Raw genomic sequence first — 276,533 nt, forward strand, 5'->3', positions numbered from 1 at the left:
CAGAAAAGGTATAACTTTGCTGCCCATCATCTGTTTTAGAAGACTGCAGTGATACAGCTTATTGATGCAGAGATGAGGCAGGGAGGAGATGGGAAACAGTCAGAGAAATATGATTTTTAAGAGGAAGGGGGAAAAGGCTAACCCACTGTTTTCTGTTTAAAAACATGCTACACTGTGTAGTGTTTAGTCTGGCTTTTATAGAAACAGTTAAACTTATCCACAGTTGATGCTTCCTGATAAGGACCATGTTATATCCTGTGCAATAGTAATTCAAAAGATTTTCAGCTTTCACTTTACTGAAAACTTGAGTATCCCAAAAGACCCTCCTGAAAGGTTTCAAGATGTCTAGTGGGAAGGACAAGGAAGATAATATCAGAATTGCTGGAAAGTTGCAAGAAGAAGAGGGCCAATATGCAAGGCTCTTGGATTTATATTCATTTCATTCATTTCTTTTATCTATTGAAAACTTTTTTTGATGATCATCACATCCAGAGAGATTTTGAAAAGTGATCTTGTTGACAGAAAAGTTTTTCTGCTAGGCAAAATATTTTTGTACTTCTGGCTCAAGCCCCTTCCACACAGCTGAATAAAATCCCACATTTTCTGCTTTCAACTGGAATGTATGGCCGTGTGGACTCAGATAACCCAGTTCAAAGCAGATATTGTGGGATTTTCTGCCTTGATGTTCTGGGTTACATGTCTGTGTGGAAGGGTCCTCAGGCCCCTTATACAGTGCCATGTAAAATCCAGATTATCTGCTTTGAAGTGGATTATATGGCAGTGTATGCTCATATACTCTAGTTCAAAGCAGATAATGTGGATTATCTGTTTTGATAACCTAGATTATATGGCAGTGTAGAAGGGTCTTCAGAGCTACCTATATCATATGAATAAAAGGTTCTATTTGGGATGTAGAGGCAAGTCTTTTAATAAATAATAACTATCTATTTGAATAAAGCATGTTTCAGGAAAAGGTCTCAGTGTGCAGGGGAAAATGTGTATATATTTCCCATTCTTAAAACTCTTGTAAAGTAATAACATTGTTTGAAGCTTTAAATCATCATAACATCCATGAGTCTCCCTGTTTTCACAGGGAGACTAGTTCTTGCTCTTTGGTTCTCCAAGTGTTTTGGGGCTCAGTTCCCATGGGACCAAGAAAGCATTCCCAAGGGACAAAGAAAGCATGTCATAGGCAGATTCAAGAGCTTATCATACTGGCCACTGGAATCGCCATGGATTGTGGCAAATCTGGCAGTGCCTGTCAGAAGGCATGGGAAACCTGTTGCCCCATGTTCTGCATTGCCCAACTTAACCATAGCTCCATCCCACAGATGAAGCATCAGCCACCCAGCATCCCCTCATTGTTGCTAGTGCAACACGGGAAACTTCCCGTGTTGCAACCATGGCAGCATATGCCGGTTCTACTGTAGTTTAGCCACAGAACTCTGCTGGAAGTTTTACATCATGGGATGGGAGCCAGCAGTGTCTGGGTAAACTATAGGTGAACCAGCATATGCCACAAAAAAGCCCTGTCTGATGAGGTCGCAAAACACAGATCTGTTTTACAAAACATGTTTCTGGGCTATAATTGATGGCTTATAAATAATGGCTGGCGTCCACACTGCAGTTATACCATCTTAACCTAAAGCTACAGAGCCATAACTTAACTTCTCTCTATTCCAGGACCTAGAAAATCCCTAGAAAGGAAATGTTTTGCCAGATGCAGGCATGTGAAATGATAGCAACTGGTCCTGTGGTCATACTGCACTGGGAATGTGGATTTTCTATGTTCCAGCCCTCTAGAGATGGAAATTTGCACCATGGGAAAGCAAAAGCAGTAGAAACCAAACAGAATTACAAGAAAAAGATATTCCACCTAAACAAAAGGTTTTTGACAGGAAGAACAATTCAACAGCAGAATAACTATTGTGAAGGGTTGTGGATTCTTCCTTGGAGGTCTTTAAACAGGGGTCGAAAAGCCAACTGTCGGGAATGCTTTAGCCATGTTTTTCTAAATATTAAGAGGTTGGAGAATATAGTCTTTCTTCTCCTTTTCAACTTATGATCCTATGATATTTAGCATGTTACAATGTTTGGGAGAGGCAGGTAAGCACTGGATAAAGAGAAGGCACCTGTCTTCAAATGCAATTTTCTTGTATGAAATGAACCTTTAATCAGAAACAGCTTAATAGAAAAGAGGGGCTGACTTACAGTATATCTGAAGCAAGAATTCAAAATATAGAGAAAGCAGTGAAGAGGTAGTAAAATACTATGACCTCATGTCCCTATTAGGTAAGTAAACAACAGTGGAAAGCTTTCACCTTCATGACTTTTTTCAGTCATAGTTTTAGAACATTGCATCCTCAGGCATGTACCAAGGGGCTTTTGTCATGGCAGGAAAACTATGTCCTAGGCTGGAATGGGGGATTGAGGGGTCATCGTCTGAGCAACCTGCAAAGCATTAAGAGGCATTTGTGGCACTGTAGGAAATCGTGTAAGCTTGCAAGTGTTCATGGAGCTCACCAAAGGGTACAAAATCAGTTCAATAATGTCCAGATCAGCTGAGTAGCCCATCCTGACCTACTTTCCCAAGGACATCTTGGTGACCTCTTCACAGAATAGAAAGATAGGTAGACTTTGGTCTTATATCCTTCTCTTGTTCCTGAAACCAACATGAACCAATGAAGATGACCAGGTCACCTGCTTCTGCTGGTACTTCCTTAGACGTGTGAGCATGTGTACCTTACCACAAAAAGAGACATGAGAGAATTTTTAAAATCTGGCTTTCTATTCTCTTCGACATTTGCTTCGTTGAGAAATTCCTTACTATACCAGTTTGTCTCTTCATTACACGGAGGCAAAATGCTCACCCCCAAGGGAATAAGTAATGTTTACTTTATTGATAAGCTAGCCCTCAGCACTAATGTTCTGGAATTATGGGACTTGTAGTCCAAAATATGTAGAGGACACCAGGTTCTCTCCTTTTTAGACTTTTCCAGAGCTTGAGAAAAGTTGTTTTTTAGTTAAAAATCCCAAGATCCTCTAATTGTCAGAAACACAGGACATGTTAGCTAGAGGATTCTCAGGGTAGTCATTTTAAAAGGGCAGTGTTTCCATGTTCCTGGCCTCTTCACTTTGTTTAAAAGAACACAACAAAATGTGTTTTATACAAAAAGATCTTCCCACTACATGTTTGCTTCTTTTTCTGATTGTGTTTGATGGTGTTGCCAGATGAATCTGTGCAATACTTTAGCTCCTTCACTCAGCCTAATATATAAAACTATGGTGATTCCAGTGCACAAAACAATTGAGATAGGAAAGTGAGAACCAAGAACATATTAGTACTGCCGTGCAACTAGTATTGTTACTAAAAAAAAGAATGACTTGTGAAAAATGACTTAATAGTTATTCAAAAGAGGCTGAGCATTGATACATGAAATGTGTTGATATTGATGTTAGTGTTATGATCTTAATAACAAACCACCTTATCATGAGAACTATATCTTTCATATAGATATTGGAGGTGCTCCTAAATAAAAGTGGAACAGGAGTAGTGAGTATTCTGTAAAACATTATTGCTTTATTTATTCTGGAAAGGCAATGAAATGTTCACAGATCAATTACCTTCATACTATACAATGGACAAAGAATAGTTAAGGAGATTTATGTCCACACCTTGGTGAACTATTGGTTTTCCCTTTAAAGTTCCTTCAAATTCCAGTCTCTTCAACACTGCAGTTCTGCTAGTATACAAGCTATTTTGGAAAATGTTATACTTATGGCTGCAAACATAAAATAGACCAGAGTGGTAACATGGACTACAATATACAAAAAGAAATAACCAATGTTTCTTGGGCTGACATGGGTTTTTTTACTTATGATATGAATGAAATAAAAAAATATGGGTGGCTCCTACAATCCTTAAAATTCATTTTGCTCATCCACATGAAATGAAACAAAACCGGTACTTTTCAAAACTAACAGAACAACCAAACAGTGTTTGCTGATTGACTGAGAACTTGCATGGAACTAGTAGTCATGTCAAGCTTAGTCTAAATATCAAGTTTGGTTAAAATTAGTCCATAAGTGTATTTTGCAGATTAAAAAAATGATAATATCAGATCTCTACTGCGTTTGTTCAAGTGGTGCTCAAAGTGATTGATAGTTCAGGTCTAAAACTTTACTACAGTTTTAATTTTGGTAACATTAGATATGTTGTGGTGACTTTGTGATCAAACCTGTGGATTTGGATATCATAGTAGACAACCTTTAAGGATAATATAGATTTCTACATACCCACAACAGATGCAGAATCCCATGCTATCAGGCAGTTTTACAATAAATATTTAAGGAATTTTGCACATAACACATGGCAATATTGTGAACCTAACGCAGAACTTTAATTCTGTGATGGGGAGAGGTAATACAGAGAACATAATAAGAAAAAAAGGAACACACTCAAGAGATGAACAAGACAGTATGTTGCATTCATCCTCTATGTCTATCTTTTTGCTTTTAATAAAAGCATTTTGTACAGACATGTTTATTCAAATTTATGTATTTCTAACCACAATGGCTTTGAAGTAAAAGGGAAAAAAGAAAAAATCAGATTCTGCTAAAGAAAAACAAAAAAGCATGCTAGATTGTGTTAAGAACAACAAGAAATATTCAACTTAGTTTCCTGCTGTTGAACAGCAATCTACATTCTAAAAGAGGCAATTTCAAGAATATTTACTAGAAAGTTCAAATATTATATTATTGAACGTGAAAAGTTTCTTTTTTAGGAAACATAGAATCAGGTTGTTAGAAGAATTAAAAACTAGGTGTACAGACATTTAGATCAAAATGAAAGAAGTCTGACAGGTTCCTGCTTCATGTAAGAACATTGTTTGGTTACATGATGTGCCCATGTGAAGATTGGTCAACACCATAACTTGATAAGTCAAGATGGCTATTTGGATAATTCTAGCCCTATGATTCAGTGATTTCAATGACTATATATAAACATGTTGGGCCATCACACTAGATGTATTTAATGTGAAATACATCCAGAGTTATTTATCAGACAAGGTACTTTTAAGAATAAATTTGAATCAAAGCAATGCTAATATATTCAGTCTCGATCCAGCAAGGGGTTTGGTTGGGTCCAGACCCAGAACAGTTACTTTTTGGACTCTAACTCCCAGAATTCCCCAGTCAGCATGTAAAATGACCATGATAGTTGAGGGATTTTAGGAACTGTAATCCCCTGCACAAGTGACTTTTACAAACTTTCTACTCAGGCTTGTTCAACTTGGTCTACAAAATAGTAATTCTAACAACCAAAATGACTACACAGATCAACTGAGTGAGGGTAAGTTTTTTTAAAAAGAAAAACAATTATGAAAGATGACCACAAACATTTTTTTAAAAAAAACTAGAAATAGAAAACCTGCTTTGCAGTTATCATACTAGCACAGCATGAGACAATTGCTACATACATAATATCAACACACAAATCATTACTCCTAGATGAATGTTTGTGTATTCATTAGCAAATTCATTTGAAAGCTTAACTAATGAATTTATTTGATATGCAGCTAGCACATTTCCCTTCTGAAGCACTGACTTTTAAGACTGTATGCATTTTCCTGACCGCATCGAGCCAAGTCTAGAAACAGCTTCAATGCAGGTGAACAGTCTACAATGCTTGATGTAATCCACCAATCCCAGGAAAAGAACGAGAGTAAAAAGTAGACAGGTGCAGAGAAAAGCAGCCAATTGAAGGTGAAGCCAAGTTCAACAGTGTCAACCAATTCTGAGTAGTCCTCTTCTACTTTCAAGGATATCACATCACAAATTCTTGATATTAAATGCTTAACTGAATTGATGAATATTGACTTATTTTGGTTCACTTATGTTGTTTCCAACCTATCATACTTCTGGAGCAGGGAGAATAGTGCCAAGCAATTATCTGGTTATAGGAAAGGAAGCTGGCAGGAATAGGCTGCCTCAGGGTAGCCTGAACCAGATGTTGTGGATGGGGTAATGAGCTAGTAGTTATTGAGGAGGAGGACTTTAAAAATTTAAAACCAGCCTCCAAGATGGCAAGAATGCTTTTAAATAAAAAATCTCATACTGACTTCGCTTTACAATTGCTAAAGCATCACTCATTATGAGAACGTTTCATGTTGAAAGAGGAACTGTTGGAGCAAGATGTCCAGTAAATGTCCAAGTAACCTAGACCTTCCACGTCTTTCTTAACTTTTTAATATTTCAAACAAATGTTCATTTCTGGGTTTTAAATAGAGGCATATACCCAGCATAGACACATAAACATGCATATACTTCCAGGACAATGAGTAAAATTACTCCTTTTAGCTGCAAGGAAGCCAGGCTAGTAATGCTCCCCAGAGTTTTGCTCTCTCCTCTAACCAGTCAGCTAAGGTCCTGTGACAAAACTGTAATTGTACAGCCATGGTGATTCTTGCAAGAAATCACTCTCTCTGCAAATTCAAAGCTACTAAAGCATCCACACTATATTTTCAGGAAAGTGATAGCCCATATAATAGTCAACGTAACAGTGGAAATGGTGAGTAGAACTGGAGATGAAATTTGTCTAGTTTGCATTTTTCTGAAAACTTACCAAAATTTGAATCAGTATGTAAAACTTGTCTATCCTTCAACATTTTCTCTTCTTGATATTATTTATGGAAGTCTCCAATAAATAAAAATGAATATTTGTTGCGGTTATTTGCCCCCACATTGATGTTGACTTATGACAGAGAGATGTGGAAGAGCCCTGGTCCATCAATAGCCCTGTTAAGGTTTTCCAAACTTAAGACTGTGATTTCTTTCATTCAATCAAGGCACCTGTAATATACTATTTGTCGTTTCTTACTGCCTTTCATTGTATCCAGGATTGCTGATCCAGGTGAACTGCAATAGAGAATTCCATTAAAGAATTCCTAGGACAACACATTTTGAAAGTTAATCGAGTTTTCGCATATTCATTTTTTTAAAAATATGTGTAAAAATTATGTAAGGCAGAATATGAAAACAACAAAAACACTTATTTGTGAACATGAGATTACAAATGCATTTCATGAGGAAGTTTGCAGAAAATATGGAAATTGGTTACAAAAATGCATGCACTAGGAGAAACACACAAAACGTATATACGTTTTCATGCAAAATTTAAGAAAATTCTGAAGATTTTCAAGATGAATTGTGTTAAAAATTGGAAAAAGTAACAACTTGGAGAAATTGAAATTGGCATATTCATATATCCCAGTTAAGTGTGCCAAATATTGGTGATCTTATCACATAGTTTTTTTGGCAAGAGATAATGCTATTGCCTTCTTCTGAAGCTCAGAAGGTTTGACTTGTCCAAGATCATCTGGTACGAGTGTCCATATCAAACCCTGGTCTCCTAGAATCTCAGTCCAACACTGTGTCATACTGGCTCTCCTATATATCCCTACTGAGATGAAAAGAAGTGTTGTGAAAAAGGCTGCATAGCTTAGTTGGTTGATGCATGCATCCAAGTGTGGCTTAAACAAGACTTTATTGTACTTCCAGCTATGCATTTCTCTTCCAGAGTCCAGTGCTATCAGGGTTTCTTTGGGGGTGGAAGCAGGAGAAATTGTAGAGTTGTAGTCCAGATCAGTCACTCTTCTAGTTTGTTTTTTATCCAGACATGTTATCCAGGCTAATTCTTTATAGAAACATATATATGAATCTAGAATTCTACTTACTAGTAAAGCACATGCTTTGCATACAGAAGGCCCCAGGCACAGTCTTTGACACAATCTCCACTTAAATTAAATGCAACAATGCTGGCAAAAGCTCACAAGAATAAACTGGCAGCCCAAATACAATTGTGAAATTAATTATTTAGGAATTGTAATTTTTATTGACCACCATCTGCTCAGTACTTTTGTATTTAAGTAGATGAACACTTGGAAAAATTACTTTTTGGACTCCAGTTCCTCAAATCACCCATTCTAGAAGAAATTTGGGGATCTATAAGTAAATAAAAAGAGCTCTAATGTGACATAGTCTTTTAAAAGTAACTCTTTCCAACTCTGATTATTAAACTTTTCCCAAGTACTAGAGGTCATGCATATAAAGGAACCTGAAGTCATGGTGCTGTAGAGGATACAACCCTAATGTAGGCTGTAGTTACCTAGATTGAAACCCCATGAGTCTCAATGGGAAATTTTGGTAGACTTATTATAATAATCAGAAGGCAAAACACTGGCACATGAGTTCTCGGGGAGATACATGGGATACAAATATGATAGGTAGGAGCTTCTGTATGTGTGACCAAAATGATCCCCACCATACTCATACTCTCTTTGTATGACATGATTATCTATCCTAAATTACCAAGAAATCCACTAACATTCATATGGTAGAAGATGGAACAGACTTCCAATTGTGACATTTTCAAATAATTACATTGCCACTAGTCATATGTGCATAACAGGGAGGTGCAATGTCTTCCAGAGGTATGGGCATGGTATCAGAAATTACAGGTTGTAGTATGGATAAATGTAAGGAGTAGCAAAGGAAGATACTAATTTTCCTATCCTAAATGTAACTGGGGAAGACTATATTTCTTTTGAAATGTAGTGTCCCCCAGAACTCAGAAATGTTGTTGATTTTTTTTTGTACGACAATCTCCAGAATCATCAGTAGTTATACTGGCTGGGGATTCAGGGTATAATTGTGCAGTAAGTCATGGCTAAAATCCTTTATCACAGTCTATATTGCAGAACTTCACATATACTTAGCAATGCTGTGGAGATACTAAGAAGATCCAGCTAGTGAATTTTGAAGTAATAGAACACTGGCAAAAGTGTCATGAAGTACATCAGGCTCTTTTGTTGCATATTGGCATTCCCTAACATGACCCAATGCACTACCTGACTGGTGTGAATTGGTTAGGCATCAGCTCAATTGTGCAGTGGTCCTGATGCATATCAGTCACTTTGTCGGCTCTTCTACATAATAATGTAACAGCAGTCCCTTCCCTGGTATTGATTTTATAGAATTGCTTAATTCTAATTCCCATATAAAAGGTCCACTTGCAAAAGTCCCTAACAGGATTCCAGCCACCATTTCCAAGCTTTGGTTTTACATGTCATTTTTCTTTTTAGCAGAAGTTATTGCCTATCATCAGAGGAGATAACAAGCCAGAAAGAAGCAATTGCAAGGAGATGGAGAGACAATGGAAACAGGTAGGTATCACCTCTACCCTGTGAATACATATATGTGTGGATGTGCATGCAGAAATATATCATGCACAGACTACATTTGAAAATCTCCATAAATCTCAAGGGTGTAGCTAGGGGAAAATGACGGCATTGTCCTCCAATAAGAATTCAGCCTCCCATTACACACTTAACCATTTTTATATTTGCTTTGTTCATATTCCCCTGGTCTCTTTTCTTGCCACTTCTGTTTTGATGCTTGAACTGCATTTCTAAGGACCTTATCAAATGTCTTCTCCCCGTTTCTCCTCATTGCTAAAATTGAGTCTCATAGAGCCCATCACATGACGCAGGGCAACTTCTGGTGGGATTCCATAGAGTTTCATTTTAGCAGCATGGAGAAACAGAGTCCATAGAGTGCCTTTTGAAGAGAACATGAAGAGGAAGTGAGGAAAGGACAAGAAACTACATGGTATGAGAGGCCATCCCAGAAGATAGGGAAAGGTGGTAGGGAAAGGAGGAGGATGGTTCCCTCTGCTTTCCCCCTGCCCATCTGATGAGGTACTAAATGTTCAGCTAAAGTTACTGCCGTCCTAGAAATTTGGGGACCAAAAGGAAATTTGGAGCGGGGGGAACAGAACTCTTATGGGGCAGCACTTTCATTTAGTCCACCCCTTACCTATATTCCTGAAATTTGTACAAGCTTTATTTTGACAAACAACCCTGCTCCCATCATGCTAAGTTTACCATTTGACATTCATAGATGTATGTAGGTGCATGGTACAAAAATCGTAACCTGCTGTAAATATTCATGTAAGTCTAGAAATGTTAGTGAAAAAAACAACCCAAAAAACTGGGTCAGTTTATTCACAGGTCAATGTAAGTACCATATCTTATTTTAAAAAAAAGGAATCATTTCCTTCTCCCAATAGAATGGTGAAAGAAAAGAGTCTGTCCTAAGAGAACATAAAATATTTCCTTTACTCTTTCCACCAGGATGATGCTTCTAGCCTTTTTGAGTGCCTAGATGGCAAAGGGGCGGCTGGTCTCCTGGGGTGACATTGGTGCTTCCCCTCTACATGAAGTGGCCCCTGATTTATCCATTGGTCATATCAAAATTCATAATTTTGGGCCACAAACCTGCCCTCAACCAGACATGAGGTTAACTTATATATTAATATATGTATATGATACTTTGTGTGCTAAAGGGTACTATAAAATCCTAGATAATGATAAAGAACATGGTCTGTAACACATGGTCTGTAACCACATGGGAGCAGGAAGGATGGAGACACCAGACATACATGCCTTCAGTATATAGTTTGTAGCAAAAGGTGCACCTAATTTCCATATCGACTCAGTCTTACACTAATGCTCATTAAACCATCATCTTACGGAGTGCATATTGAAACTCAAATTTAAGTATTTTATTTTTATATACATTTCAATCTTTTTTCACCTGGAAATAAAAGATCTAAATACAGACAGATTGTAAATGTTGTAAGTGTATAGCTTCCAACAATACTTCAGCTGAATAAATGCTTTGTACAGAATTCTGTCTTCTTAAATGGAGTTTACGTATACACTGATAAAACGAATTCCTCATTTCCCTTGTTTTTGTTTTTAACCAATAACAAGCAGAGAGACAATTACAAGTTAATATTAATAAGCAGCTCAAATAACACAGGTTAAACTATGTACAATACAAACCATTCATACAAATGAAGACTAGGATATTGAATTTGTTACAATATTGTGTAATAAAGATAAGACAGACACTTACAACTTACATGTTGTCTAGTGAGCATTTTTTTTTCTTTCTTACACGATGACTGAAGGGCATCTTGGTTGGGCTCGGTCGACTCTACATGTTTGCAGTGATGAGTACCCAACTACAAAAGCAGAAGATCTGTTCACGTGTAAATTCCAAATGTTTGCTCATCTTTATTAGTTCACAGGCTTCCTCAGCAGAAAAAGGACCACCTTACACAACCTTGAATGTGCCCACTGTGTGCTGGAGAAAAGTCACGATACTTTGTTGTGTTCATATAAAGAGAAATACTGAACTCTAGACACACAATCCCCCCGCCCCCATTTTAACAAGCATTTACTCCTACACAGTATTATTTACCAGTACAGCTACTCCAAATGATAGAATGCATGAGTGGGGATTATTGATTATCATGTATTCGAGACTTAAAAAGGAGATTTCCATAACAGTCTATGTTAAGAAACCATTCTCTGTCTAGTTAATCCTTTTTGCTTGATGATAGGTTATCCTGAAACATTATACATCAGACAATGAAAACCCTCTTAACAGGAATCTCAATAGATGCAAGCTGCAAAGAGGAGGAAGGAGATAGAGAGAGAAACCGTGTGCGGCATTAGTTAAAATCCATAGTGATTTGCAACTGGGCTGAGATACATGGAGCTGACTGGGCAGAAATGACATTAAATTGGTTTCCACTAACATATTTGCAGCCAGTTGACATCAGCAGCAGAGCGTAGACACATTCCAGGCAAGAGATGTGGCCTTCTTCTTTGAGGTAATAGCCCTGTCGTATGACCTCTTTTATTCTTTTTTAAATTATTATTATTAATTATTATTATTAATTTGTTTGTTCCTCAGGGTCCAGTCTCAGACACATGGCCCACTTCAACCTGAGGGGAAGTAAGGCGTGTCACTGTGGTAGTTGTAATCAGGACACACCTTCTGTACTAGTTTATAATCTGTACTATAAAAGGAAATGTAAATACAGATTACTTTAAAGGGCTTGGAGCAAAGCCATGAGACGTGACTTTGGGTCTGCTCCTGATAACATGTTTTTGAAGGGTCGTAGTTGCAGAGAGTGTTCTTGGTGGCCTTGTCCACCTTCTCGTATTCAATGCGGCAGTTGAAGGACTTGGAATCTTTGGCATCAATCACTGTTTGTTGTGCCAAGTCAAACTCCACGATTTTGGTCGGAGGGACCAAGCTCACTGATACATTCCCTTGGCCAGTTGAATTATGCCTGAAGTAAACACTGAACGTCCCATTGCCATGATCAACTATTTTCCCGGTTATCAACAGGTTTAGTTTGACTGTCTTGATGTTGGAATGAAAATCCCCCCAGCCAAACATTTTCTTAAATTTCCCAGTCTTGACAATCGGCCGTCTCTTTGCTCTGGGACGAGGTTCTTGAAGGTCTGTGGAGTTCCTCAACCAGTCCCAGAGATCTTGCTCAGAATATGTTTCTGGGGCATCATACCTCAGGCTCAAATCCGTATCATTCTCTTTGCCACGAAAAGTCTGTGATAGCAGCCGGCTGATAGACAAGTCTTTACTGCTTTCTGTCCATATGTGTTTTAGTGTGGATTTGGAACTGCCTGTTTTTAGTATCTCTGATTTCCCACCACTGGTTAAATTTGCACATGTAACCTGCAAGAAGATAAAAAGAAAAGACCAGTTTAGAAATGGATGTGCATTTCATTGTGTTCAAACAGACTGTAGATTCCAATAAATTTTAGAGCATTTATTACTGATAAAAAGATAGATGAACAACAAAAAAGGAGCACTATATATCAACATCGCAGAAATATTAAGAATGAGTCTTCTTTTGCATAGGACGATCCACACATTCTGTTAATCTTTGAAATCACATCCAACTTGAGCTATCAACACTAAACAGAACATAAAATACCTTCCTTTCTCATATTTTAAAGGTTTGAGACCACTTTTCTTTAGTCAAATCTTTCCAAGACAATTTTTACCTCAAATTACCTGGTACCTTGGCATCACTACACTTATCACCACCTTCATGCCTTCTCAACCAGAAATCTCTGATCTAGTCAGACAAATTTTAAAGAATGAGCCATGCTGACACACATGTGTCCCATCTTCTTTCTCTTTCTTCATATTTGAGAAGAAGGAACCAACAAACCCATCTCTGAGTACTCCTTGCCAAAAAAAAGAAAGAAGTATGAATGTGCTGTTGAAGGCTTTCATGGCTGAAAACACTGGATTGATGTGAGTTTTCTGGGCTGTACGGCCATGTTCCAGAAGCATTCTCTCCTGATGTTTCACCCACATCTATGGAAGACATTTCAGATCCTCTCAACCTCTGAGGATGTCTGCCATAGATGTGAGTGAAACATCAGGAGAGAATGCTTCTGGAACATGGCCATACAGCCCAGAAAACTCACAGCATATGTTTTATATGGCATTCATAGGATCACCATAAGTCAACATATAACTTCAAGACACAAGGAGTTAAGAGTTTTGTTCCATAAAGAAGGTTTAAAACATTGTTCCAAGGAAAACAAGGAACCAGATATCCCCTTGAGTTCATAGCCTTTTACCTGCAAAAAATATGTCTTACTGAACCTAGCAGGAGTTATATTGTGTAGCTATGTTATAGTTGGAAACCAGTTGTATAGGTTATTAGGTGAGCTAATCTAAGGATGCAGAGGGTTACTTTGGTCAAAGTTAGAATATAAGTATTTATAATTTCCTCCCCTCATTCTGCTTACTAATAAGAAATGGAAACAAAGTATTTTCTGTATAAAATTTCCTTGTGAAAAGATCCACTTTTCTGAAACTAACAGCAAGATGAAGTGCATCTTGTCTTGGAAATCAAGCCGCATTTTAATGAGGAAGAAATGTATGCAATTGAAATGTGTACATCTTTAAAAGGGCTAGATTTGCTATGGTCCATGAGAGAAAAGTATAGAAAATGTGTACATGAGAAAAATTGGTTAAAATGTGTATAATGGGAGGGGAGTGTGTTATGAATTTTAGCAGCAGGAAGAGCTTCATAGCCCAATGCCAAACTGGGATGGAAGAAGAAAATGCCAGTAGGTTTCTGAGAAACACAAGGAAAAATAAAACTGATTGATTTTCACATCCCTACTTGCTCACAGAGCCTCTTCCTTTCTTTGAGGAAAAAGCATTTCAAAGAGGCCTGTTTTCTGAAAATGCCAAGACCTTTGTAAGCAAACAGATCTTTTCCTTCACTGGCAATTGCTCAACTTATTTGTTGGCTGCTTCACTGAGAACTGCTTCAGATCAGATCTTTCTTTCCCAAAGAGATGCGATATGGACTGTCTCAAAAACCTGGAATCTTTTCAGGATGATTAAAACACACAGGCATACAGAGCCCCACAACTGTTCTCAACTAAATATCCTTCCAGCTGCTGGAGGGAACAGGATGATGGAGAGAGACAAATATGGGTATGTTTGCCCCTGGGATGATTTAGCCAATTTCCCCTTCTTTTGAAATTGCGAGGAAGATAAATACCACCTAGCATTTGATAGCTGGTTTGTATCTGCATCTAAGATCAGCACAGTGAGTGACGAGAGACACTATAATGAAATGCACCGATGGTGCACCAGTTAATGAAGCAGCAATGAAGATGTCACAGTGAGAGGAGGGAAGACTTAGAATATAATTCTTAAGCAGCATATTGGGAGCAGGAGCAAATTAGGAGGGAGAAGGGGGCTTTAAAAGTGAAATGTGCCGGTCTTGAATGAATCGATGAGCAGAATATGAACCTGGGCCATTAAATGGCCACTTAACAAATCCCTACTACTGCCAAAAGAACAGAAATGCCCAGTAGCCATTTCAGGGTGTTCTGTTGCCCTTCAAAAATATACTGCATCTCTCTTTCATGTCACCACTAAGCCAACTGTCAGAATGTGCTGAGCCGCCCACAATTAAACAACAAATTCCGTCTGTTATGGGATGGAACACCAGAAAGATAACTTTAAATGGCAACACTGGTGCATTTATGAAACCAATCTCAGAGTCATGCATTTAAGATTTGGGGGAAGGGGAAGAGTCTTGGGGTGCATCTACACGGCAGTATATCAGTTTGGCTCAGTGCTATGGCATTCTGGATTTCTCGTTTGGGCGAGACATAAGCATTCATTGGCAGAGAAAGCCAAAGACCTTGTAAAATACAACTCCCACCAGGCCCGTAGCCAGGATTTTGATTGGGGGGGGGGGGTTAGTTTGATTCGGTGGGGGGAGGGGCTGAGTCTGAGTGAAAGAGGGTCTACCCTAGCAAACCTTTTGTATTGTTACCCCAATACCCCCATGCATGTGGGATATATTGAGTATGGTGATTACATCATGATATGAATAAACATAACAGTTTAAATAATGCACCAGTAAGGCCTTCTCGCGGACAACCATGAGAATTTCGGGGGGGGGGGCTGAAGCCCCTCAAGCCACCCCCCCCCCCCCCCCGGCTACATGCCTGACTCCCACGATTTCAAAGCACTGAACCATACCAGTTAAAATGTTATCAGACTGCATTAATACTACAGTGTAGATGCACTCTTGATGGAATGATACATCTGGAGAATGCAAACTGCCTATTGTAAACGTCAGCTCTGGAACAATCTCCACTAGAGTTTTGTGCCAGTACTTTAACACATTGCTCGCTTGCACAGCACATATGTTCCCCAGCCATTGTCCTGACATTATTTCTCCTTTAATGATCTGGGTGTTTATCCTATCCCTTGAGGCCACTTTTCTGACTTCCATGCACTAATTAGCAGTACTGTATTATAACTCTTACTGATGGTGGGGAGGGAGGACTATTTTCCACTCTGCACAGCTGCACAGTTCTGAACAAGCAAACTATCTTTATCCTGCAACCTGCATTCTTGCACAGCTCTGTATGCATGTATCTCACAGTTAGAAAAGTGATCTCCCAAATTTCCTGACATTGTAGGACTCTGCTTTGACTGGTGATATGTGCTTGGACTGTAAACACGAGTGTGAAAGCACATGTGGCCTCTCTTCCAGTTCTCCCACAATTACAACACTAATAATTTAGATCATAGAGCTGAAAGAAACCACAATGATCATCCTGTTCAACCCCTTGCCACATGGGAATAAATAATCAAAGCACTCCTGCCAGATGGCACCCAGCCTCTGTTTAAAAACATACAAAGGAGGAGATTTTACACAAGGCAGCAAATTTCTATGTGATGCTTGATTGTGTTATAAAGAAAGCAGTGACTGTGCTGTTTTCATTACTGTATACATTCTTTAGGAGTGGAAGTCACATTTTCTCTTTTGTGGCATAGATGGTGGTATGCTGGGATAGAGCTGCAGCAGACTGAAAGGGATAATTCACCAACCCACACCCTTAAACCTCTTACAAATACTATGGAGATCCTTTGAGTAAACTATCACAATGGCACTAGAATTTGCTTATAACTACACAGCAAAATGAGCCTGCCTTCCTCTTCCAGATATTTGCTGGTACTCAGTACACAATGTGCCACTACAACATCCTATATATTCAGGATCAGGGTACCTGGCAGTTTTGAAAATGTGGCCAGAGACAATTGCCTCAAGGCAGATGATCTGGTAACTCTCTCACTTGGTGACCCATGTTCCATCAATAATGAAAAATCACTGTTCAATAGTTTGTTATTTGGAGCAGCATTTTGACTGAGTGTAATTTGCCCAAGGGCATATTAAGAAGACAGAGTATGTTTTCATGATTAGGGAATTGATCCGTCTGTCTAGTTTTGTACATCTTGAAAAGAAGACTCCCGTCTGGATGTCGCATCCCTTTACAAGCTGGAGACATTTTCCAAGTGACAACTGACTTCATTAGGTGTGTGTTTTCATGAGCATTAGCCTGCCAGCACACCCCCTGAGACTACTAAGAGAAGAATAATTTATTTGAAAGGCACCCTTTACAAATATGAAGCACTGCTTACTGAAATTTCAAATGCTAAAGATCAGATGTGCTTTTAAAAATTCCAGAATAATAGCAAAGTCCTCTTTCCTGAAAACTTTTCATTTTACTTATTTATGTAATGTAGTACTTCCCGAACCTTAGTCTTCCAGATGTTTTTGACTTTAGCTCCCATAATTCATGACCATTGACCAATCTGACTGGGATTTCAGGCAGTTGAAGTCCAGAACAGCCGGAGACCTAATATTAGGGAATCACTGGTGTAGTATAATCAGGGCTTGCAGGGATATAGCTCCAGGATCCTTTAGCCAACACCCTGCATCAGCCAGGCAGGGTATAAAGTGCATCTGTTTTACAGCTCTGTGCCCACCCCTTCAAATGTCTTCTATAGAATACATTTAGAGTATACATATAGAGTACAAGGGGCTGGGCAATCCAGCTTCAGCAAGGGCCATGACCGGTGTTGTTGCTTACTGTGGGGATCTAAGGACCTTATCACACCTTAAATTTCCCCCATTTTCTCACTGTCTTCATATACTGGCATAATGGAGTCCAACACTACTCTTCCCATGATGCACAGCCACTGGAAGTCTGTGCATCATGTCACGCATCATGTGAAATCTGTCACACCAGCATGAAAAGACAGAGAGAAAAGTCTGTTTTTAAGAAGCTGATGTATCCCTGAGTCCTGATAGAAGACAATGGTAGGAAGCGGAGGAAAGCAGGGAAATGTGATAGGATCGCTGGCCATCCCTGAAGACAGATCTTACCAGGGTAGGTCATATCCCAACTATTAAGGACACTTTCCTCCACTTCCCCTGCCCCCTTCCCTCTTGTCCATGGGATTACGTCACATGAGAGTTGGGAAGCAACTCAGGAATCAATTAACTGGCTTGTCTTGGCTCAAAGGGGAAACAGAGTGCATTCACAGTTGACATGTACCCACCTTGGACTATATCAGTTAAATTGCCTCCCTGCTCTCTCTCCTCCATATCAGTAACCAGCAGAATACTTTTCCAGGGCTAGATTGAGGTGGGAAAGAGTTTTGAACACATCCCAAAAAAGCTACAGAACAATAACTTGCACTCCACCTAAAATGAAGCATGTACATTCATAAGACACATTTATGCACATATATGTCACTAAGCGGATTCAAGGCTTTGGTTAGCACGGATGGTTATATCATCTGCCATCCTCTGTAGAGGATCTTTTTCTCTGCTCTTAACCACAATCTCAATAACAGGGATGTGGGGAAATTTTTCAGAAATAAAATATTGTGAATTAATCCAGGCAAAACATCCTGTGGGAGCTTGGTCTTGAGTGAGGAATTGACTACTATTAGTTCTACCAAAGACCTATTCCATATGGAGATGAAAATACCTTTTTTTCGTGACACGAGCGACTTGAGCAACTGCAAGTTGCTTCTGGTGTGAGAAAATTGGACACCTGCAAGGATGTTACCCAAGGGACACCTGGATGTTTTACCATCCCGTGGGGGGGGGGGTTATCTCATGTTCCTGTATTAGAAGCTGGAGCTGACAGATGGGAGCTCACCCTGCTCCCTGGATTCGAACCACCAACCTTTTGGTCAGTAATCCTGTTGGCACAAGGTTTTAACCCATTGTGCCACTGGGGGCTCCTTGAAAATAGCTAAGACAGGTTTGCTAATATGGATCAGGACAGGTTGCCATCCTGTTAGTGCCTTGAGTGCACTCATTCTTCTAGGGAAGTAAATTGGGTATTTTTGACCAGTTCAAAATGACTAAATTCAATTCCAGGCTGCAGAAATAAAAACTGATGTGCATGTTGCATGAACATGCATTGTAAATTCATACACATTATATATTCTACCTGCAAGTTTGCAGGTGTATTTGACATTGCAATTCACTAGATGGCATTGCACAACTCTATGAACATTACACTCCATCTCCTCCTCTGCTACAATTATCTCCATTTTTGGAGTCTTCTTACAGTGTGGGTATAGATTTAGCCATGATGACTATCTATATTTCAAAGTGTACAATTACATTATTGACATTTGATCCATACTGTGAAAATACTGATTTTAGATAACAAGCCACAAATCAGAGATAAAAAATACCACTTTTTGCCATCACAGGCAGTGGAGTCCTTTGTCTTCTTGTAACTACACAAACACAAACATGCTACTCACTGCCCTTTTTGCAGCCAGGCCCTGTTATTCTTGTCCATTGACCATGTGGACTGGGGCAGATTAAAACCGAGAATAACAGGAGTGCATCAAAATGCAGAAAGCTCTTTCAGCAGAACAGAACTGTATCTGGTTGAATAATGACATGGCATAACGTAAGTGAACTGAAGGATGATGTGAATTTGCCAGCAAGCTAAATTAATTCTGATCTTCTCATCATTCTTTACTGCAGATGATGCAGGAGTGATTCCTACCTCTGGAACACTGTTGCTCGTTTAAACAACTAGACATTAAACTACCATTTTCATTAATGTAAAAATTCTAAATGAATGCCAGTATTAGTCAGAATTCACCTCCAGAACCCCAAAAGAAACTGAAACGATTGGTCTTGGAATTAAACCAGGCAAGCTGGCATCCTACATTGTATGTATAGATTTGGAATCTAGAGTTATATATTTGTAACTGCTCTATATTCAGCAACGTTTCAGATACATGACCATAACACCCCAGCCATTATCACAAATGCTCCCTACTACCTGAACATCGAGCAATAGAGGTCTATTGTGAAAATGATCGGGGTGCAACGAAATACCTTTTCAGTCCCCTCCCACCAGTGAGCTGCTCTGTAACAGGGACCTGCAATAGTTGTAAGCTGGAAATCACAGATGAGAGGAATCTGGCTATCTCATTCTCCTGCATCCCAATTGACATGCGATCAGCTTCCCCTGGCCTCATTGTTCAATGCATCTTTTGGCTATTACAGTAGATTTGGAGATGAGACTTCGGCTTATTCTACACTGTTCTATGCTGACCACATAATGCAGTTCAATGCTGTTCAAACTACGTTATATGGTATAACCATTCTTAAGGTCAGTTCTTGTGGGTTTTTTCGGGCTATATGGCCATGTTCTACAGGCATTTCTCCTGATGTTTCGCCTGCATCTATGGCAAGCATCCTCAGAGGTGAGGTCAGACCTCACCTCTGAGGATGCTTGCCATAGATGCAGGCAAAACATCAGGAGAAATGCCTCTAGAACATGGCCATATAGCCCGAAAAAACCCACAAGAACTGAGTGATTCCAGCCATGAAAGCCTTCGACATTCTTAAGGTTGCTGTAAGTTTTTCGGGCTGTATGGCCACATACTGGAACATGGCCATATAGCCCAAAAAACTCATAGCAACCTAGTAGTTCTGGCTATGAAAACCTTCAACAACACCTTAACCATTCTTATGCCTTCATCAGACAGCCGGTGGCAGGAAGCAGTAGTACTCTGCCTCGCCATGGAGCATGGGGAATCTGGCACCCCATGCCTTGCATTGCTGGAAGGGCGATAACATAGGGGAGGCATGAGAGAATGTGATGCATATAGCTCCCCCTCCCCTATAAATTAGATGGCCACATAGGAAGAGTCCCATGTTGGTACAACAGCATGCTGCACAGAGCCAGCATGATGTCATCTGATGGGAGCCAGCTGGCTCCATAGGTAACCAAGGCTACATCGGCATATGCCACCGATTTTAGCCCTGTATGATGAGGTCATGAGTTACACTTTTGGATTTTAGGGATAGCCTCTAAAATCAGCCTCCTTGGGAGACTCTATATAATATAATACAACAAACAGACACAATTTCAGGGACACCCTTGAGAGGACAGTTGCACTGAGTTGAAGGGGAGAAAGAAAGGCATTCAGCTCTAATCATGGTAAATATAGGTTATAACTCCAATGGTTGCCAATTAGTTTCCAGGTAAAGTACAAAGTGCTGGTTATTAACTTCAAATCACTACATGGTTGGGTCCAGGTTGCCTGCAGGATCACTTCCTGCTATACAATCCAACACTAAGGTCCTCTGGTGACATTTACTTTAATCAGCCAGGACTAAACTGGTAACTGTCACTCAGAAGACTTTTCATTTGCCACCCCCTAGACCTGTCAGAAGCTATTCAGTAACTAAACATGATGTCCAGATTTTTAAAAACATTAAAAATTGGTCTCTTTGGGTGGATTTACGCAGTTGATTTTAGACTATGAATTTTAAATTGACTTCTTAAAGTTGATTTATGGATGATTTTAATGTGCAATGGTGTGTGTATTATATGTGTCTGTTTTTTACTAACGTGTCTTAAATGGTTTTACGTATTTTTGTTATATATTGTATTTTAATCTGTGTTGTACCCCACTTCAAGTCATGGGGAGAAGTGGGTGAGAAATTATTATTATTATTATTCATGTTGTTATTGGCTTTACCAAACCTACTGCAGCAGATCCATTGGCCACCCTGTGCATAATTTAATTATTAAATTCATGGTCACCTAATGGCACACTTCAAGAGCAAAACTAAAAAGAATTCATGAAAGAAAAACCTGTTATATATAATAATAGCAAACTCAAACTCAGAAAGCAAATGTTCATATAAAAAAAACAATAGCATCATTGCTCACACCAGATGGTGAAATCAATACAAGCTTTGCAGAATTGCAAGAAAGATTTGGGGGAGAAAATCCTAATTGGAGTGCACTCCCAAAATTCAATCATGTTGCTTAGGAACCCCTGGTGGTGCAGTGGGTTAAACTATTGAGTTGCTGAACTTTCTGACTGAAAGGTCGCCGGTTCAAATCCAGGGAGCAGGGTGAGCTCCTGCTGTTAGTCCCAGCTTCTGCCAACCTAGCAGTTTGAAAACATGCAAATGTGAGTAGATCAATAGGTACCACTTTGGCAGGAAGGTAACAGTGCGCTATGCAGTCATGCTGACTACATGGCCTTGGAGGTGTTTACGGACAACGGCATCTCTTCGGCTTAGAAATGGAGATGAGCACCAACACCCAGAGTTGGACACAACTGGACAATGTCAGGGGAAAACCTTTACCCTTTAACAGTGTTGCTTAATGGCAACCACACTGACTATACATTCCATAGAAAAATGTAAAATCAGGGTGGCGGTAAAATGAATTAATGTGGTAAAGGACATGGCTAGGAGAAATTGGTGTCATTTTCCACTGTAACATTTCATTGCAGGTTCCACTTGCTGATATCTTGTAACCAAGATAAGTGGAACGACACTTCTACATTCAGAGGCTGCATATGTGCGATATTTCTCTATCAGTTGCTCTACTAAATGAAGACAATTTCTTTTGAAACTGAATGATGGGTTATATGAGATTCATTCTGATCCATCCAGGAAGGCAACCGTTCCGTTCAAATGGAGCTTGGGTTCTCTGTGTTGTGGTTCTGGGGAATAGTTGTTTTTATTTCATCTTTTCTGTGAGTCTGCTACCATACCATGACAGATAATATAGTTATAACATGTCAAACAGCTCACTTTCCTTTCAATTTGGAATGCATTATACTGTTAGGTGCTGCAGATGATGTGATCAAAATACCAAATGAGCTACAAGACGGAGAGCAGATTCTCCGATTGTGCTTCTTTGCAACATTTTGCTTTAGATGTCTGGGAACTGCTCAGTCAGAATGTGTCTAATGGCAGTGATGCAAGTGAATTTATAAAGATTTGGAAGAGGATTGAAATGTTAACTATATGAAATATCCGATTAACTCTTACCCTCTGATTTACATTTTTGGGAAGAATTTAGACTAAACTCCTGAAATCCAGTGCCAATGTCATCATTACAGACTTTCCCCCCTTATTCCTCCTCCTCCTCTTCCTCCTTCTTCAATTTGGTAGATGATTATGACTTCTGAAAAATTCACAGCAGTTTCCATTCTGCAGGGGATTAAAGTTTCCTGGAATAAATTAGAGTGAGTTAAAATGTCTAACAGAGTTTTAAGGCCTCTGTATAATATGGGCATCACAGAGTTTCTTTTCATTTTGAAATGAAACTCTAGCTAGGTAAATAACTTTTGTCAAGGAGCTAGTACTCTGATTCTACACCCCTATAAGCCTTCTTTTATTAATATTGCCTTTGCCATTTCCCATGTATGCGCAGAAAAGAATATTAAATAATTTTTGAATGTGCCTGAAAGGCCACTGAGCAACATTTTAATCAAAATCTCCCCCGTGCTCCACTTTACATATGCCGTTTGTTTAAAAAGATGCCCTTTTTCATATGAGAGTCAAACCAAACACTCAGCAGAAATCTAGGAAATGATCTCATCCCAGCCCCAAATAGGAACTCTGCTCAATGTAAGGAATAACAGTATTATCTTTAAAATGCAGTCATGTTAATGTTTCCATGGTTATGCAAGCTAGATCTTATGTTAGGTAGCTCTCAAGCAATCATAATAATACTGGAAGCTGATAGCTCCAATGTCAGACCAAAATCTACTTCAGTATCAGTCTGAACTTTAAAAGAGTTATCCAACATGATGAACCAATTCTGGAGAGAGGGTTCGATGCTTCGGATTATTTATCTCAATTTGGGATTAAAATCTATATGCTATTTATGGTCCTCTGGACATCGGCATCTCTAGGTACAAATGTATAAAGAGCCAAATGTAAATTATGGGACCTAACTTACTTCCTCCCTCCCTCCCTCCCTCCCTCCCTCCCTCCCTTCCTTCCTTCCTCGTGTTTTTCTTCATGAGAGAAACTCAGTGCAATTGCAAAAATATTCATACAATTCATAAAAGGATGTAGATCTAGTGAAAAAGTTAGCAGCAGCAGCATCAATAGTTTTTAATTTTAATCTGTTTTAACTCTTAATATGTTGCAATATTTGAAATGTTTAGGTAATTGTTGTTGAGGTAATTGTTGCTAAGGCACAATGTGTGTGCCACTATAAGCCGCCTTGAGTCCCCCTGTTGAGGTAGAGACGGGTGGGGTGCAAGCATGGCAAATGAATAAATAAATAAACAAAATATCCCAACTTTTCCCCATTTGGGGATTCAAGGCAACATGTGTGTGTGTGTGATTAGAAGATGATAAATAGATAGAGAGATAGAGAGATAGAGAGAGAGAGAGAGATATTTGAGATCATAAAACATTTTCTTAAATAAACTTCCACCACAACAAAAATAACAAACAAAAAATTCAGGACATGGGGAGAGTCTTGCCCATTAGTCTTCAAAGAGACCTCTTCCACAAGATCTGAGAAATCAAAGGGAAATTTAAACTAAGAGTGAGGAGGCTCAAGAGCAGCAAGGGAACACATTACATGACCATAGTAAACCTTAGTATATTAAAACTTCAACTGAACATTAGACATAGAGTGTAAGAAAACAGCAGACAAAATTACCAAGAGATGTGCACACAGAAAATAGAAAAAAATCTAAATGCACAAAAATGTTGATGTTTCATTCCATGCAATGTTAGAAATTTGGGGAGTAAATGGATTTCTTTGGGGGGGGGATGACAAAATTGTCATTTGGAGGAGCAATGTCCTTATTTTACCCTCAATCCTAGCCACATAATTAGGACAGACTTTCATTCTAATTTTTTTTTTGTCGTGTCAGGAGTGATTTGAGAAACTACAAGTCGCTTCTGGTGTGAGAGAATTGGCCTTCTGCAAGGACGTTGCCTAGGGGATGCCCGGATGATTTTTGATGTTTTTATCATCCTTGTGGGAGGCTTCTCTCATGTCCTCGCATGAGGAGCTGGGGTTGATAGAGGGAGTTCATCCGCCTCTCCCCGGATTCGAACCTGCGACCTGTTGGTCTTCAGTCCTGCTGGCACGGGGGTTTAACCCACTGCGCCACCAGGAGCTCCATTCATTCTAATGATCAATCCCAACTAGAATAAATAAATTCAATCACTTATTGAATTATGAGTCAACAACTATCAGAAGGACCTGGACTATGATTGCGGATTGTGTGGTTTATAATGATAATAATGTTTTATAATGTTTTAATGTATTTAATGTTGATTTTAATTTTAATGTATTTTAATTGTATACTATGATTAAGGCATTGAATTTTTGCCTATCTGAAAGCCGCCTTGAGTCCCCTTCAAGGTAGAGAAAGGCAGAATATGAATATAGTAAATAAATAAATATGTAGCTAAATTTCATGAGTTTACTGAATCCACTCTACTGATGATCAAAATAGGATTTAGAATTTTATATTCCAGGACATATACTTGCACGTATCACCATTTTCAGAAATGCACCCCTTGAAATAAGAAGACCTGAATCCCTGTTCACAGAGCTTGCGTCAAAGCCACAGAATCCAAAGTAAATTTGCCTCTTGATGCATTAAGGCTATAACACAAACCTCACAGTACAGAATGGAGCACTGTACAATGTCAAAATACTACTTTGAAAGAGATAAGAGTTGCTTCAGGGATAATAGTATCTTTGTTCTTGCATTATATCTTTGATGTTCTTTCCTCCCCTCTTTTCCTTTTACCTTCTCATAAGATAGCTCAGAATCTAAGGAAGGTGAGCAAAGAGATGAAGGAGCATATCGGGCATCAAACCAAGAGTCCCATTGTGTAATGATGAGGCATGTCTTGGGAAGATGCTGTAACTTTTTAGAGTAGATTATCCTTAAATGGTTTGGTAAAATACCCCCATATATTTTACAACTGAAACCTGAAGGGAGTGCTTGGCAATTTTGAACAGCACAACCAAAGTGTGGTGAGTCTATGGTACATGTAGTCTAAATATGGAGCTCTAACTGATAATCAAAGGCATTTCTAGCCCATGAGACAGAGATTAATGCAACTTGCATGTAAGTCTATGAGTTCTCTGAAATGTCAAGTTTGAACATGAAACACACACATACATATTCTGCCTTGTGTGTAAGTGTGAAATCCTAACTTTGATGGAAAAAAGAAAAAGCCCAAATATGATGCTTACAATAAATTAGCAAATTTTTAGTAATTACACAATACTTTTTTTGTCGTGTCAGGAGTGACTTGAGAAACTGCAAGTCGCTTCTGGTGTGAGAGAATTGGCCATCTGCGAGGATGTTGCCCAGGGGACACCAGGATGATTTGATGTTTTTATCATCCTTGTGGGAGGTTTCTCTGATGTCCCTGCATAAGGAGCTGGAGTTGATAGAGGGAGCTCATCCGCCTCTCCCCGGATTCGAACCTGCGACCTGTCGGTCTTCAGTCCTACCAGCACAGGGGTTTAATCCACTGCGCCACCGGGGGCTCCATTACACAATACTGAAAGAGGAAAGAGTACCACATACTGCATGTATTCCATGTCATTCTAAGAAATTAAGGACTGTATCCAGTCTTTCATTCCATCTTTTCTCCTGTTCACCAAAACGATGAGGTAAGCCATAGAAAAAGCGTTGACTGACCTAAGTCACATGGTGAATTTAAAGGTTTAGTAGGGACTTCAATCTGAACATCCCAAATCCCAATCAAGAGCTCTAATCACTGCACACACTGAACCCCATCATATATTTCATGTATATGCACGGAACACCTCTAATGTATATACTTCCATTTATATCCAACAGAAGATGACATATCAGCTACATGGTGCTTGCTTTTATACAACATGCTATATCCTTTTTACAGCAGCGCTCTACCTAATTAACAGTGAGAATTAATACTCGTCAGAATTAATCAAATTCAGTATGAAAGTGCTTGGCTCAGGAGAGCCCTGGTTCAATTGCTAGTGCCATCAGTGAGATCATTAATTTAAAGTAGATGAATAGAAGGGCCTTGGGGCATTGACACAGGAGTTGAGGGAGGCTGTTCAAATATCCAGATCCATTTTGGGCTGCATGCAGAGTTGTCAAGTTTTATCTATGAGAGTGTGTGAATACCAACTGCAGTTTTATGACTAGGAATCCCCATCTCCGTTGAAAATCTTAAGCAGCATTAAATGTAACTCTGAGGTTCAGGGCAGGGTGGTTCCATATGGCAATGTGGGGCTGTCCAGAAACATGACAAGAATTTGCAAGAATACATCCCATTCCTGTGAGTCTTCCACACATTCAAAATAAATCTATATCCAGTAATGAACCCAACTGACATCATGTTTCTACAACTGAAACAAAATGCAAGAACTGAATTAAAATTTGACTGATCTTTTGCAATTTTTTGTAACTTGCTGAAAGGTAACTGGAAGAAGAGACATAATATCTTTACTACTGTGAACTAACGTTCACCAACTTGTTGGAGTATCTGGGAAACTATCATGGGCACCATTACAAAATTGCTGCTATACGAAGTATTCCCACTCAAAATAATGACTTTTTTCAGCTTGCCTAATCATAAAGGACAGGTGACTTCTGCAGCAAACTTAATTGTAAGGCACAGTTTGAGTCCGAGCCCCAAATATCAAACAATCTATTTGCTTCTATAAAGCAGAAAATGGTAGAACACATTTACCACTGTTAGCTCTTATGCGAGGAATTTGGACAAATTTTCACTTATGTGAGGAATTTGGGCAAATTTTCAAAGTTTTTATAAACATTAAAAAAAACACTAGAACTATCTTCTTGAATTTTCTACACAATGAGGCAAGAGAACAGTGGATCATCCCCCCCCCCCCCCCCACTTTCAGAAATATGGTAGAATCATACAGCTGGAAGGGACCCCAAAGGGCATCCAGTCCAACCCCTTTTTTCTGTCATGCAGCAAAATCACAATCACAGCACCTCCAACAGATGTCCATCCAGCCAAAGGAGGAGGAGGAGGAAGAGGAGGAGGAGGAGGAGGAGGAGGAGGAGGAGGAGGAAGGTGAGTTCCACTTCCAAATATTTCTCCCAATCAAGCTACACTGAAACAGTAGCTATGGGGTAGCTATGTTAAATTGGTGGAGACACTACAAGATATTAGAGCAAAATGTGCTTTAGGACAATGTTCCTCCTGCAAAGTTTTTTTCAGTTTAATAAGCTTTTCCTGTCTTTTTATGATAGAACCAATTAGAAAATTACATTTATAACCCAGGAACAAAAATCTCCCCTCCATCAGCCCTGATTGGCTGAGAGGCATGCCAACAGTTTGGCTTCACCTCTCAGCAGAGCTTGGTTGCTCTGTGAATTTTAACTGCATCACACAGACTTACAAAGAAATCAAAACTTAAAAAACAAAGGCATCTTAAATTTCAATTTTTAATTTTGGGCATGGACTGCACGTACAAGTCAAATATCACATCATAAGTACAAAACTAACAAATTTGTTCCAACTTACAATGGGATACGATTTATTTGCATGTCTACTGCTTGGACTTAGTCCTTTATATTTTAATATAAAGCTTATGAGTGATAGGCTGGATCAATACTGCCATATAATGTAATTTGAACTGCATTGAACTGCATTATATGGGTCTACACTGACCATATAATGCTGTTCAAACTGAATTATTTGGCACTGTAGATTAAGCCATAGACAGAAAGAGAGAGAAAAATAGAAAGAGAGAAAGGACAAACAGACAGAAAAATGATGCTTCTCAGAATATGAGTTCTGATGTTGTATATCAGTGATTGCTTTTAAAATATGCAAGTGCTTGTGGCTTGACAGGAAACAATCAGCTATATTATAGCTGCTTTTTAACCTATGGATTTGTTTCCTGAAATTACAACTCTTCAACATCCCACACAGACATTTTATGGTGTAAATACTTCTCAGATTACAGTTTTGGTCACTAGAGAGAAGACATTTCTATTTGCAGCACTGCCTCATTAGAAAAGATTTATAAATGCAGTTTGTTTGATTTCAGTGGAGTTACTTTAGCTACAAAGTGCTAAAACCAGAAACAGAAATTCAGTAAATTGATCTGGAATCTTCTAGCCAATACCTATTGTTACTGAAATATTGTTATTACCTCCCTAATCCACATTAGAAGTAGCATGACACACACACACACACACTATAATAGAATAGGGGTGGAGGAAGGTTGTTATTAGGCACAGACAAACATCTAAGAGCCTTAGCCTATGTGATATTATGTTGAGCCAGAGATTTACAGACTATGGCATAAGTGCATTCACCCACTAAACCATTTAGAGAAGTGAACTAAATAATTATCCTGGGTTGCTGTGAGTTTTCCGGGCTGTATGGCCATGTTCCAGAAGCATTCTCTCCTGATGTTTCACCCTCATCTATGGCAGGCATCCTCAGAGGTTGAGAGATCTGTTGGAAACTAAGTAAGTGTGGTTTATATATCTGTGGAATGTCCAAAGTGGGGGCAGCCAGTCAGGTCTTGAAACTGCAGGCCATTAAATGTTAATCAAAGAGGCAAATTGCAACATTCATACATACCTCTAGCAGACACAAGTTCTTTCTCCCATCCTGGACATTCCACAGATATATTAACTCTACTTGCCTAGTTTCCAACAGAACCTCACAACCTCTGAGGAAGCCTGCCATAGATGCATATGAAACATCAGGAGAGAATGCTTCTGGAACATGGCCATACAGAAAACTCACAGCAACGAAGTGATTCTGGCCATGAAAGCCTTCAACAATAATTATCCTTGTTGTGATAACACAACAGTAAAATACTTCTCTGGTCTAGCACTGTGTTCTCATGGTGTCTGTCTAAAAGCCTATGGGAAACCCTTGGCTTGTCTACAGTGGTCCATTTCAACCAGGAGTAGAATCAAGATGTACATGGCACAGGGGACAGAGGATGGATCAGACCTGTGTCACCTCTCTATCACCACAGCAGAAAGCCACAGAGACCTTGGCTGTTGGTGAATGCTTTTGCAGACCAGAAAAAAGGAAGGAGTCCCTGGCCTTAGGCAATGTTAGCAAAGGTTCTTGGCAACACTCCAGAGCTCCATGACAGTCTAGCAGTGGCAACAGGGACATCCAAGGTAAGGTGACCATCCAGTGAGATTGTAACAGTTTCAGTCCCACTGGACAGTATAGATTCCACCTCACTGCCATTGTGGGGCAAAGATGAACAGTGCAGCTGCCACTGGGGCCAGATTGGAGTATTGCGGCTTCAGATCACAGATTAAATGGCATGTGTAGATGTGCATCCCCTGCCCCCACCCCACCCCCGAAGGAAGACATTTCAAAATAAATCTAATTCTTACTTTCATACTACACTACAAACAGAAAAAAATATTCAAAAATGTTAAAGTAATGTTTCAAAAACATATTTCTTGATAGCCGGAAAACCCTGATGAGAAGAATTTTAAATAGGTGAGCATCTTTACAATTTGAGATATTTTCTGTGCAGGAAGGTCTCTGTAACAATGGTGGAAAGTTTTCTTCCAGGTCTGTTTCATGCACAATGGCTTCATGTTCCTAGAGCCCTGTTTCACAGCAGTAGGAAAGTAATTAGATGGTGGGGAAACAAGTCTCCCTGAGAATGAAATCAACTGTCAAAGTGGCACGTTTTTGCACATGTGTCTCTAAAACACCCAATGATAAGGGCTTTTAGTATTTAGAAATTTGCATTTGTCTATTTCATGATCAAACTGATCCTTAAAATGGTAATAAAAATCCACTTTGATTAATCATGCAGGGAACTGGTCCAGTCTTAAAAATAGAAACTATGAATAACCAAGGTTGAGCATTAAAATGGAGTGAGCTGCAGATTCAAAACCCAGCAAAGTCATTCTGTGCCCCCCTTCTTGCCCCAATAAATTGTGTTGAATTAGATATAATGAAAAATGAGACCCGACAGGAAAGGGCTGTAAAGCTTCTCAGCTTGAGTCTAACATTGGCAAAGTCATGTAGAAAAAGAAAGGTTTATAGTTTTTGTAGACCTGCATGACACCTTCTGGAAAAAGGAAGCTTTTTATTCAGTAAAGGAACAGATGTTTTGGCAGATAGCATAGAGAGAATCCCGTCAGAGACTATAAACTAAGCTTGAAGGGATGAAAAAAGAATGTGGAGAAAAATGTGAAGTATAAAACAAAAGCGCTAAAATGATACAGATAGGGCTGAAAGGAGGACAAGTGCATTGTTTTTTAAAGTCCTCAGTGAGATTATGGAAGGGACAGAGAGAATTGTGCATAAAATGAATATTTTGAGGTTAACCTAAGGCTTGGAAAATCACCTTTTAAAAATACAACTCACAGAAGCCCAATATGCAGGTTTATTGGAGTTGTAGTCTCTCAAAGTAACTTTTCTATGCTCTGGATCTGTCTCCTTACAGTTGGTTGCCCACTGAAGCTGGAATATTCCTTTTTATAGCAGCAGAAGTAGAGAAAAAAAGGGGGGGGGGAGGAGATGAGCCACTATTTTAAGGCATCGTTTGGGAGGAAATCACTACTAAAGAGTGACAAGGCTTTTCTAATCACCATTTTAAAATATTTCATCTATTAAAACAAAAACTAAAATGTAAAGTAGCATAGCATTTTCAGCTGTTTCCACAACCCATCAATTTCTCAACTATTATTTGGTTTTTCCTAATCAAAAAGCATTTCTTTGTTCTTACCTGCCTTTCAATATTATCTACGTCAAACAACTGGTATGCATAAATGTGTGAGGCTTCTATAATCACTTAAATTTTAATCATTTCTCATGGTAATGGCAAATACCAAAGATGCTTAAATGGGCCCAGGCTTAATACTGGTAAATTGTAGTTATTCTATCTATTGTATTGTATTTTTAAGATCAAGAATGGAATTTTACATTACTTAAGAGCCTTCCCATATTTCCATTTTGGGAAAGATATTCTAGTTTCAGATTTTGACATCTTTTCAGAAAAGGCCCAGTTTTTTCAGTGGGGACATGTTTCCTTGTTTGGGTAGAGAAAAGCAAGCACATCCCCATTTGTGATGAGGGTTTATGTGTCCTGCAGCTAGCTATTTCAATTAAGTACAAAGGCACTAATGGCTACAGAAACAAACTGAAGCTTGATCTTGAGAGGTTCCTTGAAGATTGAAATGTTCTACAAAGGTGTTTCACTAACAATGAACTTAGCTAGTTCTACTTTTTGGAAGGAGTAAGAAGAAAAAGGGATGGCAAGAAGTGGAAAGATCTCTGAGCATCAATTTACATCATATGACCTCATTGGCTCAGCTGGATGGTTCCTTACAGATGCAATGATGGCAGCAAGGAACGATTTCTCTGCTGCCTCCATTGCCACAGAGTATGCTTTCAAATACACTCTAGCCCATGCTGAATCAGATTCACTACGAGTTTTCCACCAACATCACTCTAGTCTCTGTCTCACTTGCTTAATTGCCACCAACTCCTTGGAAAACCAGGGGGCTGGTTTGGTTCTGCTTCATGAGAGGAAATGTTCAGGAGCAATAGTATCCACTGCCCTAGCCATTTCCCCATTCCAGAGGTCAGTCAGAGCTTTGATGGAATTGTCTGCCAAGGTGACAGGAAAATCCCCAAGAGCCATCACGAATCCATCTGGATCTACAAACCTCCTGGATTGGACCATCTTAATCAGTCCCCCCACCCCTTTGGTTTGGAGTCCCAGCAAACCTAAACCTGACCAGGTAGTGATTGGTCCATGACAATGGAACTGTGACAAGTTCCTCCACAATACAATCATCATCATCCCATCCTGCACAGAAAACAAGGTCCAAAGTGCATCCAGCAGCATAGGTAGGACAAGACATGACTTGGGACAGACCCATGGTTGTCACGGAGGCCATGAAGTCTTGAGACACTCCTGACAGGGCAGGATCAGTATGGATGTTGAAGTCTCTTTGAACTATTAGCTGCTGAGACTCCAACATCAAACCCAAGACCACCCCGGCTAGCTAAGGAAGGAAGACTGTTGGACAGTGGTCTGGGCAGTGCCCCAACAGAATCCCTATTCTGTCCCAGTCACCCACATTCAGGTAAATACACTTGAATGTTCTTGACTGTGGAATAGGGAACCTGGTCAGGGGAAGGAATCATGATAGATCACTGCAACTCCACTTACCCCAGTCCAATCCAGCCAGGTCTCTGTGATACAGACTAGGTCAGCATGCTCATCCATAATCAAGTCCTGGATGGAAAATGTTTTCCCATTTACTGAACTGGTCCTCAACAGCAACATTTTCAACCTAGGGGGACTGTCATCCTGCTTATCCAGGTTATTAGATATAGGAGACAATTTGGGGGCAGTAAGCTCTCTATTTTGTTCCCCCTTTTGTTGATGCTGAACCTGTCTCCTTCTTCTGCATCTCCTCCTGTATGACTCCAATGGCTGCCCCACAAATTCAGGGACTCTCTACTTCCTTAGAAAAGCACATGCTTAAAACACATAAATAAATGTTATATAAAATTAGCCCTGCAGATGTTAGCTTTTATATAAACCTTATATAAAATTAGCCAGGCAATTGTTAACTTAAGGACTGCCAATCAGAGGGACAGGCAACAGTAGCAAAATCTGTTGTTCTTCTCTAAACAGAAGGTATTGATTGGCTCGGCCCTAGTAGACTCCAACAGCTGGGGTAGATGGCGCTGGAAGGCAGAGTCTATTGAGCCATGGCAAGTGATGGGCTTGAGTGTGCAAAGAGGCAGAAACAATCGATCTTTCCTCTGCAGTCCCAAAGATGGTCCCCAGCAAGGTAAAGCAAAACCGCATCAGCCAGAAAGTAATACTGGAAACCCTACAGCAAATTCAGAATGACCCCCCCCCCCCCCATTCACACTGCAGCCCAGAAGGCAGGCAAAGCAGGAATGCTGGATACAAAAACCTCAACCCCATGGGTTGACCCCACAACCTACCAGACCATGCCCCCTCAGGCCTTTGCCCCCTCTCCCCCTCCACTGCTCTCTTCAGCTGTGAGCTAAAGGCTGAGTTGTTCCAGCAGAAATTATGCAGGAGCCATGCCCAATTCGCTGGACAAGATGGTCCAAAGTATAAGTTCTTATTAGTAGCCCAGAAGGTAGGCAATCTCCTTCTCTTTATAGAAGTGGTGAAATATTTTAGTGCATCCCAGAAGAACCGAAAAGATGCATTGACATCCACTATTAACTCCAGCATTGTGCAACTTCTGCCTTTTAAAAATTCATGAGTTGGAAAATGTTGGCAATACCCCTGAGCTGGTGATAGCAGTTTCACCTCTTCACTGAATGACCTTTGATTTATCCACAGGTCATACCAAAATCCATAGTCTGGGCCTCAACTTATACATGAAGTTGACTTATACATGAGTATATATGGTAATAATAATTAAGACCTAAGATAATAAAAAAAAGCAAGATGATGTCAATAGAAGATGGGAGGTTGAGCTGGTGCTTCAAGAATATTGATGAGCATGCAAGCAAGCAGCCAAATACTCTCAGCTACCCAGCCAGAGTAGCCTGCATCCAAGTCACATACAATCCTGTAACCTCCTGCATGCAGAGAATCATAAAAACTACTAAAAAATAATTAGGACCGTGAACCTTTGGACAACACCATCCCCCTTCCATTCACCATTCATTTGATCTGCAGTTTGGAGATATCAATAGACATAGCAATGGCAAAACAGCACTTGCCAAACATTCAGTAGAGTCAGCACTTAGGTGTTATTTTGAGCATTCAGAACATGAGCTGAAGTTTGGAGCATTTGTTCAGAGGTGAATGGCTCATTTGACTTTCCAACTGCGAACATGAAAATGGACTTCATAGGAACAACAAATTTGTCCAATGTCTAATGCTCCTCTATGTATACATGATAGGGGTGGACAACGGAGAGAGGTTAGAAGGCTATATTACTGTATCTATCCTTTTCCAGTGGGATCCTGGAGTTTAGATTTACCCTTTACCCTCCTCCCATTCTTTTTCATGTAAACAATTCAGAGGTTTTTTATACACACACATATGCATACATACATGTACAAATTGATCCTGTAAATTAAAAATTGAGATCATTATTTAAGCATCATCTCCTGACAATTATTGCCTTCTGGTTTTTGCTCCTTGGTTTATCATTTAAATGCCAGCTGAAGGCTGGACTGAACGTAATGAAATAAGTACTTGTGTATTAAAAAGAAAGTGAAAAATCTAATTAAGTGATCACCCAATAATAAGCTCGATGTTATGAACCGGGGCCCTCAATTAGATTGCTCTCATTGAGTACACAATACACAATCTATATGAGATTAAGAAATGGAATAGAAATCTCTCAGAAACTGCTTCTTGCTATCTGTAGATAAATGCTTTAGTTTTTTTTGCCAATACCACATCACCGAGAAAGGGTCATTTTTCACTTGGACATAGTAACAGGAAAGCCTGAAAAACACATTTAAAGAGAAGACTGAGAGAAAAATTAGATTCAGCAAAGTGTGGAAAGAAACAAATTCTTCCAAAGAAACCCAGAAATGCCATAAAATTTGACAATGAAACAACTAGGATATTCTGCTTAGCAAATTGATGTTACAAATCGTAGGTATTCTTGTGTCTCCCATTTCTCATCAGTGCCTTCTTGTCAGTTTTTCTCAGTTTGCAGATCAAAACAAGATCTTCCCACCTGCTAGCAGTGCAAATTGAGATCTGCAAATTAAATGGTCTTCTTTCTTTTTTTGTACATCAGCCAATACCTACAATATTGTTTCTGGCATGAAAGCAATGCAGGTTGTGCTGATGATGGAAGCACAGGGAAAACAGAACACATCTTGTCATTATACATAGGTTATTAGCTTCCCAATGTTGAATGGCACATATTTTTGGAGTCAACAAACTAGAGTCTTGGGGTAGTTGTCAGTCTTGGAGTATGGATTCTAAATCAAGAACACTGACTGTGCAGTTTCTTAAAAGTCTTGCCCAATTGTTCATTACCTTAGAGGGAGCTTTCCCCACACAGTGTAAGTGTTTTATTCAAGTATTTCACAATGTGGTCTAGTGCTGAGAATGTTGGGCAGAAGTCTAGTTTCTAGTAATCACTGAACCATGACATGTCTTTTATATCCTCTTGTATCAGTCATCCTCAGTCTGACTCATCTTACAGACTGGTATTGTGTGCCTTCAAGTTGCATGTCCACTTGTGTTGACCATATTAAATTCATAGAGTTTTCTTAGGTAAAGAATACTCAGAAGTAGTTCTTTCAGTTTCTTCATCTGAAATATAGTCTGTATGAATGTGACTTCATGTTGCCAGGCAGCTTATGGCAACCTCATGAATTCCATCGTTTTCTTGGACAAGAGTTGGCTTTGCAAGTTCCTTCTTCTGAAATATAGCCTACAGCACCATTCAACTATTCAGTGGTGGCCTCCCCTCAAAGTTGTGGCAAAGGTTGACCCTGCCTAATTTCCAAAATCAGATAAGATCTACTACCTTAAGGGTATTTACTAGTCAGATTTACAGGGTTGTTACAAGGGTAAATTGCAGGAGAAATGAGCCATATGACACTTTTTTTTGGTTGTGTCAGGAGCGACTTGAAAAACTGCAAGTCGCTTCTGGTGTGAGAGAATTGGCCGTCTGCAAGAACATTGCCCAGGGGACGCCGGGATGTTTTGATGTTTTATCATCCTTGTGGGAGGCTTCTCTCATGTCCCCACATGAGGAGCTGGAGCTAATAGAGGGAGCTCATCCGCGCTCTCCCCGGATTCGAACCTGCGACCTGTCAGTCTTCAGTCCTGCCGGCACAGGGGTTTAACCCACTGCACCACTGAGGGCTCCATATGACACCTTGAGCATAGTGAAGTAAAAGTGGGATATAAATGAAACTGATAACTAAAAAGATAGAAAACACCAAGAAACACCAGGGATTTTTTTTCATCTATCACAATAGTGTTATGTGTTTACATGTTTAATAGAACAATTTTAATCCTGCAAAATGTTTAATACAGAGTAGCAATGCTTAATATAATGAATAATGAACCCGTGCTCTGTCCTGTGTCTATCACAGTACTCGTCCTAATGCAAAATGCACTTCTAAAGATATACTTACAGCAGAAGTAGACACAACAGTGTGACTTTAAGGCCACATGTGATACATTCCAAGCTGTTTTTACCATCCATGGTGTCTTTCTGGGATGACAATGCCCATGATTCCACAGAATTGCATTATGATAATTGAAGTGGAGTCAAACTGCATTAATTCAACAGGGTAGATACAGCCTTAGTTACATGAATTTCTATGGAAAGATTTAGCTATGCCTAATTATAGACTTTCCTTCATGGTGGATTTCCTTCATTTTCAATAATTGTAAGACAAATTCTGCTAAAACATGCTCCTATGTGAAATAAATTGAATACTCAAATAGAATTTGTTATTTGTTTCACTTCTTTCCTTTCCATTCAGATAATGTAATCAAGGGGGCTTCCACACAGCACCAAAATCCATGCCGAAGCAGGTTTTAAAAACTGGGCTTCCAGCCATCTCAATTAAAATCAGGATGACATGAAGCCACCCTGAAAGTTAAAAGTTAAAATGCCTGGCCACCATAACTTCTATCCTTGTGGCCTCCTGGTGAGAGGAAAGGATGCCTGAGGAGACGGGAGGGACAAGAAGAAAAATCTCTCCTCATCCCCCATCTCCATATGCATCATTTCCTTGTACCAAGAGGCCACAAGGAGGGAAGTTATGGCAGCCAGGTACCTTTTCTTTAATTTTTTAGGAGCTAAATTGGGGGCTTGGAGGGGAGCGGTGGGCACCATCCTGTACCGTTGGACTCCAGGAGCCCAAAAGTTGTGAGATGGAAATCAGAATTACTCGGAAGTGAGTCTCCACATGCCCTATACTCCATTAGAACCGAGCCTTGCAGGAAGGCCCGGATCTAATGGGGTATCTAATTAATTTGTGGCCAACCAAGGAAACCTTGGTTTGTTCTGAATCAATTTTTTTTTTACTGGATGCATCATTTGGATTCCTTCAGTAAAAACTGAGATAGGTCCTGGTATTGGGCCTCTCTGGATAGGCCCCAACTCTCTTAAACCAGATTAGCTATTGAAAGATGAAATTCAGTGGTTCAAATAGAATAGATTATCTGCAATGACCAAAAATTATATTCAAACTCACCTATCGAGTCCCATTAGCCATGAAACCTGTTGCAAACCTATTTTATCAAACTTATTTTACCTACTTTGCATTGTCAAATCGAACACAGAGGCAGGAAAAAGTGATATATACACCTCCAGGTAGTGTAAGTATGAGGGTTTTTTTTTGTTTGCTTGATTTATTTCTGTTAGATACTTTGAATTTGTCATTTTCCTTTCCTTCTCTTAACCAACAAAAGAGTGCCTCTCACTTGAAATTTAAAATCATTGAATGAACTCACTAAAAGAACAGCTTGACTGATCCCTTAACATTATTTGTATTTATAATTGCATTTAGTTGTTTCAACAAATTTATAATACATAGAAAAACAGGGCTTCCCTCCTTCTGAATGCAGAAAATCTTGCCAAATCTCATTGTATTGCTGTCATTTTAGTAACAACGGATGAGAATTTTCATGTTAGTTATGCGGATCAGTTTTACGCCTCCAGTGTATCACATTTTCTTTATAGAATTATTGGGCTATGTATATTTTATCAGGGATGCTTTCCTTTGTAATGAAATGTAATCAAATGTAAATTTCAAAGTGACACAAAGAATGCCTAATTTTCCAGGCTGGATTTCTTGGCTGTTTATACAACACTTGAATAATGTCCTCTGGCTGAGATTCAACACTTACATTTATGCCTTTCCCAAACTGTGTGCTTCCTTTATTGCTCTTTAATATTATGAAGAAGGATGAAGCATAATTCAAGCTCTGGCTCCTTCTGCAGATCTCAAATAGACAGTTGGTCACTGAGGCCATATTTCAATTTTGTTTTTTGTTTTTATAAAAACACTTTTATTTCTTCTGCTTGTGTTATAAATTACCCAGATAAACAACTTCTTGGTATGAGTATCTGATGTTGTGAAAAGCAACTGTGTTGGACTCTATCCTCTCTTTTGCTTTTTCCTTTCTCTCTTTCTTTAGATCTCCATTGTTTGATTTATCGCCATTTGTCTGCAGCTTGGAACGTGTGCTCCATCTCATGCTCCTAGAGTAAATGTAGACAATCACTATGCTGATTTTTGCAACTATTCATATAATCAGAGCAAAGAAATGTATGATGACATAGAAGAGACTCTTGTAAGGCTTTTTTCATTTTATCACAAGGTTGTTCTTTTTTTCTATCTTCTGCCTAAAATGGCACCAGCATTCTTAAGAAGTACTACAATCAGGCTGTCGTCGTCACCCCATTTCTTTTTGAGCATATGACAAATGCCAGCCCACATCAAATATATTTGTGCTCCATAGAAATCCCCCATATATAGTTTTCTATTACAGAAGAGCGGCACAAAGAGCTCAATTTTGTCATGACAAAAACAGCTATTATTAACCAATAATATACCGTATACCTTTAAGACTACAGTATCACTATCCTAACCATGAATATGATATCCACTATTTCACTTGCCCATGCTGTGAAAAACAATTCCCCCTCTTTGAAGCATTTGTAGTTCTTTTAGGTCTTCCGGTGAAGTTCTATGGTGTGCCTCTGGCCCAAACATAGTCAAGATATAGCTTCCGCTAATATCCACAGTTTCAAGTATCCATTGGCGATATTGGAATGTATTCACCCATGAATACAGAATTCAGGTAGTATTTTTGTTCAAGAAAAAATGGTTGCATATTTTCAGAGAGTTAGCTCTGTTTCAGTTTTTTAAAAAAGAAGGAAAGGGGGCAAAGCATCTTATTGCACCTTTATGACATATTTGTTTTAGCGTGAGCTTTTGTCAGTTACAATCCACTTCCCTCAGATGCAGTGTTGGAGTCACAATATTTAAGAATGGAACTATGCACTTTATATGTTTTTAATTTGTATACTGTTTATGTGTTTATTGATTAACTATTAATTGTTTTAACTGTGGGGATACGTTTTCCTGTTTATTGTTGGTTTTACCAGCATGCCGATGCCTTAAATCAGGGGTCCTCAAACTTTTTAAGCATAGGGCCATGACTGAAGAGATAGGATTGTTGTTGTTGTTGTTGTTGTTGTTGTTGTTGTTGTTGTTGTGTGCTTTCAAGTCATTTCAGACTTAGGTTGACCCTGAAGGAGGGCAGGTAAATGACATTGGAGGGGCGTATTCGGCCCCGGGCCTTAGTTTGAGGACCCCTGCCTTAAATCAAGAAACAGCTTCCTAAGATCTACAGAGATACTTGCAGGAACACCTCAGCAAGTGAGAATTCAAAAGTGGCAGGCTAAAACCCAGCACCTCAATCAGTGGCTGGGACCGGATGAATAAACTCCCTCCTGGACACACAGAAGAGTGGATGACCTGGAAGGTGCTGAACAAGCTGTACTCTGGCATCATGAGATGCAGAGCTAACCTTAAGAAATGGGGCTACAAAGTGGAGTCCATATGCGAATGCGGAGAAGAGCAAACCACACACCACCTACTACAATGAAACCTGAGCCTTGCCACATGCACAACGGAAGACCTTCTCACAGCAACACCAGAGGCACTCCAAGTGGCCAGCTTCTGGTCAAAGGACATTTCACATAATGACAAGTTTTTAAAACATTATGTTTTTAAATGCATTGTACCTTCAATTTGCTTCTGACATGGTAAATAAAACTGGAATTGAATTCTTGCTGGAGTTGTAAACTGCCTTGAGTCCCCTTGGGTGAGAAAGGCAGGGTAAAAATGAAGTAAATAAAATAAAATAAAATTAGCCATGGGCATATACACATTCACATAGTGTAGCAGAGAGCGAGGGAGATGAGTTCAAAGTGATATGGGATATGAAAAACAACTCTAGAAGAAGTAATACATTTAAAATGGGCTGGTTTCAAATAAATATTCTGGCATCTCTAACAGAAATATGTCCATCTATGAAATCCTGAGATTCCCTCTGCAGTCCTATAAATGTTCACTCAGATCCATCAGTTGTATAGCGATGGAGAGGGGCAAATGAAGGTAATGTCCAAATTTCTAGCATTGCAAGAAGTGAGATATGAAACATTGTTTATAGCTAGAAATCATACTTGTTATGTTTGCAAAGCATTCACTTGATAACTTGGACTGCCTCTTTTATTTGGATGCCCAAACTGTACTTCTAATGTTGAACTGAAAAATGTAACTTACTGCAACGCAAAATATTTCAGGGTAGAAGGAAATTTTCATGAAATAGGAGCAGGATTCTTATTTGGGAGGCATTGCCCTAAAATCACCTCCCATTGCTTCATCTCTGAGTCCCACCATGTTCAGTTCTGCTCCCAGGCCAGGGAATATATACAGTTGCAATCTATATTTTTAAAAATGGATATGAAAGAAGAGTTTTTAAAAGGCACTATCAACTTCAGAGAAGTAGGTAATAGCTGCATTAGGGGTCCTTGCAGGACAATATTTTAGGACCACAGGAAGTCATACCACTCCAAGTAGTCCACAGATAGGTAAAGTGTGATATTTATGCAGACCCACAGCACACCCTGCACTTGCCTAGACAGTCCTCCTCTCTGAATGGGGTTTGGAGGTCAAATAAGGTTCATGGCATCTATTCTTTTGAGGGTTGTATAGAAGAGGAAATTTCAACAGGTGGAGTTTGAACAACAACCAGGTCCTGCTGAAATTTCCTCTTCTACATGACTATTAAAATACATGAACATTGTCCCTTATTTCAACACTTGAATTATATCACATTATGTCACAAACTGGCCCACTTTAGATGTGAAGCAAGAAAACAGCTCTTTTAAGGGTTTTGTAGCTTTTCAGATAGAAGCCGGGAAGTCAATTTTAAATATCTTTATTGGTTTTTATTTTTTAAATCTTAACATAGTTTGAATAGAAACAATGTAGATGTACTGGTAGTAGTAGGAACAGGATTTGTGGGGTTTTCTTTGTGTATCAGGAGTGACTTGAGAAACCGCAAGACACTTCTAGTGTGAGAGAATTGGCCATCTGCAAGGACCTTGCCTAGAGGATGCCCGGATGTTTGATGTTTTACCATTCTTGTGGGAGGCTTCTCTCATGCCCCCTCATGGGGAGCTGGAACTGGCAGTGGGAGCTCAACTCACTCTCCCTGGATTCGAACCGCTGACCTATCAATCAGCAGTTCTGCTGGCACAAGGGTTTAACCCATTGTTCCACCAGGGGCATAGATATGTAATATAAATAATTATCACATTTGTGATATTTGTATATTTTGTGTACTTTGGAACATATATTAAAATAATAAACATAATTTTAAAAAAACTTGAAGTGACTTTACGACCTTATCATAAAGGCCCATGGATACACCCCGATTCACCCGCCTTATCGTGTCCCTCATTCCATGGAGGGAAGTGTCACCACCCGGCTTCCCCCCATTAAAGTGAAGGCAACACAGGAAGGCTCCCATGTTGCCACAGCAGCAGCAGGCCTTGCTTCACCTCCCTTTTTCATCACGGAACCCAGCCAGAAGTGCCTGCGTGTCATGTGAAGGGCTCTGTGCTGTAAAGGGAAGTGAAGCAGCGTACAACAGGCAAATTGGCCCATCTGATAAGGTTGTTTGAGAGCAAGAGTGTAAAATGGAGTTTAGCAGCCACCTCATCTAAGAAATACTGCCACGTCAACTTTCAATGGAATGGGCTAAAACCATACTCCCACCTAGTTCCTGCTATTGCAATATTAGATAACTAAACTGTTGATAGGTTATATGTCAGATGTACTCATTCACCTGGGTGATTTTCTATGACTTTTTTTCTGTCAGGAGCAACTTAAGAAACTGCGTCGCTTCTGGTGTGAGACAATTGGCCGTCTGCAAGGACATTGTCCAGGGGACGCCTGGATGTTTTGATGTTTTGCCATCCTAGTGGGAGGCTTCTCTCATATCCCCATATGGGAAGCTGGAGTTGAAAGAGGGAGCTCATATGCACTCTCCCCAAATTCGAACCTGCGACCTGTCAGTCTTCACTCCTGCCAGCACAAGGGTTTAACCCACTGCACCACCAGGGGCTCTTTTTTCTATGACTGACACACATACACCTCTCCTCATGGTGCACATGTAAGGCTAAGCTATAAAAAGTTCCCAATTTCCTTGCTCATTGGCACCCATGAGCTCACATATCTCTGTAATTTGAATCAATGATCTTTGATCAAACCAGAGGACCAAACCTTTCTGTAACTGAAGTTAAATCTTTTCCCTTTGGAGTGTTGAGAGGTAACAATTTCTAGTTTTTGGGAGCCAGAAAATTTTGGGAGACAGAAAAACCAGCAAATTGCTTCCAATGCCTCTAGATTATATAAAGGGCTTTTTAAAGTTGAAAAAAAATGTTTTTTAACAGAACACTGGGAACTAGGGGGAAAGAACCCTTCAAAGTCAGAGTGAAACATATGGAGGCCCCAAAGCTTTGGAAGTTACCCAAAGACTGATGGATCCACACTGTGCTTGTCATTATGTTTCTTATCTTCTTTTTGTTCCTTTACAAAGCTGAAATGAAGCTAAATACAGGTAATTTCTAGTGTATGCATAATTACAATGTAATATATTATTAAAATGATGAAAAAAGGAAAGAACATCCAAAGCCAACTAGCTCAGGGGAGGGGATGAGGAAAATCTGGACCTCTCTGGGTGATTTGTGTTAGATCAGGAAGGATTTTTGATTCTAACTTGTTTAACACTGTAGTTCTCAACCTTTGGTCCTCCAGGTATTTTGGACTTCAGGTCCTGCAGTTCCTAACAGCTGGTAAACTGGCTGAGATTACTAGGAGTTGAAGTTGAAAACAACAGGAACACCAAATGTTGAGAACTAGTGTTTTAATGGTAATAACAAATGGCATAAAATTACACTGCACAACCAAAGACATCTTGGGTCACCAGGATGAGATTGCTGTGGGGATTAGAATCATGCAGCCCTTCACATGCTTTCGGACTATGATTTCCAATATATAGAAGAATGGAGAGGTATGCTGAGAGATATAGTCCAACAACTTCAGGAAGACCACATTTCCTGTCCTTAGATCATCATGTGGAAGGATTATAATTCTGATTCAAAATTATGCAGTGCATTAAAAAAAAAGAATCCTGACCTCAGTATCCTTTAATTCAGGCATGGGCAAATTTTCTAACTTGGGGGACACATGGTGGGCCAGAGGGGGGTGGCTGGGCCAGACTGGGAGGGAGAGGTTCTCTCCAAGCCCCCTCCCTGACCTTTACTCCCCTTCCTCTTCTCTTTTGGAGGCAGAAAGTGAAGGAAAGAGGGAAAACATTTGGATCCCAAAAAGGCTGATCTTGGTCAGGATGAGATGGTGGATGGGAGAGAAAAAGTGTATCCATTTGACCTCGTACTGCCTAGCCTACTCCTGATATAGAATCCTAGAATCCTAGAGCTAGAAGGAGGATGAAAGGGTGATAGGGAAGGAAGGAGGGAGGAAGAAAGAGGGATGTAAGGAAGGGAAGGAGGAAGAAAAGGATGGAAAGACAAAAGGGAGGGAAGGAAGGAACAACGAAATGGTAGAAGGGAAGGAAGGAAATGGAGGGGAAGGAAGGAGGGAGGGAGCTAAGAAAGAAAAGAGAGAAGGAAGAACAGATAGGATAGTGGGAGAGAGGAGGGCCTAGGAAAAGAGCCCAAGGGGGTGCACCCAGAGGAAGGTAAAGAGGGTGAGGAGAGAAGAAGAGCCGCCCCCTTGCCCTGTTTACTTTCTTCTTTCTTCTCTTCATCATCACCTGGGCCTCTTGCCACCGCTTGGGCCCTGCGCCGCCTCCGCCACCTTCTCAACCATGAGGCCCAAGCAGCAGCAAGAGGCCCAGGCGGTGATGAGGAGGAGAAAGAGAAAGGTAAGGAAGGCAAGGGGGCAGCTCTTCTTCTCTCCTTTACCTTCCACTTCTTCTTCCTCCTCGTCGCCACCAGGGCCTCTTGCCACTGCTTGAGCCCCATAACACCTCCGCCGCCCCCTCAATCACAGGGCCCAGGCAGCGGCAAGAGGCCCAGGTGGCAATGAGGAGGAGGAGGAGGAGGAAGAGGAAGGTAAAGAGGGTGAGGAGGGGAGGGGAAGGGACGTCCCTACTTCACAGGTTTTCACTTATTGTGGGTGGTCCTTGAATGTAACCCCTGCAATAAGTGAGGGAGCACTGTATACCTACTGCTGTGATTATGTATCTATTGCTGTGTTGGTTTCAGTTAAATCTGAGTATGACCCATTGTTACTTTCAACAGGTTGGTACCTCTTAAAATTGTTATTTTCAACAGAGTGGTACATCTCAAAATCAGATTACAAAAAAAAAAAATACACACACATACTTTTGGGCAAAAAAAAAAAATCCCCTGTATAGATTGAATTTTTACGGTCTATGTTAATTATGTCTGTCTCTTCCATACAATCAGCTTTGAATTTGCTTTATTCAACCGATTATAATATTAAAGGAGCCTCTCTTCATGAATCCATGCTGACCTTAATTAAATCATGGCTTTTTGCAAAAAGCCTGATTAGCACTTACAGTCTCTTCCTTACTGAAGAAATGAGGCATATATAAACCTAATTCCCAGGTCTTCTCTCACATCTTTGCAGACTTTCTATGGGTGTTTTAAGCATCCTTACACAATGCTTCCCCCACCCCACTCTTTTCTGCCACCCTGGATGCTTCTGTATATCTCTTATCTTTTTCCCCATTTCAAAATTCCGGGATGGATTCCATCTGGCCCTGGAGCTTTGTTAATCTTCAGACAATCTAATATCCTGATCATCTGTTCTGGCATGGTCCTGATTTCCCTCAGTATTTCTTCTGCCTCTCGAGGGAAATTTCTGTCTGTTTCTAGCATCTGTCCCGCATCTTCTTTTGTGAATGCTGAGGTAAATCATTAAATTAATGTCTAGAACGCCTGTCAATAAATTACCATAGTATCCTCCTTTATGGACTGCTCGTTGCTATGGTGCCTGGCATTTTCCCTTTCCAGCATTGCTTCATTTCAGGCTAATTTGGTGAAGCTGTTGTCTTTGGGTCCATTCGACATCACTTGATTTAAGTGGATTTAAATCCTAGTATTTTGGTCACAATGGCCTGAAAGCCACATGCTCCCTCCACCGCAGGACTATTGTGACAGGAGCAGTTGTGTTGTCCATCAGTGCTTTCAAAGTTATATCACCAAATATCTCATCTAAATTTTCTGAAACAGTGGGTCCATCTATAGTGTAGAATTAATGCAATTTGACACAACTTTAACTGCTATGGCTCAATGCTATGGGATGTATAGTTTTGTGAGGTACCAACACTCTTTGGCAGAGAAGGCAAAGGAAAACTACAGGTTGCGTGATTCTATAGCTTTGAGCCACAGAGGTTGAAGTTTGTCTGACAAGTAAAGTAGTCTAATAAGGTGAGTAAGTTCACAGACCATGGAATCTTATCCAACTGTCAGAAGACTTAAAGTGCATCTATGCTGAATAACTGATGCCATTTGAAACACTATAATTCATTCAAAATATCAAAATACACAATTGCTGCAGAAACATTAGGTGTCTCATATCAAACTTCAAAGGATAACTTTAAATAGATTCCTAGGAATGTCAATGATTTTCTCCATTGAGCATACCCTTACATTAGATAAGTTTAACAATATTTTGAGCTTTTTTCCCCTTCTTTCCACTTGTATTCTGAAGGAAAAACAAGCAAGTTAACACTCAGTACTTATACTCTCAATCTAGATCAAGGTCTACTCTAGTTTCCTGCCAAAAATTGCCCATATTTGCTTAATACTGTACAAATATAAACAGCACTGTAGAAGGAGGCATTTTGGCAAGAAATCTGGTTTATGATTTCGATCTAGATTGAAATATAATCCAAAAAATGAAACAGATAACACACACAGTTAACTTCAACCTGGCCCCGAATTCAGCCAAATGTTATAAAATGTGTGATCAAGCTCATATAAGCTTCCCATTCAACTTTAGCCTTCTGCCACACAGTTTCTTTCTAGCTTTCATATTTATGTATTTATTACTTTTCAATTGTACCTTCCCTCTAACACACATGCAACCTTTTGGTGAAGTAGGTCAAGCTGACAAAGGATAACCAATCCAAGGACAACCAGTGGTCTTCAGGAATCAATTGGGGCTAGAACCCAGATCTCTTGACTCCATGATAACACTCAAACCATTATCTTACCATTTTCTTTTTATAATGGTCAAAGTTGGGAGGTGTGAATCAGGGACCCATTCACACAACACAGTGATAGTGCTATGATTCCACTTTAACAGCCATGGCTCTATCCTATGAACTCCTAATAGTAAACTAATAATAAACTTTATTTATATCATGCCACCATCTCCTAAAAGGGAATCAGGGCAGCTTACAAGGCACTCTAACTGCAAAATAATATAAACAATACATTTTTTGTGTGTGTCAGGGGCAACTTGAGAAACTGCAAGTCGCTTCTGGTGTGAGACAATTGGCTGTCTGCAAGGATGTTACCAGGGAGACACCCGGATGTTTTGATGTTTTTCCATCCTTGTTGGAGGCTTCGCTCATGTCTCCACATAAGGAGCTGGAGCTGACAGAGGGAACTCGTCTGCACTCTACCCTGATTCGAACCTACAACCTGTTGGTCTTCAGTCTTGCTGGCACAAGGGTTTAACCCATTGCGCCACCGAGGGCTCCTAAATGGTACATGAGTATAAAACAATATCATATATAAAGTCATAAAACAACCGCTATCAACACATAAAATAAAATAAAATAACACAATTTTAAAAAACCTCAGACCATCTATAGTTAAAACTAGCGTCTATCAATTCACAATTAAAGTGCCAGAGTGTCACCCTCATTTGGGTCCATTTCATCCTACATGGGTTTAAAAAATCCATGTTTTTAGGCTGGATCTGAAGAATTCAAAGGTGGGGGCTAACCTAATCTGTTTTTGCAGGGTATTCCAGAGCTGGGGAGCCACTACTGAGAAAGGCCCTCCTAGGGTTTGAAGTTCAGTGATGCATTCAAAGCTCCTCTGGTTGAGAATTTTAAATGCCCCTCCTTTTAATTGAAAACGCCAGGATTTCATAAGAGGTTGCCAATGGCATGTAAACTGGAATCATAACACTGCAACAATGTAGTGTGACCAGCCATTCATCAGATCAACAATTCTTCGCCATCCAATATCATATGGTATGAAGGAGAAAGCTTTCATCATTTGAAACTATAATTGTTCAGGGTCTCCTATGTGTGTATGTGTGTGACTATTTCGTGCACTTCTGGATGCTTCTTCACTTTAATCACTTCTGCACTATCCATTTCAATACGTTTCATATATCTGTATCAGGTTCAATCACTCCTTTGTCATAGTCTTACTCTTTCACCTACAGCAGGCCCCCGACATGACAGGAAATGACCTCCCGAGCCAGCATGAAGATTAATTTAAGCCAGCCCAGAAAATTTGCAGCAACACAACTGCGATTAAGATATTATGGGGATAAATTCTAATATGTATTCATTTGCTTCAAGTACAAGGCCCAAAACCCACAAAAATGTAGGACGCTGTATCAAGGCAATTGAAGTAAATAGCTTTTTGCCTATTCAGGAGACCATATTTAAAGTTATGCTCCATTTACATGGGGCTTTTGATTTATTTGCTCACAGAAGGGGGAGAAGCATTCAGAATGCGCAGTCTTATAAAGCATAACGTTTCATGGTTCATTTCAGCCATGTTTCTATATGCACAAGTGGCCATATCTCTGTTAGGCAGCCAAGAATATGCAATCACAAAACAAGGTGGACTGTGACAAAGAAGGGACACGACCTGTTCCAGCACACAAAATACATGCATCAGTAGCTTTCATTTTAGGAGAGGGAGACGTAAAAGAGAAGCTGCAAAATGCCAAGCCGCTTGAATATAGTTTTAGCTTCCAATAAAAAGTCCACAAGCTGACTGAGTTCCAGACTAAGTTTCATCTTGACTCTTACAGTGTTGAGTGAGAAGAAGATTCAGGCAGGAGACTTCATAGTCATAAGAGACAAGAAGAGGACAGCATAAATGTGTGATAAATATCAAAACGTGCTTCTTGCCAGCAATTACAATCTCTTTTTATATGTGTCAGGTAATTAACCATATCCCCAAAATAGGTCCACTACTTTAGATAGGTAATTTAACATATTGGGGAGGGAGGAGGGAAGCATGGATTCACAATCCTACCAACACAGGAGCCGCAGCCTACACTTGGACAAGATATACACATTTTAATAAATTAATAAAGCAATTATGATAACACAACTATCTTCAGCTCCCAAACAATAATAAATGTATTGTCCCAGACCAATTGTTCTCTTGTGTCCTTTATGTGAAAATGGATTAGCTCCTTAACAGGTCAGTTTGCTGATATATAGATAGTAAAACATTTTGAATACTAAGTACTATGGAGACCGTAAACATGTCCTTAATTCATTGGCAGTGTTATCAGTGTTTCTGCCATGCTGAATTAAACTCCTATATTTATTTATCATTGTCCTCTTTCTTTTGTTTTGGTTGTTTATGTCACATCCACAGGGGTGTATCCTGTTTGAAGTAGTTCTTTGAATTATTGTCTGATCTGATTTCCTATTGTACTTTATTATAATAGCTGTATAACATGTGCTGATGGGAGAACTGAATATTTATGTGCCTGGTGTTAATTGTCATTTGTCCGTATGCATTTTGTATTTAATTAACATTACCTATTTGGATTAGTGCTGCATCTTTTCCTTGCTTTCTATGGCTATTTCATGTTCCCCTCTTTATCTAATAATTATAGCCCAAGGCAGTTGTTAGATCAAATTAGAGTGAACCCCTTTGTTATTTCCCATTTTAGTTTGTTGAATCATATCATTATTTTAGAATCAGCCGATGAGGCTGCTGATACAAATAGTATAAATTTGGATGCCTTTGTGTGAGACGTCTCCTTTTTTCCCCCATTGCACACTCAGTTTTAAAGGTGAAACAATGCTGAAAATAATTGTCTAAATACAACATTTAGTAGCAGCACTAGTAATAGTTATCATAGTAATCAGTGTCTGGTCGACACAGTTCAAGGAAGAAGTTAACAAACATTCAGGAATCAGTTATGAAAGGTCTGCCATGTTTAACATCTGCTAATTAGGGCATATTCAGATTATACCTTTATACCGATATATGCCTGACAAGGACTGACTGGGCACCTCTGATCCTCCTAGCTCAATGTTATTCCAATACGCACAGAAGCTTGAGCACAACCACATAATTCCTAGAAGTATGCATTCAAATGATGCTTCTGTAGTGCACGGCTTCTTAAACTGTATGTCCCCTTATGGCATCCCCTTATCTCAATGTTGGGGTCCTGAAAATTTTGGCAACAATAAAAGGCACCTGGTAGCTGTTTTGGACGTTTACATGAATCTTTTGTGTAGTGTTTACAATGGACTCATCAGAAGATGCTTCAACTATACTTCATAAAAAGGAAAATTAGCCTGTTTAGCAAGCCTCACAAATGCTGACTTAGGCCTTATCCACACAGCTGAATAAAATCCCACATTGTCTGCTTTGAACTGGAATATATGGCAGTTTAAATTCAAATAACCCAGTTCAAAGCAGATATTGTGGCATTTTCTGCCTTGATATTCTGGGATATAGGGCTGTGAGGAAGGCCCCTTGTTATCAATAACTGTTTGATTTTATAATTATTTTATATACCTATATATTTCAGATTACATAAAGATTTATTGGGTTGAAAGGGGTCACAACTGGAAAAAAATTAAGAAGTCCTGCTGTAGTGTACCCTATGGAATTGAGAGTGTTAGAGGTCTCCAAGAGAGACTTCTGCACTGCTCACCAAACTACAACTAACATGATCCAATGCTCTACCCTTTGAAATTTAAAACCCATAGTATATAGTGCTGTATGCCTTGAAGTCATTTCTGAAGTCATGGTGTGGTGAACCATTTTAACCTTGCATTAAAGAAAGTCATGGGAAACTCTGAAGTTTTACTGAAACTCTGGAGCAGCCCTGCACTTTGTGCAGTGTGTGGACAGAACAACCAGTTCCACTGTGAACCAGTGTGCTGGTCACATGGGTCAGAGCCTTCAGCACCTTCTCCCTGTGCTCAGTGATAGGTCAGGTCTATATCATCCCCATCACCACAACAGATAGGGAATTGGGGGGACAGGACTTTCACATTCTGATAGAGAACTTAGACAGGACTACCAGGCTCATGGCATTCTGGCAAACAAAATAAAACATATGTTCATGTTCCTGATAAACACCAATATGATCTTGTTTGTTATGTCAGCCCTAGGGAACTTTCATATTACAAAACAATAGTGATACGATTCTACTCTGATTACCATAATTCCTATGGAATGCTGGGGTTTGGAGTTCAGTTAGATAGCTCATCAACTATAAACCCTAGGATTCCATAAGATGCAACCGGGGCAGTTAAAGATAAATCATAGCTCTGCAATTGTGTAGTGCAAAAAGTGCCCAAGTAAGCACACAGAGAGAGGGTGTATTAAAAGTGCTTCCCCCTATGGGATGAGCTTGCTGGTAAGCCAGGTGATATGGGGAGTGAGACAATGGGTTCCCCTTGCCCCCTGACTGGCACTGCCTGATACACCACAATGTGTGGCGATTACAGTGGCCTTTCTGATCAGGTCCATGGCTAAGTTTTCCCAGATGATTCAAAGGATGTCACTGTAACATTTCTTTTTCTCCCTGGATACACAACATACCTGGTTCTTTATCAAACATGCTAATTAGGTTTGGACATTTTTATTTGTTTCCATAATATTAGGGATTTTCATACTGGCCATCTGCTTTCTGAACTCTCTGAGGATAAGAAAATTGCCTTAGATATTCATTCTTTGCCAACTTCTGAATTTATTTTTCCTGGCAAGATTCATTGTCTCAATTCATGGCGGCTGCAACACTGTAAATCAATTGCAAATAGGCTCCTGTCACTTTTTTGAGTGGAGTACAGCCACATCAACTGTGCGCATAGCTCATGCAGTAAACACAGGGTCAGTCTCTTAATGCTGAAGAGTCACACGCTGTTTACAAAAATACCAACAATCAGGGCCTGCATCTGCAAAGCTGTCTCAACTGAGAGCCCAATAAACTTGCTCTCCAAAACTGAATTAGAGATCAGACTTGAGGACGGCACAAGTTTGTGGTTAAAGGTGAATCACAGTTGAAATGAAAAGCAAGGGAATATATGCAAAATGTTTTTTGAAGGGAAGCCATAAAACTCATGCAGCAAATAGCTGTCTCTCATTGGAAAAACATTAATGCTTGCTTTTCCAGTAGACATGAATTTCATTTTCTGAGTGACATAGCTAACACCACAAGGTGTTAGCTATGTCACTTAGCTTAATTCCCTGGTCATGGTACTTGCCTTAGTCTGTCTTCTCAAAAATATATCAAAGTTAACATTGAAAAACATATTTATGTGTGTCTTTGCTCATCACACTCACTTTATGAAATTTATTTGTTGCAATTATATGCTGTCCTTCTTCTAAAGAGCTCAGTGTGACATTTAGCCTCAGAATAACCTTCTGAGAGAGGATAAGTTGAGTGATAACACCGCTCATCTTATGGGCTTCATGAGCAAGCAGAAACCAATATGTACAACTCCTGTGTCCAGATGTAATTTTCTTAAGTTTGAAAACTTAATTGTTTTCAAACCCAAACATCGGCCACTTTCCAATGGTACTATATGTGCAGACTGAAATTATGCGGAAGAGAAATATTGTTGAGTAAATACCCATACCCTTATTACATTCCTTTGTATAACATTAAATATACATTTCTTCTAACAGCAATTTTTCTTATGGCATTCCCAATATATAGAATTGCCAGATCAGATACAAGAACGGATTCCCATAATTTTTATTTTTGAGCAGAGCTAAGTACCATAAAACCATCAAGGAAGACACAGACACCTGTCCTTTTTCAGCTTCCAAACTCTGTCCCAGTATGTTTTCAGGTCACAACTGACTACATATAACTAAATCCATGGAAATCAAACCTATGGATAAGTGGAAAGCTACCATATCTAAGATGTTTAATCTATAGTGAGACACAGGGTTCAACATCTTGACTGGTTCCTTTGGAGTTTTTCATTTTACCCCAGAGCAGATTCACTACTGCAACAACATGAAAGCCCCCAGCTGCCATTGAGGACATTGATCCATCCTATTTAACACTTTTCACTTTGAATATGTAAGGGTCTTTTACATAATTGATGGATTGATTTTAACAGAAATATATATTTCAGAGAGAGAGAGTCAGAGTCAGAGTCAGAGGAGGAGGAGGAGGAGGAGGAGGAGGAGGAAGAGGAGGAGGAGGAGGAAAAAACATATGCCGTACATATATGGAGAGAGACATGTATATATAACTAAGAGAAAAACTAAACTGAATCTAAAATACAGTATTAAAAACTCCAAACTAAAATAAGAAACACTAAGTACTGCGCTAACACTAAAGATCTCTGACCTCCTCATCCAAACTGTTTTTCCCATTACAGACCACTTGATGCATATTTTATCATGAATAAAAATAATATTAGAACAGTAACATGTATCATTTTTTTGTACCAAACGTCTTGGAGAGACCTGTAATTAAAGCCAAATCCAGCTCAAATCCAGCTCAAACAGCTCAATCTTCCCATTGTGGGAAGATATAGCTGTTTGCACTACGTGTTCTACCGTGCAAATCCTACATCATCCTCAAAGGTGGTGGAAGATATTGTCCCATAACAAGTCATGGTGTAAGAGTCAAATAACAGCCTCATTGGTTTCTGTTTTGGCCAATATGGTGCCTTCACCTAGTCCTGGCACCTGTAACCAAACCTGAAATGATCTGCATGCAACATGCTCCACGATTGAGCTACAGCCCTGTTCTCTGATGTCCATTGGTTAATAGAAGTAAGGGAATCATAATTTTTTCCACAGAAATATGTTATTTTGGAAAAAGTCCATAAAGACCAAAAAAAGCCTTCACATCTTGTCAGTATCAAAAAAAGCCAACACATGTGTTGTTCTTTAATATTCATGGGGATGCAGCTTCAATCAGGCAGTGTCACACTGTGCTGTACCACAAAACAGCTGTGCTTTCTTTCAGATAACTTGACTTTTGTCCTTGTCTAGCTATTGATGGTGGCATTCAAGGATTTGCTGGCCAACAGGGGGGAAAGACCATCAACATGCATTTCCCACTGAACAGCAGAATGTCACAAAGACTATTGGCATGCCAGAGTACAGCCAAGGATAAGGAAAACACTGGGGCTCAGGGTTTTTTTTATATATATATCAATTTCAGTAGGCATGTGCTTTCCTTTTAACTACTACACTTTTTCAAATTTTAGGAATTCTCTTTATATCCATGCTTGGGATATATCTATACTTGCTTTTAATAGCCAGAGCTTTACTGTCTTTCTCAAATTCTAGTCATTCTTCCTCCTGGTGCACAGGTACCCTCACATACAGAGAGAGGCTGCAAATAATTTTAAACCTAAGGAGGGAAAGCCTTCAGACATAAACTAAATGTCCCCTGACAATTTTGAGCAGAGAAGAAAGGCCCTCTCTGCTATGTGTGCACTTGTCCCTATTCATAAACCCCTGATAACCTGTGATACAACCACATCCATTCAATTGTAGTAGCAGGGCAACTCTTCACTTCAGTGGGTAATGAATTGACTCTAGATTTTTTGTCTACATTTTTAAGGATCTATCTATGACCCAAATATTTCATTGACAAAACTCTAAAAGTTCATATCTGACACCATAATAGATTCACTATTCGAATACTTTATATTATCTTTAAAAGTAAACAGGGACCTAAATCCAATAGTTAGTCACAATCTGAATAGAGGTATTGAATTAATAATTGGATAGTATACAAGACCAGTGAAGATCCCATTGATTCATTGGGATTCCTCTAATTGGGACTAGCCACTGAATTGAAGCTAGTAAGCTGTAAATTGAAGCTAGTAAACTAGTAAATTGAAGCTAGTAAACTGTCCAGAATAGCTGTCACCAATTTATCCAAATATCCCCCTGCCCATCACATATAGGGTTTGTTGGTCAAATAGTTTCTTACACACATTGATATTATTCTTTTCTTGTAAATTCTATGAAATGAGAGCCAGGATGACACAGATACAATAGACCTTTGTGCAGTGCCTCCCTCACCTCTACAAGTTTGCCTGAAAGACACTGTGCAAGAAGCTGCTGAATACTTACTTGCACAATGATCATAAAAGGACATAAGCATGGATAAAAAATTCATGTATTCACCAACCGGGTTTCAGCCAAGGTCTGTAGCCTAATGCTAGATTCCTGAGTGCCTCGTATGGTCCTTGGAGCCAACTGCTACAGCCCTGGAAGCCATCTGCCTGCCCGCTGCCCACTATCTGCCCTCCAACTCCATTTTAAAAAATCCAGGCATTTTTAGCCTGAAAACCAAAAGAAAGCTTCCTGAAATGTGCACAATACCCCAGTCCCACACAGAAACCAACCCAGAACCCCGAAATCTATTTTCTGCTCTTTCTTCATTTTATCTATAGTTGCATGAATTTTTGAAATCCCACCATAAGTATATATATGAATACATATGGGGCTATCACAAGTTATCATACCACTTTGGCTCTCACACATCCCTAAATTTGTTGTGGTCCCAGTGCCATAGGGTAGTCAGGTTACCTATGGGACAGGAATCTTGTAGTATTAAGACCAGTTTGGGGGCCCTTCCACACAGCTGAATAAAATTCCACATCTGCTTTGAGCTGGAATATATGGCAGTGTGGACTCAGATCATCCAGTTCAAAGCAGATATTGTGGGATTTTCTGCCTTGATATACTGGGTCATATGGCTATGTGGAAGGGCCTGAGAAGCAGGATGGGATACCATAAAACCCCATTCCAATTGTAGATTTTCAGCTTTAGAGGTCCCCTCCCAGCACAGCTTTTGTCTTCCTGGTGGAGAGCAGATACAGGCATGCCAGCAACTAGAACACAGACTGATGTGTTTTCAGTCCTTGCTCACACTCTCCACCAGGCAAAGAAGAACCATTTTGGGAGGGAAGAGCTTCAGCTGAAAGTTCAAGGTTGTTCATGGAGCTTAATGGTACATTGTAAAGCATGTCAATCTGTTTTGTTTGAAGTTATTAAACCTCAATCCCATATCTAATCTGGCAAATTTCCTCTGCCTCACAGTAATAGCATCCTCCTACCTAAATTAATGGATATTCAAGTAAATAAGGTAGCAGCTTATATAAATAGCTATAATATGAAGTTAGGCCAGTGCAGTACAGTGTGGGGTGTTTCAGAGGTCTCATTGGCCCAGAGACTTGGCACAGACTTGTACACCCATCACAATAATGAAAGCTGATTAAAATCACTACTCTTACTTACACACAAATACTCACAGAAGGTGGAACACAGACCTCTTAGTCCATAATTGTACCAAGCATATTGACAAAAGAGGGCTTATTGTAGGTTAGAGAAACACCATAGTAAAATGGCTGTCAGGAAACTTGTCCTAACAATAGCCCTATGATTTGGGAGTTTTACATGTAGGTTACAGTGAAAGCATTCCCTCCAAGATTTCAAAAACGGAATTTAGGAAAGTCTTGCAGTGCAATTTTATAGTGCTTTTTCTTTTTTTCTTTTTTCTTTGGGGGGGGGGGGCATAGAAGCAGTAGTAACCAGAAACTGAAGTTCCCTACTTCCCATTTTTAAAAAAAGGCAGGACTGATAGAATGGGAATACTTGTAATTCATATAACTCTAGCTAATGTAAAATACACTGCCAGTAGGGCTAAAATATCTGAATAAATGGTTGTTGAAATTAAGATTGAGGGCTATTCTTTACATCTCCAAACAAAACAAAGCAAAAAGAAGCACTTTTTCATTCTGACACCAAAGAAACCACTCTTAAATAAACAGCTCTGGTGCCAATTTGTTTCAAGGAGTTTTGAATTTTTGCTCCTTCTGTATGCAGCAGCGTGGAGTTGATGAGAATTTTGACATTAAGCTGTTTGTACACCTGCTATAGCTGAAATGAAAACATTAATTGACTTTCATAATTAAAAATTGCTTCCAGGGTTGCTGGCCAAATACTGACTTGAAGCAGAAAAAGCTACTTAAGAAGGAAAAGAAGAAGGAAGCACTTCAGTGTCGGCAATTCCCTTTAAATGGATGCACACTAGCAATGTCACAAAGGAAAACTGGGATGTGTATGGCCAACAGACAGCCAAATATGATCAAGATGTCAACATTTATATAAGTATTACAAAAGGGATCAATTCAAAACAACTTAATGTAGCGCAATTTTTCAATATGATCCGGAATACGATATTTCTTACCTAAAATGAATGGTGTCTTGAGCTTCTGCATGAAGCATTTCATAGAATCTCACAAGAAGATCTAGTGATACCTAGAGAAGAATTCTCTCCAGGCCTCCACTGCAATTCTATGGTTAACTTTTGGCAGACATTCCAGCAGAGGTTGACCATAGATTGCACTGTAGACCTAACATAAGTGTTTTCTCTAGGGTTCTCATTCTATGCATTCTGGGCTCCGTTCCCCTGTATTTTGGAAATGAAGTCCCACAAAGGTCATCACATGATGTAAGGGCACTTCCGTTAGGACTCCATGGAACTCTGTTTTCTCAGCGCATGGAAATGGAGCGCAGAATGCATTTTCAGGAGTTGATTACTGATCTTCCCAAAAGACGGACCTTGACGGTAGAGAACAAAGTACCGTAATACGGTTCCCTCTACTTTTCCTCTGCTCATAGGATGAGGTCCTTAGTTTCCAATGAAATTCAATTCCAGCAGAAGTTGATCACAAAATCACCTACAGAAACACTTCTTTGGGCATTGCTAGCTACTCCTGCATGATTCTATGGCATCATGTAGATATATTACTGAAAATGCATTTGATAAGCACATGTAATAAGTGGGTCTACTTTAATGAGGAAAAACACTCAAACTAGGAGAAGCTACAGAAGTTTGCTTTTAATTTAGGGGCTCTTCCATACAGCCAAATAATCCAGAATATCAAGAAAAGCAGATAATCCACATTATCTGCTTTGAACTGGATTATCTGACTCACACTGCCATATAATCCAGTTCAAAGCAGATAATGTGGATTTTATTTAGCTGTGTGGAAGGGTCCAGAGTTTACAGGGAAAGGCAAAAATCCCTTCCTCCTCCTCTAGACATCAACTGAATGCAATCCTACTTTTGCACTTTGAACTCAGTTTGAAGCACCTGAAGCAAGCTGAGGACAAAGGGGGGGATATTACAACTTGAGAAAAACTAGGGCATTTTAAAGAATCTGACAAAGTGGGAAAATCATAAAACGCTACAGTTGAAAGGGTCCTCAAGGACTGCTAAGGACAGTAAAATTGGAATAGTTTGAGTGTACACAATGGTTTACTCATTTATTTATTTCTTCTATCTCTATCCCACTATATCCTAATGGCTACAGTAAATTTATCACGATTTATCTCTTCCTGAAATCTTAACATATCTATGAATTATATTTGGGTGTCTTGATGAGACAAAGATGAACAAGCTGGAAATATTTCCTCTCCTCTCATTCATAACTCTACAGAGGAAGCAAAAGAAGAAACACAGACTTGTCAATGAAATATGAAGGGAAAGGGGGCATACAAAGGACTCCCACTACCATGAAAAAGGTTTGGGAGTAGTGCTGCTGTTGGATTGCAACTGCCATCATTGCTCACTATTTGCTAGATAGTCAAGAGCTGATAGGAGTTGCCATTTGACACTATCTAGAGAGTTCAATTTTGCCCACCTAGTTTACCACAAAAATGGAAATAAGTCATGAAAAAAGGATACTGAAACTGTGTAAAATGCACACAGAAAATCTAAATAAGGTTTTCCCTACCCTCCAATTCACAAATAGCATGAATATTACTGGAATTGTACTAGAGTCCCCTCCAGTATTATCTGACCAAACAACTGATAGATTTAAGAAGCCAATTTCAACAAGTTGCCTCAATCCACTGGGCACACTGCAAAACACACATTCAGAAAAATGATTTAACCTAACATTTCTTGCGAGGGCTTTTATCTGGCCTATTTGTTTTGAGCTGTTTCTGTGCTATCTAGTGTGTTGTTGGCTCAGCAGAGAGAATAGAGAGTTTAAAATATATCTCAGTAGGAGCTGTCTTAATATTAAGAGTGTTAAATCTCCAGTGGCATATAGGAAATTTGCTAGCACTTCTCAGGAGCTTGTGAATCTTGTATGAAACTGCTGGAACCAGCAATGGGATTTTCATCACTCTGTGTGCTAGAAAACAGGGCATGCAGAAAGAATATATACATCCTGCTTCCTCTCCTTCACTTCTCCACAGCAGCATACCCATCCAAATTGTCTGGTTTTGACCAAGAGAGTCCTCATTAATTTTCTGTCATCCCACTTTTTTGGCTGATTTTAAAATGTCCTTGTTTTAATCTGTTCCTATCTGTCTCTGTCTTCATCTTACTTCCATTGTTGCAAACTGAATTGAAAGTGCAAAAGTAATTTACACTCAGTTAACTCAGCAATAGGAAAGGGAATGGAGGGGAAGATTCCTGCCCTCCCCTGTAGACCAGTGTTTCTCAACCTGGGGGTCATGAGGGGGTTTCTGACTGGTCGTCAAAGACCATCAGAAAACACATATTTCTGGTGGTCTTGAGAACCCCTTTGGCAGAGAAGGCTGAAGGCTGAAGATCTCGCCACCTGTCATTCTCATCCTTTGTGGAAACAGACAGTGAATCCTCCCATCAAAAGCCCTCCCCTGCTGTGATTGGCCACCTTCTCAGCCGGCCTCTCAGTCAAGGAGAGGGCTGTTTCTGAGACTTCAAGGGGGAGAGGAGAGGAGGCGTGCCCAGTGCATGGCGGCATGGTGTGCAATTGCAGACGAGGGAGAGCATGTGAGGCTGGAGGGAGATTCGCACCAGTGAGTCCCTTCAAGACATGGAGGTTCTGTGTGGTAAGCTGGGCCCAATTCTATCATCGGTGGGGTTCAGAATGCTCTTTGATTGTAGGTGAACTATAAATCCCAGCAACTACAACTCCCAAATGTCAAGGTCTATTTTCTCCAAACTCCACCAGTGTTCACATTTGGACATATTGAGTATTTGTGCCAACTTTGGTCCAGATCTATCATTGTTTGAGTCCACAGTGTTCTGTGGATGTAGGTGAACTACAACTCCAAAACTCAAGGTCAATGCCCTTCCGGTATTTTCTGTTGGTCATGGGAGTTCTGTGTGCCAAGTTCAGAATGCTCTTTGATTATAGGTGAACTATAAATCCCAGCAACTACAACCCCAAAATGACAAAATCAATCCCTGCCCCAACCCCACCAGCATTCAAATTTGGGTGTGCCAAATTTGGTCCAGTGACCCCGCATATCACATATTTGCATTATGATTCATAACAGTAGCAAAATTATAGTTATGAAGTAGAAATGAAAATAGTTTTATGGTTGGGGGTCACCACAACATGAGGAACTGGATAAAGGGGTCGTGGCATTAGGAAGGTTGAGAGCCACTGCTGTAGACTCAGGCAAAAGCACAGTGCTGCAGCCTTTCCAAGCTTATGTATTCTTCCACAGTAATAATACCTAATATCTTGATCACACTCTAATGCTGTGTGGCCACAGGTGTCTCAGTTTTTATTGGAGTGAGTGCTCAATATCTCAGAAGCTTCCCGTGTTCTCATTCTCAGAGCTTCCCAACCACTCACCAGCTCTGCAGGACATGTTTTTGAGTTGGAAAAGGAAGGTTGAACTATGAAGACCATTTTCCCCCACTTCCACTGAACTATGTTGCAAAATATTTCACATTGAGACATATGTAGCTGAGAAAAAAGTGAATCTATACTGTAGAATCAACACAGTTTTACACCATTTTAAATACCATGGCTCAATGCTTTAGAATCATGGGATTTGTTATTTTAGAAGGTCTTTCTTTAGTTGTCTTTGTCAAATAGTGCTGGTGCCTCACCAAACTGCCATGATTCCATAGCACTGAGTCATGACCGTTAAAGCAGTGTCAAACTGCACTACTTTAACTGTCTACAACGTAGATGCATCCAAAGCCTCACAATCTTCTTCCATACTGAGTTTAAAAACTGGTGACTATTTAATTGAAATAATGATAGATTACATATTGGCTGTATGAAAGGATAAAGGGATTGTTTTGTTGTGTATATTTTTCTTCTAAACTAAGCCATGCTGGGTCATCCCGAACTCCCCAGGCAATCAATGGGAGCTATTTTTATCCATTAGATGCAAAAAAGAGATATGCATATGCAAATATGGTCTAATTAATTTTCTGAAAATCTAATGTCTTTCTGCCAGCACATGGATTATCCAGAATTTATCCTTCAGAAATAGGCAACATAACAAAAGCCAAAATACAGAGTTCAGAAACAAAGTCAAATCACTAACAATGATATCAAACAGTTCAGTTTTCTTCTGCTATAAAGTCAAAATGTATTTAATCTTTTAGAAATGACTGGTGTCTTTTAACAAACTACTATCTATTAAGCTTTTTCTAACACATTATTGGAACAGCCTATACTGTATATTGCATTCATTTAAACTATTGTTAATTCACATGAAATTCCTTCTTTTTGTTACATTTTTCCATTTACAAATATGAAACATATTCATCCTTAGACACCTGCCAATCAATTAATACATGGAAAATAATAATCAGAAATAGAAATAACTAACCATATAGTAAGATTTTAACCAGTAATTCGATAGTGAAGCTTTCCACCGAATCACTTTATACTTCATGGATGAACAATGAAATCCTGCATATTAAGCCACCCAAGTTCTACAATCTTTGGAACAGGATTCTCTCTCCTCCCCACTCAACTCATCTTCTATGTGGAGTCTCTTAATTATTGGATTTCCTTACAAATGAATCTCAGCTAGCCCACTCTCTGCTCTCTCTTTGCCAATAAGCAGAAATCTTCTTATTTAAACAGCCTTTCAACTGGTCATAAGGACATTTGGTGCACAACATGTATGTTTGAATGTGTAATGTGTTTTTAACTGGAAGCTGGCCCTCAAAGGCTATCAGTTGCTTCCCCTTGATATACAGTAACTAGATTTCTACAATGATGGCTACCAAGCCATCATAGCCTCTCAACTAAGCACAGAATATTACCAATAGGATACCAAAGAACCAGTGTGATGTAGTGCACATTTGTCAAACTTAAGGCTGTGGACCAAATCTAGCCCTCCATGTCATTTTCTGTGGCCCTTCAGATGCTGGACTACAACTCCAGTATTCCTCATCAGTAGACAGTGACACCATGACTAGAGCTGATGGGAGTTGTGATTCAGTAACATCTCGAAGGCTGAAGGTTGTTCTATTTATTCAGGATGGTGTGATTTGAATTTAGATACAAGGCTTGCCAATATGCTGTCTGACTTTGAAATGTCCTTTAACCTTTCCCCAACTAAGAGCCACAAATGTTGTTGGGATGCAATTCCCATACTCCCCAATATGCATGGCCGATCATCAAAAGTTATGAAAGCTGTCATTCAATAACATTTGGGGTAAAAACTAAAGAGCACTGACCACTATGTAAAAAAATTATAGCCAGTCCTTTGTATCCATGTTCTCTATCCATGAATTCAATGGCCCTTTGAAGGCTATACAAAAGACTGATATGGCCTTTCATGAAAATGGGTTTGACACTACTTATTTGGTGGTTTGGGTGATGGATCAGGATTCTGGGAGGTCAAAGTACAAATCCTGTTCCATCACAAAAATCCGCTTGGTGACTATGAACAAGTCTTACACTCTAGCCCAGTGTTTCTCAAACTGTGCTCCTCCAGGTGTTTTAGACTTCAGCTCCCAGAAATCCCAGCCAGCTTACCAGATGTTAGGAACTTTGGGAGTTTAAGTCCAAAACATTTGGAGGGGCACAGTTTGAGAAACTCCACTCTCACTACTTCATTGCACAGAGAAAGAGAAGCATCCTACATGCTTACAGGATGCTTCCTTGACAGAGCCTGCCAGGTGCCATCATACAACATAAGGCTACTTCTGGTGGGACTCTGTAGAAGAAGCAGCCTGGCAGTGTGCTAGGACACTTTCCATAGAACAGCAGGCCGTGTGGGGCACAGGGCAATGTTTTCCCCCTGCTGCCTGCCAAATTTGCCACACACTGTAGTAACTCCCCACACTGCTGCCCAGCTTTTGACCTCAGTGTGATTTGGTCCCAGGTCTTAGAGAAAAGTAATGATAAACCAATAATACATGTGAGGCCAAGTTCAACAGTGACAAATGCAAGATACTCCACTTTGGCAGAAAAAATGAAATGCAAAGATACAGAATGGGTGACGCCTGGCTCGAGAGCAGTACATGTGAAAAAGATCTTGGAGTCCTCGTGGACAACAAGTTAAACATGAGCCAACAATGTGATGTGGCGGCAAAAAAAGCCAATGGGATTTTGGCCTGCATCAATAGGAGCATAGTGTCTAGATCTAAGGAAGTAATGCTACCCCTCTATTCTGCTTTGGTTAGACCACATCTGGAATATTGTGTCCAATTCTGGGCACCACAATTCAAGAGAGATATTGACAAGCTGGAATGTGTCCAGAGGAGGGCGACTAAAATGATCAAGGATCTGGAGAACAAGCCCTATGAGGAGCGGCTTAGGGAACTGGGCATGTTTAGCCTGAAGAAGAGAAGGCTGAGAGGAGATATGATAGCCATGTATAAATATGTGAGAGGAAGCCACAGGGAGGAGGGAGCAAGCTTGTTTTCTGTTTCCTTGGAGATTAGGACGCGGAACAATGGCTTCAAACTACAAGAGAGGAGATTCCATCTGAACATTAGGAAGAACTTCCTGACTGTGAGAGCCGTTCAGCAGTGGAACTCTCTGCCCCGGAGTGTGGTGAAGGCTCCTTCTTTGGAAGCTTTTAAGCAGAGGCTGGATGGCCATTTGTCAGGGGTGATTTGAATGCAATATTCCTGCTTCTTGGCAGGGGGTTGGACTGGATGGCCCATGAGGTCTCTTCCAACTCTTTGATTCTATGATTCTATAATACAGCTACCACAAATTGAAGTCAACTTGAAAACATGTGACACAACAATGTGATGAAGTGGTACATAGTTTGTGTACAGTTTTGAGTCCAGGAACATTCTCTAAAGGGTACATTATACCCTCTTTCAAAGTGGCAACCTCCCAAAATAAAATGAAGTGTATTTTATCCAAGACCTACCTGATCAATCTATCTCCTAGTTGTTTGTTATCTCTAATTGTTCCAGTTTTATTAATAATAAAGTTTCTAAAGTTATCGGTGAAAAAAGTTATTTGGAGTTGTCCTTAAAGCCCACTTTAGTGTTGCAATACTGCCAAACATCTGCCTGAATGTATCCTACAGACAGTGTTTACTTTTGGAGGTTATTATTGGTAAAATGTTGCAACAATGCAGTTTCACTCTCATCTCTGCAAAGGCAATTTGGAAAGAGGACAATAATTCAATATACTGTCCTCGTCCAAGGAAGCTATCTTAAGCAAAGGAGTTATAGGAGTGAATTTGATTGAAAAATGAACACAGCCAGGTGTGAAGGAGGTTCTTATGATATTTATAACCCCAAGAACTATTATTCCGACATACTCCAGAAAAAATCTGGTGGGTCATAAATATAAACAGCAAGCAAGTAAGCACCTCAACATGCAGACAAGGTAACAAAAGAGAAGGTAAACACAACACTTAAAGCACAAAGAAGAGTGCACTTCATGTACTTAGTAGCTTCACTACTTAAATGGGAATTAATCAGGGTTGTTTTCATTGATTTAGAAGGAAAAATTGATAGCGGAGTATTCATAATTTTATCAGTACCGTGAAAGATACACAGCTTAGTTAAACTAGATTAAAATGGATACCTATTCTATTGAAGATTGTTTGATTACATTATTAAATTAATCTTGTTTTATTTATTGATGTACATACTAGTTTCACGCTTAATTTCTTCCTATTGAATTTCACTGTTTAGGCATAATGTCTACATCGATGAAAATAAAGCATGTGAAAACAAAATGTTATTATGCTATTACAGAAGTCACTATGGACTACATTCAGTGGGAAATGTAGAGGGTGCAGATTGCACTGAGAAGGAGTGACACCAAAATTACTGTCTAGAACATTTTGGAATCTATAAATTTCAACAAAATGAATTAATTTTTTTATAAAACTATCCTTATACTTAGATATAACCATAACTTTTGTAATACAGCTTACATGCCCTGCATCTATATGCCTACAAGCTAAAACTCTGTTCATTTGCTTTTCTAACCTTCTCGTATGCATGCACTCTGGTCAAAGCTGTCATTATTACATAATTGCAATGAAGTTTCAAACCATGTAGTTTCATCTGCATGCAGTTCAAGCATGCACTGCTGTCAATTTTTTTATATTTTTGCTACAGTGTTATGGTATGGTCTGGTACAGGAATAGGTTCATGGAAGTTACACCATGAGTTACCACACTGGGTGATATCAACCCAAGTTGTACTACTGACTACATCCAATAACATAACCAAATGTTGCTCACACAGTGGAGATTCTCCTTAGATGCCATCATTTCAGATCTCTCCATACAATGTCTAAAATAGATCTGTATTGCAGGGAAAGTGTGGGCTTGAAATGGAAAGTGAAATCCATTTCATCAGTGATGTCCATTCCACTGGTGGATGCCTGCCATATTATGTAATTCCCATGCCCAAATGTTAGGACTAAATATTTCTGGACTGCAGTGCAGTCTTTATTTTCTATAAAGTGCAAACCTTATATCCATGCTTACCTATAGCTACGTCTTCATAAGCATGAGCAATATATAACATTCCATTTTCAATGAATGCTTAAGTACGTCAGTGTCATCTATAGTTAAAATAAAAATAAATTAGTCTTTTGATGTTGGCAACAGTACAGTGAAACTACATAAAAGAAGGTCATTTAATCGTCAAATAGCCTTTGATTAGTCAAATATAACAGAGTACGTATATAAGAGCGGTACGTGTGATTCATCCAGTTAAACAGCCTTCTTGGATTTCTGGACTCCACCCTAGAAAATGAACTCATTGACTTTGTTAAGTGAGACATACACACTGCAACTAGATTTAGGCTAGAGGAATCATACTGAGAGGATCATTCCGTGCAATATAATGGTGTCCCATCCAGCACAATACTATAATTGTTCTGTTTATTACTCTACAATGTGTGTTCCGTTCTTGAATACTGATCAGTCTCTCTTTTTTCAGGATGTGCCAATTTTACATTTTAATTTTCTGCAATGATCTGCAATATTTTTAATCCTCAGGAAAAATTCATATTTAAACACACTTCCTAAAATTTGCATTTTAATGCATTTGGGTATATTATTGAACAAGTATTGCATTGCAAAATTTGGAGAAATGTGAAATTAGAAGGATAATTACATGCTGATCCAGGCATTAGTCTGGGAAGTACAGATAAGGTCAGTTTGCATCAAAATTCAAAAAGACAGAGTTGCTCAGTCATCCCAAAGAATTGCCCACTTCTGTATTTGCATACTCAATGTTCTGTCACTCTTTAAGAAAGGAGATTGTTGTATATACCTTGAATTGTGACTGTGTGACCCTTTGATGCCATCTGAATGATACTTGTTTCTTCTCTTACACTTCTTCCTCTGTTTGTACCCTTTGATTTCTTTTTCCTTATCATGACTACTTTAACACCAGATTTCTAATGAGTCAATCAATTGACTCTTGCTAAGGGATTATGTGGATATTTTTGACTGCAGCTGTAAGTGTATTTAACCATTGGCTATCTATGCTTGCCAAGGTTGCTGCAACTTATACTCAAAAGGGCTACATTATTTCCTTTGCTGGTCTATGCATTCACTCTAAGGGATTTCAAGTGAGATTCTTTCACAATCTGACCTGGAATTCCTAGGTACTGAACCTTGACTCTTTTGCAGACAAAGAACACACATTATTTTTGAGGTTTAACTAAGTTGGGCTCTTTCTTTCACTAACTTTATTTTATAGCTACACTCATAACCTCCAACAGTCTTGATTTGGCAGAGACAATCCCAAATATTGTCCCAACTTCACAATTTAAAGTGCCCCAGTTTCTCTTGCTTCATCCTCCCCCACCCCTTTAACCTCTGCTCTGCTTTCTTCATCTACTGAAACCAAGCTCAAAACACAAAACTCATTTTTATTTCAAACTCAGTGGAGAGAAAGGAGAAAACGGGGTGGAATGATGCACTTCTCAGTGGGCCCAGGGTGGTTCCAGACAGGCCTTTATCCCAGAACCATCCATGTATAAAAAACAGTCTACACACACCCTAGAAAGCATGCACTTTCTGAGGTGGGTGTCCAGATGCTCTCATGGGACTGGCCCGTGAGAACATCTGGAGGCCCTACCACCCTTCCCCACAGCCTCCCAACCCCTTTGAAAAGTAAGGAAAACTTATCCTCCAGTAGACTATAGCTGGAGGTCACCCGGTGCCTAGAAATGATGTGCCAGGAGAGGGGGGGAGCAATTTTCCTCCTCCCCACCCCCTCTCCTGGCATGTCATTTCTATGTGCTGGGAGTGCTCCGGCTAAAGTCTACTGGAGGCCGGGAAGTTTTCCTTACTTTTCAAATGGGTTTGGGAACTGTGGGGGAGAGGGTGGGTATTCCCATAGTCTTCTGGGCTAATTTCATCCAGAAAACTGTGGGAATGGTGTCTGAATTGCAGTCTAAACATCGGAAGTAGTGGGCTTATCCCGCGCCTTCCAAGAAGGCACAGAATAAATCCACTAACTAATTAATTCACTATAAACCAGGGTCATCTGGACAGCCCCTTCTTTATTGTGGGAGTTATCACAATAAAGGGGCTGTCTGGATGTGCCCTCAGGCAAATGCAAATCGCTGCAGTCTCCCCTAGCTTGCATATTTTTCCTCATCATTACACACTTTAGCCACTTGAGCCACAATCGGATGTTGCTTGGTTTTCATCTGCAAAATGTTGACAGATGTACTCACTTCTTGCAACTATCTAACCAAGTGGTTCTCAACCTGTGGGTCCCCAGGTGTTTTGGCCTGCAACTCTCAGAAATCCCAGTCAGATTACCAGCTATTAGGATTTCTGGGAGTTGAAGGCCAAAACATCTGGGACCCATAGGTTGTGAACTACTCATCTACCCTTTCCTAATTCCTGAGTGACCACCTTTGCCAAATTTTTGAAACTGGCCAGCATGGCAGCAGTAAAGGAGGTCATAATTTATCTTTCCAATAGGACTAAATAATCACAGTCCAATCCGATACATGTTACTCAGATATAAACCCCACTGTACTAAGGCTGATACTGTTCATAACAAACAAAATATTGTCATCCCATCTTGACATACAATAAATAGGAAAGAACAGGTTTCTGGTCATAGCCAAGTCTTCCATCTGAGGGACCACCTGTAAGAAGGCAACAACATTTGAGACCCCCCTGAACTATCAATGTGTAATGATAATCCTCAGGACAATTGCAGCAATAAATTGAGAAATTCACAATCCTGAGGAGATTGAAAAAAACATACCCCAATGGCACACTCTTCACTACAGCTGCCTATGGGAGATATTGAAACTGCAATCAGGCAAAATGCTGTAAAGGCACCTGCAATTATTGCTTGCTCGATGCAAGATTAAGCCTACATTTATTTTAGGCCCAAATATACCAGCATTTTGATTTCAATTTAAATTAGTAACACATTGGTATGTGAATGCCTCTGTGCTTGGAAAAGCCAAGTAACTTAAAATAACTAAGAGATTTCTTCAAAAGTCAAAAATGGTAATCACAGGCAGAACCATCAGATCAGAAGGCACTGCATGCTGTTTTCACTTAACAGCAGCCTGATGGGAATTAGCACCTTCTTTGCAGGCCTGCAGCTAAGGTCCAGGAGAAGGTGACGTCTAGGCCTGAATATTCATGGGAAAACTTAAATAAGCTCTATGCACATTATTTAAATGGACTGTCTAACTGAAGGCAGAGCAGCTTATAGTTTGACAGTGTTTAAATTCCCCATTCATATGGTCGTTACCTATAATGCCCTAAATTGTTTGGGTCCAGGCTATCTGTCCAATTGCATCTCCCTAAATAGGCCATCTAGTGCACTGAAATTAGCAGAGGAGGCCCTGCTCTCGGTAACACCCCCTGTCTCAAGCATGGCTGGTGGGAGGGGCCTTCTCCCTGATCACTCCCTGTCTCTAGAACTCCCTCCCTAAAGAAATAAAAATGACTCCCACACTCCTCTCCTTTAAGAAACTTCTGAAAACACACTTATGCACCTTAGCGTATGTAGAGAAAATGACTAAGATACTTTAATTCACTGGAACATCGGTGAACCATTTGCACTGTATGACACAACTACCATATACTTTTTTAATAAACACCTCTGTTAGTAATTTCAAATGCAATTTATTTTAACTGCTTTTAATTATATATGTTTAATTTTCACTGTCTATTTGGTTTTATTGTCTAATTGGTTTCTTGCTACCTAGTTCCCATTTCAATATTTAATTTTTTTCATTTTAAGTTTATTACTGTTATTATTTTGTATTATTTCTTATGTTGTTTGTACTTTGTAAGGCATTGAATGTTTGCCTGTCTCTGTATGTAAACCACCCTGATTCCCTTTCAGCAGAGAGGGCGGTCTAGAAATAAAGTTTTATTATATCATCATCATCATCATCCTCCTCATCATCATCATTATTACTTCTCAAAGGACTACAATTTTGGCACTATTTATATTTTCAGTTTGTATAGGGCATGAAGCCATGGAGATCAATACAAAGGGATCTTTTCCAGCTTCTCTGAAATCATCCAAAAGTTAGAATAGAGTGTTGTTTGTCTACTAAAATCATGGTTTGGTGCACCAGGTGGTTTGGGCTTTAGCTCCCAGAATTCCTGATAGTTAGCCGAGCTGCCTGGGGCTTCTGCAAACCAATAAAAAACAAACCAGCCATGTTTCTTTCATGGAAAATGCTATTACTTATTGAATAAATAGGCAAAGGGCCACAACGGCTGTGACTGTTACAATATCATGCTAGACTTGGGAAGGACACCTAGATCAAAAACATCTAAAAGGGTGGTGAGCAAGACTGCCAACAAGCTGGAACAACAATAGCTATATAGCTTAGGTCCACACTGAAATATGAGTTTTAAATATGAACGATGTCTCATGCTCTGCATGGCTAGAAACCTGGAGGCTTTGGAAGAAATTTCAATGGGAAGTGTGGAAATCTCATTTGGAAGGCTCTTTCCTCCCAAGTTATATCACTGGGTAAAAGCTGCAGCTACACCAAGATTACTCAAGACTTGTGGCTATGCAGAGAGAAGAACACAGATTCTAGATGTCTCACACTGAATTTTTACACCACTCTATTAACTGTTGTTGTGTATGTTCTCAAACCATTTCAGATTTAGGCAACCCTAAAGCAACACAAAATTTGTTCAGAATATAATTTGCTCAGGGCCACCCAGTAGGTTTCCTAACTGAGCAGGGATTTGAACCCTTGTATCCAATCTCAAAGCACTACAGCATGCTGGATTCCATATGTACTGGCTGTCCATAGGACATGAGAGGAAATGTTCTGCACTAACAAAGGAAGATATTGTACTATGCACATAAAAATGTGAAATAAAAATAACCAGGTGTTATCCACAGATCTAAATCTTAAAGCCACAGGCAGCGTGTGTATGTGTCAGCTGCTCATGTCAAATTCATGAAAGAAATCTTAGATGTACATTCATCTGCTTTTTTCCTGGCAATAGATAATGGCACCGACTTACGTCATCTTCAACAAACGGGCTAATGAAGGAAAGAAAAGCTACACAGGCATCATGTTTCTGAACACTGCAGGTGATTGTAAGTCCAAGGAATCTTGGCAAGATAAATGGTACATCTGGGCAATCACTGGGAACCTATGGAATATGTTATTCATTCACAGAGCATTCTTGCATTTTGTAAAGCCAAATTAAAAGGGAAACTGTGAGGTGCTGCACAAAGATCAAGTAGCTGGGATATACACGTGCATAGCTAGGAACTGTTTGGTTGAATTCTTTCAAATCTCAGGCTTTGGATGCTTGTGGCATGGGGGAATAAACTGCTGGATCTTTAGTTCTTGACTCACATTGCCAAGAACTGCATAGAAAATTAGCCTCCCATTCTCAATCATGTCAATCAAGGACAGCAGGCATAGTTGGGAAGTGAAGTTGTTAGGGCTACAATACTTAAATGACTCTTTCCTGGTAGGATCTTGTATATGTTTACTCAGAAGAAAGGGCCATTGAGTTCCAGGGGACATTGGGCACCCCAAAATAAATTTGAATACAAGTTCACCCTAGGTTATCTACTCATGAATAAGTTGACCTCATGTGTAAGTTGTGGGCAAGCATTAGGGCCAAAATTCTTGATTTTGATATGACTTATGGATATATCATGGGTTGTTCCATGGAGAGGTGAAAATGCCAGCACCACATCTGGGGACCAGCAATCCCAACTGCTGCTGCCACCCTTTTCCTGCTCAGGCATTAAAAATGGCCCGAAGCAGCACAATGTTGGAAATAGTTGAGGGATTCAGAGCCTCTTTTAGGTTCTCCTGAGATGGACTACACTCTCACTTTTCACCACTTGTACTCAGAGAAGGGTATGTTTTTTTTAAAAAAATAAGAGTAGAGCTACAATATTTATATTAAGCTATGGATATGTCGATCCAGTTTTTTGGGTTTGATATTTTGACTACAATTTGTGACTTATACATGAGTATATAGAGTAAATAAAATGAAGGATCAGTCAGGTTATAGAAAATGGCTTTGGGAACCACATGAAACCCACCATCCATATGCCAAGCATCCATTTCTAAGCTTAATGTCTTAAGAGAATGAGACAATGACTAAACAGCTCCAGCATGAGGCAAGTTTATCATCACTTCTCCAGAATATCACAAGCAGCTAACATCATTTACAATATTTTCCTGTCTCCTGACACTGGAAGCCGCTTATTCTTATAGAAGATTTAAATAATCATGAGGGATAAAAATAGCCATTTTAGCATCCATGATCATGTTGATTTTATATCTATCTTTGCCATAATGCTTTTCTTCCAAGCAGTGGTACCTGATTCAATAGGCTGGTCATTCCACTCTGGGATTTAGTCCAAAATTAGACATTCAGATTAAAACCTAGAGTACATTCAGCACCATCAGCACCCCACTGACTGCCTGAATATCAAGCAAAAAGTGAGCGCTAGAAACAATATCATACAAAAGCTGACTTGCACAACCTGAGGATCACAACCAGATATAGTAAAGACATCTGCCCTTGCACTTTGCTACTCTGCTGCTGAGTATACATATCCAGTGTGGAACACATCTCACCACGCTAAAACATGTTGATCCAGTGAATGTGGCTCATCATGGAGTGTGATAATGCGGCATATCTCATTAAGAGCCGCATCCTCTTTGGCTGATACCAAATGAGAGACTCCCTCCTGGGCACACAGAAAACTGGGTGACTTAGAAGGTGCTGAACAGACTGCATTCTGGCACTACGAGATGCAGAGCCACCCTTAAGAAATGAGGCTACAAAGTGGAGTCCACAACATGCGAGTGTGGAGAAGAGCAAACCACAGACCATCTACTACAATGCAACCTGAGCCCTGCCACATGCACAATGGAGGACCTTCTTATAGCAACACCAGAGGCAATCCAAGTGGCCAGCTACTGGTCAAAGGACATTTAATAGAATGCCAAGTTTTCAAACTCTTTTTTAAAATACAATGCAACTGTTTTGTTCGCTCCTGATATGATAAATAAATAATCCCATTGATATGAAACCACCAGCCACAACTACTCTCATCTCTCACAAATATACAATGTGCATGAGCACATACATACACATGGTTTCTGAGAACAAAATCTGAACTGGGATCTTAGTCATCCATGATTTTATTTATGTATTGCACCATATTATTTTGGAAAGCACTCATATCAAAATGTGTATTTAAAACTTTTGAATAGAATTGAATTTGGGGTAAGATTATCCTGAAATGCACTATGAAATGGTTGACATTTATTGGTCATAACTACCAAGCTTGGACACGTCAACGTGTTGAGGGACAGCTGGCAAAGCAGTCAGTGTTAAATATCACATTTCTGTCACTCAGGTAGCAAAATCTGGTTCTCCTCCCTTTTTCATTCATCATCAACTTCTTAAATGCTCTAAGGGAATTTCTTCATTCCTAGACCCCATAGAAATAGAAATGAAATGCCCTTCCTGAGGCCATTAATTTTAATTAATGAAGGCTTCCCTGTTTTTTTCTTTTCAGAAATCCTGCCCCTTACAATCTCAACAGCATGGTGGGCAGGCAACTTCAGCAAAAGGCATTCCTCCTTTCCTGTTGCTACGCATCATCAAAACTGGACTCCCTTCTCCCACCATCTCTAGGCGGGGAAAGCACACTTTGTTTTAGAGGACAACAAACGGCACATCTGAGTGGCTGCAAGGATTGGCTGTTAAAGACACAAAATACTTTGAAGGATAGGACTAACACAGCACTATAGGATGGAATATTCGTGTAGACTTAAAAGTGGCCATGTGTGGGAGGGGGAATTTCCTCTTCTATGCCACCATTAAAGGTACCTGACAAGTTGATGGAAAGAATATTCTAAAATGACTGGGGAACATATGTGAAACAGGTTTCTTAAGCACTGGGGAATCCTGGGGAGGAAAATCCTAGACAGGTGAGATCCTTCGCAGGGCCCCTGTGGCTATTCATTACTGGTGGAGAATGGAGAAGCAATACAGAGGGTGAAAAAAGCAGCTCAGTCAAGGAAGCAGAAATGAGGGTGTGCTTCCAAATGAGGTGCACCTGCTGTGGAATTCCTTTGCAAGGAAAGGGCAGATGCACTCCATTTCACCTTTGGAAATTGTGATTTATGACTAACAATATTACAGAAAGAATTCTGTAAGGTCTGGTACGGGAAGAGGTCCATGGGGGACACCATGAATAGTCAATCACACCATAGAATTGGCAGAGATCCCAAGACCCATCCAGTCCAATTCCTGCCATGCAGAAACACACTCAAACCACTCCTGACAAATGGCAATTCAGCCTCTGTTTAAAAATCTCCAAAGAAAACAACTGCACCACACTCCGAGGCAGCATAGTCCACTGCCAAACATTGAAGGACTTCATAATGTTTAGATGGAATCTCTTCTCCTGCAATTTGAATCCATTGCTGCATCCTAGTCTAGAGCAGCAGAAAATAGTCTTGCCCCCTCCTCATTGTGACATTGTTTCAAATATTTAAACATGGCTGGCAGTGGCTATCATCTTCTGACAGTCTACTTTCACCAAACCAAACATACCTAGCTCCCTTAGATACTTTTCAAAGGGCTTGGCTTCCAAACCTTGATAATTTTGGTCGCCCTTCTCTGGGCATGTTCCAGCTTGCCAATATCCTTCTTGAATTGTGGTGCTCAAAACTGGATGCAAACAGACAAGACTAAGACATACATATATACCCTTCTAAGTGGTTGTGTGTGGCTGTATGCAGGCATTAAGAAGCTTCTTTGTCCAATAGGACAAAGGAGATGCCTCATAAGAAGGCTCAGAGTGTTTTACACATCATGAATGTTCCACTAGTCAGACTAGTGGCAATGATGGCTGTGGTATCCTGGGAGTTATAGTAAATGTCTATAATCCTATTGGTACATTGTATAGTGAGCCATGAAAAAAGGGCGGCATCAGAAAATAGGATATTCAAAATGGAGAGATTTTTGTCTGCCTTCTTTTGCCTCCAATAACCACCCTAGCATCATTCACGACCAATATTCCACCCTGTAAATGTAACCTTTATGGACTCTGGTAATGTATGAAGCATTCCTTAATCTCTTCCAACAGTTCCTCCCCATCTTTCTAATATAAGGGACTATCCTGCCATGTCCCTATGTGTTCAGTATTTATCACTGAGCTGTTTTGGTCCTTAATGATTTGAAACCTCATGCATATTTAAGTGTGTGTGTTTTCTTTTCAAAGTATTTCAGTTTGCCTCTAATTGACTCCACAGGCCATTTTTAAATGAAAATATTCTCGGTTATTACATTATTTCTTACATTCTCTCTCGCACACCCAGAACACGCACGCACATGCACAACATTTGTTCTAAAGATAAGATTTCCCCCACCACAAGTGCTACTGTGATACTGCTTTTGTATAGGCAACATGAAAGGAGCATGCTGAATAATAAATCAACCGGAGTTAGTGCTCTTTGGGAGATGCTGCTTAGCAATAAAGATTAACACTTAATCTCAAATTGTGTACATTTTAAGAAAATGCATGAAGCATTCCAAATAACATGACTTTTTCCAATTGATTTTTTCCTGTCTGGGTTGTTGTTATATTCATCAGTTAATTTAATGTAAAAAGCATTGAGTTCAATCCGATTGGCCCAGTTACTTTTCTTGCAGAAGAGAGAGGGGGAGAGGAAGGGAGGAGAAGAGAGACAGAGAGAGGACATTGCTGCATTGAAGCCCCTATCGTGACCTGAGATAATTTATTTATTTATCGTGTCATCAGCAACCATTGTATTACAATTCCAACAGAGCAAAACAAACACAGAGATTAAAAAGAAAAAGAAAAAAAAAGAAAGAAAAAAAACCACACAGATTTTGTAAATTTGGTATTTGGTTAAATGTCCTTTGACCAGTATCTGGCCATTTGGAGTGCCTCTGGGGTTGCCGCAAGAAGGTCCTCCATCGTGCATGTGGCAGGGCTCAGGGTGCATTGCAGCAGGTGGTCAGTGGTTTGTTCTTCTCCGCACTCGCATGCCGAGGATTTCACCCTGTAGCCCCATTTCTTAAGATTGGCTCTGCATCTCGTGGTGCCAGAGCGCAATCTGTTCAGCGCCTTCCAAGTCGCCCAGTCTTCTGAGTGCCCAGTGGGGAGTCTCTCATCTGGTATCACCCATGAATTGAGGTGCTGGGTTTGGGCCTGCCACTTTTGGACTCTCGCTTGCTGGAGTGTTCCAGCGAGTGTCTCTGTAGTTCTAAGAAAACTATGTCTTGATTTAAGTCGTTGACGTGCTGGCTGATACCCAAACAGGGGATGAGCTGGAGATGTCTCTGCCTTGGTCCTTTCACTATTGGCTGCTACTTCCCGGCGGATGTCAGGTGATGCCTGAGATAATGATTATGTACTTCCAGATGGACAGCGTAACTCCACTGTACCACACCCCGCTTTGGGTTTTTTAAGGCACTTGTGAATGCAAACTACTGTTTCATTTTTAAATTAGTGTGGGGAGAGGAGATTATGGGCGCTTCCAGACAGGCAGCTATCCCAGGACCATTCGCATTTTGAAAACATGGATGTTCCTGGGGGCCTGTCCACACCCACCCCAGAAAGCATGTACTTTCTGGAGACGGTGTCCAGATGGTCTTGCGGGACTAGCCCATGAGAATATCTGGAAGCCCTACCTCCCTCCCCCAAAGCCGCCAAACCCCTTTTAAAAGTAAAGAAAACTTACCCGGCCTCGAGTACAGTCTTGCAGCAGCTCTTCCTGCGTGCAGAAATGACGCACCAGGAGAGCAGGGGGTGTGGGATAAAATCACTACTTCCCTCCCCCCACTCTCCTGGTGAGTCAATTCTGCGTGCAGGAAGAGCTTCTGCAAGACTGTACTGGAGGCCTGGTAAGTTTTCTTTACTTTTAAAAGGGGGTTGGCGGCTTTGGGGGAAGGGGTGAGTATTCACACAGTTTTCCGGACTAATTTAGTCCAGAAAACATGAGAATGGTGTCTGGACAGCAGTATTCTGCAGTTCAGAACTGGAAAAAGTGTGTTTACCCTGCGCCTTCCACACAGGTGTGGAATAATTCCACTATCTAATTAATTCCCTACAAACCAGGGTTTTTCTGGTTTGTGGCAAATTAATTTGGGATTGTCCAGGATGTCATCTGGACAGCCCCTTCTTTATTGCTGGAGTTACCACAATAAAGGGGCTGTTTGGATGCGCCCTATGACACCACAAAGCACAGGTAAGTCTTCATCGCAGGCAGATCGGTAACAGTTATCTGTGCGGGTTTCCACCTCCATGCAATAAAGTCCAGAGAGGAATATACTCTATAGGCAACAGATGACACTATCCAAGATGCCTTCTGTTGACTGTCCTTGGTCACTGCTCCATGAAAAATGAAATATGAATAGCTTGCTTTTTTAATGCCACATTCCCCTTTACTTCTGGCCTTTGCCTTGTGAGGAACATGGCATTCTTATTCATGCTGGAAACCAATCAAGACAGTGGCTGACTTTTAGATTTTGTAAGGGATATCAGTTTTCTTGTTTCAGTGACCTTTCATATGCCTTAAAAATTGACCTAACATGCTCTAACTGGAGCATCAAGAACAGTTAATCCTCCAACTATTTCAGACTTCAGTCCCCATCAGTCTCACCTGGTATGGCCCATGAAAAGGGATGATGGAACTTGGAGCCAAAGGTCATCCAACCTAATTCAACCTAATTCAAAGTGATAGGTAAATTCTTAACAACACACTTTAGTCTAAATCAGAAATTATCTGAGTTTTTTCTCTCTCTCCCACCCTACACCAAATTGGGTATCTGTTTTAGTTTGTAAGCCACCTTGAGTTCTGGGTTTGGGGGGAAAGGTGGGGTATTAATAAGGGTGATTGTAAGAACATGAATGAAGATTGAATTGAGAAGAAAATTAGGGACAGAATACACTTACATCTCATTGTGCCTTGTTATCCTAATGTGGGCCAAAACGAATGCTATACTGCCACCACTGGCAGACCTTGAGAAGGTTACTTTGCTGGAACACCGTTCTCAAAATCTCCCACCCAATATGGGGGGTTCTGGTAGCAGAAGCCCCCCCAAATAGGTGTCCCCAGTTCTTCAAATTAGTAAATAAAAGAAAAAGGTATACATTTGAGTACACTGGTGTGGTTTTTTATTAGAGCTTTCAAGGAAAAACAACAACAATGCATCTCACATCTCAGAGGACTTTCTTCTCCTCTGAGTATTCTTTTAGGAGTCCCCAAAATTGTCATCCAAAATAAAATTTGGGAACAATTAAACTGGACAACTAAACTAGATAATTATGTCTAGTGCTGATCAATTGCTTTCATGTCAATGAACTGATAGACTTTAAATGATATTGAAGGTATTTTGATAAGCTGAAGTTCCCCAGACAGCTTCTTTAAAGTGTGTAGGAAAACCCGAAATAGGTTTGCCATGTCCTGACATGAAGCCACCAGCTTCTTCTGGTTATATCTCCATAATAATGGCTGTGTTTCATCTTAAGACCATGGCATCCTGTAACCATGTACATTTATCCTTCAGACCTCTTTTTTCTAATTATTTCCCTTGCACTTCTTTGGTTTGTATGTTCTCAACGTCATGACGTTTTACTTGGGCCTAATAATGGTATTCAAAGACTACATTTTTTTAAATTCTATTCATATTCCATTTTTTTATTTTGCAGATAGAATGGAAAAACAAAGCGCCCTTCTCATCCACGTTGTGTTGGAGCTATGCTTAAGATTTGGACAAACAGTCATGAAATTCTGGAAAATTGCTGTACTAATCACAGATCTTGTGGCTGGATGATAGCATCCTTGGTTATTTCAAGTTTTCTCTGTTCATCATACTTTTTTCAAAAGAAAAAAGAAAAAGGCAAGGGCATTATACCTTCAAATGATAACACAGCATTATGCCGGAGGATGTATGTGCCCCAAAGCCAGGACATTAAAAGTTATAGTCCTGACTATACTCCAGATATTCTGCCTGCTTATAGTCTTAAAAGTAATCACTCAAAGCATGGAAAATTCTCTGCATGTGAAAGAAGAAAGTCACTTTACATGTAAAAATCTCAGCCTCTGACAGCCTCTTGGAATTCCTTCTGCATTCACTAGTGTGCTTTCATTACATCTGTATCAGAGCAGTATAATTTCAGCAAATACATTAAGCACTAGGTATCTAAGATATTCTTATGGAAAATGACTATTGCAAGAGCCGAAGCTATACTGGCTTTCATTCATCCATTGCCATGGTAAAAAGAGTAGTGGAGGGAGAAAAATGATGCCATCACTTTGGGTTTTCATTGCAACTTTTGGATAGTGATCTCGCGGGGCTCTTTTAGATGTCATCGTCATGCTCGCATTTGGATCAATTTGCTAAGGCTGGGAAAACAAGTCTGCTAAAATAAATGTGATCCTGCCGGAACCAAGCATATTAGTAAATCGCTAAAAGATGGCCAAGCCTGGAGTATTGCCTGTATTGCCTACGGCTCTGAAAGAGTAGCGTACACTAAAAATAAGTGCTTAAAGCAGAATTATGGCATGTTGTTAGCTGGTGTGTGCATATGTATGCTTATCGCCATTTGTTTTGTATGGTATCCTGCCCTGCAGTTATGGATTCATAACCTAGAGTTATGGATTTACCTATGCTACATGTTCATAATTGTAACATTATTTACAATTACCCCCTGGAACCCACCTTAAACTTGATGAAGCCAATCAGTGACAGAAACTGCAATGCTGGGGTCTTTCAGTTAATTGTTTCAGACTGTCAGAACTAGCCCCTTCCTATGCTGTTACCTTGGTATTCAATGTATGGCACAACCCAGCTCAGGGGTAAGGTAGCTGACAAAAAGCCTGATAGAAAACAATGATTTTGTTCTTCATGTGATTTCAAGTAAATTCCAACAATGGCAACCTACCACAGGGTTTTCTTGGCAAGATTTGTTTGGAGAGTGCCTTTGCCGTCCTCTGAGACTTTTTTCTAAATCATGTCTGACGCGAATTAGAGTTGCTTCTGGTGTGAGAGAATTGGCCGTCTGCAAGGACGGTGCCCAGGGGATGCCTGAATGTGTTACAATCCCATGGGAGGCTTCCCGCATGTCCCCGCATAGGACGCTGGGGCTGTCAGTCCACCAAGCTTTGGATCTTCAGATCAGCAGTTCAGGGTTTAACTCATTGTACCACCTTGGCTCCCCCTCTGAGGCTGAGAGGTTGTGACTTCCCCAGAGCACTCATTGGGTTTATATGGACAAGCAGAAATTTGAACCCTGGTCTCTAGAGTCCTAATCCAAAATATACACCACACTGGTACTCAAAAACTATTGTTATCATTATCATTATGTTTTCTATAGCTGCCTTTTCAGGATAAAAGTAAACATGCAGCCCAGTATGAATAGGTGTTGGTACATCATCACAAAATATGAAGGGGAGGAAGCCACACAACTGGGGATGGAAAGGATGGAACAACCAAACAACGCAAAATTTGTTTATGTATAGTTCTTGGTGAAAAACATGGAATTTAAAAATAAAGCCAATTGTTTTTCAAAGATAACAGGGCATCTGACACAAAGTGCAATGTTTTCTGTGGGAATATTGGGTGTTGGACAAAAACATCCCAACGTATGAAAAATGCTTTCTCACAGTAGGGAGAAATCCTTTGTTATTATACATTCTTGCAGATGAAATGAGAAGATCAAATATTTACATCTCTACATACCACTGAGAAAAAGAGTTGGGACCTGGAATGGTAAGATGCTTCCTTCCCTTTAAAAAAATCAACTACAAGCCAGGGCCCTCAGTTGGCGCAGGGAGTTAAACCACTGAGCTGCTGAACTTACTGACCAAAAGGTTGGTGATTTCAATCCGGGGAGTGGGGTGGACTCCCGTTGTTAGGCCCAGCTTCTGCCAACCTAGCAGTTTGAAAATATGCAAATGTGAGTAGATCAATAAGTGCCACTTCTGTAGGAGGGTAATAGCACTCTATGCAGTCATACTAGCCACATGACCTTGGAGGTGTCTATGGACAATGCTGGCTCTTTGACTTAGAAATTGAGATGAGCACCAACCCCCAGAGTCGGACATGACCAGACTTAATGTCAGGGGAAGCTTTTACCTTTACCTTTACCTTTACCTGCATTTTGTGTGCCGTTAGACTTTCCAACATTTTACAGATAAAAAATGGAACACTTGCAGCTAAAAAATATCAGAGGGCACTCAGAAGGATTTGACCAGGGAACAAGAATGTGCAAGTTATTAAGAATCAAGAAGACACAAAACCACTATTTTAAGCAGATAGGCCATTCCATTCCAAAATACTCTAACTCCTGCTTTTGCTCTTCCTCTTTTCCCCTGAGTCTTCTTCTTTTCTTCTTCAATTTAGACTGTAGGCTCCATCAATGTTGAGCTAATTGCAAGGTTTTGCACTTTGAAGCCTGGGTACAAGAGCGGATGAGAATGAAGGAGAACTTAGGAGTCTTTAACACTGGCTGAGAATCCAAGATTGCATAAGAATAGCCTTGGCAGTCTCAGCTGATCCATGGTAGTTGTGGCTGTGACATAAATTTAGAGGTATGATGTAGGTAAAGGTTTTCCCCTGACATTAAGTCCAGTCGTGTCTGACTCTGGCAGTTAGTGCTCATCTCCATTTCTAAGCCGAAGAGCTAGCATTGTCCGTAGACACCTCCAAGATCATGTGGCTGGCACGACTGCATGGAGCGCCGTTACCTTTCCACCAGAGCGGTACCCATGATCTACTCACATTGCATGTTTTTGAACTGCTAGATCGGCAGAAGCTGGGGCTGGCAGCGGAAGCTCATGCCGCTCCTCAGATTCAAACCTGTGACCTTTCAGTCAACAAGTTTAGCAGCTCAGTGGTTTAACCCACTGTGCCACCAGTATGAGAGGTATGAGAAAACCTTTAAAAAGATTCCTTTTATATTATTTCATCCACAGAGTCACAGCAATGCCTCGTGATTCAGGTAATATTAAAGCTACATGAAACATTTAATAGTTGTGACATGCACTGATGACTTCTGATAGCAGACTTTTGGCCATTAGACAGATCAATAGCAGACTCAATTTAAAGATTTTTTAAAAATGGTTTTGGTAGCATAGCTAAGAAGTGAGTATGTGGCCTTCTCTCCACCACATAGCAATGGGACAGGAGGGAACAGGCAGGAGATGGGAACAAGCTCTATCAAACAGCTTTGCAGCAACAGGATCTACCAGTAAATGAAGAATCCAGATGGGACAGCTTTGAATTAGAAAATCCACCTCCCTAAGGATATGGCTGATGAGTTTGGCAAACACTCTCCCAGACACCAGAGCAAAATGTCCAGGGTCTGGGTCTTGATATTACTAAATAACAAAGAACATGCACGACTCCTGCTAGAAACAAGCTCTGCCCCTTCACTTATCCCAGATTTCTTTCTATAGCTGGTTGACATTTTGTGATTGGTCAGCACAGCCAAAATAACTGTTGCTGTCACTGACAACCTTTTCCTTGTGCATTTTGCTTTTTTTAAAAAAAAAAAGAAAATAAATAGGGAGGGCAGAAAGAAATTGTTCTTTTGGTACATCTCAAACAGCTTTTCAATTCCTTTTTTCAATTTTTCAGTCCTCTGCTGAATTGAAACTTTCTTGCCAGTGGAAGCAGGATTTATTACTTTTTAGGATGTGGCTCCTAAGGGGTTTTCTCTTGCAGCCCCCAAACAAAAGAGGAATCGAAAATCAGCTAGGAAGGAGCCATCGCCAAATGTTGTACTCATGTTCCTTGTGATTTTGGGGCCTGTAACATTCAAATGTAACCATGATGTAATCATAATTAAATGAAACCATTAATTTAAGTAAAAACACTAGGATCTCACATACTACTTGCCCGGCTTCTGCTTCCAATGGCTAATCACTGTATGCCCAGTGAAAACTGGCTTGAATTGGGAACCTAGAGATGAAATAATGTGCTTTGATTGAAAATCATCTTATAAGTGAACTCCTGTGACTAAAATACTTTATTATGTGGAGGGACATTTCTAGTACCTGTGTCCCACATGATCATATCTAGAAAAATGAACACAATAATACTAGCAGTGGAAGTACTTCATACACTACAAAACTTGAGGATTCTAGATCGGGTAAGAAGCAAGAGAGATCAAGAGCAGTTAGGTACTAAGGGTTTGCCACCATGTTTCCAGAAGGGTTTACTCAGAATCCCAGAATCTTTTTAGGCCCAAAGTGCAGCATCCAGACTGCTAGCTGGGGATGACTTCTTCTGCCAGGGAGCGTACAACTCCTCTGTTTCAACAGCTCCACTGGCTGCCAATACATTTCTGGGAACAATTCAAAGTGCTGGTTTTGAGCTATTATTAAGCATATTATGGCTCTGATAAAGGTTATCTGAAGGACTATATCTCTTTTTTATGAACCTGGGAGGCATCTACGATCTACTGTGAAGGGCCTTCTCTCTGTCTCACCACCCGCTCAAGCACATTTGGTGAGAACATGGAAGATAGTCTTTTGGGTGGATGTTCCCAGACTGTGGAACTCCCTCCCAAGAGAAACCAAGATGGCACCATCTCTGTTGGCCTTCTACAGACAGGTTAAGACCTTCTTCTGCCAGCAGGCATTTGGGGGTAGGATAAAAGGCAGGCTTAGGGGAGGTTGTGTGTGAATTTTAAAGGCTATTTTATATGTATTTATTATATTTTATTCTGTTTTTGCCACGCTGTACTATTTAATTATTGCTTAACTTTTGCATTGTGCTTTTTAAACTTGACTAAAGTGTGGAATTGTTAGCCACCTTGAGACCCCATGAGGATAAAGGGGGGTATAAATAAAGTTAATAACAATAACAACTAAGGATCATCAGAAACTAGTGGTTTTCAAGTCTGAGGGCTGCTGGGTATGTTCTGGATTTTAGTCTAAATTTTAAATGAGCTATTCAAGGTGTTAAATCCATTTTAGGAATAGATTTCAGCACCTTGGATAGCTGCTTTAAAGTTCAAACACAGCGTCATGCCAGCTCCATGGATGAAGGAGGGCAGAACTGGCAAGCCACTGGCCTGGCAATATGGGAGGCTTCCCATGTTGCCATTCCTAAAATGAGGGAAGCCACGCACTCCTTGTGCACACCATGCTTCCTCTGTGTGAAGAGCTGCCAGAGAAGTCCAGTGAAACAGGGAATGTTGGCAGTGGCTTCCTGGTGCTTGGTGGTGAACCGGAGCACCACAGAAGGTATGATGTGGTTGTAAAACCTGGAAGAGATTCATTGCCACACAAATATGGGGCATTAAATCACCTTCCACCTCCATTGTTGCAGAAGTCCTGTAGTCTATAATGTCTGGAACTTCCTTTCCAAAACCAAATTGTAAATATGCCTAAAAATGTATCAATTAATGAAAGACAGATAATATCTGAACAACTTGCCTTGAACTTCTTCATCATTCTAAAATAAATTATTTTATTAAAATAAATATAGGTTGAGACTTTAGACCAGCTATGTAGTAAAGTATACCTGACCCCACTCCCTACAATCCTGTCATTTGCAGCAGCCACTGCGAATGACGGGTGTCCATTTCCTGTTAATTGGAACACAGTGAATTAAATGTTAAATCCCCTCCCCTGTAAGCAATCTCTGGTATGAGATGGATTTACAGCAGAAATCCTGCTTCTGACTGTTGCACTGGAAATTTCACAGAGAAGTGTAAACATGAGGCTGCTGCACCCCAATCAAAGGAATACATCATCATCACTGGCTGCTGCCCAGTAAGTTAGCACAAGCAGACCTTTGTATTCCCTATATTATTACCATTGTATTTCCTACACTATTGGATATCCTAAGATCATGAAAACAAGTCTGTTACAAATGTCAACAACAAGTATGAAAATTCCTATACTATGGATTCTGTTAGTATTGATTTGTACTTCTTTCTCTCAAGTGTTGCTTGAAAACAGGGCCAGTAAGTTAGAGCATCTTATTATAGCCAAGGTTGAAGGCTGCTCTCTCATGATCTCCATTCTTTCTTTCCTGGCAGCTGTATTTGTGTGTGGCTATTACTGGGCTATTTCTCCTGGGATTGATATGGTGTGTGATCACCACAGCCTGGCTTTCTGAAGCTTAGGAATGTTGCGGGGATGGGAGATGGGGGAAGAGAGAGGTGAAAAATCTTTACAATTACTAGGAGAGATAGTTGCAGTTTCTTGACTCCAAAAATGGAAGGTTGCTTTAGCAGTTAAGAGGTTAACCTATATTCTCTGTATGGACAGTAACAGCAGGGAAATCAACAACAGGTTGATGGTTCTACAAAACAGGAATGATGGGCACTTGACTTTATCTTTCTTCCTAGTATCTGTTTTTCTCTTTCCTAGGTACTTTTTCTGTTAAGTCTAGGCTCTAGATAGCCAATAATAAACACTCAGAATTGCACTCCAGTGACCAGGCCAGTGAGTGCAACAGCTATTTAATGAATGCCTAACTCAACAGTCTTCCTGGTCAAGAGAGGCTAAATAGCCAAACTGGACCAGTGCAGCCATTGCAGAACCCAGGAACATTTTGTGCTTTTAAAACACAATCTGCCCTGGTATTTCGGTGTAGGACAGCTGTAGAGACATTTGAATTCCTGATTCTAACCTCTGCATATTCTTCTCTTGCCGTTTCACATTACACATGCATATGGGTGACATAGTGATAGTCCCCCAGGAATCCTGGGACAACACTGAATTCCTAAATTTAAAGTCTTTTTTGTGAAAATGTTCCACCAAATTATATGGCTCTTTTGGGTAGGCCATGCATGTGGGCAGTTAATGTAGCAACAACTGGTAAGATGTTCTAGGAGCTTATCTGGGTTTAGTGTCCCTTGTAGATCTATACAGATTCACCGTTTTAACATTCCGATAGATAGTCAAAGGCCACTGCATCCACATTAGATCTTCAGAGAATTGGGAAGTCCCCTAAGATTACCACACAAGCCCAAACTCAGTTTCCCACATGTCTTTTTCTATCTATCTCATACTTACAGTTTCTCACCCTAGAGCAGGCCTACACTACCTACAGCCCTACACAGAGGGGGCCCTAAGTAATTTTCAATTGTAAGCAAACAGTATCCCCCCCCCCAACCAATCACTGGTATATATTTTCTGTTTGTTGTGGGAGTTCTGTGTGCCATATTTGGTTCAATTCCATCATTGGTGGAATTCAGAATGCTCTTTGATTGTAGGTGAACTATACATCCCAGTAACTACAACTTGCATATGTCAAGGTCTATTTTCCCCCAAGAGCACCTCAAGAGCACCCCTGGGCAAAATCAACTATACTGCAAATGCTTACTTTGCGTAATGGGTTGAGCCGACCCTGGCCCTACAGCTAATTTGGCCTCCAACTCCCAGAAGCTCTAAGTTTGTCTAATAGCCAGGAATTCTGGGAGTTGGAGACCAAACCAGCTGGAGGTCCACAGGTTTTGCAGGCCTGGCATAGAGAGACAACAGGATTGTTCATCTTTTGCAGAAAGGAGAGAAATTATACCTTTTCTTCTAGATATTTGCAAACCGTTTAGAAGGCTGGGAATCGAGCAAAATGAGCCAGTCTCCTTTGTACATGGGTGGGAATTATATGTCCCTGGTGAGGAAAGCTGAGAGCAGGAGTTCAAGAACATCTGTCCAATCTACAGCTCTCAGCATTCCTACCATTGACCACATCAGCTAGATTTTCTGAAAGTTACAGTTCAGAAACATCTGGAGAGTCACACAGTTCCCAACTTGGTCCTAACAAAAGGAATGTACAGTCCATCTACATGAAGCTTCTGGGAGAAATCATCTGGAGTTTTTTTTTTAATTCAATGCCATCTGTACACACATGATGTCCAACTCTATCACTTCTTTCCACCTACTGCTAAGGAGGCTAACCAGGTTCTGAACTAGTGCCTGACAGCTGTGGCGATCTGGATGAGCGCAAACAAACTGAAACTGAATCCAGACAAGACAGAGGTATTCATACTTAGTTGAAAGGCCAACAGGGTTTAGGGTTACAGCCTGTGCTGGATGGGGTTATACTCCCCTTGGAATCACAGGTTCACAGCTTGGGAGTTCTCCTGAATTCATCACTGAACCTGGAACTCCAGGTCTCAGCAGTGGCCAGGGAGCTTTTCCACAATTAAAACTTGTGCGTCAGTTGCACCCATACCTTGAGAAGCCAGACTTGACCATAGTGGTCCACACTCTTGTTACCTCTCAAATAGGCTACTAATAGTTGCTCTATGTGGGGTTGCTTTTGAAGACTGTTCAAAAGCTCCAAGTAGTACAATGGGTGGCAGCCAGGAAGCACATGACCTCCCTGTTACGCCAGCTCCACTGGCTCCCAGTCTGCTACCGAGCACAATTCAAAGTTCTGGCTTTAGCCTATAAATCCCTAAATGGTTCTAGCTCAGCTTGCCTGTCTGAACGCATCTCACTATATGAACCCCTTTGGAGGCTAAGATCTTCTGAGGGGGGCCTTCTCTCAGTCCCACTTCCTTCACAGGTGCGGCTGTTGGGGACGAAGAACAGGGCCTTCTCAGTGGTGGCCCCTCAGCTGTGGAACTCCCCAGTAAAATTAGATCAGCTCCCTCCCTCCTGAACTTTACAAAGAAACAAAAAACCTGGCTGTGAAACCAAGCTTTCAGAAAGTAGTACAGTGCAATAGGCATCTATGAAGTGATTGTAACACATTTGGAATGGCTCCTGGATTATGACTTTGGATCTTGTGTTGCTTCAACAGTTTATTTTAATGTACTGATATGTTTTTTTTTTATTTTTACTGATTTTAAGGCATGGTATATATTGTATTTGTATGTTTATGCTGTTTGTGGAATTAAATTATTGCAATCTGGAAGCCGCTCTGTGTCCCCTTCAGGGTGAGATAGAGCAGGGTAAAAATGCAGTAAATAAATAAATAAATATTTGGCCTTTTGCTAAAACTATTGGTAGTCACCTGCAGCATGCCTGGGTGGATTCATGAGTCCAAATGCTGAATCCCTAAGAGGGTAATCCTATGTAAATCAATAAACAAACATGCCTATTTTGCAACATTGACGCTTCTAAAAATGCATGATTTTGCTCAATGCATCATAATCCAAAGTTTGAAACTTAGAAAAAATGCGCTGCTTGCCATGAATACTTTTTTGTAAAAACTAAGGCATAACATTTAATAAAATTGTAATTTACTGAAACATCACTGCCTCTGTAGTATAGTTACTTGGATTCACGACTTGGCCATATTTGATACCACAAGCTAAGGACTTAAAGTCTTTTGATATTTTCAAACAAGAACCTAAGAAAGCAAAGAGCTATTTTTTAAATTATATCATTATGTTATTATTATGTTTATTTATACCTTGCTTTTTCTCTCCACAAGAAGACTTAATATAACTATAATATAACTAAGCTGTTGGCTAAAGGTGAGTTTGATATCTTGGGGCTAGAACTCCGGCTACAGTTGTCCCTCCACATTCATGGTGTTGAGTTTGGCAGATCTGATTACTCACAGATTTGTTTACAATATTCTATCTAGGAAACTCTGGGTCTTTCAATGTAATTCTATGGCTAGCTTCCAGTGAAAGTTGGCCACAGATTCATGCTGGAAGAGCTAGGAATTTCTAACATTGTTCTTTCATATCTATGTCTTTGCATTTTTTCACTGCCCCTAACTTCAGCAAATATGGAGGGATGACTGTAATAACTTTTAAAAGGAAATTTCCAAGCTGTGACACAATCAAAGGGTCTAGAACGTATCAAGTGGTCATAGAATACTTTTAGCAATGAGTCACATGTTACTCCATTATACAGAATGTATTCAGGTTTGTTTTCAACAGCATGCATTTCTTGTGACTACACTTGAGGCATCAGCTTTTGTAAACATTGAACATGAATACAAATATTGAGTACTGGCATAAGTGTTCCCTTGATTTATCTTTTATCTTCCATTAGGAAAAAGAATAGAATATTAATCTGCTTCATCTTGAATTCTACATTGGAAGTGGATTAAAACAGCACTAGTAGCAGTACCATAACAAAAGAGCTATAGAATTTTTGGTGGATACATCAGAACAATGACATTTCTTGATAAGACATTAACCTCAGCAAAGAACTGCAAATGGCTAGAGTGACAGTTTGCATGCCTTATGTTATGTATTAGCTAATGGAGTAAGCTAATCCAGCATGAAATATCCATGGCATTCTGGACCAAGCAAACCCAGGGGATGCCGGTTCCACAGCAGGCTAGTTGGTGATTTCATAGGAAAGGTCACACTGTTTCAGAAAACAAATGGCAAAAATACCTCAAGCAAGACTGGCTTCGTTTGGCTCTTTGCCTCCATCTCCTGCTCCCCCTGGTTTTGAAACACTGTTCAAGCCCTCCCCCAGCCGCACATTAAACCCATGTGAATTACAACCTGCCCGAGGCATTCTATTATCTCTGTCCTTCCAATCTTGTCTTCTTTTCCTCATTCTCCTAGATTTTGTACTATTCTTCGATAACTCTACACTTACCACTATCTCTCTATCATCTGCACAAACCCAGCTGAAATCCTATTACCTAGAATTTTTTGTAGGGCATGTACTGAATTTGCAATAAAAGATGTTTTAAGAGTGCGACACATAGCTAAATTAAGAAAAATTTGTTTGACTAAGGAAAGATGCAGTCCTAGGCCCACTGGTGGGAGAATAAACCTCCCCCATATCAGAGTAGGACTTATTGACTTCCATGTAAGCAGTCATGGCTGCGTGTTTTGTTTTGTTTTTTGTGGTTTTTTTGGATTTTATGAGATGGATGAGCTTTAGTTTATTATTTTAATTTATTTGTTGGCATTAGAGTACACCATTACTAAACAGAATGCAATTGAGCAATTGGAAACATTGCTGTTAGTGGAACTAAATGGGCTTTCTTTTTTCTTTTCCAGTCCCAATTCAAGGTGCAGGTTATCACCTACAAAGCTCTAAACAGTTTGGGACCCGCCTACCTTTGTGACCGTATCTCCTGCCATGAACCATCTCGGGCCCTCCGATCCTCTGGGGAGGCCCTTCTCTCGCCCCTGTCAGTCTCTCAAGCTCGCCTAGTGAGTACAAGGGAGAGTTCTCTCCCAGAACTCATTGCCTGGAGAAATTGGGAAAGCCCCTTCCCTAGAGGTCTTTAAAAAGAACCTTAAAACCTGGCTCTTCTGCTGCACCTTTGATGAGTAGGTATATAATCCCACATGATTGCTCTGCCTCAAAGTTCTGTCATTGGAGTATATGTCCCCCCTCATGGGAAAGCTTGCTTCCACAACTCCCGCTGGAATGAGCCCTCCTCCGTAAATTACCTGCTTCACTCTTTTATCTCGCCCAACTTTTTAATTAGTTTTAATCAGTTTGTCCTTTTGATTACTACATGTTGCCTGCCCATTATTATTGTGCCTGTGCATATTCTTTATTTTTCATATTGTTATGTATTCATGTGTTTTATATAACTATGATGTTATTGTTTATTGTTCACGTTTTTGATTTGTGTTTTTGGTTTTTCTTTATTGTAATTGTCATTTGGGCTTGGCCTCATGTAAGCCACTCCGAGTCCCCATTGGGGAGATGGTAGCAGAGTAACAAATAAAGTTTATTATTATTTCTTACCTTCTCTTCTACAGACTTCCTTAGTCCTCAGGGCAGAACTTTTTCCTTTCCCAACCATTTTTGCAAAGCCCCTGCACTGCCTGAAATGTTTCCCATTTCCATTTCTAAGACAATGTTCATTGTCTACAGCTAAATCAAATGAAACAGCCACATCTGCTCAGACCTTTTAGACAGAGACACAACTCAAGAATTTAAATCAGGCCTTCTTCACATTACAATATCATTCCAATGAAACCAATCAACAGTGCCAGATTGGTACCCAGAATAACTGAACGGGACAAAGTCAGAAAAGAAAACTACTTACTATCACTTACAGTTTGCAGATAAATCTATTGAAATATATTCCCAGTCATTTACCATCACAGCATTCAAAGAGATCTGTTCTAGATAATAACAATTCTTTCCCACAAGCTTTGGATTTCTTGCTTCAAGAAATCCAACAGACATTAAAAAGTTATTCACCAGCAATGTCGCAGAGATAATGACACAGGTGACAGACTTTGTGGTGTACCTAGAGGGCAATGATATCCCTATGGTTACTCCAGAAACTCTGCTTCTGGACCTAGCAATGTCATCTACAGCATCTGATGTTCAGATACCTGCTTGTCACTTTCTAATATCCTACATGTTGCCGCTTACCAACAACACCCTAAAGCAGTAGTTCTCAAACTTTCTAATGCCATGACCCCTTAATACAGTTCCTCATGTAGTGATGACCCCCAGCCATAAAATTATCTTTGTTGTTACTTCATAACTGTCATTTTGCTACTGTTATGAATCACAATGCAGGATGTATTTTCATTCACTGGACATTTGGAAGTTGTAGTTTCTGGGATTTAGAGTTCACCTACAATCAAAGAGCATTCTGAACCCCACCAGTGAAAGAATTGGGCCAAACTTCCCAAACAGAAACCCCATGACCAACAGAAAATGCTGTGTTTTCTGATGGTCTTTGGTGATCCCTTTGACACCCCCAATTCAGAAACGCTGCCCTAAAGCATTCTACACAAGGGAGGCAAGTCAGTAAAATGCTGAAAGAATAAATCCTCTACCTGAAAAACAAAATTTAAACATGTACAAAACCTGGGGGAAGACCTCTTACAATAGACACTCTACCTTGTCTCCATGGTCACAGTTTTTAACATAAGAACTTCAAAAATAAACTCAAGTAAGAGACAACTCAACAAAGATTTATGGAAAAGTTCAGTAACCAAAGCCTTTTATCACACTAAAACAATTTTTTCATCACACTAAAAGTGCTTCTACACAGACATTATAATCCAGTTTGGAAGTGGATTAAAACAAACCAGTCTCACTGTGCAGCACCTACACAAACACCCCAGGAACCAGTTTCAGGCTGGGACATTGGCCACAATATCCACTGAATGAGGATCATGACAAAATCTCTTTTCATTTGTTGGGGAAGCAGAATGTTTGAGATAGCCCTTAGTAAAGGATATTTCATATTGTTAATATCGCTGCCAATTATTGTTTCATCTTCCTCCCAGATTCCTTCAATTCGGTATCGAGTGGAGGAGGAAGTGGAAATCTTTATAACCTCTCTAAAACCAATATAAAAGGTGAAGTAATTTAGGGAGCTACAGTCAAATAAAGTGATCATGGCAAAAAGCCATAAAATAATCCATTTCATTTTCTCACTGTAGAGCAATTTAGTGAGATACATTTATGATATATGTGTCTGCCATTTTGTACCACACTGTTTTCCAATAAGAGCACTTTTCTTTTACGTGAAGTTTTTTCTTGAATACAAGGTGTCTCGTCTCATTTAGTTCATTTATACATGCATTGATACTGATAATTACAGCCCATCTCTATAAATTAATAGTATGTTTCACTCACATTTCAGAAGAGCATTGGGAGCACATTTTTATAGTTGTGCTACTTCTCACACTAAAGAAAAAAAATCCACTTAAAATCCAGTTTCTGCCTCCTACAGAATTCTGGGGTTTGTAGTTTAGTGAGTTTATGCACTGACCTTGTGTTTTGGAGTTGTAGTTCACCTACATCCAGTGAGCACTCAAACAATGATAGATCTGGACCAAACTTGGCATGAATATTCAACATGCCCAAATGTGAACACTGGTGGAGTTTGGGGAAAATAGACATTTGGGAGTTGTAGTTGCTGGGATTTATAGTCTTTTTCCAAAAAGGAAGAGAATCTTCAGCCTTCAGAGATCTCCAGCCTTCTCTGCCAAAGGGGTTCCAAAGACCATAAGAAATGATGGTCTTTGGATGGTCTCTGGCAACCCCTCTGAAACCCCCTCGCAACCTCCCCCAGGGGACCCAACTCCCACGTTGAGAAACACTGCTTTAAAGTTTCATGGGAGATCTGTGTAGCTCTCCCAACCCTGACATTAGCCAAGCCATAGCAAATATCCAGTCCAAAAATGCAGGTAAATATGTTGATCCATATCAATAACATCTGGAGAAACACAGGTTTGCCCACTGCTTTTGTAAGACAGTTGTTTTTGGTGTAAAACATACAATTATTTATGACTGACTGGTTGTAGTATACAAATGAATTGCTCACGTATATCCACAAAGCAAACACATATTACTGAAACAGTACAGACCCATACAATAATTAGTGAATATAGTTTATACAACTTTTCATCCTTTCTTAGGCTTGTCTTAGAAGATAGACAGCTCAGGGGAAGGATGGATTCCAAAAGCATCTGTCACTACCTGTGATCCAAATCTCTTTTTGGTTTCATCCTAGTCTGTTCTCCAAATCATCTGAGTTCTAGCAATTCTCAGTGTTTCATGTTCCGATCATATCTGCTGTCATTTCTGTTCCAAGTAAAGGGACTCTTACCCCTTTTGTGTCTGTCTTAGGGATATCTTTCAACGTGTCAGGTAAAAACAATCTGACAGTAACCATCAACATTTGTGAGTGTGCATAAAAACAAAATCTGTCCAACCTACTGCCTATTCTTCTGCACCCCTGCATACAGTAAAAGCAGCTGTCTTCTTTTCCTTTAATTGTAATATTTACCATTCTGACATGGTTGGTTGTATGTTTCGTTGCTATTCATCTACACAGAAGTGGATAGCTTCAATACACTGGCATGCTACACTGCATTTTCATAACCTACATAAAGAGAAAAGCTTCAGTTCGGGGTCAAGCTTTTCTGTCATCAAGAGAACTATAAATAAAGTACTTTCCCTTTGTCCTACAATAATATGACTTTTTTTCCAGTTACTTGAACAAAGCAAAACGTGGTTTCCGACTTATTCTAAGTGTAGGAAGTAAAAGAAAGCAACTGGGTGCATATCTCTAAACAATCCATAGTTCTCATGGAACCCTACGGACCTTTTAAAAGTATTTTACAACTGCATCTCACACCATCCTCACCTCTCTGTTTGTGGTTCTCTCTTTGTGCTTTGAGACATTCGGATTTGAATGTTTTATTGATTTTTTCCTCCTTATTTCTGGTTTTAAAAAAATACACCATGCATTTCAAACTATGAAAGCATAAAAGGGAAGTCGCTGTAGCAGTAAAAGTGATCGAAAATTGAAAGAAAGAACAAAGAAGGGCGCTGAATCTTGCAGAATTGGAAAACTTCAGTATGACAGTATGCCGTATTGCAGGAGAGAATGGGTGAATGAACAACAATTCCATCTGGAGTATTTTGAATTGGCAGCATATAACCGAGGCAAAAGAGTTTCCTTTCATGGAGTCTTGAATGGAAACTACATGCTGAAAGAATATTCTGTAGGAACAGTGAAAGAACCAGTCAGAAACTGGATTCATCTTATGTATGTGGGAGAGGAATGCTTGAAGAAATAAGTCTTTGTGAATCCCTCTATAAACTGATGACCAGATCCATGTGTGTTAGTGCCTTCAACTTGGTGGTCAACTTATGGTCACAACATAAATTTCATAGGTTTTCTTAGGCAATAATAATATACTTTATTGATATTCTGCCCTATCTACACATATTCAGCAAACAATCAATGCCGTTATACAATTAACAAGGACAGACAATACATAAACAGAGGTATAGGCTTTCCCATCTTTTTCCATCTTTGGCATCTGGAAGCTGTGCTCGACTCTGGCCATGGCGGGGGGGGGGGGTTGTCACTCCATCTTCCATGTCAAGGAGCTTTGTTGTCCATAGATGTCCTCCCAATCAAATCGCCAGCATATCCTTATGGGCACCTTATACTATCTCCCCGCTTAAAGAGGTACCTTTTTATTTACTCACATTGCTGTTTTCAATCTGCTAGGTGAGCAGAAACTGGGCTGACAGCCAGGAGCTCATCGCGACCTGGGCTTAAACTGTCAATCTTTCAATTGACAAGATGTTCTGCAGCTGGTGAATTAACCTGCTGTGCTAAAGGTTGCCAAGCATTATTTCTCCTCACCTAGAATCATAGAATCATAGAGTTGGAGGAGACCTCATGGGCCATCCAGTCCAACCCCTTGCCAAGAAGCAGGAATATTGCATTCAAAGCACCCCTGACAGATGGCCATCCAGCCTCTGTTTAAAAGCCTCCAAAAAAGGAGCCTCCACCACACTTCAGGGTAGAGTTCTACTACTGAACGGCTCTCACAGTCAGGAAGTTCTTCCTCATGTTCAGATGGAATCTCCTTTCTTGTAGTTTGAAGCCATTGTTTGAAGCCTCCCAAAAATGTGTGAAGAGTCCTCACTATCTGTCTTATTTAAAAAAATTATTTTAATACAAAATTAATATTTTATTTAATATGAGCAAAATTAAAAACTACAACACCATATTAGGAATTAGAATGACCTTTGAGAGGTCACACACATGGACATCTGATTTTTTTCAGAAAAAAAAAACAATAATACACCTTTTAAAGCAAAAGGAATAATGAATGGAATTATGGGTCAAAAGATGCAATGGGGGCATAGATCAGAAACAGTTTGTGTTTGTTGGGTTTTTTTTTTTTTGCAAGCTTAGATCAAAGCAATAAGTTTTGGGTTGTTGTGTTCATTTATTTTATTATTATTTTTGGTTAATTTATTTGCTCCTTGAACCCAGGCAGAATCTCGGATTGCTTCACACATGCCAAAAGTATTCCTGATTTTACTTACAGCGAAACTCCACATATTATAGGACATAACTAGCAACTGCATTTTTTAAAAAAAGACACAGAGGACCTGATCCTGTTTTAGATTCTCATGTGTAGAACTATAATATTTCGGCTGCATCTGGTTCAGCTCTTTGTCCTACACCTGAGCATATCAAAGCAAAAAGAGCTTTACTTATATAAACAGATCATGTTTTGGCACTATAAATTGCAGAACATGAGGAACAACCAGTGGAAGGGGAAAATTAAATCTCCCTTTCCTCCATATTGAATTCCAAGTCCTGACCAGGTTCCCTTGCTTCATCTAGAGTAGCACTATCATCTCATAAACTGAGAAGTTAATATGCTTACAATGAAAAGTGGGACACTGTAAACAGAATAGCAGCTTTTTTACATTGCAAATCCTACCTAGGATTATGTAGTTAATAAAGTCTGTTTGTGTTAATTATTTAAAAGCGGGTGTCCTGTTGCTTTACTCCATAGGCTGGAACCAAAGTAATGTCTAAATTGCCCCTTAGATCGTTTCACGCAGACCTATTGAGCAATTCTAATTTATTCTCAAACAATACTCTTACATGAAAAAAAAATGCTACTTGGAAGCACGTTCTCCATTCACAACTATACTGAGATGAACATCTCACTCTTTCATCCCTATGTGTCCATGAATGCAAATTAAACAACTCAAATTAGTCACCAGATAGCAAGCCCTAGAAACAGAGGTTTCAGGATACATTGGGGCTGTCACTTTTGCTCCAACCCTCAGGGGTCCTCTCAAGGCCTGGGAAGATGACATTGTCTTGGTTCATACATCTGAAGGTACACAATTGGATGCTTCTCGACTATCTCACTCCCACCATTTTCTGGTGGTGCAATAGGTTAAACTCTTGTGCCAGCAGGACTGATGACCGATAGGTCAGCAGTTCAAATCCAGGGATAGTGGGTTGAGCTCCCTCTGTCAGCTCTAGTTCCCCATGTGGATACATGAGAGAAGCCTGCCATGAGGATGGTAAAACATCAAACATCTGGGCATTCCCCGGTCAATGTCCTTGCAGACGGCCAATTCTCTCACATCGGAAGTGACTTTCTCAAGTCACTTTTGACACAAAGAAAACCCAATCTTCTGCCCAGTAAATTATCTGTGAGCTGGCATCTGAGCAGTATGTTGTATATGCACATATGGAACGAGGAGGCAGAGGTGGGCTTTCTGGAGCTTTCTGCTCTGTCAAGATAACTTAATGCACCATGTCCATTTATTTAAGTGAGTAAGTAAGTAAGTAAGTAAGTATTCAAACAAACAAAAAGGTAGACTACGAATCTCTTATCCAAAATGCTTGAGACCAAAAGTCTCAAGCATTGGATTTCAGATTGTTGCAGGTTTTGGATTTCCTGTATTTACCTATACGTACAAAATGAGACATCTTAGAGATGAGACCCAATTCTAAATACATTTTAAAAGGAGGCATATAATTTATTGAAAAGGTGAAAAGTTACTCCTGGAGGCTTCCACAGGAAAGAATTTTCCTTCTTTTGCCAGAAAAAAATGAAGGTTGTTTGGGGATGTTGGAAGCAGGTGACAAAAAGCAATTTGGGGAGGCACATATGACTACAGGGCTACAGTTCACCATCCTGAACCTAGAGCCAATCTAATCCTAAAATTTATTATGGCCTATTCCACTTCCAAACGAAACAGAAATTGTGAGTCACAAGCTCGTTTCAGCTTCTGTGCCTAGCCTTAATGAAAAGAAAACTGTGCTCTCATTCACTGAACTAAACCAATGACATCTAAAAACTCTGCACCAGAAGGATACAGCAGAACACTGTTTTGATTACATCAGCCATCTTATTCAGATCTCTATGGCTTCTTGTTATGCCATGCATCTTTCTTCCACTCTCACATCTGCGGAAGTCCCCCATTTCTCCAGGACTGCCTTCCACACAAGCAGCCTCTTTGCCACTGCTGAGAGCTGGATTGTTGCCTTTGTGAGCTGAGTTCCTTTTTTGTTTCCTCTACACTGGAAATGATCGCATGGGCCTGTCTCTCTTTTCTTAATTCTTCCTTTAAAAGTTTGGTTTCTTTCCTTTGGCTAATTATTAGACATTTAAAACAAATCCTGAAATCAAAGGCCAACCCAAGTTGGTTAATATATCATTATGGGATTAATATAGCCAAATGAGCTGATGCAATATAATGTAATGAAATAGTCATGGGGGTGGGGGGAATTAACCTAATTCTACATTCTGCACATAACTACATAATATTTCTAAATTAAGAGCAGCATTTCCTGCCACAGTTATGCAAAAATAGTCTCGCTGAGTTTGGTTTTTTTTTTTAAGTTTGATGCCATGCACATTTGAGATACATGTCCCTGGCCCCAACTTCATTGCCATATAATGCAGTTTGAAACTGTATTATGTGATCAATGTAGACTCGCATAACACAACTTAACTGCATTGAACTGCATTATATGACTCTACACTGACCATATAATGCAATTTCAAATTGCATTATATGGCAGTATATATAGTGCTTCTGAGTGTTTATCTTTTGCCTCAATATCTGATTACTTTGCTAATACCATCTAAGTCCCAATGGAAGAAAAGAATATTCTGTAAAAAAAGGTTTTAACCATCTCCTTTCATTCTGTAATGGTTCTGCTTAGACACTAAAACAAGGAGAAACAAAATGAGTTTGTATCATTGTTATCAACTGTAGATATTGCTGGGATAAATATATGAGAATGCTGTTTATGAAATTCTAAGTAGTGTCCCATTTGGATTTGGGATTAGGACCTCCTGTAGAGCTCAACAGATGATTATGGCTTCTCCACTTTACTGAGATTTCAGTCTTCTGCAAATCATTGGATTTAAATAAAATAGTTGTAGCATTCTCAAACAACACCTCTTCTGAATTATTATATGTTTAAGAGAGGAAGGGATAAATCATATAAACAGTATTACTTTAAACAACAGTTTGGGGAGCACAAAATGGTAATACTATTAGGTTCTGTGCCAATTGTCCCATTATGTATTTAGTTCTTTTGTATACTACAAGAAGGCCAACTGCATTTTTTGCCATTCAGTCCCAGCTAGGAAACAACTTCATCAAACAGAAGTTGCTGCTTGTACATAGCACCTCAATTCAAGTCACACCACACCCAAGGCAGTGGTGTCAATAAATCCTGGGTCAATAAATCCAAAGTGGATTGATGCCACCATCACATGGTATTTCAGTACCATCCTAGGATGCTGCCAAGATGAAGTCAGGACAGAGCCCAACAGAGCCTATCACATGACGCAGGGCTACTTCCAGTGAGGCTCCATGCTGGCTCCGTACACATTGCGTATTGGTAGCATGCTAAGCAGCAGTCTTGGTAACTATCCATGTTCTCATAGAAAAAGCCAGGGACAGCATGGGATCTAGCCAGGGCCTGACAGATTTCAGCATTGGATGGTAAGAGAGTGATAAGAGGTGCTGCCCAACTATTTAACCTGCTGGCTGACAGATTCTCTATGCTGCCCCACAGATGCCCCTGCTGTCCCTTGGCTTAATGATCTCCATGTGATGAGGTTCCTAATATAAGTTGTTCCCTGTTAGATGGGAGCTATCTAAACTGATTAACTCTATTCCCAAAATAGCTTCAGAAACCTGTGTAACTTTTCAAAAACCAGGAGTTAATCACAATTAGCACAAACTGTGGTTTGATATCCTAAATTTGCCATCCCTATGCAAACTATGATTTGTATTCTAGAGTAGGTTCAGACAGCATGAGAAAATTGCATAAGGCTCCAGATCCAATTCAAATTTCAGCATCCAGAATGGGAATGGATTGGAGCCAATGTTATTCACAACTAATTCTAATTGAAACCAATGAGTCAAAAGTGATATAAACCTATTTTATGGGAGTTATAACATGTAATGAACTATGTCTGGCTCCAACTGCACCAGTTGATCCTGTCCTTGTCTCTTTTTCTTATCAATCTTTTTATATATGCTTATTTAGCATTCAGAAAGATAAGAGAAAGGAGATAGCAAACTAAAATACACCAAATATTTACAAGCTCTTCTGGGACTTTCCATTTTTCTGTGGCATAATGGTGTCACCTTTTATGTTCCGCAGAGGTCACTTGACAAAACAGAGAAAGAAAGAGAGATTCCTCTCCATTGAAACAGAAATGGATGCCCTGTGTCCTTTCTTGCACCTAACATAGCCAAGAGTAATCTAAACCTAGACAACAGAAGCAATTAATGCAGCAAAACCATGATTATTGTTACTGGATTGTCTAGGACTAATCCAAAGTACTTCCCATATGTCTCTAGAAGAATTGGTTGCTCTGGCAAAAACAAGACAATTTGTGTCATTTTATGAAGATGAAGGACTTGGAAGGGGAAGCAAAGTTACAAGACTCCTTTAAAGTAACTTTGGACCCAATTTAGCAAATCACATCTCCTTTTACAAGCCTGCCTGGGCTCCCCAATTGGCAGAGGAGGCCTTGCTCTCAATCCCACTCCTTTCTCAAGAGCACAACTGATGGGAACAAGAGAGAGGGCATTCTCAGTGGTCACCTCCCACCTCAGTGGTCACCTCCCACCTTTGGAGCTCCCTCCCCAAAAAGATCAAAGTGCCCTCCTCCTTAGTTTCTTTTTAAAAATAGCTTAAAATTCTTCTATGCTCATAAACATATAATGAGGAGGTATAGAATCTGTAGTATGGACAACGGAATGGAACTGGTATGACACCCTGGCTAGGCTAACTTTTAAATTGTTATAATCTGATGTGAATTGCTTAGTGTTAACTTCTTGCCGTATAATGTTTAGTGTTGTAATTTATTTTTTTCTGTTTAAATTTTTATGATTATTGTCTTTGATGCTGACATTGAATGCTTATCTTGTTTGTTGGAAACCAGCCTAATTCCTCAAGGGGAGAAAGGGTGGAATACAAATAAAGATTATTATTATTATTATTATTATTATTATTATTATTTCAGGACCTAATTAGAAGGTCCAGATTCAATGGCATTTGCCGCTTCCTCTTCAGTTTTGCCACGGAACCCACTGGCTCCCATTCTACAATGTACATCTACTTCCAACGGGCTCTGTGGCAAAACTGAAGAGGAACTGGTGTCCGACAACAATGAGGCAACATACAAGGCTTCCTGTGTTGCATTAAGATCAATGAGGGAAAGCTGGGTGGCAAACGCTTCCCTCCATGGGATGGGTAAATGGAAAACTAGGCAATGCAGATCATAGGACGACGGGTTCCCCATGCCCCACTCTGGGCACCATTTGTGGTGATTTTGGTGGCAAATATGATGAGGTCCTTAGTCCTATTAATTGTAACAGGAGTAAAGGTGGTTATGAAAAAAGACAGAAGTGTGTTACCCATGCCATCTAGAGAAGAGAGGTAGAAGGATGCAGTGAAACATGAGACAAGGAAAAGGGAATGCAAGAAGGGTCATACTCAGAGCCATTGGAACAGGGAATCCGTGGAGGTGTAGTTACAAATAGTTATTTTCCAGGATCTGGTCATACTCCCCAGAATGTTAGCCTTCTAATGGTTATCCCTTCCATATCTATGTGCCATGACTCGCTATTAATCAGGAAGGATGTTTAGTTAAAATTATCCAGAAACAAACATGTCATAGAATGGTGCAACTAGACTCAAAAGCATAAATTGAATTATCAGTCCTATGGAATCAATGGGAAATTCACAACAACAGTCAGGTTTAGGCCTGAGACTATATCCTGCATTTGTATGGGAAGTGCTATCTGTGACAAGAAAACTGCTTATCCAGTTGCCATGCAGACATATTTATAAATACATGCAGGCACGTGAAACAAAGCTATTGGCAAACATCTAAAAGCCAGATTATGTTCTTGTTTGACTGACTGATCAGTAAGTTCAACAGTAAGATAAAATAATTTGTTCACCTGTCTACAACTTATTTCAGTAATTGACTCCAAACTTAGGGGAATGAGATGTGGAACTGAGGAGGAGTTCTCATGACTAGCAATTTGCAAAACTGGTGTTCATCTTATCCACTGAACATGATGCACTGAGTTCTGAGGAGTGCTCTGAAGCCACTTGTGTGAACACATGAGCTAGCAAAAACAGTGATCTCTGACCTGATCAGTAATACATGCAGGTTTCATAAATGCAAAATACAAACTTTTGGTCATACTTGCTAAATTGCAGCATAAATTGAGATCATGGTGGGGGTTTTTTTTTCCAAATAATTATATTCCATTTATTCTGAGTTAGTTCAACACATTTTAAATTGCATTTTGAAGAGTGCTACTTGAACTTAATGAGACCACATTTTGATAAGAGACTCTAGTGGGATAAGGAATCAAAACAGTAATGCAATCCAAGGTTTTGATTCTTAGTTCATTAGGCAACAAGATAGCTCTTCAGAAGACTTGTTCCCAAAACAAAGTACAGATGCCAAGACTTTTATGTTCCCCTAGGGATTTTATCTGTGAACTGCTCAAGAAATCTGTCTTTGAAGCAGTGGCATACGTTTGGGTTTCCTTCCTTTGCAGTCAAACCTCCTCCTCTCGCCATCTGACCCCCAAAAGTTCCATGTCCCTTTGCACCAAAACCCAGGATTCAAATAACAGACACTAGCCTGAGTGAAAGCAATAGTTTCATGCCATTTCTCTTTATTCAGCATTTCACTACTACTAGAAGACAAATGGAAGTAGGATGTGAAAAAGCTTTATTTACATTGATTCCAACACAAACAATGAGATCATATATATTCCATCAAATATACTATCAAGGTGTATCTTTCAAGCCATTGTATCATTAGAAGAGATCTTACATCTAGCTGGGCCATTGAATCACCTAATTAATTATTGTCTCCATCTAATTTCTCCTGAATACAAGGCACATGTTCTACCACTGAGTTACTGTTGTATTCTGTCCAAGGGAGGAGGGAAGGAGGAGGCGAGGAGGGAGGGAAAACAGGGAGGCAAAGAGTGCTATTAGAAAGATCAAACTTTGCACTTTGAATTCTTTGAAAGTTAAGGGGAAAGGAGAGTCGTCTGGAGAAATTGGGCTGCCTTGTCTCCTCATTATTTATTTATTTAACAGTGCCACTTTTACCACTGGAGAAATAAATAGCCACTGACATTTCCCAATCTCATATTTCAAGATGGGAACATTCTGATACTAGACAAATACCAGCAATTTAAGGACAGCAGCTGTTGCCGAAACCTTTGCTGTTTCTCTCCCTAATCTCTGCAGCAAAGGAGAGCTAAACTTCAATTCCCAAGGCAGGACATGAATGTTAGAAACTGTAATCAAGTAATTCCGATTACTGAAAGAACAAACTATAACCTCTGGGAATGTTCATTTCCCAGATATTCTGTTAGGAATCTAGAGATGTTATTGGAGTCTATATATAATCAAAACTTGAAAAAATACATATAGAAGCACTTTCTTAGCAAGATACAACTCTCAAAAACCAGAAATAAAAATTAACTTTTTAAAAAGTGAAAAACAAAAATCATATGATGTTTAAACACTATGGTGTATTTACACATACACATATGCATATTCATACATGTATCAAAATGTGTGAGTTTTCAAAAATAAACGCATAAAATAAATAAATTGCAATATAGATAATAATTCAGTGGGAAGAATGCCGCTTTGCACATGATAAATTCCATGTTTAGACCTCAGCATCTCCAACAAGTGTGATGGAATCCCTTGGAAGTCACTACAAGGGCAACATTGACAACACTGTAGAATCAATGTCAAGATTTGATGTAAGGCTGGTTCTGATGTTCCTACCAGTCATAAAGTAGCATAGTGGACAGAAATTTTAAAAATACATACCCCAAACCGAAACTCAAGGGGAATAAAAAGATCTTCACCTGGTGCCCAAAAGAGCTCATGTTCACTCAATGTCCCAGAGGACACATTCCATTAACAGATTGTCAGAACTAAAAAGTCCCTGATTTTTCACTGTATTGGATATGCAGGTGAAGGCAATCAGAACAAGACACCTGATACAGTACTTGTTTATGAGCTAGTTTTAAAAGTTATATAAATGACATGAGATTTCTCATTGTGGCATCCTACTAGGCCTCAGTGGGAATCAAAGCAAATAAAAACGTATTTGTATTTCATTATATTATATATTCCTATATGTCCAAATCATTGATCACATGATGTTTTGTATGGGGAGGCAGTGGAACAGAATATGTTGAAAGCCGTGTGACTACAACAATCTGTATCAGTGGTTCTCAACCTGTGGGTCCCCAGATGTTTTAGCCTTCAACTCCCAGAAATTCTAACAGCTGGTAAATTGGTTGGGATTTCTGGGACTTGTAGGCCAAAATACCTGGGGACACACAGGTTGAGAACCACTGCTCTATACTATAAAGTTTTTGCAGCAAACCACACTTGTCATGTAAAACAAAAATGTATTGGGTTGTTGTAGGTTTTTCCAGGCTATATGGCCATGTTCTGGAGGCAATTTTTCTCCTGACGTTTCGCCTGCATCTATGGCAAGCATCCTCAGAGGTACAAAATAATACAAAAATGTATTATTCAAAATATGCTATTTGCTTAGTAAGCTTAGCTAAAATGTAGAAAGAAGTCTTTGGCATGAGAGATATATTTCCAAGCACATGAAAATTCCACTATTTGGTGTCACATTTCCCAAAATGTCCAACCACCATGAACAATTCTGAGAGGTCTCTCACAAAACATAATAATAATAATAATAATAATAATAATAATAATAATACCTTTATTTTTGTACCCTGCCTCCATCTCCCTAAAGGGACTTGGGCTGGCTTATTGTGCTATAGGTTCATTTTATGCACTGTTTTAGGCACTTTGTGTCATAAGTGCCTAAATCAGTGCATAAAATGAACATATAGCACAACACAACTTCTGATGTTCCCCACATAGAAAAGGTTTTCAGTCCAGCATATGTTCATGCAAGAGGAGGCAACATGAGTAGCCTTTGAATTGGGCTCTCAGGGCTGGTCCAAGCTGTTTATTTGTTTATGGCCTGGCGTGAAGGAGGGGACGGTGCCCTCAGCCTTCAATGTCACATACAAACACCATTTGGACTACCATTTCATTTTTTTCTTGAACACTGTTACTACTAATTATTATTGATATGCCTTAGAATCTCAACTTGCATCTTTAGTCCTCAGAACTAAGGGAAGGAAATCTTGGGGTGAAAGTGCTATCCTGAAAAATGTTTTTGTATGCATTTCCTGATTGGTTGAACTTGATAGCTTCTTTTTGACTGAGGCCCTCTGTCCAAATGTGATTGATGATTAGTGAAATCACCAAAGGCCACCCCTTGTAACATCACATGGAATCATGGGCTCATAGAATTAGAAGACAGTTCAGTACCATTTAGCCAATCCACTGCCAGTAAAAAAAAATCTACTACCAAAGTATCCCTGAGAGATGAACATGCAACCACTCATTAAAAACCTCCAGTGAAGAGAAAATTTAAGCAAAGTTTAGATGTCCACCTCTCAAGGATACACACCTGACTATTGACCCTGAGTCATCACAATAATCATTCCTAGGTCTCCCATTTTGGCCTTAAAATCACAGAGCCAGGGATGTTCCTGACTCGTCACCTCTAGATACTAGTGCTCCTCCACTTCATCAAAGGTAGCAGGATAATTGATCAGGCCTAATAGAAACCACTGCTACACCCAATAGATACTATCTGAAGCAGTCACTTCACTCCATCCAAGATGAAGTCCACAGGTTGGACCGTAAACATACAGGGGACAACATACAGTATGATTGTGATCAAATGACAGAGTCCTCAGAGCTCCCCTGTTTAATTCCTGGTCAAACTGTCAGACAATGAGGGCTAAATCATATATATTATTGTAATTACATTGCACCAGAGATTTCTAACCACTCTGTGAAATCTTTTGGGGTAAGATCACAGAAGGTGCAAAGCAAGCTTTTATCCATGGGAAACATTTGCTGCACTCAAAGGAAAGGTAACTTTTTCTCCATCAATATAATTAGCCCTGGCGTATTGACGCTTCACGTCAGCTCCCTCAGCTGGAAGCTAACTTGTGTGAGAAGTTGACATAATCACGTTAAGTGCTGCCAGCTTGCTTTGCTGCCTTGGATTAAACAAGAAAAATGGGATTTCGGGGGTAGGTGTACAGTTCTTGGCTGCATATGAATGAAGGCATTGGATCTGAATTGGGTGATATTTACAACTGGTTGTGTTTTAATTATGAAAATAATCAATAATATAGAACTGTGAGTGTAGGAGTGGTTTTGCATGTTTGTGTTTTACAAAACAGACCTTTAATTAACCTATTGATCAAAATGGAAAGCCGGAAAAATATATTCCACTTCAATAGCCATTCACTGGCACAATGGTTACGCCATAAATTCTCTCTGCATTAGTATATGCGAATGTGTAAGCAATGCTACAGCTTACCATTATATAAAAAAACTGGTAAAATAAACAGGATTTCTATTGGCCATTGAATTCAGTTTGAATATGAATTCAATTGATGCTTTAACAGTGCCCACTCCAAACACTTGTGTGCACAATGAATCTATGAAAAATATTTCTACCCTTCCTTTTAGGCCTAAAGTGGCCATGTGTCCTACTTTACAATGGCATTCTTCTTTTTGAAGGCATCTCTTATTTGAAGTGCAGTTCAATGTGAAGATTTATTTAAAATCATGGAAGCAACAATAGAAGATTTGAAACTATCCATCAGCAGTATGTAGACATCAGAATGAACAGATATAAAGTAACCAGTTTGCAGTCTTCTCCATTATTGTTATGTTAAGGGATATAAATTAGCATATAGAAACATTAAGCCAATCCATATCCTCTTCTATCCTCTTATCTATCCTTCTTAAAAATCCACAAGGTAGCTTACAATAAAAACATTGTCTGGTATTATTTTTGTGTGGACCCCCCCCACACACACACACACACACACACACATATCCATAGGGGATACATTCCAAGACCCAGCCTTGGATGCCTGAAACCTTGGATAATAGTGAACCCCTAACAATACTGTTCTCATTCTGCATTTATCCTTCCCAAAGTATTTTGAGAAAATAGTCAGTAGATAGTATAGGATATCAGATATGGGATAATTGCAAGATACCTATCCGAACGCATCTCTGCCTATGAACCCACCAGGACTCTGGGGAGGCCCTGCTCTCAATCCCGCCTACAACTCAGGCGCGGTTGGCAGGGACGAGGGACAAGGCCTTCTCAGTAGTGGCCCCTCGGCTATGGAACGCCCTACCCATAGACATCAGATCAGCCCCCTCATTAATGGCATTTCGGAAGAAAGTTAAAACCTGGTTATTCGAACAGGCGTTTGAACAGGCAGTGCAATGAACTACAATGAATTATAGGAATCGGAACAACGGATGACGAACTTGGATTATGATTTTAGTTATGAGACGCTATTGAACTGTTATTGATGTTATTGATGGTCACTGATGTTATTTGCTTAATGTGTTAGTGTGTCAATTGTTTTTTAAATGGCTGTATGGTGTTGTTTTGAATTTTTGCTGCTTCTTATTGTTAACCGCTCTGAGTCACCTAATTGGCTGAGAAGAGCGGTATACAAGTAAAGTAAATAAATAAATAAATAAAACTGAATTTTATATTAAAAAGTGTGACTTTTTTTTCCAGATAGCCATGTTTTGTGCAGTTTTTTTCAGTAAAAAAATATTAAAAACAAACAATAGATATATACATGAGCCCCATTGGCCACTTTTTACCAACCCCTACTTTAAGGAGAAGGAAATTTAGGGATGTCAGCAAACTTATGAGGAATATTTGGAAGTCAGGAAGATCAGGCGAGAAGTGGAAAACTTTTTCAATAGCCTCAACTACCCCAACAAGGGATTGAACAGCCTGGAAATTTCTTTCAAGTCATCTAGTGAAAGTAAAGCCTGGTATTCTTCTACTGGAAGTAATTTGTAGCCATTCTGCTATTGCAGACCAATGTTTTGGAAGGGATAGAGTGTATGGAATCCTCCCTTTGAGTAACTTCCCTGAGCTAGTCATCACATATATGTTGGAACAGAAAAGCAATTATTCAACTCTCTTAATGAAAGTGAAAAAATACACAGAGAGATCTGATGTATTTCTATGTGCATTAGAAGAATTATTGAAAGATTTCTATATTGTTACTATTGTAACCTCTATTCATTGGCAATACCAGTATATTTTTCTTCAGGAGTTTGATTCTCTCTTCAATATCTACCCCAGACTTAGAAAATCTGTTTTTGTTTTGCTTTGCCTAGGTTGGCTCTTTTGCAGCTTGCCAAGATGAAAGGGAAGGATCAATACAACTGTCAATCCAAAGCACAGAGAAAAATAATTGTAAATCTTTCTGGTGCCATTCAGGAGATTTCCCTGTGTTTGCTAAGACTGCTCTTGCAGGTGACATAACCCAAAGAAGTCTATTATCTAACATATTTATAAGTCGGATCATGAACTGCTGACCCTATACAGAGACTTCCCACTGAGCTCCAAGCAGGAGTCTGAAACATGTACAAGCAAATTTACACAGAGGTAACTGCATTGGAGAGTCCCCAGAGAGCCATGGCGTTAGTGTAGATATCCTCGATGCAATCACTAATCCCTCTACAACAGGAAGCACTCCTGCTGAAAAGCAGCTTTCTGTAACCTTGTGGCTAATGGCCTATAAAGTCTTTAAGAACTGCACTTTTTGTTAAGTTTAAATTTTCTAAGTTACAGGTAGGAAAAGTGTGGCCTTCTGGATGATTTGGCACTATAGCTCCAAGCATTCCTCACAACCTAGCAATGATATAGGGGCACTGAAGGAGACTTTCAGTTACTACAAACTAGGTTCAGCCAGGGTTTGGAGAGGACAGAGTGTGTATCTACATGGGCAGGAAAATCGAGAGTTGGTCCATAATACCAACCCTGGAGGTGACTCCACTGCCCACCTTCATCCCTCTGTAGAGCCAAACTGGGTTCAGCCCCATTGAATGGCTACCCTTACCTTGGTTGTCCTGTTACCATTGTAATGTTGACCACAGAGCTCCAAATCAATCCTGGCTGTCCCAGGGCATCATTGCTGGCCAAGGGATAGCTAGTAGATCTTTAGCCACCACAACAACCATGAGAGAACAACCAAGGTAGAGACCATCCTCCTGTCCTCACACCATGAATCCCAGGGATAGTGAGACAGCTTTGTGAACAGTGTGACCAATTCCAATTCATAATCAGGCAAACTTTTACACTAGCCTGAAATGCAGGGCTTCTATGGAGCTTCAGGGAAACATTAGAGCATTCCTCAACTTTGTCTAACACAAGGCAAAAAATCATTAAGCAGTTTTGTCTTGTATGGTGAGCAAGAAGACCCTTGTGGATGCCATGAGGTCAATTGTTGGCCATCCTGAGTTAAACTGCTCGTATAGATATGCTCAGTCTTATCTCTCCAAAGCAATCTCTTTTTCATACATTCCTTTTACCATCTTGGCCCCGTACTGACATTTATTGGCCACATGTGTCCTGTTTTTCATCTATGAAATTTTGGAGGGTATGCCAGTGGCCTATAATAAAATTGAGGTCATTAGGATTAGTCAAAAATATCTTCCAAATTTGTGAACCTAGGTTCTTTGGAATATTTCAACACTAGATATCATAAAAAATAACTTGCATGCTTTTGTGTCACTTTGATTCACCCTACTAATAAAAAGCATCAATTCACCCTCTCCTGTTTGCAATATGTAAACATATGTAAGAATTAAGCATACACGGTCAGATGTAGAAATGAAGAGTTTTGCAAATCCTTGTAATCATGCCAAGTTTCAGGCATCTATGTTTCACAGACTTCTAGAAAAAGGAATACATTGCATACATATTATTTGTCATGTCATATTCGAAGATTTCATAAAGGCATGCTTTCTTTAAAATTATTGAGTTCCCCTAAATACTTTTTTATTCCACCATGCTTTCTATTGATCTTAGTGCTACCCACTGTGCATGTTTTTAATCTGATACTGTTGTTTTTCTTCAACTGTTTTCACGTTAACTTTTCTTGTAAGCTGCCTTGTAAGAGCTTTCTGTAAAATATACAATGTAGAAACACAACAAATAAAACATTTTTCTCATTCTATTTCGCTAAAGCCAATAGCTTGTCTGGCCCACCTTTGACAAACAAAGATATTGCAAATGCAAAAGAACTGTCTGCTGTGATGCTGAGGATAAATGTTTTAGTTTAATTGGTAATATAAAATTCTACAGGTCATTTTCTGCAAAGCATTGCACCTGACACTTTAAAGACAACTTGTATATTTATTATCTTTCCAATGAACAGGACAAGAATAGCAAGAGGAGGAGGAGGAGGAGGAGGAGGAGGAGGAGGAGGAGGAGGAGGAGGAGGAGGAGGAAGAGGAGGAAGAGGAGGAAGAGGAGGAAGAGGAGGAAGAGGAGGAGGGTGAGTTCCACTTCCAAATATTTATCCCAATTAAGCTACACTGAAACAGTAGCTATGGGGTACCTTTGCACTGTAGAATTAATACAGTATACAAGTAGAGTTCTGGGATCTCACTGACTGGCCCAGAGTTTCAGACACCAGAGCATTTACTTCAGTCTTCATGCCTTGAAACTTGTGCATGTATGTTTTCTTAATTTGTTAGACTTGGCTTTAATTTTTATTTGAATGTTATGCCCTGTGTAAATGTGGTTTTCAGCATCAGAGGATGTTCTATCAACCAAATATAGATATGCCTCATTATCAAGAATATTTTAGAACCTTTCTGAATTAGATGTTGTCCCCAGAATCAGTCAATCAAATCTGTCTAGTCACCCATCCACAGAGGCAACTTTGAAAAGAAGAGAAGTACTTCTATCAACAGAAGTTTTCCATGTGACCTAGAACATCATCTCTTCATAAAGTCACCTTCCATGTAAGGAAAATAAGAAAGTGGAATGGTGGGTGTTGCAGGCTTCCCACCCCCTCATATGCTCACGACTTCTACATTGATCAGAATATCAGCATCAGATCTTCTCCACTTCTCAAATCACATATGCCTGTCAAGAAAAGCAGATGTCTCTGAACTTGGCCTTCTTTCAGAGATGAGAACTGAATCAACACACACTTAGAACCAATGACAAAAGGTGAGTCCTACTGCTTTGAGTCAACATGAGGGATTAGCAGTGCTGCTCTATATTTACTGAGAAGTAAGTCCCATTGATCTTATTTAACAGAGTTCTACAGGGTTCACTTCCAAAATAAGTGAATATAGACTTCAGCACAAGTCCTGTATCTGAACCTTCATCATAGTAGTTTGCATGACACATAACTTAAGATCAGGTTGTTATCCAATTTATATGATACCACCGCCATCATCAAATCCCCTGAACTGATCAGTATACACACAATCCCAGAGAATATGCACAAGAGGAGGAGGCTGCATCTTGGTACATCAATCTATAGGTGGGTTGGTTGATGCCTGGGTCCCTTTGGTCAATCAGCTAGTATTTCCATGCCTGCTAGGTATACATACTTAGCAACACAATTTTGTATACAGACTTGACCAAAACGTGACCAAAATACACTTTCTATTTTGTTCTATACCTAAGGCAAAGACTCTTACAGGTGAGGAATCTCACATTGGGCAGCCTTGATCTATAGCATGCTTCAATGAGAGTGAAACAATTGACAAGATTTCTTCACATTCCATATGCTTATGATATATAAATTCCTTTGTTTTGACTTAGAGGGTGGTGGGACTGCACATGTCAGAGTGTTCACAAAAGTATCTTCACAAATCAAAGTATGTCACAAAAGCAGAAAGAAATCCATTTGAGCTCTCTCCCTATAACCTTAATTGAGTCAAGGGAGAGAAAACAGCCACTTGACATTATTTGGTTGCTTTCCATCCTGTCTTCTCCACTTCTCTCCCAACCCTCCATGGTTGGTGTCACCTCCTCTGATGATGCCATATAGTGCAGTCCACACCCTCCACACTCCTCTAGTGACACCACTGTGGTATTTCATATACATACCCAAGATAAGTTTCCCCATTCTACATCTTTCCTGTACCTATTATTGTCACAGCAAAGGATCCCCTTATTTGAAAACTAAAAATACATGATGGCAAAGACAAAAAGATGGAGATCTCTCAGAACCATCAGATCATATAGTCATATTTTTATTTGATTTTACTTGTGTATCAAACTAAATCATAAACCATAAGAAACTATGAAGAAAAAGCTTGTGTTTCAGACATATCTCATTTTATGCAAGTCCACATGATGTATGCCGGGTTGACAATGTGCTGGAAATCGCAGCTAAGTGGGTGAGCATGGCTATACTTCACATTTAATGTGAAAATGCATTGCTACATCGGTATATTTATTGTGCGTTCAATTAAATTTATGTTTACACTCCGCAAACATTGTCTATCAGCACAGATGTCCTGTGTTGGAAAACATGACACTTTTGAAATGCAATAACCACGCGTAAAAATGTCAACATATGTTGAGGAAATATGTCTCAGGTCCAAATATAGAAGGCTTCTATCATAGCATTCCAAACAGTGTTGAAGGCAATAGGCACCTCAGGTGGTGATTATAGGGATTTTGCATGATTTTCCCATCAGCTAGAAGCAATGGAAAAGAGAAAGATACAACCACTTTTCTATTTGGAAGCCTACTTTCTGATAAACTGCCATCATAAGAAACTCCCTTTGGCTGCATGAAAAGCCCTCTCAGAATTAGTTTTCCAGATTAGCTTTTCCCCTATCATCTACTACAGCATCAAGAAGAAATGACTTAGGTATACATCAGTGCTTTCCATGGATTCAAAAACATCCCAAACGTAAACCCTGATTTTGCCATTATATATAAGGGAAACAGTTTTATTACGCTATTGTAAATAAGGAGACTTGAGCCTCCATGAACTTTGTTATCCATGGAGGCCCCTCTTTATTATAAGACACGGAATGGAGACTATAACATATCCAATGGGCTCTTTCTTTACTTCTTGGCATGGAAGATGCAGAAATCAAACTCAACAGGGAGCTAGAATATGGTTACTATAATTGGAAAAGCAAAAAGGAGAACTTTAAGACTGGGGCAGGGTGTATTAAAGATAAGGCTGCTGTTTTGGGAGGCAGATTTGCATTTCATGAAGTCTTTCCCAACCTTGAGTTCCAGAGGACTTGAACCACCACCATCCCTGACCAGCGGTCATGTTGGGTGGGAACAATGACAAATACAATCCAATAACATTTGGAGGCAGATGGCCTTCCAACATGTCCGGTAATTTTTTGTTGTCCTTAGGATTCAAGCAAAACCCTTGCATTCCTATAAATCAATATTTGGTATTCTTATTTTATTGTTGACATGCCTGAATTCACAATCTTGGAATGCATGAACAATACCATGGGTTGTACTGTCAAATTAAAAGCAAAATTCTTTTCTCCTCATTCATGTTTTCCTTTTCATAAATATTTATTAAACATTCTTCTACATGAGAACAGAAAGTTAGATATACTATGTTTTTTTTAAAAAATCAATGCAAACATCAGTCAAGAAAGAAACAAAACTACCTAGAATTAAAATAAATTAGAAACCAAAAGTTAAATTTAAAATCCTAGGCAAAAGAAAAGGTTTAATTTGGAAGAAAGAAGAAAGCAGATCACAGACAAAACATTTTATTAGCAGTATTAGTATTATTACCACCACAGGAATATGTGAGCAGTGCACTGTAAACAGACATTATCAGAAACCATAATAATTGAGGTCAGTGCCAATTATCCTAAAAATCTATGTGTTTATAATGTTCATATTGAGATACTATGGGGAACCATCACAGCCCCTTTTCACCACCACCCCCTCCCCTTTTTCAGGGCATAGGTAGATAGCTGCCTTTCCATAATATATCAGAAAATGAATCTTCATTCTATACCCCCACTGAAAGGATAGCGAGCCCTGAACCAAAGTAACAATTTTCTGTCCTATTGATCTCAGGCCTTGGTTTGCAATTGTAAAATTCTTTCGCCTTTCAAGTTCAATATTTGCATAAAGGGCAGTTCTCTTCTAAAGCAGCTGTCTCGGCTTTAGAGAAGTCTCCATTTTTGTTTATTATTACTTTTTTGAAGCAAATCTCTAGCTGTCAGCGCAGCAGCAAGAACTCAAAAAAATGTGAACTGAGTGTGATTGATATAGAGACGTCTCTTGGATGCTGCATCCATTCATCTCCAAGAGCTGTTCTCAAATGCCCAGTAATTTAGATGTCAGCTAGTTAACGATATCCTTCCTCATTTAACAAAAAAGTCGGTCTGGTCATAAATCTAGAGAGCTGGCAAAAGCGACATCTCCCATTGCTACTATTGGTCTGGAAGATTCAAAAGGCATCACTCACAATGCAAACACACATACACACAAATAAAATGGAATCAAGCCCTAAATGTATTGTATCCTAAGATATATTCCAGCCAACATCAGCCAAGGGGAACTAGTTTAGTCTATCAACAGGATCTGGCATCCTGTTAGTGAACTACATTGAGCTAAATTGGACTTACATCATTGCAACTCACTTTTTTAGTGGTTTCAGAGGTCAAAATTCTGTAGCAACCACACAACAACCAAAATTCCTCCCCCCAAAAAACCACCAAAAGCAGAAGATTGATTTTTAAAATCCTCATGGGAAGGAGGGTAATGCACATGCAAAAATGTGAATTAATTTAAATCTGCACCCAGCACCCATGTGTAGCTTTGACCACCAAACTAATAAACAATAATATGTTTTAAAGATCCATATAGCATTCCTAACAAAGAGTTCCTCTTTGCAAATAAGGCCAGCCACATAAGTTGGACCTCCTGAAACCCACTAAAGGAATTTGGAAAGCGCCCAACCTTGTGATATATGCATGGAGGTGTAATCTTAAAATCACAACTTTTGTTCCCCTTCTGCTCAAGGGCAATGCTTAAATGTTAAGTTACATTGGCTAGAATCATATTAGCAAGTTACGCTCATGGTTCCCCTTTTTATGAAGGACACAAAGAAGTGGCTACTGAAGACAGAAAAAAATACGTTGGTTCATGGCAGCCTGTTGCTCCTTACTTCACAACTATGTAGTTTATAGCCACTTTCAACACAAGGAGTCACCCCACTTTTCAGTTTTGCAACTAATTATATAGAGAACATTTTGGCTTCTGTTGCTTCAACCTTTTGCTGGGACTTTCTTACAATTTACTATCATCCTTTTTGCAGGGCTCTGACACTCTTCCCTTCCCGTAGTCAAACAACTATTTCTACCTTGTCATTTATTGGTTACAGACTGAATATTGTAGTATTGGCATCAACAGCAGATGTCTTTGTTTGGCTTGAGTACTCTTTGCCACCTGTCAATGTATCCCTGGTAATACCATCAAGCTCTGAAGTCTTCCTTTATAAAATCCTCCAGCGCACCGACAGTTTCCAAGCCTGAAGCTTCAGCTCTGAAGAATTTAATCCTCTCTGCAGATAGTTCTCCCTATCCAAAAAACCTTTCAGCGTTCCATCATTTTAAAATCCCTCAGGTATAGAACATAATGAATCCTGTCTCTCAGGTACCCATGCCCAAGTTAATGCCAGACATTAGGAGAAAGGATAGTGATCAGGCCAAGCTTTGTAGTTATATGCTTTCAAGTCATTTCTGACTTGTAGTGACCCTAAGGCAAGCTTAACATGGGGGTTTGTTTTTGGCTGTGAAAGTGTGACTTGTCTCACTGTCACCCTATGTGTCCCCATGACTGAATGGGGATTTGAACCGTGATCTCCAAGAGGCGGAGTTCAGCACTCAGACAACTTCACCACCCTGCTTCTCATTCAAGGCAGGTTACCAGTTATCTATAAGAAGACTTTTAATGATGAGAGAAAGAGATAGACAAAGATATAGTATTTCCAAGTTCTGTTCTAAGCTAACATTTTAACCATCCCACCCACAATGGGACTGCAATGCCAATTACGGCAATCTCTGATGGATGAACGCTAGCTGTGAGAAGCACTTTACATTTGCATGTTTCCTTCGCCTCCTTTTTGCCCTGTTTAATTCCTTCGAACAAAACCATCTAATCAACAAACTCGGTTATTAGAAAGATCAACCAACACTTCCTCCACACTTATTGTTTCAGCAGTTCCGACTGGCGCTGAGCTGCAAAATGCAAATGGATTTTCCATTTGCCTGGAGTTTTATTACTAGTTGGAGACTGATAGAGCTAGGAGGAAACCACCTCCAGATTTCTTATGGTACTGAAAACCCACCAGCTGCTTCCTGATGTTGCTGCCTTGAGAAGATATAGGGAAAGAGCTCTCAAGCAAACACACTTTATTTTGTTCCCTGCATGCTGGGTTTTGTTAAGTTGTAATATCAGCTTAATCATCTCAGTATGCTTCAATGAAGCTGAGGGGAAAAAATAAAAAGACAGGATCCACAGATGATTGGGATTGTCCATGTATGGTATTGTCCATATATAGACAAGTACCAGCATGTTCAGAAAAATAGCTCTCTGGATCTGACTAAAAAGCTTAGGAACTTTTACAACTCTCAAGATCACAGTCATTGCCCCGCTGGATGCAAATTATGGTAGCTGACGTGTGAAAACATCATGAAAGGGCGCCATCTAATCTAGTAATCCTTTTTACACTGTGAGTAATCCACAACCAGTCCTGTCATTAGACAGAAGTAGGCAGCTGTCTCGGCCAACTGGTTCTGAACATAATAAAAGTGCAGCAAATTGTTGATTGATTATATTTCTTGATGTTGCTTTGCCATCAGGGATGGACTTTCCATTACCAATGCCAAACACTTTTGACCAACCTTAGCTACTATCTGTAGCAGGGAGTCACTCCATTTAGATTTCATGATGCTAAGCAACAGGCAGTATTTTCTTCCATAGTTTGTTTAATCAGCCTTGAAAGCCAGTAGCCATGTGGAAATAAACTGCACTTTGATTTCTAACTCTAACACTTCATCTTGTCTGTCCTGAATTTATTGCTATTAGTTGACCTTAAATTCTGGTACTGATGGTGGAGAACATCTCCATGGTGCACACCATCATCTTTGGTAATGACAGCATATGGAATAATACTAACAGGAATAAGAAGTGTCAAACCTTTGCTCTGCAACATTTCATAACTGCATAACCTACATTTTGTCATGACCATTGTTCTATATCCCTACTGAAATAGGTCTCACTCTATAACATTGTCAGACTGGGAAGGTGTCCTGTTCTCTTGTTGACTATTGTACAGTCAGCCCTCCACATTTTTGGTTTGATGTTTGTACATTTGATTATTCACAGATTTAAAGAGTGCTTTTGGGATTCTCTAAGAGTGCTTCCAGACAGCAATTTATTGCTGGTGAACATGGGTTAAAGTAACCCATTTTCACCCATGTTGCTGTCCGCACGGGCACCCAAAAAAAGTGGGCTTTCCTGTCACTTGTTCCCATTGCAGCATAGTAACTACCGCACTGGAATAGGGACAATCCAAATCTCCCATAAAACCTTTAAAATAAAAGAAAAACTTGCTGTGCCACCATTATGCCTCTCTGCATGCTTTCTAGCATGTACCAATGTTGCACCAGGAAGCGGGAGTCCAGGAGCGATTCCTCCCCCACCACCATCTCCTAGTGTTATTTAGCAATTTCCAGGAAACATACAGAGAGGCCTAATGGCAGCACAGTAAGTTTTTATTTTATTTTAAAGGTTTGTGGGGGGATTTGGGGAGGAGTGGGTTCCCCTCTTCCTTTCTCCAGGCCTACAGGGCCTAAAGAAGTGAATTAGGCTGTGCAGATTGACCCCTTGGTACTCCGGGAGTCAGTCCCCACAGGGCTCATACTCCATTAGACCCAGGTCTTTCAGGAAGACTCAGATCAAATGGAGTATCTAAATAATTTGTGACAGAGCAGGGGTTTCCTGTTTTGTCACACATTGTTCTTCTTTTACTGGAGGCATTGTTTGGATGCCTCCAGTATAAGCGCAAGAGTTCTTGCATTTTAGGACCTGTCTGGATGGTATGAAGTCCTTCAGGACAACTCTATGATCAACTTCTACTGGATATTGACCATAGAGCCATGCTGGAGAGCCTAAAGATTTTAGAGAAGAGCAAATATGAAGCGTTTACTGTGTTTGCCTTAACTGAATTCAGTTAAACTGTATTGAGAAATGCACAATTCATGCACCACATTCCTTTTTTTAAAAAAAGGTTTATAGTTATCCATGCTGTCATTTTATACTCCTTTAACTGCTGTAGATCCATCCTATGGAACCCTAGGATCCACAGCCTGGTGAGGTATGTGGAATTCTTTGCTCTAGTTCACTTTCCCTGAACTATGACAGTAGATCTCTATAGCTGAATCCCTCCCAATGCACATAGCCCTCCCCTAAATATCTTGACATGTGATGAATACACAACCAGAAGTAATTTTCATTTGTGATTCACCCCTCCCCCCCCCCATTAATATTTAGCTGAAAATGACATATTGTCCACCATGGCGGTTTAGGGACAAAAACTGCCCCTCCTTATTGCCCAACTCTGATGTAAGTAGACAAATTGAAAATCATCCAAATATATAAACAAATACAGTGTAGTGGGATTTGACTGATCAAATGCATGACCCAGCAACGTTTTGGTTTTGACTGATCAAATGCACACCACATCAAGGTTGCAATTATGTGGTTTGTCCCTGTGATGAGTCTGAGGGCCTCCAGCTGGCACTAAGACTAACAAAAGTCCAAGGCTATCAGTACAGTCTCTCTTTCAAATGTACAGCAATCAGTTCAGGGGCTCTTAGTCATTTTGTTTAGATTCACCAATGTAGTTATTTCCCCCTCCCCCAAGGTTGTAATAAAACAAAATATTATCCAGTTGTACCAATTTCTAATCCAAGGCCCTTGACATCTTGCGGGTAAAAAGAGTCACCATTAGCCATGGATACAATTTCTAGGCATTTTCAAGAAAACTAACAATTTGGGATCAAAATGTCACTAGGAGCCAATAAAACAACAGACCTGAGTATGATCTGGCAATTATGCTGTCCTCCAAAAGTTGTCAAACTGAAGCTCCCAGTATTCATTGGCATTGACTACACTGACTAACATTGCTGGGTCACAGTTCAACAATATCAGGAGCTCTGCACAAAATCCACACCTTGCCTAAGGACCTCATCACATGGGGTTGGGCTCCATCCTAGGATGCTTCCAGGATGGAGCCAGGATGGAGTCACGTGACACACAAGGCTACTTCTGGCAGAGCTCCATCCTGGCTCTGTCCTGGAAGTGTCCTAGGATGGAGCCCTGAGAACACAGGTAGCTAAGTCGGGGACAGTGTGGGGGGAAGCTGAAGAGTGACAGTTTCCCCCATGTGATGGGTAAGAGGCCGATGTGGGCAATACGCAGTGCTTAGGGCAATACGCAGTCTTCCCCACTGCCCGACAGATTTGCCCCCACTGCTCAACCGATTTCCCCGCTGACTCCTGGCTTAACGACCTCAATGTGACGAGGTCCTAAATCTAATTGTTAGTCCCAATTAGAATTTGTACCTGTGGTGTGCCTTTGATTTCAGTTTAAGATTACTGTCTCCTAGGGTTTTCTTGGCAAACAGTTATCAAATACTATTTGCCATTGACGTCTGTTAAGGCTGAGAGATTTGACCGAAGTGACTCAGTAGAATTCCTTCACTGAGTGGGGTTCAAAAACTGGCCTCCCAGAGTCCTTGTCCAGTACAGAAACTATTACACCATGCCTTGGATTATTGAATTGTTCATTTATTTATTTATTTCCAACATTTGTACCCCGTCCTTCTCAACCCATGAAGGGGGACTTAGGGCAGCTTACAACAGCAAGAATTTGATGCCAACACATACAGAATACATATGCAATATATCACAACATTTCACATTAAAATCCATTTAAAAATAATGTTTAAAAACATTATTAACAACCATGCAGCCAAATCCAATGCAATTCAGTGTCTCAAGACTTTAATGAGCCTCCTTAAGCTGTGCCTAGCAATTGGGGTTAGGCCTTGAAAAAAACATTTTATGTGTTCATTATATTTGCTGATGAATAGAGGATGGATGTTTCCTCTACCTATGTGTTGATGTAGTTCATTTAGGATGACCATGTGTAATATGCTAGTCTTTGCTTATCACATGACCATGCTGAAAGTGTAGGTGTTAGAATGGATAAGGCCAGTGAGAATGTGTATGGAAAGAACATTTGTTCCCAGATTGAAAAAGAAATTCTCCAACAGCCAGGAAAATCTATCAATCAGAATGATGGGCCTGCCAGAACATTGCACAATAGTCAAGCATCCTGAAATATAGCAGAAGTTTTATGACATCGCACCACCACCACCACCTTTCCAGACAGTTTAAAAACAGAGAGATAACAATGTATGACGGAACCCTTCCCACAATGCAGGGAGACTTCCTATCTGCGCCCATCATAAATCTTTGAAAAGTGTCTCAGACATCCTTGAAGGAGAGGGGGTGGCATCTTCTGGGATCAGGAATTGGTATATGATTGAATAAAACAGCAAAAACACAAATATGCTCCTGTTGAATCACTTCAGAGGCATGAGGTATGGGGCGTTATTGTGTTTGATCCCCTTCCAAGCATTGACATTTCTCTCCCAAAATCCCGCTTCATGAATCTGGCATTATAATATTTTAATTAATTTAATCATTTGAAATATCAAAATTTCAAAATATCTCTGTTTTTTCTGTCTGTACTGCTAGCCTTTTAAGTGTCTGACTTCCACAATAGAGAGGGAGTTCTGAGATTGGAGGGAAAGCCCAATATGCCCAGAGTGATGTCTCTTTGAAACCAGTACCTAGGGCAGAGTTTCTCAACCTAGGGGTTGGGAGCCTTGGGGGGGTCATGAGGGGGTGTCAGAGGGGTCTCCAAAGACCATCAGAAAACACAGTATTTTTTGTTGGTCATGGGGTTCTGTGTGGGAAATTTGGCCCAATTCTATCGGTGGTGGGATTCAGAATGCTCATTGATTGTAGGTGAACTATACATCCAGCAACTACAACTCCCAAATGTGTTTTTATGTGTTTTTCTACACATTAAAAAATCCAATGTTACATTTCAGGTATGTCAAATACAGGAAAATGCTATGGAGAAACATTTATGTTCTCCAGCAGGGGAAAAAATGACTACAAATATTTCTCCTCACATGCAAGGGTGAAAGAGTTGAGGATGTATATCCCTACAACAGAGCTTTGTATTGCTGCATAACTACAGCCTTTCAAATGGCCATCAATGAGCTATTTGTTCCACACTGTTCTTTCCGAAATTAATATACTGCTATTAATTAACACTGATGTTAAATTATTGTATTCGTTTCAATTATATTTTGCTGTCTGATGATATTACTATAGTTGCTTCCATGTTTTTTTATTGTTCTTACTCATTCTTCTTGCTTCCTTCTGTGCTGCTTTCATTTATTTTTTTATGCTTAGATGTTCTATATTCTTGTTTTAAATGTACTTTGATTCTATTTCAGTGCAACAAAAGCTGCCTGGTGAGGGCTTGTCCTTAAAAGGCAGCCTTATCATATATTAAATATTCTAATCCTTGTCTAATCCTTGAATGTTGAAAACATCCCATTCCATAGCTGTGCTGATGTTACCAATGAGTTAAAATAAAGGCTCCCCTTTCATAGTCTCATCTCTGTAGTAGTAAGAATAACAATAATTTATTTCTTACCCACCTCTCCTTGTGGCTTGAGGCAGGTAAGAAAAAAATTGCTGAAACCTCCTATAAAATACACATATTAAAACATATTTCTACAAAATACATATTAAAATAAACAGAACAAAGATTAAACATAAGACACAAGTTTAAAATTCATGATTGAAACTGGCTGGGTGGGCCTGCCGGAAAATCTCATTGAAATAGAAACTGAGAAGGGGGTTGAAATGCCTCCTGCGTTTATATCTCCATTCAGTTGGAATCCATGTGAGATACATAGATGCTGCTGTCAATGCACAGATTAGAGTTCTGCCTCTGTTGCCTTTGCTTCTGAAATACAGCTGCAATATTCATTTGGTTTCCTTCTGCTCCTGGAATTAGGGGGCTGACACAACAGTGTCCCTAAGGCCACATCTCTGTCATCTCCTTCCAAGGAGGTCAGCCTCTCTGGCCACTATGGGATTTGGTTTGGCATCTGCCAGGCTGTGGACATGGCAGGCCTGACACCCAGGATTTGATTTCTTGAGGAGCAGCATTAGAGCCTGACCTCTTCTATAACCTCAGCCCTGACTTAACACCAACTATCTCAAATATCCTCCAACTTGCTGCAGGTTCAAATCCTATATTCCTACTAGCTTGTAAATCCATTAAATTAAACAATGGTTGTTGTAGTGAATTGTGTTTTTAAAAAGTGGGAGAGGAGTTTGGAAAGTTTGGAAAGTTTGGTTGTTTGTTTGTTGTATTTCAGCTTCTCATCCATGATTGTGATGACTATGCAACTTAGAGCGATGCACTTGTGACTTCTTAGAAATTCACCATCGTGCCCTCTAATTTAAGAGCCATGAAATCCCCAATCCCAACCTACTGAGAAGCAGTAGCTGCAAATCACAGGAATCTGTTCCTCAAGAAACAGCTGGCCATTGCCAAGGAGGTTGCCATGTTGCTTCACAAAAGTAATCTTCAGTTAATGGAAAATTGTTGCAGGAACCCTGTTTCTGTCTATCCCAATGCAGTTAGCTTGGGTGAGGAGGTAACAGTGTCAATTAACTACTTCCCAATTGACTGGGGAACATGTTCAACAATTCCAACATTATCTCTTTTCCCACTCTCTTGCTTTAAGAGCAATTTAAGTTGATCCCTTCTGGTTTCTCACACCTAAAAGCATCCCATTTCCTTTTCCTTTCCACTGAAATGCATGGTCATAAATACCTTTTTATGTATTTAATAACTAGATTGTGTTACGCTGGTCCTCTAAGTCTCCCATTCCTTGATGGGATGACAAAATAATCAATAAATAGAAATTAGACCAAAGAAAGCCTGAATTAGTTACTTTACTTTATTTTTATTTTCATCCCATAATCTCCTAATATGGGGACTGAAGGTGGCTAACTCTCCCTAGAAGTTTAAATGACCAAACTAGTGCAATCCTACTTTGGACATATATTTGGCATGATTTATTTAAAAATATTATAATGCTTGGTGAAATGGGATGTGGTAGTAAAGAGAAAGGCCACAATAAAGATGGATAGATAAGTCAAGGAAACCACAGCCTGCTGTTTACAAGACCTAAGCAAGCTTGTTGGTGACGTTTTCTTGGAGGGCTCTCATTCATAGAGGTGCCATAAGTTGAAGCCAACTTGATGGTAACTGACAACAAAAATACAGAGGTTAATGCCTCCACAAAATGAAGGCATTCTATGGTGTAAATATCCATGTGTCTATAATCTTTCATCCTGGCCATATATTATTACTTTGCAGGCTAGAAAATCAAAATGAACAAATCCAGGTTCATTTTGAACAAGAATTGAGAAGACAAAGGCCAAAGAATGGCAAATCATGTCATACAACCTCAAAAAAGCAATCCTGACAGATAAGTGTAAAGGAGTAAATTCCATGATTCAAGGGCAGTAAACATATTTGACCGGTGGAATTAAAAATACACAGGAAGCTGACAGGTGCTTGTACCAAGCAACGGCAAATGTCAAAAAATGCCCTCAAAGTCACCAGAACCTTCTCGCAACTCTTTGGGGATTCTAATGATTTTTGCCTTTGGCATATTTTCATCCTCAAAGGCAATCAACTGTCTTTTCTTTATTCCTGTAGTAATTTCAAACCAATTTCCAGGCTATCTAAGACAATAAGTATACGTATCAGGGATAGCTTTATTGCTTATGCAAATCTACCCTAATTTATATGTACCAGCAATTTATTTCTGACCCTAACCTAGTGCTATTTCCATGTAATGTAGAGTTTATAATACTCTGCTCTGAGAATTCTTTTTATGATCTTTCCCCCCTCTACTTTACAGGATGAAAAAATGCAAAGCATACTACAGAGAGGTTTCCTGTAGTGGCAGAATGGGAAGAACAGATGGGACAGCATTTTCTTCACTTCAGGTTTTATAATGATGGAATTCAACATTAATTTCCTTTGGGCTCATTCGCATGGTCATTTACTGTTTTATTTTGTTATATTTTGTAATAGTATACCTTCCATATTAACTGTCCACAGAGCTCCTATTCCATCCAATTTTTTTAAAAACACTTTATCTCAGGTGTTTAAAAAACACCTTATCTCAAGGGCTAATGGGGCACTGTTATACTTTACAGTGATATTTCTCTGTAGAAGCCTGCTCCTGCATTAATCTATCTACGAAGTCACTTCCAATTCACTTCCTTGGCCTAAAGCAGCCTGCAACAAGGCAAAAATGTGGCAAATTAGCCACCACCCAGGGCCATAGCCAGAGGGGGGGTTAAAAGTTCAACCCTGCCCTGAAATGTGTCCGGTTAAAAAGAAACCTGGTTTACTCATAACTTGGTTAACCAGTTAAAATTCTTGAGTAAACCAGGTTTCGGAGGGGGGAGTTAGAACCCTTAACCCCCCCCCCTCCCCCGCCTACGGCCTGCCCCCACCCCACCCTTGTGGTCACCTGATAACACACCTCTTTAGTAGGATCTTCACATCACCCATACCTCCTTATGGTGCTTCATCAGTTGGCTTGTTGCTGATACAATGAAGTAACAGTACTCTCTTCTCAAATAAGCTATTACTTCATCATCATTTTGATATCTGATCTTTGTTCGACTTTAATGAACTGTACTTACTCATGTTCTAGGACAGACCAGTATGCACACAATTTGAGAACCACACACGGCCTCCAGATCCCCAGGACAATCTCAATGCACCATGAGTCCAATGTGATTTTTTAACCTCAAAATTTCCTAGAATGTTTTAAATTCCCCTCAAATATGGTGATTTACAATGTATCAATGCTCCCAATGTTCCTTTTAAATTGTTGAAAGTTAGGCTAAATTAATAATGGAAGTGACATGTTGTAACTCTGAGGGCAGCAGAGAGACACTTGAGTGATCTACCAAGGGTTACGGATGTGAAATCAATATTAACGGCCAAGGTTGGTCCTCATCTTTCCAATCTCACGACAATACCAGGACATAAATTGAATCAATTGCAAAGACTGAGCAGTCCATAGCATTTAAGAACTTCACAAGGCCCTATCACAAATCTCACATGGTTATCTGATCAAAATATGTATGGTTTAATCCCACCCACTCTGTTGAGGCCTAGCAGTTCTACAAGTATTGTGAAGCCATTTGGGGCTTCCCAGTATAAGTTAAGGAGGAAGGACTAGCAATATGGTTACTCGTATTTGAATTTGGTTCAGAGTTTGAATCTGAGAGGATTGGGTCCATATTAATCCAAATCACATCAGATCTTGTTCTGACCCTGATATGATTAGGTTCCATATCATATCAGGAGAACTCTATGCAGGCTTATCCTAAAAGCAGTCAATCCCAGCTTCTCTTGGAAGCTAAGCAAAGCAAGCTCTGGTTAGTATTTGGTCAGGAGATCACTAAGAAATACTAGATGCTATAAGCTAAATTTCACAGGATCGTCTAGCTAACAATTTCTAGTATTCCTTGCCTAAGAAAATCCTGTGAAATTCATGGAGTCAACAGGCAACTTGAAGGCACACAAGTGGAAGGCACATACTACTGTCTAAATTCCATTGCCTGTTGCTACCAACCTTAGGCTATGGAGACCAGCCTTTCCATCATCTCTATTATTTCATTGTGGTTTTGACAACACTGTAATTGCCACAAAGAAAGCATTCAACCATACGCAATTAACTCCTAATCTCAAAAGACTGAGACAACAAGATTGAAATGTAAACTATAACTGAATTAAAGGTGAAGTTTACCAGCTCCATGAGCCTATGGCCAAACTGAATTGGCCTTCAAAGGACCCCCACTCTTTTTTAATACTCAGTGTTTTCTAACACAATACAACAAATTACCAACTGTTGTCCAGAATCCCAGGGAACACGGAGTTTGAAATGGAACCTGTCAGTTTAGTGACTTTGCCCTGCAGCCTTTTATTTGGAGAATTTACCTAAGACTAGGTACCAAGAGATCAAGTAATAGAAGTTTGTTCTTTGCAAATAAAATGTTTCACTGCTCAGTGATTTGTCCATGACCAGAATTTCAAAAGGTGTTTCGCTAAAGCATCCCCTCTTTACTTGTTTTATACAACCAAACCACAACATGACAATTATCTTTGCAAAGAGATTTGATATTGGCCAATTCCTCCTGAAAGCTATGAGTTTCTGTTAACATGTGAATTTGCAGCCATAACTAAATGTCTGAAGGATTGGATTAGGCTTATCTTGTTCTTCTTCTCACGAAAAACAAAGGATTCAGATATGAAAAGAGAGATTCCACTTAAATGTCAGGGAGAATTTCTTGACTGTAAGAGGTCTATGCCAGTGGAATGGGCTATCTCAGATAAGCCTGTGATGTCTCCATGCTGGATAAAGGAATAGTATGGCTAACATCCCAAATATGAATATTTTGTTGCTTCACTTCAGGGATGCCATAATACATGAATGTGATCTGCCAGATGGGCGCAGGGTAGGAAAATGTTTGCTTCCTCTACAGTTGCCTGCCCTGCACTACATCATGATTCTTTGTTTGACTAAGGGCCCGACCAAACAGTACATTTTATTCCATGAGCTACCACAGCAAACTGGAAGGTGGCCAGATGCTGTTCCCTGGAATTGCAAAAGGCAAGAAACGCAAGATTTCTAGGTGTGAGAATATCTCAGTTTTGAGCTGAAAATTTTCATGGTGGTCTGCGAAAAGGCCTTAGTGGTACCTTATTTAAACTGTTATGTTCATTCATATCATGACCTGATCACCATGCTCAATATATCTCATATGCACGGGGGTATTGGGGTAACGATACAAAGGGTTTGCTAGGGCAGACCCTCTTTTCACCCCCCCAATCAAACTCAGCCCCCCCCCCCTCCACCCCCAAAATAAAAATCCTGGCTACCGGCCTGCCTGCAATTGAAAATCATGTGATTCTTTATCTAGGTTTATTACTGGGTTTTAGAAGTTTGTTGCTGATTGGTCGGTTCCTAAAAAGAAGGTGTCAGTTGAGTAAAATATGGGAAGTTTGTGTGCCAGATACTTCATGAAACTTTTGGAGGGCACATGTTCTCTGGTCAGGACAAAGTTGTGGCCCCCTAGTCAACATTATACATCTTTTCACAATAAGATCAATCAGAAACAGACATGTATAACACAGGAACAACACCTGTCTGCACAGATGGCCCTGCAGCTTATATAACTCAGAAACAAAATCTATACAATGATTCACATCTGCTCATGTTTGCATCTTAATGTATTGTCGAAGGCTTTCATGGCAGGAATCACTGAGTTGTAGGTTTTTTGGGTTGTATGGCCATGTCCTAGAAGCATTCTCTCCTGACATTTCACCTGCATCTATGGCAGGCATCCTCAGAGATTGTGAGGCCTCACAACCTCTGAGGATGCCTGCTATAGATGCAGGTGAAATGTCAGGAGAGAATGCTTCTAGGACATGGCCATTTGCATCTTAAGTTTTTTTTAAAAAAAACTGCTGAAATTTCTGGCAGAAGTCCCATGGCAGCCATCTTGGGAGCCTCACGTCTGGACAACAAAGGCAGAAATCCTGGGACCTATTGGTCTCAGAATATGGACCTCTTCTGAAGTCCCAGGATTTTTTTGCCCCTGTTGAAAACCTATGATATAGTGCTGTCTGGAAGCCTCCTAAGAATACATCCAAGGTCCATATTTTGCTAAGCAACATACACAACACCCCACCACACCCAAGCTTGCTTAGCATCCAAGAAAAGGTTATATACCTATATTATGCTTTTGAAAATGTTATATACCTATATTATGCTTTTTCTTCTTAACCCCATTAGATAGTTACTGACATTTGCCATGGAGAGCACAACAATGAAAAAGCAGTGAGTCAGACAACCCACCCCGTGAAAGCTGTGAAAAAAAAAAGCCAAGCCAAAGATATAAGGTCAGGTCACCTCGGCAGGCGCGCGCACACACATTTCCAATATAAAGAGAAGAGTTGAAGTGATAGCTCATTATTAATCAAATTATAGATCAGTCCCAATAACCACATATTTCCTTGAGCTTACACTCAAGGGCCCTTTTGTAAGACATTCGGCCAGAAAGATCAATACCACTCTGGAGGTAAGTGGCATAAATTATGTCTCAACATATACACCACAGGAGTTTTACTGTGTGTTGTATACAGTAATTGCATTTTATAGATGGCTGTTGAAAGCTTCAGTCCTCATTGATTTTGATCATAAACTAAAAGGCGACAAGAAGAAAAGAGCAGCACTTTTCTATGAAGAAGTCAGTCAGCTGAAGCTGCAAAAGAAAATGAAAAAAAATGGCATAGAGAATGTGATCAATTCATGTTCCTCGGAAAATGAATGCAGATATCAGAGTGCTTTCATTATACGAGCTGGTAGGGGGAAAAAACTTGAAAGCCACGATGAAAATCTCTGTTCATCTGAGAACCAGCAGTGGAGCAGAACAGCAGGAATTTAAGACTATAGGAAGCCTTCCCAAATTACAGCACTTTTTAACACTTCCCCCCTCTTTTTAAAAAAAAATGGTATTATGAATGCCATCCAAATGGCTTATGAACTAAGGTACCAAGGGTGTTTGTGTTTTCATTATTATCCTTAATGTGCTTGCATTCAAATGTAAATGGAGATTTGTGATATAATCTACCATCGTCAATGTGTTGAACATTTGTAACTTTCAAAGGCACACTTTAAAAAGCATTCCTCTTTTGATTTCCTTGGTTTTTCTCATGCCCTTCACAGCGAGCAATTCAGGAGGGATGCTAATGCGGCATAACAACTCTTTACCCTTTTTCAAGGCCAATTTTGCAATATGGGCAAAATGATTGGAAATGGAGTCCTGGAAAAAAAAGAAAAGAAAAGCTCAAACCATCTGTCAGGGACTCAGTTAAGAGATCCACACTGTTTCACAGCCAAAGATAGGGATAAATTATGCCTGCCTGGAAATGTCCAAGGCATGTGGGTTACTATTCATGCTTATTAGGATGAATTACAATTTTTGTTATTGTCCATTATCCCAGTAAGATAATCTTTTCATATTATAATAAGCAGTGAAGCAGGCAGACTGGAAGAGAATCTAGTGACAAACGTTGGTCATAAGGCTTTTGGTGGTGATGTTTTAAAGCCCTGTAGCATTCAAATTGTGTGTGTGTGTGTGTGTGCATGAGCATGTGGGCATATGTTCTCATGCATTTCTTTATTACATATGGGTAATATATAGTAGACCATTCTCCAGCATTCCGCAAATAATCTATTCATAAATGTTTAACCATGACCTGACTGATATTTATTCCTGATTCCCATTCATTTAAACCATTGTAATATAAGGTAGTAATCATGTGATGAAATTGCATGTCTTTGGCTGTCAAGAACAGGAATGAGCTAAATGATGCCACATACTTAGATACTTCATATTTGCTACCATTGCTAAACCTAAAGCATTTGCAGGGAGACACTTTCACTTGCTTTCCAATCCAAGATTGATAAACAGCACAATGGAAACTGCTGGTATTTGCCCATAACAAAGGTGAACAGAATGTAAATTGAGGTCTACTAATAGATCTTCAAATGATGTGCAACAGATCATCAAAGGTAGACTGATTCTAGACACAGCACAATGGGAACTGCAGTTAGTCCAACGGGCGGCAGCCAGAGTACTAACAGGAGCTACAAACAGGAAACATACCACCGCCTTGTTGTGTCAGCTCCACTGGCTGCCTGTCCACTCTCGAGCTCAATTCAAAGTGCTGGTTTTGACCTATAAAGCTCTATACTGTTCTGGCCCAGCTAACTTGTCCGAACGCATCTGCCTCTACGTCCCACCTCATAACTTAAGATCATCCGGGGAGGCCCTGCTCTCGCTCCCACCAACATCGCAAACGCGGCTGGTGGGGACGAGAGACAGGGCCTTCTCAACTGTAGCCCCCCGCCTGTGGAATTTGCTTCCAAATGAAATACGGACTCCATCCCTCCTGGCATTCAGGAAGAAATTAAAATCTTGGTTTTGGGACCAGGCTTTCGGACAATAAACATAAAGCAGCACTTTGACTGGAAATAGACTGGCAAGATATGTATGAGGATACAGTTTTATTGTTCTGTCAGTGGGCTTGTGGACTGTGTATTGTTTTAATGACTGTTTTAATGACTGTTATGATAATTGGTTAATTAATTGCTATTGTTTTAACTCTGTATGTATTTATGATTTTATACTGTGTTATTGATTGTGGCATCAAATTGTTGCCTTTTGTTAGCTGCTCTGAGTCCCCCCCCCCCCGGGGGGGTTGAGAAGAGCGGGGTAAAAATGCTATAAATAAATAATAAATAAATAACTGCTGGTAATTGCCCATGTCCATATCAGAGGTGAACAGAATGTAAATTGAGGTCTACTAATCGATCTCAAGTGATATGCAGGAGATCATCAAAGGTAGAGTGGTTAGCAGACAGAGTTTCTAGGGTTGTCAAACAAAAGGTTTTGTTGAGCTGGGACACAGCTATCAGTGTGTTCGAGTGGAGATTGCCCTAAGGCCCCTTCCACATAGCTGTATAAAATCCACATTGAACTTGGTTATATGACAGTGTGGACTCAGATAATCCAGTTCAAAGCAGATATTGTGGATTATCTGCCTTGATATTCCAGGCTATATGGCTGTGTGGAAGGGCCCTAAGCCTCCCACTCAGACCTCCAAACAATGTTTCCATCTGCCTTGTTCCCATAGAACTATATGGTGGTGGCCATTCTCTTGCCCTGAACACATCACCATTACCATTATCATTACCATAACTGTTGTGCAGTTATCCTGCCTTGTGCTCATGTTAAAAAATAAGTGAAAGAAGCAGTGCTAAAATAATGGAGGATAATGTTTCGTATTAGAGGAACATCAGGATAAAATCTTCATTTAGAAATGTTTTAAGAACAGTACCAATAAAAGATCTGCATTTCCTCCTGAACTAGGGGGCCCTCTACATAGCCATATATCCCAGAATATCAAGGGAGAAAATCCCACATTATCTGAGTGTGGACTCCGATAACCCAGTTTAAGGCAGATATTGTGGGATTTTCTGCCTTGATATTCTGGGATACAGGGCTGTGTGGGAGGACCCTAGGTCTTTCAAATGAAGAAAGCTGAGAAGGAAATGTGAGTTGGTATTTGTGTGATAAAGGTTGTCTGCAAGAAAATGGTTTGTAGGGCTCAACATCTCTTCTTTCATCATAGTTGCTTCTGTATTTAAGGCACATATAGGTTTGCAATTCTTAAATTCTAACAGTCCCATTTATGAAAGGCATATTGCATTGCAGGAACCCCCTTTCCCCCAGCCATTTCCTCCCAATCCTCCTTCTCCTCTTACTTTTCTCTCTCCTTTTTAATTATATCAAAACCATTAAAATGATTAATGGAGGCAGGAAGAGCATGCATTGCTACCTATGATCTGAAAAAAACTGGGCATTTTGGATTCTTTGTCTCGAAGGTATTTGTACAGAACAAAGACAAAATGTAAGCTGAGTCTGTGCACATTAACAAACTGCAAACTGGAGGGCCTTGTTCTTGCATTCGTGCAAAGCCAAAGATACATATTCTTTAAATATTTTTTTAAAATCCACCTCCCAAAAACAGACATCACCCAAGGCCTTATCTTCTACTTTCTCCACCATGCAACACCATTTTCCTATCCACATATCCCTAGTGTTCTCTCTCCCGCTCTCCCTCTTTGTTTTGTTTTGTCCTTCCACTAAGTAATGAGAGTGATGTGTAATCCATTAATACAGCAAGAAGAAACAAACAAAGAAGCAGCTGGCACACTGGGTACTGTTCAAGTGCCAACACTGAGGTATGCACCAAACGAGATTACGCTTTGTTTATTTGGCTGGTTAAATTCAATGCGAAATGGAAGGAACACAGGAACTGGGAAATGACTCGAGGGAGAGTTTTTTTCAATCCCACTGGATTAAATGCCAAACTCATCCCTTTCCTCATTTGCACTGCATCATGTGTTTGGACTTAGCCCTTATGTTTGTATCTGAACAGTGCAAATGCAACCCAAAGCAATGGGCAATATCTGTTCCAAGTCAGTCGCTCATGTATTCAAAGATGTCCCTTCTGTCCAATATACACATCAGCTATGATTTTCAAACCAACATGGGAATGCAAGATTTCATTTTTGCATGCATTTGCCTAATACATTTACTTTTTGTGCAACATTCCCTACAAACATACACAGTTTTTGTCTCCCAAAACCGTATATCAGCATTCTGGGGGGAAAGCATCAATAACTGTATTCTGATCTACGTCAGGCCAGGAAATTCAACATAGATCAGTGTGCTTTAAAATACAGACCATTCAAAATTCTTCCTTATCCCTAGCAATCACTCAATTGTCCTTACCAGTGGTGGTACATTAAATCCTGAGTATTTACAATAGGCACATGTCATTGCTATTTCCATGGAGACTAGGTTCTTGTGAATTCAAAAGAGTTTGAACCATCACATATGAGAATAAAATAACAGAACAATAAGGTTACAAACTGCTCACTTCATGCTCCACAGATCTTTCCCTTGAAAGCTCACATTTTCACATTCAGGGGATTGTTTCTGAGGCAGACAAGATGCCACAAGGTGATTTTTCCCCCTTCATTTGAAATGCTCTGATGAAAACACTGCCACGTTTTAAAGAATGCCATTTCCAGGATACAAGTGGGAATTTGCAGTTGGTACTACAGCAATAATATAGTTGACTCTCAGACTTGAGAAATTATACTCTATATGTTTAATTACCAAAATGGCTTCATTCCTACAACAACTATATTGGAGGGAAACCAAACAAGACAACTCTGGATTGGTGTAATTCAGGGACCTACCTTTGAGTAACCTAGACAACCTTTGTGTGCAATGGTACCAAACCTATCTCTGTCACGTTCTGCAGTTGGAAAGGCCCACTTCAGGTCTTCCAGCTGGTGGGAATACCACTTGCATTACATTTATAGATGCAAACTTTCTGTTTGCATATTTGGATATCTGAAGCAGATGCCTTCCCCAGTGCTGCAGACCCAGAAGATCTAGCAGTTAGGATTATTCTGCCCATCTGTCTAGCAAATACTTTCAGATAATTCAGTCTACCAAGCACTGATATTTATAGTAACCATGCACACCAACTGTGTGCAGTTTAATCAAAAGTAAATCCTAAAGAGATAAATAGGACTAACTTCTAAATAAATGTACAGAGAACTGAATTACAAGTATCTCCATTGTAAGGAAAACTTATTTCATCACACTAGAGAATGAATCCACTTTAAATCTGGTTTCTGCCTTCTGCAGAATTCTGAGGGTTGTTGTTTAGGGAGGAGCCTTTAACAGCCTCACTACACTACAAACCCCAGAATTCTGCAGGAAGCAGAAACCGGATTTAAAGTAGATTCATTTTCTAGTGTGATGAAATGGTTTCCAATTTTAATCCAAGTAACCCATCCTTCCTGTTTTCTTTCAATCAGGAAAAGGAAAATAGCACTCAAAATGGTACAGCAACACTTTTACAGGAAGCAATCCTTTATTTGCAAGTCTCCAAGAGGACAACTCTCTTTGAAAATGCCTCTCTTTGAAGGCGCTGTCCAGTCCAAATCTGATTTAGAGATGAAGAACCATATGGAGAGTCACTGAAGACACCCATCCACTGTTAATCCTTGACAGCAGATTCAGCAGGCACTACAGGTCATCTGGTCAGTCTGGGACATATGTGACCAAGTAACAGAATGTGTCAAAAGATATTAATGAGGAAGAACTGGCAAGAAAAGAGATGCTGCAGAAGTCTGCTTTTGCCTGAGCTTCTTGTCCTCCCTCTCCACTGAATTAATTGAGGGCAAAATATTTTGTCACTTTGAGCTCTATTTGCAACCATTCAGGTAAACTGAGGATAAAATGCAAAGTGATGGAAGAAGAGAGAAATTGAGAAATTTTAGAAACAGCTGGGAAAGTGGGACAACAGAGGAGTAACTGAGGGCCCTTCCACAAAACCCTATATCCCAGAATATCAAGACAGAAAATCCCACATTATCTGAGTGGGGACTCAGATAATCCAGTTCAAAGCAGATATTGTGGGATTCCCTGCCTTGATATTCTGGGATATAGGGTTGTGTGGAAAGGCCTTAAGAGTGTCCTTGTCAAATAGGGACAACTGGAGCACATACTTTTTGGTCATTCCAAAGCTAAGTGGAATATTTCTTTGGTTATATGCTTCACTGTGTTTTCCTTAGCAAGATCAGGATGCTACCAATGTCTGATTTCTGGAAATAGAACTCTTCAATAATTTAGACAATGACCCCTGGATCACAAAGCTGGGCAATAGAACAGGACAAGACAGACCAAGGCACATACAGGATACAATATTGCACATCCCATACTGGCAAATGACAATTTTCATTTCAAGAGAGAGAAAAGTTGCAAAAAGAGCATTGCAGATCACATTTTACCCACCTCTATTTTATGAGGATGTATCAGTGATATTAGCAGGCCATGGAAGAGTTACATAGAATCATTAACCAAGGCAGTATAAAAGGAAAATTCAAAGAACCATTTTATTTCTATTCTTCTGCTGTAAGAGACAAACCTTTATTATGCTATGCTCTGTGCTCTGCTTCGTGATGCACCACTGGAAGGAAAAATAGCTTTCCAAAAAGACTCAATGGGCTGACAAGCCAACCATCAGTAGTTCTGCTTTAGATCTAAAAGCTCTTCTCAGTTTCGGTGGGCTATGTTATTTACTTTGATTCAAACTGCTAACAAGGGGAAAAAGCATCTTATTAGATGAATAGTGACCCAATCATCTCTGAACTTCCTGCAGTTACAAAATGAAAAAGCTGACCAAAACAGCAATAACGTCATAGAGCTGTCTAGAGATTAATTGTTAGTTGATGAAAGGGGGGCTCTTTTTGATTTACAGTCATTAATTCAGATTGCGATGTTGAAACAGTGAATTTGTGCCTAGTTAATGTTGTACATTTTGAAACAAATCCTGCATCTCATGTAAATGAGCTCATTATCTCACCTCTGATCTTTTCGCACTTAATTTGCTGATGACCTCTTTTATATCTCCCTCCACCCTTTCTTTTTCACTTTAAAGCCAGAAATTGTGTCAGATGGAAAATAAATATATTTGTTTTACAATATGTGTCTTACCTGAGAAGTGAGATACTCACAGGATTAAATATATCCCATAAAGGAATGATCAAGGTATATAAGACAAATATTTGTGCATTTCTTCTTTTACATGAAAGTATCCAGATTCTATGTCCAGTGCAAGGCAACTATTTTTGGCTCTAATCTCTCCAAATATTTCTTTCTTACTTTCTTCATTTTTAGCTAATAATGGTACAGTTTTTTTGAAAAAAAAGATCCTGCTGGGCTGCTTAAGCTAGAAGTCCAGAAATCTCCATCAATGTCACTGGACTACCCTACCATATCTCATTAAGCTTTGGTCACAGTAGCTGTGTTCACTTCATCATTGTATGGTGATTTACAAATGGAACATTTCTGCTCCAAGTGCTCATGTGCCATTTCTGTCAGTAATTGAAGGGCACAGCAGATAAAAGATGCTGACCATGGAGCATTCAAAAAATACTGGAGAGACTATCACACTGGTAGCATTATAATGTGGCTATCTGAGCTCGAGGTACGTGAGCACACATGCATTCATGTGGGGGGGGGGGGGGAATCCAGAGATTCATCAGAAAAATATGACCTTAATTTCAAAGGATCGATTGAAAAATATTTGTCCTTTAAGGCGTACACACCCAACTGAATTGCTCTCCTGGTTACAATATATGAGTTGCAAGTTTGTACAACAAATTAATGTGGTAGGTTAAATAAAGATTCACAATTGTTGTTGAAGAGCTGTGGTTTGCAGCAATTGTCCACATTTGCTTTTTGCAACCCAAGGAGTATATAAAACTCTGCAATTTGCTCAAATGCATTATCTAGCTTCAAATTGAACAGACACAAAATGGTGCTATATAGCCTCTCTCTTAACTGATAGGTAATCATGTGGTGTTTTAGACAGTGTATGTTGCTTTCCATGGGATATGTCAGAATTAATGGTCTAATTATCATATATACCTGTATAAGTCACCTTTATGTATAAGTCAAGAAGAGGTTTGTGGGTCCAAATTATAATTCAACTATGACCCATGAATAGGTTGAGGGTAAAACTTAGGGACAAATTTAAAATTTAGACAAACACAAGCAGCAATGTGTATGTGAAGGGGTGGGTGTTCCCCAGTGGATATTGCTACTTAAGTGTCCATGCCTATCTATTAAAAATGGCCAACAGCTTTGTAAGGCTAATACAGTAGTCTCTATTAAAATGGCCTACAATCTCAAAAGGCTTATACAGTAGTCCCTATTAAAAATGGCCACCGTTCAACTTCAAGTAGCCAGAATAGTGGGGAGCACAAATCTAACTAAGCTGCTGTTGTCATCGTTGTCATCGTCATAATCTGTTTCCAGCACTGACCCATAGATAAGTCAGCCCAGATTTTTGACCAAAAAAAATCAACTTATACACAATTATTTACTAGCTGGGAACCCATCTCTAGAATGCTCAAATAATGTATAAAGTGAAGCATTGAGCTCCATTCTACATGTGGTAACATAACCCTTTCAAGACCACGACGGTCATCTGTGAGCAGTTCATACACTTGTGGATGCAGGGTGACTGCCCCTATGCGCCAGGGCCAAGTTCTAGACAAACACCGGAATTGGGATAACAAAGGGCACAACTTGTTTTTTGGTTACAACTGAAAACAGGGTTAGCACCAATACATGGGTCCTAGATCACAGATTCTGACAGTCCAGCTGCTAGCCCAATGGCACCAAAGCAGGAGCTTCTGGACAAATCCAGATGTCTCCTTCTAGCCAAAACTGGAAATCAATTGGAAAGTGTGTAGTGCAGGTTCCCATCCATGCCACACCAGGAAACCTGCACCACCATGCTCTTTACAGGCCACTTGGTAGACTCCCATATGAGAGGAAGAACAAGCCAGCACTGGATCCAGGGCCCATGCTAATGACCCCCAGGTTGTAACAAGTCAATACAATGCAGACACAATAACAGAACCAACAGAACATGGTGGGAGGGGAGAGCTCGAAGGCAACAGAGGCAGAGGAGCAGCTGCGCCAGCTTAAATAGCCGGCCTGCAAACATGGGGGTTTTCCCTCATATCCACTGCAAAGAGCCAAACAGAACTAATCATGAGGCTCACCCTGATTGGTAAAGCACTATACACACACAAAGGTGCATGTGAAATCCCAGTGCTCCCTGTGAAGAGGGAGCGCTCCTAACATGGCAGGTGGCAGGGAGCATACACCACCACAACTACCCTGCCCAGTAAGTCAGGAAAGGAATTTATATCAATTCCCCCCAGATGTTCAACTACTACACCAATCTAAATCTTTAGTCAGATGAGAGTGAGGACACACTCTGGAGATAGGTTACCTGGTTGCCCTTGATCACAAAAGGTAATAGTTTAAACAACTATATATTTTTGCATTAAGGACTACATTCTCCCACATGAACCAGCCTATTTGTTATGCTCATCTTCCAAAACCCTCCTTCAATTCCCTCAGCTTCAGAGTTTAGGCAGGTGGTAATTAGACAAAGGGACTTCTCAGTTAAGGTACCGTATCTATGGTATTTCCTTCTAGGAGTTTTGTCTCTATTCTTGCTGGTTCTGATCTTTTGGACATTATTTAGCTAATTGAGTTGACCAAATTTTCTGGGAATGTGCGCAATAAATTGCCATAACAATGAATTGCTGAAGGGCAGGGAGAATAAGTAACACTAGCCAGTACACATTTTAGTGCCTCAAACGTTAGACTTGTTTCTGGGTATATTTGACCTGCTGATTCCAAAAATGACATCAGTTTTTCCTATACACATTAATATTTGAGATACAGAAAATATGCATTATACCAGTCTTCACAGGCTTGCCCATAGAAACTCATGATAACTATATCTAAGAAACTAGAGCTGTTGTGGTCTATCCAGCATCCCAAACAACCCCAGGAACAGTCCTAAAAACCAATATACCAAGAAAAATATTTTGTATGGCTGTGTAATCTAAAGAAATAAATAATGTAGTAATTAGATTTCCTTTTCGCTGCCTCTTTGCTTCTCAGCCAACAAGTAAAAAGTCAAGATCAATTCATGGAAGTGTGATTTCCAGGTTAAGCTCAGACAAATACGGAAGCATATGCAAGGAATTTTAATATGGCCATATATTGGCTACTGTTAACAGACAGAGGAAGAGAAATAGTTTAATAAAGTTATTCCTTTCATATGTGAGTTATGTTAATAATTTGTAAGTCCAGATTTCTGAAACAAAATGAGTCAATGGTTGTTTATTCATTGCTCACATTCAGAGTGATGTAGAGAATGTTTATAATAGCATACAGTATGTTGGAGGATTCCAGATGAGTTTCTATACAGAGCAGTGGTTTTCAACCATCCTAATGCCGTGACCCCTTCATACAGTTCCTCATGTTGTGGTGACCCCCAACCACAATAATGGATCTGGACCAAACTTAGCACAAATACTCAATATGCCAAAATGTGAACACTGATGGAATTTGGGGAAAATAGACCTTGACATTTGAGAGTTGTAGTTTCTGGGATTTATAGTTCACTTACAATCAAAGAGCATTCTGAACCACCAATGATAGAATTGGGCCAAACTTCCCACACAGAACCCCCATGACCAACAGAAAATATTGTGTTTTCTTATAGTCTTTTGCGACCCCTCTGACACCCCTTCATGTGCCCCCCCAGGGGTCTTGACCCCCAGGTTGAGAAATGCTGCTACAATACATGTTCTGTCTGGATCAAATCAGTTGGCTCAAAGGCTTAAATTAAAAGGCAAATTTTATTAATAGTAATTTAAACCAGGGGGATTTTGAGAGTCATAGTCAAATATTTTCAAGCATTGATTAGAGGCAGGATGGATATAAATACTAGCTGCTAAGAAACAACTGTGGAATGGGCCTGCTATCTTCATGCCTTGCTTATGTGCTTGTGTACATCCCTGTTGATTTATGATGCCCCCGTGAATGTTATAGGATTTTCTTAGACAAGGAAGTGGCTTAGAAGTAGCTTCTCACACAGAACCACCATGACCAACAGAAAATACTGTGTTTTCTAATGGTCTTTAGCAACCCCCAAGTTGAAAAACACTGATATAGAGCAAGGATAGGCAACATAAGAGAATGTAGGAGCAAATTTTGCACCTGGACCACCATGACAGATGACGCACACCCCACAATCACTGTAACTGGTCAATATCAAGCCAGTTTCAATTTGTGGCCCTTTTAAGATCAGTTTTCTTTTGTTTTGGAAGGTTGAGTTTGGAGACTGGGTCACACAAAGACTTTGAAAATCTACAACAAAAAAATGGAGAACCCCCCTCCCCCCAAAAAACCCCTTGGGGTTGTATATGACTGCAATTTGTCCACTCTGATACAAAAATAAACTTTTATTCAAGTGCCAGCATGAGCACTTAGCTTTTACAGTGAGAGCTTCTGAAGTACTAACCATGCTGAGAAATCAGTTATTCATTCAATTGAAAGTGAAATCCAACCAAAAGTTCCCCAAAAGTAGCAGTAGTCAGTCACCAACCCTTCCTCATTTATTTGGAAGACGTTTCCTCTAAAATCATCAGCATTTCCTTTCCAATAATATAAGGAGGAAGGTCGTATTTATCATATTCATGAGTACCTAATTGCACTCAAAAGAAGAGAAAGAAAAAGAAGAAACAGAAAATAATACAAATCTAAGTCATGTAGTCCCAATTTATGAGGATACATTTACTTTTTAATTGGATGTCGACTGTCACTTGGAAGTGTGGTTATGTGATCCAAAATAGTCACAGAGTGCCTGTGTGAAGTGCCTAATGAGATGTCCAGTAACTATTGACTCCTTTAATGCTATGATGGAGGCGTGTGACCGCTAAAATGTTAAAAAAGAAAAAACATGATTGATTTGGCATTTCCACAGATGAAATTCAGAAACTAAGCTAAAAGGAATATTATATGACCAGTTCAAAGATTGATTCCTTGATTGATTGAGAAAAATATTTTCTCAATCAGTATCCTAATAGATTTCCCTTTGTGGAGATAGGGCGGTATATAAATAAAGATATTATTATTATTATTATTATTATTATTATTATTATTATTTATTAAATAAATAAATTCAAAACTAATACTAAAGAATCTGCAGATGCCCAAGATACATCCCCATGTGTATCTAGGTAATACATATATAATGGTGTTTTCTAAGGAGAATTGGTAGATCATTTCAGCAGTTGTTTATCCACCAGCCTCCACTGTACTATAACAAAGTCTCACTGCTTCTTAAAAACTAAACTATTTTAGATAAATTCCTCACCCTAAAGCCCCCCAATCTCCAGAGGCACGTTTTAGACAATAGTCCACAGTTTCCTGCTATTATGTAACAAAGTAGTATATAATCTGTACACAGAAGAAAGCGACCTTTGAGACCCTACAGGTCTGCGCCATCAAAATCAATGTGAATTCTGCCCTGAAGTATCTAGATAAGGGTCTTGCCAGACTAGGTAAAGAGCTTCAGGTCCAATAGTATTTCAAGTGAAAGGCAAATGCCTTGAGATACTTAGCTTGCTTTGTAGGAGAGTGATTATTGAATCAATACTTCTATTTGCTTTGACCATTAATCAGGCAGAAGTGTTGGGTTTCTACTGATGTTTTAGACAGAGGAAGAGGAATTACACTGCCCAGAATTCTTGGAGCTATAATGCCAAGTGCTAAATGCTAAGAGGCAAAGAGGAGTGGAAAAGTCTTAAAGGCCAGGGCTGTGAGTTGTTGTCATCTTGAGACTTCATCACATAGGTCTTCACAGGTGTCCTATCACGCTTGCAGAACATTTCATCTATGGAGCCCCACACCTCCCATCACATGACACACACTCACTTCTGGCGGAGCTTCATTGATAATCTGTGCCACAAGCATCCTAGGACACTGCCCAGAACATGGGAAGCTTCCCGTGTGCTTTAGGCAGCAACAGGACCAGCGCAAGGGAAGTCACATGGTGACTCTTCCCCTCATGTGGTGGGGAAGTGTTGCTGTGGGCAATGTGGAACATGGGGTGATGGAGTTGCTCCACTGCCTCGCAGAGTAGCCTATTGAAACTCCCCGCTGTCCCTCATCAATGTGATGAGGTCCTTGGAGGACAGGGCTGTGTGTCCTCTGGTGCAAGGTTTGATGTCATCCTGTCACCAAGGTTGAAGTACAATTCAGCTGCCAATCCAGCTGGCTTCTCTATGCATACCCACCTGCAATTCACAGATTAAAACCAGAAAACTTGCAGTCAAGATGGTAAAAATTATCAATGTGGAAGAACACCCAGTTTAGGACAGTCTGTTTTTGCCTCCTCTTCTCTCCTTTTCTGCTAAACCAAGTGCAAATTCAGTTAGCAACAATAAAACTAAAGTGAACACAAAAGAGAAGGTGGAAGAATGAGGGAGAAACTAGAATGTTTTAAAAGAGTGAGATGGCAGAGAAGTAATCTGTCCCTGTGAAATTGGCAAGTATATATATGTGGAATGGAAAGTGCCAACTTGACTCAGGACCCCTCTACACTGCCTTATATCCCAGGATCTGATCCCTGATTATCTGCTTATCTCAGATTATCTGGCAGTGGAGAATCATATAATCCAGTTTAAAGCAGATAATCTGGGATCAGATATAGAGCAGGGTAGAAGGGGGCTCAAAAAAGCGGGTTTTAGCTTTGAATGTGTTTTTCATCGGTTTTTATGGATTTTAACTGTGAATTTTAAAATACTATTGATATTTAATCCTGTTTTAATGGTTGTATATTTAATGGTTGTGGATTTTAAACTGTATTGAAATGCTTTTAATGTAAGCCCCTTTGAGTCTCCTTTGTAGAGAGAGAAAGTGGGATATAAATTAGATTTTGTCACATTTTATCTTTAGCAGCATATAGTTCAGACCAGAACTAAGAAAAGCTTGGGGAAAGTTGAGACTCCTAGAACACTCCAGCTGGATGTGTTGGTAGAGGGATTCTGGGAACTGAAGGTAAAAATTGACCTTCCCAAACTCTGGTTCTGGACAAAAGTAAATTATGAGCATAGCTCCATAGAAGTCAAGCATGGCAAAATGACAGGTTTGTGGGGTAACTGCATCGCTCCACGTGTGGTTCTGGCACAGCAGTGCTTGTCCCATCATAGAGGGTAGTGGCACCCAACTAGGGCAGAAGTATGCTGGCTCCATTATTGAAAGGAAGAGTCCCAAGATGCCTCCACATGCACCAGAAGTTGAAGGATGTTGTGTGATGCGCTGCATGCCTATCTGTCCCTCAACTAGGGCAGAAGCATCCTGAGATTCTAAAAATCCCTCATGTGGTGAGGTCCATACTATGGATGACAGAGGAAATTCTACTGGAAAGGGAAAAGGTTTCTTGTCAGCCATGTGAACATCTGCACACATGGACAGGTGGAATATGTCTATTATCTTTAGTCAATATCTCCTGTATCATGTCTACTAAAAACTTAGCATATGGCCTTTTCAAACATACTATTGATTGCCAGGGGACTTTTGAGGCATGTCCAGAAACACAACAGAGATCTGACAAAACTGAACAAAGCTGACAAAACTAACAAAGCTGAATCCAAGTTTATTTGTTTGTTATATACACCTTTCCTCCGATTTATTCAAAGTAGCATACATAGCTCTTTTTCACAGTTTATCTACATAGCAACCCTGAGAAATAAATCAGTTTCATGGCTCACTGAGGACTTCAGCCTTAATCTCCCAACCTAATAGGCTGACAACTATATCATACCAATTCTTTTACTCTGACCTTCCTCATGCCTCTATACTTCAGCTACAAATAAGTAGATTTAGATAATTTCTGTTTCAAAGGCATAGCTTTTAAATTGATCAGAAATTGCTTTCACCAAATTTACATGATTCCATGGGCCTTCTTCAGAAACACATTTAACTATGTGGGATAGATTTATTTTAAATCTGATTTCATCTGATCTATGCTGTTTTTATGTCATTCATAGTTAAGAACGTAGATAGGTAGGTAAGTAGTAGACACACAGATGATACATAAATAGGCCTCATAAATATAAAGTTAATAAACATGGTATGGGACTGCATTGTGCACCACAATAATGGAATTTTCATTTTAAATCCTAAACATAAGATCAAACCTTAAGTCCTATGATTCTGAGAAAAGTAGCCAAAAGACATGAATCACAAGCTGCTTGAGCTGACAAATGTGCAATTAGACTTGGCATTAAGTCCCCCTGATGCAATTAAAATCAATGGACTAAACAGGTTTGGCTGCAAGGATTCCAATTTGAGAAAGCTGTGAATCATGTCAATGTGAAACATGAGTGAAAGAGAGTGAAGGGGAGAAAGGGGCTGAGATTCTGCAATAAGGAAGGCAACCATAGAAAGCTAAATTATCTAGAGACAAAAATACATTTTCATAACATATCCTTTCCAATGTAAGAAAAACAATAGTATTATCACTAAAACATGTATATTCTTGATGCAACATTCTAACAACTTCATCATACGGGGCTAGATTCGGTAGCAAACACTGATTTAGCCCCGGTCACCCATGGAGCCAGCTGGCTCCCATCAAACAATGTCATGCCAACTCAGTGGATGCAAAGGGACAGAACCAGCATGCTGCCACTGCCCTGGCAACACAGGAATGTTCCCATGTTGCCTAATCTATGGGAGGAAGTCGCACGCACCACACATGCGCCACGCTTCCCCCATGTGATTGCCTTTCCAGCGAGACAGCCAATGTGAGGTGTGAGGCACTGGATTCCTCACGCCTCCTGGTGAAGGGGACCACCACGTCCTTCTGCCACCGACTGTCTAATGAGGTGGTGGTTAGACTGAATAGACTCTACAATAGTTCTACCAGTAATAACGATATCTGCCAGTTTCTCCCTATTTCTGTTTTTTTTAAAAGCCTACAAATTCAAATTAAATTAGTATGCCTATTCCCAGAAAAAAAACAAGTATGTTACATATGCCTGTCATATAGTTTTTAATGACAAGAAACCACACAAGATAAAAAATGATGTTGCCATCCCAAAATAGCATATGTATTTTTTCACTCTAAATATGAAGAAATTTGGGGATTCTGTGATTTATAAATTCTTACAAAAAAGATAAAATGACAGTCTCATCCATTCCTATCAGTAACAAATATCCAGTAAAAAAAATAATCAAAAGCAGGCTTCTAATTAATTATTGTCATTCTGCACCAGACATATTGACCAGAAATTCTCCCAATCTCCCCCTATGAACCATCATGGAGATTAAGATCCTCTGGGGAGGCCTTGCTTTCCGTCCCACCATGGACACAGGCACGATTGGTGGGGACGAGAGACAGGGCCTTCTCGGTGATTGCTCCACGGCTATGGAACTCCCTTCCTGGTGAGATCAGGCGGCCCCCCTTCCTCCTGTCCTTTAGAAGGATGGTAAAAACTTGGCTGTGGGACCAAGCTTTCAGGACAGGGCAATGAAGCGGCAGTGGAAAAGATGACAGGGCCAATTGGATTTGATGCAGATGGCTAGGAGAGTTTGAAATTGTGTACTTTAATATTTTAATAAATGTTTTTTAATGTTTATGTATTGTATGTGAAACTGTGTTCCAGCATTGAATGTTTGCCGTGTATATGCTGTGCTCAGCCCTGAGTCCACTTCGGGATGAGAAGGGCGGAATATAAATGTTTTAAATAAATAATAATAATAAATAAATTCAATGACACAGCAATGCTATATCATAATTTTGCTTGAAAAATTCAGGAAGCCATCCTTTTTTAAAAAAAAAATCTGTCACATATTCACTGAGATTAGGAAGTTTTCACATTTCCTACATACCATGTGACTCTATTAATTTTTGCAATTTTGTATTCTTGTGATATTTTATAAAACATTTTTTTCAATTCAATATCTTCTATAATCTCCTCAAATGCCTTCATTAATATCTGGTGTAAAGTAGTGCACATGTGAGCCAACCATGGCATACAAGTGTAGTCTGTAACGTTAAAATGCATGCAGGCCTAAGTTGGCCCTTGGCTCTTACATAGTTGCCTATGCCTAAGTCAAGGAGAATGGCTTCTAGAACAGATGTGATGTTATTTTTAAATAGGTCTGTCTCTTCTTGGGAAATAATCCCTATACTATAAAACAGAACCATTTCGGTTATCCATATAACCATTTCAGGTATCCGTGACCAATGATCTCTTCACTGGAGCTGTTGAGATATGCAACCCAATGAAATGTGGACATCCATAGGTTCTCCAAACCTATTGTAATGTCTTGTTACCAACCATTGGGATGAAGGTGCTGGCTTAATTGGCTTTCCAGGAAGGACTTTAAATTGTTAAAACCCATCCCCCTGCCCTTGCATTCCAAAGACTTTTGAATTGTGTGAGCAGTTTTTCAGACCCTGTTCCCAACCAACAGTGATGGTTGGTGGCCTTCAAGTCAGTTGAGTGGTGAATCCATATGGACATTCATCTAAACATAAAATGGACTATCCAGAATGCTGATCCTTAACCCCTAAATACATTCAACAGGACAGCTCCAAAAACTTGTTTTACTGCACTTTGATAATGGGAGCCATCAGCCACCAATGCCCTAGAACAGAATCCTATTACCCAATGGTCCAACTTCTATGTGTTATCTTTCAATATGTTCATAATTGTAAATCACTGGGAATCAATGGCATTTTTACCTGACATATGTAGAACAACTGCTGCCCTACACTTCTACCTTCCAATCAAGCTACAATACAAGTAAATAACCACATCCACAACCTATCATTCTGGAAATCCTGAGAAAGACAGATGGAAGTATATGAACTGAAGAAGAACTTGGTTGCCTAGGGGGAACAATATCTGCTGCTTGTTTTATGAGCACTCTTTGCTTTTTCTCAGTCAAGTTGCCAGGATTTTGCTTCAGACAGTTGCCCAGTCATTCAGCATGTCTCTTTAATTCTATGCCTTCCTTAGATGAATGAGATTCTGCAGTGACTAATGACCCTTGTTCTCAGAGAATCCTGCCTTTATTGTGTGTGCCTGTCTGTCTCTGTCAGTCTGTCTGTCTGTCTCTACTCAGTAGCAAGCACGGATTAATTGTGACTCATTCAATCATGATTTTGAAGGCACTCAAGAAAGGATGTCACTGGGAGACACCTTACGGAAATGTTGATGTGAACAATTATTCGAAAGGTCTTGATGCACTGGATTAATGCTCAAAAAATTGACCTAAGGCAAACAATATTCAGCGATAGATATTTTTGTCATACAGGAATGGAGATAACAATCAGATTATCCTCTCCAGTTTCACAAAAGTATCCCAAAACCAGAAGAAAAAAGTCAGATGTCTTTCCTGTGGTTACTCTGGAAGAAAATGATGGTGGGCTTAAACCAATATGTGTAATGTGTTCTACTACAATGGCCCCATGATTCCATTTTAATTATTGAGTATTGAGACTTCACTGAATGCTGTAGTGCCCCATCAAACTACAGACCTCAGTATTCCTTAGGATGTAGCGACTGCAGTTAGTGAAATAATTGTACAATGTCAAAAGTCCCTAGTTTGGCCAATGAATAATTTCCTCCAAAAAAAAGTGTTTGTACAACAGAAAAACGTTTTGTTCCTAGCTGTGTACTAATACAAGTCCCATTTTAGTACCAAAACCAATATATATCCAGGCCATATGGAAGAAAACGGAAAAAAAGACCCCAAATCCTAAGATACAACAGGAAAACTGTAGCCAAAGGTGGTGAAATAATCGCTAGACAATTAGAATAACCTTATTGGATCATATTTTGTCCATTTGTCACTGAAAAATGATCTGGGATAGCAGTAATTTTGATGGATAATTGGTATGCCATAGTTAATTTTCTCAGTATTTTATATTATTGCTTATAGCAGCTTTCGCCAACCTGGTCTCTTCAAGATGTGTCAAAATATGCCTCCTATAATCTAGAGACAGTGAGCCCATTATCTGTGCTGGATGACAGTGGTGTACTTCAAAAACTCAAGAACACCAATCAGGGCAGCTTGTTTATCAGAACTGCTATTAGGTTGCCTTGATCACAGATCTCCGATCAGTTAATTTCCACATTACCCAAGGTTTTGGTCCTATAGCTGATTGAGAATAAGCTTCCCTGAAGCCAAGGGAACTTGTATCTATATAGATATGTACTGCTGTTGTTGTGTGCCTTAAGTCATGTCCAATCCTATGGGGACCCTAAGGCCAACCTCTTAAGGGGTTTTCTTGGCAAGACTTGTTGAGAAAGGATTTGTCTTCCCTTCTTCTGAAGCTGAGAGAGTGTGACTTGACCAAGGTCACCCAATGGGCTTCCATGGCTGAGAGCGGTTTGAACCCTGAGCTGTAGTGTGTTAGTTCAAAGCTTAAACCACTTCACAATGCTGTCTCTGTAGATATGTGTGGGATAGCATCATGAATGGCATCTGACCAAGCAGTATGTTTAAAGAATAAACCCAAGATTAATCTTTTACTCAGCTCCCAATGTTCTAGGTCACTGAAAAAAACTGTTAAAATACCCTGCAATTGCTTTGCTTTTTTTGATTACCCTCGAGAGCTCAAATATCCTGAGGAAGATAGTGAAATTCTCACTGATGTCCTATTTCTGGTACAACTTCGTCATTAATTGGTTTATTCGCCTTTGTTACCTTTTTTCCCCCAAGGCTTCTCTCAGGGCCAGATTCTTGGGAAAGACTCAGAACATACATATTTTGGTTGCCACCAAATGTTCCTTGGGGATTAACAAAATGCTTCAATGGCAATCGAATTTCATCAGCTATGAACTCTTATGTGATCATGGCATAGTTACAAACTCTCTGGGGAGCTTCCAGTGGGAGAATTTTGACTCTACTAAAGACAATCTGAAGACCCTGAAGACCCAAAGATGTAGTGACATAAAGAAAAGTATCATAAAGTTACTAAAATTGCTTAGATTTACACTATAATGGTCCCAAAGGTAACTCCTTTCCTAGATATATGAATAGTTCGAGGCCAAACACAGCAAAAGCTGATGGCTTCCATGTCAAAGGGGTAGTGAATACACTCTGGGATTTAGTTTAAATCTTAAAGGAGCCATCCAAGGAGGTGTCATTTGTTCCGAAATAGTTTAATCCCCTTGGAATATCTTCTTTAAAGTTGAATCTAAAATCTAGAGCAGACTCACTTTGCCACTAGCATGGAAGACACCATCCCAACTGGCCAAAATAGTATTTGTCCGTGCTGGTGTTTAACATAAGAGCATCCATGTAGAGGAAGATTTGAATTCCGAGATATAGCACAGTTTTTGAATGGCAGGTTTTAAAATCTCCAACCAGAGATTTTTAAAAAGCTTTTTCCATGCAGTAATTTCCTAATCAATTAACTCAATGTTGCTAATAGCTCAGTAGATGGAGGTAAAGCCACTGTTCAAATATTTGACTTTCCCACCATTTAGTGAGCTAATAGCAATACAGGTTGAGCATCTCTTGTCCAGAATTCTGAAATGTGTAATACTCCAAAATCCAAAATTGTTCACATGGGGGGTTTGATATAATGACATCTTTGTTTCATGTCTAAAATTGCCTTTACCTATAGGTATAAGATTATATATGTGTGCGTGTGTGTGGGTTTAGACTTCAGTTCCAGCTCTAAGATATCTCATCATGCATGAACATGCAAATATAAGAAAAATCAAAAATACTTATGATTCCAAACATTTCAGATAAGTGATCAGTGACCTGTAGTAGCTTGAGTGGAGCAGCCACCGTTGAGCCCGAGGGCAAGTTTTGATGTCGATATCTAATTAGCTTGAGTAGAATTGGAAATATCATAGTTTTTATTATTACTTCTAACATGATTTTGGCAGAGAAATCTGAACTGGCATCTCCAATTTCCTGTTAGTTTTTACCACAAGGAAAGTAATGTTACCCTCCTCTCCTCATGGCTCAAGCCAGAATATGCTTTCTGACCATCCTGATTTGGAAGGTTCAGTCCCAATCCTCTATCATCCTAGCTGATTTTAAAATGTCTTAGGGTGGTTCCAAACAGCCCTTTATCACAAAAGCATCTGCGTTAAAAAAAAAACACGGATGTTTTTGGGGTGCTGTCCGCACCCACCCCAGAAAGCGCACACTTTCTGGGGTGGGTGTCCACACGCTTATTGAGCCCGGTAAATAGTGCATTTATCATGCGCACTATCAAATTAATTTGCTACAAACTTGGTTTTCCCCTCCTTTATTGCCGGAGTTTCCACAATAAAGACCATGTCTGGATGGGCCCTTACTTCCTCCCTCTTCCTCCCACTTTTTCCCTTTAACCTCAAGTCAGGACCATTGCTGCAGCCCAAGTAATTGGCATTCAATTAACTCAACATGGGGGAAGGGAGAAGAGTAGGGAGAATATTCCCTTTTCCAGTAGGCTTGGGGAAAAAACAAATGATTGTGGCCTTTCCTAGCTTGTATGTTCTTCCTCATTAATACCTTCAGCCAGCTCAACTACAAACATCCTGGTTTTTATCTGTGAAATACTGGAGGGTATGTAACCTTGATATGACTGCATTAGCTGGTCCCTTGAAAAATCTAATCCAATCCTCTCTGCAAGAGAGTCCTGTGATTTAGTAAAAACATATCAAACCTGAATACAGTAAATGGTTTCTAGTGCACCTCTGGGATCTACCCTTTCCATATGTCTTCTTTATTTAAACATCACATATGTTTCAATCTTACAACCTGATCCAGAAAGCTTTTAACAAGACTTTTTGGATCCTGGACAAATTAGTTTAATTGGCTTCAACAACCACATGCAAGGGAGTACAGACCGATTTAAACCAATTTGAAGGGTCTGCATTTATTAAGAATATGTACCAAGGTCAACAGTTTGGATTCAATAGCAAGGTGGCTTTTCAAGCAATGCAACAACCTCTTGCCCTTCCCCAGCATGGTCAATGGCCAGGGATAATAGGGGTTTTAGTCAAAACAATGAGAGAGCACAAGGTTGGGGAAAGACTGTTCTAAGGAACCTCAAAAAGAAAGTCTTGACAAGGTTGAGCTCTGCCTGGGGACTCCCCAAAGTACTGCAATTTCCTTCTAAAATTCTAGGAAATTATAGGTGTTTAAATCAAGTAGAATAAATACCATCCATTTTTAACTGGGTGTAACAACAGCTCTAAATGTATTACCAAATTTTCTGTGTGACTCAGTAATAAATCCTGATTATAAGACTGACAGGCTGTAATTCACTTCTTCCACAAATATCATGTGATTAATCAATTCTATACACAAATGTTTTAGCTCAGAACATTGTTAGGAACATTTTGGTAACAAACTGGCAATTTGACAGTGTGAAGTTTTATATGCAGCATGTTTTGGAAATCAGAAGATAATATATTATTATGAGATGTCATGCAAATCCTTGGATCTCACTTTCAGAGATACTTTATCTTCTAATATTTGTAGGAACACAGCTTTAGAGCATTTATAATACAAAGTCCTGTTTATAACACAATTAGCCCCCCACATTCATTGAGGTTAGGTGCCCAGGACCACCATAAAAGTGAAAATGTCTCAGTGTGCCTTTTCCCTTTTACTTTCCCCTTTGTCTCCAGTTTACTTCAGTCCAGATACTCACAGGAACACCTCAGCAAGAGAGAGCCCAAAACCTAGAACCTCAATACATGGCTTATACTGAAAGAGAGAGTTCCACCTGGGCACACAGAAGACTGGGTGATTGGAAAGTGTTGAACAGACTGCACTCTGGCACTATGAGATGCAGAGCCAACCTTAAAAAATGGGGCCACAAAGTGGAGTCCACAACATGAGAGTGTGGAGAAGAGCAGACCTCAGGCCACCTACTACAATGCAGTCTGAGCCTTGCCACATGCACAATGGAGGACCTTCTTATAGCAACACCAGAGGCACTCCAAGTGGCCAGCTAATGGTCAAAGTACATTTAGTATAATGCCAAGTCCTTAAACTTTGTGTTTTTAAAATGCATTACAATTGTATCCTCGGTTTGCTTCTGATATGATAAATAAATAAAACACTTGAGTTGAGGCAAAGTGAGTTCCAAGTCCAAGAGCAGTTTGCACTCAATTAACACTGGAACAGGAGAAATGGAAAGAGATCCTTCCCAGTAGGTTTAGGCAAAAGCAAACTGCCATAACTCTACTAGCTTGTGTTTTCTTCCTTGCTAAGAATTTTTGCCATCCCAACCACATTCTCATGCTGCTTGGCCAAATGTGCCCCATGTTTCATCAGCAAAATATTAGATGCCATATATCAATGTCACCTGGTCCCTATCTGGTGACTTGTGCTATTATTTCTATGAAAATGGCAGCAATTACATACTACAAGATATCAGATGCAAAAAGAAGAAACATGCCAAAAGGAAGGTGTGTCAGGCCAAACCTTGTCATGACCACCTTCCATTCTGGAAACCTATGTCCTCAATGTGAAAGATCTTGCAGATCCAGAACAGGCCTTCACAGTCATTCAAGATCCACCACTAAGACTCTACCTCAGGAAGACAATCATACTCAGCCATGAGTGATCGCCCATTAAATGCACGTTAATGCATATCTCATAATCATTATAATCTAAATTAACATATACAGCTTTCATGCAAATCCATACCTTCTTTTGACCAATCTTCAAACTTTCAGTACTGACAAAGCTTTTATGTGATCTGTCTCTAACAAAACAAGAAAATACTCACAAGATTTTACAGAATACATTGTAAGCTTCGTCAAAGCCTTCTTCAGATTAGATGTTGCCTTGAAGGAAAATTGTAAAAGGGGGACAGGGTTTAAGACTTACTAGGAAAGTCTCGGTGGGAATCTTGATGAAATATCAGAAGTATGAAAAATACAGCTGGTCCAGTTTCTTGTAGTCAGACACACACCCCATTGCATTTCTTACTCTTGCTATTTTTCAGCGAGAAAACAAGGCATGGGTTCATACAGGAGTTGCAGAAGTAACCATCCTTTCTTGTTGCTGTGACTTCAAGTTTTTCCCAACTTATGGTGACACAAAGACAAACTTATCACAGGGGTTTCTTGGCAAGATTGGTTCAGCAGAAGTTTGCCTTTGACTTCTTTTAAGGCTGAGATACCACGATTTGCTGGAGTTCATCCAGTGGCCAAGCAGACATTTGAATCCTGGTCTCCCAGATAACAAGTCCAAAATACAAATCATTTCAGCACATTACATACTTTCTAATGAGTCCTTACAAACTCTTAAAAACGTTTAATGTTGCATGTGATTTCCCCCCTTTTAGTCATTCATCTAGGATCTAGGATGAATGACTAAAACCCTTGTGCCAGCAGGACTGCTGACCGAAAGATCAGCGGTTCAAATCTGGGGAGCAGGGTGAGCTTCCATTTCTCAGCTCCAGAAGTCACTCTTGACATGAAAAAAGTTATTCATCTAGTATTTGATGCACTTATTAACCGCCATTCTCAGCCCATTAGGGCGACTGTACTGTCTGCTTCAAATGACAACAGTTTCCTGAGATTTAAAGTAGAACGGGTTTATTGGCAAATATCTTTTCACTAAAGTTGGGCTCCTCTGAGTACAAAATATTATCCTTTTTACTGATATGTAGACCAAAAAGGAGTAAGGAAGGCAGTGAAATATTGATGTAGCCTCTGAATAAAGTTGACCTTCTAGATCCATGTATCCATGCATTCAGCCATCCACAGCTTAAATATATTTTTAAAAATCCAAAAAACAAACCTTAATTTTGCCATTTTATATAAGGAACATCATTTTACTACACCATTGTATAGCACACGGCCTGAGCGTCCGTTTAGGTATCCATGTTGGAGGTCCTGGAACCAAACCCCAGAGAGATAACAAGGGCCCACTAAACCTTGGAATCTATTGGTGGTCATCTTAAATGGCCCTGTACCCTAGTAACATTCTATAGAATTATGTAGGCAGTTGACAAGGCACAAGTGAATCTTACTCAGTAATACATAGCATTATCCTGGCTTTTCATACTAATAAACTTGCTTGCCATTCACTACAAATCCTCTCTAGAGGCTACTTCTTTGAACAGAGCATTTCAATTGTCCATCTCACAAAATGAGATATCAGCCGCTACAAAATCATATTTCTTTATCCAGCAGTATGAATTTAATATTGAAGGTTTTCCCCAAAGCCACACACTCACCCTTGGTTTTGCAAAGGGCTCTGCAAAATCCTTGACCAAGACCATAAATATGATGAAGGTCGTCATTCAAAGTTAATCCAACATAAGACACCCTCACTTAGAGTCTATTTGCTGCAGTGTCGCTGACCTAAAATATAGTTTCTTGGAACTGGTCATTACAATATCGCTGCCACCCACAAGTTGCATTACTTTAAGCACACTGCCATCCTATTTACCTCCATTGAAATGAACAGTATGTAGCAGCTGAAAGGAACTGGATCCTGTCTAATCTTAGACACTATGCAAGATCAGCTCTGGTTAGTACTTGGATGGGAGGTTGCCAATGAATAATAATAATAATAATAATAATAATAATAACTTTATTTATATTCCACTTTATCTCCCCAGAGGGACTCAGGACAGATTCTAAACCTAAAAGGCAAAACATTCATTGACCAAATACTAGATGCCTTAGACTATATTTCAGAGGAAGGGACTGACAAAACACCTTCTAAATATTCCTTGCCTAAGAAAATCCTTTAAATTTCTTGGGGCATCATAAATCAACAGGGATGTACACAAGCACATAAACAAGGCATGAGGATAGCAGCTCCATCCCACAGTTGTTTCTTAGCAGCTAGTAATTAGAGCCATCCTGCCCCTAATCAATGCTTGGAAATGTTTATTTTGATTATGACTCCCAGAATCCCCCAGCTTGAATGACCATTAATAATACAATTTGCCTTTTAATTAAAGCCTTTGGGCCAACTGATTTGATCCAGCCAGAACATGTATTATAGCAGCATTTCTCAACCTGGAGGTCAAACCCCTGGGGGGGGGGTCGCAAGGGGGTGTCACCAAAGACCATCAGAAAACACAATATTTTCTGTTGGTCACTGGGGTTCTGTGTGGGAAGTTTAGCCCAATTCTATCATTGGTGGTTCAGAATGCTTTTTTTTATTGTAGGTGAACTATAAATCCCAGAAAATACAACTCCCAAATATCAAGGTCTATTTTTCCCAAACTCTACCAGTGTTCACATTTGGGCATATTGAGCATTTGTGCTAAGTTTGGTCCAGATCCATCATTGTTTGAGTCCACAGTGCTCTCTGGAAGTAGGTGAACTGCAACTCCTAAACTCAAGGTCAATGCCCACCTAACCCTTTCAGTATTTTCTGTTGGTTCAATTCCATTGTTGGTGGAATTCAGAATGCTCTTTGATTGTAGGTGAACTATAAATCCCAGCAACTACAATACCAAATGACAAAATAACCCCCCCCCCCCAACCCCATCAGTATTCAAATTTGGTTGTATCACATATTTGTGCCAAATTTGGTCCAGTGAATGAAAATACATCCTGCATACCAGGTATTTAAATTATGATTCCTAACAGTAGAAAATTACAATTATAAAGTAGCAACATAAATATTTTTTTGGTTGGGGTTCACCGCAACATGAAGAACTGTAAGAAGGGGTTGCGGCATTAGGAAGATTGAGAACCACTGATCTAATCCTAATAAAAAGGGGCCACTGCTGAAGATGAGCCAAAATGCCCTGCTGAAGGGATTCCATCATTCGTGCTCTCCTATTACTCCTATTTGGGCAATAACTCATTACCACAGAAAGAAATGGCAGCATTGCCCATTCAATGAGAAGTCCAGCCCAGTAAGACCCGGTTTTGTGGCAATCCATGGAAATTACTTTTTTACCTATACAAATCCATCCAGCATCTCCCCAGAGAGAGCTTTCAGACAAACAATTGTTTGAAAACTGACAAGAACATTGACCTGATGTCCAAATACAATGGCAGCACATTATTTAAAACACATATGCTGAAGAAGAAATGTTGTGATACATTCACAACTGGTTACATCAAAAAAAAAAAAGATGGCCAGTCTTGAGAAACAAACCAAGGCTGTCAGAGGAGAAATCATACAGCGCAACCTGATGTAGCAGACTTTACCTCTGCCCTTTGCTAAAGTGGAAAATTCTAAAGCTTAGGGATATTATGGTATGAGACTGGAAATTAGACTCCATCTATCTATATGTCAACAGATCCGCAGGCTGCCCAAGTTCAAGCATTTCCACCCTGCTTTGCTGAAGAGATGAACCGTGACCTGCGGGGAGGCCTTTGGGGCTAAGAGACCTTCTTTATGGTAATTAATTCTCCAGGAGAGCTCAGTCCCAGGTGGAAGAAGGAACAAGGGAAAAGCCACGGTTGAGAGCAAAGCTCTATCTGCCATCAGCTCAGGGCAGAACCTCCTATGGCAGGTTTAAAGCATCCCGAAATTAAAAGATTGGTGATTCCCGTAGCCGGCGCATGCTGAGCCATTTAATGCTTCATTATTTATTTATTAGGGTTTTCGTCATGGTAGGGGAGCCACATGGCTTTAAAAATAAATGAAAATCAGCATGACATTAATATGACTGGAGAGAACATCTCACTCTTGCTGGAATGTTGCAATCAAAGTCGACTTTCTCATTCATTTGGTTCGGGGAGATAATTGTTTGTCAAAGTCGTTAGCACATAGTCCTGGGCTCCAGTTCAGTTCCTAAGAGGAATCTGGTACTCCAGGCTTTGTCAATCATGCAGAAATGGCAATGTATAAACCCTATTTGATTCCACCATGTGGGTGGTGGGAGGTCAGGATCCAGTCGCTGAATTTCAACTCTCAGCACTCCTTTTTTTACAAGAAACAAACAGCTCCCAGGGTTGATGTTAAGGTTGCCATCTTTCCCTTATTATGTCCCTTATCTGAAGGCTAGAAAGTTTTATCCCTTATCAGGCTGGCAGTTGTCCCTTATTATCAGAGATGTCTCCTATTTGAAGGTTGGAAAGCTTTCCCTTTCATATAAACTAAACAAGATACATCATCAGCATCAGCATCATCAGCATCAGCATCATCCAGCCGGTATTGCCCCCCCCCCCCTCCAATGTGCAACAGGAAGTTTCTGCTAAGTGTGAGAGAAATAAGATTGAACACTGTGAAAGCCATCCCCTGCATAGCTATCAGCCTCCTCCCAGTAGAGTCAAATCAAGGAAAAGCTTCATGGAACTACCACTCCTCTTAAGATTTCCCCCAGCAACAGCAAGAATATCCCTCTAGTCAGCTAAACCAGGTTATCCCAATTAGATCTCCCCCCCCCCCCCCGCCCGCCACAAGGGTCTGCCTCCAGGTGCAAACCAAGAACGGGCAACTTCAAGTTCCTGAACAGACTCAGAAGTGGAGTGGACAGATCAAAAAACAATATGCATGCACTACTTAGAAGAATTCTCCATCTTATGCAACTGTGGGGCAGAACAAACAACTCTGCAGCTGTATGCTTGTCCACAATGTCTGCCTCATGTACAGAGGAAGAATTGTTAAAAGCTACAGACAATGCGGTCACTGTTGCCCGTTTCTGACCAAAAAATATTTAGCCACTTGTGCTCCTTCTATTCTTATCAGTTTTATACTTATTTATGCAATGCTTTTGATACAAAATAAATAAATAAAAATCATTGTCATGTATTTGGGGGCATGGGCATCATGCAATTGATAAGTGTGGGCAGTATGTTAATATTGTGTAAAAATTCATGGCTGGATTAACTAAAATCAATATTTTCATTTGATATTTCAGTACAGCAGGCATACTTGTTGAAATAACTCATGAATATCAACTGTACCGTATTGTTGTTTTGAAAACCTGGGAACCGTAAATGATATTGATTTCACTTGTGATTTGAAAGAAAGAAAGGTATGACTGGTAGCCCCAGCAATGCATAAAATTGGTTTTGCACAATGTCCCATGCACACTGGGTCCAAAACAGCAATTTGGGAGAAGAAATATTATGTTTATTCATTTGTCTGAAATTTTCAATGAATGTAAATACCAGATCATTTAAATTTGGCCCAGTACCAGGTCTTGTGACCAGTACCGTGGGCAACCTGCCCCCTTTGTCCATATTGTTCCTGGGAATTATGATCATAACTAGATTCGGCCAGCCAAGGCTACCCACAGGCCATGTAGAGAGTTGTAACCTAGGTCAATCAACTCATTTTTTATGCAGAAGAATACAAATGAAAAGAAGAATGCTATACCTCCAGTGAAACACAGAATATGGTTGGTGCATTATATGCTGATGCCACAGTGGTCTTCTCTACAACATCCTATAAACTTTAGTGCAGGGTTTCATGCAGCTCCCAGGGTCACAGAGTCACAGAGAAGCCACAGAGAACCATACACTGCAAAATGAAGTCACAGAGAACCATAAATTGAAGTCACAGAGAACCATAAATTGCAAAATAAAAAAAAAGACATTTATCCACATGAGAAGCTTTTTTTGCAAAAAGAAGTGAACAGGATGAACCTTCTACTACCTGTTGTTCAAAAACACATCCTCTGGGCCTAAAATGGCACAGGAGGCCACCAAAGCATGGCCCAAAAGTTCCCTCATTTTATTTTTGTGAGTGCTTGTGCAATGAGGGGAGTGGCCTTCCAATGTTTCCTAGGGGCTAACACAACCTCTTACGATCTTATCAGATGGGCAGGTTTACCTGTCCTCGCCACTTCTCCCCTCTCACCATGGAGCCTGTCCCACAAAGCACACCAACTTCCAGTGGGGCTCTGTGGTGAAAGAGGAGAGGAAGCAGCACATGTCGCCACCACAACAACATGGGGGACTTGGGAGCAATGGAAGAAAGCTGGGCAGCGACACTTCCCCCCATGGGATGGGCAAGGGGTCGGGATAAGTCACATGGGGCATGCAGCAATGGATTCTCCATGCTTCCCACTTGGACCCCCATAGATTTGCCATGATGAGTCGTGAATCCTCAGCCTAATGTGATAAGGTTGCAAGACTTCCACATTTGTTCACTCTTGTTCTGATGTCTATTCTTCATGGCTTTATTTATGACATGTATGGATATTAGATAGTATACATGACATCATTCACCCTGTGAATGTATATGGCTGGCTCAAGCTGCATAAATTTGCAGGGATTTGAAACCACCATATATACTCATGGAGAAGCCGAGGGCAGGTTCTGAGGCCCAAATTATGGATTTTGGTGTGACCATGGATATGTCAATGGTTATTCTGTGAAGAAGGGAAAGCTCCAATGTCATTTCATGGGGCCAGCTGCCCTTTGTTGCCATTCCCATTTCCCTGCCCAGGCATTCAAAAAGCCCAGTAGTGGCACCATGTCAGAGAGTAGAAGGGGTTGCTGCTTCTTTTAGGTTCTGCTGCAATGGACTAAGTTCTTGCCTTTTATTGCCCAAAGATGGGGGTGGTTGCTTTTTAAATAACAAGGTACAGTAGTCACATTGGCCTGTAGAAAGTGGACCCAGAATTTTGGAGGTGATATTTTGAGTATATAGTGTAGGTTTCTTTTGTCATAGTCCAACACTAGAGGTTACATTCAAGTAGTTTTGAGCATATAAAAAATTGGTGCAAGAAAAGATTGGCATGGGCCTTAAATTCAGAAGCATTTTCTAATCACCTTGAGAAGCATAACCTGCTATCATTCTTGATAAACGGAGCAATTACATTATTGAATAACTCAAATGCATTTTATGTTTTTGTGTTTTCTTACTATAATTCATCCCTAGAAGAGTTACATTAATGGAATATAAACATCTTCAATAGTTTCCCCAGAAGGTATTTTGTTTTCATTTGCGAAATGATAAATATCACTAATTTTGTTTCCCTCATCTTTTCATTATTGTGATAAGTCCATTTTGCTGCACTTAGCCTAGTGTTAGCAATCAAAATCCTCCCATAAGCATTTAAGCGAAGAGTTTGCAAAATGCTAAGTATTCATATTTTCCTCCTTTTTTTCTTATTCCCCCTTTTTAATTGTTTTGTTTCACTGCCTTTAGGAGCAGAACCTGCGTCTTGAGTCAAAGCATAATTAAAATGCAAGGGTGTAAATTTTTGCTTATCTCATTCTCCCATGCAAGAATGAATGGATTCAGAAGTTTTCTTCCCTAAGGCAAGATCACAGGAACATTTACACATTTTAATGATTTTTTTCTCATTTTTGGACATTCTGTAGGGGAAAAAAATATTTGTGCAAAAAACACAAAAATCAAACCTATTGCACAAAAAGAGTGTTGATGCAAAACATGGCTTTTGAAGAACTTTGCACACATTTTCCAGTGGTGCTGCCAATTTGTGAAGGAGGGAGAGTATTGGGAGAGTGATCATAAAAGAGAGGGAGGAAATGATAACTAGAATGAGGGGTGCTGTGTCCTTGAAGTATGAGAGAGAGGAGAGAGAAGAGAGAGACAGAAAGAGATTGTGTCTAAATGCTGGTCCTAAATGGGAGAGGGAACTATGCATTCAATAAAGCCAGTGTTTTAAGATCTCTGCACACACTTCCAAGGCAGAAACCAAGTTATATGTCTTTCAACTTCAAATGTTTGCTAAAGCAAAAAGCTACTGGGTTCAAAGGAATTGTTTAGTATTCTGAGATTCTCACCTACACCACTATCCACTAAGAAATACATTCAGAGGCATGACTCACTAGAAAATACAATAAATAATGCTTGATACGGTGGAAAGCAATAGAAAAAGAGGGAACTACATTTCACATGAATAGAGTCAATCAAAGCTACCACAATCTTTAATCTGTAAGACTTGAGTAGGATGTTGAGGATAGGCTGACTTGTAGGTTTCATTGGGTTGCCAGAAGTTGAAGTTGAATTGATGGCAACAGAGCTGTATTGGGGGTACAGTGAAATAAACAAAGTCAAAATCCACAAAGAAGACCTTTTTTGGACAACTAAATTACATATCATGCAAACTTTCAAAGCTCCAATTCCCAACACCAGAAAGGATTTGTCAATGGGAGCAAGTGAAATGGGAGCCAGACAGGGAAGAAACAGCTGATGGGAGCAACACAGAAAAGGGGATTTTGGTAGAAATCTCGAAGTTACTAAAGCTATTAATGGAAAAAGAGAAACTACTGTTCAAAGCAGCAACTACATGAGCTGTAAGGGGGAAAGACCCAGAGTCTCTTGGGAAGGTAGCACATAAGCATTTAGGAACAGCATTATCAAGCAGCAGTTCAGGGACAGTGGTCATGTTGAGGGGGACACAAGAAAGGTAAGAATAGGAAGACCAAAAAGAATAGAGAAGATTGAGTCAGACAGTGAGGTTTTTCAGGTGAGTCTTCAGAGGATGTGGAGCTTGACAGGTCCAGGTGTTTGAGGGAGACTAAAAGGGTGCCTGGGCAAACTGCATGGACTGTTTGGAGAAGTAAGGAACTCAGGGGAAGCAGGGATCCATATCGGCAGTTATCCTTGCAGTGTAAATAGCAGCATCAAAAGGGGACCATTTTCCTTGGCCAGAGAAATATCAGCAATCATGGAAGAAACAAGCTAGATGGGACCACCCACTTGATCTACTCTCTCGGATGGTTTTACATGGTCTTACTATATCTCCTCCCTCAGCAATTCCATTCACTTCACAGTGGACATGGGAATAACAATAGCAAAATCAAGCATGGATTTACTATCCTTACAATGGAATTTTCCCTTGGCATTAAGTCTAGTCGTGTCCAGGTTGGGGGGGGGGGTGGCGCTCATTTTCAGAAATATTAAATATTAACCAGGTATTTTTAATTATAAAAATTTTAGTCAAGCACTGAACGGGTAAAATGGATGTGCGACTCAGCGAAAGCTGCAGTTCAATACAAGCAGGTGTGACTGTAGCTTAGTAGCCATCAGTCTGAGGGAGCCCTCAGTGTTAGTTTACCCTCAGTCTGTGAGAGATCTTTGTTGGAGAAGGGCCTCAATGTGTTAGTAGGCCTCAGTATGAGAAGGCCTCAGTGTTAGTCTGAGAGAAGCCTCAGGGTGAGGTAAAACTCGGTATTAGTACGCTTTAGTGTGAGGTAGGCCTCAGAGTTAGTAGGCGTCAATGTGTGAGAGGCCTGGTAAGAGAAGCCCCAGGTTGAAGGCCTCATGTGTAAAGCCTCGGTGTGAAGACTGCTGTGTGTAAAAGGCTACTGTGTGGAGCTCCTGTGTAAGTTAAGTGTGAGAAAAGGCTCTGTGAGAGTGAAGCTTTTTATCTGCATGAGAATGAAGCCCAGAATGGAAGCAAAGAAGAAAGTATAAAGAACTTTATTTGTGTTATGGAAACCTTGTTCTTGTAAAGAGTACAACCATATTATCTTGCTATAAAGGAAAGCCTCCTATTTATAAAGAAAAGCCTCCTGATTATTTATTTATTTATTTACAATATTTCTATTCCGCCTTTATCAAACCTGAAGGTGACTCAAGGCAGCTTACAACCAGGCAGCAATTTGATGCCTAACAATGTACAATTAAAACGACATTTACCTACAAAGCCCTGAACGGTTTGGGACCACCCTACCTGCGTGACCGCATCACAGTCTACAAACCAACACGATCACTCAGGAGAGGCCCTGCTCGTGATCCCGCCCGCGTCGCAGGCGCGTTTGGTGGGGACGCGAGACAGGGCCTTCTCTGTGGTGGCCCCCCGCCTCTGGAATGCCCTCCCGAAAGACCTCAGACAGGCCCCTACCCTGGCGGTTTTCAGAAAGAACCTGAAAACCTGGCTGTTCCAACGTGCCTTCTCAGATTAGGAACCCCACTACCAAAGCCCAGAAGCACTTTAGTAGAGTCAAGATCACCCTCACCGCACACTGCACCTTTATTTTAACCCCATATCCCTCTGACACTTCAGCACTTTTAATCCTGTACCCTACTCCGGCCGGCTCAGTTTTTAATAATGTCCTGTTGTATTGCTATTGTTATTGTTTTCTGCTTTAACTGTTTTATTTGCTATGTATTGTATTGTTGTATTGTGTTGGGCTCCGGCCTGTTGTAAGCCGCATCGAATCCCTTGGGAGATGCTAGCGGGGTACAAATAAAGTTATAATAATATTATAATAATAATATAATAATAACAGAATTAAAAATCCTAAGGACGAGATAACATTGGTCTGTGTGTTTTTTTTCTTTTTATCACTTTTAGCTACTGCTGCTGGGTCACACTGCTGCTAATAAGTTACTCTCCTATATGTTTATGAGGAGGGTCTTTTGTTAATAAGCCCACTCGCCCAACACTCATCTCCACTTCTATCAGCTGGCGTTGATCGTAGACACCTCCTAGGTCACGTGGCCAGCATGACTGCATGGAGAGCCGCAACCTTCCCGCCAAAGCGGTACCTATTGATCTACTCACATTTGCATGTTTTTCAAGTGCCAGGTTGGAAGAAACTGGATATAACAGCAGGAGCTCAACCGGCTCCCCAGATACGAACCACCAACCTTTCGGTCAGTAAGTTCAGCAACGGTGCCACCAGAAAGCACCTACAATGGAACATGGAGGTCTAAATACCTTAAGGGCATCAGATCCTGTCTGATCTTTGATGCCAAGCAAAGTCAGACCTGTTTAGTACCTGGACGGGAGGTGATCAATAAAATCCAGGAGTCATAGGCTATATTTCAGAGGAAGAAACTGGCAAAACCACTTCTGGATATTCCTTATTTAAGAACCCCCTATAAAATTCATGAGATCACCATAAGTCAGCAGGCAACTTGAAGGCACTGGCACACACATACATATGGTGAAACATCCACTGCCCACCCCAACTTAGCTATCCAATAGCCAAGGGGTAAAACTTGAGTTCTTCCTTATTTTTCCCCCAGCTAACATAAATGAAATCCATTGCATAGTATGTTTATCATGTTCATTTAACCTGCATGATTCAGTCTTTTTCTTGTGCTTTTTCTTGTGCTGGGATTCAAATTCACACTGCTCAAGTCTGCAGTCCTCAATAAAGAACACTTAGCCAGCATTAGGCTAGTCTGAGGGAATCCCTCCCCTCCTCCTGAATGTCTGTTAATGTATGTCCATGTGTTCTCTCTCTTTCTCCTCCCACTTTCTAACTGACACCTCATGGTTTTACTTCTGTTTTTTTTTTTTTCACCTTTGCATGCAGACCTCTCTCTACTCTGAGTGTTTTGAGAAATGTAGTGTTTGGAGGTTTTCCCCTCTTTTTGAGCCTTAGAAGAAATTGTGTTAGAGAGAAGATTAGACCCAATGCTCTTCTATCAAGTAAGTTCTTATGTTTTTAAATAAACATTTTCTGAAACTTTAAAAGATTGAACTCTGCATCTTTTCCTCATAAGCTCAAAGATTCTTTTACAGCCACAACACTTCACCTTCTGCTTGCTGTGAGCTGTGTATTTTTGGATGCTCTGCTATTTTGGGAGAAATCCCTAACATCTTGGTTGAAGAATGTAAAAACGTTTCAATGAGGAAGCACACTATTGAATACTACAGAACACCTTTTTGCATCACCATTATTTCTATATATTTTTACCACAATTTCCACCATCCTTAATCAGCAGGACCAACACAAACTGGGGAAGACAGACATTTCAGTGCAACAAATGTGGAATGCACCCGGTCAGGGAAAACTTGTAGAACATAACATAATATCTGTCACTTGTAAAATATTCCACTTGCGGTGAAATTCAAACACTAAAGAATCTCACAGCCCATTTGGCAAATGGTTGATAAGTCACTGGTCATTTCCTCCTGATTACCTATTCACAGATGCTGTGAATATGAACAATACCTACAGTTTGCGATCATCTAGAATCAAGGTGCTTGCCTTGCCTTGCTGTAACACTTCCTTGCTGCACAGAGAGGCTTACAAAGGCTTACAAAATTATTATAACTGTTTGCATTACAGGAAAAGCTTCTTTCTTCGCTGTAAACAGACAGTCTGCTTGTCAGATAAAGCATCCCCTTGAGCCTGTGTGCTTTGTAACTATCTGCAGCTTCCTGAGCCAAATCCACATTCAAAAATCAATGGGAGAGGTATATATTGATATATGATTCCTCAACCTAGAGAAGTGGAATTGCTTTGGAAAAGCCAAGGTACAGCTTCAATAGCACCCAGAAAGATAGGAAACCCGCTGTCATTTTTGTTTCACTACAAAGCAGCGACAGCTGTATTCAAAGTACAAAAGTAGGAAATTTGAAAAATCAGTAAATATTCTTTATATGTGACTGTGTACATAACTTTATGAACAATACATATACAATGAGCATTCTGTAGCCACATATTCAACCACCCATGGCTTGAAAGAAAAATTACACCTAAAAAGCAAGCTTATATAAGGAACACTATTTTATTATACCATTGATCATAATGGTAGTTGAGTATCTACAGATTTTGGTATCCACAGGGGATCTGGAACCAAATCATAGTGGAAACCAAGGGCGCAGTGTTATATTATGTAATACATCATTGGAAAATTAAAATGCCTTAATCATATCTTCCCAAAATTATAGGTATTTTTAGATCCATTGTTACTGCATGAATTCTGTGTTCACATCCACTTCCTCTGGTTAAAGCACATTGTAGATCCATTCATCTCTGAGGCTTGATCTACATCACCCTATATCCCAGGATCTAGTCCCAGATCATTTGCTTTGAACTGGATTACATGAGTCTACACTGCCAGATAATCTGGGATAATCAGATAATCTGGGATCAGATCTTGAGTTATAGGGTAGCGTAGATCCAGCCTGTAGAGCCCCTGGTGGAACAGTGGGTTAAACCGCTGAGCTGCTGAACTTGCTGACTGAAAGCTCAGTGGTTCAGATCTGTAGAGTGGGGTGAGCTCCCGCTGTTAGCCGTAGCTTCTGCCAACCTAGCAGTTCGAAAACATGCAAATGTGAGTAGATCAATAGGTACCACTTCGGCAGGAAGGTAACAGCACTCCATGCCGTCATACTGGCCACATGACCTTGGAGGCATCTATGGACAACACTGGCTCTTCAGTTTAGAAATGGAGATGAGCACCACCCTTCAGGGTTGGACATGACTAGACTTAATGTCAAGGGAAAACTTTACCTTTACCTTTAATTCCAGCCTAAGAGAAGCAGAGATTGAGAGAGCCCAGAGTTCTAAAGATTCAAAATAACTTCTGGGGAGGGGGGGCTTTTCAAAGAAAGGTTCTTTTGTCAAGGCTCTCCTCCTTCCCTTGCTTTGCACAGGTCATGTGTGTTCCTTTCTCTTATCATAAGAAGCAACATGTGGTCACTTAACACCAGTAGCACCAATAGCAAAGGGCACACATCCCCTTCCTCTCCTTTCCCGAATAAAGTATGTCCTCTCTGCTGAGTGAGCTGAGTGTAAAGTACTCCACATTTGAAAGCAAAGTTTGAAGCAATTGATGAAAGAGGAGGAAACACCAAAAAGCAGGAAGACAATTACAGAATGTCCTTATTGGAAGAAAAAATTGGGCAGAGGAAGGAATGTGGAAGGAGAAAACAGGAGGTATTGCTGGAAAGATTGTCAAACAGGGGAAAGGACAAAACAATCATTTCTCTTCTGCAGATATCATACTCCTGTTGCTATCAAGTGGTAAAGGGACCAGTGGTAAAGAGACCAGTTTGAGAACCCAGTAGGGTTCTCAAACCGACATGGTTTCACACAAAACACATGTAGTATGACTGGAAGTAACCAGTTAAGTTATATGTAAAGCATGCTCTTCCACAGACAAATGCAGAAGGTCAGCTCAAAACAAACAGCTAAACCATCCTGTTTCACAACTCAAGATACTCTTCAAGAATTTGTCATTCCCTTATTGACTTGCATCTTCCACAATATGACTGCTGGAAGGATTTTCTGTTGAGCTAGAGAGCAGTAGTGTTGAAATAGTAAGATGCAAGCTAGATATAGTGTGCAGAATTTCTACAACCAACTCACACTTTCACTTTTCCTCGCCATCTCCCCACCACTGCAAATATTTTCTTAAAGCTTTCAACAATGTCAATCAAAACTTTTAAAAACTGAACTGCAGAATGGAAAACTATTGGGGTAAGAATTGGCACAGAGTAGTGGTTTGAGCATCAAACTAGGATGCTGGAAATGCAGAGTTTAAATTCCTACTTGGCCATGGAAACCACTGGTAACCCAGGTCCAGTTTATCCATTAGGCACTTCAAGCACATTGCTTAGACCCTATGAAAATGTTAGAACCTACAAAACAGAATTAACAAAAAAAAAGTACAGAACTGGGAAAGCAATACATAAGTTCAAAATAAAGAAATTTGCAACTTCTGGTTTTTACAGATATCTAAATTTTGTGCTCCATTAAGGTATATTTGCTCCTAGTGGTACATTGAGGTGATGTGGGGAATTGAATCCAAGAGTGCCTAGGACCCATCAGAAGACTTGCAATCTCATAATATGAGCTAATTTGCCCGTTGTATGCTGGCTCCTCTCCCTTTTGCCACGGAGCCTATTACATCTACTTCCAGCGGGGCTCCATGGCAAAATGAGAAAGTGGGATAAGCAGCCTCTGCGGCAACACAGGAGGTTTCCCATGTTGCATTTGCAAAAATGGGGCAGTCAAATAGCAGACACTTCCCTCCTGAGTATGGGGCCAGCAGTTAGTTGGGCAATGCAGGGTGTGGGCGATAGGTTCTCTACACCTCCTGCTGGGACCCCACAGACTCACCACAATGTGTGTTGAATCCATATGCTAACGCGATAAGATCCTAAATGTGGCCTTGGCGTGACCTTGGGCAAGTCAAACTCTTTCACACTTAGAAGGCAAATCCCCTCTAAACAAATCCTACCAAGGAAAACCCATGATCACTTTGCCTTTGATTTGGCTTGTCAGAAATAATATGGAGGCACACAACCATATCAGCAGCAACACTATTGGGTAGGAAAGTGTGTGCTGCAAGCCCCCTTCCAAATCCTTTTCCTGTTTTGTGCCATGTCTTTTTTTTTAATTAGGGCTGCCTTTCTTTCTTTTTATTAATAATCTACTCTGAAAGTCTTTTCAATGTAGAGTGGGGTACCTGGGCTATAAACAAACAAAAAAGCAAAGCTTTCTGTGAAGACAACAGATGTTCCTGACGCCACCCATGTTTTATTTTTACTTTTGTATTGGCAGCAACATCTTGGATCCTAATATTCCTGATTGGCAAAAATATATTGGCTCTTCCTATAACATCCAACAATGTGAAACCCTCAGTTGGAATAGTGAACAGGCAAGATCTACAGAGTATAAAGGTATGGAAAAAATGGAGGGGTATGACAGGAGACAACAAACCAAAGTGAAACGTATGTTTAAACACTGGAGAAATCAAGGGAAATGTGCCAAATAATGATGACTATGTGGGTAGTCTACTGGTCCACTATACTGGGGGGCATTGGAGGAATGCACACACACATACACACACACTATTGCTGGATTCCAAAAGAAAACTAGGAAAGATGTGACATTCATTTCATTTTGATATTATTTTCAGTTCTCTTTTTAAAAGAATTTTAGGATATGTGGAAGTGTCAGGATGGTTTGAGCACAACCAACACATTTTGTACTGGCTTTTAGCAGTTTTTAACTATTTGGAAACCAAGAAAAGCTTAAAAATAAAATTGGAGGGCCTGGGACCCTAAGGGATATCACTCAGTTCTTCAGTGACTCAACAACTTGCTGTAATGGAACAGGACACATCACTACACAAGTGAAGCTTTAGACTCTGCCTGCTTGATGATCTAGGCCTTCATTCACTCAGTATGTGCTCCTTACAAACTGCCACAGCTTCGTTACACTCCCTGTATCGACAACATTATTTGTGAAGGACACCCTCCTACACTGCCCTTTACAGGTAACACTAAAGTTCCTTCACAGTGACTTTGTTCCAATCCTTCCCTCAAATTTCAAGAAGAAAATTGGCTAGGTACTTCTCCATGTGAGAATTCACAGTGGGAACCTTTTGAGATGATGTAAACAGCCCTTTACGAGCACAACCAGGTGCTTATTTTCTATCTGGGTCTGTACTTTTCATCAGCCAGAATTCAAGGCCACTTCTGGAAAAGAGGCCGCACAAGTGGAAGGGCCTCTCAAGAACACAGATTGCAGTTCAGCATGCTGCCATCTCAGGCCATTGGAGGGGTTTGCCATGGCGCAGTTGGTGCTCCTGATGGGAAACACTGATAGGCACTCATTGACAGACACTCTTGACACTCCACCTGCAAATAACATCACTTTGCCAGCAGATAAAGGTCTGGCCACAAAGTAGAGAGATCCCACAGATTGGTCTTTTAACATCACAGCCAGATCATGAGCCAAATCCACATCCTGCAGGTCTTTTCTTTTCCAGTGCTCATATGATTAGAACAAGTTAGCAAACATTTTTTGCATGCATCTGCTCTAGGATATTGTCAATGTACAGGGATTTATTTCATGGTAAGCCTAATGCTGCAGGTACTGCTCCTTCAACCCATGGGTTGCTCTAACCCAATCCTGGGCTATGATGCTAAAAAGAATAAATATTCTCAATATCAGTAGCAATTAGTTATTATGATTTCTTTGTGTACTGTATGTTGGCACTGAATTTTTGCAATTAGTATGTTGTAAACCACCTTGAGTCCCCCCAAGGATGAGAAAAGCAGTATATAAATACAGTAAATAATACATTAAATAATAAAATAATCAAGCATTCGATTTACTATCATTTTTCCTGCTATTAAAGTAGGCTTGAATCCATCATCCCCCTCAACAAAGTTTAAATATTTACACAGAAACCTACAAAAATATGTGTTGTTGATAGTACATAAGGTGTACATGAAACATAAATCAATTTCATGCATACCAATATCCAATATAGGATGGACCAAAATACACAAAGGGGCCCTAGATATTCTGTACATAATGCTTATAGTATTGGATGCTATTTATAAGATTTGATTTTTCACACATAATGTAATCTTTTTCCCATATTTACTCTACATGATCGTACAGTATTATACATTAAAACAAAAAATAAAGGAAGCATTAAAGATTGAAACTCCTTTGTGACTTTTGGTACACTCTATATATGCAAATCAAGGAAGGGGAAAATCCCAGGCACTTCTGGTCCCAAGCATTTCACATAAGGGATACTAAACATATATATTGCTTCTAAGTATTGTTCCTTAATTAGTGTCACAGGAAACACTAGCAATCAAATGGGATCTCAAATGAGATCTCTGCCAGTGTCTTAAAAAATTAATTTGTCCAAATCAAAGTACTAAAACAAAACAGATTAAAACACACATTAAAAGGGATAAGTACATAGCAAAGGCCATTTTAAAAAACCTTCTGCCAAAGTATGCTAACATACACTCCAAATGTCTCAGTTTGGCAGGAACAATCCTGGTTAATTTTCTATTGCCTCACTTTTTCAACTGCTTTTAAGATGTGTCAATTTCTTTCTCCTCCTCCAACTTTCCCCTTTCACCCCTAGCTTATGTCAATTACTGCAAACAGCATTCAAAGTTCAATGGTAGTTTTCCCTGGATCCGCCCAGTGGAGGAAGAGGACAGGAGGGGCAGAAAATTGCCATTCCCAGTAAGCTCATGCAAAAGCAAATTGCAGCAGTCTCATTGAGCTGTTTAGTCACCTTGTTCACACTCTGATGTGGTTGGCCAGCATTCATCTGTTAAATATGGAGCCCCCTGGTTTGTGCAGGGGGTTAAACCCTTGTGCCGGCAGGACTGAAGACCAACAGGTTGTAGGTTCAAATCCGGGGAGAATGCAGATGAGCTCCCTCTGTTAGCTCCAGCTCCCCATGCGGGGACATGAGAGAAGCCTCCCACAAGGATATTAAAATATCTGGGCATCCCCTGGGCAATGTCCTTGCAAGCGGCCAATTCTCTCACACCAGAAGCGACTTGCAGTTTCTCAAGTCGCTTCTGAAACAAAAAAAATCTGTTAAATGTTAGTAGATACAGATAGAGTTTCACTTATCCAACATAAACCGGCCGGCAGAAAGTTGGATAAGCAAAAATGTTGGATAATAAGAAGGGATTAAGGAAAAACCTATTAAACATCAAATTACATTATCATTTTACAAATTAAGCAACAAAACATCATGTTTTACAACAAATTGACAGAAAAAGCAGTTCAATACATGCTAATGTTATGTCGTAATTACTGTATTTACGAATTTAGCACCAAAACATCACAAGGTATTGAAACAGCTGTGGATCTCAGTAGGAGGCAATTGCATTGGATAATACAGAACGTTGGATGAGTGAAGGTTGGATAAGTGAGACTCTACTGTATGTGTTAAGTGCCATCCTGGTGAAAAGAGAACAGACAGAACCTAATGTGGGAGGGAATTCCACAACTTTCCACAATAATCTTTCCATAATAATCTTTTCATGGGCGACTTCCAACTCTGTGACTACTCTGACCTGCAAAGACTAAGATGGATATTATACTCAAAGGCACATGTTTTCTCAAAGCTCTTATCTATACCCCCCCCCCCCCCCCGCAATACACACACACACTTTGCTTCTTCTGCTTACAGTTTAAGTGTATCTTTCTGACCCCTTTGTAGAGTTCATTAATTAAGAGTAACACTCAGCCAGAATTTCTTTGCATCAGCACAATACGGCCTTCTAATTGCTGTGCTCAGTATCTAAGCTGTAAGGAGAATCAAAAGGGCATTGAGTCAGGTTTAAAGATTTCTGAAGACAATTCTGGGCCAGCTGTTTAAGGGAAGCAAGATAAAACATAGTCTAAGGACATTTTGCAGTCATGCCTGATTAAGGCTAAGAAGGATGAAGTGATCCAACATCCATGCTTGAAATCAGCATTATTATTGTTAACCTTGCCATACTGTATTGTTTTCCATTGTCTCATGGAGCTTCAGTCTTTTTACTCTGCTATAAAATGCTTAATTCTGGCAGTGTTTGTAGCAAAATGACATAATGGTTATGTAAAAATATCGATGCACAATGAAATAAAGAGACGAGAGTAAAATCCATATTTTTAAAAAAGGCTTCAAGAGAATCAATGACCTCTACCATAGTATTTTTGACCCCATGCTGTTTCTGTCTCCAGAGGGTCCTTCTAGCTCCAGTTAAAAATTCCATCTTTACACTTAAATGTTCTTAATTGTTCTCAGTGGGCGGTGTGTTGCCCTTTGTTTATGAATGCAGCCCTTTTGCTGCCATCACAATGGTTGTTTTATATTGACTGAACTTCACCTTGATATGAAGTCTTTCTAGTTGCTAGAATAAGCCTAAATAAGAAGACTGAATCTAAAGTTCCTGCTGAGCTGGAACTGTTCTAAAGCAAGGACCGGACCAGTTCAAGCTTTGCCTTGGAAAATGTTTGTTAGATAGTGTGTACTCCATGTCAGGATGATAGAAGTGAAGTGAGAATAAAAGCCACAAGGAAGCGATGAACTTATGTAGAGCAGAAAGCACCATTTAAAAAGGGAAACCAACTCCTCCTCTTAGAAGAAAATCTACCAAACACAATATGACTCCCACGGACTTAAGGAATACAGTCCAAGACCTACCACCCTCTCCCTCAACCCCCATAAATACCTGAAACCATGAAACCTACATTTTGACTATGCTTATGCTGAAAGACTTAGGGAGACTCACAGGACCCTTCCACACAGCTGAGTAAAATCCCACATTTTCTGCTTTGAACTGGAATATATGGCAGTGTGGACTTTGGGCGCATCCAGATAGCCCCTAAAACATGCAAGCTCCCATGTTTTTACAAACAATGCTCCACATAAAAGCAAATGCATTCAGCACAAAGCAGAAAAACCCTGCTATCAAATTAGTTTGATACTGGAAAGGCCCGGGTCTTCCTGAAAGACCCAAGCTGAATCCAGTATAGTCACTGTCAGGACTACCCTCCTACCGAAAGTTTTGGGACTTCTGAGGAGGCATTCCGCACAGCCTTCTCATGTTTTCCAGGCTGAATCAGCCCAGAATACCTGAGAAGGCTCTAACCCCCTCCCCAACCCCAACCCCCCAAAAGGGCTTAAAAATAAAATTACTTACCCAGCCACCATTAAACTGCTGCCGAAGCTTTCCTGGTACGTAGAAATGATGCACCAGGAGAAAGGGGGAGGAGGAAAATCACTCCTGCCTCTCTTCTCCTGGCACATCATTTCTACACATCAGGAGAGCTCTGGCAGCAGTTTAATGGTGGGTGGGTAAGCAATTCTATTTATTCAAGCTCTTTTTGGGGGGGTGGTTTGGGTGTCTAAGTGTTCTTCTGGAAAGTACCAGGAGGACATCTTGACAACCCCTGCTGAAAGTGCAGGCTTTTGCAGCTGATGTGTAGACTACAGTCTGCCCCAACCTGAGCTTTTTAAACCCAGGTCGACATGGACTTTTCTGCTGTTTGAAACCACCCTCAGATATCCTAGTTCAAAACAGATATTGTGGGATTTTCTGCCTTGATATTCTGAGTTATATGGCTGTGCGGAAGGGCCCACAAACACTTCCATGGAGGAATATTTTTGTAGTATGGGTAAGTGAAACCTTGGATATCAAATCCATGGATAAAGGGACTATGCTTTATTGTCAGTAGCCAAAGGAACATACCATAAGTAATCAGTTGAGAGGGGAGGGGGAATGAATACCAAGAAAGAGATGAAATGGAGGACCCTGGAGGACTATGGCTAGCAGGCCAATATCTTGAATGGTATAATTCCACTATGTTATATTTTGTCACAAATCTCACTGACATATGTTAGTGGCTTGGATGCAGTTCTTTTCCACCCATAGAAGCAGTGTCTCATTAGAATTACAGCCAGAAGGCTTCCATTGGCAGAAATAAAGGCAACAATGTTTGTCTATACCACCCTTTCTTTGTTGGCTTCAGCATCACTTCCCAGACTGTTTCAGAAAGGTCCACCAACCTCCGAGGAGGGGTTTAGACAAGTTCTACTCTTCTTCTGTTTTATTTCCTAAAGCTGTGCCCTCCAGATGTACTGAGTTACTGGATCATGCTATCTGTGGATAATAGAAGTAGTAGTCCAACCCCTGTGGCTGCTTTAGCAACCCCATAATAGCTTCACCTTAGGCTCATCATAAATTGGAAGTGATTTTAAGATACACATAGCAACTGTTTGTGAAAATCCAGCTATACATTCCCAATTTAAAATGACAAAACAGTAGTTTGAAAGAGTTATTTTGGGGGCTACAATCCCTAGAACTCTGGCTTCTCAAACCAATTGTGTTCAGTTCCTCAGTGCATTTTTTCACAATGGTAATGAAGGAGTAATCTAATCTATTTTAGAATCCTACATACAACTCAGGCTCCATCTACACTGATCAATTAATGCAGATCGAATTGCATAATATGGTCAGTGTATACCCATAAAATGCAGTTTAAACTGCATTGAGTTGCATTATATGGGTCTACACAGACCAATGTAAATCTATCCTTTGCCTGGATTCATTTGCTTTACTGCTATATGATCCAATTAAAATGTAAATGCTATTATTATTATTATTATTATTATTATTATTATTATTATTATTATTTAGCTTTAGCTCAGTGATAGAAAAGAATCCCACATCCAGAATGTCTAACCAACTGCAAAGATGGTAAATGCAAGAATAAAGGATGATAAGCAGACTGAAGCTTTTCTTCCCTTTTTTTCCAAGCCTAGCAGAGTGCTCAAAATCTTTCAAAGGCTGCTCCTCCTATCTCTGAAAATATTCTGTATTGCCATTTTTGCAACTAAGAAAATGTAATCCAGGAAGGCCTGGCATTTTAAAAAGTTCACTGCTTGATACGCTGGCAAGTCAGGCTATAAATACAGTCACAATGAAGTTCTTAAAGGTTTATTTCAGATTTCTTATTTCGCAAACTGGGGACTAGGCCCATAAATATTGGCCCGTAAAGCGCTTTAAAATAGATTACTAGAAACCAATAGACTGCCTTATTGTCTGCTGAACCACTGATGGATCAAATGGTACATTTGAATCTTTTTATGGGGGAGATGAGTGTGACCTTCATGTAAACCATTTACTTTCAGCAATTTTATTTACATTTTTAAACCCACATAAAGGTGAGGGATGATACTGCTTCAGAAAGGAATACTAACAATTTCCCACTCCCCAATCCCCCACCCAAGGCACAGCTAAGCTTTTCAAGGTCACATGTAGTACAAGACTGAAATCTACCAGTATAATGTGATTCCCTCTCCTTCCTCCCACCCTTCAATTCATCTGCAGCAGGAATAGGCAACCAAGTACACGTCAAATGTTTTGGACCATCTTCCGTTAGCCCTAGCAAATAGTCAGAGATTATAAGTGCTGTAATATCCATTTATCTCCCCCAATTTAAGTACTGATTTTGTTTCTGGAGCTGAAGAGGGAAATATGTATGTCTGAAGCTGCAACTAGCCTTTTATTGGAACAAGCCCTGTCCATTGCTTTGTTTTCGAATAATCCTCTTGCTTCCCAAACTGGGACTTAAGGTTCCTTACAAAGCATTTCCAACACACTTTCTCAATTCTCATGAAAACTTTTTGAAGTAGTGGTAGACACTAATAACAGAGCAATTCAAGGCCAGAGAAACAAATTAACCACACTAGAACCAGCCAAGAATCTAACTACGCCAGCACTGTCCTTCCTACAGAAGTCAACCAGAAGGGCCCTTGGGACTACAACCTTGCTTTGCAGCACACTTAGGCTATGAGTTATTCCTACCCAATTCTACCATAGTTAGTATAGTATAAATCACTGTGTTCTTATTTAGCATGCCCTCACAAGTTATGACCAACCAACCAGTGAGTATCCCATCTACCAAAGAATGCAGGAACTCATCTTATACCAAGCCCATCATAAGGTCCATCTAGTGCATTGGTTCCCAGACTTTGGCCCTTCAGATGTTTTGGATTTCAGCTCCCAAAATTCCTAACAAACAAAGCTGGCTGTGTCTTCTGGGGGCTGAAATTCACACCACCAAGAGGACCAAGTTTGGGAATCAGTGATCTACTGCAATACTGCTTATGTACATGTGTGTGCCTTCAAGTCACCTGCTGATTTATGGCAACCTTATGAATTCCATTGGTTTTCCATTGACCACCACACAGCAAACTAGAATACACTTTTAGTTATCTCTTTTGACAGGAGAAGCAATAGGTGGTATAATGGTTTGGGTGTTGGTCTAGGCCACTGTGAAACCAGAGGTCAAATCCCCACTCAGCCAAGAAAACCCACCGATTGACCTTGGATAAAGTGACATTCTCTCATCCTTGGAGGAAAGCACTTGCAATCTTGCCAAGAATACCCCATGGTAGGTTCTCCTTAGGATTGCGATAAAATCAGAAATGACTTGAAAGCACACAGCAGCAACAACAACAACAACAGGTCCTAAATGCAATATTTGACAAGCAGTTCATATTTTTATCAGCTTAAGTTATGGCTACAATTTTGATCTGCTGGTTTGGATTTTCTCAAAAAAAACACATGTATCAATTCAATATTTCCATGTCTACAGTACGTTTCGAGGTATGCTTCCCTCTTTTTTATAACCTCTTAACCATATCATCCATATACCACCTGCAGACAGCAAAAAGTGCATAGGGAGTTCTCCTCTTGAGATGCAATTATCATTCTTAAAAACCCACTAAGGCTCAATCTTGAGCACTTTCCCCCCAGAAATGTCAGAAAACCTTTCTACATCAACCAGCTTTTGGAAGGTGATAAAGGTTAGGGTTTTAACATTATTATAAACAATATTATTTAGTTTCATTTTAATAGCACTGTAATTGTGTATTTCATTTTTATATTATACAGGTAATTTGTTATTTCACACCTTCAGGATACAGTGGGGTATAAATTTAAATATAGTCAATAGTGTGTAAAATCTGAAATACTACTTTTCCCTGCTGAATAAAAATTAATGGGTATACATTGTAGACTACACTATTCTCATTATTTTAAAGGCTGTGTTTACAATAGGTCACAGACATTCTTTCATGTTTCAAGTGAATTTCGGAACTAAAAGAAATTACTTTTTTGCATTACGGTTCTCACACACTTCTAGCCAGCAGTCAGTGGCCATACTTACTAGGGAATTCTGGATGTTTTCATCCCCAAAAAAATGTTTCTGAGACTGACCAAGGTGAGCATTAGAGGCTGGCATCACTGCAGAAACAAGTCAACAAGGAGCCCAATGTTGACCACAGCCCCCTGTTTCTTTTGCTGCTTCTCCATTGCATGTAGTGGGACTTGAATATCTATGGGTTTTGGTACTCACTAGGCATTCTAGAACCAAACCTCAGTGTATACCAAGGAGTTACTGTAGTCCTTGTTTTAACAGATGAGTTACACATTCTCTGAATATGTAATTGCACCACATAGTTGAATAAAGACATTATGACATTGGCAGTTCTGTTTTAAATCCCTTGTGCAATATTTTATAGGATATGGAATTTGAATCCCCCCCCCCCCATTTTTAACAATAGCCATGAACTGTATGAAACTATCCACTGCAGCCATGGGATCCCTTTCTTAGCCAAGACACTGTCCTTCGCTATCATTGCACAATTAAAACTTGTGCACCAGCTGCAAATGTTCTTTGAGAAGCCAGACTTGGTTACATCCCATCTAATCTACTGTAATGGACTCTACATGGGACTGCCCCTGAAGAGTGCCATGAAACTTCAATTAGTCCAAAGAGCTGGAGTTAGGCTACTCACAGGTGCTGGACCCAGGGAGCGCACAACTCCTCTGCGACAGCACCTTCACTGGCTGCCAGTTTGTTTCCAAGCCCAATTCAAGGTGCTGGTTTTGACCTTTAAAGCCCTAAACAGTTCAAGCCCAACTAACTTATTTGACATACAAGCTGCCCACTCTTTAAGGTCATCAGGGGAGGCCTTTCTCTAACTTCTGCCACCATCCCAAATGCAGTTGGCAGTGACAAGGGAGATGGCCTTTTCGGTGGCCACCCCAAGACTGTGGAATATCCTCCCCAAATAAATTAAAACAGCTCCCTCCTTTTCTTCTTTTAAGAACCAGTTCAAAACTTTCCTGTTTAGACAGGCCTTCAATGAAGGAATTTCATCTGAAGTGCCAGAAAATGCCATAATGTTATTGACTTGAGCGAAGTGCAATATAACTCAACATGATGCCACATGAATGTATATTGCTTTTCAATCAATCAAATCATTTATTTCGGTCATTGACCAGCACAGGAAATAGAGTCACATTTTCATACAAACTTGGTATGTTTGGTACATTAAAAATATAAATATAACTACTGAAGCACAATTTGGGTGAGGGAACGGAAGGGGAAACGGGGGAAAAACATACAATGCCCAGATCCATCACCAAATTGTAGATTCAGGGAAGAAGATTACTGGACACACAGTTAACTTTTGGGACTAGTCATTCCCTGACGGATTATATTGCTTTTAAATTGTCCATTTTAGGATGTTTTGTTTATTGATGGTTGTATGGGTCTCAATATATATATTTGGATTGTGGTCTGTATGACATTAATACCTTGTAAGCTGCTTTGGATTCTGTGAGGAAGAAAAGTGGGATATAAATAAATATTTATAATTGTTGTTGTTGTTGTATATGTAAAATTGGGATTTCTGCTAGATGTTTCTGTGGCTTGGGATATTTGGCATTCCTAGCCACACTAACACAAGAAGTGAGACATTATGACATTGAAAGGTTGGGATAAAATACCCAGGGACATCAGACAATCTTACTACATTACACAGGAGCATTTTATTTGGTCAAGTGAGCTTATATTCACCTAATATTTCTCACTTGAAAAACTAAATCCGTATTTTAAACAGGTGACAAGAGGTCTTGTATTTCCTTTTTTAAAAGCAATTTCTCTGGACAGTAATTCTGAGAATCCCCTAGTTGTGTTGATGTTTGAAGCTGGAGTTCAAGAAGTAGGTTTTCTATGCTCTGCATTTTTTCCCTCTAAAAATACAGATTTGCCAATTTTGCCACATAGCTCCCTGATTTGATACAACCTAATCCCATTGCTCCTATAAAATCAATTAAATCAACAGTTATGCTCATTTTGAAAAAACCAAAAGCAATATGAGAAGAGAGTTAGCAATGTAATATACACATTTTAATGTATACAGGAATCCCTAAGAAATATTGTTGCCAAGTTCCAGAGCAGCTATTAGTGACACTGTGGATATGCTAAGTGATTGTGAAATTGCACCCATTTGATTTTTAACACTTTATGAAATTGTTTATGACTATTGATTATATGGCAGACCTGCATATGCACATTTTATATGGCATCTATTTTAAATACATATGTCATTCCGAAAAGACTTCTGCTGTTCAGGATGAGATTGTAAATATATAAGGCAGACCATTAACTTTACATAAGCTCTTTTATATACCTGGAGGCCTATGACAGCATTTTTTGATAATGTAACTTAACAGAAGAGTTGTTTCATGAACAGTTCAGTCAAAAGGGGCTTTAAAAACTGTATGTGATCATAAACAGTGGCAGACTGGTTCCTAGATAATAAAAATAGCTGGATAGTAAAAGTAGTCCTACTTTCTTCTAAAACCAAAGGGTGGGAGGGAAGAGGTAGAAACAGATTATCCTGTTGTTCCAGTTTCAGCTTTGGCACCAGGGGCAGAAATAACATGGAAGGAATCAGAATAGGTTCTGACAACATAAAAAAAACAAGAATGTAGAATAACAGCATTGGAAGAAACCTCAAAGGCCATCCAATCCAACCCTCTGCCATGCACATGTGAAATGAAACAACCAACCTTGCATAAGTTTAAAAAAAATGTTCAACCAGTTGAAAGTTCCTATAACAATTCATTTGAGGACATTTCTTTTTCTTCAACACCTTTCCTGTGATTTCTGTTTTGGTGGCCAAACTTATCGATTCGTGCTCTTTTCTTTTTAACACAATGTGGAAAAGCTGATAACCAGTTTTGGATTTAGGTCAAATGAGGCCCTAAACTAGTTAAATTATGAGGGCCCCTTCCTTGGGCACTGAAGGAGGTGGGCCCGGTAGGCCTACACTGCCTGTTTTGTGGCACACTGCCATAAACTATCAACTCTATCAATATGTCTGGAATTGCTCCAAAACAGAATGCCTTCAAATTTAGAATTGCACCACATAAACAAAATCCATTAAAAAAATGGCAGGAGGATAAGCCAACGGGTTCCTGTGTTGAAGCACACTTAAGCACAATGGCAAATCCAGCACTGCTAGTAAGGCAGGCTTACCCTTTATCCCCCATTTGCATTTCATATCTGATTCTGCAGGGAGCTGCTGTTTGCATTGCCTGTTGTAGACAGGAAAACACATCTAAAGTAGAATCAGCTCACTTTTCCCATCTTCAACTTTACTGCATTATTTCCTGTAGACATGACACTGTGTTTCTCCAACTAACACCCCCTTCACTGTGATCCCAAGCTGATGCTGCTAAAGAAAAAAAACTTCTAGATAGACAGTGAATGAGAGGAAAGGGGAGACTGGGCAAGTATTTTAAAAGAACTTATAAATGGGAGTTTCTTTGACAGAGGCTTTATTAACTGAGTTATAACATTTAAAAACTGATGCTAGAAATGTCTTTCTCAGTTCTGGAAGGATCTACAAAATCCTTCACACATGATGATAGATGATGATGACGATATGGTTGCTGATGATGTTGCTGGTGGTGATAATGATTAGCTGCCCCCACCTTAGACACCATCTTAAATATTCACAATGTTACCCAGTAGACTTCATGGCTCAGTGAAAACTAAAACCTGAATCTCTCAAGCAGATGCATACTCTACCTAGATGTGGAATAATGCGGTCCTCCTGTTGTTCATGGAGTCTAGTGTCCAGCATTCCTCATCATTGACTATTCCATCTAGTACTGCTGAGACTGCACTCCAACAATGTCTAGTTCAGTGGTTCTCGACCTGGGAGTCCCCAAGTGTTTTGGCCTACAATTCCCAGAAATCCCAGCCAGTTTACCAGCTGCTAGGATTTCTGGGAGTTGAAGGCCAAAACATCTGGGGACCTTCTAATCAGAACCACTAATCAGAACCACTGGTCTAGATGATTGCATGATTCCCACCTATGCTCTAACCAGGACTCCACATTGGCTATCCTACAGGAATTAATACTTTTGCCTTGGTGCAAAGCAAGGCACCAGAATAGCCATAATTCAGGTGCCACAACCAAAAAGAATATTACTTCATTTCACAGTAGCATGTGGAACAGAGCCTTCAAAAAGTTTGCAAGATTCAGACTGATATGCTTTAAAACTTGGGGAAATTGTTTGGTTTTGGGTTTTTTTGGACTTGATCGCTACAGAGTTCTGGCAGTTGCCGCCAGAAAAAGTAACATTTTCTAGTTCTGGTATTGGTGTCTTCCAAATAACTTAGTTTCAAACCACTTGGAGATTTATAGCACTTTAAAGTAGCCCTAGGAACTCATAGTATGGGTGAAATTTCTAGTCATATTTAACAATCTTGTAGTCCTCTTTTGCAGCAATTGCAGTTTCTGGGTTATTTTTCAAAGGAGAGCCCACATACAATGCCTTTGAAAAGAGTAAAAACAGTTGCCAACTAGCTGCCTGTAAGAAGCACAGATTCATAAAAATGTAAGAGCTGGAAAGGACCTTGAAGGCCTTCTAATCCAAAGCCCTGCTCAGCACAGAAATCTTGCAACTACAGCATCACTGACAGATGGCAGTCCATAAGCAGGTCATGGAGCCAATTTCCCTCTCTCTTCTTGCACATCAATTTTACCAAGACCTGCATGTCTCTCTTTACATCTGCACAATTGAAAGGGCCAGAGATTTACTTTTTAAAAAATCCACTGAAACCTAAAACCATTCTGAAGGGGAGCCCTTATTAAGACTTTTGCTACAGCTCCAGTGCCACTTTTTAAAACTTAGCTGGCTTCCAGATATTGATGGACTGTCAGTGTAGGGCAGGCCCGTAGCCAGGATTTCATTTTTTTCAGGGGGGTTTAGGGGAGGCTGAGTTTCGGGGAGGGGGGGCTGAGTCTGAGTGAGAGAGGGTCTAGCCTAGCAAACCTTTTGTATCATTACCCCAATACCCCCATGCATATGGGATATATTGAGTATGGTGATCAGATCATGATATGAATAAACATAACAGTTTAAATAATGCACCAGTAAGGCCTTTTCACGAACCTCCATGAGAATTTCGGGGGGGGGGGCTGAAGCCCCTCAAGCCCCCCCCCCCCCCCCGGCTACATGCCTGGTGTAGGGCTACAGGTCAGTGGGATAAGCTAGGGGAGGCGGGTAATAAATTGATGGTGATGATGATGATGATGAATCTGTCCTGGGTTTTAATCCAAATTTTAAAGCTAAGGTGAAGGATCTCTTTAGGGAAAAGACTTCAACCTTTTGGGTAGCTCCTTAAAAATCAGTCCACAACCAGGAATAGATTCACAATTGAGATGGGAGCATCCAACCCCACCATGGTGAACTCCTGTTCTCATCATACCTTCCTATTAATCATGTTCTCTAGTGCAGATAGGGTCTATTTAAGAATATCTAGAAGTATTGGCGAAGGCTTTCATGGCCGGAATCACTGGGTTGTTGTAGGTTTTTTCGGGATATATGGCCATGGTCTAGAGGTATTCTCTTCTGAACGTCAGGAGAGAATGCCTCTAGACCATGGCCATATATCCCGAAAAAACCTACAACAACCCAATATCTAGAAGGCCATAGGTTTCCCATGTCTATTTTTAATTAAATGCTCAAGGTCTGCTTAAGTGAGCTGTAAAACTGATACACACTGGACAAAGAGGACAAAGTGGAAGAGACAAAGGGACAAAAAGTGGCAGTCCATGAGTAAAATTGCAAGGTTTCTTTCACATGTAGTCTATGTGAAAGAAACCTTGCAAGTCTTAAAAGTGTTATAGGACTGTTGATTAGCTACAAATAGATAGTTAGAAGAACCAAGTTCAAACCGCAAACCAACTGAGGTACTCCACCTATGAAATAAGACTGATTCATAATTGCTCCCATGGCAATATAGATTTGCAAAATGGCTTTTGCATATCCAAAATGCTAGACATGATTTAGGATTAGAAAGGTTTGAAGGCACTGGTAGCCATCAAAACAGCTCCTAGCCTGAAGGTCAGTCTAGGCTAACCATTCAGGTTCACTTAACTTTAAAACTTCAGTCTAGAATAGTGGTTCTCAACTTGTCAGTGATCAAATTGCCAAAACAAATTCTAAACACCTATAATCATTTCACTTTACTGCTGGAAACAAATCTCCTCATAAAACACAATTTTAGCCATTTGATACTACAGTACTTTAACTCTCATGGGTCTCTTATATGGAATCATGAAATTTACAATTTAGGGTAGATAGAATACTCTAGTTTTGTCCTTCTGGTAAATAATTATAAGTATCTTTGGCACTGTATGTTCCAGGAATCCAGAAGATGAGATAATGGCAGTTAAAATGTTACAATTGTGTTGTGTGGATTGTTCCTGACTTATGGTGACCCATTTGGATTTCTGGACATGATTTGGACTTCCCCTGAGGCTGAGAGAGTTTGATTTGTCCAAGGTCGCCCAGTGGATTACCATAGACAAGCAGACAGAGAAACAAAAATCTAAATTTTACTGTAGTGTGACTGGATGGTGTTGTCTGCATTTAAGTTGTTTCTGACATGATGTTCCTAAGATGATCCTATTACCATCTTAGTTGGGGCTGACTCAAGGTCATCCAGTGGGTTTCCATGACTGAATAGGGAATTGAATCCTGACCTCCAGAGTCATAGTCCAATACTCCCAATGAAATTTATGTTTTGTTTACAAACCACACAGCTGTAGAATTTATCTCTAAGAATCTCAAGCTTCTGGTCTGAATTGTGAGTCCTCTGACCATCCATTCTGCCAAAGAAATGTGTTTGTGCCCATGTGGCCAGGCTCTCCCTTTCCACAGTGGATGTGCTGCTAAGATTAATATACTGGCGAGTTCAAGATACAATTTTCCTCCCTGGTGAGCTTTTTAGGAAACAGGCATTCGAAATCACTAGAAAATATTTGCATTAGAATGGCTTTTAAAGTTCAGCAGGAAAAAGGAAGGGGAGGCAAGTCACCCTTGCTTTTGTTCTTCCATAATCTTCACATTCATTCAGCTTGGAAGAGGAAAGCCAAAGAAGTCTGACAGTTGATACTGAAAATTCAATACACACTAAGGCTGAAGCCTCATTCTTTTCCCCTACTCTTTACACACATTTGCAAATGAGGAGAGGCTTTTACTGGTAAATTGGCTTCTAAGCAGACATACTGCCAATGAGATGAGGAAGCTAGCCATGAGGAAGAGGAAAACCAGCCAACAAGGCCTACAAATCCACCTGGCCAATTCCAAGAAAAGGTAAGTGCCCTTCAGTTAAGGAACAAAGAATGGGATGGAGACTTGGCTGATACTCTTACATTGGCAATAAGGGTGCAATTATTTTTCTGGTACTGTCATGCTATCCAGAGCCTTTGAAGCATTGTGGCAGTTGTAGTCTATGTGAAAGAAACCTTGCAAGTCTTAAAAGTGTTATAGGACTGTTGATTAGCTACAAATAGATAGTTAGAAGAACCAAGTTCAAACCGCAAACCAACTGAGGTACTCCACCTATGAAATAAGACTGATTCATAATTGCTCCCATGGCAATATAGATTTGCAAAATGGCTTTTGCATATCCAAAATGCTAGACATGATTTAGGATTAGAAAGGTTTGAAGGCACTGGTAGCCATCAAAACAGCTCCTAGCCTGAAGGTCAGTCTAGGCTAACCATTCAGGTTCACTTAACTTTAAAACTTCAGTCTAGAATAGTGGTTCTCAACTTGTCAGTCCCCAGATGTTTTGGCCTTCAACTCCCAGAAATCCTAACAGCTGGTAAACTGTAGGCTAAAACACCTGGGGATTTACAGGTTGAGAACCACTGGTCTAGAAGCTAACATCAAATGGGCTGGGTAGGACTTTTCAATTATCTTGAAGGAAGTGTGTGGTGGATATAGCAAGATCTTATTTGCAAAGTAAATGACCAGTTTCCCTGTCTTAAAGTTCAAGGACAACCACTCCTGTCCTACACACTCCTATTCTCCTTATTTCACAGAATTATAGAACCATAGAGTTGGAAGAGACCCCAAGGGCCACCCAGTCCAACTCTTTTCCATGCACCCCAAATCTTCTAGATCAGCATTTCTCAACCTGGGGGTTGGGACCCCTGGGGGGGGTCAAGTGGTAGTGTCAGAGGGGTCACCAAAGACCATCAGGAAACACAATATTTTCTGTTGGTCATGGAGGTTCTGTGTGGGAAGTTTGGCCCAATTCTATCGTTGGTGGGGTTCAGAATTCTCTTTAGTTGTAGGTGAACTATAAATCCCAGCAATTACAACTCCCAAATGTCAAGGTCTATTCTCCCCCAAACTCCACTAGTGCTCACATTTGGGCATATTGAGTATTTGTGCTAAGTTTGGTCCAGAACCATCATTGTTTGAGTTCACAGTCCTCTCTGGATGTAGGTGAACTACAACTCCAAAACTCAAGGTCAGTGCCCACCAAACCCTTCCAGTATTTTCTCTTGATCATGGGAGTTGTGTGTCATGTTTGGTTCAACCCCATCATTGGTGGAGTTCAGAATGCTCTTTGATTGTAGGTGAACTATAAATCCCAGCAATTACAACTCCCAAATGTCAAGCTCTATTTTCCCCAAATTCCACCAGTGTACACATTTGGACATATTGAGTATTCATGCCAAGTTTGGTCCAGATCCATCATTGTTGGTGTCCACAGTAGGTGAACTATAAATCCCAGCAACTACAACTCCCAAATAACAAAATTAAACCTACCCACCCACCTCTACCACAATCCCAACAGTATTCAGATTTGGGCATATGGGGCATTTGTGCTAAATTTAGTCCAGTGAATGAGAATACATTCTGCATATCAGATATTTACATAACGAATCACAACTGTAGCAAAATTACAGTTATGAAGTAGCAACATAACTGATAATGTTATGGTTGGAGGTCACCACAACATGAGGAACTGTATTAAGTGGTCACCGCATTAGGAAGGTTGAGAACCACTGGTCTAGATATTTGAGAAAAACACATTTAAAACACTGCCGGCTCTATTCCTATCAACACTCTCTGTTAGGAGGCTTCTCATCTCTCTTCTAGTTACAACTTTCATGTCAACTTCCTTGTATTTTATCGACAACCATTTCTTTGCAAGCAAGACCCCGGGGAACAACTCCATCGATATTAAGTGGGGATTTATGCCACTGAGGGCGGAAAGTCGGTGATTATCTCTTACTTAAAGGCGCTGGGCATAGGAATGCCCACAACTATCATTTATACTTAAATGAAGGGGACAAAAAATGCTTTGTCTTTTTTTCTCCTTTCACACTGTGTACTATGGCTAACCGGATCAACAATAGTGTCTTTTGTGGGCCTTGGCTGGGCACTAAATTAGATTTGCTGCGTCCCTCTGCCATTTATTTAAAGGCCGGGAATTAATTAACTCATTCATTGATGGAGCCTTGTTATTATTTGCAGGGATCAAGAAAAGAGCTTCCTTAATAAGGCATCTCCCCTCGATTCACTTATTCATTCGCTTCCTTTGCTGTAGGTCCGCAAGAAGACTCTCCCTCGTTCGTCTTCCAGAGTGGTTTTAGTGTCAATAACCTTCCAAGTTAATCTTACCGATCTATCGAAGTGTGGGTTTTGGGGGGAAGAAAACCAGATCAGAGAGTGGTGCCAGGAAACTAGGCTAACAAGAGGCTGGGGAGAGTTTGGCTTCGTCTTCCAGAGGATATAAATACCACATATATCCATGCGATTATTCCGCCCAGACCCTCAGCCAGTCAATGGACTCTTCATCCAACCCTAAAGAGCCCCCAATCCGATTTCCTCTCCGTCCAGAAAATGCCCGAATCCACTTGCTTTCCTTTTCTAATCCGGAGGAAACAGTTCTTCCTTTTTGGCTCCCGAAAAGCAACAGAACTTAAAGCAGAAAGTGTGGCTATAAATAGGGAAGGCGGAGGCTGCCGCTCCAAGGGCTCAGTCCTCTCGGTTGTGTCCCTTATTTTGGAGGTTTTGAGAAACAGAAACCCTGCTCTTTTGAAAAGGTTCAAAAAAGGCAAAGGCGTTCCCGAAAGGAAGCCAGAGCGCTCAGGCTTCCTGAAAGAGAAATGTTTTATTCAAGTCGCTTCACATAAAACAGCATCGATCGTTAATGAGACATCAATCTCCGTTATTCGCTTTCTTTGTTTTGGAGGCGAGGAAGAGAGAGAGAGAGAGAAAGAGAGAGAAAGAGAGGCGCATCCTGGGCGCCGCTTTGTTAACTCGCCGGAGAGGCTGGGCAATGGGAAAAGGAAAGGCAGGAAACACCCAAGGCTAGTTGAAAGGTCGCCAGCGCTACCGGTCACTCTATTGTGGTGACCGGACAAGAAAGCTTAAGATGCTGTCCAAGGTCCTGGCGAAGACTCGGCTCTTGGCTGGAGTCTAATAGGGAGAGGAGAAGGCGAACGGAGCTGTCCGGGGTCCTGAAATCAGAGCTGCCCCAAGTACTATAATCAGAGCTGATCGAGGTCCTGAAATCAGAGCTGTCCCGGGTCCTGAAATCAGCCGGTTTTGCCTGCGCTATTCTTCTGGTTCATCTTCTACATCAACGTTTCTCAACCTGGGGGTCAGGACCCTGAGGGGGTCGTGAGGGGGTGTCAGAAGTGTCACCAAAGACCATCAGAAAACACAGTATTTTGTATTGGTCATATGGATTCTGTGTGGGAAACCTGGACCAGTTCTATCGTTGGTGGGATTCACCATGCTCTTTGATTGTAGGTGAACTATAAATCTCAGCAACTACAACTCCCAAATGTCAAAGTCTATTTTCCCCCAAACTCCACAAGTGTTCATATTTGGGCATATTGAGTATTCGAGCCAAGTTTGGTCCAGATTCATCATTGTTTTGAGTCCACAGTACACTCTGGATGTAGGTGAACTACAACTCCAAAACTCTAGGCCAATGCCCACCCAACCCTTCCAGTATTTTCTGTTGACACCTCCAAGGTCATGTGGCCGGCATGACTGCATGGGGCGCTGTTACCTTCCCGCTGGAGCGGTACCTATTGATCTACTCACATTTGCATGTTTTCGAACTGCTAGGTTGTCAGAAGCTAGGGCTGACAGCGGAAGCTCACACCGCTCCCCGGAATCGAACCTGCGACCTTTCGATCAACAAGCTCAGCAGCTCAGTGCTTTAATCCACTGCACCACCGGGGGCTCCCCTTTGAGTGTCAGTGAACTATAAATCCCAGCAACTACAACTCCTAAATGACAACAGCAATCCCCCACATAACCCCATCAATATTCAAATTGGGGTGTATGGGGTATTTTTGCCAAATTTGGCCCAGTGAATGAAAATACATCCTGTATATCAGATATTTACATTAGGATTCATAACAGTAGCAAAATTACAATTATGATTTCGCAACAAAAATAATTTTATGGTTGGGGGTCACCACAACATGAGGAACTGTATTAGTAAGGTTGAGAACACTAATCTACACCATGGTGTCAAACTAATTTCCATTAAGAGTCACATCAGCCACATTGTGGTTGCTGAATCCATGGGCAGATACAAAGGGTCAACTAAAAAAAAATTACATAATGGTGAGTACTCTTTTGTTTTTGCAATTTAAGTCTGCAGATGACATTGAACAACAACTCCCATCACTTTTGATTAGATTGGGGATAATGGAAATAGCAGCCCAACAGCACTTGTGGCTTTGAAGTTGCGGGAAGGTGAGGTGACATTTTAAAGTCAGCCTTGTATCTAAATTCAAATCCCACTATCCTGACTAAACCAAACACATTCTAGTCTTCCAGATATTATTGTATCACAACTCCCATCAGCTCTAGTCATGATGTCTAAGGACTGGCCATCCAACATTCGGGCCACAATAAATGACATGGAGGGCTGTCATTGAGTTTTACATATTGTAGAATTAATCCATTTCACCCCACTTCAACTACCATGGCTCAATGCTATGGAATCATAGCAGTTGTAATTTGATCTTCTTTCACCTTCTCTAGGTAAGAGTGTTGGTGCCCCACCAAACTGCAAATCCCAGATTTCCATAGCATTGAGCCATATTAGTTCCCATGGTGCCAAACTACATGAGCCCTGAGCTTCCTAAGGAAGGTGGGCAGGAATCAAAGCATGATAAGCCTTAGCAAAAGAGACAGGTTTTCTATTCAAGAGAAGAGTCAAACCTAGAGGCCCAAAGCTGAGTTGGAGATTCAACTACAAAGGTTTTAGATCCTAGAGGAAGGAAAATGACTGGTTTACACCTTAAGGAAAAATCTAGTACACACCAAATTCGAATAGCATAACCTCTCTCTTTGCTCCTTAGAGCTAAAGGGAATCTCTATTTCAATCTTTGGAAACTTGTCATGCCTGTAATTGACTGAAACCCATTGGCTGGAGTGAAGCGTAGAAACCAGTCGGAGTTAGAGTGGGCAAAACTTGAATAAGGCAATTCAAAAAATAAAAAAAACATATCTTTCTAGACTTCCAAATTTCATCTAAGAGCTGAGGAAGAGTTGTGTGTATTTTTTTATTCCTTGGAAGCAGTTGTGAGGAAAGGTGAAATGAGTCGAGGGTGCATCTACACTGTAAAATGAATGCAGTTCAATAACACTGTGGTATCTAAAGCTTTCATGGCTGGAATCACTGGGTTGCTGTGAGTTTTCCGGGCTGTACAGCCATGTTCCAGAAGCATTATCTCCTGACGTTTCACCCACATCCATGGCAGGCTTCCTCAGAGGTTGTGAGGTCTGTTAGAAACTAGGCAAGTGAGGCTTATATGTCTGTGGAATGTGAGAGAAAAAACTGTCTGTTGGAGACAAGTGTGAATGTTGCAATTGGCCACCTTGATTAGTACTGAATGGCCTTGCAGCTTCAAAACCTGGCTCCTTCCTGCCTAGAGGCACCCTTTGTTGGGAGGTGTTCGCCTTCCCTGATTGTTTCTTCTCTGGATTTCCCCTATTTTTGAGTAATTTTTTTTTATTTACTGTCCTGGTTTTGGATTTTTTTTTTTAATACTGGTAGCCTCTCACAACTCCTGAGGGTGCCTGCCAAAGATGTGGGTGAAACGTCAGGAGAGAATGCTTCTGGAACATGGCCATACAAGCCAGAAATCTAGCAGCAACCCAACACTTTAACTGCTACTGCTCACGGCTATGGAATGATGGGAGTTGTAATTGGGTGAATCGTCAGCACTCTGTCAGAGAAGGCCAAAGACTTTCTAAAGCTGCAACACCCAGGGTCCCATAGCATTGGCTATGGCAAGTTAAAGTGGTGTCAAAACTGCATTAATTCTACAATGTAGATTCACTCCCAATCCACCGCAGTGATATATGTTCAGTTCCCTCTGTAAGAGAAGTCAAAGGAAGCAAACAGGGATAGCCTGTGGTTTCGCTCTAGTCCTTCAAATAACTTCAGATATGTTTACCTAAAAGCCCTCTCAAGACATGAGAGGCAGGCAGAGACTGGTCAACCTGAAGATCATATATTTGACTCCTCGATTATCTCAACTCTTCTCTGAAAATCAATATTAGTCTGCAGGCTATCTGTGTTAAGGTGTATAGACCTCCAGGAGGCTGTTCTCCCCTCCCAGTCAAGAGGAGATAAAATAAGAGTGAAGACAAGGCTGGGGAAGGGCACCTGGAGTTGTTCAGCGAGTCTCCTTAATCATATGAGTAACGAATGAGCCTTTCTGTAAGCAACAGTCATTGGCTCCTGGGCTCTGTCGTCAGGTGTCCCTAACACAAAGCAGCCTTCCGCACTCCACCATCTGGTTAAAGGGAGACTAGCTGTAATTTCGAATTAAAACTGGCAGCCTCACAATAGCGCCGCTATGTGGTTTGCCAGGAAAGCGAGCTGGAGAATGGAGGCAGAGTGAAGGTGCATCTACACTACAGAATTCATACGGTTTGACAGTGATTTCAACTGCTATGGATCAATATGCTTCATCTGCTGTATATGTTGCAGTTTTCTCAGCACTTTAGCCCTCCAAACTACAAATCCCAGGATTCAGTAGCGTTGGGGCAGCGGGGTGGCCTGACCGAGAGGGAGGGGCTCTTCCCAAGTCCCCTCCCTGCCCTTTCCTGCCCTTTCTTGCCCTTCCTCTTCTCTTTCAGAGGCCGAAAGTGAAGGGAAGACAAACGTTTGGATCCCAAAAAGGTTAGTCTTGGTCAGGATGAGATGGTGGACGGGAGAGAAAAAGTGTATCCATGAGACTCCCTTATTGCCTACTCCTGACATAGAATCCTAGAGATAGAAGAGACCCCCAAGGCCCATCCAGTCCAAGCCCCTGCAAGAAGGCACAATCAAAACACTCCCGATAGACAACCTCTGCGGAAAAGCCTCCCGAAGAGGAGACGCCACCACACTCCAGGCAGCCTATGCCGTTCTCTAACAGCTCTTACTCTCAGGAAGTTTTTCCTAATCTTTTCAATTGAATCTCTTGCCCTGCCATTTGAAACCATTGCTCCCTTATGTCCTTGTCTCTAGAACAGCAGAAAGTCAGTTTTCCCTCTCCTCCTCAATGGGTCACCCTTTTAAGTCTTGAAACATGGGTCTCGTGTTCCCTCTCTACCTTCTCTTCTCCCAGTTAAACATCCCCCAGGGAAAAAAGGAGGAAGGAAAAACAGAAGGAAGGAATGGAAGGAAGAAAGGAGGGAGGAAGAGAAGGTTGGAAGGAATGGAGAATGGAGGGAAGAGAAGGGAGGGAGGGAAAGGAGAATGAAGAAAAGACAAAATGGAAGGAAGAAAAGAAGGCGAGGGGTGGAGGAAGGGAAGAGAGAAGGAAGGAGGAAAGGGTGGAAGGGAAGAGAGTAGGGAAGGAGAAAGGGAGATAAGGAAATGAAGGGAGGGAGGAAGAGAAGGATGAGATGAAGGAAGCATGGAAGAGAAATAGGGATGGAAGGAAGGATGGATGAGAATGGAGGGAGGGAAGAGAAAATGAAGGAAGGACAAAAGGGAAGGAAGGAACAAAAGAGTAAGTTAAGGAGGAAGGGAAGAGGGAAGGAAAAAAGGATAAAAGGTGGAAGGGAAGGAAGGAGGGAAGGAGAAAGAGGGAGATAAGGAAGGAAAGAAATGATGGAAGGAGGAAGGGAAAATGGCAGGAAGGGAAGAAAGGAAGGAAGGAAGGATGCAAGAGAATGGAGAGAGGAAAGAGAGAAGGAAGGAAAGGCAAAAGGAAGAAAAGAGGGAGAGGGGGGAAAGGAAAGAGGGAAGAAAGGAGAAAGAGGGAGGGAGGGAAGGAAGGGAAGGATGAATGGAAGGAGGAAGGAAAGAGAAAAGGAAGGAAGGAAGGAAGGAAGGAAGGACAGGACAGGACAGGACAGGACAGGATAGGATAGTGAGAGAGAGGAGGGCCTGAGAAAAGAATCCACTCTACAAACTTGCAGAAATTACAAATCCCAGGATCCCTGCATTGTTTCTGCAGTGCAGGTGTAACTTAGATTTGTAGTTGGTTATCTTAGCTCTGATTTGGAAGATAGTTTCCTTATTAGACATAATTCAAAGTTCCAAGTAAAAAGGTTTAAGACAGGTAGGCAAACACATTGGACCCCTTTATCAGATTTCTTCACCCTAAAGCGCAAAACTAGCTTGATGGGAATTAAGAACAGGGCCTTTGGGGCAACCAGGCCCATACAAACAGGTGTTACATGAATGTCTAGATGTCAGCAGAACTGACGGTTAACTAAAGCAAAATTCCCACTTGCCATCCTAGCAGATGTGATTCTATTTGTGGGTTTAGGAAAACTTCATACCGAAATTTCATGTAAATGAAATGTGTTTTTGATCACTGCTAGCTTTGGAGATATTTTTGGCAGGAAAAAAAACATCCCTACTACTGAGCTTTCTAAAGAGGTTGGCATGGATTACAGGAGGCATTAAATATCCTTAAAGCACCAGATCTTATCTGTCCTTGGCAGCGAAGCAGGGTCATCTCTGGTTAGTACTTGGATGGGAGGCCGCCAAGGACTAAATCTGCTCTAAACATATCCTACAGTCCACTGCCAACAAGTCTAAAGAAAGTCATATTTAGAACCAACTTTATGTAGTGGTTTGAAGGTTAGAGTATGACTCTGGAGACCAAGGTTCGAATTCCACACTTGGAAACCCATTGGGTCACTTAGGGCAGGTCACACTCTCTTAGCATCAGAGGCAGGCCAAGACCACCCTTACCTGAACACATCTTGCTCAGAAAGCCCTGTAATTGAGTTTGAAAGCACAGAATAACATCAACAAAGTAATATTTGCTCATACTGACAGGAGTGTAGAAGACATTGTTTTAATACTGCTGAAGGAGGAGGCCTATTTCTCTACTTGTATGACAATGAGAAAGGAGGAGGTTAGGGGTGTATCTACACCAGGTATGGACAAACTTGTTTTGGACTTCAACTCTCACAATTCCTAACAGTCTTAAGTGGGTGAGGGGTAAAGGAAAGGACCTGAGGCTGTTAGGAATTATGGGACTTGAAGTCTAAAACACCCAGAGGGCCCAAGTTTTTCCATGCCTGATCTACACTATAGAATGAATGCAGCTTGACACCACTTTAACCACCCTGGCTCAATGCTATAGCATCATGGGACTTGTAGTTTTGCAAAGTCTTTAGTCTTCTCTGCCAAAGAGTGCTGGTGCCTCACCAAACTACAACTCCCAGGATCCTATAGCATTGGATGATAGTTACAGTGGGATCAAACTGCATTCATACACTGTAGAGAAGCACCCTTTTCCTAGGCTGGATCTACATTGCCCTATATCTCAGGATCTGATCCCAGATCATCTGCTTTGAACTGGATTATATGATTACATTGCCAGGTAATCTGGGATCAGAAGATAATCTGGGATCAGATCCTGGGATAAAGAGCAGCGCAGATCCAGCCCTGGTGGCCTTAGTTGGGGATAAGCAAAATCCGAGGACCCTCTGCCCCATTCACAGTGCCAAGTATTACAGTTTCAGAACGCAGTTTAACTGCATTGAACTGGGTTATACAAGTCTACACTACCATATAAAACAGTTAAACTGCATTCTAAAACTGCATTATATGGGAGTGTAGATGGAGCCTCTGAAATATGGACTTTATTGGGCATCAGCATTAAGTAGGTGTAAATCACATCACAGCCAAGTTAGAGACATTGAGGCTTTGCAAGTGGGGAGAGTACCCTGAATCCTGGTAGTTTAGGCCTGAGTAAACTCTCTAGTGTGTATAAATATACCCTAGGCCTTGACCAAGTTTCTGCATTCGGGTTGTGATCAGAGCCCCATCTACACTGACCATTTAACACAGTTCGAAGCTACTTTTAAACTGTAGTGGCCAAATAACAAAACTCCCAGAAAGAAAGAAAGAAAGAAAGAAAGAAAGAAAGAAAGAAGGAAGGAAAGAAAGAGAAAGAAAGAAAGAAAGAAAGAAAGAAAGAAAGAAAGCACTTGATATACTTCAGGTCCTTTCTACACTTCAATATAATCCAGATAATCATATCAGATAATCCACATGATCTGCTTTGAACTGGATTATATGAGTCTACACTGCTATATAATCCGGTTAGAATCAGATAATCTGGATTTTGTATGGCAGTGTAGAAGGGGCCTAGGTGTTCTGTGTTTTGTATCATCCCCATCCAGGCCTCAATCTGATTTGAACTGGATTATATGAGTCTTCACTGCCATATAATCCGCTTCAAATTAAGTAATCTGGATTTTACATGGCAGTATAGAAGGGGCCTATGCGTTCTGTATTTTGTATCATCACCATCCAGGCCTCAATCTGATTTGAACTGGATTATATGAGTCTATACTGCCATATAATCCGCTTCAAATCAAGTAATGTGGATTTTACATGACAGCGTAGAAGGGGCCTATGTGTTCTGTGTTTTGTATCATCCTCATCCAGGCCTCAATCTGATTTGAACTGGATTATATGAGTCTACACTGCCATATAATCTGCTTCAAATTAAGTAATCTGGATTTTATATGGCAGTGTAGAAGGGGCCTATGTGTTCTGTTTTTTTGTATCATCCCGATCCAGGCCTCAATCTGATTTGAACTGGATTATATGCATCTACGCTTCCATATAATCCGGTTCGAATCAAACAATCTGGATTTTATATAGCAGTGTAGAAGGGGCCTAGGTGTTCTGTGTTTTGTATCATACCCATCCAGGCCTCAATCCGATTCCCAGGATTTCCTATGAAATCACCTGCACAGTGGTACTGCTTTGAAAGTGCATTAAATATTCAGTGTAGATGGAACCTGGGTCCTTGCGCTTGGCATATGCCCTCGTCGTCCTCTTCGACTTTCCTCTCTCATCAAACCTCATGCCATGAGTCTACACTGACCTATAGATAATGTCATTCAAACTACATTATATGGCATTGTACATCCAGCCTTGGTCAGAGTAGAATACTCTGCCCCACGAGGGGAACATAGAAGGTCCCGCACCTTCTGGTACATCAATGTTGGGGAAATGCCGGCTTCTTGTCCACCCTTTGGCATCATTCTTGGAAAGCTGTGGCAGATCTTTGGAAGGAGAGAGAAGGCGAGAGAGAGAGAGCGACTGGAGAGAGGCTGGCTGGCATTTCCTTCCTTCCTTCCTTCCTCCTATCAATCTGACAAAGCCAGCTCTGGAAATGGCTGGTAATATTCATCGGGGGAGCACTTTCATTAAACGTAATTCATTCGACTTTCACAATAAATTGAGTGACATCCTCACGGCAGAAACCTTTTTATCCTTGATGAAGTGCTTGCCAAGCTTTGGCAAAAAAAAAAAAAGCAAAGGGGGGGGGGTGTTGAGAGGGGGGAAGTTGGGCAAGGGAGGGGAGCGGGGGAGGAGGCGGGAGGTGGAAGCGGGCTTCCAGCAGAGTCGTCAACATGTCAATCCCGCCGCATAAAAATGGCTCAAGCCCTATTTACCAGTCACCCAAGGGGGTGCTTTCAGGGGCTGACTTACAAGAGCCGGCTGGGAGTTAAACTAGCTGGCAAATCACCAGAATGGGGGGAAGAGGGGGCCCAGAAAGGAGAGATCCTAAGGCTTGGGAAGAGGGTGGAAATTAAAACGCAATGAATGGGCCTTTTCCCCCCCTGCCAGAGCTTGGCTCGCCCTCTTGGCCTCTGACTGCCACGACTAATATTGCACTGTATTGTATTGTGTTGTCCAAGGCCTTTCATAGCCGGAATCATTGCGTTGCTGTGAGTTTTGTTGTATTATTTACGTTCAATGTACTGTCGAAGGCTTTCATGGCCGGAATCACTGCGTTGTGGTGAGTTTTCCGGGCTGTATGGCCATGTTCCAGAAGCATTGGGTTGTTGTAGGTTTTTACAAGTTATATGGCCATGTTCTAGAAGCATTCTCTCCTAACATTTCGCCTGCATCTATGAGGTTGTGAGGTCTATTGGAAACTACGCAAGTGGGGTTTATATATCTGTGTAATGTCTGTTGGAGGCAAGTGCAAATGTTGCAATTGGATTTCTTGATTAGCACTGAATGGCCTTGCAGCTTCAAAGCCTGGCTGCTTCCTGCCTGGAGGCATCCTTTGTTGGGAGCTGTTAGCCTTCCCTGATTCTTTCTTCTCTGGAATTCCCCTATATATATAACAGCTCCCAACAAAGGATGCCTCCAGGCAGGAAGCAGCCAGCCTTTGTATATATACACTTTTTATATATCTGTGGGATGTGTTCACACCTACCTCAATGTTCACACCTACCTCCAACAGACAAGTGTTCTTTCTCCCACCCTGGACGTTCCACAGAGATATAAACCCCATTTTCCTAGTTTCCAACAGACCTCACAACCTCTGAGGATGCCTGCCATGGATGTGGGTGAAACGTCAGGAGAAAATGCTTCTAGAACATGGCCATATAGCCCGAAAAAACTACAACAACCAAGTGATTCCGGCCATGATACATTTCCCAGAAGCATTCTCTCCTGACGTTTCGCCTGCATCGATGGCAGGCAACCTCAGAGGTTGTGAGGACTATTGGAAACGAAGCAATATTCACACTTGCCTCCAACAGACAAAAGTTCTTTCTCTCACCCTGGACTTTTCACAGATATATAAACCCCACTTGCCTAGTTTCCAACAGACCTCACAACCTCTGAGGATGCCTGCCATAGATGCAGGCGAAACGTCAGGAGAGAATGCTTCTGGAACATGGCCTTACAGCATGGAAAACTCACAACAACCCATTATTTATGTTGTGAGTCCCGAATCCCTTTGGGAGATGGGGTGGAATATTATTATTAATAATAATAATAATAATAATTAATAATAATTGATAGTAATAATAATTAATAATAATAATGTGGGTTTTTAAGGGTTTCTTTAAATGTACACTGAAATAATGCTCTAGGCTAGACTAAAAACTGTCTATTTAAAGGTTTAAAATGGATCTGGCTTGAAAGATTTGGCTAGGGATGGAGGCAAGGTGGCCTTCCCAAACGTCAGCTATAAAGTGCTGTGAAGGGAAGGGGGAACTTTACAAAGAAATCCACCTCTCTTTCAGGCAAGTAGCCGCTTTGAGGTCCCTTCCACACAGCCCTATATCCCAGAACATCAAGGCAGAAAAATCCCACAATATCTGCTTTGAACTGGGTTATCTAAGTCCACACTGAGATAATGTGGGATTTTCTGCCTTGATATTCTGGGATATAAGGCTGTGTGGAAGGGACCTCAGAGTCTCCTTGTTGGAGAGAAAAAGCGGGGTATAAATATATATATAATAATATAACAATAATAACTAATAATAATAATGCTTTATTTATAACCCATCTTATCTCTCCTTCTTATCACTCAGAGATATATAATAATAATAATAATAATAATAATAATAATAAATGTTAGCCCCCTTGTACATAAGGCTGGATCTACACTGCCATACAATGCAGCTTGCCATACCATGCCGTCCAAACCCAGGGTGGATAAGTGTGTGTAGACGCATATAGTGCCCTCCTGACTACATTATATGGGTCTATATTGATCCACTCCGAGAGTGCGCTCCACAGGAGAGAGCAAGCCGAATTGTAAAGCCACCAGAGAGCGATTCGGATGTACTGCTTCCGATGTGAACGGGACTCGTAATAAGACACCTCCGAACACTGTTATTACTTCCAAGTAGATCTACCTAAGCCTAGGCTGGGTTCCAAAGCAGGTTGGTTTAGGACGAGGTTCCCCGAAAATCGACAGGGCTTCTGAATACAAGCTCGGAGGGAAATGGACACATCCCGCTTGATCCCATTAACTTTCTTCGGGAAGGATTACACAAAAATCATATATATATTTTTGAACAGCTTGCGATCCTATAGGCATTTCTGACCCCCTTGGGAACCCTCGTGGCACAATGGGGTTAAACCCTTGTGTCAGCAGAACTGCTGACCAAAGGTCGGAGGTTCGAATCTGAGGAGCGGGGTGAGCTCCCGTCTGTCAGCTCCAGCTTCCCATGCAAGGACATGAGAGAAGCTTCGCACGGGATGGTAAAACATCCGGGCGTCCCCTGGGCAACGTCCTTGCAGACTGCCAATTCTCTGACATCAGAAGCGACTTGTAGATTCTCAAGTCGCTCCTGACACAAAAACCCACTTGGGTTGACTTCAGGAGCAAGGCAATGGAGAAGGGTCGCCAAAGGGTGGAAAGAGCTTGAAGATCAGCAGCAACAACACAACAACATCCTCTTGAACTCATAGAGAGCTCTCGATTAACACGCTTATTAGGCTTGCGACGTGGCAAAGAGACACGACGCAAGGAGGTCTACTCACAAGTAACGCAGGTCTCCGAGGAAATGGTAGCCTACAGAAGAGGCTGAGTAACGGGAGGAAGGATAAAAGTAACGGAAAGAGTGCTTACACACATACACACATCATCTACCTGGTTTGTTTGGTTTACAACTATTAGTAAAGGTAAAGGATTTCCCCTGAAATGAAGTCCAGTCGTCTCCGACTCTGGGGTGTGGTGCTCATCTCCATTTCTAAGCCGAAGAGCCGGCGTTGTCCATAGACACCTCCAAAGTCATGTGGACTGCATGGCGCGCCAGTTACCTTCCTGCCTTACAACTATTATATTGAGACTATTACATTATCTCGGATGACATTGAAGGCATTACAGGGCTCTTCGGTACCGCGATGGAGAAAACTAGATCTCCCGAATATAAATCTCCATAGATTCTTCCAGAAAGTGGGAGGAAGAGTTCTCTGGACAGGTGAGGACCCCAACTATGTGTGAGAGTCTACACCGCCCTATATTCCAGGATCTGAATCCAAATTATCTGTTTAGTCCAGATTATCTGGCAGTGTAGACTCATATAATCCGGTACAAAGCAGATCATCTGGAATCAGATCCCGGGGATATAGGGCAGTATAGTTCCAGCCTCACCTAACACCCAACCAGAGTCTCTGATCCGCATCTCTCTCTCTCTTTTTTTTTTTTTTAAAGGGGGAGTAATAGTTCCAAATACTACAAAATGAAAACTATAGAAATCCAAGGAGGTTGTGAAAAGGAGGGAAAGGTTTTTGGAAAATCTTGGCAAGGGTGGGTTAGAGGAAGACAACGCCGCCTGACTTGGGAATTAATGGTTTCCCTGCGGGGAAATGTTCCCTGTGTAGGCGCTTCAAATGACCCCAATCGGCACCCGTTGAAAACAAAGCGCGCAGAATTTCCCCAGCCTATATTATAGGAGGAAATACAAACTCTGGGTCTGCGACAGCTTTGTTTGTGTCTAGATTGGGCATGGGTCAAACTTGGGTCCTGCAAGTGCTTTGGACTTCAACTCCCACCATTCCTAACAGCCTCAGGCCCCTTCCTTTCCCCCCTCAGCCGCTTAAGCGGCTGAGGGGGGAAAGGAAGGGGCCTGAGGCTGTTAGGAATGGTGGGAGTTGAAGTCCAAAGCACCTGCAGGACCCAAGTTTGACCCATGCCCAGTCTAGACACACACAAAGAGACCCATACGTTGCAGAGAACATTCACCCGCCATACAAATAAAAAGCGCTTTTAGTGGCATGCAAATCCCTGCCCTCTTACTTTCTTCCAACCGGGTTTAACAGTCTGGGTCAAACTATGCTCTTTCCAGGTCGAGTGGCTCCATCCGACACTCTTGTCAAGCTGTGGAGTCTTGAATGTAACCCACTCGCGTCGTGGGGAGATCTGGAGACTCTTTTCTCCAGTCGCAAGGAAATCAGGATGACTCAGGGCGAGGGGTTGTTGTGGTCCGATCCTGAGCGCGTTTACACAGAAGTTCCTCAGATGCCCAATGAGTTCACTTCTAGGGTCCTATTGAAACCTACTATAGAGCCGGGATGAGAGTTTAGGGCTGACCTGCAGGGACCTGAAATCTCACAATGTAATATATTAATAATATAATATAATATAAAAATAAAGAATAAAAAGTTATTATGTTATATTCTATATATATAATATTTTTTTATTATTTTATATTCTATATATATATATATATATATATATAGAATATAAAATAATAATAAAATATATAAATTATAAAGAATATAAAATATAATATAAAAATAAAAATATAAAATTATATATATATATAATTTTATATTCTTTATTGTAATATTATATTATATTATTGATTTATATTATTATTTTATATATTATATATTATTATTTTATTATTATATTATATTATATACATATATATATATATTATTTTATATTATTCTTATACTGATACAAAACCATAATAATAATAATAATAATATATGTATATAATGATATAATATATTAATATTAAAATTATTGTTGTTGTTATTATTACTGCTTCATTCAGTCCTGAGTAGTCTAAGACCCTTAGGCTCTGGGTATCAGGCTGCATAACACTGTGAATTGTGCAATCCCATTTCCTTCGACGGGCAATGAAAATCAGAGCAGCTAAATCACCTCAACTGACTCGAGTGGGAAAGGGAAAGGGATATGGAAGGCATTCTTTTCCACACCCTCTAAAAATTAACTTGGGGAGCAGTCCAAAGTTGGAGGGGAGGCTGTGTCTATGAAAGTCCTCCGCGGGGGAGATATAGATATACTCGACGTCCACGGAGGAAAAAACGCGGGGCGACACCAGGGAGTTTAGGGCTCCCGAGTGTCACCTACATCTCGTGTGCAATGGGATTACACATCTACAATACTCCGGAGGTGGAGGTAGAGAGACTGAATACCAGTTTTGGCTCCGGTAGTGTCCACTATGACTCCTACATCCTATACTTCGGATATAAGTCGCTGCAACCCAAAACTTCCCACAGCAGCCCACGCACGAGTTTTCAGCCTGTCCCCCTTCTGAACGCAGTCGAGTGTCTTAAAAGTTCGTTTCATGTTAAAAGAAGTGGTTTCCCCCTTATTAAAGGATGGCTTGAATAAAGCTGTGGCTAAATACTGAACCTCCTGTTCCCTATAGTCACGCGTGGTGCACGGAGAAAGACTCCTGTTCGAGGAAACATGTGTACTATTAAGTCCAACTTGTCACAGGTTAAGATTCCTAACTTCTTTCCCGGCCTTTTGTGGAGCCTTAGAGAAAATAGCCTCACAGATATACTACTACATGTGTCTATTCTATAGACACAGGCTGAATGTCTACATTACCTTTGTATGTATAGTATGTATGCATATATGTACAGTATGTGTGTGACTGTGTATGTGTCATGTATATATATATTTATATATTTACACACATACATATGCATTCACTATATGTGTGTATGAATGTATGTATATGCATATATATGTGTATGTTTGCAGATGGATGTACATGCACATAAGGAACGCATTGTATGATTATACCATACATAGATATACACATACACACATATATACAAACATATTTTATAGTGGTGTGTTGTGTGTGTGTGTGTGTGTGTGTACACACATAAAATGCATGCATTATAACTGTGTATATATATGTATGTACATGCACATAATAAATCAATTGTATGCATATACTGCACATAGATATACACATATACACATGTATACAAACATATTTCATAGTGGTGTGTTTTTTATATACACACACACATAAAAATGCATGCACTATATGTGTGTATTAATGTATGTACCCATGCACATGTATATGTATGTGTATGCATGAACATGCACATAAATGCATTGTATGCATATATACATACACACATGTATACAAACATATTTCATAGTGGTGTGTTTTGATATACATATTTTATGCTGATGTGTTTTGTGTTAGGTAACAAATAAAATGTATTATTATTATACATACATATGCAATACATATATATAATTTATAATGTGCATTGTAATCTGTTTTGACTGTGTTGTACTCCACCATAAGTTAGGAGAAGTGGGTCACAAATAAAATATTATTAATAATAATGATATACATACATATGCACTAAATATGTATAACTTGTAGTGTGTGTTGTAATGTGTTTTGACTGTGTTGTCCTCCACCTTAAGTTAGGAGAGGCGAGTCACAATTTCTTTATTTTTATTTTTATTATTATTATTATACATACATACATATGCAATGCATATATATAATCTGTAATGTGTGTTGTAATGTGGTTTGACTGTGTTGTACTCCAGCTTAAGTTAGGAGAGGGAGTTCACAAATATATTATTATTATTATTATTATTATTATTATTATACATACATATGCAATGCATATATATAATTTGTAATGTGTGTTGTAATGTGTTTTGACTGTGTTGTACTCCACCTTGAGTTAGGAGAGGTGTTCACAAATAAAATTATTATTCTTATTATTAATAATAATAATGTACATATGCAATGCATATATATAATTTGTAATTGGTGTTGAAGTAAAATGTGCATAGCTTTCCCTTTCATTTAAATGAAACACATAAACACATATATCTACATAATGTCTGCCTTCCCTAAATAGACACTTATTTCAAGTATCAAAATATCCACATTCTGCTCATGGGAATTTTAAATCTAGACACTGAATTCATTTTTATCCACACCCTTGTACTATTTTGATGATAACTTCTCTGCTATTTGCATTAGACTAGCCATGCTATGAAATGTATCAGTCCCCCCCCCCCCAACTTGAAGGTGCACATACACACACTATTTGGGATATTATTCTTCCCTGACATGCCTTTTGTAAGGTTCATCACAGCAGCAACTGGGAAAGGTCCAGAAAATGACATCAGACCCCAAATTTCCGCTCAAAAGCTGTTCCAAAACCTTCAGTAATCCACCCTCCCACAGTGAGCCATAGAAAATGTAGCTTATCACTTCTGCTTATTCTAAATCAGGAAGAAAAAGCACAGTTGAGGTGGGGAAAATAAAACAAAGAGAAAAAAGGCCCCACCTGGACCACCACCTTTAATTCTCTGTATCTAGTTTAGGCCTTCTTCCCAGTTAATGGCCCCATTATGAAAGTCCTCAAGTAATCAGGATTGATTCCAGGCAAGTGTAAATCAGTTTTGAACACTAGGCCAAAAAGACAAGCAGTTGTGGCCCAGAGAACTGGAGATCCAAGGCAAAACACTGTAGGTTACCTCTTAAGAGCTTCTCTTGCAGATATGGGAATCCATATCCACATAGGTTTTGTGTTTACAAGCATTCCAGTGTTGTATTGTTTTTAAACACTGTTTCTTATTTGAATCAAGCTGGAGGAGGAGGAGACTCCGGATTCGAAGTGAAATGGGATCTATTTTCCAACCCTTTGTTGCTTTCCTATGCCTTCAAATGGTCTGGTCCTATAGCTTTTTCTAGGAAAGGCAGGCATTACAAAGTGTTCCTGACTTAGTGGCGGATGCAAATGCATAAAAGAAGCCCTGGAGGGTCATTGCTAAGAGCAGACTTATTATGGGATGGCTCCCCGAGGAAGAAATACGAGGAAATGTAGCACAGTAAGTAAATCACAGGTAAGCCTGGGAAAATCCTGATACACAAAGTCCCTAAACCGGTGTGTGACTTCCAGAGTCATGTTTCCTATTAGGAAATCTCTCTTTTTCCTCATTTCTTCTCCTGACTCTTGTCTTGCCAAATATTTGTGGGGCGGGGAAGGAAGGAAAAACATTCAAAGTAATGAAGATTCAGCCAAAAGGTCATTGAATCGGTATAATATGCGCCCACTGAATGCTTAATCTGAGCCGTGGTGGCACAATGGGTTAAACCCTTGTGCCATCTGAACTGCTGACCTGAAGGTCAGCGGTTGGAATCAGCAAGACGGGATGAGCTCCCATCTGTCAGTTCCAGCTTCCAATGCGGAGACATGAGAGAAGCCTCACACAGGGTGGTAAAACTTCTGGGCGTCCCCTAGGCAACGTCCTTGCAGACTGCCATTCAGCCCGTGAAGGAACCCATTGGGAAAGAGTTTTAGGGTCAAACCTCCGGGAGTCCCCTGGGAAACGTCCTTGTAGACGTCCATGAAGGAAGCCATTGGGAAAGAGTTTGCGAGTGGGAACAAATCCAGGGCTCTTTCACCTTCTCCATCAAAGAGAACCCCCGGTACAATGGGTTGAATCCTTGTGCCTCTTCCAATCACCTTCCACAAGGATGGTAAAACATCAAAAACATCCCCTGGGGCAACGTCCTTGAAGACGGTCAATTATCTCACACCAGAAGCGACTTGCAGTTTCTCAAGTTACTCCTGACACAAAAAAAGCCCCCAAAGTGTTCAAATTCTACCACAATGGCTACCTCGTGTGATTCCATAGCAGTTCAAGTAGTGTCAAACTGCATTGATTCTATAGTGTGGATGCACTTCCACCAAACAATAAATGAGATTATACATAAGTGTTGAAAAGCAGGAAGGGGATCTACCCCTTGAAAAACGCATAGTCAGCTAAGTGCCATATAACCCATGCAGATAATCCGAATTATTTACTTTGGATTATATGAGTCCACACTGCCATATAATCCAGTTCAAGGCAGATAATCCGCATTTTATGTGGCAGTGTAGATGGGGCCTAAATACTCCTTGGTGCCCACTGTGCTGTGGATAATATTAAAGGATCCTCGATCTACTGTGAGGTGCAGCTACACTGCAAAATTCAGTTTGACACCACTTGAACTGTCATGACTCAGTGCTATGAAGGGCTGTAGTTTTACAACGTCTAAGCTTTGTCTGACAAAGCCATGATTCTAAAGCACTTGGTAGTTCAGGTGGGGTCAAACTGCATGCATTCTACAGTGCAGACGCACACTTCTTGCTCCCCTTTCAGGACAAGATGAGAGGGATGCGAAAGTCAATATCCCTTTCTATATCCCTTCTCAATAGTGACTCTGATGCCTTGTTGGGTGAAGGTTGTTCAAGCCAAGCGATGCCATCCAACCGAGCTGGAAGGGCTGCTTCTGCCCCTCTGTTCACCTCCTCCTTCTCCTCCAAACGTGGTCTGAATGCGGCCAGGGCTGGGACGGGGCGCCCTCAAGTGGCCGAACCTTGCCATTGCAGGCGCAATGAAGAAAAAGCCCTTTGGAAAAGACATTGACTTGGGGAATTCAGACTGAGAGGTGTGAAGGACTTGTCAGATCCTCGAGCTGTCTCTCTGAATCCTTTTTTTTTTACCCAGTTCTACAAGTCTTCCATTCTACAAGTCTCTAACTGGCTTAACAATATAGAATCCATGCAGTTTGACCCCCAACTTTAACTGTGATTTGCCATTTGGTGAGATAACTAATAATGCAAGGCCACTCAATGCTAATCAAAGTGGACAATTGCAACACTCACACTTCCGTGTTCTTTCTCCCACCCTGGACATTCCACAGATATATAACCCCCACTTGCCTAGTTTCCAAAAGACATTTCACCTGCCACAGATGCAGGCGAAATATCAGGAGAGAATGCTTCTGGAACATGGCCATACAGCCCGGCAAACTCACAGCATCCCACAACCAACCCATAACTAATACTTTTTAGCAGAGAAGGCTTTGAGACCTTGCAAAACTACAACTGCAAGGACCACATAGCATTGACACATGGCTGTTTAAAAGTAGGGTAAAGCTTCATTCATTCTGCACCCTCAGATCTCCCCTTTGTTCCTTGTTTCTTTGGGATTTTTGAGATCTGGATAGAAGGGAGAGTCCGGTTGTGTTGACTGGCATCCTTTGTGGTGATCTTACAATACAATGGCATTTTATAGGTAAGGGGAAATTAGATAGGGGTCATGTTGGTTGATGTTAGGCTAGATCCACAGTGCCCTGTAATGCAGATTGAATTTGCACTATATGGTCAGTGCAGAGCCATACATTCAGGATGTTGAGCTGGTTTATTTTAGTTTGGATCCCTATTTCCATGTAATGCAGTTTGAATCTGCACTATATGGTCAGTGTAGAGCTATACATTCAGGATGTTAAGCTTATGTTCGGCTGAATCCACATTGCCATGATGTATTGCAGTTTGAATCTAAACTATATGGTCAGTGTAGAGCCATACATTCGGGATCTTAGGCTGGTTTATGTTAGGCTGGATCCACATTCCCATGATGTAATGCAGTTTGAATCTGCACTATATGGTCAGTGTACAGCCATACATTCAGGATGTTAGACTGGAATATACATATTAGGCTGGATCCACATTCCCATGATGTAATGCAGTTTGAATTTGCACTATATGGTCAGTGTAGATCCATACATTCAGGATGTTAGGCTGGTTTATATTAGACTGGACCCACATTGCCATGTAATGCAGTTTGAATTTGCACTATATGGTCAATGTAGAGCCTTATATTCAGTATGTTAGATTGGCTTATGTTAGGCTGGATCCATATTGCCATGATGTAATGCAGTTTGAATCTGCACTATATGGTCAGTTTAGATCCATACATTCAGGATGCTAGGCTGGTTTATGTTAAGCTGGATCCACATTGCCATGATGTATTGCAGTTTGAATCTGCACTATAGGGTCAGTCTAGCACCCTATATTCAGGCTGGATCTACACCACCCTCATGTCCCAGGATCTGATCCCAGATTATCTGCTTTGAACTGGATTATATGAGTCTACACTGCCAGATAACCTAGGATATAGGCCAGTATAGATCCAGCCACAGTTCAACTGCATGATATGGTCAGTTAATCCGCATTATATGGCAGTGTAGATCCAGCACTGAGATTGATGATCTCCTGGAGCAACTACATAACCCCTCATCCACTTGCCTCCATCCCTGGTTTCAACCCGGAGGCAGGTCTCCACAAAAAACCCCAAATGCCTCCTAAGGGATCCAAGGGCCTCCTTTCAGGCCTGTCAAGCGGCAATCCGATTCGCTCCCCACCCCGCCCCCTTTGGCGTCCACACCACACCCCGCTCTGCCTCACTCCGCTTCGCTTTGGCGGAGTTCTTACTCTTCCTTCGATCCCGTGAGGATTGGCCAAAGCGCCCACTACTAGGACAGCGCTTCAGCTCTCCCTTAACTCCAGATAGAGGAGAGCAACATCACCCATCGTCCCGAGTCGGAGAAATGGGAGTTGTAGTCCAGTTTAAGGGCCCTGGCTTGGAGGGAGGCTGCGGGTGAAGAAGGTCGGGAAGAAACGTTTGGCACGCTTTCCCCAGATCGGGGAAATGTTAACTCCCAGCCTGGAGGCAAATAGGAAATAGAACTTTTAGAACCCACTGAGAGAGATGGGACGGCGGAACTCCACGCCACTGGAAAGAACTGCTGCTCCTCTCCTGCTTTCCGCTACTCTGGAGGAAGCAACACTCAGGCTGGGTGGAGGGGGAAAGGGGTCTCTGTGGGTGTCGGGAAGTCAACTCACCAGGTAGAGAGCCGGTTGCAGCAGGAGCACGGCGTACCAGTAGAGCGGCTGCATCCTCCCGGCTCACACTCCCTCGGCTTGGCCTTGGCTGGCGCTGGCTTCCTCCTGGGACATATAGATCCACCGGGCGGGCATCGACTTCTTCAGGGAAGGTCCGGGAGAGCGGGGGCCAGCCTAGAGCGGGAGGAAACCAGAGGATCCATGACCAGGACTGGCAAAGGACGGGAGGAAGATGGCGGGGAGGAGTGGCAGGACGGAGCGAGGGGCAGGCAAAGGGCAGCCCTGGTGGGTCATTCATTCCCCCCACCCCAAAGAAAGGAGACAGCAAAGGGCGGGAGAGGATGCGGAGGAGAGGGATGTGGTCACCACTTCCTGAGGAAGGACTTCGTGGGTATGTGGATCCAACCTTGGAGCCCCCATCTGGATCCCAAACGATCTCTTGGACAGCCCCTCTTTGTGTGTCTGTGGGGCTGTGGGTCTGGAGATGGAGAAAAAGCTTTTCCCGGAGATCAGTGGGAGTGGGGTCAAGATCCAGGGACTTGTGGACCTCTCAAGCCACAGTCACACGAACAAGTGTGCCTGGATTGATTGGGAAGGCAGTGAGAAGAAGAGCTTTTCCCAGAGATCAGTGGGAGTTTGGGTCAAGATCCAGGGGCTTGTGGACCTCTCAGGCCACGCTCACACGAGCAACTGTGTCCGGGTTGGTGGGGAGAGCTGCCCAAGGGATGAGTTGGGGTCTGGATCACATAACACGCAAGAGATCCGTCCTTCTTGACTGACTTTCCACCCAAGGCTCCAAGGTTGCTCCTCGGAGCACAAACATACGGGTCTCTCACTCTGGACTGTCTTTGAAGCCGGGTTCAGGGCTGCCGGGTTGACACGCGGGACAAAGGTTCCCCCTCAGATCCACATCCATGACCATGCATGGCTCTCTCACCCGGATCTGCTACTCTGAACTCGGGTTCCAACTCCAAAGTTGACCCTGGTTGTCTCTCGCATCTATCCACACACACACAAAGGTCTCTCATTCTGAACTGGCTTTGAACCCTGGTTCAGGGGTGCAGGGTTGACACACGGGGCCAAGGTTGCCCCTCGGATCCAGATCCATTTCCATGCATGGCTCTCTCACCCGGATCTCCTACTCTGAACTCGGGTTGCAACTCCAAAGTTAACCCGGGTTGTCTCTCGCATCCGTCTACATAGGGATCTCTCATTCTGAACTGGCGTTGAACCCGGGTTCGGGGCTGCAGGGCTGACACGCAGGGCCAAGGCTCTTCCTTGGATCCAGATCCATTACCATGCACGGTTCTCTCACCCAGATCTGCTACTCTGAACTCGAGTTCCAACTCCAAAGTTGACCCGGGTTGACTCTCACATCATCCACACACACACACACACACACACACATAGGTATCTCATTCTGAATTGACTTTTAACCCTGGTTCTGGCCTCGGGCGTCCAAAATTAACACGCGTTCCTATGGTCTACACAGACAACCGATCTCTCACCCTATCCGGGTTCAAAGGCTCCGAACAGCTTTCGAACCCGTGTCCTGGGCTCCTCCAGCGTCCTGAGGCTAACTTGCGGGGCAAAGGTTGCTCCTTGGATCCACACTCACATAGACACGGATCTTTTCCCTCTAATTGGTTATGAATCCAAGCTCTAGCGCCTCAAGGTTATCTATCCCGTCGGATCCATACACACACAACCATTCAGAAGGTCTCTCATTCTGAACTAGCTTTGAACCCATGCTCCGGGCTCCAAGGTTGACACGGGTTCCCAAGATCCACACATAGGGTTCTCTCCCCCGGATCGGTCACTCTGAAGTAGCTTTGAACCCGTGTTCTGAGCTCCAAGGTCCAGAACACGGAGGATGAGGATAGATCCACATACATACCAGGTTGTCTCACTCTTCAACCCAGAACCGAGGCTCCAACGTCCGAGGCTGCACACACACACACAACCAGGCATTCCGAAGTGGGTTTGAACTCACCTCCAGACGCATACAGACACGCATGGACCCGCCTGCCCCGTCCCTTTGTCCCCTAAGTCCCGCGATGGGAGAGGAGGGGGATATCCCGGTCTACCTACTGCCTCTGGGGTCCGAAAGCGGGCGTCGATCTCCGGCGAGAGTCCATAGGCAAGCCCCGCATCCGGGCGGCGTCTACACGGCTTCGGCGCCTCGAGCGGGGTCCCCTCTTGGCGGCTGCCCCTCCATGGCGCGTCCCGAGGGGTCCCGCGGAAACAGGGGCCCCCCAAAAGGTCCCCGATCCCGCATGCGGAGGGCGGGGGGCCGGGAGAGGAGGGAGGCGCCCCTCGGCGAAGGGCAGCGAACTTGCCCAGAAGGAGCCTTGGCTCGCCCTCCTTGGCAGCCGCTTCAGCGAAGGGTGCTCTGGCTCCTCTTCCTCTCTCTCGCTCTCTATTTAGATTTCTACGGGAAGGACTTCGGGGCTCCCCGCGACGCCTCGCTCTTTAACTTTCGATCCAAATCTCGCGGCCAAGACCTGGGCGGCTGATCCTCTCTTTCGGGGGAAGGAAGGAGGGAAGGAAGGGAGGGGGGAGGAAGGGAGGGGGGAGGAGGAGGAGGAGGAAGAGGAGGAGGGGAAAGAGGAGCCGTGCCAGCGCCGGAGAGAAAAAGGCTGGGAGCGCGGTCCCAGAGTCATTGCAGGGAGGCGAGGAGGAGAGAGAGGAGAGGGGAGAAAGGGGGAGGGGGAGGCGGATGCGAGACTCAGGCGGAGGGGGGGGTCTCCTAGCCTTTCTCGCCCCGACCCTCCGCGGGGAGGAGGAGGAAAGGGGGAGGGAGAGGAATCAGAGCCCGTCTTGGGCGCCCTGCAACGCCGCTGCCCCACCGCCAGGGGGCTCCCCTCCCTTGGACCCGAGATCCTGGACCGAGAAGCTTTCCCCTGTCTTTCCCCCTCCTGCTCTTTTCCTATCTTCTTTCCTTGCTTTTTTTCCTTCCCTCTCTCCTTTCCTGTTCTTTCTTTCCTCCCACGCTCTTTTCCTTCCTTCCTTCCTTCCTTCCTTCCTTCCTCCTCTCTCTTTCTCTTTCTTCCCTCCTCTCTTCTTTCTCCTCTCCTTCTTGCCCCGCCTCTCCCTTCTTCCCTCCTCCTCTTCTTTATGCCCCTTATCCTCCTCTCGTCTTCCTCTTCCCCTTCTCCCTTTTCTCCTCTCTTTCTCTCCTTTCTCCTTCTTCCTCTACTTCTTGCCCCCTCTCCTCCCCCTCCCCTTTTTCTATCCTCCTCCTCTTCTTCTTCTTCTTCTTGCCCTTTCTCCTCCCCTCCCCTTCCTCCTCCTCCTCTTCTTTATGCCCCTTCTCCTCCTCTCGTCTTCCTCGCCCCTCCTTCTCCTCTTCTCCTCTTTTCCTCCTTTCTCCTTCTTCTCCTTCTTTCTTTTTCTTGCTCCTTCCCCTCCTCTCGTCTTCGTCACTCCCTTCTCCTCCTCCTGTTTTTCTCCTTTCTCCTCCTCCTTTTCCTTCTTCCTCTTTTTCTTGTCCCCTCTCCTTTCTCCTCCTCCTCTTTATGTCCCTTCTCCTCCTCTCATCTTCCTCGTCCCCTTCTCATCCTCCTTTTTCTCCTTCTTCTCCTTCTTCCTCTTCTTCTTGCCCCCTCTCCTCCCCTCCTCTCCTTCTCTCCTCTTCCTCCTCCTCTTTCTTTGCTTTCTCCTTCTCGTCCTTCCTCTTCTTCTTGCCCTTTCACCTCTCCCCCTCCTTCTCTCTTCCTCCTCTTCTTCTTTATGCCTCCCCTAGTCTTCCTCGTCCCCTTCCCCTCCTCTTTTTTCCTTTCTCCTTCTTCACCTCATTCCTCTTCTTTATGTCTCTTCTCCTCTTCTATTCCTCCTCTCTTCTTCTCCTTCTTCCCCTTTTCTTCTTGCCCCCTCTCCTCCCCCTCCCCTACTTCTCTCCTCTTCTTCCTCCTCTTCTTTATGCCCCTTCTCCTTACTCTTATGCCCCTTCGTCTTACTCTACCCTTCTCCTCCTCCTCTTTTTCTCCTTCCTCCTTCTTCTTCTGCCCCCCTCCTATCTTCTACTCTTCTTCTTCCTCCTCCTCCTCTTCTCCCCCCTCCTTCTTCTTCCTCCTCCTCCTCTTCTTGAGCAATTAATATCCCATGAATATGAATAATGACGTCGCCCTTGGCTCCCGCACAAATAATACAGCACTTGAAAGGGACGCTTGATGCCTTTCCGATGGTTTCCCGGAGATGACTGGAGGGGCTCGGCGCGAGATGGCTCGAGAAATGGGGCGTGAAGTCTGGCACCCGAGATAAGAGAAGTTGGGTTAGGAGAGGGCTTAGAGCGAGCGAGCGAGAGAGCGAGAAAGAGAGCGAGCCAGGCGGCGGGAAAAGGCGACGGATGGCTGGCAGCCTTCGCCTTTGTCTCCGCCAGGAGGGGCGAAGAGAGAGGGAAAGAGAGGACTTGGGACAGGGACTTGGAGTTCTCAAATCACCCTCCTCGCAGCTCCCTCTCTTTCCTTCCATCGCCAGGGAAGCACACAACTCTGAATGGGTTAACTCAACATCTTGGCCCGCTCGAAGTTTTTAGCTTAGGAAAGAAGGAGAGACAACTGTTTGAAAAGACGCCTTTCCCAGTCTTTGAGTAGTTCTCGCTTCCCACAAGTGGGTTGGGCTACAACTCCCATCATCCCCGGACGGTAGGCCAGTTGGAACTTCAGACAAGCTTAGTCCTTTGCCTCAACAGTGTCACCTCCATCCTTTATCCTCCAAGTCTCTCTTCTTGGTTACTTGGCTCCAAGAGTGGGCAAATGGTCGGAGATCATCCATGGGGACCTCTCAAGGGCAAATTAATCCAGCTTTAGAATGCATGAAAGAGTTGGTAGAGAACCACTAATCTATGGTAAGTAAGTAACCTGACTAGAAATTCCTCAGAAGCTTTCCAAAGGGATCATTTCTTAGCCCATGCTCCTCCAAAGATAAGTAGGATTTAGACTGAAAGCCTGTGCCTTTACTGGAAGAGACAGCCTTCAACTAGATGAGTGGCAACAGGTCTGGGTTTTGGCAAACAGAATACACTTTCCCAAGACTTCTTGTTTGTTCTGAATGGCCATCTCAGTCAGGGTGGGTATCTTCAGTGAGTCCAAGGCCAGTTGAACTCTTCCAAAAGAGTATATTGCAGGAACGGGCAAAGTTGGACCCTCCAGGTGTTTTGGATTTCAAGTTCCATAATTCCTAACAGCCTCAGGCCCCTTACGTGGCTGAGGGGGGAAAGGAAGAGGCCTGAGGCAGTTAGGAATTGTGGGAGTTGAAGTCCAAAACACCTAGAGGGCCCAACTTTGCCCATGCCTGGACTATTGACTGCCCCAATGCAAACCAAAACACAATAGCCAGAAGGTCCCTTCTACTTTTGAAAAAATGAGGGGAGGGTATGTTAAACAGCTAGATGGGACCTGTAATCTATGGAAAAGATGATCCCTTGTTTTGGGAATATTCCAGGAGACCATATCTGTTTTTCCCCCCCAAGAAGATAGTGTGTTCTGGTGGAGTCTTATGGGTTCCAGAGGAGCACAGATCCATCTCTGAGTGTTTGGGTGTCTCTGTTTAGTGTTTATTGTTGGGTGAGTGGGCTTATTAACAAAGGACTCTCCTCATAAATAATAGCAGAGTAACATATTAGCAGCAGCGTGACCCAGCACCAGTATCCCAAAGTGATTAAACAAACAAAAACACAGAGATCAATGTTATCTCTTCCATAGGAGGCTTTTCTTTATAGCAAACAATATGGTTGCACTATTTGCAAAAAAAGGTTTCAATAACACAAATAAAGTCTGGGTTGTTGTAGGTTTTTCGGGCTATATGGCCATGTTCTAGAAGCATTCTCTCCTGATGTTTCGTCTGCATCTATGGCAAGCATCCTCAGAAGTTGTGAGGTCCCAGTGATTCCAGCCATGAAAACCTTCAATAAATAAAGTCCTTTATACTTCCTTCTTTGCTTCTATGCTGGGCCTCTTTCTCATGCAGATAAACAATACTCTCACAGAGCCTCTTACAACGAAGTCACGCAGGAGCTTCACATAGTAGTTTTTTACACACAGCAGCCTTCACACATGAGGCCTTCAACCTGGGGTTTCTCTCACCAAAGCTTCTCACACCAGGCCTACTAACACTGAGGCCTATCTCCCACTGAGGCCTTCTCACACTGAGGACTCTCTCACACTGAGGACTCTCTCACACTGAAGGTGAACTAACACTGAGGCCTACTAACACACCAAGGCACGTCCCCCACAGAGACCTCTCACAGACTGAGGGTTACCAAGCTACAGTCACACCTGCTTGTATTGAACTGCAGCTTTTGCAGAGTCATTGCATCTATTTAACCCTTTCAGTGCTTGACTCACAATTTTTGTAATTAAAAATACCTAGTTAATACTTAATATTTCTGACAAGTATGGCATATGTAATCTGAGCAGCTGGCTTCTCATCCTCATTCATGAATTATCTCAAGGATAAGACTGCAATATCAGCCCCACTGCCTCATCTTGGGAGGGGGGGGGGCACAGAAAGGTAGGATAAGCCCTGAAACTAAGCAGGAAAGCAAACAGACAAGAAGCAATAACTTTAGCCAAAGGAACTACCAAGCTCAGCACTGTTCTCAGTGCAGCCCACTCACAGTACTGGCCGGGATCATCTGAATTTATTTCAAGCATTGGTATTTTATAAGACTTCAGAAAAAGAAAAAAGTGTGCAATGCTTAATTCATATGTTGTAATTCTTAGCTAAGGTCTATGTCATCTGTACAGAATGGATACAGATATTGTGTAATCAAAGGTTTTCATTGTCAGAATCTCTGAGTTGCTGTGAGTTTTCCAGGCTGTATGACCATGTTCCAGAAGCATTCTCTCCTGACATTTTGCCCACATCTATGGCAGGCATCTTCAGAGGTTGAGCGGTCTGTTGGAAACTAGGCAAGTGGGGTTTATATGTCATCTCCCAACAAAGGATTCCCCCAGGCAGCAGGCAGCCAAGTTGCAAGACCAATAAATGCTAATCAAGGTGGCCATGTGCAACATTTACACTTGCCTCAATTAGACAAGACTTCTTTCTTCCACTCTGGACATTCCACAGATATATAAACCTCATTTGCCTAGTTTCCAGCAGACCCCTCAACCTCTGAGGATGCCTGCCATAGATGTAGGCCAAATGTCAGGAGATAATGCTTCTGGGACATGGCCATACAGCCCAAAACACTCACAGCAACCCAGAGATACAGAGATTGTTTGTTGTTTATGAGGATATTCTCAGGGTCTGGCACATCTGATGGGATGGCCCTAGGTGCATGATATTGCAGGTATAGAATTTCAGGTATATCGCAAATGGAAGAGTTCAGTAAAACAATAGAAGTCATGGATGGGATGTCAGCTATCATCAATATGGAGTTAATCAAGCTAATTACAACAGGCCAGCTGGATTAGTAGTACTAACAACAATCAAAAGAGTTCCAGTTCATGCTTGAGGATGTATGTAGAATCTTAGCTTTAAATTCTAGTTTCTTTGCTGGAGAAGTCTGCTGGTCTCATGCTTGGCAGAACCCTAACCCTAACCACTATTCAAACCACATTCAATGAGTACGACCAGCTATCATTGGTGAAACTTGGAAGCCCATCTTGATCACCTCACAATCAAATTAGATGTCAACATAGATATAACTTCTTATGATTAATCAGTTTTGACTAACATGATTTAGGCTTTCTCAGCAACCAGACCTGCCAATGAAACCCATTTTTATCTCCCAGTAAGTAATCACAAAATAGGTAAAGGTTTCCCCCTGACATTAAGTTCAGTGGTGTCCGACTCTAGGGGTTGGTGCTCATCTCCATTTCTAAGCCGAAGAGCTGGCATTGTCCATATACACCTCCAAAGTCATGTGGCCTGCATGACTACATGGAGCACTGTTACCTTCCCACCGGAGCAGTACTTATTGATCTACTCACATTTGCATGTTTTCAAACTGCTGTGTTGGCAGAAGCTGGGACTAACAGCAGGAGCTCACGCTGCTGCCTGGATTTGAACCTGTGACCTTTTAGTCAGCAAGTTCAGCAGTTCAGTGGTTTAACCCACTGTGCCACCAGGAGCAGTAAATGCAAGATAACAAAAGGAAGGGAAGTCATGTGCTACAACAAACAGGCATCTTTCACAACACGAGGAAGCCTTTCTTATAAAAAGACTGAATCTGTCATTTTACTTGGCTATTTTTAATGTTTTTAAAATAATTACACTTTGCTCTTGCTCCTAAAAGCTTAGGACAGTTTTATAACAATCTTAACATCTTGTTGCAAAATGTCGTAGGCTATTGGTATCCAAACCATTGCAGGGCTGTTTTCCTTTCAGAGGATGCAGTATTGGGTTAGTATTAATCTATCTTTGCCCGGAACACTTTGTGTGCTTTTGGTTGCATACAGTATGCTGGGTAACGTCAAAGAAGATTTGTCCTATATATGATCCTTAGCATCTATCTACAATGCTTATGTTGGTGGGCATCTATTTCTTTTTCTTCTCATAACTTTTGATGTCGCGTGCTGTGTGACCTTATGGAAAAAGTATAGAAGAGTAACAAGGAATGAGAAAAAGGGAAAGCAAAAGTCCTTTGCATTTGTGAAGAGAAAGCAACACTTACATCTGAATAGATGTTGGAATGGCTGTGGATTTTTAACTACAGCACCCAGAATCCACCAGATAGGGCTTATTTACAAAACTGGAAAAATTTGGACAAAACACCCAGTGTCCCCTAGTTGGGGGATTCTGGGGATTGTAGTCCCACAAAAAAATGTCTTCAGAGTTCTGTAAATGACCCCCACCTTTTGAAGCTATGGGGAAGCCTGGCATTTGTCCGGGAAGAGTCTAATGAGCGGAGCTCAGCAACGGCACCTCTCATTACTTGTTGGAAAAGGCCGTGATTTATCATCTTTCAAAGGAGGAAACCGAGAGAGACAGTCATCCCATGAATGCTCTAGTCTAGCGGAAAAAAGAAAAGGACTTCATTTGTCCTGCCAAGTACCTGCTCCCTAGGAACACGTCAGGGTGATTAATAGTGGCCCCTGACGTTTTGATACTAATCTCTAAAATATTGTTTCGACTCAGAGGCCTTGCTTTAGAACATTGTAATAAAAAAGGCTGATTGGTGATTAAGTACCTTTAGATAAACTGCATTGGAGTCTGGATGTGACCAGGAGGGAGGCTGCAATGAGCACTCTGGTGGGCTTTGACGGAATACATCGCAGCCTCCTTTTGGTTCCCTAAACTTATCATAAAATTGTCTTATTCATCACATAGAGAAAAAATCCACTTAAAATCCAGTTTCTGCTTCCTGCAGTATTCTGGGATTTGTAGTTTAGTGAGGCTGTTAAAGGCTCCTTCCTAAACTACAAACCCCAGAATTCTGCAGGAGGCAAAAACGGGTTTTAAGTGGATTTTTTCTGGAGTGTGATGAGGCCCTAGAAGACAGGCAGAAGAAGACAAACAGTGGCTTCCATGTCGGTAGGGTGCTGAATCCATTCTGGTTTTAGTCCAAATTGTGAAGGAGATATCCAAGGGTGTATCTACACTGTAAAATTAAAGCAGCTTGACAACACTTTTACTGCTATGATTCAATGCTGTGTAATCCTGGGAGCTGTACTTTTACAAGGTCTATAGCCTATTCTTCCCAAGATTACTGTTGCTTCACTAATCTACAAATCTCGTCCCAGTGTTTGTTTTTTTTTTTACTTTTTGTAAACTTGCATTTGGAGGGGATCCAGGAGGGAAAAACTCACAGGACTTCCTCAAAGGGCAATATGTGGCCTACAAACAACACAATTCCCACCCTGGTCAATAGAGGAAGCTACTGTAGAAAAAAAGGCAAATGAAGAAACTCTGGGAAATCTCAACTACCTCAACTTACCTGCACTTACTTACTTGCCTCCTTCCCTTTCTACCATGTTGTACAAATCTTCCCACATAGGGCTTGGTTGACTCTGCTTTCTTGCCACAAGAAGTCAAAGAATGTTTTATTTAGATAGCTCTTTGACTCTTAGTTTACCTCCACAAAAGTCTTTTAAGGGAGTGTATTATGATTTTTCATTCTTAATTTGTTTTCAATTGTTTTAATTTGGTAATTTTAATAAAACTCTTTGTTGGGTGGTTTTTAAACCATAAGGTTGAGGCTTTCTTGGGTTGAGTGTATGTGACTCACCCCGGTTCACCCACTAATTTTCCACGGAGAAGCGAGGAAATAACCCTAGTCTTCAGTCATAGTCCAACACACAAACCAATACATCTTGCCGGTTCTCTTTTACCATAATCCCCACATTTCCCAACAAATACAATCAGTTGCCATAACTCAAGAATTTAAACCAGGCCATTCACAAGCAAAGCAAATGGGGAGGAGGGACAGACGCAAATCAGATCAAAGGGACCAAACTATTATCTAGGAAGAATCTTATTTGTAGTTTGATAAGATCTTTATAAATGTTTTGAGCTGTATCTGCAGGCCTATTGCAGATACATTCTTTGCCAGAGTTACTAAAAGTAGTGGTGTATACATTGAGAGAGATTCAACATCTGTATATAATTTTATTTATTTACTTACTTACAGTATTTATATTATGCCCTTCTCACCCCGCAGGGGACTCAGGGAAGATTACATTCAATGCCATTAGACATAGAACATATATAGACAGATACAGAGGCAATTTAACATTCCGGATTTCCGGCTTCATGAGGGTATGATCGATTCCAGCCAAAAAGGGAGCTGTCGCTTCACTGTCCACTTGTGACACCGAGTGCTTGATGGAGTACTTCCTCATTCTTATGCAAGCTGCTGGAAGGTTTTATGGTGTTGTAAATTAGTTAAATTAGCCTCCCCACATAAAGTGGTACCTGAATTTCCTACTTGACAGATGCGACTGTCTTTCGAGCTGCATAGGTCAACAGCAAGCTAGACTATTAATGGTTGGGAGCTCACTCTGACCTGGGCTGGCTTTGAACTCATGCTCTCTCATTCAGTAGTAATTTAATGCAGCTGGCTACTAACTAGCTGCACCACAGCAAAAGCTGTCAAGAATGAGAAACAATCCCTGTTGCTGTCACTTACATATGGAGTTGGGAAGGAGTAGGGACTTGATTAAGATCACGGAGAACAAGTGGTCTCATCTCAATCCTACTGGGGGGAAATGAGAGTGTACCTTCAAGTGAAGCACATACATTTCCTTTCTCCAAGAGCTGGGAGTAGCCAGATTTTCTTGCTCTGAACCACCTCTCCTCCACACAAGTAAGAGACAACAATAGGATCTCTTATTGGTAGCTGCTAGTTGGATAGAGGACAAAAGCAGTAAAAGCCCTGTGTGCCCTTATCCAGGAAGAGATTTCTGCCCATGGAAGTCACTAACAGGATGTTAGTTGCTGCCATTTACAGTTGCCAATCAAACATATGAAAGCATGTCACCTGTGATCTTCTCCTGGTTTTTGCATATGATGGAAGGAAGTAATTTAAACATGCAAAAAACTGACTTACCATCAATAACAGACCTCACAACAAAAATGCTGAAACAGAATCCAGGTAGCAGCAAGGTATCAGAGGAGAGGGCAGTTTGCCATGCTGTCTGCCTCACGCCACTTAAGTCAGCCTGCTGTTTCCAAGTACAGAGAAGGACATGGTCAAATCACAGGGCTGAAGAAAGATTCAGCTGCCTGTCCAGGTAGCGTTTGTCCTTAAAACTGGAGGGAGAGTAGTGTCTCTTTCTTTGGCTCCAGCAGTACAATGCCACAGATGGCAGAATAAAACAGTGTCTCCTTTCCTTTCCCTGGTTCTCCTTCCTCTCCACCCAGTGGGGCAGTTCTCTACTAATCACTTTCAGAGGACTTTGCAATGAGGCGCAACATCACAAGTTGCCCACTCTTGTTAAGCCTAAGGAACAAATTCAATTTCAGAAACATTATCCAAGCTCCTGGGCCTATTCTGAACATAGGGTTCAGCACCCTGGATAGCTCATTTAAAGCCTGGCTGAAATGAGCAATCCTGCTAAGAAGGAAGCCATCAGCTACTGCTGACTCATACAATCATAGAGTTGGAAGAGACCTCATGGGTCATCCAGTCCAATCCCCTGCCAAGAAGTAGGAAAATCTCATTCAAAGCACCCCGACAGATGGCCATCCAGCCTCCAAAGAAGGAGCCTCCACCACACTCCAGGACAGAGAGTTCCACTGCTGAACAGCTATCACAGTTAGGAAGTTCTTCCTAATGTTCAAGGGGAATCTCCTTTCCTGTAGTTTGACACAATTGTTCTACCTCCCAGTCTCCAGGGCATAAGAAAACAAGCTTTCTCCCTCCTCTCTATGACTTCCCTTCACATATTTATACATGGCTATCATGTTTCCTCTCCGCCTTCTCTTCTTCAGGCTAAACATGGTCAACTCCTTAAGCCACTCCTCATAGGGCTTGTTTTCCAGACCCTTGATACTTTTAGTCACCCTTCTCTGGATACATTCCAGCTTGTCAACATCTCCCTTCAATTGTGGTGCCCAGAATTGGACACAGTGTGATTCCAGGTGTGGTCTGACCAAGGCAAAATAGAGGAGTAGCATGAGTTTCCTGGATCTAGACACTATGCTCCTATTATTGCAGGCCAACATCCATTTGGTTTTTGAGCAGCCACATGACATTGTTAGATCATGTTTAACTTGTTGTCCATAAGGACTCCAAGGTCTTTTTCACACGTACTGCTATCGAGCCAGGTGTCCCATATTCTGTATCTATTTCATTTTTTTCCTGCTTAAGTGGAGTATCTAGCATTTGTCCCTGTTGAACTTCACTTTGTTAGTTTTGGCCCATCTCTCTAAGCTGTTAAAATCATTACATATTCTGCTCCTGTCTACTGGAGTATTAGCTATCTCTCCCAATTTGGTGTAACAACTTGACTCCTGAGGATAACCATTTCAACTTTTTAGAAGAGAAATGCACAAAATCTGGGATTGCACCAAATGATGGCAACATGGGAAGAGGAGACCCAAAGGGAAACCCAAGAAAGCACATTGAGACCCAAGAAAGGACAGTTTTAACCACATGACCCAAAATGCCCAAAGCCTCGCCTCTCATATGCTCCATCACTCTCATAAGCATCTATATGAAAGGGGCAATGACATTTGTGTGTCTCCCTTGAAGGATGCCCCTCACGTATTCTGCCTTTGTAGAGTCAAAGTTTCTTTTTTTCATCCTCGTTTTACCTCAAATTGCCTTTTGGAACTGGAAACTGCAGTGTTTACTTGGGAGTAAGCTCCACTGGTTTCAATGGAACATATTGCTGAAGGGAGTCCATATCATTCCAGGCACTCTGATTGAAATTGGTCTCTGAAGTGAGCTCAGAAAGAGGGAAAGATGAGATAAGCTATATAATTCAGAACTACAGACTGGATTTAAATCAGTTTAGCGCCATTGATTTTGAGGGGGAACGGCAACAATAAAGCAGCTGGGAAGTTAAGTTGTGTGAAAATCTAGAGTAACTCTTCATTCCTGCCTTTTCTTTTTCTTTTTCAAGAAAACTAGGTGGGGAAGTGAACAAAGCATCCTGCAGCCTGTGTTAAGAGAAGAGGCACTGGCCTAAATTCAAATTGCTAGTTCTTGAGAATACTGGACTCATAGAATGAATGGGAACTTAGTAAATTTACACTTATGTCAGTTCTATTGCGTCAGTGGTCTTGATAGGTTCAGCTTCAGTTTTAGATTAAATCCATTTACATCAAACCTTATGAAATCAATGGTTCAGAGAAAAAAAACTGATCAGAGAGAGGGTGGCCTTCATGCTGAAACTGGGTCCCCCAGATGTGTTTTTGTTTTACCCTAACACCTCCATAATCTATTGTTGAAGGCTTTCATGGCTGGAATCACAGGGCTGTTGTGAGTTTTCCAGGCTGCATGGCCATGTTCCTGAAGCATTCTCTCCTGACGTTTCACCTGCATCTATGGCAGGCAGCCTCAGAGTTTGTGAGGTCTGATGGAAGCTAGGAAAATGGGGTTTATATATCTGTGGAATGTCCAGTGTGGGAGAAAGAACTCTTGTCTTGGAGCTAGGTCTGAATGCTTTGGTTAATGAGCACTTGATGAACCAACCTGGTCACAGCATATTATTTGAGAACACAAAAATGCTGGACCGCTCTAACAACTACCATGTCAGACTACACAGAGAAGCCACTGAAATCCACAAGCATGTGGACAATTTCAACAGAAAGGAAGAAACTATGAAAATGAACAAAACCTGGCTACCAGTACGAAAAAAATCTCTAAAATCATAACAGTAAATAAAGAACAACACTTAAAAACTGGGGAATTCTAGACAAGAAACAGCTAATGACCTTGCAACAAAGGATTCCCCCAGGTAATAAGAAGCCAGGCCTTGAAACTGCTAGGCCATTAAATGCTAAGCAAGGTGGTCAATTGAAACATTCACACCTATCTCAAACAGACAACAGTTCTTTCTCCTACCCTGGACATTCCACAGATATATAAACCCCATTTTCCTAGTTTCCAACAGAACTCACAATCTCTGAGGATGCCTGCCATAGATGCAGGTGAAACATCAGGAGAGAATGCTAAAGGAACATGCCCATATAGCCTGGAAAACCCGTAACAATCTCCATAATCACCTAGACTACTAGTATTCTGCTGGAAAGAAGTCTACACCAGCAGAATGATAGAATCATAGAATCATAGAATCATAGAGTTGGAAGAGACCTCATGGGCCATCCAGTCCAACCCCCTGCCAAGAAGCAGGAAAATGGCATTTAAAGCACCCCTGACAGATGGCCATCCAGTCTCTGTTTAAAAGCCTCCAAAGAAGGAGCCTCTACCACACTCTGGGGCAGAGAGTTCCACTGCTGAACAGCTCAGGATGTTCTTCCTAATGTTCTGATGGAATCTCCTTTCTTGTAGAAGTTCCTTGTTTAAACAGGTTACTACCATTACTCTGTTTAAAAACATTTCTAAAAAATTTCCAAATCAGACCAGACAACTGACCATAAAACTTCCAGTCCTTCCCACATGCACATTTTGGAAGGGCATTTTGGAAATCCAAAAGATTCCTGGAGGGTCCATGGGGCCAAATCTGGCCTTAAGAAATCACCAAATCCTGGCAGAAATAGATAGATAGATAGATAGATAGATAGATAGATAGATAGATAGATAGATAGCTCTCCCACTCAAAAAACCTTGAATACACTGCTTTAATTCAGTTGACACTGGTGGAGTTCTTTGGTGAGAATTCCCAGACTATTTGTTCTTGAGCATATCAATAAAATCAATTTCACTCTGGCTCTATCATTTGGTACAGAATTGAGGGCAGCAAAGTACATTGATCATCAGATATAACCTTCATGATTATGATTGTTATTTACTGAAAAACAATACTAGAGGAAAGACGAGGCATATGCTGAGCAGGGTTTTCATGGGTGCAAGAACTGTGTTTTCAATTGTGGTACTGATCACAAATGCTTAGGCTTTGCATATGTTTAGAGATATGTTCTGTCTTGGTTCTTAATGTCAGAGCTGGCACAAGTTACTTCTTGTATTACAGCTTCCCAAATTCCCCAGCCAGAGGACATGCTGGCAGGGAGATTCTGTAAAACTCTAGCCTTCCAAAGTAACTTTTCAAAACTCTGCGTTCTGAGTCACCTTTTCACCTGGAGATGCCAAGAGTTGGACTTGGACCTTCTGTATGCAAAGCAGGCATTCAGTCACTAAGCCTTGGCCCTTTCCCATCATCAAAGATGATTTCCAGGTTATGCCTGCTGAACAAGGCACTTTTAACTAGAGCATATGAATATTTATTGAGGGAGAAAATCTGCATACCTTAAAATAAGAGTATTTAGAGTTGTTACCGAGTGTGAGATTGGTATGCAAACTGTGCCCTCTTGCCTTGTCTTTAATCCGTGCAATCTCCATTTACCACCCAAGAAGCCCACGAATATATTATTTGATTTTGTTCACAGGCAGACTCATCCGCAACCCAATTAAGTGAAGTGGTGTGGCTGGCAGCGCCATCTCCCCATGTTTATTGAGAAGTTAAACCCAACCGAGTTCAATGGGGCTTACTTCCTACTGCGTACGTTTGGAATTGTGACTTTATGTTGATTTCGCTTCAGTGAGTTGAATTGACAATGGCAGCTACAATGGTCCAATGTATCACCATAAGCTGCCATGGGGACTCACTCATCTGCAGCTGGAGCATGGGTTCATACCAAGGAGACCTCTACCTTGCTCTCTGTTGTAGCCAACACAGTGTTCTTTTCCTCTGTGGTAGAGATGAGATGGGCTGAAAAGGTCCATAAAATCCTTTCAAAACAGGAAATCTGGCCAATTACTCCCATCCTATCAGACTGGTACACTGCCTCTTACAAGGATGAAAGGAGCACTGAGAAAGCTGAACCAAAGGCAGCTGTTGTAGCAAGTCTAAGATGGGGGGCCCACCACAAGCTTAGGAAGGCAAGTTGCCTTGGCCAACAGTATAGTGTTATGTATCAAATAAAAGGTGACTGCAGTAGTCTCCGGTAGCTACATATACAGACAGCTATATTCATCCATAGCCCCCCCTGGTGGTGCAGCTGAGCTTCCCGACCAAAAGATTGGCAGTTCGAATCAAGGGAGCAGAGTGAGCTCCCGCTGTTAGGCCCAGCTTCTGCCAGCCTAGCAGTTCAAAAACATGCAAGTGTGAGTAGATCAATAGATATCGCTTCTGTGGGAAGGTAATGGCACTTCATGCAGTCATGCTGGCCACATGAGCTTGGAGGTGTCTACAGACAGCACCGGCTCTTCGGCTGAGAAATGGATATGAGCACCACCCCCCAGAGTTGGACACTACTAGACATAATGTCAGGGAAAACCTTTACCTTTACTATATTGATCTATATCACCACACTTAACAGTTATTTTCTCCACTAAGAGCAGGATTACTGTAATTGAAACACAGAAAGTTACTTTTCAGAAGTAATAATTTATAGTTCAATTTTCATGGTCAGAAGTGGTTAGTTGCCATGGTAGTTATCTCTTTGCATTACTGTTTCTCAAAAGTAATTAAGATAGTTGCTTTTTAATTGTTTTTATAACTGCTATGAGCTGCAGTAGAAAAAAACAACCCTGCTTGTTTCCTGTCCACCTTGCCTTCGGCTCAACAGCCACAACAGAGCATAAAGATACACAGTAGCAGGTGGCAGCTTCCATGGTAGTGGAGTCATAAATGCCTTCTGAATTTTAATGCAAATTTTGAAGAAGCTGCCCAAAATGCCAAGAAGCTGTCCAAGACACCATACAGGGAATATAAATACTGTAAATAAATAAAATAAATAAATAATAAAGTGGATACAACTGATTTTAATGTTTAATGTTGTTTTATTCCATCATTGCATGTTTGCCATATATAAATAAATACATAATAATAAATAAACCCTGTCCACAAAATCAAGCCCTTACATTGGTGAGTTCCTTTAAAGTCTGAACTAAAAAGCGGACTGGATTGACTTTTGACCTAACATAGGATCCACCTGCGGCCTCTGAGTCTGCAACACAAGACAGCCCTGCACTATGCAGTATTCTTCCTCCACTATTGAGTAAGGCCAAACCATGTAACTATAAAAGGAACTCTACATGCTACACTTATATCGCAAAATGATTTATGTTATGCCTTGTTAAGTTATAGTCTGCCCAAGTGTAGTACCTTATATTTCTCCTTTCTGAAATTGATTTTGTTGGTTTCCATCACCCCATGGATTTCCATCATTGAATGGAGATTTGACCCCTGGTGTCCCAAGTACAAGTCCAAAACTCAAGCTTTTCCAAGTCCTGCATCCAACAGCAATTCTCCATCCCAAATGATATGTACACACTGCAGAACAACAAGATCTGCATTCTGACTAACAACAAACAAACAGGAATAAACCCTAGCTCTGTGGCTACTCTGAAGGAGAAGAATCCTCTCTAGAAGATTCATACAAGATGACAGTACTATAAAATACATCATAGTTCTTTGTTTTTACATCTCACACATTTAATTTATCAGATGTTAAAGGTCTTCTTCAACAATACTCTGGGGAATGTCATGGTTTTAATTACTCATACACACTTGTACATGAAAATACCTCCCAGCAATGATACAAGGGGAGGCCTATGGTGAGCAAGCACATAATACTGTGCAGAACAGCAATGACTTGGGTGGTCCTCCAAAAGAGATAATTAGATTACAAAAATTGCTGCATGACTAACGTGAAGTTTGTCATTAAAATCCAATTAGTGAGATTCTTTATGTTGGTCACCCTAGGGATTGTTAATTGACAGGTTCCCAAAAGGCAATAGAGTTGAAGACAGAGCAGTTCATCGCAAAAGTTATAGCTGCTCTTTTTTCAGCCTGATTCACAGCTTGCTTAGACCACAATGTCTGGGTGGAAATTAATCTAAGTGTTACAGATGAGCAGGTTGCCAACCTTTTTTTTCCCCTGGGAGGACATGATGGGCAGGCACCACCAGCTGCAGTTGGGTTGGCAATGAAATGGTTGAGATAATGGAAGAATTGTAGTGGTGGTAGAAGTACTGACACTCAAAGGAGTATATTTATAGTGTGGCACAATGTGTGCACTGTCTTCCTCCAAACAAGGATTCTGACTCCCAAAATGAAATATTTCTTCACTCCCCAAATTTCTAGTGCTGTAGTAACTTAAACCTTCATTTTAAATACATCTAGGAATTCAAAGAAATGGGGCAGACCATGTTACTAAGGGAATACGAACACAGCAAATGTGAGAGTTCTAAGTGTGCACAATTTTCAAGGTCTCATACTCCACAAGTCTCAAAATTTAAGGAGCGAAGGAAAATTTTGCTGGCAGTCAGAACTCTTATTTGGGAAAATAATGTCCTTATCCCCCCCCCCCCCTTCCAATCTGGATATGCAGACTGTGCCATGGTGAGAATGTAACATCTTCACTCTTCTTAAATTGTTGCCTGAGTCCATTGTGGCTTAATTTAAGACCTTAAGATCTTTGAATCCTTGTTAGATCATTGGATTGAAGATGCATCTCATCAGTCATCCTGCGCCACTCCCATACTGACCAATCAGAGACACCCAAGAAGACCATAGAGGGCCACAAAAAAGATAACAGCCCTCTTTCATTGTGGTCCCAAGGAATGCAGTCTTTAGAGGCATAGCTCACCAAGGTTTCTGTGCCATATGTATTGTATATGAACCGCCAGCTGGGTGGTAGTCCAGCAAATCTTCGTGGATTTGATTGTAGGAAAAAACACACTCCTAACTAAACAGTAGAGGATATAGCAGAGCACCTGATGAACCAGCCATAGCAGAGCACCTGATGAACCAGCCTGGACACAGCATATTATTTGAGAACACAGAAATGCTGGACCACACCAACAACCACCATGTCAGACTACACAGAGAAGCCATTGAAATCCACAAGCATGTGGACAATTTCAACAGAAAGGAAGAGACCATGAAAATGAACAAAATCTGGCTACCAGTATTAAAAAAACTCTAAAATTACAACAGCAAAACAGCAGAGAGGAAACAACCAGGCACATCTTAACACCTCTCAACAAAAGATTTTCCCAGGCTCAGCCAGGCCTTCAAATGCTAATGAAGGTGGTCAGTTGAAACATTCACACCTAGCTCCAGCAGAGAAGAGCTCTTTGCCCCACCCCAGCCATTCCACAGATATATAAACCCATTGTCCTAATTCCAACAGACCTCACTACCTCTGAGGATGCTTGCCATAGATGCAGGCGAAACGTCAGGAGAAATGCCTCTAGAACATGGCCCTATAGCCTGAAAAAACCCACAAGAACCTAGTAGAGGAAATACTTACACTATTTATCTTCTGGCATTTTTTTTATCACAGATTTCTATGTAGCTAGCTCTCAAAGCAAAATGCATTCTCAAAATGTCAGACTACTGGCACTGAAATCCAACACACATAATAAAGGAGTACAGAGATTCAGCCCATCTAGGAATTCTCTTTAGCACAGCAGGTTAATCACCAGTTGCAGTAAATCTTTCCAGTCGAAAGATTGACAGTTTGAAGCCTGGGTCAGGGTTAGCTCCTGAACGTTAGCCCAGTTTCTGCCAACATAACAGTTTGTAAGCAGATGTGAGTAGATAAATCGGTACCACTTTAAAGCGGGGAGGTATTTAAGGCCAGAAAAAGGAAATGCCAGAAAACTGTTGGTGATTTGATCAAGGACGAAGTTTACGAACAAAGCTCCCCCCCCCCCCCCCTCCCCGAGGTCGGAAACCAAGCATGAGCCTCCAAGGAGCCAAAAATGGGAAAGCCGATATATACCTCTCTATGTAAAGTTGTCTGTCTTGTCAATGTATAACAGCATTGAATGTTTGCCATATATGTGTTCTGTGATCCACCCTCAGTCCCGTTCAGAGTGAAAAAGGCAGAATATAAATACTGTACATAAAATTAAATAAATAAATAAAATCAGAGGTGTGAAAAGTACTTTTGTGGACTCCCAGACCAACTGGTCACTACAAGATGAAACTTAGACCAGGGCTTCTTGAACTGTTCCACTCGGGACCCCCTTTGGCCTGAGACATTTTTACATGATCCTGGGTATATAGGTATATAAAAAAGTATAAAAAATAAAGGATTTACTGATTAAGCAGCCTGATTTTTTTATGGAGTACAGCTAAAGCATCTTTTGCAGAGTCCACTGTAAACACTGCTCAACAGATTCATGTAAATGTCTAGAACATCTACAACTGATGTTCAAAAAAAATTGGGACCCCAACACTGAACTAAAGGGATCCATTTGGGATCAGGATCCACAGTGATTAAAACCTGTCCTTGAGAAAGTGATGGTAATGCATGGAGTTGCTGTTGCTCGTTCACAAAAAAAAGGGCCTGTATGACTAGCTAGCAGAAATCCACTATATGTAACTACAGCTGTCTTTTCTGATATAAGAACGAGAATGGAATCCCTAAACCATCTCCTTTGGCGGCAAGTGTCACATTCACCACATTTTGGAACGACTTTCACAAACTTCTATATTATGCTCATATTTTGACTATAGAATATGGAAAATTACTCTTGGTGAGCCAAAACATTTTTTCTTGTTGAGCTACCAAGGTGTGATCTTTTCTCACCAACTGGGAAGGGCAGTCTCATTCCAAAGTTTCTACAGGCTGACAGAAGGAAATTTACACCAGTGCACTGGCAAGACATTATCCATAGGAAACCACTGCCAATGGAAGCAACAAAAAGTGATAGAGATGTGTTAAGATAGAATAGAGTTTAAGAAGAACTTACTAGTGCTCACTTATTGCTTATTCCTTTCCCTTCTCATAGTGTTAGATCTTCAAGTATGTAGTATAGGCCTGAAGGGCCTAGTTGGCGTCAACAGAGTCCAAGATTACTGGCTCCTATCATCTTCCCTTCTGACTTCACAGTAGCAACATTATTATTTTTCTGCAGTCAAGTGGAGTACAGTCAGGAAACAGACTTTGCATGCCAAGACAAACAAATTAAGGTTGTGCCATGTCCATAGCATAAAAAGTAAACATGCAGAACATTGTATTGGGCATGCTGGTGAAAGGGCATGAACAACACAAAACCAGATTTCTCTTAGAAGCCTAAAACAACAGAACTGAGAAGTGAACTTCACTTTGTAAACAAAGTTACCGCCTATGAATCATAAGGATTAGGCCTATGCGATCAACGAAAAAAATGTTTCAATACTCATTACTAAATTAGGGGGTGGTAGTGAATAGTTTCTGAAGTGTTTCTAAAATATCATAAGGGGTCCATACCATAAATATAATGATATAACAAAATTTTCATTACTATTTCATTATGTAACTGTGTAAGTGGGGAAGCTTCTGGGACTCCTTTCTCCCTCATTTTTAGAGCTATCAGAATGAAACTAGCTACACTTGTAGAAAAACATTTACCACTATTACCCCCAAATTTCAGAAAGTTTCACACATTCACAGATTTTTTTAATTTTTAAAAAGTTTTTATGAATAGCATTTTTAAAAATATGATGGTCTCCACCTGTCTCTCTCTGGGCCAGCCATGTGCCAGAGAGACTTCTTCCTTGCCTGGCTATCCATCTAGGCATCCCTCCCACCCCCTTTCCACCCCCTTTGAGGAAAGAGCAGGACTTCTCCCTCCACTCTGGGCCCCATCATCCTCCATGGGGCCCCTTGGAGGAAACAAACCCAGCCCTTTTGGGGGAGGAGTGACACCCACGATGGAGACTTGGAGCCACTTTCGAGACTTACATAACTCTTCTGAAAAGTCATAGGTGAGTGTTTTGAATCTTAAGTTTTAGCATGGGAGCCACTTGTGGTTTGAAAATCATGTTGTATGTCAGATCTTACAAAATAGGTCCGTCATACAAGGCAGAAACAACTTTTTGCACAGCCCTAATAAGCATCCTTCAAATACCGTGAATATGGCTCCTACTGGACACCTTCTAACATCCTTGACCACTAAAGTTGCAAGAGTGAAAACTGGAGAGGGCTTCTGTACTTTTGTTGGTTGTGTAGAAGAGGGAATTGCAGCAAATGTTGTGGTTCTGTGACAAGCAATACCCTCCTCTATGCAACCATAACAGGCCTGTTTTTCAGTCTGGCAACCTAACAAGGCAGAACCTGAAAATGGTGAACAGTTCTTTCAGCTGGGTACAATTTGTCATAAGAAACTATTTCTGGGGGCATTAAGCTTGTTTTGCTCCTCAAACAGTCTTTTTTAAGAAACCAAGGAGAGCCTTTCACACCACATAATTACAGCACTACAAGATTTCACTTTAGTTGCCATGGTTGCATATTATGGCATCCTGAGGTTCAAAGAAGGACATTTAGAAGTCTTAGCCAGAGTCACCCCGAATTATAAAATCCAGGATTCCATAGGAGGCATCCATGACTGTTAGAATGGTATAATACCACACCTTCCACCTATCCTGATTTGACAGGGACCGATTAATCCTCTGTCTTTCCACTTTTTCAGCTGAGTGAAATTTGCTATGGATAGTAAGAAATTGTTTAATGCAAGGTATGGGAGAGAAGAAAAATTGCCAAATGAAAGACAAGGAACACCTAGACCATCCACAAGACTGAAGTTCAGGGCAGTCCCAATAGCCATAAAAATGCAGTTCAAAGCCATCCGAGGTTGGAGTGTCTATAAACTGTACACACCCAAAGAAGCACTCATCCAGCCAAAAACAGTATAGTTTGGAATAAGCCATAAAATCTGCTGCAGCGTATTTACATATATCCCATGTAGAGCTGGACTCAAGATAGAAAAATGCAGAGCACTTCTCAAGACAGGGATAGCATTGAGGCATTAGAAAAAAAAATGGAAGCACAACTCACCAAAAGGTAAACAAGCATCTCTCCTCCCAGATGAAACCACAGCATTCCCATGGGAAAACCCACTTTCTGACCCTTTGTTGCTGTGCCCTGCCTTGTTTTTGTGCTTGTCCCAATCAGACATGCTGCTGTGCATCAGCACTGCTCATGTCATAAGAACATCTTGCTAAACTTGGAAAGAAAATAATATTCCTGAGTTCGGATTGATCCAGTGAGTAGATCTTTCTGGCCACCATCCTAGTCTGGAACTGGTTCCTGGGATGCTTATGTAGGCACTGAATAGCAAACGGGTTCTCTTTAATCCACATCCTGGCTCGGTTTAAATGTCTGTGTAAAACTGCCTTCAAACGAGCTTAAAATGTTCATTTTTCTTCAGGGTTTATAGGCACCAACATATTTTCCTTCCTTTTATAGGGCATTCAAGATGTTAAAGCTGTTGAGAAAGAGAATGTGTAGGGGAGAGCAGTACTGCTGATAGCCAGCGAGGCCCCTTCCACACAGCTGACTAAAATCCCATATTTTCTGCTTTGAACTGGAATATATGGCTGTGTGGATGCAGATAACCCAGTTCAAAGCTGTTATTGTGGGATTTTCTGCCTTCATATTCTGGGTTATATAGCTGTGTGGAAGGGCCCCGAGTTAACTTAGGGGGCATCTACACTGTAGAATGGATGCAACTTGACATTTTTAACTGCCATGCTTCAATACTATGGAATTTGTAGTTTGGTGAAGCACCAGCACTTTTTGGCAGAGAAGGTGAATAAGCTTGTAAAACTGCAGCTCCCAGGATTCTATGGCATTGAGCCATGGCAGTTAAAGTGAGACCAAACTGCATTAATTCCACACATGGATGCACCCATATTTTCACTGGAAAGATCTTCCTGAGATTATCAAGAATTTCTTAGACTAGATGACATGAAAGAGCAGATCAGCCTCTTAAATCCTGGACTCTCAGGGAATAAGGTGATGGGACCCACATTCCTTAAAGAAGGGCTCGGGCAAAAGGTCTTCTTCTCTTCCCCAGCTCCGTTTCATAATAACATGCTCCTTTCATACATTGTTGTGTACCTTCAAGTAATTTCTGACCTAGGTGACCCTAGTGTGAACATATCACTGGGTTTTAATTTGTAAGATGTGTCTAGGGAGTAATTGCCTGCCTTCCTCTGAGGCTGAGAAAGTGTGATTTGCCTAAGGTCACCCAATGGATTTCCATGGCTGAGCGGGGGATTCAGACCCACATCTCCAATTTCTGGTTCCCAGTCATGGATTTTAAAAAGGCAGAAAATCTAAATTGGAGCTAAACAATTGAGGTTCCCAATTGTTTTTATTTTTAAAGGCAGAGAGGAATGGCTTTAGACCATCCTAACTCATCTTGATTGAGGCTCTGCACATTTACTTGTGAGTAAACAAATACAGGAGGGGAGTCTCATTCAGCCATATACTAGTCATTTAATGTGGCATGTCAAGAAAAGTTCAGGACTTTGAAACCCCAAGGCCTTGTTTAGCAACTACAGCCATCCCTTTTGTGTGTTTTACTACTTAAAAACCAACCAACAATCAAGAAGAGCCAAGATCACTCAGCAGTGAAAATAAAAGCAAGAAAGAGAAATGGTCAATGAAGAGAAACCTCTAAAAATGCCCCAAGGAAATGCTTTCTTCAACCTTTCTCCAAATCACTGAAAAGGGGAAATGTCTTCTCTAGAGGGCCAGCCCTACAGAAAAGGCTACAGGACAGGATCCTTGTCCTAACCACAGAAGCTCCTTCCTTCTGCATGCCATATCCCACTTCCCCTCTCAGGTTTTTTCTTTCTTTCAAATCCTTGATTATTTGTTTCTCAAGACTGTGGATCAGGAAGAAACTCTGTGGACATCCATTCACCAGCCTGTTTCCCTGATGTAATTGATGGAGCCAATTCCGGGGCTTGCTATAAACTCTGTGCACAATGTAAAATATGTTTCGCAACGATATGCATTCTTACCCCTCTGCTGTTATTCAGGAAGTGACTGATTGCCTGCTCAACTCATTTCAGCTCCCTGTCTGGGTCAAGAATTTTCAGTCCATTGAGAGGCTGACAGCACCTTTCTGGACCCAAGCACATCTTTAAGTAAAAGAGTGAAGGTAAACATTCTGCTGCTCCCTACTTGTTTTTAATTCAATTTATTAAAAAATGTTTTAACAATAAGGGGTCACTTTCTGCGTTAGCATCTTGCTCTTATAATTCAGTTCTGAAATTTCAGAATAAATGAAATACAATATGTTGTTGTTTATTCATTCAGTCATTATGTTGTTGTTTATTCGTTCGTGACCTCATGGACCAGCCCACACCAGAGCTCCCTGTCGACCGTCACCACCGCCAGCTCCTTCAGAGTCAAGCCAGTCACTTCAAGGATACCATCCATCCATCTTGCCCTTGGTCGACCTCTCTTTTTTCCCTTCCATTTCCCCCAGCATCATTGTCTTCTCTAAGCTTTCCTGTCTTCTCATGATGTGGCCAAAGTACTTCATCTTTGCCTCTAATATCCTTCCCTCCAATGAGCAGTCGGGCTTTCTTTCCTGAAATATGGACTGGTTGGATCTTCTCGCTGTCCATCAAGATTGGTCATTGCTCTCATCCCAAGAAGTAAATGATTTCCTGGCTGCAGTCTGTGTCTGCAGTAATCTTCATGCCTAGAAATACAAAGTCTGCCATTGCCTCTATTTGGCAGTTATCCATCAGTCTTGTTGCCATAATCTTGGTTTTCTTATGCTTAACTGCAACCCAGCTTTTGAATTTTCTCCTTTCACCTTGGTTAGAAGGCTCCTCAGCTCCTCCTCACTTTTGGCCATCAAAGTGGTATCATCTGCATATCTAAGGTTGTTAATGTTTCTTCCACCAATTTTAACTCCAACCTTGGATTCGTCAAGCCCCACATATTGCATGATGTGTTCTGCATACAAATTGAATAGACTGAGTGGGCTGATCTTTATCCTCCACCCCTGACCCATTCAGAATTGTGCTATGATTTTGATATTGTGCAGTATTAATGACTGATATCTATGTAGTGTGCATGCCAAATTACAATTTTCTACGTTATTGTTTTTTAATTACAGTTTGTGAAGGAGCAGAGGTGTTGGTTCAGTAGGAAAGCAGATTGTGTCAAGCAGAGAGTCATGATTAAAGTACCTGCAAAAGAAGGGTATGACTCCACGTCAACAAGCTGTGTCATGTGATATTGTAAAGCGATAGTGTTGGGAATTTAAACATGGAAGAACATTGTGTGAAGATGAACATGGAGGTTAGTGCAGAATCAACAGAATCCATGATATAGTTATGCCAGATATACGAATGGCCATCAGGGATACAGTACAGGAAGTAAGTGTTTCATACCACATGATGGGCCCCCTTGTGGCGCATCAGGTTAAACCAATGAGCTGCTGAACTTGCTGACCGAAAGGTTGGCAGTTCAAATTCAAAGAGCGGGGTGAACTCCTGCTGTTAGCCCCAGCTTCTGCCAACCTAGCAGTTCAAAAACATGCAAATATGAGTAGATCAATAGGTGCTGCTTCTGCAGGAAGGTAACAGTGCTCCATGCAGTCATGCCAGCCACTTGACTTTGAAGGTGTCTATGGATTTCAGATGTCAAGGAAAGACAGCAAATTATTTGTTAAATAATTTGTGTGTAGAAAGGGAAGGAGTGGGGTACTTGTGAGCTTACAAACAGGTAGATTTTTCTCCCATTGCAATAAATGCCATCAGGATTCATACTGTATACCACAAACTTGTGCCGGTTGCTGTGCACAAAATGTTATGATCACAAGCTGCAGGGCAACTACAGAAACTGGATATACTATGATTCTCACTTTGGTATTTCATGATATATCTTTTACATTTGAGTTCTTTCACAGTTTCCTTTCCAATCACTAGCCTTCTTCTAGCTTCTGACTATAGTACTCATTTTAATTTTGTTGTTGTTGTTATTGTTGTTGTTGTTGTTGTTGTTGTTGTTGTATGCCGTCAAGACAACCTGACTTATGGAAACCTCAAGTTGAACCTATCACAAGGTTTTCTTGGCAAGATTCAGAAGGGATTTGCTGTTGCCTCCCATTGAGGCTGTGAGAGTGTGCCTTGCCCAAGGTCACTCAGTGAGTTTTCATGACTGAGCAGTAAGCATTTGAACCCTGGCCTCCAGAGCTATAGTGTGATGTTCAGACCACTACACCATGGTATATGAATTTATTATCTATTTTTATATCTTCACCACTCATTTTAAATAAGTTATCAATCATTACAGTCATTATTTTTGGTTTCTTAATATTCATGTGTAATGAATCTCTAGCATACTATAAATCATGAGCAAACTTGGACCAATTCCCAGGAGTTTCAACCATGGTGCAAAATATTTGGAAGGTCAAAAGCTGTCCTAACCTTGCTAGAAACTAATGCAGGGACTCAATACACTACATTATACCCCCCAGCCCCTCAGATTTCTATCTTCAGCCCTATAGTGGGCTAAACTCAGTGGTTCAAATACGGGGAGCAGGATGAGCTCCCACCTGTCACCTCCAGCTTCCCACGTAGGACATGACAGAAGCTTCCCTTAGGATGGTAAAACATCAAAAACATCCCCTGGGCAAAGTCCTTAGAGACAGCCAGTTCTCTCATACCAGAAGTGACTTGCAGTTTCTCGAGTCACTCCTGACATGAAAAAAAAAAAATCCCTATTGTGGCTGATTACATCCATGTCAGTGGAGACTCCACTCTGGATTTTAGTCTGAATTGTTGAAGGAACAATCCGAAGCGCTCTATCATAGGTTGGAGAGATCATGTCCTAGGGTTGGATAACTCATTTAAAGTTCAGTGTAGAACTGATAATGGACCTACTGCCCCGTTGTCTTAGACTGACGTGCCATATGCTGTGACAACTGAACATGCTGAGACCTCACTAGATAGTTTTGAAAAAGAGCTGTTCTTAGAAGTTGGGTTTTTGTTTTGTTTTGTTTTATGCACGATGGTACAATTGATTTTATTCCAAAGCTTGAGGTTTCTTTTGGGTTTCTTTCTGTCAACAGTCATTGCTTGAACTTACCTTTCAGAGGAAATAACGATGTTTCCATTTCATTCCTGTCCCATTCTTCTTCAAAACAGGGCCCATTTCAGCTCCATAACATCCTTGTGAGGGAGATCATTCTCCTGAAGGATAACTTGCTCCAAACTACCCTTGAGCTTCCTAGAAAGCCCAACATTATATTGTACTTCCCATGTCTTCCCAAACCTACCTCTAGACCACTACATTGCTTCTCAGGTCCTATCTACAATGCCATATAATCCAGTTTGAACTGAGTTATAATGGTCAGTGTAGATTCATATAATATGGATTAAATTCATTTAACTGGATTATATGAGTCTACCCTAGGCATAGACAAACTTCGGCCCTCTGGTGTTTTGGACTTCAACTCCCACAATCCCTAACAGCCTGCTGGCTGTTAGGAATTGTGGGAGTTGAAGTCCAAAACATCTGGAGGGCCAAAGTTTTCCCATGTCTTATCTATCCTGCTACATTAACTAGTTCAATGCAGAAAATCTGCATTCTGAAAATGCATTATACGGCAGTGTTGATGGAGCCTCTCTATTAAGCTGATGCCATACTACATCACAGAATCAGTTACCAATCTAATACAGCATTGCCTAAATAGCAAATTTTTAAAATATTGCATTTCTCGGGTCCAAAAAGCACAGAAAAACAGTGTTCCCCATTCTACATTGATTTATCTTTGTTTCACTCTTGGCAGTACTTTTTTTAAAATGAGGCAGTGAAGTCCTATCTGAAGGAAGAGAAATGACCAATTTTCCTGGTTTGCCTCATTTAGTGCAAAATCCCCTTTGTATTTTCCCTTTGACAACAACACTGATTTACAAAACCTGGTCTTAATTGAGAGATGCTATTGTAAGTCCTCTACCGTCATCTTGTGCCTAAATGTAAAACTGCAACAGGGATCACTTGGTTTAGAAAAATGGTAGGATAAAGCTGTCCAGTGCAGTTTGGTGGAATTATTTCTTCCAATGAAATTTTTACTTTCTCTTATCTGTTCTCTTGGAGTTGCAACTGTTGTAATTTAGGGTCTGAAGAAAAGTCTAGAAATTCTTGGGTAGATTCTGAATCATGGATGGTTCAAAACTCCAAACAGTAACATCTAGTATAATGCGAATCCAGAAGAAGAGGGGGAGAGGGAAATAATGATATAAACTGCGTGTTCCCCATAACTCATTTCCATTCTATTTCTACAGTCTGGGCTGAAGTGTTGCTCCTTGCATAGCCCTAAGACTATCACCTTTCCCCACAAAAAGGATCTACCAGCTTTCTTGAAGAACCACAAGACTTACGATACAATAATTGTCAAGCCAATATCTTCAGGTTCATTTATGCACCTCAAACAAAATATTATCTCCATAAGCATTTTCAATGTCCTTCAGCACAATTCAATAATATTTTTGGACCAGAAGTCCTTCATTTCAATAGATTGCTTTGTATTGTTTTGCATATCCAGGAAAGCCCTGGAATATAATGCCCATGGATGTGAAGGTCATACTGTAATAATAATAATAATAACAACAACAACAACAACAACAACAACAATAACAACAATAAGAACAATAATTATTTATATTCTGCTCTATCTCTCTGAGGGGACTCAGAGTGGGTTACAGAACACATAAATGGCAAACATTCAATGTTGCCATACAATTAACAAACATAGACAGTACATAGACAAAGGCAAGGCTTCCCTCTTTTTCATGCCTGGCATCTGGAGGCTGTGCTCTACTTGGCCACGAGGAGGTGCTGTTGTTCCATTTACCACACCAAGGAACCTGTTGTCCATGGATGCCTTCCTGATCGAATTGCCAGCATGACTTCTTCAGGGGTGCCTTTTACCTCCCCGCCAAAGTGGATCCTATTGATGTACTCACATTGCTGTTTTCAAACTGCTAGGTAAGCAGAAGCTAGGGCTCACCCCCATCCACAGATTGAACTGCCAACTTTCCAGTTGGCAAGAGTTTCTGTAGCTGGTGGTTTAATCCACTGTGCTAACTGCAGTTATTGTACACAAGAACCATCAGAAAATATCTTCTATAACCCAAGGATGGATTAGGGGTTATCTGCAACACTCTATCTCCCACCCCAAAAATGATTGGCCACAGAATGCTAGCTGGGGGAAAATGGAAAAGCGAGAAAAGAAATGGACTGAGTAGTGTACAATAGGGGTGGAAACATGTAACCCGTGGATCCTCATGGGAGATGAAGTGCAGTTTTTGAGACCAAGAGAGGAAGAAGGAACTAGGGAGAGCCAATGGAATAAACAGAAAAACTGGGAAACCTGTCTCAAGGTCCTGAAAATATGGGTATTTTATTGGTAAAACAAGCCTTATCTAGAGATCTTCTATATATATAGAGAGAGAGGGAGGGAGGGAGGGAGAGAGAGGGAGAGAGAATCTTTAGACATGCCTCCAGTTTCTTCTGGGGGCAGCCCGTCCACATGTGTACATGTAACGTTTGTAGATTTGATTTATTATTATTATTATTATTATTATTATTATTATTATTCGCATGTATATTCCACCCTTCTCACCTCCAATTAAAATCAGTTGTATCCACTTTAAAATCAAATTGTTAAAACCATCTCAAACCAGCCATCCTGTTATTATGTTATTGCACTATCCCAAAGGCTTGGTCCCACAGCCAAGTTTTTATCACCTTTCTGAAGGATAGGAGGGAGGGGGCTGTTCTAATCTCACCAGATTACACTGTACACTGTAGGATGAATACAGGAGGGAGTTCCATAGCCAAGGGGCAATCACTGAGAGGGCCCTCTCTCTCTTGTACTCCGCCAAGTGTGCCTGTGATGGTGCTGAGACCGAGAGCAGGGCCACCCTGGAGGATCTTGGTCTTTGTGGTGGTTCGTAGCCATCTTTTTCACAGATTCGATTAGCGATCTCTAGGCCCGCCAGGTAACTTCATGGTCAACTTCCGCTGGAATGGCATGTCGATTCACAGAATCCTATAAAATACAGGAACAGCACTTTAACTGAAATTAAATCATATGAGGAACAACTTACGCCATACTAGATGGAGAACAGGTTTGAGGTTGGGTCAGGAGAAGTTATAAGAATGCCTCTAACCAGGTGTGGGCAAACTTGGGCCCTCCAGGTGTTTTGGACTTCAACTCCCACAATTCCTAACAGCCTGCTTAAGTGGCTGAGGGGCAAAAGGAAAGGGCCCAAGGCTGTTGGGAATTGTGGCAGTTGAAGTCCAAAACATCCGAAGGGCTCAAGTTTGCCCATGCTGCTCTACAGTGTAGACTGAATACAGTTTAATACTACTGCCATGGCTCAATGCTGTGAAATGATGTGGGCTGTAGCTTGTACCAGTGCTCAATAGCAGATAAGGCTCAAGATCTTATAAAACCACAATTCCCATGATTCCATCGCATTAAGCCATGGCAGTGAAAGTGGTATCAAGCTGTGTTAATTCTACAATGTAGATGCACCCTTTGGGATTTTAGCCATGCCTACCAGTGAAACTGCGCTACTCAGAATCCCAAATAGACTCTGGAGTTAATAACAACAGTTTGATCTTTCAATAAATAAACGAATGAGTGAGATTTTTGAAAAACCCAAGCCCAGTGATGTTGCGCCAAACCCTGAGAGTTACGCCTCTCACAAGTACAAGATGTGACTTGGAGCTGGAAAAGGCCAGCCTTGGCGTGAAACAAAATTTCATTTTCTAAGCAACTGCTCTCGCTTGATATCTGGGTGTTCACTATATATAGAAACTGAAAATGTATCGCTTTTCAGACTGCAGGTGCTTAGGCAATTAGAGCCACGCTGGAGCACCAGTCCGTGGTACGAAGGAGATAGGGAAGGAAAGAAAAGAGGCCTGAGATGCTCTTGTGGAAATGGCTGACGTTGCTCTTTCCATCTCAGATTTTGCTCTCAGTGCCTCTGAAGTCTGACTGACAGGGGCCAAGGCTTTTTGCTAGGCAGGAGCATGGTGCCAATTTTTGTCAAAGGGAAATGGAAGTGCTGTTACTCAAGTGTGCGGCTCCAGATCGCTAAATCTTCAAGCTTGTTTTATAGCGGAGGAGCAGTCAAGCAGGAAATTACTAATGCAGAAGATGAAGGAGAGACACTGCTAAGGCTGGGATGGAGGGAAGGAAGAATACTGGAGACAGTAGGAAAAAAACAGAGTTTTTAGCCAGGGACCTATTTGCCTCTAATGCCACTTTTCATGCAGGTTCCCAATGAAGAAGGCAAGAAGCCACTGCATGCAAAGAACAAGTGTAGAAAAGAGTGTTCTTTGGCTAAAGCTCAGAAATGTTACATTTGATCCCAGGATCCTTCAACCACCATGGCCATTCTGATCAGGATTTTGATATCCCCCAAAATAACTTCCACAAGCCAAAGGAACTTCAAGAAAACTCTCCTCATTGAGTTGGTGAATATAGCACTGAATGAGACATGTAAGATTCTGCAGGCATACTCAGCAGTTCAGTAAGACAAGACCAGGGCTGACGTTTCTATTAATTTTGGGTCTGCACCGCATGCACTATTAGTAAGTTTCTGCAGGATGTTATTGCGTGCAGCTACTTTGTGCTTGGTGTTCGCACAGTGTTTCCTAAATGTTAGTGTTTGATCTAAGGTTTCCTTCACAAATATAATACAGCTAAATTGCATTATATGAGTAAAACTGCATTATATGGGAGTGTAAATGGGGCCCAAGTATCAAAAATGGCCAATTCTGTGTAACACAAAAAAGGAAATTCATCAATAGAGAGTTTTGCATAAAATTGCCACATTCTGTGTACAGATGCATAGTTTGAACATAATGCTTTTTGTTTAGATAGAAACACATCATTTGTGGGTTTAATGATTGTGAGTTTGATTAATATGTTGATTTCAGCCATTTCTAGGTCCTCCAGCATGACTCTTTGGTCAATTTAATCTTCTTACATCAATTTCCTGATATACAGCAGGATAAAAATGTTTTAATAAAAAACTGAGTTGTAATGATGGATACATTTTCAGGGATAGCCATGTTGCCCATGCAGCAAAATACACCAAAATTGAAAGCCCACAAAGGAGTGATACCATTATTCCGCCAGCTCCAAAGCATAAAATACATTATGCAAGCTTCACTGGTTTCTTCATCAGACAAATATGTTAAAACCACACTGGATTAAAAAAAAAGGTGACAATGTTAGAATCACAGACCTGCATTCTATCTCTGAAGTTACCCTGTTGTCAGTTAGGATGGTGCTGATTTATTTCAGTGCAAGAAAAGGCCACTCCACTTCTTGGTCATGTAAAAACCAGGGACAAAGGGCAATAAAAGACAGGTAGTAAAATTTCAATTCCATTAACAACAGAAAAGTAACTTTCCTTGAGATTCAAGTGCCCCTGCCCTGTACAAAGTTGACTGCTCCCTTCCTTCCAAGGCAGAGAACACAGAATAACTCAGAGTATCGCCACTATTACATCTAGAAAAGAAAACTTTCCAGTTGTAATCCAATGATTACATTTGGATTACAACTGGAGTTTTGCTTTAGTTGGAGGTTTGCCTTTATTGGAAATAGAAAATCCCAAAATGGTCAACTTGGGCAGGCTTCAAAGTTAATTAGACAAAACTGGACTAAAGGACAACTGATATATTTATAAATGACATGGTATATAAGCATATGAATGGCTACTGGTTATAATGGCTCTATATGACACCCAGTATTGCAGGCAGTATAGCTCTATACACCAATTGCTTGAAAAGAACAGTGCTACTGCAGTAATATCTTGCTAGTAGACTTTTTGTAGGAATATGGGTGATCACTCTCTGGACAGAATGCTACTTTACATAGATCTTCGATCTGATCGAGCATGGTGCTTATATTCCTTTTTGCCTTTAGTTGGTGTGGCTACACCGGCCACATCAACTAAAGAGCAATTTCTCGGGTAAGGACAATGTACTGTTAATAGATTGATACTTTATATGCATAGACAGTTGTAATCTGCATTTATTTCAATGGGTTTTACATCCTCATGAGAGTGTTTAGGTTTATCAAGTTGGGCTTCCAGTCTGTCTCCAGTTGTCTGGCACGGTAGGCAAAATACACCCATTTGTAAGATGCATTGAGTATTTTGCCCTAGCCAACAATATATATTGTGGTGGCCCTGGGCTTCTGATAGACCTATATGTTACTGTATGTGTACACTGTATATAAACATTTACTTGGATATTTTTGAACTATAACTCCCAGATTTTGGGGAAATTCCAGATGTTGTAGTTCCAAAAACTACATTTTCCAAGGTCTGACAAAGAAGGGATTTTACATACACACACACACACACACACACACCATTTTAACTGTCCAAATTTGTCAGGGACACTATCAATCAATCCTTTGTTGTCATCTTGCTTTACACTAAGTCACAATCAAACAATAATTCCCATATTAACCTCTCAAACCAAAATATTACTCATGAATATTCTTTCATGAGTAATATTCCTGTTATTCCTATCCTTTTTAATCATCATTTGTCCCTTTCCAAAAGTTTAATTAACCAATTGTCATTTCCCTTCCAAAGTCTTCCCCATATATCATTCTTCCCTCCAGACCAAATGACAATCTGAAATCATGACAGACAGGTGCTTTTAAATCCCTTGCAGCTGTTATTTATTTATTTGTCTTTGCAACCATGTACAACTTGGTCTCTTAGGAAATATTATTATTATTACTACTACTACTACTACTACTACTACTACTAATATTTGAACAAAATTAGTACACAGCAAACAAGATCACTATGCTGGCTTTTGTATTTGATCACACATCGGACACTTCCCAAGTGTCTAGGACTGTGTGATGTGTCAGCGAATAATGCGTGCAGATCCGAGTAGGGTGGCCTTTTGCAGCTGACAGATGGTAATTTTGTCAGCGCTGATTGTTTTTAAGTGCAGGCCAAGGTCTTTAGACACTGCACCCAGTGGGCCAATCACCACTTGGACCACCTTTACTGTCTTGTGCCAAAGTCTTTGCAGTTCTTTCTTTAAATCATCATATTGTGTAAGCTTTTCCAGTTGCTTCTCATCAATTCTGCTGTCACCTGGGATTGCAGCATCGACGATCCTTGGTTTTTTAACATGATTGTGAGGTCAGGAGTATTGTGCTCAAAACGCTGTCAGTCTGAGTTCGGAAGTCCCAGAGTAGTTTGATGTGTTCATTTTCTGTAATTTTTTCAGGCTTGTGATCCCACCAGTTCTTTGTCACAGGCAGATGGCATTTGTGGTACAAGTTCCAATGGATCATCTGAGCAACGGTATTATGCCTCTGCTTATTATTATTATTATTATTATTATTATTATTATTATTATTTCCTGCCTCTCTCTTGGCTTGAGGGGGGATACAACATCATTAAAACAAGAATTAAAAACTATTAAAAGACATACAACAAATACAAGTTAAAATCCATTGATAAAGTGCACAACTTCAAATATTCACACAGCATGTGCCATAGCACTCTACTTTCATCACCCCTCTCTTCTTCCATTGTTCATGTGTCATCCTTAAAAAACATCTTGGGTTATTTAACCACGGTTTGCCATTTGTTATCAGTACAAACCAGGTTCTGAAATAATGATCCATGGTTGGTTTGAGATTCAGCCTTATTCTGTTTCTGGAAACCATATCTTCTCCATTCAGATGGAATGGGAATGTATGATTAATACCGGAAGGCTTCTACTGCAGTGACTGGGAGAGAAGAGGCAATTGAGAGAGAAGTGCGTGAGGACTAAGTTCATGCATAGTTTGACTTAATATGCTGAGATATGTCTGATCCGAGCCAAAATGTGGTTCATTAGGCTGGGAGGAATTACTACAGAAAGTAATAGCAATATTAGCCAGATTAAAAGTTTACTTCTCTGAAGGCTTGCTGATGTCAAGACTCATTCTCTCTCTCTCTCTCTCTCTCTCTCTCTCTCTCTCTCTCACACACACACACACACACACACACACTGTCTTGAGTACAACCTCTACTGTTGAAGTCAGACACAAACTGACACCTACTGTAAATAATAACCTAGCTGGCATCCACTTACCAAAAGGTCACAATCAAGTGCATAATTTAAGGAAAAGGCTAGATAAAAAAGGCAATGAGAGTCCTGAAAATACTTATTCTGAGCACTGCCTAATCAACAGGGTAGATTTGCTCTTTCGTCTTATTTTTCTCGCTATTGAAGGAAGCCAACTGAGTTTTTCATAACTTCTTTTTCATATCTTTTATATGTTAAAAGCCCTTTTCCAAATGCATATTAAAGGATTACATGAGTCAGTGGTAGATTTACTGGAACCCAAATATGAACCTCAGCATAAGAAAATTATACACCACAACAAAACGTTGAACTTCAGTGTCCTAAGATGAGACACCCTGCTTCTTGTCTCCCACATCCCACAGGATAATATATACCTTGACAAATACAGTTCATTCTGTGATTGTAATTTCTTTCTTTCTCCAACAGCATTGGGTAATTGCTTTACAGCACCTCACCTTCATACCGCATAGATATTCTTCCTTACTTAAGTAAAAGGAAAAAGAGAGGGGGAGAAAAAAGTCACATTCTACTTTTTTAAAAAGTAAGGCTCAAATGCAAGCTGTTATATAAATCGTGTTCAGAAACAAAGAGACAGAGGAATGAAAAAGCATTTGGTTTGGCAGCCGTTTAGGCTTCTGTTCAGGGAAGAAAACAAAGCTACTAGAAGGTTAGAAGTACTTACTCTTTACCCTCATCCACCCTTTCAAAAGCCCGCTACCTTCAATCATCCGGGGAATATTTCTTAAGTTTTGTTACCATACATCTTCAGTGCTCACCAGATAAAGTTGTGCTTTCTTTGGTGAGTGTTCCTATGGCCTTTATTCAAGATTGCTTACTATGGCCATGGGCCCTTCCACACAGGCCTATATCCCAGAATATCAAGGCAGAAAATCCCACATTATCTGAGTGTGGACTCGGATAACCCAGTTCAAAACAGATATTGTGGGATTTTCTGCCTTGATATTCTGGGATATAGGGCTGAGTGGAAGGGCCCCAAGCCTACACAGTCAAAAAAAAAAAACCCTCATCTAACAACCACTCCAAGTTGTTCAGGCTTTGCCCTGGTTGGGGGTGAGCCAAAGTCCTGAAATGACTGCATCTGTCTTCAGTGCCATCTCACATTTCCTGGACTCAAGTGACTTGGGAACACAGGATGACAGTTACAGAGATAGGGAGAGATAAGGCTTGGTTTGATCTAGGACACATTTCTTTGTCTTTTTAACAAACTCATCTACACTGATCTACACTGCCATATAATCCAGATTATCAAATCAGATAATCCACATTATCTGCTTTGAACTGGATTATATGAATCTGACCTGCCATATAATTCAGTTCAAACCAGATAGTCTTGATTTTATATGGCAGTGTAGATTCAGCCTCAGCACCCCTAGAACTCTTTGCCTGGGCCACATTTCAAAGGAGTTGACTTTCTTCCTTATTCCATTGTCCAGCTTTCAAACTAAGCATAGAAATGAGAAATATGTTGGAATGGATAATCCTAACTTTGGCATTTAATTATATATCTTTCAATTTTGAGATCTTGTCCAGTTCTCTCATTGCTGCCCATTTTCCAAACCTTGGCTCAGTCACTAATCAGAATTAAGGTTGTAGCCAAGAAATCAGAAGAAGTCATCACCAGGTAGGGTCAGCAGCTTGGAGTAACTTTGTCAAGCTATTCTTGCTCCTGAATAGCTTGATGGTGATAGTCAAAGCACAGGTCACATCACTAAGGCCCCCTCCACACAGCTGTATAGAATCCACATTGAACTGGATTATATGGCAGTGTGGACTCAAATAATTCAGTTCAAAACAGATATTGTGGATTATCTGCCTTGATATTCTAGGTTATATGGCTGTTTGGAAGGGCCCTAAGAAGGAATGAATTGATGTCTACCTCAAGGATTGTTCAAAAACCTAGGAACATATGCATTTTTGCACAAAACTCCTCAAATCCTCAACCAATATGGCAACCAGCAATGCTAGTTGAGGGAATCTTATTTTCCATTTTCATCACTATGATACTTCAAATTGTTGATGAGAAGCTTCCCACCAGAGTGGAAATCATCTATCAGACAGATGGCAAGCTATTTAACCTCAGCAGACAGAAAGCCAAAACCAAGGTCACAACAACATCTGTTATAGAACTCCAATATGCTGATAATAATGTAGTCTGTGCACATTCAGAAGAAGATCTACAAGCCACTCTAAACACCACTGCAGAAGCATACAAGAAGCTCAGCCTCTCATTAAACAGCAAGAAAACCAAAGTGCTCTTTCAGCAGTCATCAGCCACACCCTCTGCAATGCCAGAAATACAGCTTAATTAGAAAAAATGGTCAACATTAGAAAAATGTTGACCATTTCCGCTACCATGACAGCCACCTCTCCACAAAAGTCAACATTGATACGGAATACAACACCGCCAGAGCTCTGTGAGTGCATTTTTCCAAATGAAGTAGAGAGTGTTTGAGAACCGGGACATCCGTAAGGAGACCAAGGTGCTTGTTTATAAAGCTATTCTCCTCTCAACCCTGCTATATGCCTGTGAAACGTGGACTGTCTACAGATGTCACACTCAACTCCTGGAATGATTCCATTAGTGTTGCCTCCAAAAAGTCCTGCAAATTTCTTGGGAAGACAGGTGGACAAATGTCAGCGTAGTGGAAGAAGCAAAGACTGCCAGCACTGAAGCAATGTTTTTACACGATCAACTCCACTGGACTCGCCACATTGTCCGAATGCCCAATCACCATCTCCCAAAGCAGTTACTATACTCCCAACTCAAGAACGGAAAACGTAATGTTGGTGGACAGGAAAAGGGATTTAAAGATGGGCTTAAAGCCAACCTTAAAAACTGTGGCACAGACATCGAGAACTGGGAAGCCCTGGCCCTTGAGCGCTCTCACTGTGACCAGCAGTGCTGCAAAATTCGAAAAGGTATGAATGGAGGGTGAAAAGGAGAAATGTGCCAAGAGGAAGGTGTGTCAAGCCAACCCTGACCGGGACCGCCTTCCACCTGGAAACCAATGTCCTGTGGGAGAACATGCAGATCAAGAATAGGGCTCCACAGCCACCTATGGACCTACCACCAAGACACTACACTTGGAAGACCATCATCCTTGGGCTATGAGGGATTGCTTAAGCTAGAATTCCATAAGATGCAGTCATGGTGGTTGAAGTGGAATCATCGGATCATGATTGTGTGGCTTGAAAAGGTCCCAGGTTTATTTTTGCATGAACTTCCCCCCCTCCCCCCCCCCCACAAATGAAATTCCTCTTTCAGCAGGAGGGAAAGAGAAAGAGGTGCCTTTTCTATACACACTTTCCAGAATGATGTTTCACCGCTATTTAGAAGAGATAGTTATGCTCTAGTTATAAAATGCAAAGTGGAATGGAATTCTAAAAATAAAACAATATCCATTACCAGTATTCTGGACAAATTAGGTAATGAGGAATGGAGACATTTATTCACATAGACAACCCCTGTGAGTAACATCTGTTTCTTGCCATTATCATCCAAAGATAATTGGGTATAGTCATCAAGCCTTTCCTGTACATCACAGGAGATGTGATTCTTCAGGAAAATCACCCCTTTATTCTACTGAAATCAATAGAATTTAAATCCATCATGATTAACTTGTACATTGAGTTCAAGGTCCCTGAAAAGTGACTACCTAAACCTGGATTCAGATCACTATGTTCATCAAGGTACTATTATTATTATTAGTAGTAGTAGTAGTATTAGTATTAAATGCAACAATTATCTATCGGAAATCATCTATCAGATAGAGGGTGAGCTATTTAATCTAGGAAGACTGAAAACCAAAATCAAGGCCACAATAACATCTGTTATAGAACTCCAATAGGGTGATGATAACGTAGTCTGTGCACATTCAGAAGAAGACCTACAAGCCACTCTAAATACCTTTGCAGAAGCATATGAGAAACTCGGCCTCTTATTGAACATCGAGAAAACCAAAGTGCTCTTCCAGCAGTCACCAGCCCATCACTCTGCAATGCCAGAAATACAGCTTAATGGTGTAACATTTAAAAATATTGACCATTTCCGCTACCTTGGCAGCCACCTCTCCACAAAAGGCAACATTGACACTGAAATACAACACCGCCTGAGTTCTGCAAGTGCAGCGTTTTTCTGAATGAAGCAGAGAATGTTTGAGGACCAGGACATCCATAGGGATACCAAGGTGTTTGTTTATAAACCTATTATTCTCCTAGTCTTGCTATACATAGACTGTCTACAGACGTTACACTGAACTCCTGGAACAATTCCATCAGTGTTGCCTCCGAAAAATCCTGCAAATTTCTTGGGAAGAGAGGCTGACAAATGTCAGCATTCTGGAAGACGCAAAGACCACCAGTATTGAGGTGATGCCCCTATCCCATCAACTCCACTGGACTGGCCACGTTGTCTGAATGCCCAATCACCATCTCCAAAGCAGCTACTATACTCCCAACCCAAAACAGGAAACCTAATGTTGGTGGACAGGAAAAGAGATTTAAAGACAGGCTTAAAGCCAACCTTAAAAACTGTGGCATAGACACAGAGAACTGGGAAGCCCTGGCTCTTAAGTGCTCTAACTGGAGGTCAGCTGTGACCAGCAGTGCTGCAGAGTTCTAAGAGGCATGGATGGAGGGTGAAAGGGAGGAACTTGCCAAGAGGAAGGCACATCAAGCCAACTCTGACTGGGACCGCCTTCCTCCTGAAAAACGATATTCTGCGGGAGAACATGCAGATCAAGAATAGGGCACCATAGCCACCTATGGACTCATCGCCAAGGCACTACACTTGGATGACCATCATCCTTGGGCTATGAGGGATCGCCTAAGCATCATTAGTAGTAGTGGTATTATATGCAACACATATTGTAAAGGTTTTGAGCTTTCTAAAACTCCAAATTGCAGCTCATCATATTCTGAAAAACCAAAGTGACTTGAACTTGGCTATGAGAAAATAAAACCCAGAGACACTTGAAAACACATCCAAGAATTCTTTAAAGGTCTCTTGAAAATGTCAAATATTATTTTAATACACAGTTTGGCATTTTGCTTGCAATATCTCTATATAAATGAAGGACAAAAAAAATTGAGTTCACATATATCAACATCTTTGCATGTATCTTCACGATGTTACTAGCTTTCCACATCATATGGCTAAATCCAATGCTTTTCATAATAACAAATTCAAAAGGAGCAACCTTGTTTATTTTTGCTACATAGACGAATACAATTATATTGGGTTGTTGTAGGGTTTTCAGACTGTGTGGTCATGTTCTAGAAGCATTCTCTCCTAACGTTTTGTCTACATCTGTGGCAAGCATCCTCAGAGGTTGTGAGGATGCTTGCCACAGATGCAGGCCATACATCCCGAAAAACCTAAAACAACCCAGTGATTCCGGCCATGAAAGCCTTCAACAATACAATTATATTGTTTATTTTTGCTACAATAGACAAATACAATTATATACTAAACATTTGTTGTTATGTAAGGGATTGTATTTTAATATAAGAAATAGAAATCCATTGATTGTGCAAAGAAACACAGAGAGATACAGGAAAATATTGCTTTCTGTGTATCAAGAGATTTATCTACTAAGCAGACTTTTCTCTTTTTTTGTCGTGTCAGGAGTGACTTGAGAAACTGCAAGTCGCTTCTGGTGTGAGAGAATTGGCCATCTGCAAGGACGTTGCCCAGGGGATGCCCAGATGATTTCATGTTTTTATCATCCTTGTGGGAGGCTTCTCTCATGTCCCCGCATGAGGAGCTGGAGTTGATAAAGGGACCTCATTCCCCTCTCCCCAGATTCGAACCTGCGACCTGTCGGTCTTCAGTCCTGTCGGCACAGGGGTTTAACCCAGTGCACCACCGGGGGCTCCTACTAAGCAGACTACTTCAATGCCATTATTTATGTCTGTGGGGCAGTAAATATGATTAGAGCCAGCTTCAGGACCAAGGTCTGGCTCCTTGGATCACTCCTTTACTACTCAGACTAAAATCCAAAATGAATCCACCACTTCCCTGCTAATAGCTGACACTGGAGCATTTCACACATTTGCCATGATAAATTTGATAGCCTTTAGTAAGTACCAACCTATCTGATGTTGTGTGACAAATTATTAGCATGGCAACATCCATGTAATTCAGAAAGCAAAAAATGCACGTTCACACACAAATCTCTTAAATCTGTGATTTTTTAGATACATAATCTCCAGTGGGCCAATTTTGTTCAGTGAAAAAAAATTGAGAGCTCAGTTGATAAACTGCTACTGCTGAGGTCAGGCACGCTTGTGGATATATATGTAGGACAATACTGGTATGAAATGCTTTATTTGTTACGATTCAGCTCCAACTCACACAGAAATCAATTACGGAGAAAATGCTTCTGGACTGCGTATGTATTTTTGTAATCAATAGAGCACCATGTCTCCAACTTCTATTGAATGGGTTTACAAAGCTCTTTTGTTCTCACCTGCCTCAAAGAGAAATCACTCATGGCATCCTGTATCTCAGCAAGCGGAGACTGCATGAATCAAAAAGGTAAACACATTCAGTCTCCAGGGAGGGTGCCAGCTGTCTCATTGATTCAGCACAGCTCTCAGCCAATTCTGAAGGAGCATTGGCATAATTTCCAGTGAGGGACAGATAATAAGGGTCCATTAGAATGGCTGTTACCAAGGAGAAATGGAGTGTCTGGTCTGGAACAAAGAAGCCACCCATAGTAGGAGCTTGCTTGTCAGCATCCATGTAGAAAAAGTGCTGGACCCAAGGACCATCCACTGCCAGCATCTTTTGGTCCAAGAAGATAAAGATCTGGAGAGAAAGAAAGGTTTTTTTCTCATTTAAACTTAAGAATACATTTTGAATTCTCCATAAGCATTTTCTCCGTAATTTGTCCACCAGTGGTCATGCAGTCTAGAAGATTCCAAGGAGTGGCCTCCAAAAATTAACTTTTCAAAGATACCTCATTTTCCTACCTTGATTAATTCTGTGCTTTGAAGAGGTAGCAATGTACTACTGTCATGGCCCAACAGGACATTAATTTGCTGGATTTATATTTGTCTGTCATGGTTGTTTGTATTTCTGCCTCTCCACCTAAAGGTTTTACCACCAGGTACTAAGCCAGATTCCCACAAATCAGACAGAGGACTATCTTCTTCCTTTTGATGTGGGATAGAAGCTGGTGTCTTGAGGCAGTGGACTCATCACTGGCAGAAAATCCACCCAAGAGAAAAGTGTCTAGTTGTAGGAGCCACTTCAGGGTTGGAGCAAAGGTGACATACACCCCTTAGTTTGAGAAGTGGAAAGGAGGCTGCATTTTCTGCAGTTGATATAGTCTTTTTTAAAAAAAAAAACACACACACACATTTTTCATGTTGTGGAAAGGGGGAAATCTATTATATGGGAACACAGGAGAGTAAGCATACTGGAGACCAGCCATTGCAACAATAATAAATAGAGGAAAATACCAAGTGGGGAGACTATGCTATTACCATATGAGGATAGAGAGCCACAGTATGTTAGTTGCCCCTCAACTGCCTTCCACTTCAAATAGTCTGGATAGCCTTTGGAATAAGGCCCACTGAGAGTAAAACCATGCCTCCTAATGCTAGTTAATAGGGAATCAGGTTTCAGAACTGGATGCTGACCTGGCTTTTTTACATTTTACTCTAATGTATTTTTTCTTATCTTTAGCATCAGAACCAGCGCCACCCTACTTTATTATTTTATTTTATGGACAATGATAAGGGCAGGGTCATCTTGTCTTGGCTTATTTTAAGGCCACAGAAAGAGTCATCTTACCTTACATGAGATTTCCTTTCCCTTTTTATCTTTAGGGCCAGGGCCAGCCTCTCTGTCACTGAGATGTCTAATCTCTACACATTGACTATGGTATGTTCTCCATTGATTTATTTACGACATGCCTTTTACCAGCAATTTTAAGAAGATTTTTGCTTCCCCATGTTCCAAAAACCAACCTGCCCGCAATCTCCTTTTCCGAGTAGGTGAAACAGCCACAAACTGGGCTCTGTCAATTCAATTAGCAATTCAAAATATAGTACTTGATAGATTTTTATTCATCTGCTCATCCATTTCTGAACACTGCTAACCTGAGATGTTCACTGCAATATTGAGCGCTATTTTATGGATCCCAAGGCTTTTCCACCATCTTCAGAATCAATGTATGTCATGACTTTTTGCCTCTCCTATCTGGCTGCAAGTCACAAAGGCTTGATGTGGTATGTTTGAACTGCAACATCAAAGGCATCTATAGAGTAAAGCATGAGACAGAAATAAGATAGCTGTGACCCTTCTCAAGCTAATGTAGATTTTCCCATAGCCCTCCCCAACCTTTTTAAAGGGAACATTTAATGTAGCCTCTCCCATTCCTTGTATTTTAATTGCTCCTTATCATATCCATACTCATCCTCGTATTCATGCTATTACCCACATGGCTTGAAGTCCAGCAAAGCCATTAGCATAGAAATACAATGAAAAACCTTTTGGAATTCTGACCAAAATTTAGCAGCTGTATTCACCATGGAATTTAGAATGCCATTGAAATATGGCCTGGTATACTATCTGTTTTCATCACAGGACCAAGGTGATGACATTAGGTACTTATGGAATTGGATGGTGACAGTAACACAAAAACTAGCATCCCTTGTGTCACAGAGAAGTCAAACCCTCGGCATTGTCTGTGCTGCTCTGACCTTAGAGAAAGAACTAGAAAAGGAAAAGATCAAGCACCCAGTGAAAGTGTAGTTAGGGGATATAGAAGCTGCAGGAGTGGTAAAGCAAAGCTGCTGTCTAAATAATGAGGACTGGGACAAAGTATGCCTCATCCAAGATGGTATCCTCCAAGTGCTAGCTATGACTTACAAAGCTCTGCTCTTGATTATTTACAAGATTATGGACTTGTCTATGGGATTGTTATATGGGCAAAACTGTTGGAAATAGCAACCTTCAACAAGCCTCTTATACTTGTTATATATATAATTCAGATTGCTTACTATAATGTATATGTGTGTATTGGTATGCGGTGTTCCCTTAATTCTATGTTATTTGAAGTTGTGTGAGGGACTGCAGATCATGTGATCAGATCTGGGACTAAATAGAGACTTCATTTTAGAAGTCAGTGTGTGTGTGTTTAGTATTGTGTTGGTTATGACAGAGAAGAGACTGCAACAGAATGCCTCAGAGAACTTACTGCTTAATCTTTCAACTGATAAGCAATACACCTGTGTGCTGAAGACATGAAGTCTGTAAGTAAACCAACTATGTTACTTTTAACAAAGACTACTTATTTTGTCTCTTGAGAGCATGATTTAAAACCTAATATATTTTATGGGGGAGTAGATATTTTGAGGCAACTAAAATAACACTTCTGAAGATCTGTTATATATTTTGTGCTTTGGCATAATCTTTGTTCCTAACAGGTCAAAAAGATATCAGTCTAACAGCCGAGAAATCCAATTTGCCTTGCATGAATACTAGTGAATATATACCACTAAAGAGAAGATTGGCTCAAACAAGTTTTAGCTCTTCTCAGGAAGGTTATGATTTTTCCAATTAATCTCCAGGTCATGCTTCCAAAAAGGAGGGTTTGGAGATTCTGGTTTTCCAGAAGGTTATGATCTCAAAGATCATCCTTCCCCCCTCCCCCCCAAAAAATCCATACCCATCCACAAATAGAGCAGTGGCAGTCTTCATGATGAAGAGAGGCTTCCGGTGAGTATCCCGAGGAACTGAATATACTCCAACTTTATCCTGCTTTGGCAAAGTGGCAAAGTGGGGGAATAGTTTTCTGGAAACTCTAGAATATCTCACAGATTCAGGACAGTCTGGACTGTGGGAACTGGTCTATGTTGGCCCACTCTGCTGTCCAGATTGACATTGGTGCCAGCAGTGCATGGAAAGGGATTGTATCAGATCTTCTGAATACCACAGGCACCTCTGCCAATGTCATATGTATATGTGCAATTTTCCTGATGGCAGCAGAGGCCTTGCTGTGGCCATAAAGAAATGCAAAGTCCATTTGGAACTGCTGACCTGCATGAATCAGGTAGAGTTTTGTGGAAATAAATGAAAGCATCCCACATATAAAAAAACAATTTCTTCTAAAAGAACCCTTTGCCACGTAGACGTAATGATAAAAAGACAGATGATCTTAAAATAGAATGTGTTAGAAGGTTTTTTTTTCCCAGACCCAGCTGTGTGAATCTAACTCATTAATAATCTCATCACTCTTCCTATATTGTTCCTGAAACCATTTCTTGAACATTTCCATGAAAACAAGCCCTTCAGTCTATTTTGGCACATGGGACACTTGATTAAAGGAGGCACTTATTTAAACATAGTCCCTCTGCTTCTATTTTTAATCCATTAAAAATGAGCTAGATTGAGCACATATGTTCCTTCACAATGCACCATAGGACCTTGAATAGGAAGAGAAGTAACTGTGGAAAGATACAGGTTTAGCTGCCTGGTAGGTTCCTAGTAGGGAATAAACATATGTGCATTACATACTATATATATATTCATGTATATGTGCATTACATACTATATATATTCATGTATAAGTCGACCTTGTATATTAAGTCAAGGGCAGGTATGAGAATTGTGAATTTTTATATGACCAGTGAATAAGTTAAGATCATTTGGGAAGGTTATTTTCTAAAATATATGAGGGGCGTTTATTAAAGATTTCCCCTGACCCACTTCTATTTATCACAGGTCGCTGAAACTGCACATGTGTAATGATTTAGGTCTCTATTGGTTATGTGCCAGTTTACAATTCAGAACAGGTGCTGAAGTGGTGTGAGGTTTGATAATGGACTCAGTGGAATACAGAGCAGTCATCAAGTTCCTTTACTTGAAAGGCTGCACACCAAAGGAGACGTTTGATAAAATGAAATAGGTTTATGGTGATGATTCCCCATCATATTGGCATAATTGATTCAAATGTGGTAAGACTTCAGTGCAAACAGCTCCAATTCTAGAGTGACCTCACTCTGCTATTGATGAACACACCATCCAGCAAGTGATGGTCACCATTTTGGAAAATCGCCTTGTAACCATTTGCCACCTAGCCCAAAATGTCAAGATTAGTGTAGGGTTCATGGAAAAAATCATCCAAGACCATCTTCACATGCCTACAATATCCGCTCGCTGGGTCCCCTGGCTGCTCACACCTTTCCAGAAGCAGGAATGAGTTGAATGCTCTCAGGCTCTATTGATAATGTGCCATGGAAACCAGGAGGACTTTTTCAACAGATAGATCACACAGGATGAAAGTTGGGTCCATCACTATGATCCTGAGACTAAAGTCCAGTCGATGCAATGGAAGCGTCATGACTCACTGCCTCCAAAGAAGGCACATCCCAACTTTCAGCAGGCAGGGTCATGCTCACAGTATTTTGGGACCAGGACAGAGTAGTATTGATGGATTTCCTAGCAAAGGTACTATGATCAATGGAGCATACTATGCTTCACTGCTGCTGAAATTCTGAGAAATCATCAAAACCAAGAGATGTGACATGCCTTCTGCAAGACAATGCGCCAGTTCACAACTCACATGTTGCCCAAATGGAAGCATGCTCCTGTAGCTTTGAAATTCTACCGTATCCCCCTTATTCACCCAACCTTGCACCATCGGACTTCCACCTCTTTCCAACAGTGAAGTTATTTTTGAAGTGCAAGCATTTTTCAGATGATGAGACTCTGATGTCCAAAGTCACAACGTGGCTTTTGGAGCAACCTGTTTACAGTTAAAAAGAGAGGAGAAGTGTGTGTTCCTAGGTGGCACCTACATAGAGAAGAACTAATAACTGTGCCAAGTTTCATTACTCTCAGTCCACAGGAAGTGGGTCAGAGGAAATCTTTAATGAGTGTCTGTAGAGAAATGTTTATTATAGAGTGTTTATTATACTGTATTTAAACTGTATTTAGGTTTTACATTAGTTGCTATGGCCTAACTGTGAGGGATAGGTTGCCATGGTAACACAGCCTCAGAGGAGGTGGGCGGAGTTTAAGGAGAAAAAGGTTTGAAAGCGTCAGTTAATATTCAGTCCGGTGGATGAGACCCGGGGAAGAGGTTCAGAGTGTTGTGAAGCTGTGAGAATTCAGTAGTTCTTAGAATTTGTGAATATTTCTTCAGCAAGAGAGCTGAAGGTGTTACCTTGTTAGATTGCTTAGGTTAAAGAATCTAACAGAGGGGGTTTAAAGGATCGCCAGTAAGGAAAGACTGGTGATCAGTGGTTTGTTCTGAGTATAGGGCAAACAGTGTGGATATTCACAATAGGGAACTCTGAAGTAGTATAAGCACTTCACTAAAGAAGGAGTTTGTGGAATTGTAACATTCAGAAGTCTGAATGTATCTCAAACCAGCCATTTTGTAACATCAAGCCTTGTGCCAAGTTCAAACTCTCAAAACTGCAACAATTACGTTCTGTTAACAATAAAACTTGTTCTCTTTGTATTTCAAACCTGCCTCCTCCATTGCTTTTATGCTTGGTGCATTCCACACTACCAAAGTCACTTCACAACACAACTAAAGATAAACAGAGACATAATCCAGCGTCTCTAAACATATTGGTGGCAGCTTAATTGATATTTAAAAGAAGGTTCCTCACAGAATATTGGTGGCATTAAAGAAGATTAATACTTCCTCACATAATTTTGGTGGCATCTAGTGGGATTAGCGCTTCTTTACATAATTTTTGGTGGCAGACGACGGGATTCGTGTAACAACTAATCGAGTGCCTTAAGTTTAATTTTAAAATAAGTTGTGAGGTAAAAGTTGTTGATAACATGGCTACCAGGCGGCAGAGAAAGCTGGCTGAGGAAAGAGAGGGAGACCAAGAGGAAAGCTCGAGCTCTGAGTCAGAGACAGAGGCAGTGCCTATGTCAGAAATGGCTTTTAAGTACAAGTTAGAGATGAAACGATTGGAGATGGAGGAAAAACAGAGAGAGAGAGAATTGGAGATGGAGAGAGAGGCAAAACAAAGAGAATTTGAAGAAAAACAAAGAGAGAGAGAATTGGAGATGGAGGCGAAACAAAGAGAATTTGAGGAAAGACAAAGAGTGAGAGAATTTGAACGGGAGTTAGAATTGAAGAGAATGGAGTTTGAGCTAGAGAAACAAAGATTGGCTTTGTCTCAAACATCCAATGATGTTCAGGAAGGGAGATCTGGAGGGGATACCCCAGATTTGATGAAGAAATTCCCAAAATATACCAAGGACGATTGTCCAGAGAAATTCCTAATATCTTTTGAGAGATGTTGTCGAGATTTTGGAGTGGCTAAGGAAAAATGGATGACATACCTTAGGCCACAGATAAGTGGGAAACTTTTGCAGATTTATGGACAGTTGCCTGAAGAATCTTATAGAGACTATGATCTGTTTAAGAAACAGATTCAACAAGAGTTTAGATTGACTCCGGAATATTATAGATTTAAGTTCAGATCCTTAAAGAAAGATAAAACTCAAAGTTTTGCTCAGGTGGCCTCAAGATTATCTCAACTGTTCGATAGTTGGATAAAGACGTCTGAGGTGGAAGATTATCAACAGCTGAGGGAACTTTTAAAGCTGGAACAGTTTTTTCAGTTAGTGCCTTATGATATTCGCTGGGTGATTCAAGATCGCAAGCCATCCACTATTGTAGAGGCAGCGGTTATGGCAGATCAAATAACAACCTTGAAAGAAGGATTCAAAGGGGAAGATCTGCCAGGGGACAAAAGAACAAACAGGCAGCCATTTTATTCACAACAAAAGCGCCCACAGCAAGAAAAGGGTGCTGACTTAGAAGACACCATCTGTAGGAGGCAGAGTGTAATAAGACCAACTGCTCCTGAGGTAAAACGACGGTGCTTTCAATGTGGAGCATTGGATCATATAAAATATCAATGTCCCCTGTTAAAGAAGGAAAAAACAACCCTCTTTGTGAATAAAATGAAAGAAACACCAAGGGCAGAAGCAGATACTGTTTCAAAAGAGAGTTCAAGCTCAGAGCCTCAAGAGAAACAATGTTTGTTCATCCTGTCAGGCAGCCCATCTAAGGACTACTTAGAAACCATTTCTATTGATAACCAAGACAGGAAAGGACTCAGAGATACAGGTTCCGAAGTGTGCATAGTGCATCCCGAAATAATACCTCAGAAGTTTCAGCAGCCAACCTCTGAAATAAAACTAAAAGGTTTAGGACCGGCGATTCCATCAGCCGTGGTAACTTTGCCAATAGAATATGAAGGATGGAAGGGTATGTGGGATTTTGCAGTCAGTCCTGACATACCATACCAATGTTTAATTGGAAATGATTTGGCTGAGGAGATTAAATACTGTAAGATGGCGTGTGGGGAGAAAGAATGTAAAAATGAAAGCCCTGAACAGAAAGCCCTGTGTTTTGCCATACAACAAGATGGGGATGAGAGCCCAGAAGCCAGTGCTACAGTGGCTGAGCTTGTTAAGAAGACGGGAGGAGTTGAGGAGATTCGGCAGGAACAGAGAGCCGATGGATCTCTGAAGCCTCTATTTGCTTTAGCTCAAAACCCCACAGTATTGACAGAAGAACAGCCCTCCGAGTTTATACTGAAGAATGGTGTCCTATATAGAGAATCCAAAAGTGTAAACTCGACAGAAAGATCAGTGACATGTAGTCAAATTGTAGTGCCTCAAGGTTTTAGAGAACAGCTGATGAGGGTGGCACACGAAAACCCTCAAGGTGGACATTTGGGCATAAGAAAAACCATGAAGAGGATCACTAAAAACTTTTATTGGCCTGGCATGTTCCAGAGGATCAAAGAGTTTTGCCAGTCCTGTGACATCTGCCAGAGATTGAGCACTGGAAGGGATAAAGTTAAAGCTCCTATGATCCCTATGCCAATAATTGGAGAACCATTTTACAGAGTAGGCATTGACATTGTAGGTCCTCTCTGTAAACCAAGCAGACGTGGTTACCGTTACATTTTAACCATGATTGACTACGCCACAAGATATCCAGAGGCTGTAGCTCTGACTAACATCGAAACAACTACAATTGCAAATGCCCTGCTGTCCATTTGGGGAAGAACTGGATATCCTAGAGAACTGGTCTCGGACTTGGGAACCCAGTTTACTTCCAAGCTTATGTCGAAATTGCTGGAGTTATGTGGAATTAGACACCTGACTTCCACAGCATATCATCCGCAGACAAATGGACTGGTTGAGAATATGAACAAGACTTTAGTCAAAATGATAAAGTCTTACAGTCAGGAAAGGCCATATGACTGGGACGTCAAATTACAACAACTGCTGTTCGCCTACAGGACCGTCCCTCATGACAGCACCGGCTACAGTCCATTTGAATTGCGATATGGAAGGAAAGCTCGTGGTCCGTTAGATCTGTTAAGAGAATATTGGGAAGAAAGTCCGGCGAAGGATCCTGTTCCAGTGACAGAGTATTTAAGAGATCTTCAAGCAACAATGCAGCTGGCTAGAGACATGTTTATTATAGAGTGTTTATTATACTGTATTTAAACTGTATTTAGGTTTTACATTAGTTGCTATGGCCTAACTGTGAGGGATAGGTTGCCATGGTAACACAGCCTCAGAGGAGGTGGGCGGAGTTTAAGGAGAAAAAGGTTTGAAAGCGTCAGTTAATATTCAGTCCGGTGGATGAGACCCGGGGAAGAGGTTCAGAGTGTTGTGAAGCTGTGAGAATTCAGTAGTTCTTAGAATTTGTGAATATTTCTTCAGCAAGAGAGCTGAAGGTGTTACCTTGTTAGATTGCTTAGGTTAAAGAATCTAACAGAGGGGGTTTAAAGGATCGCCAGTAAGGAAAGACTGGTGATCAGTGGTTTGTTCCGAGTATAGGGCAAACAGTGTGGATATTCACAATAGGGAACTCTGAAGTAGTATAAGCACTTCACTAAAGAAGGAGTTTGTGGAATTGTAACATTCAGAAGTCTGAATGTATCTCAAACCAGCCATTTTGTAACATCAAGCCTTGTGCCAAGTTCAAACTCTCAAAACTGCAACAATTACGTTCTGTTAACAATAAAACTTGTTCTCTTTGTATTTCAAACCTGCCTCCTCCATTGCTTTTATGCTTGGTGCATTCCACACTACCAAAGTCACCTCACAACACAACTAAAGATAAACAGAGACATAATCCAGCGTCTCTAAACATATTGGTGGCAGCTTAATTGATATTTAAAAGAAGGTTCCTCACAGAATATTGGTGGCATTAAAGAAGATTAATACTTCCTCACATAATTTTGGTGGCATCTAGTGGGATTAGCGCTTCTTTACAGTGTCACTCATCGGTTCAAGTGGAAATAGACTGCACGTTATGATAGGCATCAGCTCAGAAGTGAGTTCTGAATTTCTTCAGTGGGCCTTATTCTGAAGTAAATGGGTATAAGATTGCCAGCCTCAATTACAATTCTATTCCAGGAGAAATAAGGGACTTGAAATTATAAATTATGCCTCATTAGGAAAATCTGCAGGAAGGAGATGCCCTTTTTTATAACAGACCCATTGATTTCCTTCTCATTTTGTAACCCTCGTAATAGGAATTTTAGAAACTCTCACTTAACTATAAAGAGAAGTAATCTATACACTGCTTTCACTTCATCAGACTTCAGCAGCCTCACTTGATATTAAGAATGATGTTATTATCTGGCAGTTTAGCTGAAGATCAAGAGAATATCTTAAAAGATAAAGTAGAGGAATAATGTTTGCACGCAGAACTCTGAATGATTGTTTCCTGCAAGAAATAATATGCTCTAATTAATTTTAGAAGTTACTCTGGGGATGGTTTGAGCTGAGAAAAAAATGATTATACTAATTAGATTTTCTCTGCATATGTTTGGCTTATAAAGGCATGGTTTTTGAAATGTCACTTATAATTTCAAAATTCTTCTCATCTGAAGGTCTGTAACGTGACATTAAAGATCTGGTGGTTATTGTGGTTGTTCATTGGATCCTGCAATTTAAAGTCACATTTGCGCAGAAAGCCATGTCTACCAACATACGAGCTGCCAGAGGGTAGATTTGAATTTTCCATTGCAATTAGCAATGTGGGTGTGTATAGGGCTCATTTCAATATGGCCACTAATAATGTTATACACCCACATTGCTAAGTTACTGGTCCAAACATGATCAGTTAGTTCTGTGTCCTCAACTGACTGATGGATAGAATGCATATGGATAAGATTCAGGCACAAGCCCGCCATATTGGATGGTGTGTTTTCAAAGTCATCTTTTTTCTGAAGTCAGGGCATCACTGAATATTCTAGAACAAAGCAGAATATTAATCTGTGGCTGGCTAACGGTGGCCGAGGCAGTGTCACAGCTATGATCCACCTGCTTTTTGCTCTACTGATGAACACAAAATAAGGGTGATGGTAATGGCATCCCATCTGACCCAATCCAGTTGTCCAGATGGCACTGAAGCCACATGATTTATGTGTTTGTTTATCACCATGGCACTGAATGTTTGCCTCTTTGCTTGGAAGCTGCCCTGAGTCCTCCTGGGGTGATAGGACGACATATAAATAAATACATACATAAATAAATAAATTATTATTATTATTATTATTATTACTACTACTACTACTACTACTACTACTACTACTACAATCTGGAGTTTCCAGAAAACTCCTGAGCAACCCCCAACTTTTCCGGAATCAGAACAAAGCCGTTTAACTAAGGAAAACCAACAATACTCTCCAGGTGTACTTAAGGGCAGCAAGAAGCCAAGTCAGGATGAGTCAAGCGCCCTTCCACACAGCTGCATAAAATCCACATTGAACTGGATTATATGGCAGTGTGGACTCAGATAACCCAGTTGAAAGCAGATATTGTGGATTATCTGCCTTCATATTCTGGGTTACATGGCTGTGTGGAAGGGTCCTGGTATAGTTAAAATTTAGCACAAACCTAGTTTTCAGTCTATGAAAGGTTTACAGGTGCAATCCACAATGTAAAAACCTGTCTCAGTGATTACATGGCTTATTCTCTCTCTTTTTTGGCATTTTTAAATTTTGTTTAAAACAATTCAGACAGTAGCATACTGCAAAGTAAAAAAAATGCCTTTATGTTCTCTACCCCAATAAGACAGAGGACATATGAGATTTAGCGATAACACTACACATCTTTGTCTTCAGATGTTGAAGTTTCAGTTCCTTGACAGCACACCTGTTGGGGGAAGCAACCTTATTATTAACATTATTATTATTAACTTTATTTGTACCCCGCTAGCATCTCCCGAAGGACTCGATGCAGCTTACATAGGCCAAGGCCTCAAAACACAATACAACAATACAACACCTAAAGCAAATTAAAAACAGTAAAAGCAATATTAACAACAAGCAATAAACAATACATCAAGACACTATAAAACTGGGCCGGGCCAGAGTAATGGGTACAAGATTAAAAGTGCTGATGTGACAGGAGGTATGTGGGATTATAGGGTAAGTGCAGTGTGCAGTGTGCAGCAATCTTAGTTCTACTAAAGTGCTTCTGGGACTTGGTATTGGAGATTCCTAATCTGGGAAGGCACATCGGAACAACCAGGTCTTCAAGTTCTTTCTAAAGACTGCCAATGTAGGGGCCTGTCTAAGATCTTTTGGGAGGGTGTTCCAGAGTCGGGGGGCCACCACAGAAAAGGCCCTGTCTCGTGTCCCCACCAAGCGCGCCTGCAAACTTCCCAAGCCTCCTCTATAGGATGTTTGTCTGTTTTGTAATTTGTCATTTTATAACCTCAAGTATATTTCTTATTTGCTTTGCAGTTTCCTTATCTCTATATACCTAAAAGCAGTGGGAAGGGCTGCAGGTCACATGACTGATTCAGTGACAGTTTGGAATGTTCAGGTTTAAACAGAATGACAGTTAGGGAACGTCAGTTGAGGAATGACTGCTAGAGAAGTGTTGTTGAGCCTTGAATGAACTGGAGTATAGAAGTCTGCCAGAGTGCAGAAGCTCATGTTAGGAAGTTAGAAACTGTTTAGGGTTGTGTTTTATTTGAAAGTAAACTCTTATTAAAGAGAGCTATATAAAGCAACATAGTTTATGAAGGAAGTGTTAAATATTATAAATTCAAGATACAAACTCTCCGAAATGTTATTGAAGTTTTTGACTCTTGACAAGAAATGTGCCTGTATCTTTAAATACATGAAATTATCAGTAAACAAAACTTTTTATCTTTCAAAAGAAGTCTGCTTTCATCATTGTCTGCTGAAAACATCAAACAGAAACAAAATATCTTCATGCCCAGCAATCATCCATTACCAAATAAACTCTGCTACCCCAATTAGGTTGTGATCCTAACAGGTCATGATCCATTATCCCCAATTACACCTAATGTCAAGAACACTGCAGACTGTATTTCTTCATTCTTCTCCAATTTTATGTCTATAATTCCCAACAGAAAGTATTCCGGTTTCATTTGAAATCTTATTTTTAATATTTTTCTGGATTTGTTCATGTATAATTCACCAAAATTTACTTGCAAATGTACAGATCCACCACATATGGTAAAAAGAGCCCACATGTGACTTGCATTTCCAACATTTGTCCTGAAGGTTTTTATAACATTTTGATAGTTTCTGGGGTGTTATATACCACTGGCACATCATTTTGTACCAGTTTTATTTCAAATCATATGAATGGGTATATTTTAATTTATTGTTCCAGTTCCTTTCTCATTCTTCAATTTTTATGGGATGTACAATATGTGCTGCCCATTTAGTCATGCAATCTTTTACTTGTTCGACCTCTGTTGCCAATACCAAAATAATTTTAAATATTTTAGTAATTGGTTTTTTTTCTGTTGTGATTAATTTATTTCAGATAAAATCCTTGTCCGAAAAAACAATTTCTTCTTTCTCTATTATAGTATTCTTTCATTTGCCTGAACTGGAACCAGGACACTTTCTTATATGTTTTATTAATCTCTTCTTGAGTTTTTAAGATATGGGTTGCAGTGTGTTTTTTTCAATATTTCTTTATAAGTTGGCCATTTTTCCCATCCTAATTCTCTTCTTTGTAATGCTTCTAATGGGGAAATCCATAATGGAGCTCTCTGATAAAATCTATTTTTGTATTTTTCCCATTTTTTATAAGAGCCAGTCTTATAAAATGATTTCCAATGTTCTTTTCAATTTTCTTTTTATCATACCACATATATGAATGCCATCCTCTTCTTTCGATCAAATCCTTCTAGAGCAGTGGTTCGTATCCTGTGGGTTCCCAGGTGTTTTGGCCTACAACTCCCAGAAATCCCAGCCAGTTTACCAGCTGTTAAGATTTCTGGGAGTTGAAGGCTAAAACATCTGGGGACCCACAGGTTGAGAACCACTGTTCTAGAGTAATACTTTTGTTTAAAACTGGACCAATCTTTTACGAGACCAATCCACATGCTTCATTGTAGAGTCTCAAGTCTATTTTGTTACTGCAGCATGAATAATTTATGCAAGAAAATGGGAAGCTCAAGAAATACCAACAATGGAAGAATGGATAGTAAAAATAGTAGATATCATGAGTATGGACAAGTTAACCTACCACCTCAGGAATAACCAAGGCATTCTGGAAAAAACAACAGATTGGACTGTATTTAAGGACTATTTGAAGCAAGAAGATATGAAATTGATAATATAAATAAGAAGAATTTGGAAATGGTTGAGAGCGGACTATACACAAAAACTGGAAGAAAACTAAGACCAGACACCATGCTGAAAGAAATTGGAAGTCAACAATACTCTCTTTTTCCCTTTTTATTCTTACTTACCTTCTGTTTCAAACCTCCCTGATTTGACCTCAATAGAGTAAAGTCAGCTGTGGTTCGTGCAGATAGTTCCCATCCTTTCCCACCTCTTATCCTCACCTGTTAAGCTTATTTATGTTCACTATGGTTTTTCTTTTTTTTTAAAAAAAAACTATTTTTTAAAAGGAACACTGCAAACTGTTTCCTTAAGCAAGGAATATGGAGAGCTGACTTGTCATGAACATCATTTGAATTATAAATTCCGCTAAAGTTCATACGAAAATCCAGAACACACATCTCACTGACTTCAGAATAGCCAACCTCTTGGGCCCCATCTACATTGCTACATAATGCAGTTGCAAACTGCATTATATGGCAATGTAGATGGGGCCCAAGAGGCTGACTATTCTGAAGAGGTTTGCAACTGCATTATTTGAGACTACACAGACCACATAATGCAGTTTCAAACCAATACAATGCAGATGGTGCTTTGGACTTCTAGGTGATATTATAGTGGGCTAACATCCCTTCACAGAAAGGGAAATCTTCAGCAGCAATTAATCCCAACTTGAAGCCAATGTAGAGATCATCCACAAAGGTCCAAAAACTTTGCTAAATTTACTAGCTAGGGATGATGATGGTGGTGGTGGTGATTGCAATCCCAGTATTCTGAAAGACACAACATTTGACCACGCTTCCTTAAACAGTCAAAATATATTGCTTTTGCATCATGGGAAAATGTATTAGGATAAGACCAAATCCTAAGACACCTCTTTATTTGAGCAAGTAAATGGTGGAACAGGTTAAAAAGGGAAGTCAATGAGTGACTGAACCATTATTCTTGTAAAGCTTCAGTACAAGGGTCCATGCTTTGCTATGGAAACAGCCTTTGCAGGAACAACAAATCTGCAAAGTATATTTACCAGGCACAGTAGTCAGGGAGCATACTCAGGGACACAATGATATTAGAAACCACAAAACCCTTAATCTTCACTTAATGGTCCCAGTTCTATCAGGCATTGTTTCAAGTTTGAAGTCATGAATCATTTCAAGTCAGTCAAGCATGTTTATAATAATGCTGTACAAAATAGTTTTAGCATGGAAAGGGAGCTCAAATGTTCTCTAACACGCTCTTCAACAGCAGAGTTTGGAAATGATGCTTTTAAAAAGAATGTAAGTCCCACCATTCCCTAGCCAGCATGTCAATTTGCCATGCTGCTTATGGGATTCTGGGAACTGTAGTCCAAAAGTAATACTCCCTAATTTTGTCAAAAAGTCACCCTGATCAGCTACTGCTTTAATGTTGACTTATCTTTCAAGTCAGATGTCTTCATTGCAACATTGACATTCCTCTGTAATGAATCAAATTGGACAACGTGCCCCATTGAAGACAAATATAGTTAATTCAAGCAAAGGCACTGTCAAAATAACCACCTGTTAAAGTTGTAGAAAGATTATCTTTTGAGTGCCGGAACTGGAAGGCAGCCGTGCATATTCAGACTATCTTATCTTGACCTAATAAACTGAGATGTGAACAAGAACACATTCACAGCCTACTTCATGCTTCACTTTGTATGACTAGAACTTGGGAAAATTGGCCAGTATTCTGTATCAGCTACTTAATGGATTTAATTAAGGGTGCATCTACACTGTACAACTGATGGCGAAATGCTATGGAATTATGGAAGCTGTAGTTTTACAAGACTTCTCTGCTCAAAAGTGTTGGTGCTTCATCAGGCTACAACTTCTGTGATTCCATAGCATTGAGGCATGACAGTGAAAGTTGTACCAAACTGCATTGATTCTAACAGTATAAATGCACCTTAGTAACCTCTCATGACCTCACCACTTACCTCAAATCTGACGGAAAAGTCATTCAACTGTTCTTCAATCGTTTGTGTTGTTTTTTATAAAGTTGACTTTCAGGCCCCTCCGAAAAGGAAACAAAAGTCTTGTAAACTTTTGCAATCACCAGAAACGGAGTGAGGTGAGGAGAGTTGCAGGACTTTAAATGCTGTATCTCATGAACACCAGTGAGTAACGTAGGCCCCTTCTACACTGCCATAAAATCCAGATTATCAAAGAAGATAATCCCCATTATCTGCTATGAACTGGATTAAATGAGTCTATACTCCAGTTCAAATCAGATAATCTGGATTTTATATAATAATAATACTATTTATATTACATCCAATCTCCTTGGAGACACTCAGGGCAGCCTGATATATCAAACATAAGACAAAACATCAAACATCAAACAGAAGCATCAATTTCCCCATTCCTTGGGGGCAAATAGATTGATCATTGCTCAAGCTATCTATTCAGCTGATGAGGCAAACAGGGCACGGATACGGATCGTAGCTATTAATCAAGGGTATAATGGTAGTATTTATTTATTTATTTACTTTATTTGTATACCGCTGTTCTCAGCCCTTAGGCGACTCACAGCGGTTAACAACAGAACAGCAAAAATACAACACTACAATAACACGGTATAAAAACAGTAACATCCTAACACCTTATACAGTCCTATTACCAACTACTACTCATAAGCCAGTGAGCAAAGGTACATCTTCAGTTGTTTCTTGAAGACAGGGAGGGAGGGGGCATCTTTAACTCCTTAGGAAGGGAGTTCCAGAGATGAGGGCAGTTACGAAGAAGACCCTTTCTCTCCTTCCCACCAGCCATGCTTGGGAAGGGGGTGGGACCGAGAGGTGGGCCTCCTCCAATGACCACAGTGTCCGAGTCGGTCTATAGTGGGAGGTGTGGTTCGTCAAATAATCTGGCAGTGTAGAAGGGGCCATGGAAGCCCTGGAAGTCTTTCCACTCACTTCCTGGCACCAGTAATATATTTGTTGATGTCATGAAAGGGAGGGCAGAGAGGGTTTGCCACTCATACTGAATTCACTCAAGCTCTCTTTACACCCTTGTTATAATCTTTGTTGCAGAGATAATAGCAATCTTAATACTTTGGCCTTTTCATTGTTCAGCAATTTGATGGCAATTCTCATTCTCAGCATTAATAACCTGTGGGGGAAGAAGTGAAACAGAGAGGTTGTTCAAAATATAAAGGCTACAGAAATGGCTTAAATAACTAAGTCATTAAGATTCTGATAGCCTCTTTGCCATGACAAAGATGGTAATGTGAAAAAGAAATAGCACAGTATGCATGTATTCATTGGGAAAATGACTATACTGAGACCTGAGGACAGGGAATATTACGATTGCAGCCCATTTTCATAATGGTCCAAAGACTGACATTTAGTGTTCGTACTATCTGTCTTGATATTTTCCCTGCATGATGATCACATTCTGTCCTTTAAAAGGAAAAAAAATCCTTGAAGACTTTGTTTCAGGAATAGTTCAAACTGATAGTTGTAAATAGAGAAAAGGAAGAGATGTATTCATCTTATGTTGACTTCCTTCATCCCAGGCAGTCTTCTGTTGGTCAAAGTCATCCAAAATGTTTTTGATATAGCTATAAGGTACGTCATAAATGGTTGATAATTGATAATAGACATAAGGAAAAGGAAGGGATGTATTCATCTTAAGCCGACTTCCTTCCCCTCCTAAAAATATCCCAAAGAACCCTCAATTGTTCAATGTTATCCAAAGTATGTTTGGCATATCTAAAATATATGTCATAAATGGTTGACTTTGTAATTTGCCTCCTGCCTCCTTTAAACATAGGATTCGGAGACATTCAAATCTCGTTGAAAAGGAAGTTATTATCCATGCCAGTTTAATCTTTTGGCCATTTTTGAAACATGTGGTTGTATAAGATGTACTTTTAAGTCATTTACCCATTTCTTGGAAATTAACCCATACTCAGATCCTGTAGCAGCCATCCTGGAAATCCTGGAAAAGTAAAGGTTTGCCTCCTATTAGGACTGGGCCCTATCTCTGCAGAAATATAGCATCAGCCATCGTCATTTGACAAAAAGTTTTTTCGCCACCCCTGCAGCAATGAATCTACCAACAGCCTCCTTTCATTTCAGTTGATTGTGAAACTTACAACTCTTTCAGTATTCTTAGATGTGACATTCAAACATTAACTTTATGTGATACCTTATTTATTTATTTATCGTGTCAGAAATGAATTGAGAATACAGCTATAATGTATAAAAAAGCCCAAGTTAAACACTTGGCATTATGCTAAATTTCTTTTGACCAGAAGAAGGCCACTTCAAGTGCCTCTGGTGTCACTGTAAGAAGGTCCTCCATTGTGCATATGGCAGGGCTCAAACTGTATTGTAGTAGATGGTCTGTGGTTTGCTCTTCTCGTGGACTCCACTTTGTAGCTCCATTTCTTAAGGTTGGCTCTGCATCTTGTGGTGCCAGAGCGCAGTCTGTTCAGCAGCTTCCAAGTCACCCAGTCTTCTGTGTGCCCAGAAGGGAGTTTCTCATCTGGTTTCAGCCACTGATTGAGGTTCCAGGTTTTACTTTTCGACTCTCGCTTGCTGAGGTGTTCCTGTGAGTATCTCTGTGGATTTTATGAAGCTGTTTCTTGATTTAAGTCATTGGCATGCTAGCTGATATTCGAACAGAGGATGAACCAGAGATGTCAATGTCTTGGTCCTTTCATTACTGGCTGCTACTTCCTGACAGATGTCAGGTGGTGCTATACCGGCTAAACAATATAATTTCTCCAGTGGTGTAGGTCACAGACATCCTGTGATAATGCGGTATGTCTCATGAAGAGCTACAACCATGTTTTAACATAGTAAGATATATTTCATACTGGGCATGTGTACTCAGCAGCAGAGTAGCAAAGTGTAAGGGCAGATGTCTTCACTGCATCTAGTTGTGATCCACAGGTTGTGTCAGTCAGCTTTTGTATGATAGTATTTCTAGCACCCACTTTTTGCTTGATAGTCAAGCAGTGCTTCTTGTAAGTCAGAGCATAGTCCATAGTGACTCTCAGGTATTTGGGTGTGCTGCAATGCTCCAGTGAGATTCCTTCCCAGGTAATCCTCAGAGCTTGAGATGCTTGACTGTTCTTAAGATGAAAAGCACATCTAAGATTGGGAATCAGCTGGTTTTCCCTGTGATAGGCAGTAAGAGCACCTAAAGCTTCTGAAAGCTTCTGTTAAATCATTTCAAATGTGATACCTGAAATGTTGGGACACTTGGGATGCATCTACACTGTAGAATGAATGCAGTTCGATTACATTATATGATGTCCCATTTACATTGCCATATAATCCAGTTTCTGAATGCAGTTTAACTGCATTGAACTGGATTATATGGCAGTGTAGACTCATAAATCCAGTTCAAACCAGTTAATCTGCATTTTGAAACTGCATTATGTGGCAATGTAGATAGGACCTGAGATATCAAGAATTAAAATACATCAGAACAATCTTGATTAGGGCAAAAATCTGTAGCCACACTTTTATTTTTAGAATTCAAAATGCCTACCATCCATCATCTGACATACAATACAGAAAACCTTGGATAGAGCTGTTGGGACGTATGACGTCTCTTCAAAGTCCGCAGCCCTTTTTCATTGACAGCTGCTGGGGAGAAGCATCATCACCCAGCTGCACAACTTCGTTCTTTTGTTCGCTCTGAATAGAAAGAGCCCGGACTTTGTTTTTAAAGTGACACTCATCTCAGCTCTCTTCACGTTGCAATTGCCATTTGACAAAGGGAAATCAAAGACCACCCCCAGCTCCTCTTGCCAGAATGGAGAAAGGAAAGGAAAGACTTCTTCCTGAAGCAGACAGGATGCTCTCTCTCAACCTTCCTTCTTATTCTATGTTGTTTAATTAAGCTCTTGAGGTTAGCTATCAAGCAACGGGCAATCCGGTCTAGGCAAAAATGTAATAAGGGGAGCGCTTTAAAACTCCATTTCTAGAACAAGCATCTTAATTATATTAATATCCTCATTCAATAGCTCAATGAAAGGAACTCATGAAAATATCTTTGGCCTAAATACAGCTCCTGAGACCTTCTGAGATCCAAAACAGAGGTGAGCAGCTAATGGACCTCCAGATGCTGTTGGATTTTCATTCCCATTTGGTTCATAACCAATGGCAAGGGATAAATAGGAGTTATAGAGCCCTCGGTGGTGCAATGGGTTAAACCCTTGTGCTGGCAGGTCTGAAGACCGACAGGTTGGAGGTTCGAATCCAGGAAGAGCGCAGATGAGCTCCCTCTGTCAGCTCCAACTCCCCATGCAGGGATATGAGAGAAGCCTTCCACAAGGATGGTAAAACATCAAAACATCCGGGCATCCCCCGGGCAATGTCCTTGCAAATGGCCGATTCTCTCACACCAGAAGCAACTTGCAGTTTCTCAAGTCACTCCTGACATGAAAAAAAAGGAGCAAGGATTGTCTTATTTCTGATTATTGTAATTTTCCCCCCTCAAGCCCTTTTTGTCTTAGGAGGGTATTAAAGGTGACTCTGTACAAATAATGTTGCCGCAAAATATTTCTCAATTGCCCTTGCTGAGGCTAGTTCTACACTGCCATATAATGCAATTTGAACTGGATGATATGGTCAGTGTAGAGTAGACCTATATAATGCAGTTTGGACTGCATTGAACTGCATTATATGAGTCTTCACAGACAATATAATGCAATTCAAAGTGCCCAAGGTGGCACAATTTTTACTGTGATTCAGACATCAGAATGGTTTGGTCTGACACTGTCTGTCAACCAAAACTAAAGTGCATTTACACTGTACAATTAATTCAGTCTGATACCACTTTAATAGCCATGATTCAATGTGATAAACACAAAAATGAAGTGAATAATAATATTTCAGAAAAAAATGAAATGCTCTCAGATTTTTAAAAAATGGTTCTGGCTTTCAGGATTTTAGTTTTCACGTCACTTGTAATGTCTCATTTATATTTTAATAAGGAGCCCGTTTCAGTTCAGATCCATTACAGGCATTTTACATCCTCAAGTTAATTTTTTCTTCATTTTCCGAAATGAGTATTCACACCATTTGAAAGCAACTTTTAATTAAATGTACCAGTAGCAGTATCATTATTACACCTGAAAGATCCAAAAGCAGATGAGAGCAGAACAGCCAACAATAGAATCTGGTGAATTCTGTTCATATGCCTTTTGGAGGCTGATCACCTTTAAACTAATGAGAATGAACAGTGGCACAATATGGGACAGATCTAATTAAGATAATGAACTGGAGATTATGAACATTGCTACTGTGTGTCTGATGAATTTTAATAGAGCAGGTTAACAGAAGGTTAAGCAGCCATCAAATATATTATTTAGATACATTGAAAGAGACAGACATGCAGACAGAGGAGAATAAAACCTGCCTTTTGAAAGTGTTTGATTTTTCATGAGGAATTAGATAACATGGCATAGCAAAACCTTTGACTTTAAGTTACGTCACTTGGAGAATATCCAATACACACACCTATACAACCACCACTGCCAATCAGTACAACGAATAAGTAATAAAACGACACAAGTGAAGCAAAACTTACAATGGGTTGATAATCATAATGTGTATTGTAGAGGGTTTTAAGTTAGGACAAGTTGTTTTGCTACTGGAGGAAAGGACAAGATATTGGGGACATCTACATTCTAAAATTAATGCAGTATGACCGCACTAACCACTATGGCTTAATGCTATAGAATCACGGGACTTGTATTTTTACAAGTCCCTTTCCTTGCCCAATGATGTTAAAACTCCCATGATTCCATAGCAGTTAACGTGATGTCAAACTGCATTGATTGTACCATGTAAATGCACCCAAACTCTTCTTTCAAGAGGCGACCTATATCATACTAGTAAAGTGGTGAATCCATTCTGGAGGTTAAGGCCTTAAAGGAACTATCCGTGGTACTGAACCCTGTTCCCAAACTAGATTCAGGACTTTGATCTGGATTCAATTTACCAATGGCACATAGTTAACAACCCTTTGGAAGGGAAATTCACTCCTGGAAGGGTTATCATGGGGGAAAGGTATCTCCACTGAAGCTTTATCACAAATTTTTGTTTCCAAAATCCCATTATCACAGGGACAGAAAGTGAGGGCAAATCTTCTGAACAGAGGCACAGGTGGCAAAACAAACACAACAAGAGTATTAATCCTTCCCTAAGCTATCTAAAGCATACACACACAGAGGTGGAGTTACACTGAAAAGATGTACCTGTTCTGACTTACAAACAAATTCAACTTAAGAACAAACCTACAGAACCTATCTTGTTCGTAATTTAGGGACTACTTGTATTTAGACAAGGCTCTCAACACTAGCAAAACACAGTTCAACCCCTTGCATATCTACTCAGAGCTAACCCTAATCCAACAGTTTCCTAGCATGCAAAGTAAAGTTTGTTTCTATGAGTTCTATCTTTAAACATTTGAAGATCATAGTAATGAATGCAGATGTTCTGTTGCATCTGACAGGAGCAACCTGCCCCATCATTCGCAAGAAAAGGGGGCTGAAAAGGGAATGGTTCAACTCAAATCTGACCCTGGGCTTATCCATCATACTATTCCTGAAGGACTGCAGCCTTTGCTTAGGGAATAATAAGGTCCCACTTATTCTAAAAATTATCAGTGGTGAGAGGACTTGATATGTTATTTGAGTGACATGCTCTTTCTGGTGTGAAGAGTAGAGGCATGACAGAAAGGCTGTCAAAGTTCATCAGGCTTGTGACTAAATTGTCATATTATCTGATTGGTTGGATCTTTCCTGGATTCTAGGTATGCATCTGAGTCCCTGTTTGGCCCAAATTCCAAACATCTCACAGTAGAATTAATGTAGATTGGCTCAACTTCAACAGCCATGGAATCCTGGGTTTTGTAGTTTGATGAGGCATGAGCACTCTTTGGCAGAGAAGGCTGAAGACCTTGTAAAACTACAACACTCTCACTGTTACAACACTGTTACAAAAAAAACCCCTGTTGTCTCCCCCCCCCACCCCCCACCCCCCGTTCTTAACTATGGGTCATTTGTAAATCCATATCACTGAGCATTGGCAGCTAAAGTGGTGTCAAACTGCACTAATTATACAGTGTAAATGCACCCTCAATAAGTATTGAACATTTCTGAGATTCAAAATTGTTTGGTGAGAAACATACTCTTCCCTTTCATCAAAATCTCATAGCTTCAAATAATTTAGACCGAGAGACCTTATTGGATATGTGTTATAATTTGGGAGGAAAACTTAATCTGTTTACTAGACCTGAGGTCTGGGTGCAAGCAGTGCACGGAAATGAAGCCAAAGAAATAAACATGGGAGAAATGCAACAGAATATAGTATGGTATACTTCTAGATCCACGGGAACTTGGCTCCAGAAACACACACATCTGTTACAAAAAAAAAACCCTAAATGATAGCATCGAGCATTGAATCCATGAGTGAAGGAGACAAAAAAAAAAAGACTGGATGCAATGCATGAATAAGAAAATACAACCAAAAACAAAAATATCTGAAAATACTTCCTTTCTGGAGGCAACCATAGGATTTTGAGAACATGGTCAAGAAATGCAGAGTGAGCAAGTACAACAACAGCACAGAAGAGCAGCCACTGGTGCAAGCTAGGAGGAAATGGCTGGGTAAGTAAGCCAGGCAGAGTAGCTGTCACCTCCATGCAATCGGTGACTTAACAACAGCATCTACAGCACATTGGGATTACTTCCATCTCAACAATTGTATGATCCCATGACTTGTAAATGTACAGAAGTGGGGAATGTGTGGCATGTGAACAACATACAGTCTTTCAAGCCCAATGTTTTGGCCTACCAAGCACATTGGCACACACCCCCCAAAGCCCCCAAAGCCCCCAAAGCCTTGGAAAAACTATAATGAGGACAACCTAGGGCTCGTAAATGCACAGTTTGCTTCCCGCATCCCACCTAAACTTTTAAAATCAGCAACAAACTGGCCAAAATGGGAACTAGAAGTCATTTTATCATATAAGGGAGGCAAACTGGTATTGGAACTATATCCTGCTACCAGTTTGCTCTCCCCTCTAATTCTCCCATCCATAACTATTAATGGGATTTTAGCTTCCAATCCTACTGTGTTCTTATCACCAAACTTAGTGGGATAGGTTCCTTCTGCTTCTGTGCCGGTGTGCAAGCTACAACAAGGCATCTTCTCTCTCCATCTCCTTTCTTCTCTGGCTGGCTGTTTTCCATAAGTCTCCCATTATATGTATATATGTGTATGCCTAAATATATATTAAAATGCTGGAATTGCTCAACTGCAGTCATCATCATCATCATCATCATCATCATCATTATCATGGAAGTGCAATAGTGCAGGAAAGTGGAATTATGAGGATCAATAAATGGTGAATTGGTGCAATTGCATCAATGAAGAGAGTTGTAATAGTGAAGGTGCTCAACCCAGTTGTATCCATTAGCTATGCTCGTGTTAATGTAGCAGGACAGCAAGTAGGTGTGATAAGGTCCTCTTTGAGTTTATTTATCAAAGAATTGATGCAATTATTGACACCGCTTGAACTGCCATGGCCTAATGGTATGGAATCATAGGAATCGTAGTTTAACAAACAGTGCTGGCACCTCAGCAAACTATGGAGCCCCTGGTGGCACAATGGGTTATTTTATTTATTTATTTATTTATTTACATTATTTATATTCTGCCCTTCTCACCTTGAAGGAACTCAGGGCGCATCACAGCTTTTTTAAAACAGCTATTGAAAAATAACTTCAAACTTGCCACCTTTCGGTCGGCAGTGATTTATTGTAGCTGATTAAGCAGTTGTGCTACCAGCCCGGCCCTTGTGCCGGCAGGACTGAAGACCAACAGGTCGGAGGTTTGAATCCAGGGAGAGGGAGGATAAGCTCCCTCTGTCAGCTCCAGCTCCCCATGTGGGGACATGAGAGAAGCCTCCCACAAGGATGGTAAAACATCAAACATCCAGGCGTCCCCTGGGCAACATCCTTGCAGATGGCCAATTCTCTCACAGCAGAAACAATTTGCAGTTTCTCAAGCTGCTCCTGACATGAAAAAAACCAAACGATGACTCCCAAGTTTCCACAGCACTGAGCCGTGGCAGTTAAAGGTGCGTCAAACTGCAGTAATTTGGCAGTGTAGCTGCACTTCATGTCCTTTCCAGCTTGTTGCCAGCTTACTAGTGTGATTTATGGTGAACTAGGGATGAAAACTGACCATAGATCACCTGAACAGTATCCATATTACTGCAGGAAGTGCACTGAAACCACAGAGGTTACATTTTAAAAGCAAGAATGGAGTTGGGGCAGCTCTGGATTGCTTGAAGTAGCCTGAAAGTAGCTTTACTAAAAATGGCTAATGAAGGGAGCAGCTGTGAACCAGTTTCATCAAAGCCTGTAATTCTAATTGCTTGAGCTCAAATCTCTCGGGAGCCCCCCAACTGGAATGAGTTTTGATGAACTCCTGAAGCAGAAGACTCCCTGGAGGGGCCTTCATCCTCCTTTTGCATAAAAGAAATAAAGTCAACTAATGGCCTTTTGGTTTCTATATTTAGCTAAACCTGTGTTTTCCTTTCAAATAGATGAGAAAAGATTTGCTCTTTTTGTGAGGAACGATTCAACTGATCCAACCGCCTGTTCCCTAAGGCACACTTAGCAATTTGGAGCACCCGTTTTTATTAACCAGAAATGCAGCAAAAATCATTTATTCTGTGGTTGTGAAAATTGCATTCTCCATAGGTATATCCACATAATACTCTTTATAGCTGCTTGATACCATTTCAACAGCCACAGCTCCACCCTATTAAATTCCTGGGATTTGTAGTTTGATGAGGTCCTTACATTTCTCTGCTATGAATCCCTAATGTACCTCCTTGAACTATAGCAGAAAATTCTGAAGCAAACTATAAATCCCAGGATTCCATAGCATAGATGTCAAAGTCATTTCAAACAGCTATGAACAATACAATGTGGATACATACCACATCACATATTTTGATGCAGTGTCTTTCAAGCCAAAGCTCACAATCAGTTATTGAGGAATGTGTCCCATCACACACAATGTCATTTACTACTGAATGTAGATCCCAGGGTCACTTTGCATGTTATGAAGTCATCAGATCATTGAAATACAAAACATTATCCCCAAATGCAAGATTATTTTTCCTTTCTGAAGCACATCATAATGCTGCAAGCAGATCTCAAGCTTGCTTTCATAACAATTAACATGAGTTAGTTATCATTATTCCCACATCACAGACTGTCTCCGGTTGCTTCTGGGTAAAGGCAAAAGCTGCACATCGCAAGTGCTGAACCTGACCCAGCACATAGAAGATGGCTTTGAAAGGCAGCAGATCACAGGAGCTGTCTTCGTAGACTTGTCAGCAGCCTATGATACTGTGAACCACCGCCTCCTCCTGAGAAAAATGTATAATATCACAAAGGACTACCACCTCACCCGCCTCATAGGAAACCTGCTACAAAACAGGAGCTTTTTTGTTGAGTTCCAGGGCCAGAGAAGCAGATGGCGGAAACAGAAGAACGGCCTGCCTCAGGGGAGCGTGCTTGCTCCATCCATGTTCAACATCTACACAAATGACCAGCCACTGCCAGAAGGGACAGAAAGTTTCATCTATGCTGACGATCGTGCCATTACTGCTCAAGCAGGGAGCTTTGAGATGGTAGAACAGAAGCTCTCCGAAGCTCTAGGTGTTCTTACTGCCTATTACAGGGAAAACCATCTGATCCCTAATCCATCTAAAACACAGACATGCGCCTTTCACCTTAAGAACAGACAAGCATCCCGAGCTCTGAGGATTACCTGGGAAGGAATCCCACTGGAGCATTGCAGCGCACCCAAATACCTGGGAGTCACTTTGGACCGTGCTCTGACCTACAAGAAGCACTGCCTGAACATCAAACAAAAAGTGGGCGCTAGAAACAACATCATACGAAAGCTGACTGGCACAACCTGGGGATCACAACCAGACACAGTGAAGACATCTGCCCTTGCGCTATGCTACTCTGCTGCTGAGTATGCATGCCCAGTGTGGAACACATCTCATCACACTAAAACAGTGGATGTGG

General features: G+C 40.6%; 1 protein-coding gene across 4 annotated transcripts; it reads right to left on the reverse strand.

Moving 5' to 3' along the window:
- Window positions 1-11,736: 11,736 nt before the first annotated feature.
- NXPH1 (neurexophilin 1) lies at window positions 11,737-209,021 on the reverse strand. Of its 4 annotated transcripts, none has more exons than XM_060782191.2 (3): window positions 208,398-209,021; window positions 206,307-206,480; window positions 11,737-12,615 (listed from the first exon to the last, which is right to left on the reverse strand). In XM_060782191.2, the coding sequence occupies exons 2-3, from the start codon at window positions 206,358-206,360 to the stop codon at window positions 11,854-11,856; spliced, it is 816 nt and encodes a 271-aa protein (XP_060638174.1). In that variant the 5' UTR covers window positions 206,361-206,480; window positions 208,398-209,021; the 3' UTR covers window positions 11,737-11,853. The 4 variants fall into 4 exon arrangements, with proteins under 4 accessions (XP_060638174.1, XP_060638175.1, XP_067326388.1 ...); XM_060782192.2 differs by having other exon boundaries at window positions 208,394-209,021; XM_067470287.1 differs by lacking the exon at window positions 208,398-209,021 and adding an exon at window positions 208,300-208,365.
- Window positions 209,022-276,533: the final 67,512 nt, after the last annotated feature.

Source organism: Anolis sagrei, chromosome 6 (genome assembly GCF_037176765.1).
Source record: "Anolis sagrei isolate rAnoSag1 chromosome 6, rAnoSag1.mat, whole genome shotgun sequence".
Taxonomy (NCBI): Eukaryota; Metazoa; Chordata; class Lepidosauria; order Squamata; family Dactyloidae; genus Anolis; species Anolis sagrei.

What these genes read in the sequence shown, in the direction of transcription:
- NXPH1 (XM_060782191.2), bottom strand. Translation starts at nt 206,360, where the DNA reads ATGCAGCCGCTCTACTGGTACGCCGTGCTCCTGCTGCAACCGGCTCTC. An exon ending in TGCAACCGGCTCTCTACCTG is followed by an intron (nt 12,616 to 206,306) that starts GTGAGTTGACTT and finishes ATCTTCTTGCAG; the next exon opens with GTTACATGTGCAAATTTAAC.